Source organism: Canis lupus, chromosome 24, assembly GCF_048164855.1.
Source record: "Canis lupus baileyi chromosome 24, mCanLup2.hap1, whole genome shotgun sequence".
NCBI classification, from domain to species: domain Eukaryota; kingdom Metazoa; phylum Chordata; class Mammalia; order Carnivora; family Canidae; genus Canis; species Canis lupus.
In genome coordinates, this window is record NC_132861.1 from 21,473,854 (window position 1) to 21,719,024 (window position 245,171).

General features: G+C 39.9%; 3 protein-coding genes and 1 pseudogene across 16 annotated transcripts; all 4 read right to left on the minus strand.

The window, feature by feature from the left end:
* Positions 1-3,237: 3,237 nt before the first annotated feature.
* On the minus strand, positions 3,238-26,725 carry LOC140615873 (ankyrin repeat domain-containing protein 26-like). Its single transcript, XM_072795934.1, has 5 exons — positions 26,608-26,725; positions 17,194-17,496; positions 15,844-16,058; positions 4,494-4,536; positions 3,238-3,481 (listed from the first exon to the last, which is right to left on the minus strand). The coding sequence occupies exons 1-4, from the start codon at positions 26,713-26,715 to the stop codon at positions 4,512-4,514; spliced, it is 651 nt and encodes a 216-aa protein (XP_072652035.1). The 5' UTR covers positions 26,716-26,725; the 3' UTR covers positions 3,238-3,481; positions 4,494-4,511.
* A 10,621-nt stretch (positions 26,726-37,346) lies between these two features.
* Positions 37,347-222,763, minus strand: LOC140615870 (ankyrin repeat domain-containing protein 26-like). 10 transcript variants are annotated; one of them, XM_072795926.1, is made up of 40 exons: positions 222,581-222,723; positions 219,587-219,664; positions 215,387-215,505; positions 191,141-191,266; positions 180,547-180,661; positions 180,216-180,389; positions 172,897-173,003; positions 159,116-159,230; positions 158,512-158,685; positions 154,793-154,899; positions 141,015-141,129; positions 140,684-140,857; positions 139,079-139,185; positions 135,187-135,257; positions 132,338-132,371; positions 125,290-125,359; positions 123,536-123,590; positions 123,246-123,424; positions 114,037-114,166; positions 113,684-113,733; positions 109,714-109,807; positions 106,160-106,188; positions 105,996-106,068; positions 101,136-101,224; positions 98,910-100,010; positions 95,451-96,316; positions 90,405-90,575; positions 88,426-88,459; positions 88,028-88,186; positions 87,744-87,885; positions 77,997-78,210; positions 75,947-76,061; positions 66,483-67,436; positions 64,439-64,585; positions 60,443-60,513; positions 59,833-59,926; positions 56,202-56,314; positions 48,274-48,391; positions 38,860-39,162; positions 37,347-37,724 (listed from the first exon to the last, which is right to left on the minus strand). In XM_072795926.1, exons 5-40 carry the CDS (start codon positions 180,550-180,552, stop codon positions 37,506-37,508), a joined length of 6,774 nt encoding a protein of 2,257 aa, XP_072652027.1. In that variant the 5' UTR covers positions 180,553-180,661; positions 191,141-191,266; positions 215,387-215,505; positions 219,587-219,664; positions 222,581-222,723; the 3' UTR covers positions 37,347-37,505. The 10 variants fall into 10 exon arrangements, 9 of the variants coding, with proteins under 9 accessions (XP_072652027.1, XP_072652026.1, XP_072652028.1 ...); XM_072795925.1 differs by lacking the exon at positions 191,141-191,266 and having other exon boundaries at positions 222,581-222,763; XM_072795927.1 differs by lacking the exons at positions 191,141-191,266; positions 219,587-219,664; positions 222,581-222,723 and adding an exon at positions 216,081-216,303.
* On the minus strand, positions 207,747-210,272 carry LOC140615872 (DNA (cytosine-5)-methyltransferase 3A pseudogene; annotated as a pseudogene).
* On the minus strand, positions 222,620-236,977 carry LOC140615874 (uncharacterized). 5 transcript variants are annotated; one of them, XR_012016383.1, is made up of 6 exons: positions 236,850-236,977; positions 235,587-235,805; positions 231,211-231,361; positions 230,800-230,916; positions 222,882-223,052; positions 222,620-222,733 (listed from the first exon to the last, which is right to left on the minus strand). XR_012016383.1 is itself a non-coding variant. In XM_072795936.1 (5 exons), the coding sequence occupies exons 1-5, from the start codon at positions 236,869-236,871 to the stop codon at positions 222,935-222,937; spliced, it is 624 nt and encodes a 207-aa protein (XP_072652037.1). In that variant the 5' UTR covers positions 236,872-236,977; the 3' UTR covers positions 222,793-222,934. The 5 variants fall into 5 exon arrangements, 4 of the variants coding, with proteins under 4 accessions (XP_072652037.1, XP_072652036.1, XP_072652039.1 ...); XM_072795936.1 differs by lacking the exon at positions 222,620-222,733 and having other exon boundaries at positions 222,793-223,049; XM_072795935.1 differs by lacking the exon at positions 222,620-222,733 and having other exon boundaries at positions 222,793-223,052.
* Positions 236,978-245,171: the final 8,194 nt, after the last annotated feature.

The window sequence follows — 245,171 nt, forward strand, 5'->3', positions numbered from 1 at the left end:
AGATGGCTGCTGAAGCTACAATGGCTGTACTTGTGCCAATGTTAAACTTGAATGGCCCGAATTTTCTTGGCCTCCACACTCATGACTTAAGTCTTAGTGTTCAATGTGATACTATTTGGAGGTGGTGGCCTTGGTAAGTGATTAAGTCATGAAGGTGGAGCTCTCATGATTGAGATTAGTGCCCTTATAAAGGAGGCTGGAGGGAGCTCCCTTGGCCCTGTGCCTTATGAAGACACAGGAGGAAGATAGGCACTCATGAACCAGGCCCTAACTGGACACTGAATCTGCCAGTGCCTTGACTTTGGACTTCCCAGACTCCAGAACTATGAGAAACAGTAAGACGGTTTATCAAGATAGCTGATGCTAAGCTCAATATGCAAAATAATTTTATTTCTATAAGCTATAAACAGGAAATGAAATTGATTTTTAAAAATAACATTTAAAATAGATCAAAAGTATCAAATAACTGGAAATCAATCTAATATATATCTTGCAGGACCTTTATAGGAAATTTTTTAAAATACTGAGTTAATCAATTAAAATATCGTTTGGAAAACTCAGTGTTATGTTTCTTCCCTACAAACTATTTATAGATTCAATGCAATTCCAATCCAAATCTTTGTGTTGTAAAGCTTGGTAAGTTGATTATAAAAGACCCATGGAGCCCTTTCCCCTTTATTCTTTCTCTTCCCAAAGATTTCAGTTCAAAAGCATAGAAACAGAAACAGGGAACAGTGGTGTCCCAGAGTGAGGTGTTGGAGCCTGGCATAGAATGGGGAAAGTATAAATGTAGGAGTGTCACCCTGCACAGTGTTAAGAGCTCAAGACACAGCATCCCTGAAAGGTGAGTAACTTCGAATGAAGTATCACAGACTTCACAGGGTCAGGAGGCATCCACACAGGGAAAGAATAGACCAGCATGGGTTTTTCAGAGCCTGTGAGTGTGGCACATCATCTGCAGAAGTGGCCTGGCACAGGGTGTCTCAGAAAGGAGGTATTTAGATGCCTCAAAATACTTCCCCATAAAATGCTAATTAATTGTAAAGTACAAAGTTAACATTCTGGAGGAGAAAACTGAAGATACTACTCCAGCAATCAACACCACCAACAATGGGACAAATGAACATTGTAGGTCACATGATATGATGCAATAGAAGAGGACCAGTTCAGTTGTGCTCTTGCTAAAATATATGATCTGAATTTGATCATAAGGAAATATAAGAAAAACCCACACTGAAAGACATTCTAGGGCAGCCCAGGTGGCTCAGTGGTTTAGCCCTGCCTTTGGCCCAGGGCGTGATCCTGGGGACCAAGAAACGAGTCCCACATCAGGTTCCCAGTATGGAGCCTGCTTCTCCCTCTGTCTCTGCCTCTCTCTCTCTCTCTCTCTCTCTCTCTGCATCTCTAATAAATAAAATCTTCCTTTTATTATAAAGGATACTAGGATATCCTTTTATAGTATACTAGGATACTTCCTTTTATTATAAAGGATACTTCCTTTTAGCTATAAAGGATACTACAGACAACTGTCAAAGCTTTAAAAGAATATGAGGTTTAAATGACAGAGGGTATAGTTGATATAGCAATTGCACAACTGGGTATTTATCCCAAAGATACAAATGTAGTGAAACGAAGGGGCACCTGCACCCCAATGTTTATAGTAGTAATGTCCACAATAGCCATTCTGTAGAAGGAGCCAAGATGTCCTTCAACAGAGGGATGGATAAAGATGTGGTATGGGATGCCTGGGTGGCTCAGCAGTTGAGCATCTGCCTTTGGCTCAGGGCATGATCCTGGGATCCGGGAAGAGTCCCATGTCCAGCTCCCTGCATGGAGTCTGCTTCTCCCCCTGCCTGTGTCTCTGCCTTTCTCTCTCTCTCTGTCTCATGAGTAAATAGATGAAGAATTCTTTTAAGAAAAAGATGTGGTATACTTACAAAATGGAATATTACTCAGACATCAGAAGGGATGAATACCTACCACTTACATCAATGTGGATGGAACTAGAGGGTATCAGGCTGAGTGAAACAAGTCAATTGGAGAAAGACAATGATCATATGCTCTCCCTCATAGGTGGAATATAAGAAATATTGCAAGGAGGGGAAACTGAATGGGGAAAAATCAGAGAGGAAGACAAACCATGAGAGACTCAACTCTGGAAAACATACTAAAGGTTGCTGAAAGGGAAGTGAATGGGGGGATGAGCTAACTCAGTGATGGTCATGAAGGAGGAGGGCATGTGACATGATGAACGCTGGGTGCTATACACAACTGATGAATTATTGAAAACTTTATCTGAAACCGATGACCCTTGTAAATGTTGGCAAATTGAATTTAAATGAAAAAAAAAAAAGAATGTACACTTAACATAGTTTGGGTGTACTTATATGTCGATTTTAAAAAATACAGTACTGTAAATGTATTTTCTCTTCCTTCTGATTTTTCGTAATTTTCTTTTCTCTAGCTTACTTTGTAGGGAGAATATAGTATGGAATACATGTAACACACAAAACATAGGTTAACTGACTGTTTTGGTACAATAAATATTCTGGTCAACATCAGATTATTAGTAGTTAAGTGCCTGGGGGAGTCAAAGGTTCACAGATTTTCACTACAGAGTATCAGTGCCCCTAAGCTCCACAGTATTCAAGGGTCAATTGCATTAGTGTGTTGATTTTCTGACTGGCAGGGTTGTACGGTAGCTATGTGGAATGTACTGACTTGCAGGATAAAAATGCTACAGGAATTGGGCATAATTTAACAATTTACTTCCAAAGTCCTGGGGGGGAAAGTTCTTTTTCTTTATTTTTACTTTTCTCTAATTTTAAGACTGTTCTCAAAAAGTAAATAAAAAAATAAACAGAAAAGGTAAAAAGCCTTAGGCAAATCTTATTTCACCATGAGGAAAGAGCTATGAATAAGTATTTAAAATTAAAATTATACACGGGTTTTATGGCACTATAAAAATTGTATTACATGTACCACTGGTAGATAGCCTTAGCAGCAGTATATCAAAATGATGTCTGTCTAAATCCATAGGTCCAGTAATAGAAACTAAAATACAAAAAAAGCTATCAGTTAACACCACTGAAATATTGACAACTTGGTTGTTTGGATGCTGTTTAAAAGGCTGGTACTTGGGCAGACTGAAGCATGCTAGTTTCCACTGCTTAAAAGTTCATCAGACGCCAAGAAACATAGCTTAAAATAGTATATAAACTTTCATTACACACGATATAGCAAAATTTCCTTTAATAAAGATTTTTTGTGCAACAGACATTTACTGGGAAACAATTAAAATGTTTTATTAAACATCTAGGTGATAAACTTTTACTATGTATCTTTCAGATCATATACTTTTTATTCAAAATCTCTACATATTCTCGTCATGCTTGCAGTACTAGATCTTGATTTACATTTGATTCATCAGTAGGTCCTAAAGGAGAGGATCTACAGAATCCTGATTCTAATTCACGAGCAGCTGAAAAAGAGAAAGAATAACAATAGTCTTTATCTGAAATACTTTATAGTTAACTAGAAGTTAGTAAAAAAAGTTGGAATCTTCTGAGTGTTAAGAATGAAAAATATCTACATATAACTACAATATAAAATACAAGTTTACTATTAAATCAAGTTTGCTCACGATTGCCCATTGAATTAATTACTACTGTGGATAAATACTAGAGCTTCTGGTTTTCTCATTACAAGATGAGATTGCAAGCTGATGGCACAGTCCACCCCTGAACAATCATATGCTATCAACTGAAAAATCAAACAGGCAATTTCTAGAGTCAAATATACCACGACAGATTTAAAACAAGACACTCAAAAAAAAAAAAAATAAATAAATAAATAAAACAAGACACTCTAAGAACACACAGAAGGGACATCCTGGTTTTCTATCAATATTGTCTGCTTTTCGGTGGAGGGAATAGGTAGGCTGATACTTGAAAGATTACTCTCTGCAAAGCAGCAGAGTAGGGTAATAGCGACAGAGAAGTTTACTAACTTGCCACGTCAACAACGTGGCAAGAATCAAATTGATTTGGCTGTTTGTATTCCACGCTAAGGAACCTGGAATTTTACCCAATGGCAAAACCAGTGGCTGGAGGTTGAAATGTCACCTGTCAAGGGACAGCTATATGAACTATATAATTGCTTAATTAAGTATTACTAAGACAAGTCTGGTCTTTTTGGTCTCCTACCACTAGCAGAAACAAGAATTTGAGAACGCCCACATTTTCAGATTGACAGTTGAATAGCGATGGCACTAGTGAAAAGTGGTAACAGGCGCACAAAAAGCAGATTTTTAAAAAAGGTATGAAACACGATGACCAAATGAGGAATAAGTCTGTTATTCATTATGTTTATGTTTTACATTTTTATTAGATATATCTAGACAAAATTTTAACAAGGGGAAGGGATGCCAGTTACTATTTGTGGTTTATTTCGGAAATTAATGACCATCTAAATTCATACATTTGGCAACATACCTTCTTTTAGTTCTCTAGTTATATTTTCTTCCAACTCCTGCATCTGAAATAAATCAAACGTTACTTATAATGTTCAAGTTAAACAAGAGATATTATTGTAGGAATTTTATTTTGCTTATGAAACATGGTCTGAAAATGATACTTTTAGAGAGTAAAAGTTACGGATTGCTTAAATAGAAAGATAATCACATAAATAAATCCCTACTTAGTTAAATCTGGATAACTGAGAAGAAACCTATATTGCTGTTCAGGAGTCTAATAAAAAGTACAATTAATATTGATCGATTGAAGATACAGAATTTCTGGAAGAAGAGGACGATGGTGGAGGAGTAGGAGACCCTAGTTTTGTCTGGTGTCTGGAATTCAGCTACATAGCTATCAACTCATCTGAACACCTGTGAACTCAGAGAGCCAAGAAAAGAATTGTTGCAATTCTACAAACAGAACAGTGACCACTTTCTGCAAGGGAGGAGGTGTGGAGAAATGAATCCCAGGCATATATCAGAAGATAAACCATGGGGGCAGGGAGCCTCTGGAAGCCAGAAGGCAAGTCCTGGAAAGTGATATAGCAGCAGAGTGCACAACCAGAACTTTTAAGAAGTCTGTTTCAGTGAGGACATCCCTGTCTGAAAGGTGCTCAGGTGGCAACGGGGGGAGGGGGTGGGTGGCAGTATCCTAGGTGGGATGGACAGTGTGGTCTCAGGATCCCTGGGGGTCACAGAAAGATTGGGGGCGCCTGAGTATGGCAGTTGCCAAGGCATTTGAGCAGGGAAGCCAGTTGCAATCAGTGAGCCCAGGAGTGGGCATTCAGCTCTGTGTTGCCATAAACCCCAAACCGAGGATCAGTCAGGTGACCACTCTCCAAGCAGGGGTCCAGCAAGTGGCAAAACTGGGCAAGACCTCCTCCTTCCCCCTGGAGGCGCAGCGTGAATGGGGGCTACAGGGGTCTGCAAAGTTTGGAAAACCGAAAGGGGGTCGTGTGGTTGAGATAAAAATGCTTGGTCACAGGCTGGGTGAATACAGAGTAAAGACAGAAACCAGGGAGACACAGTAGGGAGTGAGATCTTTCAATTCCAGGGCTGGAGATTAGGAGGCCATCATTTTCATTCTCATCCTCTAAAGCTGCCCAGAAAGCCGTCAGGGAACAAAAGCCACAGAGAGCGATCTGGAGCTGCTTACCTGGCCTGGCCCCCGGCAAGGGTGGTGCAATCCCACCCTCAGCAAAGACACCTAAGAATCCTCCCAACAGGCCTCTCCCCCAGCTTTACTCATCATAGTGAGCTGCAGAACTCCAGTGCTAGGGGCAAACAGTATATAGAATTCATGGCTATTTCTCATGACTCCTTAGTCTTTCTATTTTAATTTTCTTTTTCCTTTTCAACCAATTTCTTCGTTTATCAACTCTTTTACAATTTACCTTTTTACACTTACATTCAATCCTTTTACTGCATTTAGTAGTATTCTTGTATACACGGAAGTTTTTCTCTCTGTACCATTTCGGGAAGTAGTTCCTTCTAAGAAATAGACTAAAATACAACCAGAATCTACTATACTGCTCTATTCTCTTCATTTGTCTGATTATATTATTTTTAAAATCTATCTTAATTTTCATATTTACAGTTAAATTCTATCCTTTCATTGCATTTAATTTTATTTTTGGATGTAATGAAGCTTTTCATTCTTTACAATTTTGGGATGTAATTTCTTATAACAAAGAGACCAAAATATACATAGGATATGGTATATTGCTCGGTTCTGTTCAACTGCCTGATAGTATCCTTTTTATATTTTGACTTTTAATTTCCATTTTTACACTTATATTCTAGCCTTTCGTTGTATTTAATTTTATTTTTGTGTATATACGAGGTTTCCTCTTAACGATTTGGAGATGCAATTTCCTATCAAACAGACCAAAATACACATAGGATCCAGTGTACTGCTCTGCTCAGCTCTCTAATTCTATTATCACCTTTTTAAACCTTTTTTGGTTTCGGGTCTCTTCTGATTTGTTTAGCATATATTTCTCTGGGGTCATTCTCGATATTTTTCTATTCTGTTCTCTCACTCATCTCTTCTTCTCTGGACAGAATGACAAGATGGAAAAACTCACCGCCACAAAGAGAACGAGAGGTAGTGCTGACTGCCTGGAACCTAATCAGCATGGATATAAGTAAGAGGCTGGAGCGAGAGTTCAGAATAATGACCATCAAGATAACAGCTGGGCTTAAAAAACACACAGAGGACACGAGAGAATGCCTTTCTGGAGAAACAAAACAACTGATATCTAATCAAGTTGAGCTAAAAAAGGCTAATCTTAGTGAGATGCAATAAAAATTGAAGGTTCTAACTGCTAGGATAAATGGGGCATAACAGACAAGTAGTGATATAGAAGACAAAACGATGGAGAATAAAGAAGCTGAGGAAAAGCGAGAAAAACAACCACTGGACTATGACAGGAGGATTTGAGAGATGAGTCGTACCACACAGCAAAACAATGTTAGAATAATGGGGATCCCAGAGGAAGAGGGGAAGGAGGGGGCAGAAGGCATATTTGAGCAAATTATAGCAGAGACCTTCCCTCATCTGGGGAAAGAAACAGGCACTCAAGTGCCAGGAGGCACAGAGAACCTTCCTCAAAATCAATAAGAAACAGGTCAATATCTCAACATAGAATAGCAAAGCTTGCAAATTTCAGACACAAAGAGAAAATCCTGAAAGCAGCTTGGAACAAGAGGCCCTGAACCAAGAAGGAGAGAAATACTCGACTGGCAGCAGATCTATCCAAAGAGACCGAGCAGGCCAGAGAGAGCTGGCATGATATACTCAGGGTGCTCAATGAGAAGAATCTACAGCCAAGAATTTTATCCAGCAAGGCTCTCATTCAAAATAGAAGGGGAGATAAAAAGCTTCCAGGACAAACAGAAACTAAAAGAATTTGTGATCACTAAACCAGCCCTGCAGGAAGTGGTAAAGGGGAACCTTTAAGCAAACAGAGAGCCCAAAAGTAACACAGACCAGAAAGGAACAGACACAGTACACCCAAACACGGACTTTACACGTAATACAATGGCACTACCTTCATATCATTCAATCGTTACTCTGAATGTAAACAAGCCAAATGCCCCAATCAAAACACGCAGGGTATCACAGTGGATTACAAAAAAAAAAAGGAAAAAAAAAAAAAAAAAGCAAGATCCATCGATATGCTACCTGCAAGAGATTGATTTTAGACACAAAGACAACTCCAGATTGAAGGTGAGGGGGTGGAAAACCATTTATCATATTAAAGGACATTAAAAAAAACTGGAGTGGCAATCTTGATATCAGACAAGTTGGATTTTAAACCAAAGACTGCATTAAGAGATGAAGAAACATACTATGCCATAATTAAAGGGTCTATCCAAAGAGAAAATTGAACAATTATAAGCTTTAATGCCTCTAAAGTGGGAGCAGCCAACTACATAAACCAATTTTTTGTTAAGATTTCATTTATTTGGGGATCCCTGGGTGGCGCAGCGGTTTGGCGCCTGCCTTTGGCCCAGGGCGCGATCCTGGAGACCTGGGATTGAGTCCCACGTCGGGCTCCCGGTGCATAAAGCCTGCTTCTCCCTCTGCCTCTCTCATTCTCTCTCTCTCTCTCTCTCTGTGACTATCACAAATAAATTAAAAAAAATTAAAAAAAAAAAGATTTCATTTATTTATTTATTTGACAGAGAGAGAGAACAGAAGCAGGGGAAGCAGGAGAGGGAGCAGCAGATTCCCCACTGAAAAGGGAGCCTGATCAGGGCTTGATCCCAGGACCCTGAGATCATGACCTGACCGAAGGCAAGGGCTTAACCGACTGAGCCACACAGGCCACCTTATAAACCAATTAATAACAAAATTAAAGGAACACATTGATAGTCATACAATAATAGTAGGCACTTTAACACACCAACCATAACTGTAACGGCCAGATCCTCTAAGCAGAAGATCCACGAGGGCACAAGGGCTTTGAATGACACACTGCACAAAATGGACTTCACAGATATCTTCAGAGCATTCCATCCTACGACAACAGAATACACATTCTTCTCGGGTGCACATGGAACATGTTCCACACTAGATCACGTACTGGGTCATAAGTGAGGTCTCAACTGATACCAAAAGATTGGGATCATTCCCTGCATACTTTCAGACCACAATGCTTTGAAACTGGAACTTGATCACAAGAGGAAATTTGGAAAGAATTCAAATACACGGAGGTTAAAGAATCAAACCAGGGAATTAAAGCACAATCTTAAAAACCTCATAGAAACAAACGAAAACGGAAACACAACTGCTCAAAACATCTGGGATGCAGCAAAGGTCATCGAAGTATATATATGGGAAGAGGGAAGTATATAGCAATACAAGCCTTTCTCAAGAAACGAGAAAGGTCCTAAGTACACAACCTAACCCTACACCTAAAGGAGCTGGAAAAGAACAGAAGATTAAAGCCTAAAACCAGCAGGAGAAGAGAATTCCTAAAGATCAGAGCAGAAATCAATGAAATAGAAACCAAAGGAACAGTAGAACAGATCAATGAAATCAGGAGCTGGTTCTCTGACAGAATTAATGAGATCGATAAACCGCTGGCCAGACTTTTCAAGAAGAGAACGGACCCAAAGAAATAAGATCGTGAATGAAAGAAGACAGATCACGACCAGCACCAGAGAAATACAAACAACTATAAGAACACATTCTGAACAACTACATGCCAACAAACTAGGCAATCTGGAAGAAATGGATCCCTTCCTATCAAAACTGAAACGGGAAGACACAGAAAACTTGAACAGACCCATAACCAGCAAGGAAATGGAAGCAGTCATCAAAAATCTGCCAACAAACAAGAGTCCAGGACCGGGTGGCTTCCCAGGAGAACTCCACCACACATTCCAGGAAGAATTCACCTATTCTTCTGAAGCAGTTTATAAGCAATAGAAATGGAAGGGAAACTTTCCAACTTTCTCTGTGAGGCCAGCATTACCCTGATCCCCAAACCAGACCAAGACCCCACCCAAAAGGAGAATTACAGTCCAATATCCCTGATGAACATGGATGCCAAAATTCTCACCAAGACCCTAGCTGGGAGGATTCAACAATACATTAAAGGATTATTCACCATGTCCAAGTGGGATTTATGCCTGGGCTGTGAGGGTCATTCAACATCTGCAGATGAATCAATGTGATACACTACAGTAATCAAAGAAAGGACAAGAACCACAGGATCCTCTTAGCAGATGGCAGAAAAAGCACTTGACAAAGCGCAGCATCCTTTCTTGGTCAATACCCTTCGCAGTGCAGGGAGGAAGGGAACACATCTCAAAATCATAAAAGCCATCTATGATAAGCCCACACCCAGTCTCATTCTTAATGGGGAAAAACTGAGAGCTTTGCCGCTAAGGTCAGGAACACGACAGGGAGGTCCACTCTCACCCGTGTTGTTCGACATAGCCTCAGCAATTAGACAACAAAAAGAAATAAAAAGCCATCTGAATCAAGAAAGAAGCCAAACCCTCACTTTTCGCAGAGGACATGATATCGTATGTGGAAAACCCCAAAGACTCCACCCCAACATTGCTAGGACTCATAGAGGAATTGCGCAAAGCAGCAGGATATGAAATCCATGCACAGTAATCAGTTGCATTTCTATACACTAACAATGAGACGGAAGAAAGAGAAACTGAGGAGTCCATTCCATGTACCGTTGCACCAAACTCCATAAGATACCTCGGAATAAACCTATGCAAAGAGACAAGGGATCTGCAGACGATAGGACATTCTGGAAAGAAATTGAGAAAGACATAAAGAACTGACATCATTCCATGTTTGTGGTTGAAGAACAAATATTGTTAAAATGTCTATGCTAGCTCGAGCAATCTCTACATTCAATGCAATCTCTATCAAAATACTACCAACTTCTTTTCTTCTCTTTTTTTTTTTAAAAAGAGTTTTAATTTATTTATTCATTAGAAACACACACACACACACACACACACACACACACACACACACAGAGGCAGAGACACAGGTAGAGGGAGAAGCAGGCTCCCGGAATCCCAGGATCGAGTCCCACATTGGGCTCTCTGCATTGAGCCTTTCCTCTTCCCTCTTGCCTCTGTCTTTGCGTGTGTGTGTGTCTTGTAAATAAATAAGTAAAATCTTTAAAAAAGAAAAATGAAATCTTGCCATTTGCAATGATGTGATGCAACTAGAGGGGTTGATGGTAAACAGATTGAGTCCATGGGAAAATGACAATTATCATATGATTTCACTCATATGTGGTATTTAAGAAAACAGAGTAGCATAGGGGAAGGAAAGGAAAAATAAAACAGGATGAAATCAGAGAGGGAAAGAAATCATAAGATACTCTTAATCATGGGAAACAAATCGTGGGTTGCTGTAGGTGAAGGGTGGGTGGGGTAAGTGGGTGATGGGCATTAAGGAAGGCACCTGATGGAATGAGCACTGGGTATTATATAAGACTGATGAATCTCTACCTCTGAAACTAAGAATAACATTATAAGCTAATTAACTGAATTTAAATAAAAAATAGTAAAGAAACCAATGGAACTAGGAATGTCAAATAAAAGAATATACAGAACTTCTGAAGGATCCTGTTTGATCTTGTTACAAAAAGTGCAAACAAGAGTCATTTTACACTTCAAGTAATACTTTGTGATTTTCAGAAAAAGTGCCCTTTATGAGAGTTTAATCAGCTCTTTAATTATTCTTCAGAATGAGCTTTCCACTTTTGCACTTTCAGAAAAACAGAATCTTAAGGTATATGCTTTATGCTCTACTTGTCAGCACAGACTCTTAAATACATAAAACATAGAAAGTGGGACTACATAAAGTCATGTGGAAATTCTGCTGGCAATATTGAGTAAAACTATTTTGTTATCTATATGAAGACTGATATACTTCTTTTCATGTGAATACAGAGATTTCAGAAAATCTGTTTGAGGAAAGGAAAAAATAGAAGCTAGCACCGGTTTTCCAACTTAGTTTCTCATTGATAAGTTTCTAGAATTAGAAACAAGAAATTTTAACTGTAACTTTGTTTCCTTTCTATGAATTAGGACTAATTTTTCAAACACCTGACTTACCTAGTTATCTACTTAATTATGAAATATTTGGGAATATTTCAAACTACAGTTGACCTTTGAGCAATACAGTGGTTAGGTGCGCTTACCCCCGTGCAGTCAAAACTCTGTATAATTTCTGATTCTCCCAAAATTTAATTACTAATAGCCTACTGGTGATGGGAAGCCTTACCAATAACACAGTCCATGTACATTACATGTATTATATATTCTTAAAATAAAGTAAGCTAGAGGAAAAAAAGGTTATTGAGAAAAACATAAGAGAAAATACAGTACAACCCAACAGCCAAGAAAGTCCATGTGTAGGCTAGCTAGACCTGCAGCTTCAATTCCATGTTGGTCAAGGATCAAATGTGTATTGCAAATATTCCCATCTAGAATGCTCTTACTTAGACTTTTCTTTTAAAAGGTATCCTCTCATTGAATTCCCAAAATAGGGTCTAAATAAGGTACTAAGTGGTGCCTAGGTGGCTCAGTCACTCAAGTGCCTGCCTTCATTTCCTTAAGGAACGATCAACGTAATGTAATTATCTTTTCCCCAAAAGCTCTTTTCCTAAATACTTGCTTCTGTGACCCTGGTTTATTTCGAGGTGAGAACTGAGTTAGATGGTAGAAATAGCTTGAAATCCATTAATAAAGAGAACATATTTGCAATTTTATTTATACTTTTCCATTTATCAAAAACATAGGAGGGTAAGAAAATTATACACACAAAAACAACGTATCAGCAAATTTTAATTCAAAGGGTTTTCTCATAACAGTTTGTTTCCGAACTACCAATCATAGAAATCTAATCTAATCCATTGGGGATACTGTAGGATTGAGGGACAAAAGTCTACAGCTGTAGTCTCATCTCTCTTTTAGCTACACAGCTCCACTTGTCTCTGTTTTGTATAATACAGTTTAATGCAAACAAAACAAAACAAAAACAAAAACAAAAAACCCAAAACAAAACAAAACAAATAGCAAATTAAGTTCTATTCTTTGAAAAAAATTTTTCCCCAAAGTTATCAAAGTCACTAATTCAGTCAAAGTCCCTAATTTTACATAAGAGACAAGAAGGCCTCAGAAAGATTGCAGTTTGCCTCAGGTCAAAAGACCAAAGAGTTGCAGGCCAGGAATGTGCTTTAGGTCCTCCTGAGCCGAGGGTTTTTATGCCAGTTACTTCATCATCTTCAGGAAAAATACCTACATTTTTAACTATAACCGACTGAAAATGAACACCTAAAAGTTTGTCATGTGGCTCAATAATGTCTAGGCATGAGGCACAAAACAGCTTTCTAATTAAATTATAAGTTTTAAAGTCTAAAGTCTGAAGTCTAATTTAAATTATAAATTTTAAATTATAATTTAAAATGATAAATTTTAAAGTTTTATGAATAAAAACACAGCAATGGAAATGATCTTAACTCCTATTAGGAACAGTTTAAATAGACTGCATTTATAAGCACACATTTTTTAAACCACAAGACACGGAACTTGAAGGAGAAAATCTTTAGTTGAACCAAAGAGGCTGAAATGGAGGAAACTCTTCCTGGAAAGAATTATTCTTTTCCTCCAGATAAAACTTGGTTTACCAAAGTCAATCAACAGATGAGTTATCTATGTTGTGGATTATTAAACACAAAACAGATTTCTCTTTACCACCTAGTATGCTCTGTCCAACCTCTCATCATTATGAGAGTTGGTATGTACAAAAGACATGACTAACTTTAATTTAAATCCAGTCAGAAATTAGAGGTAAACCATCATTACCCACGCGTGGACTTATCTCTACCTTCCTCACAGCAGGAAGGGAGATTTACCTAATGAGCGAATTGGGGAGAAGGCACTAGGCAGTGCTTATGAGATTCCAAATCTCTTTTTTGAAAAGATGTGCTTGCTTATGGTAACATGAATTCAGGTCTGCTCTCATCTTCGCGGGATGGGCATCAAACATTTGTTTCCTCCACTTACTACTGTGTTGGGGAAGTGCCTAAGTGCCTAATTTGGGATAAAGAATTGGGAAGCTCACTGTGGCTACATACCCACCCAAACCACATCCTCCAATCCGTTAGCATGTATTAGTAACAAAGCTACTAAGTTTTTATCTCCATCTGCCTGACTCCTGTGCTCTGAACTCAGAAAAAGAAGAACACTGTCATCTGCCACCTACCCCACCACAGCTCCAATGAGAGAAATGACCAGACAATATTTCAAAAAATGTTTCTTCTTGCTTGACTTTATAACTAACATTCATTGTTCAAAGCAACATATTTTGAAGAGAGAAAAGTTGGAAAGAACAGTTTTAGAAACAAGCAGAGAAAGTCAGACAAAACGAGGACACAGAGGAGTATGTTCCAAATGAAAGAACAAGGCCACGAGACAAAACCTCAGAAAAAGAACGAAATGAAACAGAGATGAGGAGTCTACCTGATACAGAGTTCAAAGTAATGGTCACAGAGATGCTCAGCAAACTTGGAAGAATGGACAGATTCAGTGAGAACTTCAACAAAGAGAAAATATATAAAAGAACCAATTAGGGCTGAAGAATACAATAACTGAAATGACAAATACACCAGACACAATCGACAGCAGATTAAAAGATGTGAAGAACAGATCAGCAATCTGCAAGACAGGGTAGTAAAAATCATCCAATCTGAAAAGCAAAAAGAAGAATTTGAAAAATTAAGATAAAGGGACCTCTGGAACAGCATCAAGTGTAATAAAACTCACATTAGAGAGGTCTCAGAAAAAGAAGAGAGAAAAGGGCGAAGAACTTATTTGAAGAAAGAATACCTAAAAACTTCCCTAACCTGGGGAAGAAAACAGACTTCCAGGCTCAGGAAGCATTGACAGTCCCAAATGAAAAGAACCCAAAGAGTTTCACACCAAGACACATAATAACAAGTCAAAAATTAAAGAGAAAAGGAGAATCTTAAAAGCAGAAAAAAAAAGAAAAGAAAAGCAATTAGTTACATAAAAGCGAACCACTACAGGGATATCAGTGGGTTTTTCAGCAGAAATTGTGGCATGCACTCTGGAAAACTGCGTGGAGGTTCCTCAAAGAGTTAAAAATAGATCTGCCCTACGACCCAGCAATTGCACTACTGGGGATTTACCCCAAAGATACAGATGCAGTGAAACGCCAGGACACCTGCACCTCGAAGTGTATAGCAGCAATGTCCACAGTAGCCAAACTGTGGAAGGAGCCTCGGTGTCCAATGAAAGATGACTGGATAGAGAAGATGTGGTTTATGTATACAATGGAATATTACTCAGCCATTAGAAACGACAAATACCCACCATTTGCTTCAACGTGGATGGAACTGGAGGGTATTATGCTGAGTGAAACGTGTCAATCGGAGAAGGACAAAAACATTATGTGGTCTCATTCATTTGGGGAATATAAAAATTAGTGAAAGGGAATAAAGGGAAAGGAGAGAAAATAAGTGAAAATACCAGTGAGGGTGACAAAACATGAGAGACACCTAACTCTGGGAAACGAACAAGGGGTAGTGGAAGGGGAGGTGGGCGGGGGGTTGGGGTGACTGGGTGATGGGCACTGAGGGGGGCACTTGGCGGGATGAGCACTGGGTGTTATGCTAAATGTTGGCAAATTGAACTCCAATAAAAAAATTAAAAAAAAACAAACGTTTAAGTAGGGTTGGAAACATGCAGGTATGTGAATCTGCTTTTTCCACTATAAATTTTATGAAGTTTAAATATAGATATGTATTCCCAATGAAAATTTAGTGTTCTAATTGAAATACACCATAATTGTAAAATACATGCTGGATTTCTAAGACTTCAAATGAAAAAAAATCTGAAATATCTCAGTAATAATTTTATATTGATCACAAGTTGAAAGGATATTTTTTGATGCGTTGTGTTAAATAAAATATATCATCAACTTTTAAAAAATAATACGCTGTCTAAATTATAAAGTTTTAAACAATTAGTTTGTAAAGACAACAAGATAGAGTAACTGAAAATATTAACGGGAAAAATAAAGTCATATAAAACCAGAAAAAAAAAAGAAAAAAAGAAAAAGGAGGAGAGAGGCAAACTATCCTGGATGAACATAAAATGGTAAGTTTATTTACAAACGTTATTTTCCAAAACTATACTGTCCAGTTGGCTTTCACTTCCTACTCATCTCATGAAACCATCTCCATAAAAATTATGCTTTAGAGGCAAATTGATAAGCTAAATCTATTTTCATTGATTCTGTTTTAACTTACTTGCTTAGTTCTTCTGTCAATGACATTCGCATTTTTGATTCTTGTAAGTAGAGTTTCCTGTACTTTTCCAATTCAGTTTCAAGTTCCTGAGAATTTGTTACTTTGGATCGAAGTTCAGATTCCAGCTCTTCAATTCTGAGTGCCATTTGACTTTTTATTGAAGCATGATGACTTTCTCTAAACTGTTCTAACTTTTCTTGATATGCTGCTTGTGTCTAAAGAAAATTAAAAGCACAGTTTTAAAACAGCTAAAACTTGAGTAATTATAGTATATTTCTTTCCTTTAGTTGGGAGTCAATGATTCAGAGAGCAATTTTAAATGTGAAAAAAAAAGCTGAAGTGTAAAATATTTATCATCAATGTCACCTGAATTAAATCTGAATGATAAAGTTTAATCATTCTTATATTAGTACTCATGCAATCTGATACTTCAAAGAACAAGAGAATCAATTAAAAAATTTAAAAAGTGCATAATACAACTTGAGAATAACCCGTTTCTTGATTTCTGCTCAGAGCATGTTCTCAGTCAGGGGTCCTGAGGCCAAGCCCTGTGTCGCACCCAGTATGGAGTCTACCCCGGATTCTCTGTCTCTCTCTCCCCCCCCCCCCCCCGTGCCGATCCCCCTGCTCATGCTCAATAAATAAATAAGGAAATAAATGAAATCCTCAAAAAGGAAGAATAACCCAGGAATGGAACATGGAGCCCAATGCAGGGCTTGATTTCACAAACCTGAGACCAAGACCTGAGCTGAGATCAAGAGTCTGCTGCTTAACCAACTGAGCCACCCAGACACTCCATGGTAAAAGTTTTATTTATTTATTTATTTATTTATTTGGTAAAAGTTTTAAATCACAATTTTTTTCTTTTCCTCTTAATAGTCTTGTTTCAGGGGATCCCGGGGTGGCTCAGCGGTTTAACACCTGCCTGCGGCCCAGGGTGCCAGCACTGCCATAAGCCCAGGACGTGATCCTGGAGTCCCGGGATCAAGTCCCACATCAGGCTCCCTGCATGGAGCCTGCTTCTCCCTCTGCCTGTGTCTCTGCTTCTCTCTCCCTCTCTCTGTGTATCTCCTGAATACATACATAAAATCTTAAAAAAAAAAAAATAGTCCTGTTTCATACAAACTGGTCATAAAAATAAAATGATTCTCTCCTGAGAATCATTCTGAAAGATCAGTTAAGTGAGAATAATGATGAAAACTGAAATCTTTACAGGGAGGAACGAATGCCTCCAGAAATCTACCAAACAGATTGCTGTAAAGGAAGCAGAGGAAACATACACAACGCATATAACCAAAGTGTAATTTGTAGTGAAATAAATGAAACCATATCACAGATCAGTAAATTTACCTGTAAAAATCGATTGACTTCTTTTAATCTTTTTTCTAAAATTAGTCTTACTCGCTGGTCAACCTCCTGTTTAATCTCCCGTTTATACTTTTCTACTTGACTGCGTTCTACCACATTGACTTCTGCAACACTTCTGAGGTTTATTACTCTTTGTTCCAACTTCTTGTTCATCTGTTCTAGTTTTTCACATTTCTTCTCTGTTGCTTTCACAGATAATAGCTCCTGTTGAAGAACTTGATTTTTTGCATCCAGCTGTAGACATCTTGAAGATTCAGTTTCCAGTCTTGCTCTAAGATCACCAATCTGCATGAATAGAACAATACAGTTTGGAAATGGAGTGAAATTAGTTTAACTCAAAACAATAACCAACATTTTAAAAAACATTTTATTTTTAAATCTCTGCACTGAACCGTAGGCTCGAATTCGTAACGCCAAGATCAAGAGTAATATGCTCTACTGACTGGGTCAGCCAGGTGCTCCCATTTTAAAATGAATTCATTTGCAATAAAATATAATCTATTTTGTAGTAGAGTCTTAGAATGTGGAACCCTGAAGCACTTAGAAAATTAAGAACAAAGTTAAAACCACTAGGAGTTACTTAAAAAGATCTCTGCTATCATTGTCTTTGCCACACAACATTTGTACTTCATTTTATGCTTTTATTTTGCTATGACTGCTTCAGATCTTTCCTCCATAAAATAACTGTAAGTCACCTCTTAGTGTAAAGTCTCTTATATAGGCAAATTGAATTCAAATAAAATATTAAAAAAGAAGTCTCTTGCCCCTTCCCCCATCCTAACACACCATAATTTTTAAAAATTATTTATTCATGAGACACAGAGAGAGAGGCAGAGATATAGGCAGAGGGACAAACTCCACAGGGAGCCCGATGAAGGACTCGATCCCGAGACCCTAGGATCATGCCCCGAACCAAAGACAGATACTCAAACCACTGAGCCACTCGGGTGTCCCAATGAATACTCCCATTAATTTTTAAGAAGTTTTAGTAATGTCATATTGACTTATGTAGGTCTGAACCAATAAATGCTTCCTAAGAGAAGACTTTAAAAATAAGACTCTAATTATTGAATCTATAAATACTGCTTTTAATGCCACAAGCCTTTTTCTGAATTACAAATGATTTACATTAATTTGAATTGCATTCCCAGGAGAAATGATTCTCAGAATTAAGAAACCACACCTCTCAGTATAAAAACTTAGTGAGATGAACCATATACTTTTGGACAAACACCCCCCACCTAATTGAATAGTACTATCTTATAATCCTCTGTTACTTCCCACAAAACAAGGGGACATACTAAGCACCAAAAACCACCACCAAAAAACCTGACAGAGTTTCAGTGATGCTGAGTCGGGAAGAACTTCTTTCTTCTGGATATGATTGATGAGACAGGGTGAGTGGATGTGGTGGTTTTATAAATTCTTTGACACTTCTCCCATGATAATCCCTCCCCTTAAAATGTGCTGACCTTAGTAACTGGTTTCCAGTGAATAGAATTCGGCAGAACTGCTGTGCGATTTTTAAGGCTAGGTTAAAGAATGTGATACAGCTTCCATTGACATTCTTCTAGGGAAACCAACCCTTAGAATCTAGCTGCTGTGGGGAAGCTCAAGCCACCTGGTGTGTCTTCATGTAGACATTTCAGCTGAGACTGACACAGCTAACGTCCTTGCCAAAAGCCAGCCTCAACAGCCAAACATTTGCATGAACATGATTTTAGATGATTCTAGTCCCCGGCCTCCAGTCATCTCAGCTGACACCAAATGAAGAAATGAGTTGGCCTTACTCAGCTTTGCCTAAACTAAACACTTGTGAACCAAATAAATGCTGTTTTGAGCAACTAGGTTTTGAGGTGGTTTATTATGCCGCAATACATAACTGGCACAGATACTGATATTAAACTTGGGGTGCTGCCATTAAGAAATTTAAACCTGCACCTCCTTTGAACCGAGAGGTAGGTAGAAACTGAAAGGATGTAGGGAAGAGTAAGAATGAAAACCAAAAGGGCTTCCAACAGACTGTTAATGGAAACCTGATGGCCCTCGAAGAGGCTGACAGCAAAGGTTCCAGGCAAGTGAAGAAAATGACACTAGAGGAAAAGGAACTCGCGCCACAAACCACTTGAAAGTAAAACGGACACAAAAGATAAACTAAACAAGGTCTATGCAGTATGAAAGACCCAGACCAACTGGGTTCAAATATTTTTTCCACATTTATAGCCTTTCCATACGCTGAATTGTCAAATAATGCTAAAATAAAGAAATGCATTCTGGGTCAAGAGCAAATCCCGGAAAACATGGCCTATGGATGAAGCCAAGATTATAAAACCTTTTAAGACCTCAGAAGGATTTCAGGTATGCCTCAAATTTCTTTAAGGATCTTAAGAGTATGAGCTTCACAGGAGAGCCCAGTTGAAAAGTTTATCTCAAAAAGACCCGGGAGAGTGGCTTTTCTACTGACATAAAATCAATCCATTGATTTTCACAGAAAAACTCAAGAAGTTAAGAAAATTATAGCATCAAAAACACTGTTTGTGAGCTTGGACTAAAAGAGACCTAGATAGCACAGACTGAAAATAGGCCTTTGGGTCTTAGAAGTCCCCACAGGGAAGCAGCAGGCTGAAAACACAGCTGCAAACACAGGTCATTTCTTTAAGTACAGAACCAAGAGCTCTGAGAAGATAGAGAGCAAAGAGCCATGGAGAAAAATTTCCATGGTTCAGACTAAGTCTGACTGAAAAACGGACAGCATGCATCAGGCTGCATTTCAAACCTGCTATGGACTAATTTGATTTCCATCTTCTTTCTGAATGGAAGAGTCTTTAGCAAGTCACCAGAATGTTGTGTTTTAAATAGTAGAGAACTGTTCTCTTTAATTCTCAAGTCTTCATTCCTATTGAGAGAACCTGCACTCAAGGGACTAAAATTTAGACAACATAACCCTGGCACCTTACCCCCCTGCACCTGATTAAGATGGCAAGATCTTGGACTCCCTCCTGAACCCGATGCCATGATAACAGATTTGTGGGAGGTACTAGGAGGAGGTGAGTGTATTTTTCATGTGAAAGGAATACAGAACTCTGTGGCCGGTGGGTAAATTACACTAAAAATTGCGTTCTTCATGTGTTCATAGGTGTTCCAGTATTCCATTAAAACAAAACAAAACAAAAAGACTGTGGGCTAACCTTAGTGACTTGCTACTAACGAACAGAATATGGTGAATGTGATGTTATGTGTATTCCAAGGCTAGGCTACGAAAGGCAACACAGCTTCTGCCCTGTTCTGTATCTCAGCCTGCTTACTTAGAATTTAGCCCCTCCTCTTGTGAGGAGGCTCAGGCCACAAAGAGAGTCCAGGTGTGCCAGTGTAAGCATTTTGGCTGCCTGCCCTAACGATAAGTCTAGGCAACAGCCAGCATCAACACCACCAGACATGAACTTTTTCTCTTGGTTTTTCCCCATTTAGGAGGACATTATCTGTGCATTTTTTCATATATTCCCTTTATTATGTTGAGGTATGTTCCCTCTTAAACCTACTTTGTGGAGGGTTTTTATCATGCATGGATATTGTACTTCATCAAATGCTTTTCCTACATCTATGGAAATGATGATGATTCTTCTCCTTTCTTTTATTAATAGGGTGCATCACACTGATTGATTGGCAGATACTGAATCACCCGTGTAACCCAGGAATAAATCCCATTTGATCATGGCGGTGATTTTCTTAATGTATTGTTAGATGCAGTTTGCTACTATTTTGATAAGGATTTTTGCAGTAGAAAATTGGCCTGTAATTCTCTTTGTGGTGTCTTTATCTGGTCTTGGTATCAGGGTAATGCTGGCCTCATCAAATGAAATTGGAAGTTTTCCTTCCTCTTCTGTTTTTTGGGACAGTTTGAGAAGAATGCATACTAACTCTTTCTTTAAATGCTTGGTAGAATTTGCCTCTGAAACCATCTGGTCCTGGACTTATGTTTGTTCCAAGTTTTTGGATGAGTGATTCAATTTCTTGGCTGGTTAGCGTCCTGTTCTACTTTCTTCCTGCTTCAGTTTTGGTAATTTATATGTTTCTAGGAACTTACCCATTTCTTCTAGGTTGTCCAATTTGTTGACATATATTTTTCATAATATTCTAATTACTTGGATTTCTGCAGTGTTGGTTATTCTCCTCTGTCATTTGTGATTTTATTGGGGTCCTTTCCCTTTTCTTTTTGAGAACTATGGCTAGAGCCTTATCAATTTTTTAAAATTTTTCAAAGAACTAGCTACTGTTGATCTGTTCTATTTTTATTTGTGTTTAGTTTCTGTATCATTTATTTCCACTCTAATATTTTTTAAAGATTTATTTATTGGGGCGGAGGGGGGCAGCGGCAAAGGAAAAGGGAGAGAGAGAATCCTCCAGTAAACTGAGGTTGGAGGCTGAAGCAGGCCTCAATCCCAGGATCCTGAGAACGTGACCTTAGCCAAAATCAAGAGTTGGCCAGTTAACCAACTCAGCCACCCAGGACCCCTATTTTTCCTCTAATTTTTATTATCTTCTTCCTTCTGCTGGCTTTAGGTTCATTTGTTGTTCTTTTTCTAGCTTCTTTAGGTGCAAGGTTAGGTTGTTTTGAGATTTTTTTTTTTTTTTTTTTTTTGCTTCTTGAGGTAGGCCTGTATTGCTATATATACTTCCCTCTTAAAATCACTTTGGCTGCATCTCAAAGGTTTTGGACAATTGTGTTTTCATTTTCATTTGTTTCCATGTATTTTGAAATTTCTTCATTTATTTCCTGGTTGGCCCACACATTGATAGTAGGATGTTATTTCACCTCCATGTATTTGTGGTCTTTTCAGACCTTTTTTTTTTTTTTTTGTAGTCCACTACTAGTTTCATAGTATTGTGGTCAGGAAAGGTGCATGGTAGGACTTCAATCTTTTTGTACTTCCCAAGGCCTGTTTGTGGCCTAATATATGATCTAGTCTAGAGAATATTCCAGATCTGTAATCTAATTTCATTTATTGCACTCTTCATCTCAGATTCTTTTTTAACTCTTTTATCTCTGTTGTAAGGGTCTCACTGATGTCTTCCACCATTCTTTACTCAAGTCCACTGAACATCCTTATGGTCACTGCTTTAAATCCTCCACCAGGCACGTTACTTCTATTTCTCTCACTTAGATCTCTGGCCCTGTGGCATTATCCTGTTCTTTCATTTGAGATAAATTCCTCTGTCTTCTCATTTTGTCTAGGTCTCTGCCAGTTTCTCTGGGTTAGAAAAGCCAGTTATGTCACTTGTTCCTGAAAGTAATGGACCACTGAAAATGGTCCCGTAGTGCCCAGGGCTTGGTGCTTCAGGGGGGTCTCCAGGGTGTGCGGCATGCACTGTGCTACTTGGTTCTGGCTCCTCTATCCCTCAGGCCAGTCATCTGAGAGATAGGCTCTCAGTATCTGCTGCGGGCAGTGTTTGGTACTTGGCCTGAATCTAGCAGGTTTTAACTAGCTTGCGAAATGAGACCTGTCACACTCCACTGGAACTGAGACCCTGCAAAACTGGTCGGGACACATGGTGTCAGGCAGGAGTTTGTACTGGTCTTCTGGGGGAAGGGCTTGCTGTGCTGGAACTGAGGCAAGCATGATCGAAAAGGGCAGTTCCCCTGGAGTACAAACGGGTGGTGGTTGGTGTAAGCAAGTTAGGCAGCTGGTGTCAGGTGGCACTGATTCCCACAGGTGGCTCTGTGTTTGTGCTCAGGGCCAGGGGAGGGAAATGGCATCAGCCAGCTGGTTCCATGCTGTGTGCCTCTCTCCAAGCATAGTGCCCTACAGATTCTACCCCAGCCAAGCTGGGGTAGAATAACCTTTAAAATTCCAGGCTTTAAGCCCCCTGTAGTTGCAAGAACTGAGGAAATTCAGCCACTCTCCTTTTCCAAGCCAGTGGCTATGTGCATTCCCAGGTGTTCTTCTCTCCTGCCCTTCCCTGGGACCACTACTCCCTCCCATCTGCTGCAGATAGGATCTCTTTCTCTTCTAAACTAGGTCTCTGTACCTCCGACTTTCTCCGAAGTGGCCTCTTCTCTCTCTTTAGTTGTGGCCTTTGTTCTGTCAGTATTCAGGTAGATTTCTGGGGTATGTAGGATGAGTTGATAGGTATCTAGTTGTATTAGTGGGACGAGGTGAGTCTAGGCTCCTCCTACCCTGCCACCATCTTCCTTTCTCTAAGACGTTTTTCTAAAGAATCCCTTCAATTACAAATTATTAAAACTAGGCAAGAACTCCTCTTTTAAATTTCCCCTCAAGTTAGGGGAGAAAAAAGACTGGCAAGCAGAGAGACATATGATTTGAAGTATAACAGCTGAACAACTAGTAAAAGTTTAATAAGCAAAACGGAACCTTTTATCTGATTTCAATTAACTGCAATTCTAAAAGAAAGAGGCAGCACTGAGTGCTTTTAAATCAATAATCTTCATTCTCCCTTCATCAGTGATGAAATAAGGAGAACATTATGGAATAATTTCTAATCTTTTCGTTAGCGAAACAAATGTATTGTCCTTTGGCACACTGAAATATAATTTCTCCTTTATCTTACTGCAAGCTTATTTTTCAGGGGAGGTAAGTAAGACTATCTCATCTTTATATATCGTACTAGAATGCTTCTCCATATCATACAGGTTCACTTTGAAAATTTTTTTGTGATTCAAATTGCTCGCCTACTATTGGTCTCTGATAATTTGATTATTTTAAAAAATATTTAATTTATTTATTCATGAGAGACACAGAGAGAGACAGAGGCAGAGACACAGGCAGTGAGAGAAGCAGGCTCCATGAAAGGAGCCTGACGTGGGACTCAATCCTGGGTCTCCAGGATCACGCCCCAGGCTGAAGGCAGCGCTAAACCACTGAGGCACCCGGGCTTCCCTGATAATTCAGTTAAATGCAACAGGATATTTTACAGGTGTATTGACATAATGTAATGAAATGTTTATTCCATTAATTATGTATTGACCTATCAAAGTACAGCTATGCATATCTTTCTATTTCAGTAAAAGAAGATGGATACAGGCAACTGTGTTTTCCAAGAATGTAGGATCTGTGCCAAGAACGGGATCGGCACCAGTGTTGTATGCACAAGAACCAGGTCAAAAGAGTATCTAATTGTGAATTTTAAGATGATGGATTAGCAAGACTTACAAACAGGAAGGCTGATAGCCCAGAGTTATTAATCTTTTATATCCTAGATGGTGAAATCTATGGATGGGTCTATGCATTATAACAAGTTAATAAAACACAATGAAGTAAATAGTAGACAGTGGATCCTACAACCAAGATTTGATGGAAATGGATGCGGGAGGCACTGAGTGAGAAACTACTGGTATTACTGGAGGAGACAAACGGGACTCTATCTTTCTGAGCCTGGCTTCTCATTGTGTCAGGTAGTCAGCAAGGCATAAGCTGGCAAAAGGCTCCTTCAAAAAGTATAAGTCTTTACAGGAGTAAAGTTAGGTACTACTACATGGACTTTTTATTATTACATAAATGAGTGGTAATTTGCAAGAGGACTAGGAAAGCATTCTCATAAAATTTGATTTGGTAGTGACGTAAGGATAGACATATATAGGTCAATGTATTAGAATTGAGAATCTAAAAATAAACTCTCAAATTATGGTGGATTGATTTTCAACAAAGGTGTCAAGACACTTAAGTAGGATAAGAATAGTCTTTTTAACAAATGGTACTGAGACAAATGGATATCCACACACAAAGTGAAAAAATTAGACCTCTACCTCATAACATATGTACAAACTTAACATGAAATATTAAGAACTAAAATTATAAAACTCAGAAAAAACAGGTGTGTATGTTTGTGATTGCTTTTGGCAACAGTTTCTTAAATATGGCATCAAAAGACAGAAACAGATTAAGTATTTCATCAAAATTTAAAAAATAAAAACTTCTTTGCTTCAAATGTAACCATCAAGAAAAAGTGAAATGGCAAGGTGATGAATAAAATATTTGAAAATCATATCCCTGATAAGGGGTCTGTAGTTAGGATATAGATAGAACTCTTAAAATAATAAAAAGACAATCCAATATAAAAATGGATAAAAGAAATGATTAGTTCTTTAAGCAAGATATAGAAATGAATAATGACCACATATAAAGGTGAGATGCTCAACATCACCAGTTCCAAGAAATATGCAAATTAAAACCACAAGACAGATGGAACTCAACAAGTGTATTATGCTAAGTGAAATAAGTCAGAGAAAGACAAATACCATATGATTTCACTCCTATGTGGGATTAAAAAACAAAAACAAAACAACAGATGAACATAGGGGAAGGGGGGAAAAAGGAGAGAAAGAGAAGCAAACTGTAAGAGACTCTCAACCATAGAGAATAAACTAAGTGTTGCTGTCGATGTGGGCGGGGGGGGGGGGTGGGGGGCTAGAAGAGTGATCGGTATTAAGGAAGGCACTTGTACTGATGAGCACTGGGTATTTAAGTGAGGAATCACTAAATTCTACTCCTGACACCAATATTACATGATATGTCAACTAACGAGAATTCAAATAAAAATTTGAAGCAAATGAAAATACCCCTACAACATGTCATTTTACACCCAATAGGATAGCTATAACAAAAACAACAGATAATGACAAACATTGACAAGAATCAGGGAAAATGAGAATCCTCAAACACTGGTGACGTAAATGTAAAATGGTGCAGCCAGTTTGGAAAATAGTCTGGCAGTTCCTCAAAAGGTTTAAACCAAAAATGTTAAAGGTCCTTTAACAATATGAACTAACAATTCCATTTATAAGTATATACCCAAGAGAAACAAAATGTTCACGCAAAAGCTTGTACATGTGTATTCACAACAGCATTATTAACAATAGCCAAAAAGTGTAACAGCCCAAACGTCCACCAAATGATAAATACATAAATAAAATGTGGGCTGTCCGTACGGTGGGACAGTATTGAGAAATAAAAAAATAATAAAGTTCTGACACATGGCACAAAATAAATCTAAAAACATGCTAAACCAAAGAAGGCAGTCACAAAGGATAAAATATTTGGTGATTCCATTGAGATGACATGTCCAAAATCAGCAGCAAATCAATAGAGACAGAGAGTAGAATAGTGACTACCTATGGCTAAGAAGAATAGGGAGGGGGAAACTAGCATGAGGTGACAGTTAAAGGGCATAGGGTTTATTTTTACGGTGACAAAACACTCTAATATCGATTGTGGTAGTCTTTGAATATGCATCTTATGTTCATTATATCTCAATAAAGTTAATACCAAAAATATATATCAAGTATGTAAGATTAATAGAAAAATCTGTATTTTACTGCTCAAAGCACAGAGGAATTTATTTCCCAATGATTTTAGAGTCCCAAAAGTAATTAAAAATTACCTTCTGTTTTAGCATATTAATCTGAGTATCCATGTCCGTTTGACTGGTTTTTATATCTCCACAGAAAGGAGGCTCTCCATTTTCATATTTACTTAACCTCCTCATCATGTTCTTAAGTCTGCAGAAGGTATAGAATGAGTAAGTCAGGACCTTTAGGAAGAAATATTTAATACTTATTTAAATAGATAATATGTTCTATCATATAAACAAATCTATAATTATGATATCTCATTTGTTCCAATCTCACATTGTTTGAGAGAATACCAACTAAATTATATTGCTAAGTAAAAAAATATGAAAAAGATTTTTATGACACATACGGCAGTTAAAGAGTTATCAGGGGAACTATATTAAGAGTTCTTGTAAGTTATTATTAATATCTATTTTCAGTATGTGAATATAAAAATTAATCTATTATTAGGTAGTAGAGACTAGTAATCCACGGTGAGGAAGAAAAGCATCCCCATCTATTAATGTTTTAAAAAGGCGCAAAAATACATTTTGGTACCCACCTACCACAGTTTACAAGAAGAAAAGAAAATACAGACAAAACACATCAAAGGAGACCATTCAAAACAGAAAGAGAAACAGGAAAGAAAAATATTTAAAGTTTGAGTTCAGAGGAAGAAGGAAGAGGCAGAGCTTTAGAAGAAAGGAAACCAGCAGAGAGATAATGTATGGTGATGGCCTATGAGACTGTTTTAAACAAAAATCTAATACCTTGGCTAGCACACTCTTAGGAAAGTGAAGGATGCAAAACAATGGAGAGAAAAAAAGTTAAACGACAGAAAAGTTTTGACGAATCAGAACAAAACTTAAATACTCAGCAAATAAGCAGAAAGGAAGCCAGGTGGGAGCTTCAGAGACATGGGAAAGACTTTTTAAAAAATCTGAGTAGTGAAATTGTTCATTTTATTCTTCATTAAGTCAGACATATATTTTTGTATGAATGATATATTTTATAACTAGAAACTGCAGGAAGAAAGTGAAGCCACTTGAGTCAGAGATGGCAGAGCAAGAGGAGAACATAGTTTTGTCTGATCCCAGAAAGTCAGCCAGAGAGCTTTCAAATCATTCTGAACACCTGTGAAATCAACCAGAGATCTAAGGAAAGAATTGCAGCATTTCTACAAATAGAAAAGTGACCACTTTCTGCAAGTCTTTTTTAACTTTCACCTTCAGAGTTACATTCTATTCTTTCACCATACTTAATTTATTTCTATATACACGTAAGTCCTGCTTGTTTTTCCTTTGGATATATTTCTCTAACAAACCAAAACATACTTAGGATATGGTATATTGCTCGGTTCTGTTCAACTGCCTGATAGTATCCTTCTTATATTTTGACTTTTAATTTCCATTTTTACACTTACATTCTAGCCTTTCGTTGTATTTAATTTTATTTTTGTGTATATACGAGGTTTCCTCTTAACAATTTGGAGATGCAATTTCCTATCAAACAGACCAAAATACACATAGGATCCAGTGTACTGCTCTGCTCAGCTCTCTAATTCTATTATCACCTTTTTAAACCTTTTTTGGTTTCGGGTCTCTTCTGATTTGTTTAGCATATATTTCTCTGGGGTCATTCTCGATATTTTTCTATTCTGTTCTCTCACTCATCTCTTCTTCTCTGGACAGAATGACAAGATGGAAAAACTCACCGCCACAAAGAGAACGAGAGGTAGTGCTGACTGCCTGGAACCTAATCAGCATGGATATAAGTAAGAGGCTGGAGCGAGAGTTCAGAATAATGACCATCAAGATAACAGCTGGGCTTAAAAAACACACAGAGGACACGAGAGAATGCCTTTCTGGAGAAACAAAACAACTGATATCTAATCAAGTTGAGCTAAAAAAGGCTAATCTTAGTGAGATGCAATAAAAATTGAAGGTTCTAACTGCTAGGATAAATGGGGCATAACAGACAAGTAGTGATATAGAAGACAAAACGATGGAGAATAAAGAAGCTGAGGAAAAGCGAGAAAAACAACCACTGGACTATGACAGGAGGATTTGAGAGATGAGTCGTACCACACAGCAAAACAATGTTAGAATAATGGGGATCCCAGAGGAAGAGGGGAAGGAGGGGGCAGAAGGCATATTTGAGCAAATTATAGCAGAGATCTTCCCTCATCTGGGGAAAGAAACAGGCACTCAAGTGCCAGGAGGCACAGAGAACCTTCCTCAAAATCAATAAGAAACAGGTCAATATCTCAACATAGAATAGCAAAGCTTGCAAATTTCAGACACAAAGAGAAAATCCTGAAAGCAGCTTGGAACAAGAGGCCCTGAACCAAGAAGGAGAGAAATACTCGACTGGCAGCAGATCTATCCAAAGAGACCGAGCAGGCCAGAGAGAGCTGGCATGATATACTCAGGGTGCTCAATGAGAAGAATCTACAGCCAAGAATTTTATCCAGCAAGGCTCTCATTCAAAATAGAAGGGGAGATAAAAAGCTTCCAGGACAAACAGAAACTAAAAGAATTTGTGATCACTAAACCAGCCCTGCAGGAAGTGGTAAAGGGGAACCTTTAAGCAAACAGAGAGCCCAAAAGTAACACAGACCGAAAGGAACAGACACAGTACATCCAAACACGGACTTTACACGTAATACAATGGCACTACCTTCATATCATTCAATCGTTACTCTGAATGTAAACAAGCCAAATGCCCCAATCAAAACACGCAGGGTATCACAGTGGATTACAAAAAAAAAGAAAAAAAGAAAAAAAAAAAAAGCAAGATCCATCGATATGCTACCTGCAAGAGACTGATTTTAGACACAAAGACAACTCCAGATTGAAGGTGAGGGGGTGGAAAACCATTTATCATATTAAAGGACATTAAAAAAAACTGGAGTGGCAATCTTGATATCAGACAAGTTGGATTTTAAACCAAAGACTGCATTAAGAGATGAAGAAACACACTATGCCATAATTAAAGGGTCTATCCAAAGAGAAAATTGAACAATTATAAGCTTTAATGCCTCTAAAGTGGGAGCAGCCAACTACATAAACCAATTTTTTGTTAAGATTTCATTTATTTGGGGATCCCTGGGTGGCACAGCGGTTTGGCGCCTGCCTTTGGCTCAGGGCGCGATCCTGGAGACCTGGGATCAAATCCCACATCGGGCTCCCGGTGCATAAAGCCTGCTTCTCCCTCTGCCTCTCTCATTCTCTCTCTCTCTCTCTCTCTGTGACTATCACAAATAAATTTAAAAAATTAAAAAAAAAAAAGATTTCATTTATTTATTTATTTGACAGAGAGAGAGAACAGAAGCAGGGGAAGCAGGAGAGGGAGCAGCAGACTCCCCACTGAAAAGGGAGCCTGATCAGGGCTTGATCCCAGGACCCTGAGATCATAACCTGACCGAAGGCAAGGGCTTAACCGACTGAGCCACACAGGCCACCTTATAAACCAATTAATAACAAAATTAAAGGAACACATTGATAGTCATACAATAATAGTAGGCACTTTAACACACCAACCATAACTGTAACGGCCAGATCCTCTAAGCAGAAGATCCACGAGGGCACAAGGGCTTTGAATGACACACTGCACAAAATGGACTTCACAGATATCTTCAGAGCATTCCATCCTACGACAACAGAATACACATTCTTCTCGGGTGCACATGGAACATGTTCCACACTAGATCACGTACTGGGTCATAAGTGAGGTCTCAACTGATACCAAAAGATTGGGATCATTCCCTGCATACTTTCAGACCACAATGCTTTGAAACTGGAACTTGATCACAAGAGGAAATTTGGAAAGAATTCAAATACACGGAGGTTAAAGAATCAAACCAGGGAATTAAAGCACAATCTTAAAAACCTCATAGAAACAAACGAAAACGGAAACACAACTGCTCAAAACATCTGGGATGCAGCAAAGGTCATCGAAGTATATATATGGGAAGAGGGAAGTATATAGCAATACAAGCCTTTCTCAAGAAACGAGAAAGGTCCTAAGTACACAACCTAACCCTACACCTAAAGGAGCTGGAAAAGAACAGAAGATTAAAGCCTAAAACCAGCAGGAGAAGAGAATTCCTAAAGATCAGAGCAGAAATCAATGAAATAGAAACCAAAGGAACAGTAGAACAGATCAATGAAATCAGGAGCTGGTTCTCTGACAGAATTAATGAGATCGATAAACCGCTGGCCAGACTTTTCAAGAAGAGAACGGACCCAAAGAAATAAGATCGTGAATGAAAGAAGACAGATCACGACCAGCACCAGAGAAATACAAACAACTATAAGAACACATTCTGAACAACTACATGCCAACAAACTAGGCAATCTGGAAGAAATGGATCCCTTCCTATCAAAACTGAAACGGGAAGACACAGAAAACTTGAACAGACCCATAACCAGCAAGGAAATGGAAGCAGTCATCAAAAATCTGCCAACAAACAAGAGTCCAGGACCGGGTGGCTTCCCAGGAGAACTCCACCACACATTCCAGGAAGAATTCACCTATTCTTCTGAAGCAGTTTATAAGCAATAGAAATGGAAGGGAAACTTTCCAACTTTCTCTGTGAGGCCAGCATTACCCTGATCCCCAAACCAGACCAAGACCCCACCCAAAAGGAGAATTACAGTCCAATATCCCTGATGAACATGGATGCCAAAATTCTCACCAAGACCCTAGCTGGGAGGATTCAACAATACATTAAAGGATTATTCACCATGTCCAAGTGGGATTTATGCCTGGGCTGTGAGGGTCATTCAACATCTGCAGATGAATCAATGTGATACACTACAGTAATCAAAGAAAGGACAAGAACCACAGGATCCTCTTAGCAGATGGCAGAAAAAGCACTTGACAAAGCGCAGCATCCTTTCTTGGTCAATACCCTTCGCAGTGCAGGGAGGAAGGGAACACATCTCAAAATCATAAAAGCCATCTATGATAAGCCCACACCCAGTCTCATTCTTAATGGGGAAAAACTGAGAGCTTTGCCGCTAAGGTCAGGAACACGACAGGGAGGTCCACTCTCACCCGTGTTGTTCGACATAGCCTCAGCAATTAGACAACAAAAAGAAATAAAAAGCCATCTGAATCAAGAAAGAAGCCAAACCCTCACTTTTCGCAGAGGACATGATATCGTATGTGGAAAACCCCAAAGACTCCACCCCAACATTGCTAGGACTCATAGAGGAATTGCGCAAAGCAGCAGGATATGAAATCCATGCACAGTAATCAGTTGCATTTCTATACACTAACAATGAGACGGAAGAAAGAGAAACTGAGGAGTCCATTCCATGTACCGTTGCACCAAACTCCATAAGATACCTCGGAATAAACCTATGCAAAGAGACAAGGGATCTGCAGACGATAGGACATTCTGGAAAGAAATTGAGAAAGACATAAAGAACTGACATCATTCCATGTTTGTGGTTGAAGAACAAATATTGTTAAAATGTCTATGCTAGCTCGAGCAATCTCTACATTCAATGCAATCTCTATCAAAATACTACCAACTTCTTTTCTTCTCTTTTTTTTTTTAAAAAGAGTTTTAATTTATTTATTCATTAGAAACACACACACACACACACACACACACACACACACACACAGAGGCAGAGACACAGGTAGAGGGAGAAGCAGGCTCCCGGAATCCCAGGATCGAGTCCCACATTGGGCTCTCTGCATTGAGCCTTTCCTCTTCCCTCTTGCCTCTGTCTTTGCGTGTGTGTGTGTCTTGTAAATAAATAAGTAAAATCTTTAAAAAAGAAAAATGAAATCTTGCCATTTGCAATGATGTGATGCAACTAGAGGGGTTGATGGTAAACAGATTGAGTCCATGGGAAAATGACAATTATCATATGATTTCACTCATATGTGGTATTTAAGAAAACAGAGTAGCATAGGGGAAGGAAAGGAAAAATAAAACAGGATGAAATCAGAGAGGGAAAGAAATCATAAGATACTCTTAATCATGGGAAACAAATCGTGGGTTGCTGTAGGTGAAGGGTGGGTGGGGTAAGTGGGTGATGGGCATTAAGGAAGGCACCTGATGGAATGAGCACTGGGTATTATATAAGACTGATGAATCTCTACCTCTGAAACTAAGAATAACATTATAAGCTAATTAACTGAATTTAAATAAAAAATAGTAAAGAAACCAATGGAACTAGGAATGTCAAATAAAAGAATATACAGAACTTCTGAAGGATCCTGTTTGATCTTGTTACAAAAAGTGCAAACAAGAGTCATTTTACACTTCAAGTAATACTTTGTGATTTTCAGAAAAAGTGCCCTTTATGAGAGTTTAATCAGCTCTTTAATTATTCTTCAGAATGAGCTTTCCACTTTTGCACTTTCAGAAAAACAGAATCTTAAGGTATATGCTTTATGCTCTACTTGTCAGCACAGACTCTTAAATACATAAAACATAGAAAGTGGGACTACATAAAGTCATGTGGAAATTCTGCTGGCAATATTGAGTAAAACTATTTTGTTATCTATATGAAGACTGATATACTTCTTTTCATGTGAATACAGAGATTTCAGAAAATCTGTTTGAGGAAAGGAAAAAATAGAAGCTAGCACCGGTTTTCCAACTTAGTTTCTCATTGATAAGTTTCTAGAATTAGAAACAAGAAATTTTAACTGTAACTTTGTTTCCTTTCTATGAATTAGGACTAATTTTTCAAACACCTGACTTACCTAGTTATCTACTTAATTATGAAATATTTGGGAATATTTCAAACTACAGTTGACCTTTGAGCAATACAGTGGTTAGGTGCGCTTACCCCCGTGCAGTCAAAACTCTGTATAATTTCTGATTCTCCCAAAATTTAATTACTAATAGCCTACTGGTGATGGGAAGCCTTACCAATAACACAGTCCATGTACATTACATGTATTATATATTCTTAAAATAAAGTAAGCTAGAGGAAAAAAAGGTTATTGAGAAAAACATAAGAGAAAATACAGTACAACCCAACAGCCAAGAAAGTCCATGTGTAGGCTAGCTAGACCTGCAGCTTCAATTCCATGTTGGTCAAGGATCAAATGTGTATTGCAAATATTCCCATCTAGAATGCTCTTACTTAGACTTTTCTTTTAAAAGGTATCCTCTCATTGAATTCCCAAAATAGGGTCTAAATAAGGTACTAAGTGGTGCCTAGGTGGCTCAGTCACTCAAGTGCCTGCCTTCATTTCCTTAAGGAACGATCAACGTAATGTAATTATCTTTTCCCCAAAAGCTCTTTTCCTAAATACTTGCTTCTGTGACCCTGGTTTATTTCGAGGTGAGAACTGAGTTAGATGGTAGAAATAGCTTGAAATCCATTAATAAAGAGAACATATTTGCAATTTTATTTATACTTTTCCATTTATCAAAAACATAGGAGGGTAAGAAAATTATACACACAAAAACAACGTATCAGCAAATTTTAATTCAAAGGGTTTTCTCATAACAGTTTGTTTCCGAACTACCAATCATAGAAATCTAATCTAATCCATTGGGGATACTGTAGGATTGAGGGACAAAAGTCTACAGCTGTAGTCTCATCTCTCTTTTAGCTACACAGCTCCACTTGTCTCTGTTTTGTATAATACAGTTTAATGCAAACAAAACAAAACAAAAACAAAAACAAAAAACCCAAAACAAAACAAAACAAATAGCAAATTAAGTTCTATTCTTTGAAAAAAATTTTTCCCCAAAGTTATCAAAGTCACTAATTCAGTCAAAGTCCCTAATTTTACATAAGAGACAAGAAGGCCTCAGAAAGATTGCAGTTTGCCTCAGGTCAAAAGACCAAAGAGTTGCAGGCCAGGAATGTGCTTTAGGTCCTCCTGAGCCGAGGGTTTTTATGCCAGTTACTTCATCATCTTCAGGAAAAATACCTACATTTTTAACTATAACCGACTGAAAATGAACACCTAAAAGTTTGTCATGTGGCTCAATAATGTCTAGGCATGAGGCACAAAACAGCTTTCTAATTAAATTATAAGTTTTAAAGTCTAAAGTCTGAAGTCTAATTTAAATTATAAATTTTAAATTATAATTTAAAATGATAAATTTTAAAGTTTTATGAATAAAAACACAGCAATGGAAATGATCTTAACTCCTATTAGGAACAGTTTAAATAGACTGCATTTATAAGCACACATTTTTTAAACCACAAGACACGGAACTTGAAGGAGAAAATCTTTAGTTGAACCAAAGAGGCTGAAATGGAGGAAACTCTTCCTGGAAAGAATTATTCTTTTCCTCCAGATAAAACTTGGTTTACCAAAGTCAATCAACAGATGAGTTATCTATGTTGTGGATTATTAAACACAAAACAGATTTCTCTTTACCACCTAGTATGCTCTGTCCAACCTCTCATCATTATGAGAGTTGGTATGTACAAAAGACATGACTAACTTTAATTTAAATCCAGTCAGAAATTAGAGGTAAACCATCATTACCCACGCGTGGACTTATCTCTACCTTCCTCACAGCAGGAAGGGAGATTTACCTAATGAGCGAATTGGGGAGAAGGCACTAGGCAGTGCTTATGAGATTCCAAATCTCTTTTTTGAAAAGATGTGCTTGCTTATGGTAACATGAATTCAGGTCTGCTCTCATCTTCGCGGGATGGGCATCAAACATTTGTTTCCTCCACTTACTACTGTGTTGGGGAAGTGCCTAAGTGCCTAATTTGGGATAAAGAATTGGGAAGCTCACTGTGGCTACATACCCACCCAAACCACATCCTCCAATCCGTTAGCATGTATTAGTAACAAAGCTACTAAGTTTTTATCTCCATCTGCCTGACTCCTGTGCTCTGAACTCAGAAAAAGAAGAACACTGTCATCTGCCACCTACCCCACCACAGCTCCAATGAGAGAAATGACCAGACAATATTTCAAAAAATGTTTCTTCTTGCTTGACTTTATAACTAACATTCATTGTTCAAAGCAACATATTTTGAAGAGAGAAAAGTTGGAAAGAACAGTTTTAGAAACAAGCAGAGAAAGTCAGACAAAACGAGGACACAGAGGAGTATGTTCCAAATGAAAGAACAAGGCCACGAGACAAAACCTCAGAAAAAGAACGAAATGAAACAGAGATGAGGAGTCTACCTGATACAGAGTTCAAAGTAATGGTCACAGAGATGCTCAGCAAACTTGGAAGAATGGACAGATTCAGTGAGAACTTCAACAAAGAGAAAATATATAAAAGAACCAATTAGGGCTGAAGAATACAATAACTGAAATGACAAATACACCAGACACAATCGACAGCAGATTAAAAGATGTGAAGAACAGATCAGCAATCTGCAAGACAGGGTAGTAAAAATCATCCAATCTGAAAAGCAAAAAGAAGAATTTGAAAAATTAAGATAAAGGGACCTCTGGAACAGCATCAAGTGTAATAAAACTCACATTAGAGAGGTCTCAGAAAAAGAAGAGAGAAAAGGGCGAAGAACTTATTTGAAGAAAGAATACCTAAAAACTTCCCTAACCTGGGGAAGAAAACAGACTTCCAGGCTCAGGAAGCATTGACAGTCCCAAATGAAAAGAACCCAAAGAGTTTCACACCAAGACACATAATAACAAGTCAAAAATTAAAGAGAAAAGGAGAATCTTAAAAGCAGAAAAAAAAAGAAAAGAAAAGCAATTAGTTACATAAAAGCGAACCACTACAGGGATATCAGTGGGTTTTTCAGCAGAAATTGTGGCATGCACTCTGGAAAACTGCGTGGAGGTTCCTCAAAGAGTTAAAAATAGATCTGCCCTACGACCCAGCAATTGCACTACTGGGGATTTACCCCAAAGATACAGATGCAGTGAAACGCCAGGACACCTGCACCTCGAAGTGTATAGCAGCAATGTCCACAGTAGCCAAACTGTGGAAGGAGCCTCGGTGTCCAATGAAAGATGACTGGATAGAGAAGATGTGGTTTATGTATACAATGGAATATTACTCAGCCATTAGAAACGACAAATACCCACCATTTGCTTCAACGTGGATGGAACTGGAGGGTATTATGCTGAGTGAAACGTGTCAATCGGAGAAGGACAAAAACATTATGTGGTCTCATTCATTTGGGGAATATAAAAATTAGTGAAAGGGAATAAAGGGAAAGGAGAGAAAATAAGTGAAAATACCAGTGAGGGTGACAAAACATGAGAGACACCTAACTCTGGGAAACGAACAAGGGGTAGTGGAAGGGGAGGTGGGCGGGGGGTTGGGGTGACTGGGTGATGGGCACTGAGGGGGGCACTTGGCGGGATGAGCACTGGGTGTTATGCTAAATGTTGGCAAATTGAACTCCAATAAAAAAATTAAAAAAAAACAAACGTTTAAGTAGGGTTGGAAACATGCAGGTATGTGAATCTGCTTTTTCCACTATAAATTTTATGAAGTTTAAATATAGATATGTATTCCCAATGAAAATTTAGTGTTCTAATTGAAATACACCATAATTGTAAAATACATGCTGGATTTCTAAGACTTCAAATGAAAAAAAATCTGAAATATCTCAGTAATAATTTTATATTGATCACAAGTTGAAAGGATATTTTTTGATGCGTTGTGTTAAATAAAATATATCATCAACTTTTAAAAAATAATACGCTGTCTAAATTATAAAGTTTTAAACAATTAGTTTGTAAAGACAACAAGATAGAGTAACTGAAAATATTAACGGGAAAAATAAAGTCATATAAAACCAGAAAAAAAAAAGAAAAAAAGAAAAAGGAGGAGAGAGGCAAACTATCCTGGATGAACATAAAATGGTAAGTTTATTTACAAACGTTATTTTCCAAAACTATACTGTCCAGTTGGCTTTCACTTCCTACTCATCTCATGAAACCATCTCCATAAAAATTATGCTTTAGAGGCAAATTGATAAGCTAAATCTATTTTCATTGATTCTGTTTTAACTTACTTGCTTAGTTCTTCTGTCAATGACATTCGCATTTTTGATTCTTGTAAGTAGAGTTTCCTGTACTTTTCCAATTCAGTTTCAAGTTCCTGAGAATTTGTTACTTTGGATCGAAGTTCAGATTCCAGCTCTTCAATTCTGAGTGCCATTTGACTTTTTATTGAAGCATGATGACTTTCTCTAAACTGTTCTAACTTTTCTTGATATGCTGCTTGTGTCTAAAGAAAATTAAAAGCACAGTTTTAAAACAGCTAAAACTTGAGTAATTATAGTATATTTCTTTCCTTTAGTTGGGAGTCAATGATTCAGAGAGCAATTTTAAATGTGAAAAAAAAAGCTGAAGTGTAAAATATTTATCATCAATGTCACCTGAATTAAATCTGAATGATAAAGTTTAATCATTCTTATATTAGTACTCATGCAATCTGATACTTCAAAGAACAAGAGAATCAATTAAAAAATTTAAAAAGTGCATAATACAACTTGAGAATAACCCGTTTCTTGATTTCTGCTCAGAGCATGTTCTCAGTCAGGGGTCCTGAGGCCAAGCCCTGTGTCGCACCCAGTATGGAGTCTACCCCGGATTCTCTGTCTCTCTCTCCCCCCCCCCCCCCCGTGCCGATCCCCCTGCTCATGCTCAATAAATAAATAAGGAAATAAATGAAATCCTCAAAAAGGAAGAATAACCCAGGAATGGAACATGGAGCCCAATGCAGGGCTTGATTTCACAAACCTGAGACCAAGACCTGAGCTGAGATCAAGAGTCTGCTGCTTAACCAACTGAGCCACCCAGACACTCCATGGTAAAAGTTTTATTTATTTATTTATTTATTTATTTGGTAAAAGTTTTAAATCACAATTTTTTTCTTTTCCTCTTAATAGTCTTGTTTCAGGGGATCCCGGGGTGGCTCAGCGGTTTAACACCTGCCTGCGGCCCAGGGTGCCAGCACTGCCATAAGCCCAGGACGTGATCCTGGAGTCCCGGGATCAAGTCCCACATCAGGCTCCCTGCATGGAGCCTGCTTCTCCCTCTGCCTGTGTCTCTGCTTCTCTCTCCCTCTCTCTGTGTATCTCCTGAATACATACATAAAATCTTAAAAAAAAAAAAATAGTCCTGTTTCATACAAACTGGTCATAAAAATAAAATGATTCTCTCCTGAGAATCATTCTGAAAGATCAGTTAAGTGAGAATAATGATGAAAACTGAAATCTTTACAGGGAGGAACGAATGCCTCCAGAAATCTACCAAACAGATTGCTGTAAAGGAAGCAGAGGAAACATACACAACGCATATAACCAAAGTGTAATTTGTAGTGAAATAAATGAAACCATATCACAGATCAGTAAATTTACCTGTAAAAATCGATTGACTTCTTTTAATCTTTTTTCTAAAATTAGTCTTACTCGCTGGTCAACCTCCTGTTTAATCTCCCGTTTATACTTTTCTACTTGACTGCGTTCTACCACATTGACTTCTGCAACACTTCTGAGGTTTATTACTCTTTGTTCCAACTTCTTGTTCATCTGTTCTAGTTTTTCACATTTCTTCTCTGTTGCTTTCACAGATAATAGCTCCTGTTGAAGAACTTGATTTTTTGCATCCAGCTGTAGACATCTTGAAGATTCAGTTTCCAGTCTTGCTCTAAGATCACCAATCTGCATGAATAGAACAATACAGTTTGGAAATGGAGTGAAATTAGTTTAACTCAAAACAATAACCAACATTTTAAAAAACATTTTATTTTTAAATCTCTGCACTGAACCGTAGGCTCGAATTCGTAACGCCAAGATCAAGAGTAATATGCTCTACTGACTGGGTCAGCCAGGTGCTCCCATTTTAAAATGAATTCATTTGCAATAAAATATAATCTATTTTGTAGTAGAGTCTTAGAATGTGGAACCCTGAAGCACTTAGAAAATTAAGAACAAAGTTAAAACCACTAGGAGTTACTTAAAAAGATCTCTGCTATCATTGTCTTTGCCACACAACATTTGTACTTCATTTTATGCTTTTATTTTGCTATGACTGCTTCAGATCTTTCCTCCATAAAATAACTGTAAGTCACCTCTTAGTGTAAAGTCTCTTATATAGGCAAATTGAATTCAAATAAAATATTAAAAAAGAAGTCTCTTGCCCCTTCCCCCATCCTAACACACCATAATTTTTAAAAATTATTTATTCATGAGACACAGAGAGAGAGGCAGAGATATAGGCAGAGGGACAAACTCCACAGGGAGCCCGATGAAGGACTCGATCCCGAGACCCTAGGATCATGCCCCGAACCAAAGACAGATACTCAAACCACTGAGCCACTCGGGTGTCCCAATGAATACTCCCATTAATTTTTAAGAAGTTTTAGTAATGTCATATTGACTTATGTAGGTCTGAACCAATAAATGCTTCCTAAGAGAAGACTTTAAAAATAAGACTCTAATTATTGAATCTATAAATACTGCTTTTAATGCCACAAGCCTTTTTCTGAATTACAAATGATTTACATTAATTTGAATTGCATTCCCAGGAGAAATGATTCTCAGAATTAAGAAACCACACCTCTCAGTATAAAAACTTAGTGAGATGAACCATATACTTTTGGACAAACACCCCCCACCTAATTGAATAGTACTATCTTATAATCCTCTGTTACTTCCCACAAAACAAGGGGACATACTAAGCACCAAAAACCACCACCAAAAAACCTGACAGAGTTTCAGTGATGCTGAGTCGGGAAGAACTTCTTTCTTCTGGATATGATTGATGAGACAGGGTGAGTGGATGTGGTGGTTTTATAAATTCTTTGACACTTCTCCCATGATAATCCCTCCCCTTAAAATGTGCTGACCTTAGTAACTGGTTTCCAGTGAATAGAATTCGGCAGAACTGCTGTGCGATTTTTAAGGCTAGGTTAAAGAATGTGATACAGCTTCCATTGACATTCTTCTAGGGAAACCAACCCTTAGAATCTAGCTGCTGTGGGGAAGCTCAAGCCACCTGGTGTGTCTTCATGTAGACATTTCAGCTGAGACTGACACAGCTAACGTCCTTGCCAAAAGCCAGCCTCAACAGCCAAACATTTGCATGAACATGATTTTAGATGATTCTAGTCCCCGGCCTCCAGTCATCTCAGCTGACACCAAATGAAGAAATGAGTTGGCCTTACTCAGCTTTGCCTAAACTAAACACTTGTGAACCAAATAAATGCTGTTTTGAGCAACTAGGTTTTGAGGTGGTTTATTATGCCGCAATACATAACTGGCACAGATACTGATATTAAACTTGGGGTGCTGCCATTAAGAAATTTAAACCTGCACCTCCTTTGAACCGAGAGGTAGGTAGAAACTGAAAGGATGTAGGGAAGAGTAAGAATGAAAACCAAAAGGGCTTCCAACAGACTGTTAATGGAAACCTGATGGCCCTCGAAGAGGCTGACAGCAAAGGTTCCAGGCAAGTGAAGAAAATGACACTAGAGGAAAAGGAACTCGCGCCACAAACCACTTGAAAGTAAAACGGACACAAAAGATAAACTAAACAAGGTCTATGCAGTATGAAAGACCCAGACCAACTGGGTTCAAATATTTTTTCCACATTTATAGCCTTTCCATACGCTGAATTGTCAAATAATGCTAAAATAAAGAAATGCATTCTGGGTCAAGAGCAAATCCCGGAAAACATGGCCTATGGATGAAGCCAAGATTATAAAACCTTTTAAGACCTCAGAAGGATTTCAGGTATGCCTCAAATTTCTTTAAGGATCTTAAGAGTATGAGCTTCACAGGAGAGCCCAGTTGAAAAGTTTATCTCAAAAAGACCCGGGAGAGTGGCTTTTCTACTGACATAAAATCAATCCATTGATTTTCACAGAAAAACTCAAGAAGTTAAGAAAATTATAGCATCAAAAACACTGTTTGTGAGCTTGGACTAAAAGAGACCTAGATAGCACAGACTGAAAATAGGCCTTTGGGTCTTAGAAGTCCCCACAGGGAAGCAGCAGGCTGAAAACACAGCTGCAAACACAGGTCATTTCTTTAAGTACAGAACCAAGAGCTCTGAGAAGATAGAGAGCAAAGAGCCATGGAGAAAAATTTCCATGGTTCAGACTAAGTCTGACTGAAAAACGGACAGCATGCATCAGGCTGCATTTCAAACCTGCTATGGACTAATTTGATTTCCATCTTCTTTCTGAATGGAAGAGTCTTTAGCAAGTCACCAGAATGTTGTGTTTTAAATAGTAGAGAACTGTTCTCTTTAATTCTCAAGTCTTCATTCCTATTGAGAGAACCTGCACTCAAGGGACTAAAATTTAGACAACATAACCCTGGCACCTTACCCCCCTGCACCTGATTAAGATGGCAAGATCTTGGACTCCCTCCTGAACCCGATGCCATGATAACAGATTTGTGGGAGGTACTAGGAGGAGGTGAGTGTATTTTTCATGTGAAAGGAATACAGAACTCTGTGGCCGGTGGGTAAATTACACTAAAAATTGCGTTCTTCATGTGTTCATAGGTGTTCCAGTATTCCATTAAAACAAAACAAAACAAAAAGACTGTGGGCTAACCTTAGTGACTTGCTACTAACGAACAGAATATGGTGAATGTGATGTTATGTGTATTCCAAGGCTAGGCTACGAAAGGCAACACAGCTTCTGCCCTGTTCTGTATCTCAGCCTGCTTACTTAGAATTTAGCCCCTCCTCTTGTGAGGAGGCTCAGGCCACAAAGAGAGTCCAGGTGTGCCAGTGTAAGCATTTTGGCTGCCTGCCCTAACGATAAGTCTAGGCAACAGCCAGCATCAACACCACCAGACATGAACTTTTTCTCTTGGTTTTTCCCCATTTAGGAGGACATTATCTGTGCATTTTTTCATATATTCCCTTTATTATGTTGAGGTATGTTCCCTCTTAAACCTACTTTGTGGAGGGTTTTTATCATGCATGGATATTGTACTTCATCAAATGCTTTTCCTACATCTATGGAAATGATGATGATTCTTCTCCTTTCTTTTATTAATAGGGTGCATCACACTGATTGATTGGCAGATACTGAATCACCCGTGTAACCCAGGAATAAATCCCATTTGATCATGGCGGTGATTTTCTTAATGTATTGTTAGATGCAGTTTGCTACTATTTTGATAAGGATTTTTGCAGTAGAAAATTGGCCTGTAATTCTCTTTGTGGTGTCTTTATCTGGTCTTGGTATCAGGGTAATGCTGGCCTCATCAAATGAAATTGGAAGTTTTCCTTCCTCTTCTGTTTTTTGGGACAGTTTGAGAAGAATGCATACTAACTCTTTCTTTAAATGCTTGGTAGAATTTGCCTCTGAAACCATCTGGTCCTGGACTTATGTTTGTTCCAAGTTTTTGGATGAGTGATTCAATTTCTTGGCTGGTTAGCGTCCTGTTCTACTTTCTTCCTGCTTCAGTTTTGGTAATTTATATGTTTCTAGGAACTTACCCATTTCTTCTAGGTTGTCCAATTTGTTGACATATATTTTTCATAATATTCTAATTACTTGGATTTCTGCAGTGTTGGTTATTCTCCTCTGTCATTTGTGATTTTATTGGGGTCCTTTCCCTTTTCTTTTTGAGAACTATGGCTAGAGCCTTATCAATTTTTTAAAATTTTTCAAAGAACTAGCTACTGTTGATCTGTTCTATTTTTATTTGTGTTTAGTTTCTGTATCATTTATTTCCACTCTAATATTTTTTAAAGATTTATTTATTGGGGCGGAGGGGGGCAGCGGCAAAGGAAAAGGGAGAGAGAGAATCCTCCAGTAAACTGAGGTTGGAGGCTGAAGCAGGCCTCAATCCCAGGATCCTGAGAACGTGACCTTAGCCAAAATCAAGAGTTGGCCAGTTAACCAACTCAGCCACCCAGGACCCCTATTTTTCCTCTAATTTTTATTATCTTCTTCCTTCTGCTGGCTTTAGGTTCATTTGTTGTTCTTTTTCTAGCTTCTTTAGGTGCAAGGTTAGGTTGTTTTGAGATTTTTTTTTTTTTTTTTTTTTTGCTTCTTGAGGTAGGCCTGTATTGCTATATATACTTCCCTCTTAAAATCACTTTGGCTGCATCTCAAAGGTTTTGGACAATTGTGTTTTCATTTTCATTTGTTTCCATGTATTTTGAAATTTCTTCATTTATTTCCTGGTTGGCCCACACATTGATAGTAGGATGTTATTTCACCTCCATGTATTTGTGGTCTTTTCAGACCTTTTTTTTTTTTTTTTGTAGTCCACTACTAGTTTCATAGTATTGTGGTCAGGAAAGGTGCATGGTAGGACTTCAATCTTTTTGTACTTCCCAAGGCCTGTTTGTGGCCTAATATATGATCTAGTCTAGAGAATATTCCAGATCTGTAATCTAATTTCATTTATTGCACTCTTCATCTCAGATTCTTTTTTAACTCTTTTATCTCTGTTGTAAGGGTCTCACTGATGTCTTCCACCATTCTTTACTCAAGTCCACTGAACATCCTTATGGTCACTGCTTTAAATCCTCCACCAGGCACGTTACTTCTATTTCTCTCACTTAGATCTCTGGCCCTGTGGCATTATCCTGTTCTTTCATTTGAGATAAATTCCTCTGTCTTCTCATTTTGTCTAGGTCTCTGCCAGTTTCTCTGGGTTAGAAAAGCCAGTTATGTCACTTGTTCCTGAAAGTAATGGACCACTGAAAATGGTCCCGTAGTGCCCAGGGCTTGGTGCTTCAGGGGGGTCTCCAGGGTGTGCGGCATGCACTGTGCTACTTGGTTCTGGCTCCTCTATCCCTCAGGCCAGTCATCTGAGAGATAGGCTCTCAGTATCTGCTGCGGGCAGTGTTTGGTACTTGGCCTGAATCTAGCAGGTTTTAACTAGCTTGCGAAATGAGACCTGTCACACTCCACTGGAACTGAGACCCTGCAAAACTGGTCGGGACACATGGTGTCAGGCAGGAGTTTGTACTGGTCTTCTGGGGGAAGGGCTTGCTGTGCTGGAACTGAGGCAAGCATGATCGAAAAGGGCAGTTCCCCTGGAGTACAAACGGGTGGTGGTTGGTGTAAGCAAGTTAGGCAGCTGGTGTCAGGTGGCACTGATTCCCACAGGTGGCTCTGTGTTTGTGCTCAGGGCCAGGGGAGGGAAATGGCATCAGCCAGCTGGTTCCATGCTGTGTGCCTCTCTCCAAGCATAGTGCCCTACAGATTCTACCCCAGCCAAGCTGGGGTAGAATAACCTTTAAAATTCCAGGCTTTAAGCCCCCTGTAGTTGCAAGAACTGAGGAAATTCAGCCACTCTCCTTTTCCAAGCCAGTGGCTATGTGCATTCCCAGGTGTTCTTCTCTCCTGCCCTTCCCTGGGACCACTACTCCCTCCCATCTGCTGCAGATAGGATCTCTTTCTCTTCTAAACTAGGTCTCTGTACCTCCGACTTTCTCCGAAGTGGCCTCTTCTCTCTCTTTAGTTGTGGCCTTTGTTCTGTCAGTATTCAGGTAGATTTCTGGGGTATGTAGGATGAGTTGATAGGTATCTAGTTGTATTAGTGGGACGAGGTGAGTCTAGGCTCCTCCTACCCTGCCACCATCTTCCTTTCTCTAAGACGTTTTTCTAAAGAATCCCTTCAATTACAAATTATTAAAACTAGGCAAGAACTCCTCTTTTAAATTTCCCCTCAAGTTAGGGGAGAAAAAAGACTGGCAAGCAGAGAGACATATGATTTGAAGTATAACAGCTGAACAACTAGTAAAAGTTTAATAAGCAAAACGGAACCTTTTATCTGATTTCAATTAACTGCAATTCTAAAAGAAAGAGGCAGCACTGAGTGCTTTTAAATCAATAATCTTCATTCTCCCTTCATCAGTGATGAAATAAGGAGAACATTATGGAATAATTTCTAATCTTTTCGTTAGCGAAACAAATGTATTGTCCTTTGGCACACTGAAATATAATTTCTCCTTTATCTTACTGCAAGCTTATTTTTCAGGGGAGGTAAGTAAGACTATCTCATCTTTATATATCGTACTAGAATGCTTCTCCATATCATACAGGTTCACTTTGAAAATTTTTTTGTGATTCAAATTGCTCGCCTACTATTGGTCTCTGATAATTTGATTATTTTAAAAAATATTTAATTTATTTATTCATGAGAGACACAGAGAGAGACAGAGGCAGAGACACAGGCAGTGAGAGAAGCAGGCTCCATGAAAGGAGCCTGACGTGGGACTCAATCCTGGGTCTCCAGGATCACGCCCCAGGCTGAAGGCAGCGCTAAACCACTGAGGCACCCGGGCTTCCCTGATAATTCAGTTAAATGCAACAGGATATTTTACAGGTGTATTGACATAATGTAATGAAATGTTTATTCCATTAATTATGTATTGACCTATCAAAGTACAGCTATGCATATCTTTCTATTTCAGTAAAAGAAGATGGATACAGGCAACTGTGTTTTCCAAGAATGTAGGATCTGTGCCAAGAACGGGATCGGCACCAGTGTTGTATGCACAAGAACCAGGTCAAAAGAGTATCTAATTGTGAATTTTAAGATGATGGATTAGCAAGACTTACAAACAGGAAGGCTGATAGCCCAGAGTTATTAATCTTTTATATCCTAGATGGTGAAATCTATGGATGGGTCTATGCATTATAACAAGTTAATAAAACACAATGAAGTAAATAGTAGACAGTGGATCCTACAACCAAGATTTGATGGAAATGGATGCGGGAGGCACTGAGTGAGAAACTACTGGTATTACTGGAGGAGACAAACGGGACTCTATCTTTCTGAGCCTGGCTTCTCATTGTGTCAGGTAGTCAGCAAGGCATAAGCTGGCAAAAGGCTCCTTCAAAAAGTATAAGTCTTTACAGGAGTAAAGTTAGGTACTACTACATGGACTTTTTATTATTACATAAATGAGTGGTAATTTGCAAGAGGACTAGGAAAGCATTCTCATAAAATTTGATTTGGTAGTGACGTAAGGATAGACATATATAGGTCAATGTATTAGAATTGAGAATCTAAAAATAAACTCTCAAATTATGGTGGATTGATTTTCAACAAAGGTGTCAAGACACTTAAGTAGGATAAGAATAGTCTTTTTAACAAATGGTACTGAGACAAATGGATATCCACACACAAAGTGAAAAAATTAGACCTCTACCTCATAACATATGTACAAACTTAACATGAAATATTAAGAACTAAAATTATAAAACTCAGAAAAAACAGGTGTGTATGTTTGTGATTGCTTTTGGCAACAGTTTCTTAAATATGGCATCAAAAGACAGAAACAGATTAAGTATTTCATCAAAATTTAAAAAATAAAAACTTCTTTGCTTCAAATGTAACCATCAAGAAAAAGTGAAATGGCAAGGTGATGAATAAAATATTTGAAAATCATATCCCTGATAAGGGGTCTGTAGTTAGGATATAGATAGAACTCTTAAAATAATAAAAAGACAATCCAATATAAAAATGGATAAAAGAAATGATTAGTTCTTTAAGCAAGATATAGAAATGAATAATGACCACATATAAAGGTGAGATGCTCAACATCACCAGTTCCAAGAAATATGCAAATTAAAACCACAAGACAGATGGAACTCAACAAGTGTATTATGCTAAGTGAAATAAGTCAGAGAAAGACAAATACCATATGATTTCACTCCTATGTGGGATTAAAAAACAAAAACAAAACAACAGATGAACATAGGGGAAGGGGGGAAAAAGGAGAGAAAGAGAAGCAAACTGTAAGAGACTCTCAACCATAGAGAATAAACTAAGTGTTGCTGTCGATGTGGGCGGGGGGGGGGGGTGGGGGGCTAGAAGAGTGATCGGTATTAAGGAAGGCACTTGTACTGATGAGCACTGGGTATTTAAGTGAGGAATCACTAAATTCTACTCCTGACACCAATATTACATGATATGTCAACTAACGAGAATTCAAATAAAAATTTGAAGCAAATGAAAATACCCCTACAACATGTCATTTTACACCCAATAGGATAGCTATAACAAAAACAACAGATAATGACAAACATTGACAAGAATCAGGGAAAATGAGAATCCTCAAACACTGGTGACGTAAATGTAAAATGGTGCAGCCAGTTTGGAAAATAGTCTGGCAGTTCCTCAAAAGGTTTAAACCAAAAATGTTAAAGGTCCTTTAACAATATGAACTAACAATTCCATTTATAAGTATATACCCAAGAGAAACAAAATGTTCACGCAAAAGCTTGTACATGTGTATTCACAACAGCATTATTAACAATAGCCAAAAAGTGTAACAGCCCAAACGTCCACCAAATGATAAATACATAAATAAAATGTGGGCTGTCCGTACGGTGGGACAGTATTGAGAAATAAAAAAATAATAAAGTTCTGACACATGGCACAAAATAAATCTAAAAACATGCTAAACCAAAGAAGGCAGTCACAAAGGATAAAATATTTGGTGATTCCATTGAGATGACATGTCCAAAATCAGCAGCAAATCAATAGAGACAGAGAGTAGAATAGTGACTACCTATGGCTAAGAAGAATAGGGAGGGGGAAACTAGCATGAGGTGACAGTTAAAGGGCATAGGGTTTATTTTTACGGTGACAAAACACTCTAATATCGATTGTGGTAGTCTTTGAATATGCATCTTATGTTCATTATATCTCAATAAAGTTAATACCAAAAATATATATCAAGTATGTAAGATTAATAGAAAAATCTGTATTTTACTGCTCAAAGCACAGAGGAATTTATTTCCCAATGATTTTAGAGTCCCAAAAGTAATTAAAAATTACCTTCTGTTTTAGCATATTAATCTGAGTATCCATGTCCGTTTGACTGGTTTTTATATCTCCACAGAAAGGAGGCTCTCCATTTTCATATTTACTTAACCTCCTCATCATGTTCTTAAGTCTGCAGAAGGTATAGAATGAGTAAGTCAGGACCTTTAGGAAGAAATATTTAATACTTATTTAAATAGATAATATGTTCTATCATATAAACAAATCTATAATTATGATATCTCATTTGTTCCAATCTCACATTGTTTGAGAGAATACCAACTAAATTATATTGCTAAGTAAAAAAATATGAAAAAGATTTTTATGACACATACGGCAGTTAAAGAGTTATCAGGGGAACTATATTAAGAGTTCTTGTAAGTTATTATTAATATCTATTTTCAGTATGTGAATATAAAAATTAATCTATTATTAGGTAGTAGAGACTAGTAATCCACGGTGAGGAAGAAAAGCATCCCCATCTATTAATGTTTTAAAAAGGCGCAAAAATACATTTTGGTACCCACCTACCACAGTTTACAAGAAGAAAAGAAAATACAGACAAAACACATCAAAGGAGACCATTCAAAACAGAAAGAGAAACAGGAAAGAAAAATATTTAAAGTTTGAGTTCAGAGGAAGAAGGAAGAGGCAGAGCTTTAGAAGAAAGGAAACCAGCAGAGAGATAATGTATGGTGATGGCCTATGAGACTGTTTTAAACAAAAATCTAATACCTTGGCTAGCACACTCTTAGGAAAGTGAAGGATGCAAAACAATGGAGAGAAAAAAAGTTAAACGACAGAAAAGTTTTGACGAATCAGAACAAAACTTAAATACTCAGCAAATAAGCAGAAAGGAAGCCAGGTGGGAGCTTCAGAGACATGGGAAAGACTTTTTAAAAAATCTGAGTAGTGAAATTGTTCATTTTATTCTTCATTAAGTCAGACATATATTTTTGTATGAATGATATATTTTATAACTAGAAACTGCAGGAAGAAAGTGAAGCCACTTGAGTCAGAGATGGCAGAGCAAGAGGAGAACATAGTTTTGTCTGATCCCAGAAAGTCAGCCAGAGAGCTTTCAAATCATTCTGAACACCTGTGAAATCAACCAGAGATCTAAGGAAAGAATTGCAGCATTTCTACAAATAGAAAAGTGACCACTTTCTGCAAGTCTTTTTTAACTTTCACCTTCAGAGTTACATTCTATTCTTTCACCATACTTAATTTATTTCTATATACACGTAAGTCCTGCTTGTTTTTCCTTTGGATATATTTCTCTAACAAACCAAAACATACTTAGGATATGGTATATTGCTCGGTTCTGTTCAACTGCCTGATAGTATCCTTCTTATATTTTGACTTTTAATTTCCATTTTTACACTTACATTCTAGCCTTTCGTTGTATTTAATTTTATTTTTGTGTATATACGAGGTTTCCTCTTAACAATTTGGAGATGCAATTTCCTATCAAACAGACCAAAATACACATAGGATCCAGTGTACTGCTCTGCTCAGCTCTCTAATTCTATTATCACCTTTTTAAACCTTTTTTGGTTTCGGGTCTCTTCTGATTTGTTTAGCATATATTTCTCTGGGGTCATTCTCGATATTTTTCTATTCTGTTCTCTCACTCATCTCTTCTTCTCTGGACAGAATGACAAGATGGAAAAACTCACCGCCACAAAGAGAACGAGAGGTAGTGCTGACTGCCTGGAACCTAATCAGCATGGATATAAGTAAGAGGCTGGAGCGAGAGTTCAGAATAATGACCATCAAGATAACAGCTGGGCTTAAAAAACACACAGAGGACACGAGAGAATGCCTTTCTGGAGAAACAAAACAACTGATATCTAATCAAGTTGAGCTAAAAAAGGCTAATCTTAGTGAGATGCAATAAAAATTGAAGGTTCTAACTGCTAGGATAAATGGGGCATAACAGACAAGTAGTGATATAGAAGACAAAACGATGGAGAATAAAGAAGCTGAGGAAAAGCGAGAAAAACAACCACTGGACTATGACAGGAGGATTTGAGAGATGAGTCGTACCACACAGCAAAACAATGTTAGAATAATGGGGATCCCAGAGGAAGAGGGGAAGGAGGGGGCAGAAGGCATATTTGAGCAAATTATAGCAGAGATCTTCCCTCATCTGGGGAAAGAAACAGGCACTCAAGTGCCAGGAGGCACAGAGAACCTTCCTCAAAATCAATAAGAAACAGGTCAATATCTCAACATAGAATAGCAAAGCTTGCAAATTTCAGACACAAAGAGAAAATCCTGAAAGCAGCTTGGAACAAGAGGCCCTGAACCAAGAAGGAGAGAAATACTCGACTGGCAGCAGATCTATCCAAAGAGACCGAGCAGGCCAGAGAGAGCTGGCATGATATACTCAGGGTGCTCAATGAGAAGAATCTACAGCCAAGAATTTTATCCAGCAAGGCTCTCATTCAAAATAGAAGGGGAGATAAAAAGCTTCCAGGACAAACAGAAACTAAAAGAATTTGTGATCACTAAACCAGCCCTGCAGGAAGTGGTAAAGGGGAACCTTTAAGCAAACAGAGAGCCCAAAAGTAACACAGACCGAAAGGAACAGACACAGTACATCCAAACACGGACTTTACACGTAATACAATGGCACTACCTTCATATCATTCAATCGTTACTCTGAATGTAAACAAGCCAAATGCCCCAATCAAAACACGCAGGGTATCACAGTGGATTACAAAAAAAAAGAAAAAAAGAAAAAAAAAAAAAGCAAGATCCATCGATATGCTACCTGCAAGAGACTGATTTTAGACACAAAGACAACTCCAGATTGAAGGTGAGGGGGTGGAAAACCATTTATCATATTAAAGGACATTAAAAAAAACTGGAGTGGCAATCTTGATATCAGACAAGTTGGATTTTAAACCAAAGACTGCATTAAGAGATGAAGAAACACACTATGCCATAATTAAAGGGTCTATCCAAAGAGAAAATTGAACAATTATAAGCTTTAATGCCTCTAAAGTGGGAGCAGCCAACTACATAAACCAATTTTTTGTTAAGATTTCATTTATTTGGGGATCCCTGGGTGGCACAGCGGTTTGGCGCCTGCCTTTGGCTCAGGGCGCGATCCTGGAGACCTGGGATCAAATCCCACATCGGGCTCCCGGTGCATAAAGCCTGCTTCTCCCTCTGCCTCTCTCATTCTCTCTCTCTCTCTCTCTCTGTGACTATCACAAATAAATTTAAAAAATTAAAAAAAAAAAAGATTTCATTTATTTATTTATTTGACAGAGAGAGAGAACAGAAGCAGGGGAAGCAGGAGAGGGAGCAGCAGACTCCCCACTGAAAAGGGAGCCTGATCAGGGCTTGATCCCAGGACCCTGAGATCATAACCTGACCGAAGGCAAGGGCTTAACCGACTGAGCCACACAGGCCACCTTATAAACCAATTAATAACAAAATTAAAGGAACACATTGATAGTCATACAATAATAGTAGGCACTTTAACACACCACTCACTGTAACGGCCAGATCCTCTAAGCAGAAGATCCACGAGGGCACAAGGGCTTTGAATGACACACTGCACAAAATGGACTTCACAGATATCTTCAGAGCATTCCATCCTACGACAACAGAATACACATTCTTCTCGGGTGCACATGGAACATGTTCCACACTAGATCACGTACTGGGTCATAAGTGAGGTCTCAACTGATACCAAAAGATTGGGATCATTCCCTGCATACTTTCAGACCACAATGCTTTGAAACTGGAACTTGATCACAAGAGGAAATTTGGAAAGAATTCAAATACACGGAGGTTAAAGAATCAAACCAGGGAATTAAAGCACAATCTTAAAAACCTCATAGAAACAAACGAAAACGGAAACACAACTGCTCAAAACATCTGGGATGCAGCAAAGGTCATCGAAGTATATATATGGGAAGAGGGAAGTATATAGCAATACAAGCCTTTCTCAAGAAACGAGAAAGGTCCTAAGTACACAACCTAACCCTACACCTAAAGGAGCTGGAAAAGAACAGAAGATTAAAGCCTAAAACCAGCAGGAGAAGAGAATTCCTAAAGATCAGAGCAGAAATCAATGAAATAGAAACCAAAGGAACAGTAGAACAGATCAATGAAATCAGGAGCTGGTTCTCTGACAGAATTAATGAGATCGATAAACCGCTGGCCAGACTTTTCAAGAAGAGAACGGACCCAAAGAAATAAGATCGTGAATGAAAGAAGACAGATCACGACCAGCACCAGAGAAATACAAACAACTATAAGAACACATTCTGAACAACTACATGCCAACAAACTAGGCAATCTGGAAGAAATGGATCCCTTCCTATCAAAACTGAAACGGGAAGACACAGAAAACTTGAACAGACCCATAACCAGCAAGGAAATGGAAGCAGTCATCAAAAATCTGCCAACAAACAAGAGTCCAGGACCGGGTGGCTTCCCAGGAGAACTCCACCACACATTCCAGGAAGAATTCACCTATTCTTCTGAAGCAGTTTATAAGCAATAGAAATGGAAGGGAAACTTTCCAACTTTCTCTGTGAGGCCAGCATTACCCTGATCCCCAAACCAGACCAAGACCCCACCCAAAAGGAGAATTACAGTCCAATATCCCTGATGAACATGGATGCCAAAATTCTCACCAAGACCCTAGCTGGGAGGATTCAACAATACATTAAAGGATTATTCACCATGTCCAAGTGGGATTTATGCCTGGGCTGTGAGGGTCATTCAACATCTGCAGATGAATCAATGTGATACACTACAGTAATCAAAGAAAGGACAAGAACCACAGGATCCTCTTAGCAGATGGCAGAAAAAGCACTTGACAAAGCGCAGCATCCTTTCTTGGTCAATACCCTTCGCAGTGCAGGGAGGAAGGGAACACATCTCAAAATCATAAAAGCCATCTATGATAAGCCCACACCCAGTCTCATTCTTAATGGGGAAAAACTGAGAGCTTTGCCGCTAAGGTCAGGAACACGACAGGGAGGTCCACTCTCACCCGTGTTGTTCGACATAGCCTCAGCAATTAGACAACAAAAAGAAATAAAAAGCCATCTGAATCAAGAAAGAAGCCAAACCCTCACTTTTCGCAGAGGACATGATATCGTATGTGGAAAACCCCAAAGACTCCACCCCAACATTGCTAGGACTCATAGAGGAATTGCGCAAAGCAGCAGGATATGAAATCCATGCACAGTAATCAGTTGCATTTCTATACACTAACAATGAGACGGAAGAAAGAGAAACTGAGGAGTCCATTCCATGTACCGTTGCACCAAACTCCATAAGATACCTCGGAATAAACCTATGCAAAGAGACAAGGGATCTGCAGACGATAGGACATTCTGGAAAGAAATTGAGAAAGACATAAAGAACTGACATCATTCCATGTTTGTGGTTGAAGAACAAATATTGTTAAAATGTCTATGCTAGCTCGAGCAATCTCTACATTCAATGCAATCTCTATCAAAATACTACCAACTTCTTTTCTTCTCTTTTTTTTTTTAAAAAGAGTTTTAATTTATTTATTCATTAGAAACACACACACACACACACACACACACACACACACAGAGGCAGAGACACAGGTAGAGGGAGAAGCAGGCTCCATGCAGGGAGCCCAACGTGGCACTCGATCCCAGGTCTCCAGGATCACGCCCTGGGCTGAAGGCAGTGCTATACCGCTGAGCCACCTGGGCTGCCCCCAACTTCTTTTCACACAGCTGGAGTAAATAATACTAAAATTTGTTTGGAACCATAGAAGACCCCGAAGAGCCAAAGGTATGTTGAAAAAGGTAGCCAAAGCTGGTGGCATTACAAGCCGGTCTTCAAGCTCTATTGCAAAGCTGTGATCAACAGGACAGTATGGTCCTGGCACAAAAGCAGGCATGTCAATCAATGGACCAGAAGACAAAACCCAGAAGTGGACCTGGACCCTCAACTCTATGGTCCACTCATCTTCAACAATACTCAAAAGAATATCTAATGGAGAGAAAACAGTCTCTTCAACAAATGGCGTGGGAAAATCAGACCACCACATGTAGAAGAATAAAACTGGACCATTTTCTTACACCATATACAAAAATAGACTCACAATGGATGAAACACCCAAAGGTGAGACAGGAATCCATCAAAATCCTAGAGGAGAACACAGCCAGCAACCTCTGTGACCTCGGCTGCCGCAACTTCTTGCTAGACATGTCACCAGATGCCAAAATGACCTACTGGGACTTCATCAAGATAAAATGCTTTTGCACAGCAAGGAAACAGTTGACAAAACCAAAAGACAACTGACAGGATGGGAGAAGGTATTTGCAAATGCCTTATCAGATAAAAGGCTGGTATGCAAAGTCTATAAAGAGCTAATCAAAGTCAACACCCAAAGAAAGATAATCCAATGAAGAAGTGGGCAGAAGAAATGAAAGGACATGTCTCCAAAGAAGACATACAGATGGCCAGCAGACATAGGAAAACATGCTCAACATCAGTTGGCATCAGAGAAACACAAGTCAAAATCACATTGAGTTTTTCCCCCTCACGCCTTTCATGATGGCTAAAATTATCAAGTCTGAAAATGACAGATGTTGGCGGGAATGCAGAGAAAGGGGGATCCTCTTATGATGTTGGTGGGAATGCAACCTGGTGCACCCACTCTGGAAATCAGTACCAGAGTTCCTCAAAGAGTTGAAAAAGGAGCTACCTATGTAAAACCCAGCAATTGCACTAGAAGGTATGAATCCCAAAGATCATTTTGGTCGGCATCCAAAGGGGCACCTGCACCTGTATGTTTATAGCAGTAATATCCTCAATAGCCAAACTAGGAGATACAATGTTCTTTGAAAGAGGTATGTATAAAGAAGACATGATATAGATATAAATAATCATATTTATTTATTAGATAGAGAGCGAGGGAGGGGGAGAGAGAACAGAATATTACTCAGCCAATAAACAGTGAAATCTTGGGACCCCTGGGTGGCTCAGTGGCTGAGAGTTGGCCTTTGGCTCAGGGCATGATCCCGGGATCGAGTTCCACATCGGGCCCTCTGCATTGAGCCTGCTTCTCCTCCCTCTTGCCTAGGTCTCTGCCTCTCTATCTCTCACTGTGTGTGTGTGTGTGTGTGTGTGTGTGTGCGCGCGTGTGCGCACGCGTGCCCCTCATGAATAAATAAATAATATTTATAAAAAAGAAAAATGAAATCTTGCCATTTGCAATGATGTGATGGAACCAGAGGGGATAATGTTAAGCAAAATATGTCAATTGGAGAAAGAAAATTATCATATGATTTCACGCATATGTGGAATTTAAGAAACAAAACAGAGTAGCATAGGGGAAGGGAAGGAAAAGTAAAACAAGACGAAATCAGAAAGGGACACAAACCATAAGTCACTCAATACTAGAAAACAAACTGGGTTGCTGGAGGAGAAGGGATTGTGGGGGATGGGGTAACTGGCTGATGAGGATTAAGGAGGGCACGTGGTGGCATGAGCACTGGGTGTTGCATAAGAGTGATGAATCACTGAACTCGACCTCTGAAACTAATATTACACTATAAGTTAATTTGAATTTCAAGTAAATAATATAAATAAAAAGAAATACATGCGAAACCAAGGTAACTTTTAATGTTATTACATAATGACACAGATACATTTATAGAGATTAGGATATCTGCTCTAAGAAAAGAACACTATTAAAAGGAAAGATTACCTAAGAACAAAGATATCTTGCAGACATAATTCAAGGTGGACAATGAAAAGCGCAGTTGACAACATATGTCAAAGGCATTGTTGTTATTATTTAAGGAATCACTGAAGAGTAAATGTAGTATTTTGGCAAGAATTTCTATTTAGGTTTTTATAAAGTACAATTACAGGTAAATTAGCTAATTAATGGTTAAAGTTATGTGAAATATTAGTCTTACCCAGTATTCTCTTTTTCTAATTCCTCATTTTTCTTCGCTTCTTGATCCAACCTGAACGGCAAAGACTGTTTCAACTCCATACATTTCTTTAGGTTTTCCTTTTCATCACCACACTTTGGAAACAATTTTTTAAGAACATTAGTTTCAAAAATCGAAAGACTCCTTCTTCTTTTATAAAATGCTATTTCTCATGAATCCATGAGTAATATGTGTTTAGACAGGTTTATAAAATACATATAAAATGTAGATTATGAGCCAAATGTCAATGACAAGAAATCTCAAAAATAAGGATGTTTGTTAAAACAGCTTCAACTGAGTATATTTTCATCATTTTTGTTTCTAGAATTTAAATTGCCAAAATTTATGGGAAATACAGAGGGTTTTAATCCACATTAATACAAGCATTAATGAAAAAAATCTTTAAAGTGGCTATACTTACATTTGAGTTTCTAGAGATGTCCTAGAAGCAGTCTCACCAACATCTTAAGATACTCTGGGTTTTGTGAGATCACACCTTATTAAGATAGTCTGAAAAATTCCCATACTGTCCCCATTATAATTTTGATGATCATCTGACTTTAGGATGAGATACTCTCCTTCTCTGCAAGATTTCAATTTCTTCTTTTCTATTAACCACTTTTCTCTCTAAATAAAATTTAAGCCTCCCAATATTATATAAAAACGTTTCCTTACTCTTGCAGCATTTTCGATCATCTTGCTTTTCCCCTTTCACTGGACTCGAACATTCTTTAATGTGTCATCTCAGCCACAGATTCATTGTTTCATCGCTTTTTTTTACACTAAAATCTGACTTTCAATCCTGGAATTCCACTAAAAAATTTTGACGATCACCAAGGATCTTTTTTTTTTTTTTTTTACAAGTCCCGATCCTGCTTTATTTCTCAGCAGCAGCTGAAAACAATGACCACATCTTTCCTCTGCTCTTCTAATCCCATTTCATTTCTAAATGACAGCAAACGCTGACATTCAGTCCTTGGACCCTTGCTATTCCTCTTTTTCACATCCTCTCAGAGTTCTCCAAATCCCAAGGCTTCAAAACCAGATGCTCTACATTTTCAGCCTTGACCCGTTTACTGAGGTCATGTATATGCTTCCATCTTCCTTCTAGTTCCTCACAGACAATATTTTTAACCACACATTCAGTACCTGTTACCTGACGTGCATTACCTTTCTAGTTAGCTAATCTGTTATTTTTATATTTTTTAATTTATGTATTTGAGAGAGAGAGCACGAGTGGGGAGAGGAGCAGAGACAGAGGGAGAAGCAGACTCCCTGCTGCGGAGGGAGCCTGATGCAGGAGTCGATTCTGGGACCCTGAGATGATGACCTGAGGCGAAGGTAGACGTTTAACCCACTAAGCCACACAGGCACCTCACACAGCTAATCTTGTACATTTTATCTTGACTCTTTTTGGTATTACTTTGAGTGTATTATTTTTTAAAGATTTTATTTATTCATTTATTTATTCATGAGAGGTACAGAGGGTGGGGGGGGGGGGAGAGGCAGAGAGAGAGAAAGGCAAAGCGACAGGTAGAGGGAGAAGCAGGCTCCATGCAGGGAGCCTCATGGAGGATTCAATCCCAGGACTCCAGGATCATGCCCTGAGCTGAAGGCAGACGCTTAATGCAAGAGCCACCCGGGCGTCCCAAGTGTATTATTTTTTAATCTCGGGGGGTGGGGGGGCACCCTTACCCTCAGGATGCTGACCACTGTACTTTGTCTTGCTTTTCTTTTATAATGCAAAAGTTCTTCCCAAGGGTTGGATTATGGATGGTTTGCCTTTGTTTCCTTTTGAGTACTTTCCTATTCCATAGAGATGTGAACTTACAGAAGTCTTCTTCTAAGTCCTTTTCAGACACACACTTGACTATTTTGTTCAGAGGCTTAAGTCAGCTAGAGCTAACTCTCCTTCCCAATCCAGATTTCTTCACCTCAAAATGGTGTCCATGAAATATCTTACACAGACGTAGTCTCTGTCCTGGGGATTCATGAGGTGAGAACCTTCTAGAGAAATTAGGGCTATGAACTAAGTTGCTGGAAAGCTATTTAAGTTTTTATTTTATAGGGTAAGCTTAAAGTGGCTAATAATTTTATACCATAACCCTAATTCATCTCTGTAGGAATCTACAGAATATCTATGGATATTCTTACAAACTCTGTAATATGTGATGGCTTCCCTAATAGATTCCTGTGTGATATTGTAGGGGGACAACTCATGGCACTCTCAGTCAGCGATAAGACTCCTTATCAACATGTTGTCAAGTTAACTGCATGAAAAGTACAGTAAAACAACTTGAGCAGTTTTATATGAAGTCAGGAAAAAAAGTTTTTTTCGATGTTTCTTTGGCCACAGAAAGGACCAGTCAACAGAATGTGCTAGTTCCCCAGATAGGTATGATTGTTTAATGAAATTTGCATGTACCTAACTTTTGTCACTGAAAGAAACTAGTTGTAGGTCCATCTACCTCATAGTTCCAACTTAGAAGTCCCAAAGCAATCTTCTCATCTTAAATCATTGGTAGCCACTCCTACAAAGGACGGTATGAATGGCACGATAATCCTGTACTGCTTGTAAATGGTTATATAGTTTTCACTACCCATCAATAAACTGGAGTCCTGGATTGCACATTAATCTTTTCTGAGATTGGACTGTTAAATCTCTGAAAGTATGATTAACTCAAGGTAATAGAAAAACATTCGTTTCTGAACTTGCAATGAATGCTACGAGCACTAGGTTACTCTATAAGGCCCTGACAGAGCAGTCATTTCTACTTTTTCACTGGCATCTCTTTTTCTTTACAAAATCCAACAAGGAGAAAACTACATCCCTTTGAGAAAAATGTTTGCATAATTACCTAGTAGTCATTCTACTTTTTTCTAAGATTGTATTTATTTATTTATGAGACACACACACACACACACACACACACACACACACACACAGGCAGAGACACATGCAGAGGAGGAGCAGGCTCCATGCAGGGAGCCCCATGTGAGACTCAATCAGGGGACTGCAGGATCATGCCCTGGGCCCAAGGCAGGCACCAAACCACTGAGCCACCCAGGGATCCCCCTCGTAGTCATTCTTAACGAAGACAACACATTACCAATTTGTAATTACAAATCACTACAAATTATTAGTAAAGTAATTCATTCTCAAAATCTCAGTGAAGGGTTTAGATTACAAGAGAAAGTCAGCATTCAAGATCAAATTATTACTCAAAGTTTGGGGAATTTTAAACATATTGAAAAATATTAGCAGGGATTCAGACATTAGTATACCAATATTACCAACAACAGCTAAGAGGTAGAAAAACCCAAATGATCATTGACAGATACACAAAATGTGATATATATAAAATAGTGCTTTGCTTAGGCTATCACAATCCTTTTTATTAAAATCTTACTACAAAAATGATTAATTTATGCATTCAGTCAACTTTATCTATAAAGAGGAATTATACCAAGAGTAGTTAAATAGCAACCATATGAATATAATAAATATTTTTATGAGTGAGAATTTTCATATTATCCAAAATGTTCCTATACAGTACTACTAGAGATATAAAAATTCCTTCTTCTTAGGACAGAAATTAAGAGACTGACTTACCGAACTTGAACGTAACGGGTCTTTCTGAAGCTGTTCAATTTGGCCTGCTTGCTCCTTGATTGTAACTTTTAACGTGGCATTTTCAACTTCAATCCTAAAATGCATATTTTAAAATATTTATTCTCAGACACAAATTTTAACCATACCACATAATTTCTAATCAAACATCTAAAGGTCTTGCATAAATTCTTAAAAATTTAAAAAGTAGATTTGGCAACTGTGCCATTTTTCTGGTTGTGTTTTGGGGTTAATGTACAAAATTTAAAGATCGTAAGCAAAAATTATGCATTTCAAAATCCCACAAAGCTGATATTTTTACCCAGCTAAACAATGATGTATTTATCATAATGGATATATTTCTCATACTATACTACTTATCTGCTTTATAAATACTCAAGTTATTTTCTGTGCTGCTTTCAATTGTACTGTTGCAGAACGCCTGGGTGACTCAGTGGTTGAGCGTCTCCCTTTGGATCAAGGCATGATTCTGGAGTCCCAGAATCGAGTTCTGCATCAGGCTTCCTGTAGAGAGGCTGCTTCTCCCTCTGCCTATGTCTCTGCCTCTCTCTGTGTCTCTCACGAATAAATAAAATCTTAAAAAAAATTGTACTTTTTCTGGTGATCTCCCGACTTCTCAGTACATCTTAAAATCTTTGCATGTTGATCCTCTACTTCTTGTACCTAAAATGGAAAAGGAATACTTTTAACTACTGACAATCTAGTACAAAACCACCACCATCTGTTTTTGTAAATACAATGTCACTGGACACAGCCACATTTTCCTCTACATACTGATTTAAGGCTACCCCAGAATTATACTGTTACAATAGTGACCTATGACTTGCAAAGTCCAAAATATTTACAATCCCCTGACAGAAAAGCTTTCTGACCACTGTTCTAGTATTAAAAAAACAACATTCTAACGTTTTTAAATTATATTTTATCAGGTACACATACAAATTTACATATTGTTCAAAGGAGGAAAAACGGGAAATTACCTTATGGTAAACTTTTCTAGTTTTCTATTCCAAGCACCACATCAATTATAATTTTAAATATTCACATTTACAAATCACCATGGGCATTCCAGTGATTATACAAGTCAACATGCTGCTTTCAGGGACAATCAGATATTTCAAGTAACAGCTTCAGAGGCAGGATCTCTGTAGGAACCAGAATGCCTGGATCTGAATTCCCAACTCCCCTGGGCATTAGCTGTTTGACCTTGAAAAATTACTTCAAATTTCTGAGTCTCAGTTTCTTCATGTGTAAAATGAAGTTAATAATAGTATCTACCTCACTGTGATAGCCGGAAGTTTAAATTAGGGAATATACATAAACTACTTAGAAGAGTATGTGGCATATACCAAATTCTAAGTGTCTGCAATTAGAATTATTATTGTTGCTGTGTTTTATGTTCTAATGATATTTGATATTTTAGGCAGACGGCAGGCCAATGGAAGTGATCTCTTATACAAGTTATATTGAAACCATTCTTCATACCACTGAAAGCGGTAGCAAATGGGGAGCATAAGGCCCAGGATATAGCCTCAGGACTTCAAAACACTTTCACTACAGGTGCCTCAGTGTCTCAGTCAGTTAGGCATCTGCTGTGGGCTCAGATCATGATTTTGGGGTCCTGGGATTGAGACCCCCAATATCAGGTTCCCTGCTCAGCAGGGAGCCTGCTTCTCCCTTTCTCTCTGCCCCTCCCCCTGCTTGTGCACTCATGTTCTTTCTCCTCTCCTCTCCTCTCCTCTCCTCTCCTCTCCTCTCCTCTCCTCTCCTCTCCTCTCCTCTCTCGCAAATAAAATATTAAAAGAAGGGATGCCTGGGTGGCTCAGCGGTTGGGCATCTGCCTTTGGCTCAGGGCTTGATCCTAGAGTCCTGGGATCAAGTCCTGCATCAGGCTTCCTGCATGGAGCCTACTTCTCTCTCTGCTCATGTCTCTGCCTCTCTCTCTGTCTCTCATGAGTAAATAAACAAAAGTTAAAAAAATTTTTTTTTAAATCTTAAGAAAAAAGTTTCACAAATTCCACTAGCCAATGGTACTTTCCTCCACTTATGATAATTTTAATTTACCTCCTCTCTATACTACTCAGTGGACAATGCTCATGGACTACAGTGCAAACAGTAACTCCTACACTGAGTGATAACTTACATGACCATCAGAGGCAAGGTAAAGCCACTGACGTGGAAATAATGGACTCTTGCTAAACCAATGTTCCCAAATCATTTCACGTTCATATTGTTCATCTTAGCAACTGTTTTTGTTAGAGGGCTTTAGCAAGCACTCTGATGAGTAGAGATTAAGTAAGGCTCTGTGGTGTGGCATATCAGAAAAGCTGCCCCCAGGGGCACCTGGCTGGCTCAGTTAAAAGAACATCCAGCTGTTAACCTTCAGGTCCTGTTCAAGCCCCACAATAGACGTAATGATTATATAAATAAATAAACTTAAAAAAAAAATTAAAAACCTGTCCTCAGAGCTTTATAATTGGTAAAGAGCTGGAACTCTGTAAATCTCAGTTCTGGTTGCACAATGAAGGCAGGCATATTTAGACTGTTTTGCCATAATCAGAAAAACCAGCATCCGATTGAACACTTTGCCCGATCAGCTTAAATGCTTTCAGTTTTACACTTAACTGCTTAAAATACATTTAGAATACAGCTTTGTTATGTCAATGTGTTTCAATCAGAAATTACTGCTATGGTACAAAGTACTTAATTTTATCCTAAAAACTGTTAAGATATTCTCAAATTTATGCAAGGATAGGTACCATACACATAAAGTATATTCCCTCTTAGATACATTTGTACATAGGAAGACAGAATTATCGCTCATGAAAAAAATAAAAACAATGTAAAATAAAGGACTAAACTGGTCTGCAAAGACCAGAGGATACGGGTGAAGAAAGGAAGTTCAGGGGGACTTAGAATAATCAGAGAAAGCCTCATGGAGAATGAGAGACAATGAGCCAGGTCTCAATAGTGTAGGATTAGGCAAGAGGAAGGGAAACTAAAAAGAAAGGGTAGAATGAGTAAAAAAAAAAAAAAAAAAAAAAAAAAGGCTGAGAGATGGTAAAATCACCCCAATTAACTTAAAGGATAAAATCTGATGGCAGGGAAATACAAACAGATGTCCAGACAACAACTAAATCAATGTACACAGCAGCATTATTATGGGCCACAAAGTGGAAATAACCCGAAGGTGCATTAAATGATGAATGAAAAGGGCTTTAGCCCACAATGGAGGGCTGTCTGACCAGAAAAAGAAATGAAGCACTGACATATGCTAGAACACAGGTGAACCCTGGAAACAGGAAGTGAAAGAAGCGAGTCACAAAGGACCACACACTGTGTGACTCCCTTTATATGAAACATTCACAATAGGCAACTCTATGGAGACTAGAAGTCGATTCCTGGTTGCTGGAGATCAGGGGCAACAGCTAAGGGTTTTTTTTCAGGGTGATAAAAATGTTCTATCTGATGGCAGTGATAGTTGCAAAACCCTATAAATAGATTCAGCGACAACTACACATGTTAAATGGGTCAACTGTACGGTAGGTGTATTTATAGCTCAATAAACCTTTTAAAAAGAGCCAATGGCAGGGCCTAGATTATTTTCTTAATTCTCTCTTTTGGCTGTATATACATCATCTGAATATTTCCATGCATTTTTAATATATAAGAATTAAAAATGGGGCAGCCCCAGTGGCGCAGCGGTTTGGCACCGCCTGCTGTCCGGGGTGTGATCCTGGGGACCCGGGATTGAGTCCCACGTCCGGCTGCCTGCATGGAGCCTGCTTCTCCCTCTGCCTGTGTCTCTGCCTCTCTCTCTCTGAATAAATAAATAAATAAATCTTTAAAAAATATTAAAAATGTAAATATTTTATAATATTTATAAATAAATATATAAAAGGAAAAGAAAATAAAGGAAACGCCTCAGTTCCACTAGTCGTAACCTTTCTTTACAAGTTTTCCTGAAATCAGTACAGAGTCTATATCCATCAATAAAAGTGAGGATGAGAAATAAGACAATTTTCTGAAACATTCTACTAAACCGTATCTTCTGATTTTATCTAACTCACCTCATCATGGTAATAGAGATCTCATTAAAAAACATTGTTTAGAGCATTTGGGTGGCTCAGCTGGTTGAAGCGTCCAACTCATGATTTCAGCTCAGGTCATGATCTCATTGGTGGTGGGATTAAGCTGGCATGGGGCTGGGCTCTGTACTCAGCAGGGAATCTCCTGGAAATTCTCTCTCTCTCCCTGTGCCCCTCCCCCTACTCATGAGTGTGCATGGACATGCATTCTCTCTCTGTCTCTCAAATAAATAAATAAATCTTTAAATAAAATTGTATAGCAGGAAAAAATCCCTCCATTTCTGTGAATGGGTAAATGCTATAAGAAAAAACATGTAACACAGATGGCAGAATGAAAAGTCAGAATTTAATAAATAGGTGCATGATGAAGACACTAAAATTATGATAAATTGAAATGCAAATACAAAAGAAAGTGGTCCATGGAAATCAGCATCCTAAAACACTTTGTATTATTTAACCAGCTACAGATGAACTGTTGACATGTTATATGTAATACATACCTGACTTTTGATTTGATTGCCTGTTTTCTTTAAATCCTGTATCTCATCTTCTAACTTAGTATAATAATGTGGTAACTCCAATGAAGCCTGTGACATTGATTGCTCTTTTAGGGTATTGGAAAGTTCTTGTTGTTCTCTCATAACGACCTAAGAAGACCTTCTGTTACTGATTTTAGAAATCATCCTATTATTATGTTAATAATATAGAATTCTAACGTATGTACTTTACCACCACATACATCAACTCACCTTTTTTTTTAAATTTATTTTTTATTGGTGTTCAATTTACTAACATACAGAATAACCCCCAGTGCCCGTCACCCATTCACTCCCACCCCCCGCCCTCCTCCCCTTCTACCACTCCTAGTTGGTTTCCCAGAGTTAGCAGTCTTTACGTTCTGTCTCCCTTTCTGATATTTCCCACACATTTCTTCTCCCTTCCCTTATATTCCCTTTCACTATTATTTATATTCCCCAAATGAATGAGAACATATAATGTTTGTCCTTCTCCGACTGACTTATTTCACTCAGCATAATACCCTCCAGTTCCACCCACGTTGAAGCAAATGGTGGGTATTTGTCATTTCTAATAGCTCAACTCACCTTCTATTCCTAGAATGTACACACTGCTGTTAACTGAATTCACTTAAAGACACAAAAAGTGTTATCCTCCTGCCTAGTCAGTATTATGTTACTTAGATAATTATTTCAGCCCCACTCTCCATTCCTTGTTGATGAATTTGCAAAGCTTCCCAGCCTGCTGAAGTCTCAAAAAGAAATGGGTATTATACAGGTGAGACTAGCAGTGGTAAATTCTACATTAATGAAACGTTTTCTCTCTTTTTTTTTTATTAGAGGCTAAAATTAACTTCCAAGTTCTTCACATACTCAATCCTCTGCTCAAATCCTTCCAATAGGTTACTATCTCAGAACAAAAGTGAAGTCATACTAATGGCCCTCAAGCCCCCTAGATAACCTGGCTTCTGCCTCCCTCCTGGCCTCAGAGCTCCTAGAGCTCTCTCCCCTGTTCATGCTCACTCCACTCCTGCTATACAAGAATCCTGCAACCCCTCCCTCAGTAGCCTGAAAATGGAGATCCAGTGCCAAATTAATAAATCACAAAGGTACAATTCTATTGGAAAATTTTAATCCCAAATGGTAGTTACTTGAGTTTTGAAATGAGCAAATTATTTGAAAAATGCTTAAATTATAAACTGTAGTGGGAAGATGAAATCAAACACAGTTTTGCTAAGTCACCAGTTATCCCAAATTATGATTTAGTGAAAAGTAGATGCCTTCAAAGAGTTAAAAGGTCACAAGAATAGATGATTTGAGACTAAACATTTAAATTTGCATAAATAAAAATAAAAGTATGCTAACTGAAAATGTTTAAAAAGCGATCAAAAAAAAAAAAAGTACTGAGATACAGCACCTACACTTCAGTTCATGTGACAAATCTGGAGTTAGTTGTCAAGTTAATCCACTTATTTGAACCTCAATGTCAAAACACTCAGGTATGAGCATTTCCACTTATCTGTTCATCATGGTATTAAAATGTCGTGACAAGAATTAAAATTATTTTAGTAGTATTAACAATAAATTATTAATATCAGACTCCTTTAACAATGTATAACTTAATCTCTTGAGGTTTCTCATAGATGACGCAGCATTTTCATTCAAATTAAAGCACCTCTCAGGTCTAATTTTTATTTGCTGGATAAAAGTTATGCTGATAGTGTCTATTTTTTTTTTTATATTCAACTAGATTCAAAATTGACCCATAATCATTCAGGTCGTGATCTCGGGGTCATGAAGTGGAGCTCTGCACTGGGCATAGAGCCCACTTTGGATTCTTTCTCCCTCTCCATCTGCATCTGCCCCACTCCCACTTAGTTGCAGGTGCACTCTTTCTCTTCAAAAAAAAAAAAAAAAAAAAAAAAAAACCAAACCAAAACAAAAAACAGTACTAATAAGCCATAACCAAACATTACTTTGAATTTTCTAGCAGGAAGCTTGAAAAATATTTGTCTTTCTGAATACTTACTTCTCTTCCCTCTTTCTCTTTTTTATACGTATATCTTCTTTCTATTAAATGTTCCCACTCATCGATGAACTCCGTATCTCCTTGCTGGATAAGACCTTGGTTTTCAAGTTCAGCTTGAAGATTTCTTACAGTAACATGAACCTGGTCTTCGAGATCAATTCTAGTCTTTTCTTTACACTCCACTCTGCTGTAGCCATCATCTAGTTGCTCTCGGAGCAACGTATTTTCACTTTGTGGTTGAGATAATCTCTCTTCTAAGGATTCATGCTTTCCCATGTATTTATTCACTTTATCTTGTTCATTTTGAGATTTCTGCTCAATTTCCATCTTCTGGTCCTGTGTTTGTTTTAGGTTTCTTTGTACATGTTCTAAAGCCAAAGTCTTTTCTCTGAGAGCATCTCTTTTATACTGGAGCTCAATTTCTAGGGTATTGAATTTACTTTTGGCTTCAGAAAATTGCTGAGAAAGCACCTCATTGTTATCTTTTAGGTTAGACATCTCAAAGTTCATTTTGCCCTGTAAATGACACCACTCATCTTTTGTTCTCTGGAAAGCAAGTTCTAGGTCTCTTTTTGATGCCTGACTTTGATCATGATCCTGTACAGCTGTAGTGAGTCTAGCTCGGTATGACTGAAGTTTTGCTTCCGGTCTTTCTCTGTTTAGCTTTTCATTCTGCAGTTTAGAGTTCAGCATGGTATTCTCAGTTGTCACAACATTCAGCTGCCCACTAGATTGGAATACTGTATTTGTTAATGTTACCCCATTCAATTTTATGACGATTTGAAGACTGTCATTCTTTTCTTTTTCAATTTCAGTGTCTTCACAATATTTCTTTTCCTTTTCCTGCTTCTGATTCCTTATTGTGTCTATTTCCAGTCTTAGCGTGGCAATTTCATCTTGCAATCTGCGGTTTTCATGTAACAGACCTTTTTCTTTTTCATGAGGAGGAGAAACCTAAGTAAAACAAGAGTCTTTTAGCTGGAACTCAATAAAATGACATTATCATGATTTTCTCTGAAATCAAAGAATATCCTATGTTTATACAAAGAAGAGGTTGCAGTTAAGTGGATATCCAACTGGAAAAACACAAAGTTGGATCCAAGCCCAAATCTTTTATACAAGCATAAATTCCCCAAAGTTCAAAAATTTAATTGAAAACAATGAATGCATGAAAGGAAAAAGAAATCATGACAAAATCCTAAGAATCTCAGAATTGGAAAGGTCTTTCTCTGGTTTACAACAAACGCAGAAGGCCTGAAAGAAAAGACTAATACATCCGACTACACTAAAATGCAGTTTACAGTCTCATATCTAATACAGTCCACAGGAAAACCCTTAGCTCTGCATACATTTGGACAGATTCAATTTCCTAACCTTACTTTGTCCTGAGAATATTCCATACACATTCTACTTTTCTAACATTTCTATACTCAGTTATAAGAATTGTATCTACTGATAACTAATAAATCTAGGCATTGTACTACAAACATGTCTGCATACATTAATTATCTCTTTCAGTTATCACAATTCCAGAATGGAGAGATTAAAAATACTAAGTGAGCTGCAGGACATTCCCCAGGTCTTTGTACCCACTACCACTGTTCTGGCACCAAACTGCAGCTACTTCTCTAGTGTGAATCTTAAATACAAAAGAAGCCTTGTATTTCAGGAGTGGCTGGGGTGGCTCAGTCAGTTAAGCCTCCGCCTTCGGCTAGGGTCATGGTCCCCGGGTCCTGGGAGCAAGTCCCGTGTCGGGCTGCCTGCTCCGCAGAAAGCCTGCTTTTCCCTCTCCCTCTGCCTCCACCCGCCCTGCTTGTGTTCTCTCTGTCAAATGAATCCATAAAGTCTTTTAAAAAGAAAAAATAAAGCCTTCTATTTCAAAATACCAATACTAACTAAGGTAAAATTTATGTAGCTCCTAGAAAAATCATGAGATTATCTGTGGCTGCAACTAATTTTATTTCCTCTTCAGATGATTAAAATGGAAATGCAAAAAAGGGGAAAATACACTGAGCTATTTTATTAAGAACAAAAAGCTTATCAATAAATTATGAGTAAGTATATACTACAGCATATGATTATTTCAAAAGCTCCTTGTAATGAAATCGGATACTACTTGGAGCAAATTGTTACTCTTCTCTAAAGTAGGAGACTAACATCTAAGTAAGGTCTTTGAACAGACTACGCTTTTCCTCCTGTTCATCAGTGGAAGTGTGAAACTAACCTCTCTATGAATATAGAGGTGGTGAAGGAATTGCCAAAAACTAAAACATATGTTGTTAGTATCAAGAGTTTTGTGCTTATGGAAAGCTCAGAAATTCCATACTATTTTCCAAAATAATAAAAACTTCTCCTTCAGATAAGGACATTATGAATGTCACTATTTGACCCCTGCAGACAAATGCATTTAAATTAACGAATAAACTAAAAACGACACTCCCCCCTACACAGACCCATATGTGTATGTATGTATGTATGTGTATATATATACACACTCACACATAGATATGTATTCTTTTAAAATCCTCTGTACTTTCCATAATGTACAGGGCTGGTTTTTTAGAAATATACACATACATGGAGAAAAATAATAATTCCAAAAAATAAAATATACATACGTACAAATACATACACACATGTACTTCAAAATAATTAAAGAAAATACCTCAGAATTCATTTTAGAATGAGACATTTCTATCTCATTTCATTTGCAAAGGTGATTGTTTAGAATTCCATCTTGGGCGGGACGGAGGCAAGGTGAGGGAGGAGTAGGGATCCTCAAACACCTGGAGGAGTAGGGATCCTCAAGCACCTGGCCCCACCAACTTACCTAGATAACTTTCAAATCATCCAGAACACCTATGAATTTGACCTGAGATTGATTGATTGATGATTGATTTTTATTTATTTTTTTACTGGAGTTCGATTTCCCAACATATGGTATAACACCACCCAGTGCTCATCCCGTCAAGTGCCCCCCTCCCCACCAAGTGCCCGACCTGAGATTTAAAGAGAGAACAGTCAGAACGCTACAGAGAGAAGGGTTTTTGCTTCTAACGAGGTAGGAAGGCGGAAAAGAACTAAAAACTAAAAAAGAATCAAGTGGGGAGGGGCACCGGAAGAGCCGGCTAAGGCCTGCGGGGAAAGCCTCCCGGGCGGGAAAGCCCAGCCCTGGAGAAGCAGGAGCTTTAAATGGAAAGGCGCTCAGCAGGGAAGTCAGGCAGGATTGGGGGGTGGGGGGAACCTCCAGGTCCCAGGGTCACTGACAGAGCCAGGATCCTGCGCTCCCCCCCGGGGACAGGCCGAGGCCGGGCAGGACCCAGGACAGCGAGGACGCTCCTGCCCCGGCACCCCGACCTGTGCAGATCGGTGCCCCCCGCCCCGGGAGCATCCAGGCCCCGGCGGATTGGGAGATGGTGGGAGTCACTGCGAGGGGCCGCCCTCCAGGGCCAGGGAGACCTGGCTGCCACCGGTGTTGTTGTCCCTCCTGGTGTCACCCTGTGCCTGGGAGAGCCGGGGTGCCAGGGGACACGGGCCTCACGGGAAGTCGGCTCCCCCTGACCCTGCACCCAGCAGGGGGCGGGGCAGCTCCCCCAGGTGCACACACCTGAGAATCGGCACAGCCCGCCCCTCCCCCAGAAGACCAGCTGGAAGGACAGGGGAAGAGCAAGTTCCTGACCCAGCAGTGCTGGAAAGCTCCAGGGGAAGTCGAGGGATCTACAATATCTAGAACTAGAGGGTACCCCTCTTTTACCCCCCTTTTTTCCAGTACAATTCATTTTTATTTCAGACTGTAAGTTTCCAATTTTCTTTCTCTTTTCCCACCTTAACTACAATATTTTGACACCTCTTCGTTTTTAAGTTTCTTCCTTTTTGACTCTCATATTTTTACAATTACACGTCTTAGATATATTTTCCACTTCTAGATTCCCTTCAACATACTCAACTTAATTTTGGGAGCTAGGCGAGATAGGTTTTTGTGTGTGTGTGTGCTTTTTTGTTTTCTCTACCTCCTTTTGTTCTACAATGGCACAATACCTTCTAAAACAGGACCAGCATGCACCCAGAACCAAGTGGTATACCCTGCTGGTTCATTCTGTGAGACTATATTCTCTCTTCATTCCCATTCTGCCCCCCGTTTTATCTCATTTATGTTTTGGGGAACAATGTTGGGGCTCTCTACAAGTATTTCTGGTTTGTAGAAATTTGGGACTCAGTATCTTCTAACATACAGAACTTAATACACTCAGGAACAAGAGGATCACCCCCCAGGGACCCCTCAGGTAGACTACATTCTCCCTCCACTACAACTTCCTCACCACCATGTCCCAGTCCCCCCGACATTTTATTTTTCTTCTTCTTTTTTTCTTTTTCCCCTCTTTACCTTTCCTTTTTTCCCCCTCTTTTCTTTTTTTTTCTTCCTTGGCATTCTTGGCATTCTATTTTCTACTACTTTGTTTTAAAATTTGTTTTTCACTTTAGTGGTCGTTTTGTGTTATTTTGTTCTTCCCTTCATTTTCAATTTCATGTCATGGACCTCGTCAGAATCATCTAAGGATAAGAAACCTTGGGTGGCTCAGTGGTTTAGTGCCTGCCTGCCTTCAGCTCAGGGCATGATCCTGGAGTCCCAGGATCAAGTCCCACATCAGGCTCCCTGCATGGAGCCTGCTTCTCCCTCTGCCTGTGTCTCTGCCCCTCTCTCTGGGTCTCTCCTGAATAAATAAACGAAATGTTTAAAAAAATAATCACCTAAGGTGAAATTTACTTAGATTGTGGTTGATATTCTAGACTCAGCCCGTTCATACAGCTACTCTGCAGGGAGCAAAATGACTAGAAGGAAGATCTCACCACAAAAGAAAGATCAGAAACAGTACTCTCTTCCACAGAGTTACAGAATTTGAATTACAATTTGATGTCAGAGAGCCAATTCAGAAGCACAATTATAAAGCTAGTGGTGGCTCTGTAAAAAGGCATAGAGTATTAAAGAAACTTCATGACTGCAGAATTTTGATCTAATTTGTCCAAAATTAAAAATTAATTAAATGCGATGCAATTCCAAACTGAAGGTAGGTCCTAACAATGAGGGTTAATGAGTTAGGAGAAAGAGTGAGTGCCACAGAAGACAAGTTGATGGCAAAGAGGAAAGCTGAAGAGAAAACAGAAAAACAATTAAAAGACCATGAGGAAAGGTTAAGGGAAATAACTGAGAGCCTCAGAAGGAAAAAACGCATGATTGCGGTTCCACAGGAGGTCGAGAGGGCCAGAGGGCCAGAAAGGATATTTGAACAAATCATACCTGTGAACTTCCCTAATTTGGGGAGGGAAAAAGGCATTCAGGTCCAGAAGATAGAGAGGTCCCCCACCAAGGGGGGGGGGGGGGGGAAGAAAGTCCTTAAAACAGCGAGAGACAAGAGATTTCTCACTTATATGGGGAGAAATATTAGATTAACAGCAGACCTCTCCACAGATATCTGGCAGGCCAGACACAGCTGGCAGGAAATATTCAGGGTTCTACATGAGAAGAACATGTAGCCAAGAATACTCTATCCAGCGAGCCTTTCATTCAGAATAGGATAAAGAGCTTCTAAGATAGGCAGAAGCTGAAAGAATATGTGACCACCAAACCAGCTCTGCAAGTAATATTAATGAGGACCCTGTAAAAGAAAGAGGAAGCCCAAAGAAATAATCCACAAAAACAGGGACTGAATAGGCATTACAATGATAGTAAATTAATATCTTTCAATAGGTGCTCTGAATGTGAATGGGCTAAATGATCCCATCAAAAGACGCAGGGTTTCAGACTGGATAAAAAAATCAAGACCCATCTATTTGCTGTCTACAAGAGACTCATTTTAGACAGAAGGACACCTACAGCCTGAAAATAAAAGGTTGGAGAACCACTTACCATTCAAATGGTCTTCAAAAGAAAGCAGGGGTAGCCATCCTTATATCAGATAAATTAAAGATTATCCCAAAGACTATAGTAAGAGATGAAGAGGGACACTATATCATACTTGAAGGGTCTATCCAACAAGGAGATCTAACAATCACGAATATTTGTGCTTCTAATGTGGGAGCTGCCAAGTATATCAGTGAATTAATAACCAAAGTAGAGGCATACTTAGATAATAATACACTAGTAGTAGGAGACTTAAACATGGCACGTTCTGCAAATGACAGATCTTCTAAGCACAACACCTCCAAAGAAACAAGAGCTTTAAACGATACACTGCACCACATGGATTTCACAGATATTTACAGAACTTTACATCCAAACGCACCTGAATACACAGTCTTCTCAAGTACACACGGAACTCTCTCAGAATAGACCACCCGATACCAAAACACTGGGATTGTCCCCTGCATATTTTCAGACCACGATGCTTTGAAACTAGAACTCAATCACAAGAAGAAATTTGGAAGAAACTCAGACAGGTGGAGGAGAAAGAGCATCCTGCTGAAAGATGAATGGGTCAACCAGAAAATTAGAGAAGAAATAAAAAGATTCATGGAAACTAATGAAAATGAAGATACAACCATTCAAAATCCTTGGGATACAGCCAAAGCAATCCTAAGCGGGAAATACATCGCAATACAAGCATCCCTCAAAAGATTGGGATAAAACCTCAAAGACACAAGCTAACCTTGCACCTAAAGGAATTGGAGAAAGAACAGTAAATAAAACCTACACCAAGCAGAAGAACAGAGAGAGTGAAGATTTGAGCAGAACTCAATGAAATAAAGACCAGAAGAACTGTGGAACAGATCAACAAAACCAGGAGTGGGTTCTTTGAAAGAAAGAATAAGATACAGAAACCATTAGCCAGCCTTATAAAAAACAAAGGAGAAAAGACTCTAATTAATAAAATCACGAATGAAAAAGGAGAGATCACCACCAATACCAAGGAAAACCTAACCAAAGAAATAAAGGATTTATACCCTAACAACTACAAAACACTTCTGAAAGAAATCCAGGAAGACACAAAGAGATGGAAAAATATTCCATGCTCATGGATTGGAAGAATTAATATTGTCAAAATGTCTATGCTAACCCAGGGCGATTTACACATTCAATGCATTCCTATCCACATACCATGGACTTTCTTCACTTTCTTCAGAGAGCTGGAATAAATAACCTTAAGATTTGTGTGGAATCAGAAAAAAACCCAAAACAGGGGAATATTGAAAAAGAAAACCAGAGCTGGGGGCATCACAATGCTGGATTTCAAGTTGTATTCAAAGCTGTGATCATCAAGACAGTGTGGTACTGGCACAAAAACAGACACACAGATCAATAGAACAGAATAGAGAATCAATAAGTGGGCCCTCAACTCTATAGTCAAGTTATATTCGACAAAGCAGGAAAGACTATCCACTGCAAAAAGGACACTCTCTTCAATAAATGGTGCTGGGAAAATTGGACAGCCACGTGCAGAAGAATGAGACTAGACCATTCTCTTGCACCATACACAAAGATAAACTCAAAATGGATGAAAGATCTAAATGTGAGACAGGAATCCATCAGAATCCTAGAGGAGAACACAGGCAACAGCCTTTGTGAACTCGGCCACTTCAACTCCTTGCAAGATACATCTATGAAGGCAAGGGAAACAATAGCAATAATAAACCACTGGGACCTCATCAAGATAAAAACCTTCTGCACAGCAAAACAAACAGTCAACAAAACTAAAAGATAACCTACAGAATGGGAAAAGTTATTTGCAAATGACATATCAGATAAAGGGCTAGTATCCAAGATCTATAAAGAACTTAGTAAACTCAACAGCAAAGAAACAATCCAATCATGAAACGGGCAAAAGACACGAGCAGACATTTCACCAAAAAAGACATACAAATAGCCAACGAGCACATGAGAAAACGCTCCTCCACATCACTGGCCATCAGGGAAATACAAATCAAAACCACAATGAGATACCAGCTCACACCAGTGAGAATGGGGAAAATTAACAAGACAGGAAACAACAAATGTTGGAGAGGAGGTGGAGAAAGGGGAACACTCTTGCACTATTCGTGGGAATGTGAACTGGTACAGCCACTCTGGAAAACTGTGTGGAGGTTCCTCAGAGAGTTAAAAATAGAACTACCCTACGACCCAGCAATAGCACTACTCAGGATTTACCCCAAAGATAGAGATGCAGTGAAAAACCGAGACACCTGCACCCCAATGTTTACAGCAGCATTTTTCAGAATAGCCAGACTGTGGATGCAGCCTGAGTAGCCATCAAATGATGAATGGATATAGAAGATGTGGTCTATATATATAATGGAATATTACTCAGCCCCTAGAAATGACAAATAACCAGCATTTGCTTCAATGTGCATGGAACTGAGGGTACTATGCTGAGTGAAGTAAGTCAATCATAGATGGACAAACATCATATGGTTTCACTCTATGGGGAATATAAAAATACTGAAAAGGATTATAGAGGAAAGGAAAGAAAATCAGTGGGAAAAATTAGAGAGGGTGACAACACATGACAGACTCCTAACTCTGAGAAACGAACAAGGGATAGTGGAAGGGGAGGTGGGCGGGGAGACTGGGTGACAGGCACTGAGGGGGCATTTGACAGGTGAGCACTGGGTGTTATGCTATATGTTGGCAAATGGAACTCCAATAAAAAATATACGAAAAAAAAAAAGTATTCCATCATGTAATACTCTGGGCATTCTGTTCTCGAGAAAGTTGCCTCTGAACATCATTTTGCTCTTCTATAACCTAGAGACACATTTTCATTAGGATTTTGGATCCTATCGTTAAAAAAAAGTCAAAAGGCTTAAGAGAACTTAAAAAAATGTTCAAAGTAGTCTTTTTTATAACAAGGCTTTTCATCCTCAACGAGTAACTCAAATTTTAAATTAAATGACAGCAAAATGTGCCATAGAGTAAAAATACAAGTAGACATAGTATTGTGAAATAAAATTTCTGTATAAAACATTTAACTAGTTTCATCAGCATCTCAAGGAAATCTAGCTCATATTTCAACATTAAAAAATCCAAAACTGGGACACCTGGGGGCTCAGTGGGTTAAGTGTCTGACTCTTTTTACAGCTCAGGTCATGATCTCATGATCACGAGATTCAGCCCCAGGTGAGGCTCTGTGCTCAGACCAGAGTCTGCTGGAGATTCATTTCCCTCCCTCTCCCTCTACTACTTTCCCCCCAGCCCATGCTCTGTGTAAGAATAAATACAAGTCCATAAATCAATAAATCAATATCACATTTATCTCATTTTACCTTCCATCCCTTCATTCAAAATATATACATAGAGCATATGTGAGAGGCCAAGAATTCCAATAAGGTAGTAATTGTGGCTATAAATATCATGGTTGCTATTAGGTTAAAATGAAATGTTTAATCTATTTGAAGCCTAATAATATGTATTATATCAAAGGGATACTAGAAATAATATTGATGGAAATATACAATTACTGCCAAAAATTTACCTGACTCAAATTACTTTTTACACTCTTCAATTCCAAGTTTCCTCTTCTAAGATTAAGTTGTTGTTTCATTTCAACTTCTTTACTATGTTGCTCTTCTTTACTTCTTAATTGCTCCCTAATAATTATATAGAACATATCAGCACTTTTTTCTTTTGCTTTAAGGTCAATCTGCAAATGCATGTGTTCATTTTAAAATTTGTTTTGTCAGCAATAAAAATTTTATTTTATGATCTGGTTCCACATATGCTGGTACATTACCCAAATGAAATTTTTCTGTTCTCAATTTTTTTCCTTTCTAGGGCTCATGTTTTTAATTTATCACTTCAATCTCTTCAAAAAGAGACATAGTTTAAAAGAAGCAATGAGAAAGCATTTTGCAACTTAGTAAGTTTTACTCAGTAATAACTCTGGTAGATGTTATAAGGAAAGGAATTCTGAAATTATTCAGGAAAGTTAGAGTTGAAAATTATCATTTTTCCCCACAGAGTGATAATTACACTTCAATTAGGACAAATCATTTCATTACTAATTAAAAAGAGAAGTTGCTGTTTATCAACTTTATAAATTCACTAGAAATAAATTTTTATTTCACACAACATCACAGGTACCTCTAAAAATGATCTTCAGTGTAAGACAGCATCAGCAGATGTCGTTTACACAACATACACCTGCAGATGACTGTGATCCAGTACTAGACTAGGGAGTCTAATATCTATTGCCCATGCTTTTTATGTTTCTTATTCTGTATTATTCTCAATCTTGATTATTATGTATTTTATAAATCACTTGAAAACTCCTTTGAAAACACCACAGGCTCCATATTAATTAAGTAAAGAATAAAGAGTAAGATGTGCTTTCAGCATAGACTTTTGAATTAATTTTCTTTACATATGCAAGAAATGTTGAAAAAACTTAACCATGAATCATTTTTCCATTTGACTTTTTAACCCCTGCATATGTTAAGAATAAACAAAAGTGTAAAAATTTTTCTGTCTTGAGAAAAATTGGCCATTTCACACTCTGTTGGTGGGCATATAATATAAAATTTCCTGAGAACAATTTAAAAATATGGATCAGAGACCTCCACTAAATATTTTTATACGTTAACACAATGCTAACATTAAAGAATTTATTCCAATTAACCAAGAATGCAGAAACAGAATTAAATAAAAGACATTCCTTATAGTATTAATTAAAATATAGGAAAATGGAAAACAACCAAAATTCAATTTGTTAAATAATGAGGTTTACATATGATGGACTTCTACATGGTCATTAAAATTATGCTTTAGAATATACATTAAATTATTAGAAGTATTCACTGTTAAAAACTTGCTGTATTATTTCAAAGAATCTCACACTTCACATTTTTTTTTTTTATTATTGGAGTTCAATTTGCCAACATACAGCATATCACCCAGTGCTCACCCCGTCAAGTGCCCCCCTCAGGGCCCATCACCCAGTCACCCCAACCCTCCACTCACCTCCCTTTCCACCACACCTTGTTCGTTTCCCAGAGTTAGGTGTCTCTCATGTTCTGTCACCCTCACTGATATTTCCCTCTCATTTTCTCTCCTTTCCTCTTTATTCCCTTTCATTAATTTTTATATTCCCCAAATGAATGAGACCATATAATGTTTGTCCTTCTCCGATGGACTTATTTCACTCAGCATAATACCCTCCAGTTCCACCCATGTGGAAGCAAACGGTGGATATTTGTCATTTCTAATGGCTGAGCAATATTCCATTGTATACATAGACCACTGCTTCTTTACCCATTCGTCTTTTGATACTTCACATTTCTAAAAGAGTTTTCTTCCCTATAAAATCCCAGAAGGCAAATTAGCAATTACAAAACTTCTCCTACACATCTGTAGTATAAAAGTAAGTATTTCAAGGGGTTCCTGGCCGGCTCAGTTGATAGAGCATGTGACTCTTGATCTCACAGCTGTGAGTTCAAGCCCCATGCTGTGTGTGGAGTCTATTAAAAAAAAAAAAAAAAAAAAAAAGGAAATAGTTGAAATATTTCCTTAAAACCAAGATGTCATACCTTAAACTGTAGAGTTCTCGTTCCAATTCCACTTTTTGACGCTCTACCTGAGATTTCATTTCTTTTGCTTCTGATAGTTCCTCTTGTAGTACATTGACCTTATATTCCATTTTTAAAATTTTTCTTGTAAGTTGTTCACAGTCCTTAGTTTTTAATTCTATTAATCTTTTGTATTTAAAAATTGCATCCTGGGTTGTCAATACACTAACAGAATCTACACCAGAGGAAAAACAAAAACAGAAATAAAATACAGGAGGCATCAGGGTGAGTCATTTGGTAAAGCATCCAACTATTGGTTTTGGCTGAGGTCATGATCTCACAGTTGTGGGATTGAACCTGGCATTGGGTGCTGCACTCAGCAGAGTCTGCTTAAGTTTCTTTACCCCTTTGTTCCCTCCCTCTCTGTTCCTCTCCCCATCTCCTGCTCCTGCTCTCTCACAAATTTGTTCTTTAAAAAGGCAAAATAAAATAACATGAGTACTTTTTGCATATAAAGGACCGAGCATGTTCACATTCACTCATTCATACATTAAATAAATATTGAGTAACTTCAACGTAAAGATATTATACCAGGCGCCTGGGTGGCTCAGTCAGTGGGTGTCTGCCTTTGGCTCAGGTCATGATCTTGGCGTCCTGGGATCAAGCCACATGGTGGGATCCCTGCTTAGTAGGGAGTCTGCTTCTCCCTCTCCCTCTGCCTCTCTCCCTGCTCATGCTCTCTCTCTCAAATAAATGAATAAAATCTTATTATCAATAGAACTTTAAAATCTTTTAAAAAGAAAAGAAAACATGACCAAAACCTTTCTAAACTTAATGAAAACTATAATCCCACAGACCCACAGAGGATCTGGCTAGGAGAGAAGAAATGAAAGTAAACTATTGTAATTAAAAAAAAAGATTTTATTTATTTATTTATTTATTTATTTATTTATTTATTTATTTACTTATTTATTTATTCATTCATTCATTCATTCATTCATTCATTCATGAGACACACGGAGAGAGAGAGGCAGAGGGAGAAGCAGGTTCCCTGAGATACCCTGATGCGGGACTCGATACAGGGACCCTGGGATCACACCCTGAGCCAAAGGTAGACTCTCAACCACTAAGCTACTCACGTGTTCCCTACTGTAATTTTCTTTAACTACATATGATGTGGTATATCACTACAAGAAGGTGGACTGTGATGTTTGAGTCATATGCTTTAAACCCTAAAGCAATCACTAAAATAGCAAAACTTAAGAGTTATAGTAATAAGCAAAGCACATACATACACTATATGTGTATGTTTATATATATATAAATTAAACTAACTTATAAAAATTAGTTGATTAATCTAAAAGAAAGCAGAAAGCAAAGAAAATGGGAACAAAGCAGGTCAAATGGAAAGCAAACAGGATGAGAGATTTATATCAACTATATCAATAATCAGTAAATGAAAATTATCAAAAAATAAAAGAAAGAAAGAAAGAAAATGGTCTAAAAGCCTCAATTAAAAGAAGGCTGAGCTTGAGTAGTAGCAATATTAATACCAGGCAAAATAGATTTCAAAGCAATATATATTCTCAGTAATGTATAAGGTCATTTGTTAATGATGAAAGGGTCGATAAATAAGCATAACAAACCTAAATGCTTATGAATCTATTAATAAGATCAAAATACATAAGGCAAAAAATCAACACAACTGCAAAGAGACAGGCAAATTCACAATTTTAGTCTGAGATTTCAATAGGCAGAAAATCATCAAGGATATAGAAGACTTGACCGCCACCACCTGTCTCAAGTATCCATGGAGCATTTACCAAAAGAGATTATATTCTGGGTCATAAAATAAACCTTAATAAAAGGAGTTAAGTCAAAAGGATTGAAGTCATGAAAGTGTGTTCTGTGACCATAAAGTGATCAAATTAGAAATGAAGAACAAACCTACCTCTGGAAAATACTCAAATACTTGCAAACTAATTAATAATGCACATCTAAAGAACCCCTGGGTCGGGGGACCTAGGTGGCTCAATTGATTAAGTGTCTGCCTTTAGCTCAGGTCATGATCTCAGGGTCCTGGGATTGAGCCCCACGTTGGGCTTCCCACTCAGAGGGAAGGACGCTTACCCCTCTGGACCTCCCCTCGCCTATGCTTTCTCTCTCTCTCAAATACATAAAATCTTTAAACAACCCTTGGAATAAAGAAGTCAAGAAAAAAGAAATTACAAAGTATCACGTACTGAATGAAAATAAAAACATAGTATGTTAAAAATTTCTGGAATCCTCCTAGAGTAGCACTCATCTCACCATTTATAGCACTGAGGTATATATTAAAAAGAGAAGGAGGTGGGGCAAGATGGCAGAAGAGTAGGGTCCCCAAGTCACCAGTCCCCACCAACTTACCTAGATAACTTTCAAATCATCCTGAAAACCTATGAATTCGGCCTGAGATTTAAAGAGAGAACAGCTGGAACGCTACAGTGAGAAGAGTTCATGCTTCTATCAAGGTAGGAAGACGGAAAAACATAAAGAAATAAAAAAGCATCCAAGGGGGAGGAGTCCCCGCGAGGAGCCAGGCAAAGGCCACGCAGCTAGTGCCCCCAGGACAGGAAAGCCCAGTCCTGGAGAAGCAGAAACTTTACCAATCTTCCTGGAAGGAAAGGCGCTCGCTCGCAGGGAGCTCGGGCAGGATCGCAGGAGGGGTACGGATGCCCTCAGGCTCCCAGGGGCACTAAAAGAGCAACTGCACTCTGGGGGAGAGCCCTCCACACACTGCAGGCCGAGCTCCCTAAAGGGCTGGATGCTGCGCCCAGCGGGGCCCCGGGAGCAGCTCAGGTGGCAGCCACTGTGCAGCCCCGGGAGTGTGATTCCAGCGGTGCAGGCCCCAGAGCCCAGGGTGCCAGGGACACAGCCCAGGATCCGGCACTCCCCCCGGGACAGGTGGAGGCTGGGAGGACACAGGGCAGCAAGGACGCTCCTGCTGCCAGGCGGACCTGAGCTGTGCAGATCAACACCCCCTGCCCCCGGACCATTCAGGCCCCTGGGGACTAGGAGCTGCTGTAGTTACTGCGGGAGCAGACTCCAGAGATGGAGAGCTGGCTGCCGCCACTGTTGTTCCTCCTGCTGTCACCTTGTACCTGGGAATGAGCAGGAGCTTCACTGGATAAACAGCTTGCACTGAGCCCTGCACCTGGCAAGGGGCTGGCAGCTCCTCCAGGCGCACATACCTGCGAATCAACACAGCAGGCCCCTCCCCCAGAAGACCAGCTGGAAGGACAGGGGAAAAGCAAGTCACTGACCAAGCAGCACTGGAAAGTTCCAGGGGAAGTCGAGGGATTTACAGTATATAGAATCAGAGGATACCCCCTCTTGTTTCTTGTTTTCTGTTTGTCCCCCCTCCCTTTTTCTCTCTTTTTCTCCTTTTTCCAGTACAACTTGTTTTTGGCCACTCTGCATTGAGCAAAATGACTAGAAGGAAAAACTCACCTCAAAAGAAAGAATCAGAAACAGTCCTCTCTCCACAGAGTTACAGAATTTGGATTACAATTCAATGTCAGAAAGCCAATTCAGAAACACAATTATAAAGCTACTGGTGGCTCTAGAAAAAAAAGCATAAAGGATTCAAGAGACTTCATGACTGCAGAATTTAGATCTCATCAGGCAGAAATTAAAAATCAATTAAATGAGATGCAATGCAAACTGGAGGTCCTAATGATGAGGGTTAACAAGGTAGAAGAGTGACATATAACTAGTGTATGACATACAAGACAAGTTGATGGCAAGGAAGGAAGCTGAGGAAAAAAGAGAAAAACAATTAAAAGATCATGAGGAAAGGTTAAGGGAAACAAATGACAGCCTCAGAAGGAAAAATCTACGTTTAATTGGGGTTCCAGAGGGCGCCGAAAGAGACAGAGGGCCAGAAAGCGTATGTGAACAAATCATAGCTGAGAACTTCTCTAACATGGGAAGGGAAACAGTCATTCAGATCCAGGAGATAGAGAGATCGCCCCCTGAAATCAATAAAAACCACTCAACATCTCGACATTTAATAGTGAAACTTGCAAATTCCAAAGGTAAAGAAAAGATCCTTAAAGCAGCAAGAGACAAGAGATTTCTAACCTTTATGGGGAGAAGTATTAGGATAACAGCAGACCTCTCCACAGAGACCTAGCAGGCTAGAAAGGGCTTGCAGGATATAGTCAGGGTCCTAAATGAGAAGAACCTGCAGCCAAGAATACTTTGTCCAGCAAGGTTCTCATTCACAATAGAAGGAGAGATAAAGAGCTTCCAAGATAGGCAGAAACTGAAAGAACATGTGACCACCAAACCAGCTCTGCAAGAAATATGAAGGGGGACTCTGTAAAACAAAGAGGAAGTCCAAGGCAACAATCCACAAAAACAGGGACTGAATAGGTATCATGATGGCACTAAATTCCTATCTTTCAAGAGTAAATCTGAACGTGAATGGGCTTAATGACCCCATCAAAGGGTGCAGGGTTTCAGATTGGATAAAAAGAGCAAGACCCATCTATTTACTGTCTACAAGAGACTCATTTTAGACATAAGGACACCTACAGCCTGAAAATTAAAGGTTGGAGAACCATGTACCATTCAAATGGTCCTCAAAAGAAAGCAGGGGTAGCCATCCTTATATCAGCTAAATTAAAGTTTATCCCCAAGACTATAGTAAGAGATGAAGAGGGACACTATATCATACTTAAAGGATCTCTCCAACGAGAGGACCTAACAATCATGAATATTTATGCCCCGAATGCGGGAGCTGCAAGGTATAACAATCAATTAATAACCAAAATTAAGACATACTTAGATAATAGTACACTAAAACTGGGAGCTTTTAACACGTCACTTTCTGTAAATGACACATCTTCTAAGCCCAATATCTCCAAAGAAACAAGAGCTTTAAATGATGCACTGCACCAGATGGATTTCACGGATATTTATAGAACTTTACAGCCAAATGCAACTGAATACACATTCTTTTCAAGTGCACAAGGAACTTTCTCCAGAATAGAACACATACTGGGTCACAAATCAGGTCTCAACCGATAACAAAAATTTGAGATTGTCCCCAGCATATTTTCAGACCATAATGCTGTGAAACAGGACTAAATCACAAGAATAATATTGGAAGAAATTGAAACATGTGGAGGTTAAATACCATCCTGGTAAAAGATGAAAGGGTCAACCAGGAAATTAGAGAAGAATTAAACAGAGTCACGGAAACTAATGAGAATGAAGATACGGTTGTTCAAAATCTTGGGATACAGCAATAGGAGTCCTGAGGGGGAAATATATCGCAATATAAGCATCCCTCAAAAAACTGGAAAAAACTCATATGTAAAAGCTAATCTTGCGCCTAAAGTTGCTGGAGAAAGAACAGCAAATAAAATCTACACCCAGCAGAAAAAGACAATTAATAAAGATTCGAGCAGAACTCAATGAAATAGAGAGTAGAAGAACTGTGAAACAGATCAACAAAACCAGGAGTTGGTTCTTTGAAGGAATCAATAAGATAGATGAACCATTAGCCAGCCTTATTAAAAACAAAAAAGACTCAAATTAGTCACAAATGAAAATGGAGAGATCACCACCAATACCAAGGAAATACAAACGATTTTAAAAACTTAGTATGAGCAGCTATACGCCAATAAATTAGGCAATCTAGAAGAAATGGACTCATTTCTGGAAAACGACAAACTAGCAAAACTGGAACAGGAAGAAATAGAAAGTCCAAAAAGGCCAACCACCAGGGAGGAAATTGAAGATATCATCAAAAACCTCCCAAGACACAAAAGTCCAGGGCCAGATGGCTTCCCAGGGGAATTCTATCAAACGTTTGTAGAAGAAACAACACCTACTCTACTAAAGCTGCTCCAAAAGATAGAAAGAGATGGAGTACTGCCAAACTCATTCTATGAGGCCAGCATCCCCTTAATTCCAAAACCCAAGACCCCGCCAAAAACGAGAGGTAGAGAGAATAACCCTGATGAACACAGATGCAAAAATGCTCAACAAGATAGCAGCCAATAGGATCCAACAATACATTAAGAAGATGATTCACCATGCATGACCCAGTGGAATTTATTCCCGGGATGCAAGGCTGGTTTAACACTCGTAAAGCAATCAATGTTATAGATCATATCAAGAAGAGAAAAAACAAGAACCATATGACCCTCTCAATAGAGCCAGAGAAAGCATTTGACAAACTACAGCATCCATTCCTGATCAAACCTCTTCAGGGTGTAGGGATAGAGGGAACATTCCTTAGCATCTTAAAAGCCATCTATGAAAATCCCACAGCAAATATGATTCTCAATGGGGAAACACTGGGAGCCTTTCCCCTAAGATCAGGAACAAGACAGGGATGTCCACTCTCACCACTGCTCTTAACATAGTACTAGAAGTCCTAGCCTCAGCAATCAGACAACAAAAAGAAATAAAAGGCATTCACACTGGCAAAGAAGAAGTCAAACACTCCCTCTTTGCGGTTCACATGACAGTGTACATAGAAAACCCAAAAGACTCCACCCCAAGATTGCTAGAACTCATACAGCAATTCGGCAGTGTGGCAGGATACAAAATCAATGCCCAGAAATCAGGGGCATTTCTATACACTAACAATGAGACTGAAGAAAAAGAAATTAAGGAGTCAATCCAATCGACAATTACACACGAAACCATGAGATACCTAGGAATAAACCTAACCAAAGAGGTAAAGGATCTATACGCTCAAAAGTACAGAACACTTCTGAAAGAAATTGAGGAAGATGCAAAGAGATGGAAAAATATTCCATGCTCATGGATTGGAAGAATGAATTTTGGGAAAATGTCAATGGTACCCAGGGCAATTTATACATTTAATGCAATCCCTATCAAAATACCATGGACTTTCTTCAGAGAGTTGAAACAAATCATCGGAAGAGTTGTGTGGAATCAGAAAAGACGCCAAATAGCCAGGGGAATTTTAAAAAAGAAAACCAGAGCTGGGGGCATCAAAGTGCCAGATTTCAGGTTGTACTACCAAAGCTGTGATCATCAGGACAGTGTGGTACTGGCACAAAAACAGACACATAAGGTCAATGAAAAAGAAGAGAGAATCCAGAAATGGGCCCTCGACTCTATGGTCAAGTTATATTTGACAACTCTATAGTCAAGTAATATTAGACAAAGCAGGAAAGACTATCCACTGGAAGAAAGACAGTCTCTTCAATAAATGGTGCTGGGAAAACTGGACAGTCACGTGCAGAAGAATGAAACTACACCATTCTCTTAAACTATACACAAAGAAAAACTCAAAATGGATGAAAGATCTAAATGTGATACAGGAGTCCATCAGAATCCTAGAGGAGAACACAGGCAACAGCCTTTTTGAACTTGGCCACAGCAACTTCTTGCAAGATACATCCATAAGGCAAGAGAAACCAAAGCAAAAATGAATTATTGGGACTTCATTGAGATAAAAAGCTTCTGCACAGCAAAAGAAACAGTCAACAACACTAAAAGACAGCTTCCAGAATGGAGAAGACATTGGCAAATGACCTATCAGATAAAGGGCTAGTATCCAAGATCTATAAAGAACTCTTTAAAATCAACAGCAAAGAAACAAACAATCCAATCATGAAATGGGCAAAAGACATGAACAGAAATCTCACAGAGGAAGACATAGACATGGCAACAAGCACATGAGAAAATGCTCTGCATCACTGGCCATCAGGGAAATACAAATCAAAACCACAATGAGATACCACCTCCCACCAGTGAGAATGGGGAAAATTAACAAGACAGGAAACAACAAATGTTGGAGTGGATGCAGAGAAAGGGGAACCTTCTTGCACTGTTGGTGGCAATGTGAACTGGCACAGCCACTCTGGAGAACCGTGTGAAGATTCCTCAAAGAGTTAACAATAGAACTGCCCTATGACCCAGCAATTGCACTCCAGGGGATTTAGCCAAAGATACAGATGCAGTGAAACACCGGGCCACCTGCACCCCGATGTTTATAGCAGCAATGTCTACAGTAGCCAAACTGTGGAAGGAGCCTCGGTGTCCTTCAAGAGACGAAAGGATAAAGAAGATGTGGTCTATGTATACAATGGAATATTACTCAGCCATTAGAAACGAGAAATACGGGATCCCTGGGTGGCGCAGCGGTTTGGCGCCTGCCTTTGGCCCAGGGCGCGATCCTGGAGACCCGGGATCGAATCCCACATCGGGCTCCCGGTGCATGGAGCCTGCTTCTCCCTCTGCCTGTGTCTCTGCCTCTCTCTCTCTCTCTCTCTCTCTCTCTCTCTCTGTGTGTGTGACTATCATAAATAATAAATAAAAATTACAAAAAGAAACGAGAAATACCGACCATTTACTTCAACATGGATGGAACTGCGGTGTATTATGCTGAGTGAAGTAAGTCAATCGGAGAAGGACAAACATTATATGGTCTCATTCATTGGGGAATATAAAAAATAGTGAAAGGGAATAAAGTGGAAAGGAGAAAAAATGAATGAAAATATCAGGGAGGGTGACAGAACATGAGAGACTCCTAACTCTGGGAAACGAACAAGGGGTGGTGGAAAGGGAGGTTGGCGAGGGGTTGGGGTGACTGGGTGATGGGCACTGAGGGGGGCACTTGATGGGATGAGCACTGGGTGTTATGCTATCTGTTGGCAAATTGAACTCCAATTTAAAAAATAATAAGAAGATATCAAAAACAAAAACAAAGACTTATCAACACTCGACAAATAATAAACCTAATTTTTTAAATGACAAACATTTTGGCAGCTCAATGAAGATATACAGATGTTAAATAAGCTCAACATTATCAGTTATTAGGGAAATGTGTATTACAACCATAAATGTATATATTTATACACATATATGCGTGTGTGTGTGTGTTTATATTAAATACCCATCAATGGCTACGATTAAAAAACTGATAATACTAAGTACTCACAGATATATATGGAGGAGTTAGAAACCCTCATACACTACTGGTGGGTTTAGAAAATAGTACAATTATTTTAGAAAACAATTTGGCAGTTTCATAATAAGGCAATATGAAGAGACAGGAAACTTAAGAGTGATGGATATGTTAACTGTCTAAATTACAGTTATGGTTTCATATGTGTATATATATGACAAAACTATCAAATTATACACTTCATACATGTGCAGTTTACCTAACTAAAGCTGTTGGAGAAAGAAAGCCTCTATTATATGAAAAAACATCTAAGACAGTGGCTGAGACATGGATGGAAGGATGGATATGAAACCATACAAGATGAGGCCTGTGGACTATGGTCTTTTACCTCATAGCATGAAGAAGTAATAGCTAAGCTTTAAGCAAGGGGGTAATGTGATGAAATGTAAACTTTTAAAAATGTATAGTAATTATGGTTGCAGTGTAGACCAAGATCCCAAGAGGTGGAATGGCAGGGAAAACGGTCCTGAGGTTAGTTCAGTAATCTAGGAGAAAAATAATGGTAACCTGACCTTGGGTGAAAGCACAGAAGAGAAGCAGAGTTCACAAACACATCAAGTGTGCCATTCCCACGTAGACAACCACAATGGAAATTATAGTTCTTTGGCTGAGAGTATTCAATAGTTCTCTATTTTAATATAAAACATATTTCTGAGATGAGTAGCTCTATAACACATCAGTGTTGTGTGGCGCCCCGCTAGACGAGATGTGCACATATTACTACAATCATACATACAGAAAAAGGCTTTATATTTATACAACGGCCCTACCTTTACAATCCATGCCAAGTTGTCCAATGGGCAACAGGGAACTCTTATAATCGGAGTATTGCAACTTGCAATGCTCTGAAGCTGCTTCAGATGACTGAGTTAAGTCATCAAGGTGTTCCACAGAATTCACTTGCTTTTTGACCTACAAATAAATAATACTATTTCAAAATGTCATCCAAATATTTATAAAATATACTAAGTGTAGAGAGATGATAAATATCCATCTTTTTATAAAAGCAAAAACATAGGTACTTTTTAAAAGAACTGATTTTTATCAAAAATACCTTTATCAGGGATCCCTGGGTGGCGCAGTGGTTTGGCACCTGCCTTTGGCCCAGGGCGCGATCCTGGAGACCCGGGATCGAATCCCACGTCGGGCTCCCGGTGCATGGAGCCTGCTTCTCCCTCTGCCTATGTCTCTGCCTCTCTCTCTCTCTGTGTGACTATCATAAATAAATAAAAATTAAAAAAAAAAACCTTTATCAATAATTAGTGTTTCTGAATAATTTTTTCACAGCAGATGTCTACACAACAAAGGAAAATTTTCATTTTTTCACTATGCGTTTCATAAAGTAATTTTTTTCCATGGAATAACATTTCTGATAAATATGAAATATCAAAATAATATAATAAAAATATATCATAAATGAAATAGAATTATATATTTTGTTTGTTTGTCTACCTTGTTCTTTTCCTTAGATGTTTTCTTTGCAGGTCTAAAAAGAGAAAGGATTCTTTTCAGGAAAATATTAAATATAATAAATATAATAAATATAATATGTATTTTAAGAATACAAAGAATATTTAAAGCATATCTAAGCAATATTAATAGTAATATTAACAAAGTATTAAATTTAGATCAAAATTGCAAAAGTAAAGGAAAATCATAATGTTACTCACATTATTTGATAGGGGTAAATATACATTTTTTGTTGTCATTTTCAATAAAAACAAGTTTTCACTAAATCAATTTGGAAAGTGCAAACTAAGTTTTTTTTATGACACAAGCCCTTTTTAAATAATCATGATATTAGTGTTTTGAGGTTTTACTGTGCAACTACTATGCATTAATTGGGACAGTTTACATATCCTTTTTTTTTTTTAATTTTTTTTTTTAATTTTTATTTATTTATGATAGTCACAGAGACAGAGAGAGAAGCAGAGACACAGGCAGAGGGAGAAGCAGGCTCCATGCACCGGGAACCCGATGTGGGACTCGATCCCGGGTCTCCGGGATCGCGCCCTGGGCCAAAGGCAGGCGCCAAACCGCTGCGCCACCCAGGGATCCCAGTTTACATATCCTAAAGGGTTTTTAGGCCTTACACAAACCATATAAAGTAGGCAATTATACTGCGTATCTTGCACAGGAAGCAAATGAGGCACAGAAATTCTAAGGAACTTCCCCAAGCCCATACAGCTGGCAGGAGCAGACCACCCAGAACTCAAGTCCAGGAAATGTCCCTTCCCAACATGTGTTTTACAATATGTGGTAAAAGTAAGTTTTCTAAGTAATGTGATAGCAATTGAATCTATAGTATTATTCCATTTCTAGCTATAATTATTCTAGAAATAATTTCTGAATCTTACATACATTTTTAATTTTTTATTTTTAAAAAAGATTTTATTTATTTATTCACTAGAGAGACACACAGAGAGAGACAGGCAGAGACACATGCAGAGAGAGAAACAGGCTCCCCCACAAGGAGCCTGATGCGGGACCCCAGGATCACACCCTGAGCCCAAGGCAAGACACTCAACTGCTGTGCCACCCTGGCATCCCACACACTTTTTTTTTTTAATTAAAATACTTCATACCTAGGCAGTATTGAAAATCTACTTTCAATAAACTAAAGATTTAATTCTTCTAAAGAAGTTCATTAATGGGCATTCCTTTACTCATTCAAATGTTTATTCATGGATTCAACAATTACTCATTAAGCACACAATATGTGTCAATGACGCTGCTAGTACAGTAACCGTGGCTCTTGTAACTTAGAACTTTATAATCCAAAAGTAATAATCTACGATAGATGAATAGTTTTTCAATTGTAAATAAACATATTGTAAATAAACAAAACCATTCCCCTTTCCCCAGAACTTAAACAAATATTAAGTTAATATAATCAGATACTCCAAAGCCCCTCACAAAATCATAGCTATTCATGATACTGTCAAAGGTACTGAATACCTTAACCTATCAGGGAATGATTGGTTCTAATCACAATCGCCTATGTGTCTGTATATTTACTATTATATATATATATTTTCAATCAATGAAGGATAGTATCTGCATATTCAATTATATGAGAATGAATACTGCATGGTGGAACCAATTCTAAATTAACAACCTCTTACCACGAAACTCATATTCTGATCTGGGGGTCCTGGGATCGAGTTCTGCTTTGGGCTCCCCACAGAGAACCTGCTTCTCCCTCTGCCTATGTCTCTGCCTCTCTCTCTGTGTCTCTCATGAGTAAATAAATGAAATCTTAAAAAAAAGGTCACTCCTCCTCATCCTAACCTTTCAAGTGGTGTTTTTGATATACTTGAGTATTTCTTCCCTCAGCCTGTACGACACTATATTACAGTGTTTTACTTACATAACAATAATCATAGCTAGTAACATTCCCTCAGAGGAAATAAAGAATTTGTAGATTTTACCTTCTTTCATCCTGATCCATTTCACTTAGATTGTTGTCATTACTCACTCGTAGTAGACTACCAGTTAGGAAATCGGCCTTCTCAAAGCCTGGTGTAATCATAGAAGCTTTTGATGTCCACTTTACATTTTTATCTTTCTTTATTTCCATGATAGACAAACCAGGATCATTACTTAAAAAAAAAAAAAATCCAGTTAAAATATGCATTAGAAAGCCAATATTTTCTAATAATTTTACTGGTAAGGAATTAAAAAAATTTTTTTTGTAAACATCTGTTACCCATCTGAATTCATTTATTAATTCACAGAACAGTTATGAAGTACAACCATATGCAAGGAAATACACATATACAATTATGATACAATGTCATTTGTGGGGACAAAACTGCCTATGTAGGACCTGTGGAATCAAGGGGACCATTGGCCATTCACCAAGGGACCGAGGAAAAGTCTCATCTGCCCGTGCATCAGGTAACAGGGATATGCACTACACTCCCAGCTATGGACCCGGCAAAAGCCCATAAATTGGCGCCACCCTCACCCTCACAGCCTCCATCTGGGAGCCCCTGGAAAACACTTAGATAATCACCCATGGGGGTAGAGAGTCTTCGTGGAAAACCAGCTTTCCTGCAGAGAAGTTCTAGCACACCACCAGAGCAAAACAATCAGGTTTGGACACATGGGAGCAGTAGTCATTATAGACTGGAGGAGGTGACTGCTACTTCAAACGCAAAGACAGCAATGCAAAAGGATATGACAAAATCAAGGAAATATGACACCAACAAAGGATTACAATAATCTTCCAGTAATCCATCTCAGACACGTGGAGATCTGTAATTTATCCAAGAAAGATTTCAAAATCTCAGTCTTAAAGAAATTCAAGGAGCTGCCAGGAAACACAAAAAGCCAATTCAGGGGTGCCTGGGTGGGTCAGGCAATTAAGTGTCTGACGCTTGATTTCATCTCAGGCTATGATCTCAGGGTCATGAGATTGAGCCCTGCATCAGGCTTACACTCAGCACAGTGTCGCTCTCCCTCTGCTACTCCCCCCCCAACTCACACACTCTTTCTCTCGCTAAAATAAATGCATAAAAGCTTTAAAAAACAGTTAATTCAATAAAATGAGGAATATACTACATAAACAAAATGAGAAGTTTAATGAACAGCTGGAAGGGCTTAGTCAGTTAAGTGTCTGGCTTGGCTTTGGCTCAGGTCATGATCTCAAGGTTGTGGAATCACCCTCAGGTCTGCTTGAGATCCTCTCTCCATCTCTCTCTCCTTTCTTTCTTTTCTTTTCTTTTCTTTTCTTTCTTTCTTTCTTTCTTTCTTTCTTTCTTTCTTTCTCTTTCTCTTTCTTTCTTTCTCTCTCAAATAAATAAATTTTTAAAAATAATTTTAAAGGGACAAAGAAAAAGAAAATGTTTTGGTAACTTGTGCATACTTTTAGCCTAGTATCTAATTCTAATACAAAAGCTAGATTTACCAACAGAAAATTATATATATATTTTCATGGACTAAATGCATGCAAGAAAATATTATGAGCATACAGCTATGTAAATTTACAAAAAGACTGAATTTTCCCACAGGAGATTAACTGAGTAACTTTAGGGCACTGAAAACAAAAACAAAACCAGCAATTACTGTTTTAAAATTGCCATACAGATAACTCTTCTAGTTAAATTAAACATCCAAAAAAGATGGATCTTCCTGAAAGCAATTATTAAACAATTCTTCTCGACCCAAATTTCAGACGTAAATCTGTAATTATGGATATGAAATAGCTTTCATTTTGAACACAGTTAATAGAAGCAACTTTTAAATAGAAAACAACTGGTTAAAGATACCTCAAAGTGATGCTGGCGGGGGAATGCTAACACGCAGCCATGGTAACGAGAAGCCATTAGAACCAGTTTTAAATGTTTGTAATGATCAATGCCATCTGTCCCCACTCACCAGCCAACCAATGTCAGCTTCTCCCTCCTGAAGTATAGCCAATGTGGGACAAAATCACTCCAATACGCATGCCTCGAGTGCCAACCAATCAACAACAGTCTTACCCAAATTACCATGGTGCTTCAGATGATGACAAACCATTTAATTCTCTGAAAGTCTCCCAAGTCTTAAACTCCACTTTTCCTGAAACTGTATATAGAAAGTGAAGACTACTCTGTCAGAAAAGACTGTAAGTGGCCAGCATAGCTCCCTCTTATTAGTAAGCAGTAAATTCCAACTTCACCTTTGTATTTCAGATATTGAGGGCTCATATCCTTTGGCAAAAATGTTTAAAGTCCTATAATAATTTACCACATTTCATTTTCCTTAATGAAACCTAAATGAAGTTTGCTCTTCCTTTGTTCCATTCTACTATAATTAAAACTAACATAAATACCAGTAAAAGAATAAGTAGCAAGTAACCACAATATTAGGCCCAAATAATCCACAAAATGCAGATAACTGACAGGTTAAATGGTCAGAATGGACCCATGCCAACCTTTCTTTCTGTTTAAGTGAGAATTGGTATTATGTTAAAAACAATACACACGGGTTAAACTCCGTTCACTCAACCAACATTTATTGAATAGCACTATATATGCTAGAATGTTCTCTAAGCACTGAGGACATGGCCATGAACAGAAAAAATCCTACTCACGAGGAAAGTAAACATAGTAACAATAAAGTACCTAGGCAAACTACACAGTATGAGAGGAGAAAAACTAAAGCAGAGAAATCAAATTTCGATGTGTCGTAGTGAAAGGGGTGGTCGAAATACTAGTCAGGATAAACCAAGAAGGGCCTTGCTGAGAAAGTGACCTTGAAGCAAAAACCAGGGAGAAAAAGAGGGAGCAAGGAGTAAGCCACGAGGATACCTGAGAGAAACACTCCACAGAGAGTTTATAGCAAGTACAGAGGTATGCCTGAAATGTTTATAATGAGGGTGGGGGTAAGAATAGTGAGAAATTCAAGTGTGGCTGAACAGAAGGAAAGGGATAGAAAGTAGTTCAAATCAGAGAGACCGAGGGAAGAAAGGATAGGGAGGGACCTGAGATGAACAAGTCACATAAGGCCTTGTAGGTATTAGAAAGAACTTGAGCATGTACTCTGAGTGAATGGGAGGCCATCAGGTTTTGAGCAGAGGAGGACATAATCTGACTTATGTTTTAATAGATCCACTGTGTTTAGAATTAATGGAAAGTGAATTTTCGTAGATTATACAATATGAAGTCACTATTGAAAAATTTGGTGTGGTGCATGTTGAAATATATGGTCTTTAAAAAGGAAGAATAAGGGGCATCTGGTTGGCTCAGTCGGTTAAAGCGTCTGCCTTCGGCTTAGGTCATGATCCTGGAGTCCCGGGATCAAGCCCCGCTTCAGGCTCCCCGCTTCCCCCTCTGCCTCTGCCGCTCCCTGCACTCACACTCTATCTCTCTCAAATAAATAATCTTAAAAACATTTTTAAAGAAAAAATAATAGCATGTATGCAAAGTGCCTGAAAAAGAAGATTCCTTACATTAACAACCTCTTGGTTTATAGCATAGGGATCAAATGTTTATACAGAATATGGGACAAGTTGCCATGTGAAATCTCTTTGTAATAATATTCAGATCAATTTGAGAGTCCAACATTTGAGCACTCGTGCATTGGGAACCAAAACCAAAAACCTAATAATGAGCAGTTTTGTTGGTAATAGAGTGCCAGTGTAGCAGGTAACTTCCTTTTGCAACTCAGCAGATATTAAAAGTATTCTAAAGTTTCTGTAAGACATCAAACCAAACACTTTAAATATACTTTGGGGGATCCCTGGGTGGCTCAGCAGTTTAGTGCCTGCCTCCAGCCCAGGGTGTGATCCTGGAGTCCCAGGATCAAGTCCCACATCAGTGGGACATCAGTCCCCTGCATGGAGCCTGCTTCTCCCTCTGCCTGTGTATCTGCCTCTCTCTCTCTCTCTCTCTCTTTCTGTGTCTCTCATGAATAAATAAAAATAAAATTTAAAAAATATATATATACTTTGTTAAACAATCAAAACCCTGCAGACCTAAATTCATTTTCTCAAATAGTCACACGCTGCATTATTTTATAGGTGTGAAAACTTACTTCCTTATGGATGGTTAGACTCCCTCCAAGTTTTTGATAAGGGAATGCTGTAATAAATAATCTTAACTTACATAGGTAACATGTTTATGTAAGTACTCTTAATATATCTGTCATATTTTATATGTATAATAATACATAATAAATGTTCTTAGAATATGTGTGTCTAAGTGTTGACCCAAGTCATGTTCTCCTATAGGATCTACTCCTGGCAATGAAGCCGTTGGGATATAGGGACAGCATATGTGAAATTTCAAATGCACTACTACATCACCCTTCAGAAATGATTTGTCAATTTTCTTTCTCTCTCTCTCTTTTAATTTTTTAAATTTATTTATGATAGTTACACACAGAGAGAGAGAGAGGCAGAGACATAGGCAGAGGGAGAAGCAGGCTCCATGCACCAGGAGCCGGACGTGGGATTCGATCCCGGGTCTCCAGGATCGCGCCCTGGGCCAAAGGCAGGCACTAAACCGCTGCGCCACCCAGGGATCCCTCTCTCTCTCTTTTAAAGATTTTTATTTATTTATTTATTCATGAGAGACACAGAGTGAGGCAGAGACATGGGCAGATGGAGAAGCAGGCTCCTCATGGGAAGCCTGATGCAGGACTCGATCCCACGACCCCGAGATCACAATCTGAGCCAAAGGCAGACGTTCAACCACTGAGCCACTCAGGTGCAACGGATTTGACAATTTTCACCTAACAACAGTGTGTAAGAATGACTTCTTCCTCACATTTGCTAACCTACATTATTTTTCTTTAATTAAATATTTATCTCTATGCCTGCAAAAAAAATTGATACCATACCGGTCTTTGCCTTTTTCTGTTTAGCACCCTGGGTGGAATACCTCTACTAAAAAAATAAAATGTGTTAATCATGAACATTAGCTCCAAATAGAATTTGTTTTATGGAAAAATAATAATTATCTACTGTTTAAATATTGCTATAGGCTTACCTATCAGAATCTTCATTCTGCATAGTAGGAAACAGGTGGTTATCAGTTTTTCCACTCTTTCTTTGTTGAATTAGTCCAGCTGCAGGAGCAGCAACAGGAGGAGGAGGAGGAGCAGCCGGAGGAGCAGCAGCAGCAGCAGTAGCAAGAGCAGCAGGAGCAGCAGGAGGAGCAGCAGCAGCAGGAGGAGCAACAGCAGCAGGATGAGCAGCAGCAAGAGGAGCAGCAGCAGGAGCAGCACGAGGAGCAGCAGCAGCACAAGGAGCAGCAGGAGCAGCAGCAGGAGGAGCAGCAGCAGCAGGAGCAGCAGGAGGAGCAGCAGCAGCACAAGGAACAGCAGGAGGAGCAGCAGGAGTAGCACGAGGAGCAGCTGGAGCAGCACGAGAAGCAGCAACAGCACGAGGAGCAGCAGGAGGAGCAGCAGCAGCAGCAGGAGCAAGAGCAGCAGCAGGAGGAGCAGCAGCAGCACGAGGTGCAGCAGGAGGACGAGCAGCAGGAGCAGCAGCAGGAGCAGCAGGAGGAGCAGCAGCAGCACGAGGAGCAGCAGGAGGAGGAGCAGCAGCAGGAGCAGGAGCAGCATGAGGAGCAGGAGCAGCACGAGGAGCAGCAGGAGCACGAGGAGCAGCAAGAGCAGCAGGAGGAGCCACAGGAGGAGCAGCAGGAGCAGGAGGAGCAACAGGAGGAGCAGCAGCAGCAGGAGCAGCAGCAGGAGGAGCAGCAGGAGGAGCAGCAGGAGCAACAGGAGGAGAAGCAGCAGCAGCAGGAGCAGCAGCAGGAGCAGCAGCAGGAGCAGGAGCAGCAGCAGCAGCATATATCTTTTCTGCTCCTTCCATTTTACTACTCTTGTGCTTCTTCCTTTCTTTTCCACTCTTGAATGGAAATTTGATACTGAGAAGAACTCTTACAACTTTATTCATTAAAAAGAACTTTTTCATTAATTGTATCATTTGACATACATATGACATCAGTTTGTCATAATTTTAATCAATAAAACTATCTTGCGCTTAACTTTATCATTGCATGTAATTGCAATTTTTGGAAATTCTGCTTCATTTCTGTTTGAATAGAACAACATAATTTTCCAGAATTTCAAAAATGACTTTAATTTTGTGTTCATATCTACACTTTGCCACCTAACATTCCCAACTTCACCCCATCTGACCAGCAGATCCAAAGAAATAAAGAGACACAAAAATCTGTCCTCTTCTGTCTTTACCATCTGGATTTTGCTTACACAGACAGATTTAAAGGATGTGACGTTGTGATGCTCCAGGAACAAATAGGAAGCTTTCCATTTCTGCACTGAGCTATTCTTTCCCCAACTGCCTTTTATAACTCTTTTTTCATTTGGATCCCAGGGCTATCAAAAAAGTCACAGTGTTCATTAAAATATGGGAACCAAAGTTCACCACAACGTAAAAGGAGCAGAGCAAAACTGGCATTAGTGTAGAATTTGGGGAAATGAATAATGCTCCCCAAACTTCACATTCCATAACCATAAAATTTTATAGCTAGAGGGTATAAAAGTAATTATCAACTTTAATCCCATTTTCTATTGATAATGGGAATAAAACCAAAAAAGGTTACATGATTTGTCCAAAGTTCCTAAAGTGGCATTACCTAGCATCAAAAGAGATGATACAATTCCTTAATGCTGAATCAAATAAATGACCCAACAAGTTTATTTATCAGCTATGCTAAAAGTGTGACTTTGGCACAGTAATTTAATACCTTAATTGGGGATGAGGCGCTTAGCTAATTTTTATTTTAAAGGAGGATATCTCTAGATTTTGTTTATTTTTCACCTCAAACATCAGTTTTCTCCCTTAGAGTCAAATACTGAAGGTTTGCTGAAAATCTATGCTACCTACATGATAAAAGTCGTATGTGTCAAAATATATCATACTTTATTAAACATAATGTAAAGGTTTGACTCAACAGAAACACCTGAGAATGGTGATTAAACAAACACATGTGTGTATACACACACACACACACACACACACACACACACACACACGTGGGCACCTGGGTGGCTCAGTAAGCTAAGCATCTGCCTTTGGCTCAGGTCTTGATCCACGGGTTCTGGGATCAAGACCCGTGTATCAGGCTTCCTGCTCCGCCGAAAGCGTGCTTCTCCCTTTCCCTCCGACATCTGCTCCTCGGTTTGTGTTTTCTCTCTCTCTTTCTCTCTCTCTCTGTCAAATAAAATCTTAAATTTTTTTTTTTTTTTTTTTTTTTTTTTTAAATAATGTGGAGGAGATGCCTGAGTGGCACAGTTAGTTGGGCCTCCAGCTCTTGATTGCAGTTCAGGTCATGATCTCAAGGTCATGGGATCGAGCCCCGCCTCAGGCTACATGCTCACTGGGGAGTTTGCTTCTCTCCCTTTCTCTCTCTCCCTCTACCCTTCACCCTGCTCACACCCTCTAAATAAATAAATAAATAAATAAAATAAATAAATCCTAAAAGAAAAAAAGAGTCTGTTTTTAAAAACATGGGACAAAAAAACTGGTGATGATGCAAATATTTGTTATTAAAAATATCTCAAAGTGGTCGTGTTGGAATTTGAAGTTCCAAGAGTTTGAGGAAAGCAGAGAAGACTACACATACTGTAGCAATAAATAGATTGGTTTAGATGAAATATTTGTTTATATCCCTTCTCTTAGTTATTGCTTCTTTTCCATTTTATGTATTTATTTATTTTAAAGATTTTATTTATTTATTCATCAGGGACACACACAGAGAGAAGCAGAGACACAGGCAGAGGGAGAAGCAGGCTCCATGCAGGGAACCTGATGTGGGACTTAATTAATCCCAGATCCCGGGATCATACCCTGAGCCAAAGGCAGACGCTCAACAGGTGAGCCACCCAGGCATCCCAACTTCTTTTCCATTTTATTGTTTGGAAGTGCAACTTATATTTAAGCCAATAGATAAAAACCCTAGATATCATGATATATATTTTAAAGATCTATGTATTTTAGAGAACAAGACTGATAGCATGAGAGAGGCACAGCGGGAGAGAGAAACTCAAGCAGACTCCATGCTGAGCACAGATTCCCGACGTGGGGCTCCTCTTCACAACCCTGACAACACAACCCAAGCCAGAAACAAGACTAGGATTCTCAACTGGCCGTGCCCCCCAGGCACCCCAAGATAATCGCATTTTTAAAGCAATTTTCTCTACAGTTATTCTGCTTCATGAGGTCACAGGGTGCATAGTGAAAAGAGCTTCCCAGTTCACACGCCACTTGGGAAACTGAAAGAAACTTAAGGAACACAAATCATATGTTTTCCTGCATTCCTATCATTTAGATTGCAGAAATAATCTATTTCCGAACACAATTATATATTGAGACAACCCCATTTTATACACGAGCTTTTTTCATAAGTGGAAAATCAAAATGGCTCACATAATTGACAAAGACAAAAAACAAAAGAGCAACAGCAAAGTGAATCTACCTCTTTTTGAAGTTCAACTTTCTCTTTTTCCGAAGCCAGGAGTTCTACTTGTAACATGCCTTTCTCATTCCTAAACCTTTGCAGATCTTGCTTATCTTGCTGTAATTCTTCTTTTTGATGTACTTCTGATGTTCTGAAAGGACGTGGTGAAGAACTCACAACTTCTAATGCAGGTTCCGTACTTTTATAGTTATTAGTACTGTCATTATCTGCATATAATGGCTTCTGGAAAGAGTCTCGTATTGGTTTTGTTTTCTTGTAAGTGTTTGTAATAGCAGAAGTATCATGCCTTTTCTTCTGAATCATTTGTTTCACCACATTGGAGTGGGCAAGCTGCAAATCAAAAAGGCTTTCTGGGTCACTATATGGAGGGATATATCCAGTGTCTAATTTACTATTAGTGGTATTTTGGTTCAAACTTTTGGCCATCTGCAGGTCAAACTCTTGGTCTTCTTTCACTTCAAATGTAACAAGTGGGTTCCTTACTTTTTTATCTTCTGTATCGTTATCAAGACTCTCATTTTTGTTAAAAACATGCTCACCTGGTTGGTTATCATTTTCATGGAAAGAAAGCTTAGAAGATGACTGGCAAGCATAGTCTGGAGACCCAGAGTATGAATGAGAGAGAACAGCATTTTCGAGACTAGGCTCTTTTCGTTCAGGAAAGGCCTGAGGTACTACAGAGACAGACACTCCAAATTCATCTTTTTCCTCATAATCAAGTGTAACTTTTGTCAATTTTGGAGGTATTTCCTTTAAGTCTGCTTCTTTAGAATTACCATGTAGTGGCTCTACCTTAGGATGAGTAATAATTTGGTACTTTTCACAAGTTTTACCAATCTCCTGAGTTAACTCTCTGCTCATGAGCTTTACATTATTTTTCCAATCTAATTTGCCTTGTTTCATCCATATCTCCTCATACTTCTTGTGTGCACGAAGATGTTCTGAATGTACAGATCTACCATCCTGTCTATCACATTCCATATGCATTTCTGGTTCTCGAGCCATATCTTGCAGTTGCACAAGTGGAACGTTAATTTGCTTGGTTTGGCTTTCAGATGTCTTTTCAGCCAGCATACATGTTTGTGAAATAACTTTATCCTTAGGTAATCAAATGCGGACAAAGAAAAATTAGAAAATAATTAAAATTTAGTTATTAGCTGCTCCTAAGACACTGATTATAACTAAGAAGTGAGGACAGAAGAAAAGCATAAATCCATTCACTTATATTTTGTCAGGTTTCTCTTCACTAAACAATTCAATACACTTACATCTACCAAAAAATGAATCAGATGATTTTTAATGTTACAAACTTAAAAACATTTTATCCCCTTGTATCTTAAACAGTGAGCTCCTACAATGCATTTCAGGAGTTTTTACAAGTTTAAAACCTAGATAATAGGCAAACTACATTTTTTGGGGGGCAAATATCAATTAACATCAATCAAAGAAAAACAAATTCCTATATTTTAATTTATATACTATGAAAAAATAATTATATACTATGATAGTGTTAGACACTGCTATAGATTATCTGCTTGTATCCAGCTCTAATATATTGTAATGTCCACTGAGAGTGGATAAGAAAAATATTAATAATATGGATTTCCTGTGCTGAAATAAAATAACTGAAAGAGTTATTGTTTATAATCCAATTACAAAGCTCCCATCCTGGAAGGTGCGATTCTACAACAGGCGATGATCGTACTGATTTCATGACCCCATTCTCTGAAGTCAACTACACAGAGATCACAAAGCAGAATAAATCTTTAATCTTGGCATTTGTAACTGGAAATAGAGAACTAGGCACTTTGAACCACTGAGAATAATCACTCCTTGTACATGAGTCTAAGTCAGTAGTCATCATTGTTATACTGCTCATAATTTCAACTGCTTATACATGACTCAATATTTGATGCTACCTTCTTTATCATGTAAAGAAGTTACAAAAATGGAAGAAGCAAAGAATATTTAGAATTATTTTTGCCTCAAAAGAAATTTTTTTTTGCCTAAATTCCAAGGATGAAGTTTAGCTAAACTTAGTTACTAAAAATTACAACATTTTGAGTTTTGTAACTCGTAAACTTTTATAAAAACTAAATATGAAATTATACTCTATTGACTTCAATATAGCCACTCAAAGATAATTTCACTTGAACCATGTAATATTAGAAAAGCAGGGAAAACAATATAAAATCAGAAATTTAAATTTAAAATTTTACATACCTGGGGGTGGTTATTTTCACTTTCATCAGGCCTTTCTTGCTCTTGCTCTTGCTCTGATGCCACTTCTAAGTCTGGTTCTGATGACAAATCTATATATTTAGTTAAAATGGACTACTTAGAATGGTTAGATAAAAGCTATTACCTCTATAAAAATAGAAAATATCATTTATCACTTAAGAGTTTAAATTCATCTTTAGCTGAATATTTAAGAAATACTTTTAATTATCTAAAATTTGAGAAATACTAAATGTCACCAGGTTAAAGGCACACAAACATCTCCAAGATTCATTCACAAATTCATCGACTTAATATCCATGAACAAAACAATAAGAAACAAAAGTTTAAAATACAGTAGAAACATATAAAATCACGAGATTATTCTCTACTTTGTAACAGTACCTCTTAAACAACACCCTAAGCTTCAACCACAACGTTATTCATCATTTCCAAAATCATTAGTACTTTTCATGTCTTTATCAGTGTATATCCTCCCTATGGGTGTATGTCCCCGATGAGTAAACGTTTCTGAAATTATTTTCCTCTACTACTTGACAAATTTCCTTGCATCCTTTAGGACTCAGACTGCTGTGTAAAGTCATCCTTGATTATAGCTATCCTTTCCCAGATAAAGATGTATCTCTTTCTTTGGGGTTACCTTAATACCTTACAGGTTTTCTAGTGTACCTTCACCACCTGAACTGTAAACTACTTCCTTATATATCTAGTTCTTTTGCTCCTACACTGTAGGGGACAATCTTGACAATCTGGGGGTGGGGGGGAGGAGGGAGGAGCAGAGGGAGAGAGAAAATCTTGAGCGGGCTCCACCCCTAGTGCTGAGCCCCACCTGGGGCTCCATCTCACAAGTCTGAGATATGACCTGAACTGAAATCAAGAGCTGGACACTCAACCGAATGAACCGCCCAGGCATCCCTGTAGGGGACAATCTCTTAAATCATCTTTGTGTAAACAGTCTTTATGTTACTTAGTACTTACTTACTGAGTTCCCACTAAGTGATAGATAGGGGACCGGGTTTAAAGAAGCATGTGGATATAAGGTGTCAGGAATAGCTTTCCTTAGACATAATGCCTAAACTGAGACTGCAACAGTGACGTCAGACAGATTCAAAGGGATCAGAGGGCAGAAAATGGGGAGAGCATGCAAGGCTGTAGTAAGACGGGAGAGAAGCACACAACAGGGTAAATATTTGTCTAAAATAGAGGGATCAAAGAGGAAGACATCACTAGCAGTTCAGGATACCAGAGATAAGGGCAGACGGTATAAAGGGCTAAAGATGGAAGACTTAGGCAGAAGTCAAGAAGTCAAGTCAAGATTATGAAAGCTTTGTATGTAATTTTAAGATGCCTGGACATAAATATGTTTTCAACAGTTGGTCACGATCGTATATGTATTTGAGACAGATCACTCTAAATACTGTGGGGAGGATGAGTGTGAGGGGCACTGTGATCAAAGATAGGAGATGAATTAGAAGGTAGTAATGCAAAACAAAGATGATACACACCTGAACTGACAGAATGGTTCCAGAAATATTCAGAATATAAAATTATCAGGGCTCAGTACAGAATAAATATGTACTAAGTGAATCAACAATAATCCTGGCATCAAGGGAAAAGAGATATAATTTACATCAACTGTTTTATGTTGCTTGCATGTACTTTGTAATTTTTTTGTTTCACATTTTCCTGTGGTACAGGAGCCTACAGGTGTTTTCTTTTTAAAGTCTTGCTTCTTGGCTCTACCAAGCTCATGAAGAAGTAACAGCAAACAAGTCACTTGTATAGATCAATAAATTTGGATTTACAGTCTATACTCACTACTCCTGGAGATAACTGGAAATCTTTAGAAAATGAGTTCATTCTCATTAAAGAAGAAGAAAAGAAAATAACATAAAACTACAGGAGTGAAAAAATATTATACGATATGTTAGTACACACGTGATCATATGACTGATAAAGGACACTGGATTAACTGATACATTAAGTAGAACACACGTTAGATGTGCTTAATCAACTGAAAATCTTAGTAGAAATAGAACTGACTTTCCATATATTATTTTTAAATGATATTCAATACTTAAAACCAATATTCCTTGGGAACTCTTTACTCATTTAAAATAATAAAACAGCACCTGGGTTGTTCAGCCAGTTAAGTATCCAACTCTTGATTTCAGCTCAGGTCATGATCTCAGGGTTGTGAGACTGAGTCCCACATTGGGCTCCATGCTGAGTGTGGAGCCTGCTTGGGATTCTCTTTCTCCTTCTGCCCATCCCTCCCTCCTTACTTTCTGACACTCTCTAAAAAAGTAAAATAAAAATAATCAAACAAGGAGATGGACTATGCCTACATAGCTGAGAAGAGGATACTATGTAGTAAATTCTCAATGATTACCATTACTGCTGGGAAAGTCAACTCCAAAATAAAGTCATAGAGAATATACGAAATATTTTAATATTCTGTTTGGGAAGGTGCTTTTTTTTTGTTACAGTAAATATAGTATGACCAATACTTATGAATTTAGAGCTATAAAAATAAAGCTAAGAAACGATGTTGTGAGTTAACAATCTTTACATCTCTACCTAGTTTTCCCAACTGGTCCCCAAATTCTAAATCTAATCCTGCTACCCACTCTCAAGTGAATGATGAATACGAGCCTAAAAGAAATTATTTTCTCCTAATTCTCTTTATTTATATGTGGCTTTGGTTAGAGGAAGAATGCAAAAATGTCTTGCTAAAAGATGCTCTGTTTGGTGGTAGGTTGTATGAAAGGAGTAACCACAAATTTTACCACAAAATTATTTCTGAAAAATCAGAACTATGGTGAAATCATGAGGATGCAGAACTCTCTCTGATTCTTTTTTTTTTTTTTTTTTTTCTCTCTCTCTCTCTCTGTTTTCTGGTAGCAGTGATTCACACAGGCCATGGAGCGTAGAATTCTCTAACTGAAACACAGCTCCAATATTAATATTTTATCTATTAAGGTTGTCCAAATTCTGTGGATGTTGACTCATTTTTGATCATTGGTTGTGATACAAATGGGCATTTATTATCAACTTTCAAATCCCCAGTTCTTTGACAAGTCTCATTACTGAGGGACACACTAGAATCCCAATCAGAAGAATCTGAAAACAAAGTTTCCTTTATTAGAATGTAAACAATACAAACTTAATGAATTTGTACAAATTCTTTTGTTAGAGAAACAGCCACAAGTCCTGCTCTTCTCCCAGACACACTACTTACTACTCATTCGTAGCTAATTATATTTTACATGTCCTATACTTGGCATTCACACAGATGTATTTAACTCTCTCTCATTTTCTCTTTTTTATTCTCTAGTATTATATAGTTTAATTCACTCACCAAGCTCTATTACATATTCTATACTCCATAAAAGCTCTGTTCATTGATAATTACGAGTCTTCAAGGTCTGAATGTTTTTAGTAACAAAACTGATGTCTAATCATTTATTTTATGTTTAAATATGCATTTTGTGTTCTAAAGACGGGAGGTTTTAAAAACTTGTAATGAATGGTACTACTTTAATAATAATGAGATGGGTCTTTCCTCAATGCACCAACATCCTCAGAATTTAATTTTTAGACAAATATCATATTTATATGAGAAATGAAAGACTTGGGTAATATAATCCTTTCCGTGTAAAAACAAAGTCTCAGTCCACACTGAGATCCAAAAACTACAGCGCCATGAAACAGAAAATGAATATATAACAAAACTATTGTCCCTTTATAAACAAGATAGGTCTGATTTAAACCTCTTAAGTCAAGGGAAAGAAAAAAGCAAGAAATGCAGAAATGGAACTTTAATGCCCATTTCATCACAAGGGCCCCTTTATCATTTTGTATCCATGAACCCTGTACATGGTTTAAATCAGTTCTCCCTTGTCATCTGAGAATCCCCAGAGTCCCAAGATCCATTGATTCACAAAATCCAAGAGGTGAAAACTATCTTCACAATCGTACTAAATGTTATTTGACATTTTCACTCTCATTCTCTTATTAAGTGTACAATAAAGTTTTCTAAAGATAAAATGTGTGATAGCATCACAACTCACATGATTAGTGGATCACAGCTCTAATGGCTAGCAACATGAGATTGTGTATCCTTGTGGGTTTTTTTTAATATCTTTGTGTTTTAAATGTTTGTTTTAATTTCTAAGATTGTAAATATCAACAGATATAACCCACTTAAGCAGACGTCCTTTGGAATTCTCAATAATTTTTAAATAGTAGAAAAGGACCCTAGGCCGAAAAGGTTCAGAATTACTTTTTTAAAAGATTGTGTCTACCACATATTAAGATACAACTAATTCTTTCCCACATTTCTAATCATCAAAGTCACCATACACACACATACAATCAGAACAAGTGTTTGGCTTAAAATGATCAATATAACAATACAAAGATGAAATGAAGTTAAAACACAACTGATATGTTAGCAAGGGAAGCTTTACTCTAGGTAAAAGTCAGAATTCAAATAAGTATGGTGAACACCGGAAAAATCTTAGAGTCTAATAATTAACTTCTGGGAATCCCTTAGAAGTAAAGGAATTCCAAACCGGGAACATTAGGATTTCAAAACTTAAAAGTAGAAACTTGAACTAAAGCTTACATTTTTAAAATCTCTTTTTCTTATGCTTGTAAATATCTTTTGTTCAAACATGGATGTCAGCAATGAAATAAATCTACCTTATTTATGTCAAATCCTTCAATTAAATTTGTCTCACATACACACACACAAAGAAGAATTTGGTAGAAGAAGACGATGGGCATTTCAATATTTTAGTGTACACCTTTCCACAGGTATATTTGTACTGTAAAATTTACCTGATATGGATGTTTGCTTATCACTCGTTGCTACTCCTTCATTAGGAACAGAATCTTTCACTTTAGTGGTCGACTGGATGGGTATTGAAACAATATGATTAAGACCATGTACATTTCATACAATCTGTAGTTAAAAATTCAAAATAAAAATACAAAAGCTTTACCTCCCAGTGAAGATCTTTTCCAGGAGAATCTAAAACACAAAAGGGACATGTAGTTAATCATACATAAATATGAAAGCCAACTATACATTCATGCAGTTAGGATTAAGCTGAATCCTCATGCTTGGCTTTGAAAGTGATTACATTAGGTTTTGGTCTTGATTCTCCAAACAGGAAGGTGGATTAAGACAGCGACAAGGGATCCCTGGGTGGCGCAGCAGTTTAGCGCCTGCCTTTGGCCCAGGGCGTGATCCTGGAGACCTGGGATCGAATCCCACGTCAGGCTCCCGGTGCATGGAGCCTGCTTCTCCCTCTGCCTATGTCTCTGCCTCTCTCTCTCTCTCTCTCTCTCTCTCTCTGTGACTATCATAAAAAAAAAAAAAAGACAGCGACAAGACAGAAATAGGAACCCATTATAAATACTAGAAAAAAATAGAAATATATGTTCAACATTAACATGCAGTTAGGATTCCAAAAGTAAGATGATGTTTCAAATGAAATAACTAAAACAGAAATCATTAAATGTTGCACATATACCAACATGAACATGCTGATTGATGGGGGAGAAAAGCAATCTTTAATCAGAGGAACAAATGATGACTCTGAGAAGATAAATGTGAAAGCTGATGGTAGAATGCAACAGCACATCCTGATTGCAGTACAGCAGAATCATTGATACCATTCTACTACAAGTATTTGCCATGTTCTTCAATTTGTCCCGTAATTTAGGCAGTACGCAGTTATGATGAATGCATAATTTATTGAATGCGTAATTTATTTTTCACCGAAAACAGTGTTATGAATTGATCAGCCTGGATATACTTGTAGGATAATAGTCAATAAAAGTATTCATTTTTGTCTATACCCATGTGGGCCACTGGTATGCCTACATTTCTTGTATCCTCTAGTTTAGCCATGTTAAAGTTTCTTGGCCCACGCATGCAGGAAGGTATATAAAACACATCTAAGAAATAACGTATAATAAGCTTTCAATATGGAACTATGACTACCAAAATGAAAAAAATCAATTTAATTGCCACCGAATTTTTAGATACTAAAAATCTTTTGTATTTCAAAATCAGTGTCATATTTATCGATAGTAACAATTTTAGCATTTAAGGAATGGACCCTATGATTTCTTTTGTTTCCAAAATTAGTTTGATTTGGTAGACTATGTCAGTCTTGAAAAGGTTTGTTTGAAACAGCTATCATCCCTCAAAATGAGCTATCTGAAAAACAGAAACCCCATGCTTCCATATTCAAATTAATCTCATTTGAATAACGAATATCAAAGCAACATATATCTTTGAGGTCCAATAGATTTGACGAAGATGAATGGTGGCTATGTTTTATCCCAAGTCTAGCACTCCATTTGCTCTCAGTATTCTTTGTGGAGCTGCTGTGATCTAATCTGTTCCAGTACAAATAAACTCAAGCTATCTAAAAATCTAAAAAGTGAGCTCTCGGGCAGCCCCGGTGGACAAAGGATTGGTGCCACCATCAGCCCAGGGTGTGATGCTGGAGACCCAGGATCCGGTCCCATGCCAGGATCCCTGCGTGGAGCCTGCTTCTCCCTCTGCCTGTGTCTCTGCCTCTCTCTAGGTCTGTCATAAAAAAAAAAAGTGAATTCTCTAGAGTTTCCTCACCAACTCCAAAATTTCCTAGCTAAGACGTCTTTCATTTTTCCCTCTTTCCCTTCACTATCCCCTGTCTTCAAAAGTAATTTCTGGGGGCACCTGGGTGGTCCAGTCAGTGGGGGGTCTTAGCTCTTGATTTCAGCTCAGGTCATGAAGTCGGGGTCCTGGGATTAAGTCCCATGGTGGGTTCCTCAATCGGCAGGGAGTCTGCTTAAGGACTCTCTCTCTCTTCCTCTCCCTTTGCCCCCCTCCCTGCTCGCTCACTCTCTCTCTAACATAAATAAATAAATCTTTTTAAAAACTAATTTGTGATCTATGGTCTTGATATTTTTTTTTTTTTTTTTTTTTGCTTTTACAACCTTTTTATGTGGTGGATTTTTTCCACCACTTCTTTCCTCTTTGTTTAGCAATAGTATCTTACATCTATACCTTCTATTTCTGTATCTCCTTGCTCCCTTCTGGTTATAAACATGTTCAGAAATAAAAACAAAATAATGCTTTTTCTTGACGCGGTTATGTCTTGAACTATCCAACAGCTCTTCCAGATTTCTCTACAGGGAAGTCTATACCCATGCTATTGAGCACATGACCCAAGGACCACCGCCACTGGCATCACCTGAGAGGTCAAAATGCAGAATTCCAGACCTGCTGTTCACAGTGTGCATTTTAAACAAGGTCTCGGGCGATTGACTATAATTTGAGAAATCCTGGGTCATACTGAACCCTGCCGCCAAATTCCTTTACCTTAACCTTCTATGATCAAGCCTCAAGTTCATCACTATCAATTCTGAATGTGAAGACGTATTAAAAGTCATAAATGTTCTAATGGAATTTTTATCAGGGCTAAAGCTTCCTTGATCTCCCCCTAATTGACCCTGCTCTCTTTTTCCTTCCAATTCTCTTTTTTGCACGAAATGATACTTACAAAGTACCACCATGTTATATGACATTGAGGTATACATATTTATTTATTTAAAAGATGTTTTCATTTATTTGACACAGAGAGAGCATGCACAAGCAGGCAGAGCAGCAGACAAAGGGAGAGGGAAAAGCAGGCTCCCAGCTCAGCACGGCTCCATCCCAGGTCCCGGGGATCATGGCCCAAGCCAAAAGCAGACCTTCAATTGACTGAGCCACCCAGGCACCCCTAACATATATACATTTATAGCTGACTAGGACATAGCTCTGCATAATCAGCTAGGTCAATCCATAATGTCTTCCCAACAGTGAGAAAAACTCTTAAGAGTGGGAAAATTTTGGTATACTACTCCGACAAGTTTTGGTACTGGAAGCTCACCTGATATTATCCCCACATTTCAAGTAATTTGCTCCTCCTTTTATTATTTTTTTTAAAGATTTTATTTATTTATTCATGAGAGACACAGAGAGAGACAGAGAGAAGAGACAGAGAGAGGCAGAGACACAGGCAGAGGGAGAAGCAGGCTCCATGCACGGAACCTGATGTGGGACTTGATCTCGGAACTCCAGGATCATGCCCTGGGCTGAAGGTAGGCACCAAACCACTGAGCTACCCAGGGAGCTACCCTGCTCTTCCTTTTAAAAGAATTCTTTTATTTTACCACCTTCCACTATAAAGCATTGCTTAATTTTCCTCCATTTACTCCCTGTACTCTCAGCCGTTCTCATCATTCCCTCTTTGCTCTTTTCCAACTATTTCCAGGCTTTCCTTAGGCCTTGGAATACCTGGAAATGGAACCAGTAATTTAGCTCCTTTAGTGGTACTCCCAATTTAATCTGCAGCTGATAAAAATAAACCTGATAAAATATAGAACTTACCTCCTTTTCACATCTTTCTTTCTATGCATTTAATAGGTGATTTTCTTTGGAAATTAGGATACGTGAGAATGTGTTTTAAATCAACATTCTGTCAAATGACTTTTTATAAAATACAATTCTTACCTTCTACTTGTTCATTGAATATACTTTGCCCTTGTTGATCTGCAGCTCCAGGTAAACAATCAACAGATTTCTTTGGAAGTCTTACAGAAATACTCTGTTAAAATTAACATCAATAGTGAGTTGCATAAAGATTTCCAAATCCTTTTCTAAGAAAATATTAGAATGTTCTACTTTAATCACAATCAGACATACAAATAAGAAAAGCATGTATTGAAAACCAACACATTTAAAAACCTCATCTATGCTCTCTCAATTAAGTGCACCTTTTTATCTTCATTTGGTCATTAACTCTACACTGAACATGGAAGGCCAGAGTAAATATTTTCACAGACAAGAAGACTGACTTATACGTACATTTCATCAAGGAAATAACAAAACACCTGACTCTACTTTGTATTTTCCACCAGGATAAAAGGACAGTAAAACTATGTATTGAAAAAAATTCTTTAATAAGTATATTTGCTATAAATTTAAACTGTTCCTAATGCCAGAAAGTTTTTTAGTCTTAAAATAAGATACTTGGCATGATAAGAAACCTTGGAGTACATCATGTTGAGTATAAACAGAACACTGTGGTAGCTGCTGCTTCACTTAAACAAAAGCTTGGAATTTTTATTGGTAGGAAAAAATGGTTGAATGAAATGGCAAAGCAGGAAGAAAAACTTTTCCTGAAATTATGTTTAAATAATAGCAAAATATTTTAGATACAGGTATGAAATGCTTCAAAAAGTATAGTAAGCTTTCAGAAGGGAAGAATAAGAACATTTATTGAGGGCAACCCTGTCGGGACCCCTCTCACTTCAAAGAGCTTTCTCTGTATCTTTACTGAATAAACTTCTTTCATTTTACTCACTCATGCAAAAACAGCATGATTATTGATTAATCACCTAAAAGGTACCAGGCATTTGTTTTAGTACGCTCAGCTTCTTTTCTACACACAAAAATAACAATGATTATAACAATGGAGTGGGACTTCCTGCTTCCTGGTCATTCTAAGATATTGGAGTAAAATGAACAGATGTGCTCCATGGTCTCTCTGTCCAGAATGTCCTTCTCCAAGATATTCTTGCGACTGGTCCTTCCCACCCTTCACTTGGCAGCTCTGGCCACACTCAGAGAGATCTTTTCTCACTACCAAAATTCCACTCCCGTTCTCATCTCCACCCTAACTACAAACACCTCCAATATTCCCTAAATTAACGTTTCCATTTTTTCTTTTTACATGGAACACTTACAGTGATTTATAATGGATCAGTTTCCTTATTTTTCTGCTCCTACCACTACAACCTGTACAGCCTGGTCACAGTCAGTATTCAGTAACAGAAATGTATTTAAGGTCGAAACACTGAAAATCATCTCACTGAGGGGGTGCCTGGGTGGCTCAGTCAGTTGAGCATCCAAATCTTGATTTCAACTCAGGTCATGGTCTCAGGGTCGTGAGATCGAACCTCACAATGGGCTCTGTGTTGAGCATGAAGCAAAGTTAGGATTCTCTCTCTCCCTCTGCTCCTCCCCGCCTGCTCACAACGTGTGTGCTCTCTCTCTCTCTAAAACATAATCATCATCCTCATCTCACTGAGAGGGTCTAAGTACCAAATCACTATACTGTCAGCCCCTGAAGAATGCAAGTCAAATATCTACAAATGACTTTTGATGCCCCCAAAACCTAACTACAGTCAAATATCCACAAATGACTTTTGATGCCCCCAAAACTTAACTACTCATCTCTTATTGAATTTCCTACTTTAAGAGCAATTAGACTTAAAAATAGGAAATGTATATGAAAAACCAAAACATTTCAATAAAAGACTCACATATATGCTCTCTAGATCTAAGCTAGATCTTAACCCTCATTTGGCCACTGACTGTAAACTGAGCATGGAAGGTCAAGTAAATTATAACCTGATGTTGACCTTACCAATGACATAAAGGCAATGAAAAAACTTTGTATATTATATGTACTATACACTATATCCTTAAAATATAAAGAAAAGGTTATCAAGAAAATCATAAGGAAGGGAAACTACATTAAGAAAATACTGTATCGAAAAGCATCTGTAAATGGACAGGCAATTCAAGCCCATCTTGCTCAAGGGCCAACTGTACACCTACACAATGTCTCTAATCACAGGCTACTGAAACTTAACATACCTCAAATTAGAAATCCACCTGTCTACTCTAACTTTCCCATTCTTTTCTTAACACTTGCCATTTTACTGTCCTTCAGAAATCTTCACATTTAAAAACCATGCCCTCTATATTTAGTAAATCACTAAAATACTGCTGTGATCATTTTTGTCTATTTCTAAAGCATTCTTTACTCCTTACAAAGTGCTTTCACCTTTGTTACCACATTTGGTCATGACACATACCTAAGAGGTACGTATTAGTATCATTTTTATGAATGAGGTAACTGACATTCAAACAAAAAATGGTTAAGCAAGTTTTTCTGAGATCCCACAGCAAGTAAGTGACAGAATCAGGATGGCAGCACATCTTTTGACTTCAAATACAGTGCTCACAGCATTGTAGAGCAGCTGCCTCTATTAAGACATGGGCCCTTTTTACCTTCTTCCATAGTTGTCACCTTAGAATAAGTCATCATTATTTATACTTATGTTACTATAAGTAGGGCTGCCACAAAGGTACTCAATGCATGCTATTTTAACTATCCAAAATGTTTTTACCTTTTAAAGTACCACTAAATCATGGGGGCCTTGATGGCTGAGTCAGTTCTGAGATCAAGCCCCAAGTCATCAGCCTCCCTGCTCAGTGGGGAGCCTGCTTCTTCCTCTCCCTTTGCCCCTTCCCCCGCTCATGCACACGCTCGCTCTCATAAATAAATAAATAAATTAATTAATTAATTAATTAATCTTTACAAAAATAAATGAATAAAGTACCACTAAACCACATTGTTAATTATACTCCCAATGCTCCTTGTAGATCTACCTGACAATCCAAATATAACACTTTTAGGCAGCCTGGATGTCTCCGTTGGTTGAGCATCCAATACTTGGTATCAGCTCAGGTCATGATCTCGTGGTCATGGAATTAAGCCCTGTGATGGGCTCTGCGCTCAGAATGGAGTCTGCTTCAGATTGTGTCTCCTTCTGTCTCCTTCTCCCTCCCACTCACTCTCTCAATAATACATAAAATCTTTTAATAAATCTTTAAATATATAGTTAATATATAAATTATGATATAATATACATTATGCATAATACACAAACTATATATGCTTTATATATAAAAATAGAATATGGAAATTATATGATACACATGTTAATAAATTTAATATATATAAACATAATGCATATGATTTATACTTCTAAAAAACTATAATCCAAACTCTGTCTAGATCACATTAGAAGTTTTCCACATCCATACACACCACAGAATCATACATTTCACCATAGGTTGACCTAGAGTTATTCTTTAGATTTTTAGATAACTTTAAAATCCAAACTCGGGATATCTCTGCCTCTCTGTGTGTGTGTCTCTCATGAGTAAATGGATGAAATAGAGAAAAAAAAAAGACTCAACACATTTTTTTAAAAGATTTTATTTATTCATGAGAAACACAGAGAGAGAGAGAGAGGCAGAGACACAGGCAGAGGTAGAAGCAGGCTCCCCACAGGGACCCCAATGTGGGACTCAATCCCTGGAGCCTGGGACCGTGCCCGGAGCAGAAAGCAGATGCTCAACCACTGAGCCACCCAGGCGTCCTGATTCCTTAACACTTCTAAGCTCAGTTTTCTGCCATACTACCACACACTTTTCACTAAGTTAAGCTTGCAAATGAGCAGAACTCTATTAACATATTTAGCACATAATTATCAATTACACGTAAAAAGTATAAGGAATTTGTTTTTATGGGCAAATACAGACATAAGAGCATGAAGTCTAAGCATCGCTTTTATGTTACAATATCACTCATTGCTTATATTTTAACATAATAAGAAGACAATACCTCAGAATCCCAAGGTGAACTATCTTCTTCTCCTAAAGCTGACATCCTATCTGTAAAATATAGTCACAAATACATTAATGAGAACATGTATTACTATGAATTCTAAACACATATACAAGCTTATCCACATTCACAAATATTTCAATAAAAGTAATAGGAGATAAGATTTTCAGAGGGATGAAGCATTTTCAGGAAGAAAAAGTTCACAGTAGTAGCGATACATAGAAAGAAAGCAAAAGAAAAATAACTTCGTGAAATGAAATGGATAACAAATTTGGATCTACATACTTTCATATTGTTTTATACTAGCCTGTAAGCATAGAAAAACAACTCATAGAGGTTCACTAACTTACCACTCGTATTATTTTTGTGTGCTCTATCAGCAGAAGTCAAATTGTCATTAACTGCTTGCTCTTGTGAAGCACTTTCAATAATATCAATACCATTGTCCTTTTTTCCAATTGCCGGCTTCATTGCTCCTTCCTATAAGAACACCACCACAAAAAAAAAAAAAAAAAGGCTTCAGAAAACATCACATTAATTCACTTACTCTCACACTCCTCAGAAAGACAAATACATACCATATCTGTCAAGTCATAGGCACTATCCTGGGAGAAGCTGGAAATAGAAATAAAAGAGGGAGTCTGCCCTATATGCTACTAGGGGGACAGATGGACAAAAACAAATAAGAACAGAAGAGGATCATTCTCTAGTTCTACAAGTGAAGTGAATAAAGTTCAGTGAAGGCACAAGGAGAAAAAAGTTGTATATGGGAAGCTCAGGAAATGCTGCAACGGTAAGGCTGTATCTTGAAAGACAAAGTATACAAGGAGTGTGTGAAGGGCATTCTAGCAAAGGTAGAATGATCAAAAGGATGAAGTAGGAAATAGCATAGTAAGTGACAATAGCTCAGAATGTGGCAAAACTAGGACACAATTATTGGGAATGGGAAAAAGAGATATAATTGGAAAATCAGGACTGAACTGAGAAAGGCAGGGGTCATGCTAGGATATGAACTTCCTCCTTCAGGTATTGGGGAATCCACTAAATAAGCATCATCACAAATATATTTTAGAAACGTTACTCTAGGATCAATGTAAAGATGAACATAAAGGAACCAAAATAGAAGAGTATTTCAAAATTATAGATGAGAAAGGTGAATTACAGTAATAAGATGTGAAAAACTGTAAACAGGTAAAGATACTGCATGTGGTGGAGTGACTGGATATGTTTTTTGTTGTTGTTGTTTTGTTTTTTTGGTTTTTTAAAAGATTTATTTATTTACTTTTGGAGAGAATGAGAGAGTGTGTGTCTATGCAGAGGGAGGGACAGAGGAAGAGGAAGAGAATCCTCAAGCAGCCTCTCCACTCTGCACAGAGCCCAACACAGGGCTCAATACTGGGACCATGAGATCATGACCTGAGCCAACATTAAGAGTCAGATGCTTAACCAAGGGAGCCACCCCAATCACCTGGATGTGATGTCACCTAATTTTAGGGAAGTTTAGAGTCCAGGATTTTTTTCTGCTTCAGTGTTCCAATGGTGCTTTATACTAGGGTGGGGAAAACAAATGACAAAGCAGATTACAAAGTCAGGAAGAGCAGAGTCAGAAATAATGTCTTCAGTCTGGGACTTCATCAAATCTGAAGCACCCAGGGGACTTATTAAGAAAGTTTTAGATAAATACATTTGGAGTAGGAAAAAAAATGACAATACTCAGGAAAACCACATGATGTTCAAAAGTCATCCATAAAACATACTAACCTGATATAATTAATGTCAGCCTGCACAAACCTCTGAAATTTTCAAAATAAAAATAAAAGAAGGGGGGAAAAACCATGGGATTCAGTACTTCACTTATATATTTCAACATTACTTTCTAGAACAGAAAATATGCTTTTATTAATATAGGCAAGTAATGAACACCTGGATGGCTCAGTTGGCTAAGCATCCAACTCTTGATTTCGGCTCAGGTCATGATGTCAGGATTGTGACATTGAACTTTACATCAGACTCCATGCTCAGCAGGGATTCTGCTTCTCTCCTTCTCTCTGCCCCTCTCCCCCCACTTCTGAAATAAATAAATCCTTAGAAAAATGCATATATATGTGGGCATGTATTCATTTCTGTAACGAATAGCATTTTTAAGATAAATAGAAAGATTTAATTGCAAAACACCAATTGAAGATTTTGTGAGAATATTCCTTTTTATTTTATCGTTTTTAAAGATTTTGTTTACTTATTCATGAGAGACGCAGAGAGAGAGAGAGAGGCAGAGACACAGGCAGAGGGAGAAGCAAGCTCCTGCAGGGAACCCGACGTGGGAATCGATCCCAGGTCTCCAGGATCAGGTCCTGGGCTGAAGGCGGCGCTAAACCACTGAGCCACCCAGGCTGCCACAATATTCCTTTTTAAAAATGAATCTTAAAGCTAAGATTTAAGTTGTAGAAGAGAAATATTTTAGGGATTACAGAATTTTAAGGCACTTTATGAGAAAAATTTAAAACCCCATTTTAAAATTCACATGGTTTTTTATTCCACTGTGAATAGCATACTAATAGCTTTAATTTCCTATCTACACATATAGGATGGTACTTAAAGGCTGGAGAAACAATCTAGTATTAAAATATTATAATCATGATCATCCAAATTAAAATTTAAAGTCTCCAAAGTCATGTATGATTATCAAGCAGGAAGCAATATTCCATATTCACAAGAGAGAAGAAAAGGCCTAAAACAATCAAATCACCTGTATTTCTGAGTTTCAGATATGAAAGAATTCACAAGTTAAATTTAACAACTTTCGGCGGCACCTGGCTGGCTCACTCACAAGAGTGTGTGATTCGAAATCTCAGCATCTGAGTTTAAGCCCAGCACTGGGTATAGAGATTACTTAAAAGTTTTTAATCTAGAAAACGCAAAACGGCGAGTGAAGCCGAGGGGAGCCGACAGCTCCCGAGAAGGCGAGGGGTGTGCGTGCGCCCGCCTCTCCCCGCCGCCCTCCCTCGCGGCCGGTGACACCTGGGCCCCGTCCGCTGCGCACCTGCCTGGGGGCCTGGCAGGAGCGCGCGCCCTCCCCCTCGTCCCGGCCGGGGCCCACGTGCGGCGGCAGTGGCAGCAGCGGCGGCAGGGATCTCTTGTGACTCCCCTTCCCCGGGTGCCCCTCCTGCCCTGTCTGGGGGCCGGCTGCCACCCCGGCCCCAGGACGCAGAATGTGATGAACACAGTGAAGGGAAAGGCACTGGAAGTGGTTGAGTACCTGACCCAGGTCCTCAAGGAATGAAATTTAAAGAAACCCGTGTTATCACCCCAGAAGAGATAACTTTCAAATCATCCTGAAAACCTACCAAAATTCGGTCTCAGATTTGAAGAGAGAACTGCTGAAGTGACACAGTGAGAAAACTCTGCGCTTCTATCAAGTACAACTTGGTTTTGGCCACTGTGCACTGAACAGAATGACTAGACAAAAAAACGCACCACAAAAGAAAGAATCAGAGACAGTCCTCTCTCCCATAGAGTTACAAAATTTGGATTACAATTCAATGTCAGAAAGCCAATAAAGAAGCACAATTATAAAGCTACTGGTGGCTCTAGAAAAAAAGCATAAAGGATTCAAGAGACTTCATGACTGCAGAATTTCCATCTCATCAGGCCAAAATTAAAAATCAACTAAATGAGATGCAATCCAAACTGGAGGTCCTAATGACAAGGGTTAATGAGGTAGAAGAATGAGTGAGTGACATAGAAGACAAGTTGATGCCAAGGAAGGAAACTAAGGAAAAAAGAAAAACAATTAAAAGATCATGAGCATAGGTTAAGGAAAATAAAGGACAGCCTCAGAAGGAAAAAATCTATGTTTAGTTGGGGTTCCAGACGGTGCCGAAAGGGACAGAGGTCCAGACACTGTATTTGAACAAAACATAGCTGAGAAGTTCCCTAACTTGGGGAGGGAAACAGGCATCCGGATCCAGGAGATAAGAGAGATCCCCACGTAAAATCAATAAAAACCGCTCAACACCTCGACATTTAATAGTGAAACTTGCATTCCAAAGATAAATAGAAGATCCTAAAAGCAGCAAGAGACAAGAGATCCCTAACTTTTATGGGGAGAAGTATTAGGATAACAGCGACCTCTCCACAGAGACCTAGCAGGCTAGAAAGGGCTGGCAGGATAGTCATGGTCCTAAATGAGAAGAACATGCAGCCAAGAATACTCTATCCATCAAGGCTCCCATTCACAATAGAAGGAGAGATAAAGAGCTTCCAAGATAGGCAGAAACTGAAAGAATATGTGACCACGAAAGCAGCTCTGCAAAAAATATGAAGGGGGACTCTGTAAAAGAAAGAGGAAGTCTAAAGAAACAATCCACAAAAGCAGAGACTGAACAGGTGTCATGATGACACTAAACTCCTATCTTTCAATAGTAACTCTGAACGTGAATGGGCTTAATGACCCCATCAAAAGGCGCAGGGTTTCAGACTGGATAAAAGAGCAAGACCCATCTGTTTGCTGTCTACAAGAGACTAATTTTAGACCTAAGGACAGCTACAGACTGAAAATAAAAGGTTGAAGAACCAGTTACCATTCAAATGGTCCTCAAAAGAAAGCAGGGGTAGCTATCCTTATATAAGCTAAATTAAAGTTTATCCCAAAGACTGTAGTAAGAGATGAAGAGGGACACTATATCACACTAAAAGGATCTCTCCAACAAGAGGACCTAACAATCATGAATATTTATGCCCCGAATGCGGGAGCTGCCAAGTATATCACTCAATTAATAACCAAAGTTCAGACATACTTAGATAATAATACACTTATATGTGGAGACTTGACTATAGCGCTTTCTGCAATCGACAGATCTTCTCAGCACAGCATCTCCAAAGAAACAAGCGCTTTAAATGATACACTGGACCAAATGGATTTCACAGATATTTACAGAACTTTACATCCAGACGCAACTGAATACACGTTCTTCTCAAGTGCACATGGAACTTTCTCCAGAATAGGTCACATACTGGGTCACAAATCAGGTCTTAATCGATACCAAAAGATTGGGATCCTCCCCTGCATATTCTCAGATCGTAATGCCTTGAAATTAGAGCTAAATCACAAGAAGAAGTTTGGAAGGATTTCAAATGACCATCCTGCTAAACGATGAAAGGGTCAACCAGGAAATTAGAGAAGAATTAAAAAGATTCAAGGAAACTAATAAGAATGAAGATACAACCGTTCAAAATCTTTGGGATACAGCAAAAGCAGTCCTGAGGGGGAAATACATCGTAATACAAGCATCCGTCCCAAAACTGGAAAGAACTCAAGTACAAAAGCTAACCTTGCACCTAAAGGAGCTGGAGAAGGAACAGCAAACGAAACCTTCGCCCAGCAGAAGAAGACAACTAATAAAGATTCGAGCGGAACTCAATGAGATAGAAACCAAAGAACTGTGGAGCAGATCAACAAAACCAGGAGTTGGTTCTTTGAAAGAATTAATAAGATAGATAAAACCATTAACCAGCCTTATTAAAAGAAGAGAGAAAAGACTCAAATTAATAAAATCATAAACAAGAGAGGAGAGATCACCACCAATACCAAGGAAATACAAACGATTTTAAAAACCTAGTATGAGCAGCTTTACGCCAATAAATTAGGCAATCGAGAAGAAATGGGTGCATGTCTGGAAAACCACAAACTACCAAAACTGGAACTGGAAGAAACAGAAAATCTGGACAGGCCAATAACCAGGGAGGAAATTGAAGCAGTCATCAAAAACCTCTCAAGACACAAAAGTCCAGGGCCAGATAGCTTCCCAGGGGAATTCTATCAAACCTTTAAAGAAATCATACCTATTCTACTAAAGCTGTTCTGAAAGATAGAAAGGGATGGAGTACTTCCAAACTCGTTATATGGGGCCAGCATCACCTTAATTGCAAAACCAGACAAAGACCCCATCAAAAAGGAGAACTATAGACCAATATCCCCGATGAACACGGACGCAAAAATTCTCAACAAGATACTAGCCAATAGGATCCAACAATACATTAAGATGATTGACCATGACCCAGTGGGATTTATCCCCGGAATGCAAGACTGGTTCAACACTCGTAAAGCAATCAATGTGATTGATCATATCAGCAAGAGAAAAAAACAAGAGTCACATGATCCTGTCAATAGATGCAGAGAAAGCATTTGACAAACTACAGCATCCATTCCTGATCAAAACTCTTCAGAGTGTAGGGATAGAGAGAACATGCCTCAGCATTTTAAGAGCCACCTACAAAAGCCCACAGCAAATATGACTCTCAATGGGGAAACACTGGGAGCCTTTCCCCTAAGATCAGGAACAAGACAGGGATGTCCACTCTCACCACCGCTATTCACCACAGTACTAGAAATCCAAGCCTCGGCAATCAGGCAACAAAAAGAAATAAAAGGCATTCAAACAGGCAAAGAAGAAGAGTCAAACTCTCCCTCTTTGCAGCTGACATGATACTGTACCTAGAAAACCCAAAAGACTCCACCCCAAGATTGCTAAAACTCATACAGCAATTCAGCAGTGTGGCAGGATACAAAATCAATGCCCAGAAATCAGTGGCATTTCTATACATTAACAATGAGACTGAAGAAAGAGAAATTAAGGAGTCAATCCCACTGACAATTGCACCCAAAAGCATGAGATACCTGGGAATACACCTAACCTAGGAGGTAAAGGGTTTCTACCCTCAAAACTACAGAACACTTCTGAAGGAAATTGAGGAGGACACAAAGAGATAGAAAAATATTCTATGCTCATGGATTGGAAGAATGAATATTGGGAAAATGTCAATGCTACCCAGGGCAATTTACACATTTAATCCAATCCCTATCAACATACTATGGACTTTCTTCAGAGAGTAGGAACAAATCATCTTAAGACTTGTGTGGATTCAGAAAAGACCCCAAATAGCCAGGGGAATATTAAAAAAGAAAACCAGAGCTGGGGGCATCACAATGCCAGATTTCAGGTTGTACTACAAAGCTGTGGTCATCAGGACAGTGTGGTACTGGCACAAAAACAGACACATAGATCAATGGAACAGAATGGTGAATCAAGAAGTGGACCTTCAACTCTATGGTCAACTAATATTCGACAAAGCAGGAAAGACTATCCACTGGAAGAAAGACAGTCTCTTCAATAAATGGTGCTGGGAAAATTGGACAGCCACATGCAGAGGAATGAAACTGGACCACTTTTTAACACCATACACAAAGAAAAACTCAAAATGGATGAAAGATCTAAATGTGAGACAGGAATCCATGAGCATCCTAGCGGAGAACACAGGCAATACTCTTTTTGAACTTGGCCACAGCAACTTCTTGCAACATACATCCATAAGGCAAGAGAAACCAAAGCAAAAATGAATTATTGGGACTTCATCAAGATAAGAAGCTTCTGCACAGCAAAAGAAACAGTCAACAAAACTAAAAGGCAACCTACACAATGGGAGAAGATATTTGCAAAAGACCTATCAGATTAAGGGCTAGTATCCAAGATCTATAAAGAACTTAGTAAACTCAACAGCAAAGAAACAATCCAATCATGAATTGGGCAAAAGAGAGGAACAGAAATTTCACAGAGGAAGACATAGACATGGCCAACAAGCACATGAGAAAATGCTCCGCATCACTGGCCATCAGGGAAATACAAATCAAAACCACAATGAGATACCACCTCACACCAGTGAGAATGGGGAAAATTAACAAGACAGGAAACAACAAATGTTGGAGAGGATGTGGAGAAAGGGGAACCCTCTTGCACTGTTGCTGGGAATGTGAACTGGTACAGCCGCTCTGGAGAACTGTGTGGAGGTTCCTCAAAGAGTTAACAATAGATCTGCCCTACCACCCAGCAATTGCACTGCTGGGGATTTACCCCAAAGATACAGATCCAGCGAAACGCCGGGACACCTGCCCCCCAATGTTTATTGCAGCAATGTCCACAATAGCCAAACTGGAAGGAGCCTTGGTGTCCATCGATAGATGAATGGATAAAGAAGATGTGGTCCCCGTATACAATGGAATATTACTCAGCCATTAGAAACGACAAGTACCCACCATTTGCTTCGACGTGGAGGGACCTGGAGGGTATTATGCTGAGTGAAACGTGTCTATCGGAGAAGGACAAACATTATATGGTCTCATTCATTTGGGGAATATAAAAATTAGTGAAAGGGAATAAAGGGAAAGGAGAGAAAATGAGTGAAAATATCAGTGAGGGTGACAAAACATGACACTTAACCCTGAGAAATGACCAAGGGGTAGTGGAAGGGGAAGTGGGCAGGGGGTTGGGGTGACTGGATGATGGGCACTGAGGGGGGCACTTGGCGGGATGAGCACTGGGTGTTATGCTAATGTTGGCAAATCGAACTCCAATAAAAAAAATTACAAATAAAATAAAATAAATACGAAATAAAAAAATACAAAATACAAAATATAACAACTATGAACACTAAAGTTTCCTGAGATAACATAAAATGTATCCACTGTTGGAAGTATTTGAAAAAGTAAAGATCATCCTTCTGGAAATAACTTTGTATACTCTACGGGCAACTTTTCCTTCCTTATGATTCTCTAATGACAAATCATCTTACAAAAAAAATGACAAATTATGAGTTTATTCATTTGGCATGTGTCTCTAGTCTATGCTTATACTTTTTTTAAAAAATGCATCAGAATCCAGAAAAAAGTTTTTATATTTTTTAAGAGTCCTGTAGCTTAAAAAAAATTTTTTTTCATTTAATGGATAGAGATTGAGAACCTCACTTACCTAAGAAAAAATTTCAAGTTTAATTAATGAAAAGACTAACTAAAATGTTTATTTATGTCCTCTCTTTATTCTCAAAAGATCTAAAATCAACCAAGATTATACCACACAGTAAGTTTAATTAGAAACCACAAGAAAGACAACGGCCAAAATTCAAAATTCATAATAAATCTGATCACGGCTTAAAACAGACTTTACTTTGTACTATGTATAAACACAATTTTTGCTAAATTCAATATAGGCTATCATACTTTATTAAACTTAAAAGGATAAAATTTCCTTCCAGTTCTTCATAAAAACCAGCTGTTATTCAGAAGAATCTGAGCATTTTTTGTATTGCCAGACTTTATTAATTTGCATTTAAAATAATTTCTACCATATTTTATAATATACAGCATCTGTTTTCCCTTAGCCTCACTACCGCTGTCTTTTTAATAATAATCTCTCTAAACTCTACCTTTACATTCATCTCATCCTTCTTAAATGAATTCTTACCCCACAACCCCTCCCTCATCTTCACATCCATCTAGCTATTCTTTCCAGTTGCTTTCTAATTCTTTCTTTCCATGATGGCATACCTAAGGTTTGTTTATTCCCACCAACAGTTATAAATCTCAACCCAGTACTTCTCTGTTGTTATTACACTGTTTTCTCTTATATTCTTGAGGGCTTCCATTTCTCCCTAAGATTCTTTTCATTATAAGGATATCAAGAGGATGGTAGGTGAAAAAACATGGGGGGAAAAGTTCAAAACAACTTACCTTTGTAACATCACGCATTGCTAAAGATGTTTGAGGAGTTTCAGGTGATACAAAAGCAAGAGGAGAATAGTCAGAGACATTGACTGATGGTTTCAAAAGAGTTTCAGTCTTATCTTCACTTGCAAAATTGTCAGCAAATATAAGTCTACATTCTTTGCTCAAAATGCCATAGTCTGCTCCTATTTAGTGAAAAAGTAAAGAGTACATGAAGATATCTGTAACTTCAAATTACTAAATAACACAAAAATGGACAAAACTCAGTGAATAACACAAATCTTCAAATAGCTTACCCCTGGCTTGCAGAAAAGCAGCCATTAGCTCTCTTAAGTTTAGCTCCGGGACAGTCTAGAAAAAAATTGGTAGTTTTCAGGATTACAAGCATCACATTTCGTAAAAATAATTGTAATATTCACCATTACCAGATGAACACCATTACAAAAAGAACACAGGTTTTGGAGGTCATTCAAATAGAGATTGAAAACTCAGTTCTGCCATTTACTAACCTACATTTTCTCATGGAGTGAAGATTATAAGAGATTTAATAGTCCCAAAATGTTACTTTTCCTACCCCTAACTGATTATTATACAAAGTCTTCCTCAAAAAGTTAAAAATAGAGCTATCCTATCACCCAGCAATTGCAGTACTCAGTATTTATCCAAAGGATACAAACATAGTGATCTGAAAGCCCACCAGCACCCCAATGTTTAAAGCAGCAATGACCACAATAGCCAAACTACGGAAAAAGCCCAGGTGCCCATTGACAGATGAATGGATAAAGAAGATACGGTGTGTATAAATACAATGGAATCAAAAAGAACGAAATCTTGCCATTTGCAACAACATGGATGGGACTAAAGAGTATTATACTAAGTGAAATAAGTTAGTTAGAGAAAGACAAATAGCATATGATTTCAATCCTATGTGGAATTTAAGAAACAAAACAGAGGTGCATAGGGGAGGGAGGGAAAAATACGATAAAAATCAGAGAGAGAGAGACAAACCATAAGCGATTCTTAATCATAGGAAATAAACTGAGGGTTGTTGGAGGGGAGAGGGTTGGGGCAATGGGGTAATTGGGTGATTGGCATTAAGGACGGCCCTTGAAGTAATAAGCACTGGGTATTGTAGGCAACTGATGGATCACTAAATTCTACCTCTGAAACTAATAATACACTATATGTTAATTAATTTGAATTAAAAAAAAATTTAAATACTTTATTTACCAAAATAACTTAAAATAAAAATTTATCCCTAAGTAATTTAAATTCAAAAAACTAACAATAAGAAATATCATTATTGGGATGCCTGTGTGGCTCAGTGGTTGAGCATCTGCCTTCGGCTCAGGGTGTGATCCCGGAGTCCCACATCAGGCTCCCTGCACGGAGCCTGCTTCTCCTCCCTCTGCCTCTGTCTCTGCCTCTCTCATGAATAAATGAATACAATATTTTAAAAAATTAATTATTTTATTAGCTTTAAAAATTTTTAAATGTTTGCATGATTTATAATTGCATGACTATCTAAGAGAAAATATTAAAATTAGTTTATAGTAGTATTTATTTAGGCAAGTTGGCATTACAAACAGTTTTTAAGTTGCTTTTGTTTGTCAAAATGCTAAGGACAAATGATTGTTTAACATCAGCTCCTTCCAGGAAAGTGAGAGAAATAACAAGCCTTGTGGGGTAATGATTCAGGAATGAAAACCACAGACACAGACAACAAAAAGCCATAACCAAAAATATTGACAATGAACATAGAGATGGACTGAAAGAACAGACACTAACACAGAAGCATGAGAGACATCTAACTCTGGGAAACGAACAAGGGGTAGTGGAAAGGGAGGTGGGCGGGGGGTTGAGGTGACTGGGTGATGGGCACTGAGGGGGGCATTTGGGGGAGTGAGCACTGGGTGTTATGCTGAATGTTGGCAAATTGAACTCCAATAAAGAAAATTAAAAAAAAAAACATAAAATGACAAGAAGCAAGCCATAATACGTAACACTAAATTCAGAGCAGGAAAATTAATTTTACAAGAGAGTACTTTACCTTGGTAGGAGGACCTAAGTCTTCAATTGATGAAGGCCATGAATTATCAATATCAGCTTTATCAGAAAGACTTTAGAGCAAAAATATAAAACAAAGACAAGTTCATTTCTTTTAAAAGAAAAATCGAGTAAAAGGTCAGCTGTTTATTAAATGAAGTTTCTTGAAATACGAAAATTTAGCCTCATTCTTGTTAAGCTTTTTTTTTTTTTTTAAATTCCAGTACCCTTAACACACAGTGTTACATTAGTTTCATACATACAATATAATGATTTGGTAATTCCATACATCACCCAGTGCTCATGGTGACAAGTGCATTCCTTAATTCCCATCTCCTATTTCACCCACTCCCCTACCAACCTCCCCCCTGGTAACCATCAGTTTGTTCTCTATAGTAGTCTTCTTCTTGGTTAATCTCTTTTCTGTCTCCTTCACTTATTTTTATTTTGTTTCTTACATTTTACTTAGGCGTGAAATCATATGATATTTGTCTTTCTCTGACTTACATTGCTTAGCATAATATGCTCTAGCTTCACCATGTCATTGCAAATGACAAGATGTCATTCTTTTCGATGGCTGAACAATATTCCATATTCCATGTATATATATACATATATGTATATATATATACACACACACACTTCTTTATTCACTAATCCATCAGCATGCACACTTAGGCTGATGATTGCAAATAATGCTGTAGTAAAAACATGAGGTGCATGTATCCCTTTGAATTGGTGTGTTTGTCGTTTCTGGGTAAATACACAGGAGTGCAATTACTGGATTGTCAGTAGTTCTGTTTTTAACTTTTTGAGGAACCTCCATACGGTTTCCCACAGTGGCTGTCCCAGTTTGCACTTCCACCAAAAGTGCAACAGGGTTCCTTTTTCTCCACATCCTCACCTACACTTGTTTCTTGTGGTTTTGATTTTAGCCATTCTGACAGGCGTGCAGTGCTATCTCATTGTAGCTTTGATTTGCATTTCCCTGATGACGTGTGATGCTGATCATCTTTTTATATGTCTGTTGGCCATCTGGACATCTTCTTTGGGAAAATGTCTGATGTCTTCTGGTCATTCTTGACCGGGGTTGTGTTTCGGGTGTTGAGATGTATCAGTTCTTTATATTCTTATACTAACCCTTTATCAGATATGTCATATGCAAATGTCTTCTCCCATTCCGTAGGTTGCCTTTTAGTTTTGTGGATTGATTCCTTCACTGCAAAAGCTTTTGATTTTGATGTAGCCCCAACAGTTTATTTTGCTTTTATTGCTCTTGCCTCAGGAGACATAACCAAAAAAATGTGGCTACAGCTAATACCAGAGAGATCATTGTCTGTGCTCTCTTCAAGGATAAAATGGTTTCATGTGATATATTTATATCTTTAAACCATTTTGAATTTATTTTTGTAAATGGCGAAAGAAAGTGGTCCTGTTTCAATCTTTTATATACCCATTCAGTTTTCCCAGCATCATTTATTGAAGAGACTGCCTTTTCAAACCACTGGATATTCTTTCTTGCTTTGTCAAAGATTAATTAACCATATCACTATAGGTTTATTTCTGGATTTTCTATACTATTCTACTGATTTTTTGTATCTATTTAATGCCAATACTATGCCGTTTTGATTACTACAGCTTTGTAATATAACTTGAAATCTAGCATAGAGATATCTCCAGTTATGTTTTTCTTTTTCCAATATTGCTTTGGCTATTTGAGGTCTTCAGTGGTTCCATATAAATTTAGGGTTGTTTGCTCTAGTTCTGTGAAACATGTCAATGGATTTTAATAGGCTTTGCACTAAATTTGTAGATTGCTTTGGGTCCTATACACATTTTAACAATAGGTGTTCTTCCAATCTATGCGATGGAATTCTTTCCATGTCTTTGTGTCATCCTCAATTGCTTTCACCAATGTTTTCAGAGTACAGGTCTTTCAAAATTTGGGCTCTGTGTTATTTTTTTAAGATGTTGTTTATTTATTTATTTGAGAGAGAGAGAAAGAGTGCACAAGTAGGCAGAGAGGCAGGCAGAGGGAGGGAAAGAAGCAGGCCCCCCGCTGAGCAGAGAGCCCCATACTTGCCTCTATCCCAGAACCCTGAGATCATGACCCAAGCCAAAGGCAGACGCTTAACCGACTGAGCCAGCCAGGTGCCTCTTGGCCTCTGTTTTTAAAAAGGGTTTAGTTATCTATTTTGCTTTCACCTCTCCTAACCTGTGAAATACCCAGTAAAGCCCCAGTTTTAGTTCCCATAACTAAGTGTGACAGGTAAGGAATTCTCTGAAATGTTTGACAGCTAACTGGACAAAAGTTAACCACAATTATCACCTTCCACCTGTCAGAATGGCTAGAATCAAAACCACACCCAAAAAAATAAATATTGGTGAGGATGCAGAGGAAAAGGAACACCCGTGCGCTAGTGATGGGGACAGAAATTGGTGCAGCCACTGTAAAAAAACAAAATGGAGTTTCCTTGAAGAAGTACAAAGAGAAATACCACATGATCCAGTAATCCACTACTGGGTACTTACTTACCCAAGGAAAAAGAAAACACTAATTTGAAAAGACATATGTACCCCAATGTTTATTGCAGCATTATTTACAACAGCCAAGATACGAAAGCAACCCGTGTCCATCAACAGATGCATAACACACACACACACACACACACACACACACACACACACAGAGCAATATTACTCAGCCACAAAAAAGAATGAAACCTTACCATTTGCAACAATGTGGATTACCTGGAGGGTATTAAGCTAAGTGAAATAAGTCAGAGCTAAATAGACAAATACTGTACGATTTCAATTATATGTAGAATCGAAAAAGCAGAACAGGGATCCCTGGGTGGCGCAGCGGTTAGGCGCCTGCCTATGGCCCAGGGCGCGATCCTGGAGACCCGGGACCGAATCCCACATTGGGCTCCCGGTGCATGGAGCCTGCTTCTCTCCCTCTGCCTGTGTCTCTGCCTCTCTCTCTCTCTCTCTCTCTCTCTGTGTGTGTGACTATCATAAATAAATAAAAATTAAAAAAAAAAAAGAAAGAAAAAGCAGAACAAATGAACAAACAACCAAAAAGCAGAACCAGACTCATAAGTACAGAGAATTCTGTACTGCCAGAAGGGAAGTGGGTGGGGGGCAGACAAAATGGGTGAAGGGAAGTGGGAGGTTCAGCATTCCAGTTATAGTAAGTCACAGGGATAAAAGTACAGTATAGGGAATATAGTCAATAGTATTATAATAGCATTATGCAGTAAAACATGGTAGCTACACTTGTGGTAAGCATGGGGTAACAATATAGACCTGCTGAATCACTATGTTGTACACATGAAACCAACATAACATTGTGTCAACTACACTTAAATTTTTAAAAAGATCTACAAATGTTAAAGAACAAATTTATATGTTATTAGTGGGAATATTATTCCCGAAGAGATTAAAAGATTAAAAATTATAAAATACAAGTTTCACAAGTCCTGCCTTATTTACATCCACATAAACTAGCAAGACCTTAAAAATCATCAAGTGCACTCAGATACCCAAGAAGAGGGACTGCTATAAAAATAGTCCCGATATCTGTACCTCTATTTCCCCACACACTGCCTAATATTTTCTTTTTGTGAGCTCCCACTCCTGGATTACTCCTCTGCAGGGCTCAGTGGCACTCTCCAACGTTTAAGTCTTTAGGCTGCCAAGGCACAGATTCCCAAAACAAGGAAAGGCTCAAATGACCAAGAATAGGAGCCATTTCCTGCTCCTGGAGAACCAGCTAAATGGAGTCTGAGTCATCCACGCAGTCATCTCAATGTAGGCATGTTACCAACTACCCAGATGAAGCTTCGTTATTGATCTGACAGCTAGTCCTACCCCACCAAACCCTACGCATACACGGGAAGGGCATCAGAGAATTACGAAAGGAGGTGGAGAGATCACAAGACCACTACCTTGGGCCATACATCTATATAGTTCAGAATCTCCATTCCCCCCATTATTTGAGAGGATCTAAGCCACCTTCTGTAAGGTGGGGTAGAAGTCGATGATATCCCCATTCCTAATTTGCTGTAAACACTCTTGCCAGTGGCTCAACTGATTTTAGTGTTTCTAAACAGAAACCCTGAAGTAGGGCAGCCGGGTAGCCCGGCGGTTTAGTGCCACCTTCAGCCCAGGGCATGATCCTGGAGACCCAGGTTCGAGTCCCAAGTCAGGCTCCCTGCATGGAGCCTGCTTCTCCCTCTGCCTGTATCTCTGCCTCCCCCACCCCCGTCTCTCATGAATAAATAAATAAAATCTTTAAAAAGGAAAGAAACCCTGAAGTATGCTAGTTCCTTCAATTAAACCAACAAAAAGAAATGCTGCTCCGGACTCTCTTGAATGCTTTATTTTATTATTTTTTTTATTTTTTAAATAAATTTATTTTTTATTGGTGTTCAATTTACCAACATACAGAATAACACCCAGTGCTCATCCTGTCAAGTGCCCTCCCCAAGTGCCCTCCCCATTCACCCCCACCTCCTGCCCTCCTCCCCTTCCACCAACCCTAGTTCGTTTCCCAGAGTTAGGAGTCTTTATGTTCTGTCTCCCTTTCTGATATTTCCCACACATTTCTTCTCCCTTCCCTTATATTCCCTTTCACTATTATTTATATTCCCCAAATGAATGAGAACATATAATGTTTGTCCTTCTCCGATTGACTTACTTCACTCAGCATAATACCCTCCAGTTCCATCCACATTGAAGCAAATGGTGGGTATTTGTCGTTTCTAATGGCTGAGTAATATTCCATTGTATACATAAACCACATCTTCTTTATCCATTCATCTATCGATGGACACGAAGGCTCCTTCCACAGTTTGGCTATTGTGGCCATTGCTGCTATAAACATCGGGGTGCAGGTGTCCCGGCGTTTCAGCGCATCTGTATCTTTGGGGTAAATCCCCGACAGTGCAATTGCTGGGTCGTAGGGCAGGTCTATTTTTAACTCTTTGAGGAACCTCCACACAGTTCTCCAGAGTGGCTGCACCAGTTCACATTCCCACCAACAGTGTAAGAGGGTTCCCTTTTCTCCGCATTCTTTCCAACATTTGTGGTTTCCTGCCTTGTTAATTTTCCCCATTCTCACTGGTGGGAGGTGGTATCTCATTGTGGTTTTGATTTGTATTTTCCTGATGGCAAGTGACGCAGAGCATTTTCTCGTGTTCATGTTGGCCATGTCTATGTCTTCCTCTGTGAGATTTCTCTTCATGTCTTTTGCCCATTTCATGATTGGATTGTTTGTTTCTTTGGTGTTGAGTTTAATAAGTTCTTTATAGATCTTGGAAACTAGCCCTTTATCTGATATGTCATTTGCAAATATCTTCTCCCATTCTGTAGGTTGTCTTTGAGTTTTGTTGACTGTATCCTTTGCTGTGCAAAAGCTTCTTATCTTGATGAAGTCCCAATAGTTCATTTTTGCTTTTGTTTCTTTTGCCTTCGTGGATGTATCTTGCAAGAAGTTACTGTGGCCGAGTTCAAAAAGGGTGTTGCCTGTGTTCTCCGCTAGGATTTTGATGGAATCTTGTCTCACATTTAGATCTTTCATCCATTTTGAGTTTATCTTTGTGTATGGTGAAAGAGAGTGGTCTAGTTTCATTCTTCTGCATGTGGATGTCCAATTTTCCCAGCACCATTTATTGAAGAGACTGTCTTTCTTCCAATGGGTAGTCTTTCCTCCTTTATCGAATATTAGTTGACCATAAAGTTGAGGGTCCACTTCTCGGTTCTCTATTCTGTTCCATTGATCTATGTGTCTGTTTTTGTGCCAGTACCACACTGTCTTGATGACCACAGAACACTCTATTTTAATATGCTTTTCTAAACAACACCCAATATCTTGTGTTCTTTCTTTTTGTAATTGATCTTTGTCTATCTTGTCATAAACCCAAATATTCTGACATCATTTCAAAAACTCTTTCCTATTCAACCCAGTGTGGTTCTTTAAGTCACTTTAATCCCTTTTGAGTTTCAGATTCTCCACTTCAACCACCACTTGGTAAGGATGTTAAACATGGGTTACAGCATCAGAGAGTATTTTGATTAACACATCTCTAAGATTCTTTAAAACCCTGAAATTCTATCTGCTTTTCATTTTGTCTGTAGAAAAATGGAGAATCCTTAGCTGGCAGAAATGATAAAAAAAGTAATGGAATAAAAGAAACAGCAAGAAAAATTGGAGAAGTTAAAAAAAAATCAAGAGAAGAGTATAGAAAGGACATGGAGAAAAGCAAAAAAGTCTACAAAAATAGAAAAAGCTTCACAGAACTTATCAAGGGTGCCAGCCTAAAGGGAAAATTAGACTGAGAAGTCAGTAAATAGACAATTGTTAGAAATATCCTCTAAATAGATGATAAATTTAATTAACGTAACATGGTCTATACCTAGATTACATATCCTTCACTTTCAGAAAAATCATTCATCTCAAGGAGAGCAGATGTCACTATATGTAAGAGCTTGCCAGATTAGGGCTTGCTTATGTAAAAAGCTATGGTACTGTGGCCATAGGTAACTGAGATCCACTTCAAAATCTTTGACAGTAAAAACCAGAAACTAGTTCCCACCGCAATAATTACCTCTAGCTATCACTAGTTGTGTCAAATGTATTAGGAGAATTCTTGGACTTGCCTGGTTCTTAAGAAAACTCTATTTCAGAGTTAACATGAAATTTGACATTCTGGGATGATCTAAGATCTGTATCTTAATTCCAGTGCTGCTGAGGGGCAAAAAATGTATGTGGGAGCCACACAGAGCTACCATTCAAATCATGGGTCTGCTACTCATTAACTATGGAATCCTGGGTCAATTAATCCACCTCCCTGAACTACAGCTGACTAGTTAATAAAAAGTAGGCTATAACAGCACAGCTCCTTGGTGAAACTATTGCAATGACTATGTAAGTAATACGTATTAAGCACATAATATAGTGTCTAGCCCAGAAGACAACACTCAACAAATCCTTTCCTCTTCACTCCCTTAGTTACCACATCGTTTTTAAAAATCCATAAAAGTCCTACCTGCTTATGGAGTCTTCTTCAGACTTCTCAGCCACTAGTAAAGAAAGCAGCAAAATACATTTTAAGTCAACAATAGAAAAATACAGAATATTAAAAGTGTAAGACCGATGATGATTGGTTAAAAAGTATTCCTTTGGGACCACACCTAGAAACCACACTACAGTGGATATTAACTGTACTATTGGTAGGCAGTTAATGCATTAAGAAATCTCATTTTCTCTTTATTTACCAAATGCAAGAAAAGAATTCTAGTTATCAGAATGTGGTACATACAAGTGGATGTTTCTAATGGTTACCATTATTGTAACCAAACCCTATGAGACTGACAGGAAATGGTATCATTAGCAGAATCATTATCATAAAGTGACAATGGCAAACTTAAATAGCATGATTTTCCTGGACTTCCACTAGTAGGAGCAGTTAAAACAGACTACACATATTTGGCTGTAGCACAACGGAACTTCTTCAGCTCCTCAGTAGAGACTGCTAAGTTCAGGATGAAACACCTCATCACAAAGTTTGGCTCGGCTCCGGTCACAATCTCGGGGTCCTGGGTGGAGACCCTCAGGGAGTCTGCTTTTCTCTCTCCCTCTGCCCTTCCACCTCGCTTGTGCTGTCTGTCTCTCAAATAAATAAACTCTTCTTAAAATCTTTTCTAGAGAAAGACATAAGGCCTAGAAAAAAAGAACATTTTAAATGGAATGAATTGAGCCTCCTGACTTGTTCAGTAGAGAGGGCCGAAAATTTCAAAATGGACTGATACTTGGCTAAGGAAATAAAAGCTTCCTTTGTCTTCCAGTATCTTTAACTTGGTATTCTTCAATCTATCCTCCACACGAGACGCCTGCAAACTATGGCCACAGGCCAAATCCAACCTGCCATCTGTTTCTGTAAATAAAGTTTTAATGGAGCACAGTCACATCTATCTCAATACATATTGCTATGGCTACTTTCACACTACAATGGTAGAGTGTGAGACCCCAGGGCCTAAAATATTCACTATCTGGCCCTTTTAAGAAAAGCTTGGTGAGCCCCATTTTATGCCATAGCCAAAGGGCCCTAATTCAAATCTAATCTGATAACTCTTCTGTTTCAAATTCTCCAATCAATCCCTGCTGGCTCCCTCCCCAACAGCCATTCCATATTCTTTATTCTTGCTGGAGAACCACAGCTTTATTTGGATATTTATTGTCCCAATATACAAAGAATGTGGTCTCACCCCACCTGCAAAAGGAGAAATGATTATTCTAAGCTAATCATAGTACATGATTTACCAGTGACTGGTTTAGGAACAAGCAAGTCATGTTACCTAGCCTATAAAATGTTAGGGGAAGTTTACTGCAAGCCTCTGAGTTTTCTTCCTATATAAAAGAAACACAGAGACAAACACAGTTCTTCTGGTCAGTGGATATTGGCATGTGAAAATATGCCTGAAGCTGTTGATAATTAGCCAAGCAGGAAAGGAGACAGGGACCCCTGGGTGACTCAGCGGTTGAGTGTCTGCCTTTGGCTGAGGCCCTCATCCCCGACTTTCTGGATTGAGTCCCATGTCAGGCTCCCTGCATGGAGCCTGCTTCTCCCTCTGCCTGTATCTCTGCCTCTCTCTGTCTCTCATGAATAAATAAATTAAAATCTTAAAAAAAACACAACACAAAGACAGCTCTATTATGAGCACCTTGAAAGACCAAAACTCTATTTCATCTTTGCTTCCTATAACTTGCAAAACCAAAGCCAACCTAAAGATTTCTGTGATAGAGATCCACTAAGTTAAAGGTTTCTTCCTACATTTCAGACCATGCAGTGCACTAGGTGCCACCTCTGGGGAGCAACGGTAACATCTTTGTTACTGCTTTTAATAAAATTTTTAATAAAAAAAATATTTTTGTGCTTTTATTATAATTTGTTGAGCCCAAGTTGCCCTTTTCGAATATTTATTATGATCATCTTTTGACTAATGGTAACAGAGTGTCTTATTTCCAAAAAACTACAGTATTATGCAACGAACAGGAGAGAACATTGTCCTAATGAAGTCAACATATCACATTCTGACTTAAGAGAAGTGAAGTCACAAATAGTGAGACTGCGTTGATGCAACAGCATCTAAAATAACCTGTGCTCCTCAACAGGCTTCTGTAGGATAGGTAATCACCTTAAAAATCAAGCAATCTCATTGGTATTGCTGCACACTAGCTAAGTTTTGCAGTTCTTATTGTTTGCCATTTGTGTAAAGTACCAGCAAGGTATTGCAGAGTTCCAGTTTTAAGGATAATGAGACAAATCACACTATAATAATATTTACTAAATGAAATCCACTTGTAAAAGTTAAAATATCCATTTGTATAACCAGTATAACTTTTATAACATGTTGATAAAGGAAACATAAAACATACCAACTTAAATATTTTTTTTTCTTATTTACACAAAGATATCACATGATATTTTAAGTATCATAACTAATAATGAGGGCACCTGGATGGCTCACTGGTTGAGGTTGTGATCCCAGGGTTCTGGGATTGAGTCCCACATCAGGCTTCCTCATGGAGCCTGCTTCTCCCTCTGCCTCTCCTCTCTGTCTCTCTTAGGAATAAAGAAACAAAATCTAAAAAATACTAAGATAACGAATTTCTTTTCAGACAATACTGCCTCACATTTTAAATTACCAAAAAGAACTTCTCAAATTCTGAATCCTAGACTATTAAGAAAGAAATTAAGAAACAAAACAAATACCCATGCAATTTACACATTGGATTTGTTTTGTTTTTTCATTGCTCTTTCATTATCAAAACTGCCTCACTCTGACTTCATCTATGTTAGGACCACCATAAGTAATTCACTCTAAAAAATCGTACCTAGATCATGATTCTCTGAAGAATTTTCAGGTTTCATTTCTTCTTCATGTTCAGAAATTAGTTGGTCATTGCTACGTGTAAGAAAGAGTGACAATGTGACTTTTTTAATACTGATATGAAAAACATTTACCAGATATATCAAATTCTTAAGATTTTTCAAACAATATCAGGGTTAACATCAAAACTTAAATTACCCCATAGGTACTTCAAATTTGTTAGTTCTAAAAACTTTTTTTATTAAGTATCTAATTATAATTAAAGGAGAAACAAAAGTAAGGTGAACCAGTCATGAATTGAGGGCATTATAGCTCAGTAAACTAAGAGTTAGCCTGCCATAATGGAAAGTGTCTCAAATCCCAAAGTCCTAGCTCTAAAACCAGCAGCTTTTTGTTCTTGGACCAGCCACTTCTCTTCCACTCAAAGTCTTCCTCTATAAAACAGGAATCTTACCATCTTATATTACAAGGCCGTTAGGAGGATTTAATGAGGTATTATACCCAAAACGTGGCCTCTCAGGCAAGGTGATGCCCACAACTCTGGGAAGGGCAATATGAGACCTTCCATGACCTAATAAGAAAAGGTATTCCACAGGATTTAAAGCAGGCTTGGGGGGCAGCCCGGGTTGCTCAGTGGTTTAGCGCTGCCTTCAGCCCAGGATGTGATCCTGGAGACCCAGGATCGAGTCCCACGTCAGGCTCCCTGCATGGAGCCTGCTTCTCTGCCTCTCTCTCTCTCCCTCCTCTCTGTGTATTCCCATGAATAAATAAAAATAAAATCTTTTAAAAAAATTAAAAAAAAAATAAAGCAGGCTTCGAGTACAGATGTAGGAACAAAGGGGAAAGGAAAGTCCAGTCTCTTCCTGTAGTATTTGAACTTCTTTAATAGTTTAGAATGGTCCCAACTAAAATCTGCTAGCAGAAAAGACAAACAAAATCCTTGAAGGTTAATTCATCATGAAGGTCTGGGCTAATATATGGTTTCCACGTAAAGTTTTTGAATGTGAAGGGAAGGGTGTATGGGGCTAAAGCCAGGAGGTCCAGCTGTCGGAACAGCATGCCAGTGGCTTTGGAAGAGCAGCTGAGCATATAAGCATACGTAATAAACAAAAAAAAGTTTACGTTTGAATTCTAAGTGTGGATCACCATGAGGACTGAGGAATGAGGATCAGTAAGGGCATCCTATTAGCAAAAGTCAATCATGACTGGACTGCAGAACCAGTTTCAATAGCAATGCTGCAGGAACAGAATCAAAGGAAACCACAGAATGATGAGCATGTCCCTTTTTCCATCCAAATGGCTTATAAAAGAGGACTGCCTCTCTGGTCTTAGGGAAATCCTTAGGTTCTTGGAAAATTCAAGGGGGAAAGTATAGGTGATAACCCACAAGGAAGAGTATAGAGTTTTCTGTGAAACTGAACATCTTAGGACACAAGTAACTAGTTAGTAAAAACAGACGTTGAGGTGCCTGGGTAGTTCAGTCAGTTAAGCATCTGCCTTTGGCTCAGGTCATGGTCTCAGGATCCAGCCCTGTGTTGGGCTCCCAGCTCAGCAGAGTGTTGGATTCTCCTTCTCCCTCCACCCCTCCTCCTCACTTATGCTCACTCTCTCTCAAAAAATAAATAAATAAATAAATAAATAAATAAATAAATAAATAAATAAATAAATAAATAAATATCTTTAAAGAAGCACCCAGCTATATAACATTATGTGAACCCCATGCAGAAGGGTTATAGTTGGAATGAAACAGATACAGTGAGGATCCCTAAGGATAAAGGTCTCAAGAGAACTGACATAAAGAATCCTGCACCCATTGCTACTTCTAACTAGTCTAGCCTTTTGCTTGATTTCTGGGTGATGATAGGCCCTAACTCACTGCCATCCTAAAGTGCCTGAATCAAATTATACCTTCTCAGCTGTTACATAGGAAGTAACACTATTTTACTACATTTTAAACCTCAGTTGAGAAATAACTAGCATGTTTTATTTTCACTTTTTAAAAAAGATTTTATTTATTTATTCATGAGAGACACACACAGAGAGAGAGAGGAGGCAAAGACATCAGCAGAGGGAGAACCAGACTCCTCACAGGGAGCCAGATGTGGGACTCGATCCCCAGACCCCGGGATCATGCCCTGTGCCCAAGGCAGACGCTCAACCGCTGAGCCACCCAGGTATCCCAGTAATAACTAGCATTTTAATGTAAACACGTACATATTAATACTATTAATAATAGCATATTCTTCTGCAGTCCATCCATATACATCTTAAGAAAACCTCCCTAAAGAGAAGACTGACTATATTTCATGGTTCATCTTTTACAGCATATTTTACAGCAAGCATAAGGGCTATTCTAAAATAACAGAGAGATAACTTCATCCTTAAGAACTCAAGAGTATTTAAGCACCTAATCTGATATACTTCATCAAGGTAATATCTCACATGATGCTACAGAATTGACCACTAACATGTCCAAGTGTTCATCTTTGTAAATTAACCCCACGGCTAAAATGAAGGGACAAAAAAAGAAGCCTCTGGTTCCACTTGGGTATTATAGTAGAAGTTGCTATTGTAAAACCCTTTGATGAGCAAGAAACTATGCTGAGGTCACTGATCTGAATAGGTGAAGGATTTTTTTTAAAAATTCCCCAGTCTGCGACATCTGGGTGGCAGAGTGGTTGAGCGTCTGCCTTTGGCTCTGGGCATGATCCTGGAGCTCCAGATCCTGCTTCTCCCTCTGCCTGTGTCTCTGCCTCTCTCTGTGTGTCTCTCATGAATAAATAAATAAAATCATTTTAAAAATTCCCCATTTTTTCCTTAAACTGGTACACTGTACCTCCAAGCCACCTGGAGGCCAGGTCGGTATAAAAGCTATCTATAGGCTTAAAACAGTAATAATATTCACACTAATGAAAAGAAAACAGTCATAGTTGCAATTAATGATGCTAAGTTAAGCATGTGGTAGGCACTAAATTACATTATATATACACACACACACATTTTATATATATATATATATACACATATATATATACGTATATACACACACATATATATATAAAAATATTATTTACACACAACCACCCTTGAAGGATATATTATTATCCTCCTTTTCATATCAGGAAAGGTATCTGGTGATGGTAAGTAATGTTTCCAAGGTCACATACCCTGCAAGGAGGCAAGCTAAGAATTAAACCTAGTCTTCTGTGAAGCTAAAGTCCATATCTTTTCTCTTTATCACTCACCTATGATTTCTCCTCATTAAAGGAAGAGTCTATTTACCTATGTTTCTCTTTCATCCTTCAATCCATTCCAATTAAAAATGAAAATGATAAAAAAGAATAAAAACTGATGAACCCAGAGTATCTGGTAATGGTAATTAACCACTTCGGGATCATCTAACAACATCAGTATTCTTCAACAAAAAGTAATAAAGCAAAGAGTCATCCAAAAAAAAAAAAAAAAAAACTCCTACTTATGCTTATTATGCATCTTTTAAAGAAAAGTATGAAATAGAATCTTAAAAAATATTAATAAAAGAGTTCAGATATCCAGAATTGTGTCTTAAAGTAAACTACAAGTTAGAAGTCCCCATTATAAAACTAATAATATTAATATGAAACCCTTTTGGCTAATATAAAATCCTATGGCAAAAAAAACTATTGCAAATGACATCAATCAGTATTACAAAGAAATATGAATTCTGCTATACACTGTTCATGTTGGCCTGTCAGAATAATTGCTTTCTACCTAAGAGATGACATCCTGACATTTTTCACTATATGACTATAACTTAATCCTCTTATTAAGATAAAGTTTATGACATGAGAAATTGTTATCACTCGAGACAAAATACTAAGGTTTAAAAAATAAAACAAAACAAAAAAATATTGTACCTTTTAACCTTATACCCTGCAGGTAGACTTGCTCCTTTTCCTACTAAAAAATTCACCATTTGCTCTTTGTTTGCTTTTAGAGCAATTAAAACTGGTGTGAGGCCATCCTGTAAAAGTGCAAAAAAAACTTATAATTTATAAATTTACATATTTGCATGCTAAATTTTAAAATTACTATACATTCCTCAAAACTTAAAACATATACTGTAGAAAGTAAATAAAATTAGCCCCTTCCTTCTCATACCTCTGTGTTTTTACCACCTGCTCCTTCTTTTTAAAAGACTGCTTTCTCAGGGAGTGTGGGTGGCTCAGTTGGTCAAGCATCTGCCTTCAGCTCATGAGCTCAGGTCATGATCCCAGGGTCTCAGGATGGAGCCCTACCTTGAGCTCCCTCTGCAGCAAGAAGTCAGCTTCTCCCTCTCCCTCTGCCCCTCCCCTCCACTGGTGCTCTCTCTCCTGCTTGCTCGCTGCCTCTCTCAAAAACATAAAATCTCTTTAAAAAGTAAAATAAAATTAAAAAATAGACCTCTGCTACCTCTTCAACAGATTACCTGCAGTCATTCTACAAACTCGCTTCAAACATTGTCTGGCACCAAGAATCTTTGCTTCTCTCACAATATATACCATGGTATACACTATTCCACACCATCTAAGACCCATACATCAGGCTACCTGGCTCAGTGGGAAGGCCTGTTCTTCCCATCCCTCTGCCTTTAAGCCCAAATTGCGTTTGCTCTCTCTCATCCTCTCTTTTTCTCAAATAAATGAAATACTCAAAAATACAAAGTATCATTATTTAAAGTGAAAACTTAGACAATTAAATCAAAATATTTTCATTCAGGAAATGCTTGAGCTTCCAAATATGAAAAATCAACCCTAACTATGGCACACAACAGTGTTTCTGCAAGAGCAGCCACTGAAGGTAATGCACATCAAAGAAAGAGCAGGGAGACTCGCAAATGTGGTCATCACCAGCTCCCCATGGACACCCACCACCCCACTGAGGAACTACATAGGCTGAGCAGGAGCTACTCTCTGGAATGGGAGACCTCACCATGGTACATGGCTGGCAGAGTGGCTACCAGCACAAGTAGATGCCCCTGTAGGATGTCATGACCTGATCCCTTGCTTCTGAACCTTAGGGCCTAGAACGCCCATGGCCTATTACAACCTGCTGCTTTCTCCTCCCATTTACACTCACCCAAGCTACTCCTCTGGGTCACAGTCTCCTATTCATTCCCAGAAGCATCCATTTCCTAAGACCCTGCACAGCACTCACCCTCCATCATCACCACACTCCCCTTTAGGCCTTCAATCCTTTGTGGGCTCTGAGCGCATCATCTACTTCCAGGCACTCATACGACAATATTATTACTGGGGAGGAAGGGGGCCTGGGAGATGGATCTTAGATTTTACATACTCCTTATTTTCTCTAGCCCTCCCCCTGCCTTGGTTTTGGAGTTATTTCCATGATGACAGGACCAAAGGTATAAAATTCAGGGTCTCTGTGTGTGTATCTATATATGAAAATACGTAATAAAATCTTTTGCAAATACAGATACATATCTAATGTCAAATACATTGTAAAAAAAAGTTGATCTGTACCTTGTTTTTGACCTCTATGTCTGCTTTGTGTAAAAGCAGCTGCTTGGCTATTGAGATGTTCTCCTCGAACACCGAATAATGGAGAGCGGTGTTGCCCTCGTCGTCCTTAATATTTGGATCAGCACCCTGTCCCAGCACAATAGTTGCACATTCTACATGTTGGAATTGTGCAGCCTGTAAGCATTACACCAAGAAACAGAATGTAATTTCTGGGAATTTGAAGTAAACATGCCACAGGCTTCACCAAAGAGTTATGTTTAAATGCAACAAATGTTCATTCCAAGTACTTCAATCCAATCCATCTCAGGCAGACTTAGCTGTGACCACGCACCTTCATTAGAGCTGTCCTGTTTTCTTCATCACGGAGGTTGAGCTCACATTCCAAATACATCAGGATATGCACAATATATACATGGCCTTTGGCACAGGCCAAGTGGAGAGCAGACCTATGAAAGTGAAAGGAATTGTCAGGAAATTACACTGTACTATTTCAAAACACGAAATTAATTCACATAATTTAAGGAGCCATGTTTTTCTCATGACTCCAAAACAAAGAATTATTATTCGTTTAAAGAAAGTACAGTATTTATTAGTGATTATTCACCACTCTATTAAAAGAGCAGCCTATCTGTTTAGGAAGAGCATGACCTCAGGAGGCAGCTCAAGCTGAGTATGATTCCTATTTGCACTCTGTCACATAATTGTTATCACTTATAATTATCGCAATTTCCTCATCCACAAAATGAGCATAAAAATAGTTATCTCGGGTCACCTGTCTGGCTCACTCTGAAGAGCATGTGACTCGATCCCGGGAGCCAGGGGTTCGAGCCCCCTGTAGGTTATAGAGGTTACCAAACAATAGTAATAATAAATAAAATAAAAGGTAGTTATCTCACAAGACCTCTTGTCGTGATCCTTAAGCGAGGATCCATGCAAAGTGTTTAGAATACTAGTTCCTAGCACAAGTATTATTATAACTATTAATACAACTTACAAAGACCCACTACAATTAGGTAAAATTATCCAATTATGCCTACTTTGCAGCTACGTTTAAGGATGAGCAAGAATACTCTATTTCAATGATTCTAAGATGCTCATTTTTGTCACCTTTTAATATCTCTGACACTGGAATCCAATTTCTAATTCAACATGTCTTAAAACTATAGCTGGCATGATTTTTAAAAATTTCTTCTTGGTACATAACTAGTGGGGCATCATACACTCTACGGTGCCTTAAATGAAATAATGACATATTCAACAGGTCTGTTGCACTTCTAGTCATATACTTGGAATTACACTGTTCAAGAACTAAAATAATTTTCAGTAGTTGAAAGCATTACGGGTAAAAGAGACTAAAATAACAAAGGGATATTTTTAAGTAATTCTTACTTCGGTTTACAAGGAAGTTTAAGCCAAAAGAAACTCAGGATTCAAATAAACGGGGACAGCTCATTTTATTTTTCGGGGGCGGGGGGGGCGGTGGGGAAGCTCATTTTATTAAGCATTTTAATTAATAGAAAATGTTTAGATTCATAGAAATCAAGTATTTCCAATTACCAATATTAGTATTTAATATTATCGAAATGTCAAAAGGGCAGGTAAAGGTAATCTTTTACAATTTCCGATCTTCAGAAATGTTTTCCTTTGACAGGACGTTCCAAGGAAAAGCTTCACGTGAGATTAAGTCCTAATACTTCCATTTAAAATTTCTCACCTTAGGGGCACCCGGGTGGCTCAGTTGATTGAGTGTCCAACTTTTGGTTTTGGCTCAGGATGATCTCAAGGTCGTAAGATGGAGCCCCACATTAGGCTCCATGCTCAGGGTGGAGTTTGCTTGGGTTCCTCTCTCTCCCTCTGTCCCTTCCCTCTCCCATGACCTTCTCTCTCCTTTTAAAATAAATACATCTTTTAACATTTACAAAATAAAATAAAATCTCTCATCTTAAGATTGCCTGGCTGGCTCAGTCAGTAGAGCATGTGTCCTTAAACGTCGAGCCCCACGTTGGTAAAGAGATTACTTAAAAATGAAAGCATTAAAAACTAAATGCATAAGATTTCTCATCTTGCTCATACGGGGCAACATGAAGTCTTTTTAAGAATGAAAAAGATCCTGAGTAGACTATGTCTGCTACATATCCTGTGTTCAGGTTCTGTTTGGGAAATACATGGACTGAAGAATAAATACATTTGGAGAGTTCAATAGTTTTTTTTATCTATTAATATGTATACTATATTTAATATATCTACTTAAAGATATATTAGATTTTTTATCTATTAATATATATACTATATTTAATATATCTATTTAAAGATATATTAGATTTATCTATTTCTTTGAGAAAGAGAGAATGCATGAATGTGGTGAAGGGCAGACGGAGAGGGAGACAATCTCAAGCAGCCTCCCCATTGAACATGGAGCCCGACAGGGGGCTCAACCCCACAATCCTAAGATCATGACCAGAGCCAAAATCAAGAGTCTGATGCTCAACAAACAGCCACCAAGACAACAGGAAAGTTCAGTACTTTTAAAGAAAACTTTTGTAAAGTAAACTAATACTTTTGAAATAGCAATGAAAATTTATATTTGCTACTTTTTTTTCAGAAGAGGGAAACAAAAATTCTATAAGCTATGGCAGTATCATTTGTATTTTTTATTTTCATAAGGATTTAATAACTAAAACAAATTATTAATCATTTACTTATTACACGTTATAAAGCCATACATAACAAAATCGTATGTATATATTTAATTATGCATAATAAAATCTACAATACACATAAAAATATTCCCCTTACTTCTGAAGAGGCTAAATAAAGGTTGTCAGAAAATACCAATCCTGGCCCATCAAATTTTTTTAAATAGAAAGAGGGGCACCTGGGTGACTCAGTTAGGCATCTGCCTTTGGCTCAAGTCATGAACCTCGGGGGTCCTGCGATCAAGTCCTACGTCATCAGGCTCCCTGCTCCACGGGGTTTCTGCTTGTCCCCCTGCCCCTCCCTGCCGCTTGTGTGCCTGATTTCTCCCTCTCAAATAAATCAATGAAGCCTCTTAAAAGTAAATAGAAATTCTTTTTGTCTCTACAACAAGATTCATATTCTTGCTGTTCTCCTGGATTACTTCATTGATAATAAACCTTTGTTGGAATTTTTATATACCTTTTCCTGTAGAAATCAGAGACTTCTTTTTTAAGAAACAAGAAAACTAGTTTTATATTTTGCACATCTTTTTGGCTATAACAAAACCATTGTCTGTCTGCTTATCTGTTTGTATCATCAAAACAATTTTTTCCCCTCATTTAATGATCTACTAAAGTACAGCTTTGCATGTTAATGTGTATCAATTATCTTTGCCACATTCAGCGGTCACATAGTAGTCCAGCCTATGGATACACTGCCTATAATTTATACAGGCCATTAGATGAGTTCTTAATACATTGCTATTGTAAATAGTGCTGAGAAAAGCATATTGCATATTGTTTATCTTTAATTATTTACTAAGCGTACTTTACATCAATAAAATTCATGGGTAAAAGGAATACATATTTTTCAATTGGGACTTAACCAACGAACTATCCGAAAAGTCAAAAACAACTTTAACCAGGAGTATAAGTACCATCATTCTTTACCTTCACAAAGCTTACACATGGAAAATGGGATTTTATTCCTTTTATATTTTAGATTTTTTTTTTAATTTATTTGACAGAGAGAGAGCACCAGCAGAGGGGAGGGGCCGAGGGAAAAGCAGACTCCCCACTGACTAGGGAGCCTCACCAGGGGCTGAATCCCAGGACCCAGAGATCATGACCCTGAGAGGAAGTCGGAAGCAGCCAACTGACTGAGCCACCCAGAGGCCCCCCTATTTCATTCCTTTAATACCTTCCCTGTAAAACAAAGACATTTTTTTTTATCTGATACACATATGTTGTAAATATTTTGCAAGGACATTCTTTTCTTATATTATTTTCTGATATACAGAGAGTTTTAATTTTTTATGTGGCTGAATCAACCTCCAGAACTCTTGCTTTTATTTATTTATTTTTTTAAAGATTTTCTTTATTTGTGAGAGACACAGGGGGAGAGAGGGAGGCAGAGACACAGGCAGAGGGAGAAGCAGGTTCCATGTAGGGAGCCCAACGTGGGACTCAATCCTGGGTTCTCCAGGATCAGGCCCTGGGCTGAAGGCGGCGCTATACCCCTGAGCTACCTGGGCTGCCCGAACTCTTGCTTTTAAAGTCATTCTTAGAATGGTCTTTGTCAACATAAAAAAACGGGCACAGAAGCATTCGTGTTTTCTTCTTTTGTACTGTATTTTGCAGATTTAACATTTTTAATCTGTATTCCATCTGGAACTTATGTTTATGAGATACAATTCTAGCTAGTTTTCTCCAAATAGCAGATATGTCATCAACATTATGAATGATTCACCTTTTCCTACTAATATGAAATGTCACCAGCATCAAGTTATAAAGTCTTAACATACACTTAGGTGTTTGGCATTTTCTTACGTGTTCCATTCATTTATCCGTCTTTTCAGCTGTTAGTCAAGGAATAATTTGCAGAAATTTGAGGTACATTTTAATAACTAGAAGGTATTCTATAAAAAAAATTTTTTTAAGTTTTTATTCTAGTTCCAGTTTGTTAACATACAGCATTGTATTATATTAGGTGCAGGTGTACAATATAGGGAGTGATTGCAAAATTTTTCTTAATTTTATCACAATGAAAAGAACAGAGACCGTACATAAAAGCTCAAAATTTCTAAAACCGCAACGTTTCTATTGCGTTGTGGAATACTGATAAACACGGGAAGAGTACACATTTTCAGAAAAATGAGACTTCCTATTCACAGACAGAACCATCTTCCCAATTCCAAATCTCCTTCCAAGGTCCCTCAGTAAATGACATAGGTACAAACTGTACACAGAAGTCAGATACTGCCCTGTATCCAAAGTAATTCTGGGAATTACTTCTCTCAGCATGCACTCTTTAATAACACTCGTATAAGATGTCCATTAAAAATAAAATACCATATATACTTAATTTCATTTCTGTTTTTCTTTTAAGATTTTATTTATTCATGAGAGACAGACAGAGAGAGAGGCAGAGACATAGGCAGAGGGACATGCAGGCTCCCTGCTAGGAACCCGACTGGGGCTCCCAGGACCCAGGATCACGACCTGAACCAAAGGCAGATGCTCACCCACTCAGCCACCCAGGCGTCCCCTTAATTTCGTTTCTACTACTATTGAAAATCCATTAAATCACGTCAAAACTGTCTGTAAAGTGCTCCCTACGGAGAATTATGAACGGGCCCAAAGGCAGCTGAAGACATTTTGTTGCTCAGTGGGCCGGAGTGGACCCCAGGTAAGCTTCCACCAACTAGTGCTGCGGGGCCACCAGAAGAAAGATGGCCAAGCGCCCTGGTGGTCAGCCAGGGCTCAGCTCTCCAGACTCAGGCCAGCAAGGTGAGCGCCTCTCCCCGTCCACCCTGCCTCCTCCCCGCCGCTGCAAAGTCCCTATCACCTGTTCGTGTGGTCTCTATCATTCAAGTCATTTATCCCCAGCAACAGAATCTGCTGCACTTTCACTGCATTGCCCCCGCTGGCAGCTTTGTGGATCTTTCTGAGACCTCTGTCTGGGATGTGGTACCCAGGGCCCGGCTGGCGAGTTTGGTACCATTCAGACGCCGCCAGAGCCGGCCCTCCGCGGGCTGATCTTGAAGCCCAAGGGCAGCTCGCCCGTTACCCCCGAAGCTAAACACGGTCTTCATCGCAAAGCTTTCAGGCTTCACAGACACAGCTTTTCGCCGCCTCTAGAGCTCAACACTTAGTGCTGGAGATAAGCCAAGCCGGCCTCGCAGCAACGTCCCAGCGACCAAGCGCCGGGGTTCAAAATCTCTCTCTGCAGAACAAATGTAACCCAGCAATGCAGCTAAACACAAATGCGCCTGTGCACCTCAGAAACTGGCGTCCCTCGCCTGCTCACAAGGAGCCCATGGCCAAGGGTGCCCAAAGAGCATGGCCCAGGAGGCCCAAGCCTCTCAAATCTCCGCGATCCCCTTGACCTGGGCTGGCTTCCCCTCAAATGTTGCCGGGACGGCTGAGCATTACGGGACATTTGCAAAAGACTCTGGGGTGAGGAAAAGTAGTCTTCCGGGCCCCTGAGTGGCTCAGTGGTTGAGCATCTGCTTTCATCAAGTCCTGATCCTGGATTTTGGGATCGAGTCCCGCACGAGACTCCCCGCAGGGAGCCTGCTTCTCCCTCTTCCTGAGTTTCTCGTGAATAAATAAATGAAATCTTAAGAAAAAAAAAAGTAGTATTTATATATGACTAGGGCTAGAGTGCATGAAAGCATGTTCCCCCAGAATACTTCCCTAACGAATGCTCTCCCTCAGTTGATTCCTCTTCCACATCCCTAGGGACCCCTGTCAGTCTCCATGGAATGGAGCAGATGCAGCCAACAGAAAACTGTTCTCATGGTCAGACTTGGCAATGTGTATCATCAAGTGCAAGCTCACAAGGGGAGAACAATTCATATTCCCTAGATGAAATGAAAACGCAATTCTGCATGCCTCATAATCCTCCGATTTGGCCCAGCCTTACGTTTACATTTTCTTTATTTTTATTTTTTGCTGTTATTCCCCAATTTAATCTTTAATCAATCCAAGATTTAGTTTGCAGTGTGGTACAACATTAAAGATTTTTTTTTTTCTGAGAGAGAGAGAGAGAGAGAGAGAGAGAGAGAGAGAGAGAGAGAGAGACACGGAGGAATGTGAGCTGAAATCAACAAACACAAAAAATAAAAATAAACAGAGGCTTAACCAACCGAGCCACACACAGGCGCCCCAACACTTAAGAACTGTTTTTAAAAATAGTTATTTGCTTCTTCTAAATAATCCATCTCGGGATCCCTGGGTGGCGCAGCGGTTTGGCGCCTGCCTTTGGCCCAGGGCGCGATGCTGGAGACCCGGGATCGAGTCCCACGTCGGGCTCCCGGTGCATGGAGCCTGCTTCTCCCTCTGCCTGTCTCTCTGTCTCTCTGCCTCTCTCTCTCTCTCTCTCTCTCTCTCTGTCTCTGTGACTATCATAAATAAATAAAAATTTTTAAAAAATGATCCATCTTTTCTCACCTAGCTTAAAATGCCACTTTATCATACATTCTGTTATGTTTTTCTGTTTCTGGGTTTTACACTGGATTCAACTGACCTTGAATCAGTACTCTAGTATTTTAACTTCTTTATACATATGTTTTAGTATCCAATACAGGTCCATAGTTCCCCTTCTTAATCTTCTCTTTTTTAATATTCTCTTGGCAATATTTACCTCTACGTTACTTGAGATGAATTTTTAATCACTATGCCAAATTTAAAGAATTCATGGAGAGAATTTCTAATTAGGTTAAGAGAATTAATGGTAACAGAATCAATCAACTTGAATCAGTGTATTTAGATGCACGTTATGCCTTTGCGCTTAAGTCTAATTTGACATCCCTCCTTAGCTTCCAGGAGGTTTTTTCCCCTTATGTAAATCCTGCATACACCTCGTGATGTGTTTATATCCTGGCTTTTTCTTTTTTCTAATGAAATATTTTCCCATTATAACTTGTAAGTGGTCACTCTTTTGATATCTGTGTATTTATTTGGTAATGAAAGTAAAGCACTTTTTAAACTGCATGTTTGTTAACAAAAGTTGGCAGTTTCTCGTAGGTACTCAGGGAAGGCACGGATTGGATGGGAAAGATTTCACCAGAAAGATCTATATGAAGAATGGTATGATGCGGTTGAAAAAAAAAATCAAGTAAAATACAAACAGGATAGTCTGTTCATATTTATGTGTATGTGATACACACACACACACCCCGAGGCTGTATACGAATGTCTACAGAAACTTCTTTTAATGTGGTGGTAATTGATCCATTAATTAATTACAACTGGACTACACGCGATATTGTGGGTGAGGCAGATAGAAAAAAGCAGGAGCAAACCCATGACAACAGCTAATACAAAACTAGCTACCCCCAAACTCACTCACCAGATTCCTATTACATTTGTTAATGATTTTAAGGATTAAGCAAAGTAGGAGCCCCTGACTGGCTTAGTTGATAGAATATGCAACTCTTGGTCTTGGGGTTGTGAGTTTAAGCCTCATATTGGGACTATAGCCTGCTTAGAAAAGGGGAGGAGTGGGGGCTTAGTCAGGCATCTGCCTTCAGAAGCTCAGATCACGATCTGAGGGTCCTGGGATCAAGCCCCATATCAGGCTACCTGGTCGGTGGGGAACCTGCCTCTCCCTCTCCCTTCGTTGCTCCTTATCCTTGTTTTTTCTCTGTCAAATAGAACAACAAAAAAGAAAGAAAAGAAAAGAAAAGAAAAGAAAAGAAAAAAGAAAAGAAAAGAGAAAGAAAGGAAGGAAGAAAAGGAAGGGAAGGGAAGGGAAAGGGAAAGGGAAAGGGAAAGGGAAAGGGAAAGGGAAAGGGAAAGGGAAAGGGAAAGGGAAGGAAAGGAAAAAGAAAAGAAAAGAGAAAAGAAATTGACCAACAAAACCTAACAGAAACTACTGTTGCACAAGATGCACCAGCAAAATTGGGAAGTTTGTTGTCTATTTTTACAGCAAGACAAATGCATAGATAGAAGTGTAGGCACTTATTTCAGAGGCCATTTAATGCCATTTTGTGTGTGTAGGTTGCATGATTTGACAAGAAGTTGTTTGGAATGAGCAACCTAGAAACTAAGGGGGTCTGCGTCTTCAGAAATTGCTGCTGGAACGACCTACAGAACTCTGGAGACCACTAGGGTCCCTTCTGAGAGAGTGGCTAGTTCCAGGGCAGATATGTTCATTGGTGGAAGAGCAATGAACAAAAACAAAGGGGTAACAACAACAAGAAACCATTTCTTGGCCCTATTCAGCTTAGCTAGACCAAATGGTTTTGGTGCGTGTGAATGATTGCAACTATGAGCATCAAGCATTTGTCTCTTACAGGTGCCAGCTAGAAAATTATCTTTTGTCCCCTTAGAATCCCCCAGGGTGACTTATGAGACCAGTAGAGGCTCTCTGTAGTGACAACTGAAGAGAAGACTGACATTTCCTAATGCAACCTGCGATGAGAGGCAACGGCATTACCAGGCTATAAGGAGATAGGAACTCCACACCAGGACTCCAGGTACGTTAAAGAATTTGGTTGACTGTAGTGTTTTTCTATAGATCAGAGATACTCAAAGAGTATATGGTAGTCCAACTCTGAGCTTCTTTGTTCCTTGGTCAAATGCTATGTGGATCCCCCAAAGACTTTCTCACAATCACCTGAAACCTAAGATTTCCAATTCCCAGACTTCTGTGGAAAACAATTTTGGATCTAGAACAGACATCCTCTAGAAAGTTCCTGATTAGAACTCCCATCCCCATCTGAGTCTCATATATGTCCTGGTTCAACATTGCCGCATACTCATCTGGTAGTTATACTAATGAAAATAACAAAGTGTTAGGGTAATATAGGTTTTATGACGAAAAACAACTGAGATATAAATGCTTTACCAAATCCCTTAGCTCAGGTTTTCCAATTCTACTTCAGGGCTGTCATGAATGTCTTCTCCTTTTAAGAGTTGCCAAGAAATTCACCACACACTTTCCATTGGGGCACCTGGGTGGCTCAGTCCATTAAAAGGCTTCGTTAAGGGAATCCCTCGGTGGCTCAGTGGTTTAGTGCCTGCCTTTGGCACAGGGCGAGATCCTGGAGTCCTGGGATCGAGTTCCACATCAGGCTCCCTGCATGGAGCCTGCTTCTCTCTCTGCCTGTGTCTCTGCCTCTCTCTCTCCTCTGTGTCTTTCATGAATGAATGAATAAAATCTTAAAAAAAATAAGGCTTCTGGGATCCCTGGGTGGCGCAGCGGTTTGGCGTCTGCCTTTGGCCCAGGGCGTGATCCTGGAGACCCGGGATCGAATCCCACATCGGGCTCCTGGTGCATGGAGCCTGCTTCTCCCTCTGCCTATGTCTCTGCCTCCCTCTCTCTCTCTGTGACTATCATAAATAAAATAAAAAATAAAAAAAATAAGGTTTTTTTTTTTTTTTTTTTTTTTTTTTTAAATAAGGCTTCTTTAGCTCAGGTCAGGACTCAGGGGCCTTGGGGTTGCCCTGCCTCGAGTTCTCTGCTCAGCAGGGAGTCTACTTCTCCCCCTTCCTCTGTCTCCACCCCCATTTGTGTCCTCTCACACTCAAAAATATAAAAATCTTTAAAAAACAACCAACGGGGATCCCTGGGTGGCGCAGCGGTTTAGCGCCTGCCTTTGGCCCAGGGTGCAATCCTGGAGACCTGGGATCAAATCCCACGTCGGGCTCCCGGTGCATGGAGCCTGCTTCTTCCTCTGCCTATGTCTCTGCCTCTCTCTCTCTCTCTCTCTCTCTCTCTCTGTGTGTGTGTGTGTGACTATCATAAATAAATAAAAATTTAAAAGAAACAACCAACAGTTTTTCATAACTGGTTATTTATTCTTTTGGACATCTCTCCCCTTGCAGTCCACTCTATCTACTGAGGAAAACTGAAACTATGTCGTAATTAAACCATGATGAGAATTTGAGGGCTCCAGTGTGTTGAGGATGACCTGGGCCATAGTCTACTGGAGATCCCTGACCTGGGAGAACCACCTCAAAGGGACCCAAAGTTAAATCAGAAACGTGTACTGAAAACCTGTATTCTGGCATTGTGGGAGTCAGTGAGGGAACAACAAACATGACATTGCGGTGTTCACGGAGTAGAGGCGAGTTTAATGCCACATCTCAGGTGAGCTCAAAGGGCCTATGGAGTCATGTAAAAATAAGGGTAGTGAGTCAGGGATGGATGCACAGGAAGAAGCAGTATCAAAGCTAAAATTAAAGAATGAAAAGGGGTTAGCCAGTGAGAGGGAGAGAAGCACATTCCAAAAAGAAGGGATAGTGTATCAGTGAGGGTCCAGACAGGAGACAAACCACTTAGTAATTTGAACAGGGAACGTTTAATATAAAAAAATGATGAACTGTAACAGTAGATCAACTATAAAGATGAGAAAAGAAATCCAAATACTAAGGTGCAAGATTACCCAAGAAAGATTACCCGAATGGGTAAATCCCAAGGCTGGGATTCAGATCTCATTGAAGGAGATGTCTGAACTACAGTCAGAGTTGCCTGGCCAAAGCTAGTCCATGCTACTCATCATGCGAACAGGAACTATCCTTCAGGAGTGCAGGGAGTCCTGTCTGATAAATGGATGTATAGAGAGTGTCAGGACACAATGAGCCCACGGACCAGCAGAGCAGTGCAAGGCCTCCAGTGTATCATATGCACATGCAGAAGGATGCAACAAACCCCTTAGGGATACAGCAGAGTTAAGACTAAGGACTGGATGCACAGAGTGAGTAGGGTGTCAAGAGCATTTGCTGGGTGCATGGTATCCATTATAGGCAGGTCACTGGCTGGGGCCAGGACTGCATGCTCTGGAGTGCACAGCTGGAAAGAGTACTTCTGATGCTGGTCAAGGGGGGTTGGGGGGGGGACAAGGGAGAATAAAGTAGGGGATAGGAAGAAGAGAAGAAGAAGGAAAGGAGGAGGAGAAGGAGAACACAAAGAAGACGAAGATGAAGATGAAAGAAGATGAAGAAGAAGAAGGGAAGCAAACCAGAACATGGGCCAGGGCCAGTTGCTCAATCTCCAGGCAAACAGGAACAACCCTCTGGGACACAAATGAGTTGAGGCTGGTAATTGGATGCACAGAGGAAGTCAGACATACAGGACTCAAACTTCTCTGCCATCCATCGTGCTGCAATCACACCTTCTTTAGCAACTTTGGACCCCCCTCCCAAGTTAGCTCTTCTGTGGTACTGTCTTCAGACTTCTCTGTCCCATCTTTTCATTACTATCTCATCATCATTTAGTAATTCTTTATATTTACTTCCACGGTTTAAAATACTATGTCATATCCATCTTCTGATTGGACCCAGACTAATATAGAGGCCAGGGAGTTGCACTCTTCGGATTAGTCTTCTAGAGGATCTACCATAGAGAGCACAGTTGAACTGTAGCTCAAAATGTAGACACAGCTGCTACATTTTCATATCCATCGTAGCACTCACACCAGGGCCTTGGGTCTCTGCTAGGCTGTCCAGCCAATGACTTAGCACAGAAGGAATACTAAAACCAAGTCATTTCTGTCTCCCATAGGACTCCTCTACAGGCAAGCTTCTGATGGGGACTCAAGATCAGAAAACCCCAAGGGCCTGCGCTCTGATTCTCCAACAGGGGCTTGCCCTAAGATCCACGGTACAACTTTTCCCAACCACTGACACCATGAATAGCATAGGGTCTACTGGATCCTGTGACCAAAGCAGTGGGGACTCCTAAGCACAGCCTGCACCTGCTGCACAATTCATCTGCTCTGAGACCACTGAAGTCTTGCATTCTTTAGTTTCACCAAGGTGTATGGATGAAAGGAGTACTCAGTGTAGGACAAGGTTTCCCAACCTTGTACCATGGACATGGTGGGTTGTTGTGGAGGCCTCTCTTGGGTATGTTTACCAGCACTCCTGACATCGACCCACTAGATGCCAGCAACGTCCTCAGTTGTGAGGCTCGAAAATGTCTCCGGACAAATCTATTGTTAGCAGTGTCTATAGCTAATAATACTGCATTGCATACTTAAAATTTGCTAAGAGGGTAGATCTTGTGTCAAGTGTTCTTACCAATTAATTAATTAACTAATTAATAAGAGCAGGAAGAAACTTTGGGAGGTGATGGGTAGGACTATGGCTTTAAGGCAGTGATGATTTCACAGAGGTCTACACTTATGCACAAACTCACCGAATTCGATACATAAGTATGTACAGCTTTTGACATGTCAAAAAACAGGTCTCCAGACACTGCCAAATGCTCCCCGAGGAGAATTATTCTCCCACCACCCCACCCCCAACACATTGAGAATTAGTGGTGTAAAATATGCTACCTCCAGAACCCAAAGAGGTCTCCCAGTTTCTGTCTTTGTGAAAAGGTATTCAAAATGTGGCAGTTTTTATTTCACTCCTGCGAGAATATCCTGGCATGCCCACTAGATGCCTCAAAACTTCACGGATATGTCAATTCATGTGGTCTTACCAAGGGCCCAAAGCGTTATAGCCTCTTACTGCTCCTCATGTCAAATTAGCATGGTGTCAGTATGATAGGCCCAATGAGATATTCTGGGGATGTTCAAATGGCCTAGCTTCATGAGTTAATAAAACACCGAGGCAAATGAAATGAATGGACACTTTGTCTATACTCTATGAATATGAACTATTTCTGATTCACTAGCGGAATAGAAAAGAATGCATTTGCCGTATCAGTGGTGACATACCATGTACCTGACGTCTTATTAATCTGTTCTGGAAGCAATAAGAGGCGCACAATAACTGCGGAACGACTCTTTGTTTAAGGTGACAGTAACTACAGATATTTGCCACAATCTATCCAGTCTCTGAATGGGCCAGACTAGTGAATCAAGCAGAAATGTGATAGAGCTCACCAGCTTTTCATCCTTTAGCACTATCCCACTGCCTAGCTCTCCTAGCACTATCCCTCTGCATCTCTCCTAGGATGCAGGGTTGTTTTTGGTTTACCCTACCAAATGAAGGCTTGGAGACCATTTCAGAGGTTTCTGCTTGGACTCTTTAAATTTTTTTTTTTATCAATTATATTTCCTTATTCAGGAGAGACACAGAAAGAAAGGCAGAGACATAGGCAGAGGGAGAAGCAGGCTCCCTGCTGGGAGCCCGATGTGGGGCTCAATTCCCGGACTCTGGCATCATGCTCTGAGCTAAAAAACTAACAATTTTGACAAGAAACACTTTTAGCTACTGTAAAATCATACAGCAAAAAAACTATTGCAAATGACATCAATCTATATTACAAAGGATCCTGAATTATACTATACAATGTTCTTCACGTTGTCCTGTCAGAATAATTGTCTTCTACCGAATCGATCACATGCTGACATTTTTCACTATACCTGTAAGTTAATACTCTTCTTATTAAGTTAAACTTTCTGCCTTCAGAAATTGTTACCACTCTTGACCAAATACTAAGATTCACACATACAAAAAAAAACTTTACCTTTTAGCGTTGTCAACTGCATTGACATTTGCTCCTTCTTCCATTAAAATTGTCGCCATGTCCTCTTTGTTCTCATTTGCAGCAAGTAAAAGCGGTGTGAAGCCATCCTGTGAAAGTGCAAACAAATTTATAATTTACAAAATTACATATTTGGATAATGAATCGTAAAAATTCTAAACCATCCTGTAACTTAAACATGTAACATAGAAAGTAAATAAAATTAGCCCCATTGTTCTCAACCCTCCATGGTTTCACCAGCTGCTCCTTCTTTTTAAAATACTGCTTTCTCAGGGAGTGTGGGTGGCTCAGTTGGTCAAGCATCTGCCTTCAGCTCATGAGCTCAGGTCATGATCCCACAGTCTCAGGATGGAAGGAAGTAGCCAATATCAAACGTCAGCTCTTGCAGAGATTTAATATTTTTACATCTCTAAATTTGTATATGTAGTTCTTCAGTAGTTCTTAGCCAAGAGTTGTATCAGAATCTCAAAAAACTATTTCCAAATCTCTGTGTACACATGTTATTGGATTTACTCCGTCGAAAGCTTCACGGGACAGTTTTGGCTTGTATATTCTTTTAAAGTTCCCTAGTTGACTGTGATTCACCAGCACAATTCTAGCTGAGAACCAGTGCAGTATACAACCATGTCAGTCTCCTCTTTCACCTATGTGGCCAATTCTCCCTATCACTTGAGGATTCCGCCAAAAACAGAAATGAGTCATTTATCAAACCTGCATTCAATTTCCATGGCTAGAGGTTATAACAAGGAACAGTAAACTCAAAAATGCAACTTGATTCCATTATTTACACACTCCTCACTTCCCATCAAGACATTCTAGATTTGCAAGCAGAGTTTAGAGTTTTGTCTAAGTGGCTATTGCTGCCAAATACGATACTATGTCAGTTGATTATTTGTTCTTTCCTCTTCTTGGCCACTTTTTTAATAAATATTTTTATTTACTCATTCATGAGAGACTGAGAGAGAGAGAGAGAGAGAGAGAGGCAGAGACACAGGCAGAGGGAAAAGCGGGCTCCACTCCAGTAGCCTGATGTGGGACTCGATCCTGGGACCACGGGATCATGCCCTGAGCTGAAGGCATATGCTCAATCGCTGAGCCGCCCAGGTGACCCTCTTCTTGCCCACATAATCAACCATCTGTTCACTGCCAATCTGATTTCCTCAGAGCCCTCCTAGGATTCATCTCTAGATAAGTTTACAACATACTCACTGGTTCCTAAAGTAAAAATTATTATCCCTGCAAATTGAAGACACCTTGCCTAAACATAAAAACTGAAGAAAGACAAACACAATAAAAAAAAAAACCTCTTCTAGTTATTTCCCCTCATTTGCCGATTTTCCAAATTGCTCGGCATATTTCTGACTCCTTTCTCCTTTTCCCCTCTTTTGTCCCTCTTAAGTCAAGGCTGATAAAAGATAACTCCGACCCTGTTAATAAATCGCTTTTTGATCAAAAAGGAACTTCTCAACGGCAGCAAGATTTGATACTGTAAAACACATTTGTTTTGTGTTTTAAGACAAAGCGTGTTTCCAACGCAAATTTTGCTTTCCTCTGTTGACACTAAATAATAAAACAAACTGGGTCAGAAAAAACTTTTGAAAATAAAGCTTCAGAACACATTCTGTGTTCTCATAAATATTTGCCATAAATACATAAAAGAAAGCTGCATTCTCTAATGCTTCTTCAGAGGTACCATTCTTTAGGGGCAACTGAGTGGCTCAGTCCGTTCAGCATCTGACTCTTGGTCTAAACTCAGGTGATGATCAGAGTCATAAGATCCAGCCCTCAGCCAGGCTCAGCGCAAAGTCTACTTCAGATTCTCACCCTCTTTCTTTCCCTCTGCACCCACACCACCCCCTGCTTGCACATGCTTGCTCACTTCCTCTATGATAAATAAAATCTCATGGCTGAATAATATTCCATTGCGTACATATACCATGGATTACTCAGCAATTAGAAACAAAAAATACCCACCATCTGCTTCAACATGGATGGAACTGGAGGGTATTATGCTGAGTGAAGTAAGTCAATCAGAGAAGGACACACATTATATGGTCTCATTCATTTGGGGAATATAAAAAAGTGAAAGGGAAATAAAGGGGAAAGCAGAGAAAACGAGTGGGAAATATCAGTGAGGGCGACAGAACATGAGAGACTCCTAACTCTGGGAACCAAACAAGGGGTGGTGGAAAGGGAGGTGGGTGGGGGGTTGTGGTGAACGGGTGACGGGCACCAAGGGGTGGGGCACTTGACAGGACAAGCACTGAGTGCTGTGCTGTACGTTGGCAAACTGAACTCCAACTAAAAAAAATTTTAAAAAGAAAAAAAGGATAAAATAAATAAATAAACCCTGGAATGTGAGCTGGAAAGAAAAAAAGAAGAAAAGAAAAGAAAAGAAAAGAAAAGAAAAGAAAAGAAAAGAAAAGAAAAGAAAAGAAAAGAAAAGAGAAAAGAAAAGAAAAGAAAAGAAAAGAAAGAAAAGAAAAGAAAGAGAAGAGAAGAGAAGAGAAGAGAAGAGAAGAGAAGAGAAGAGAAGAGAAAAGAAAGGAAAAGAAAGAAATATTTTTAAAAAAAGGAAGGAAGGAAGGAAGGGAGGGAGGGAGGGAGGGAGGGAGGGAGGGAGAATGGATTATTATGGTGAGCCTGGGTGGCTCAGTGGGTCAAGCATCTCCCTCTGGTTATGGTCATGATCCCACTCCTGACATCAAGCCCCATGCATCAGGCTACCTGGCTCAGTGGGAAGGCCTCTTCTTCCCCTACCTCTGCCTTTCCTCCCTACTCATGTGTGCTCTCTCTCATGCTCTCTCTCAAATAAATAAAATCTTCAAAAATAAAAAGTATTGTTATTTAAAGCAGAAGCTTAGACAATTATTTCAAAATATTTTCATTCAGGAAATGCTTGAACTTCCAAATATGAAAAATCGACTCTATCTATGGCACGCAACAGTGTTTCTGCAAGGGCAGCCACTGAAGGTAATGCACGTCAAAGAAAGCACAGGGAGACTGGCGAGTGTGGTCATCACCAGCTCCCCATAGACACCTACCACCCCACTGAGGAACTACACAGGCTGAGCAGGAGCTACTCTCCAGAATGGGAGACCTCACCGTGGCACATGGCTGGCAGAGTGGCTACCAGCACAAGTAGATACCCCCTGTAGGATGTCATGACCTGATCCCCTTGCTCTCATCTTCTGAACCTTAGGGCCTAGAGCGCCCACGGCCTATTACAACTTGCTGCTTTCTCCTCTCATTTACACTCACCCAAGCTACTCTCTGGGTCATGGTCTCCTACTTATCCCCAGAAGCATTCATCTCCTAAGCCCCCGCACAGCATTCGGCCTCCATCATCACCACACTCCCCTCTAGGCCTTCAATCCTTTCTGGGCTCTGAGAGCACCATCTACTCTCAGGCACTAATGGGAAGATTTTCTTTCTGGGGTGGAAGGGTGGCTAGCAGACAGAAAGTTGCCTTTCTATATGCATTACTTTTCTCTTTCCCTCCCCCTGGCTTGGTTTTGGAGTTGTTTCCATGATGACAGGACCTGATGTATAAAATTCCGTGTCCATGTGTTCATATATATGTGCCTATCTACATATATATATACATATACATATATATTAAAAAACTTTTTGAATATATATATATATTTAGAACGTCAAATACTTTGTAAAAAAAAAAAAAAAAAAAAGTTGATGTGTACCTTGTTTTTGGCCTCTATATCTGCTTTGTGTAACAGCAGCTTCTCTGCCATTGGGAGGTTTTCCATTAAGGTCGCATAATGGAGAGCAGTGTTGCCCTCGTTGTCCATAATATTTGGATCAGCACCATGTTCCAGCAAAAATCTTGCACATTCCACTTCATCGTACTCTATAGCCTGTAAGCATTACACCAAGAAACAGAATGTAAATTCTGGGAATTTGAACGAAACATGCCACAAGTTTCACCAATGAGTTATGTTTAAATGCAAAAGTCTTGTCACAAAAGTCAATTTTTAAGATGAGTGTTAAGTATTAACATAGCATTGGAAACATTTGATTGTTATTTAATATGTAGTTACAGCAGATTTCTCCTTCTCTTATAAATGATTCAGGCTTAATACCTAAAATGGAACATTAGGATATCTATTTGTTTTTTTTCCTAGGTAGAAAAACCTCATAGAATGAGCCTGTGTTACACATTTCAGTGATCCTAGTTTCTGAAAAGTAGTGGTTAATCTAGATACTCTAGGTAAAAGAAAAAAAAAATGTTCATTCCAACTACTTCAATCCAATCCATCTCAGGCAGACATAGCTGTGACCACGCACCTTCATTAGAGCTGTCCTGTTTTCTTCATCACAGAGGTTGACCTGGCATTTCTGGTCTACCAGGAGTTTCACCATATTTACATAACCATGGACACAGGCCAAGTGGAGAGCAGACCTATGAAAGTGAAAGGAATTGTCAGGAAATTACACTGTACTATTTCAAAACACGAAATTAATTCATATAATTTAAGGAGCCATGTTTTTCTCATGACTCCAAAACAAAGAATTATTATTCGTTTAAAGAAAGTACAGTATTTATTAGTGATTATTCACCACTCTATTGAAAGAGCAGCCTATCTGTTTAGGAAGAGCATGACCTCAGGAGGCAGCTCAAGCTGAGTATGATTCCTATTTGCACTCTGTCACATAATTGTTATCACTTATAATTATCGCAATTTCCTCATCCACAAAATGAGCATAAAAATAGTTATCTCGGGTCACCTGTCTGGCTCACTCTGAAGAGCATGTGACTCGATCTCGGGAGCCAGGGGTTCGAGCCCCCTGTTGGTTATAGAGGTTACCAAACAATAGTAATAATAAATAAAATAAAAGGTAGTTATCTCACAAGACCTCTTGTCGTGATCCTTAAGCGAGGATCCATGCAAAGTGTTTAGAATACTAGTTCCTAGCACAAGTATTATTATAACTATTAATACAACTTACAAAGACCCACTACAATTAGGTAAAATTATCCAATTATGCCTACTTTGCAGCTACGTTTAAGGATGAGCAAGAATACTCTATTTCAATGATTCTAAGATGCTCATTTTTGTCACCTTTTAATATCTCTGACACTGGAATCCAATTTCTAATTCAACATGTCTTAAAACTATAGCTGGCATGATTTTTAAAAATTTCTTCTTGGTACATAACTAGTGGGGCATCATACACTCTACGGTGCCTTAAATGAAATAATGACATATTCAACAGGTCTGTTGCACTTCTAGTCATATGCTTGGAATTACACTGTTCAAGAACTAAAATAATTTTCAGTAGTTGAAAGCATTACGGGTAAAAGAGACTAAAATAACAAAAGGATATTTTTAAGTAATTCTTACTTCGGTTTACAAGGAAGTTTAAGCCAAAAGAAACTCAGGATTCAAATAAACGGGGACAGCTCATTTTATTTTTCGGGGGCGGGGGGGGGCGGTGGGGAAGCTCATTTTATTAAGCATTTTAATTAATAGAAAATGTTTAGATTCATAGAAATCAAGTATTTCCAATTACCAATATTAGTATTTAATATTATCGAAATGTCAAAAGGGCAGGTAAAGGTAATCTTTTACAATTTCCGATCTTCAGAAATGTTTTCCTTTGACAGGACGTTCCAAGGAAAAGCTTCACGTGAGATTAAGTCCTAATACTTCCATTTAAAATTTCTCACCTTAGGGGCACCCGGGTGGCTCAGTTGATTGAGTGTCCAACTTTTGGTTTTGGCTCAGGATGATCTCAAGGTCGTAAGATGGAGCCCCACATTAGGCTCCATGCTCAGGGTGGAGTTTGCTTGGGTTCCTCTCTCTCCCTCTGTCCCTTCCCTCTCCCATGACCTTCTCTCTCCTTTTAAAATAAATACATCTTTTAACATTTACAAAATAAAATAAAATCTCTCATCTTAAGATTGCCTGGCTGGCTCAGTCAGTAGAGCATGTGTCCTTAAACGTCGAGCCCCACGTTGGTAAAGAGATTACTTAAAAATGAAAGCATTAAAAACTAAATGCATAAGATTTCTCATCTTGCTCATACGGGGCAACATGAAGTCTTTTTAAGAATGAAAAAGATCCTGAGTAGACTATGTCTGCTACATATCCTGTGTTCAGGTTCTGTTTGGGAAATACATGGACTGAAGAATAAATACATTTGGAGAGTTCAATAGTTTTTTTTATCTATTAATATGTATACTATATTTAATATATCTACTTAAAGATATATTAGATTTTTTATCTATTAATATATATACTATATTTAATATATCTATTTAAAGATATATTAGATTTATCTATTTCTTTGAGAAAGAGAGAATGCATGAATGTGGTGAAGGGCAGACGGAGAGGGAGACAATCTCAAGCAGCCTCCCCATTGAACATGGAGCCCGACAGGGGGCTCAACCCCACAATCCTAAGATCATGACCAGAGCCAAAATCAAGAGTCTGATGCTCAACAAACAGCCACCAAGACAACAGGAAAGTTCAGTACTTTTAAAGAAAACTTTTGTAAAGTAAACTAATACTTTTGAAATAGCAATGAAAATTTATATTTGCTACTTTTTTTTCAGAAGAGGGAAACAAAAATTCTATAAGCTATGGCAGTATCATTTGTATTTTTTATTTTCATAAGGATTTAATAACTAAAACAAATTATTAATCATTTACTTATTACACGTTATAAAGCCATACATAACAAAATCGTATGTATATATTTAATTATGCATAATAAAATCTACAATACACATAAAAATATTCCCCTTACTTCTGAAGAGGCTAAATAAAGGTTGTCAGAAAATACCAATCCTGGCCCATCAAATTTTTTTAAATAGAAAGAGGGGCACCTGGGTGACTCAGTTAGGCATCTGCCTTTGGCTCAAGTCATGAACCTCGGGGGTCCTGCGATCAAGTCCTACGTCATCAGGCTCCCTGCTCCACGGGGTTTCTGCTTGTCCCCCTGCCCCTCCCTGCCGCTTGTGTGCCTGATTTCTCCCTCTCAAATAAATCAATGAAGCCTCTTAAAAGTAAATAGAAATTCTTTTTGTCTCTACAACAAGATTCATATTCTTGCTGTTCTCCTGGATTACTTCATTGATAATAAACCTTTGTTGGAATTTTTATATACCTTTTCCTGTAGAAATCAGAGACTTCTTTTTTAAGAAACAAGAAAACTAGTTTTATATTTTGCACATCTTTTTGGCTATAACAAAACCATTGTCTGTCTGCTTATCTGTTTGTATCATCAAAACAATTTTTTCCCCTCATTTAATGATCTACTAAAGTACAGCTTTGCATGTTAATGTGTATCAATTATCTTTGCCACATTCAGCGGTCACATAGTAGTCCAGCCTATGGATACACTGCCTATAATTTATACAGGCCATTAGATGAGTTCTTAATACATTGCTATTGTAAATAGTGCTGAGAAAAGCATATTGCATATTGTTTATCTTTAATTATTTACTAAGCGTACTTTACATCAATAAAATTCATGGGTAAAAGGAATACATATTTTTCAATTGGGACTTAACCAACGAACTATCCGAAAAGTCAAAAACAACTTTAACCAGGAGTATAAGTACCATCATTCTTTACCTTCACAAAGCTTACACATGGAAAATGGGATTTTATTCCTTTTATATTTTAGATTTTTTTTTTAATTTATTTGACAGAGAGAGAGCACCAGCAGAGGGGAGGGGCCGAGGGAAAAGCAGACTCCCCACTGACTAGGGAGCCTCACCAGGGGCTGAATCCCAGGACCCAGAGATCATGACCCTGAGAGGAAGTCGGAAGCAGCCAACTGACTGAGCCACCCAGAGGCCCCCCTATTTCATTCCTTTAATACCTTCCCTGTAAAACAAAGACATTTTTTTTTATCTGATACACATATGTTGTAAATATTTTGCAAGGACATTCTTTTCTTATATTATTTTCTGATATACAGAGAGTTTTAATTTTTTATGTGGCTGAATCAACCTCCAGAACTCTTGCTTTTATTTATTTATTTTTTTAAAGATTTTCTTTATTTGTGAGAGACACAGGGGGAGAGAGGGAGGCAGAGACACAGGCAGAGGGAGAAGCAGGTTCCATGTAGGGAGCCCAACGTGGGACTCAATCCTGGGTTCTCCAGGATCAGGCCCTGGGCTGAAGGCGGCGCTATACCCCTGAGCTACCTGGGCTGCCCGAACTCTTGCTTTTAAAGTCATTCTTAGAATGGTCTTTGTCAACATAAAAAAACGGGCACAGAAGCATTCGTGTTTTCTTCTTTTGTACTGTATTTTGCAGATTTAACATTTTTAATCTGTATTCCATCTGGAACTTATGTTTATGAGATACAATTCTAGCTAGTTTTCTCCAAATAGCAGATATGTCATCAACATTATGAATGATTCACCTTTTCCTACTAATATGAAATGTCACCAGCATCAAGTTATAAAGTCTTAACATACACTTAGGTGTTTGGCATTTTCTTACGTGTTCCATTCATTTATCCGTCTTTTCAGCTGTTAGTCAAGGAATAATTTGCAGAAATTTGAGGTACATTTTAATAACTAGAAGGTATTCTATAAAAAAAATTTTTTTAAGTTTTTATTCTAGTTCCAGTTTGTTAACATACAGCATTGTATTATATTAGGTGCAGGTGTACAATATAGGGAGTGATTGCAAAATTTTTCTTAATTTTATCACAATGAAAAGAACAGAGACCGTACATAAAAGCTCAAAATTTCTAAAACCGCAACGTTTCTATTGCGTTGTGGAATACTGATAAACACGGGAAGAGTACACATTTTCAGAAAAATGAGACTTCCTATTCACAGACAGAACCATCTTCCCAATTCCAAATCTCCTTCCAAGGTCCCTCAGTAAATGACATAGGTACAAACTGTACACAGAAGTCAGATACTGCCCTGTATCCAAAGTAATTCTGGGAATTACTTCTCTCAGCATGCACTCTTTAATAACACTCGTATAAGATGTCCATTAAAAATAAAATACCATATATACTTAATTTCATTTCTGTTTTTCTTTTAAGATTTTATTTATTCATGAGAGACAGACAGAGAGAGAGGCAGAGACATAGGCAGAGGGACATGCAGGCTCCCTGCTAGGAACCCGACTGGGGCTCCCAGGACCCAGGATCACGACCTGAACCAAAGGCAGATGCTCACCCACTCAGCCACCCAGGCGTCCCCTTAATTTCGTTTCTACTACTATTGAAAATCCATTAAATCACGTCAAAACTGTCTGTAAAGTGCTCCCTACGGAGAATTATGAACGGGCCCAAAGGCAGCTGAAGACATTTTGTTGCTCAGTGGGCCGGAGTGGACCCCAGGTAAGCTTCCACCAACTAGTGCTGCGGGGCCACCAGAAGAAAGATGGCCAAGCGCCCTGGTGGTCAGCCAGGGCTCAGCTCTCCAGACTCAGGCCAGCAAGGTGAGCGCCTCTCCCCGTCCACCCTGCCTCCTCCCCGCCGCTGCAAAGTCCCTATCACCTGTTCGTGTGGTCTCTATCATTCAAGTCATTTATCCCCAGCAACAGAATCTGCTGCACTTTCGCTGCATTGCCCCCGCTGGCAGCTTTGTGGATCTTTCTGAGACCTCTGTCTGGGATGTGGTACCCAGGGCCCGGCTGGCGAGTTTGGTACCATTCAGACGCCGCCAGAGCCGGCCCTCCGCGGGCTGATCTTGAAGCCCAAGGGCAGCTCGCCCGTTACCCCCGAAGCTAAACACGGTCTTCATCGCAAAGCTTTCAGGCTTCACAGACACAGCTTTTCGCCGCCTCTAGAGCTCAACACTTAGTGCTGGAGATAAGCCAAGCCGGCCTCGCAGCAACGTCCCAGCGACCAAGCGCCGGGGTTCAAAATCTCTCTCTGCAGAACAAATGTAACCCAGCAATGCAGCTAAACACAAATGCGCCTGTGCACCTCAGAAACTGGCGTCCCTCGCCTGCTCACAAGGAGCCCATGGCCAAGGGTGCCCAAAGAGCATGGCCCAGGAGGCCCAAGCCTCTCAAATCTCCGCGATCCCCTTGACCTGGGCTGGCTTCCCCTCAAATGTTGCCGGGACGGCTGAGCATTACGGGACATTTGCAAAAGACTCTGGGGTGAGGAAAAGTAGTCTTCCGGGCCCCTGAGTGGCTCAGTGGTTGAGCATCTGCTTTCATCAAGTCCTGATCCTGGATTTTGGGATCGAGTCCCGCACGAGACTCCCCGCAGGGAGCCTGCTTCTCCCTCTTCCTGAGTTTCTCGTGAATAAATAAATGAAATCTTAAGAAAAAAAAAAGTAGTATTTATATATGACTAGGGCTAGAGTGCATGAAAGCATGTTCCCCCAGAATACTTCCCTAACGAATGCTCTCCCTCAGTTGATTCCTCTTCCACATCCCTAGGGACCCCTGTCAGTCTCCATGGAATGGAGCAGATGCAGCCAACAGAAAACTGTTCTCATGGTCAGACTTGGCAATGTGTATCATCAAGTGCAAGCTCACAAGGGGAGAACAATTCATATTCCCTAGATGAAATGAAAACGCAATTCTGCATGCCTCATAATCCTCCGATTTGGCCCAGCCTTACGTTTACATTTTCTTTATTTTTATTTTTTGCTGTTATTCCCCAATTTAATCTTTAATCAATCCAAGATTTAGTTTGCAGTGTGGTACAACATTAAAGATTTTTTTTTTCTGAGAGAGAGAGAGAGAGAGAGAGAGAGAGAGAGAGAGAGACACGGAGGAATGTGAGCTGAAATCAACAAACACAAAAAATAAAAATAAACAGAGGCTTAACCAACCGAGCCACACACAGGCGCCCCAACACTTAAGAACTGTTTTTAAAAATAGTTATTTGCTTCTTCTAAATAATCCATCTCGGGATCCCTGGGTGGCGCAGCGGTTTGGCGCCTGCCTTTGGCCCAGGGCGCGATGCTGGAGACCCGGGATCGAGTCCCACGTCGGGCTCCCGGTGCATGGAGCCTGCTTCTCCCTCTGCCTGTCTCTCTGTCTCTCTGCCTCTCTCTCTCTCTCTCTCTCTCTCTCTCTGTCTCTGTGACTATCATAAATAAATAAAAATTTTTAAAAAATGATCCATCTTTTCTCACCTAGCTTAAAATGCCACTTTATCATACATTCTGTTATGTTTTTCTGTTTCTGGGTTTTACACTGGATTCAACTGACCTTGAATCAGTACTCTAGTATTTTAACTTCTTTATACATATGTTTTAGTATCCAATACAGGTCCATAGTTCCCCTTCTTAATCTTCTCTTTTTTAATATTCTCTTGGCAATATTTACCTCTACGTTACTTGAGATGAATTTTTAATCACTATGCCAAATTTAAAGAATTCATGGAGAGAATTTCTAATTAGGTTAAGAGAATTAATGGTAACAGAATCAATCAACTTGAATCAGTGTATTTAGATGCACGTTATGCCTTTGCGCTTAAGTCTAATTTGACATCCCTCCTTAGCTTCCAGGAGGTTTTTTCCCCTTATGTAAATCCTGCATACACCTCGTGATGTGTTTATATCCTGGCTTTTTCTTTTTTCTAATGAAATATTTTCCCATTATAACTTGTAAGTGGTCACTCTTTTGATATCTGTGTATTTATTTGGTAATGAAAGTAAAGCACTTTTTAAACTGCATGTTTGTTAACAAAAGTTGGCAGTTTCTCGTAGGTACTCAGGGAAGGCACGGATTGGATGGGAAAGATTTCACCAGAAAGATCTATATGAAGAATGGTATGATGCGGTTGAAAAAAAAAATCAAGTAAAATACAAACAGGATAGTCTGTTCATATTTATGTGTATGTGATACACACACACACACCCCGAGGCTGTATACGAATGTCTACAGAAACTTCTTTTAATGTGGTGGTAATTGATCCATTAATTAATTACAACTGGACTACACGCGATATTGTGGGTGAGGCAGATAGAAAAAAGCAGGAGCAAACCCATGACAACAGCTAATACAAAACTAGCTACCCCCAAACTCACTCACCAGATTCCTATTACATTTGTTAATGATTTTAAGGATTAAGCAAAGTAGGAGCCCCTGACTGGCTTAGTTGATAGAATATGCAACTCTTGGTCTTGGGGTTGTGAGTTTAAGCCTCATATTGGGACTATAGCCTGCTTAGAAAAGGGGAGGAGTGGGGGCTTAGTCAGGCATCTGCCTTCAGAAGCTCAGATCACGATCTGAGGGTCCTCGGATCAAGCCCCATATCAGGCTACCTGGTCGGTGGGGAACCTGCCTCTCCCTCTCCCTTCGTTGCTCCTTATCCTTGTTTTTTCTCTGTCAAATAGAACAACAAAAAAGAAAGAAAAGAAAAGAAAAGAAAAGAAAAGAAAAGAAAAGAAAAGAAAAGAAAAGAAAAAAGAAAAGAAAAGAGAAAGAAAGGAAGGAAGAAAAGGAAGGGAAGGGAAGGGAAAGGGAAAGGGAAAGGGAAAGGGAAAGGGAAAGGGAAAGGGAAGGAAAGGAAAAAGAAAAGAAAAGAGAAAAGAAATTGACCAACAAAACCTAACAGAAACTACTGTTGCACAAGATGCACCAGCAAAATTGGGAAGTTTGTTGTCTATTTTTACAGCAAGACAAATGCATAGATAGAAGTGTAGGCACTTATTTCAGAGGCCATTTAATGCCATTTTGTGTGTGTAGGTTGCATGATTTGACAAGAAGTTGTTTGGAATGAGCAACCTAGAAACTAAGGGGGTCTGCGTCTTCAGAAATTGCTGCTGGAACGACCTACAGAACTCTGGAGACCACTAGGGTCCCTTCTGAGAGAGTGGCTAGTTCCAGGGCAGATATGTTCATTGGTGGAAGAGCAATGAACAAAAACAAAGGGGTAACAACAACAAGAAACCATTTCTTGGCCCTATTCAGCTTAGCTAGACCAAATGGTTTTGGTGCGTGTGAATGATTGCAACTATGAGCATCAAGCATTTGTCTCTTACAGGTGCCAGCTAGAAAATTATCTTTTGTCCCCTTAGAATCCCCCAGGGTGACTTATGAGACCAGTAGAGGCTCTCTGTAGTGACAACTGAAGAGAAGACTGACATTTCCTAATGCAACCTGCGATGAGAGGCAACGGCATTACCAGGCTATAAGGAGATAGGAACTCCACACCAGGACTCCAGGTACGTTAAAGAATTTGGTTGACTGTAGTGTTTTTCTATAGATCAGAGATACTCAAAGAGTATATGGTAGTCCAACTCTGAGCTTCTTTGTTCCTTGGTCAAATGCTATGTGGATCCCCCAAAGACTTTCTCACAATCACCTGAAACCTAAGATTTCCAATTCCCAGACTTCTGTGGAAAACAATTTTGGATCTAGAACAGACATCCTCTAGAAAGTTCCTGATTAGAACTCCCATCCCCATCTGAGTCTCATATATGTCCTGGTTCAACATTGCCGCATACTCATCTGGTAGTTATACTAATGAAAATAACAAAGTGTTAGGGTAATATAGGTTTTATGACGAAAAACAACTGAGATATAAATGCTTTACCAAATCCCTTAGCTCAGGTTTTCCAATTCTACTTCAGGGCTGTCATGAATGTCTTCTCCTTTTAAGAGTTGCCAAGAAATTCACCACACACTTTCCATTGGGGCACCTGGGTGGCTCAGTCCATTAAAAGGCTTCGTTAAGGGAATCCCTCGGTGGCTCAGTGGTTTAGTGCCTGCCTTTGGCACAGGGCGAGATCCTGGAGTCCTGGGATCGAGTTCCACATCAGGCTCCCTGCATGGAGCCTGCTTCTCTCTCTGCCTGTGTCTCTGCCTCTCTCTCTCCTCTGTGTCTTTCATGAATGAATGAATAAAATCTTAAAAAAAATAAGGCTTCTGGGATCCCTGGGTGGCGCAGCGGTTTGGCGTCTGCCTTTGGCCCAGGGCGTGATCCTGGAGACCCGGGATCGAATCCCACATCGGGCTCCCGGTGCATGGAGCCTGCTTCTCCCTCTGCCTATGTCTCTGCCTCCCTCTCTCTCTCTGTGACTATCATAAATAAAATAAAAAATAAAAAAAATAAGGTTTTTTTTTTTTTTTTTTTTTTTTTTAAATAAGGCTTCTTTAGCTCAGGTCAGGACTCAGGGGCCTTGGGGTTGCCCTGCCTCGAGTTCTCTGCTCAGCAGGGAGTCTACTTCTCCCCCTTCCTCTGTCTCCACCCCCATTTGTGTCCTCTCACACTCAAAAATATAAAAATCTTTAAAAAACAACCAACGGGGATCCCTGGGTGGCGCAGCGGTTTAGCGCCTGCCTTTGGCCCAGGGTGCAATCCTGGAGACCTGGGATCAAATCCCACGTCGGGCTCCCGGTGCATGGAGCCTGCTTCTTCCTCTGCCTATGTCTCTGCCTCTCTCTCTCTCTCTCTCTCTCTCTCTCTCTGTGTGTGTGTGTGTGTGACTATCATAAATAAATAAAAATTTAAAAAAAACAACCAACAGTTTTTCATAACTGGTTATTTATTCTTTTGGACATCTCTCCCCTTGCAGTCCACTCTATCTACTGAGGAAAACTGAAACTATGTCGTAATTAAACCATGATGAGAATTTGAGGGCTCCAGTGTGTTGAGGATGACCTGGGCCATAGTCTACTGGAGATCCCTGACCTGGGAGAACCACCTCAAAGGGACCCAAAGTTAAATCAGAAACGTGTACTGAAAACCTGTATTCTGGCATTGTGGGAGTCAGTGAGGGAACAACAAACATGACATTGCGGTGTTCACGGAGTAGAGGCGAGTTTAATGCCACATCTCAGGTGAGCTCAAAGGGCCTATGGAGTCATGTAAAAATAAGGGTAGTGAGTCAGGGATGGATGCACAGGAAGAAGCAGTATCAAAGCTAAAATTAAAGAATGAAAAGGGGTTAGCCAGTGAGAGGGAGAGAAGCACATTCCAAAAAGAAGGGATAGTGTATCAGTGAGGGTCCAGACAGGAGACAAACCACTTAGTAATTTGAACAGGGAACGTTTAATATAAAAAAATGATGAACTGTAACAGTAGATCAACTATAAAGATGAGAAAAGAAATCCAAATACTAAGGTGCAAGATTACCCAAGAAAGATTACCCGAATGGGTAAATCCCAAGGCTGGGATTCAGATCTCATTGAAGGAGATGTCTGAACTACAGTCAGAGTTGCCTGGCCAAAGCTAGTCCATGCTACTCATCATGCGAACAGGAACTATCCTTCAGGAGTGCAGGGAGTCCTGTCTGATAAATGGATGTATAGAGAGTGTCAGGGCACAATGAGCCCACGGACCAGCAGAGCAGTGCAAGGCCTCCAGTGTATCATATGCACATGCAGAAGGATGCAACAAACCCCTTAGGGATACAGCAGAGTTAAGACTAAGGACTGGATGCACAGAGTGAGTAGGGTGTCAAGAGCATTTGCTGGGTGCATGGTATCCATTATAGGCAGGTCACTGGCTGGGGCCAGGACTGCATGCTCTGGAGTGCACAGCTGGAAAGAGTACTTCTGATGCTGGTCAAGGGGGGTTGGGGGGGGGACAAGGGAGAATAAAGTAGGGGATAGGAAGAAGAGAAGAAGAAGGAAAGGAGGAGGAGAAGGAGAACACAAAGAAGACGAAGATGAAGATGAAAGAAGATGAAGAAGAAGAAGGGAAGCAAACCAGAACATGGGCCAGGGCCAGTTGCTCAATCTCCAGGCAAACAGGAACAACCCTCTGGGACACAAATGAGTTGAGGCTGGTAATTGGATGCACAGAGGAAGTCAGACATACAGGACTCAAACTTCTCTGCCATCCATCGTGCTGCAATCACACCTTCTTTAGCAACTTTGGACCCCCCTCCCAAGTTAGCTCTTCTGTGGTACTGTCTTCAGACTTCTCTGTCCCATCTTTTCATTACTATCTCATCATCATTTAGTAATTCTTTATATTTACTTCCACGGTTTAAAATACTATGTCATATCCATCTTCTGATTGGACCCAGACTAATATAGAGGCCAGGGAGTTGCACTCTTCGGATTAGTCTTCTAGAGGATCTACCATAGAGAGCACAGTTGAACTGTAGCTCAAAATGTAGACACAGCTGCTACATTTTCATATCCATCGTAGCACTCACACCAGGGCCTTGGGTCTCTGCTAGGCTGTCCAGCCAATGACTTAGCACAGAAGGAATACTAAAACCAAGTCATTTCTGTCTCCCATAGGACTCCTCTACAGGCAAGCTTCTGATGGGGACTCAAGATCAGAAAACCCCAAGGGCCTGCGCTCTGATTCTCCAACAGGGGCTTGCCCTAAGATCCACGGTACAACTTTTCCCAACCACTGACACCATGAATAGCATAGGGTCTACTGGATCCTGTGACCAAAGCAGTGGGGACTCCTAAGCACAGCCTGCACCTGCTGCACAATTCATCTGCTCTGAGACCACTGAAGTCTTGCATTCTTTAGTTTCACCAAGGTGTATGGATGAAAGGAGTACTCAGTGTAGGACAAGGTTTCCCAACCTTGTACCATGGACATGGTGGGTTGTTGTGGAGGCCTCTCTTGGGTATGTTTACCAGCACTCCTGACATCGACCCACTAGATGCCAGCAACGTCCTCAGTTGTGAGGCTCGAAAATGTCTCCGGACAAATCTATTGTTAGCAGTGTCTATAGCTAATAATACTGCATTGCATACTTAAAATTTGCTAAGAGGGTAGATCTTGTGTCAAGTGTTCTTACCAATTAATTAATTAACTAATTAATAAGAGCAGGAAGAAACTTTGGGAGGTGATGGGTAGGACTATGGCTTTAAGGCAGTGATGATTTCACAGAGGTCTACACTTATGCACAAACTCACCGAATTCGATACATAAGTATGTACAGCTTTTGACATGTCAAAAAACAGGTCTCCAGACACTGCCAAATGCTCCCCGAGGAGAATTATTCTCCCACCACCCCACCCCCAACACATTGAGAATTAGTGGTGTAAAATATGCTACCTCCAGAACCCAAAGAGGTCTCCCAGTTTCTGTCTTTGTGAAAAGGTATTCAAAATGTGGCAGTTTTTATTTCACTCCTGCGAGAATATCCTGGCATGCCCACTAGATGCCTCAAAACTTCACGGATATGTCAATTCATGTGGTCTTACCAAGGGCCCAAAGCGTTATAGCCTCTTACTGCTCCTCATGTCAAATTAGCATGGTGTCAGTATGATAGGCCCAATGAGATATTCTGGGGATGTTCAAATGGCCTAGCTTCATGAGTTAATAAAACACCGAGGCAAATGAAATGAATGGACACTTTGTCTATACTCTATGAATATGAACTATTTCTGATTCACTAGCGGAATAGAAAAGAATGCATTTGCCGTATCAGTGGTGACATACCATGTACCTGACGTCTTATTAATCTGTTCTGGAAGCAATAAGAGGCGCACAATAACTGCGGAACGACTCTTTGTTTAAGGTGACAGTAACTACAGATATTTGCCACAATCTATCCAGTCTCTGAATGGGCCAGACTAGTGAATCAAGCAGAAATGTGATAGAGCTCACCAGCTTTTCATCCTTTAGCACTATCCCACTGCCTAGCTCTCCTAGCACTATCCCTCTGCATCTCTCCTAGGATGCAGGGTTGTTTTTGGTTTACCCTACCAAATGAAGGCTTGGAGACCATTTCAGAGGTTTCTGCTTGGACTCTTTAAATTTTTTTTTTTATCAATTATATTTCCTTATTCAGGAGAGACACAGAAAGAAAGGCAGAGACATAGGCAGAGGGAGAAGCAGGCTCCCTGCTGGGAGCCCGATGTGGGGCTCAATTCCCGGACTCTGGCATCATGCTCTGAGCTAAAAAACTAACAATTTTGACAAGAAACACTTTTAGCTACTGTAAAATCATACAGCAAAAAAACTATTGCAAATGACATCAATCTATATTACAAAGGATCCTGAATTATACTATACAATGTTCTTCACGTTGTCCTGTCAGAATAATTGTCTTCTACCGAATCGATCACATGCTGACATTTTTCACTATACCTGTAAGTTAATACTCTTCTTATTAAGTTAAACTTTCTGCCTTCAGAAATTGTTACCACTCTTGACCAAATACTAAGATTCACACATACAAAAAAAAACTTTACCTTTTAGCGTTGTCAACTGCATTGACATTTGCTCCTTCTTCCACTAAAAATGCCACCATTTTCCTTTTGTCGTTTTTTACAGCAATTAAAAGCGGTGTGAAGCCATCCTGTAAAAGTGCAAACAAAATTTGTAATTTACAAAATTACATATTTGGATAATGAATCGTAAAAATTCTAAACCATCCTGTAACTTAAACATGTAACAGAGACCTTAAATAAAATTAGCCCCTTCGTTCTCAACCCTCCATGGTTTCACCAGCTGCTCCTTCTTTTTAAAATTCTGCTTTCTCAGGGAGTGTGGGTGGCTCAGTTGCCCAAGCATCTGCCTTCAGCTCATGAGCTCAGGTCATGATCCCAGGGTCTCAGGATGGAGTCCCTCTTTGCTCCCTCTGCAGCAAGGAGTCAGCTTCTCCCTCTTTCTCTGCCCCTCCCCTCCACTCGTGCTCGCTCTCCTGCTCGCTCGCTCGCTGTCTCTCTCAAAAACATAAAATCTTTTTAAAACGTAAAATAAAAATAATAAAATAGACCTCCTCTTCCTCTTCAACAGATTACCTGCAGTCATTCCACAAACTCGCTTTAAACATTGCCTGGCTCCAAGGATCTTTGCTGCTCTCACAATATAGATTATGATATACTCTAGTTATTTTATTCCACACCATCTAAACCAACAGCTTCTAGAGGGGAGGGTTATTTTTTATCTCTGTATCTCCACTCTCTAAACCATAGTAGTAAATATTTAAAGTATTGTTATTGATTTTAATGGATATCTCTGGAGTACTGTTTCTTCTCTTACAGTCCAAAGAACACATAATTTCCAGAGATACTGTGCCCCAAAAGAAAGATTCAATGATCATCTATGTTTGTGAAATATGACAAAACCGCACTATACATCTTGCACAAATGAACTCCATTTACATTTGCTTATCCCCATTTGACAATTCCTTTTTTTGTAGCAAACATTAATACTTGAGAAATAAGAGTTCCCAGGGATATAGTTTTAAGAACTTTCCAATAAAAAGGTAAAGGTTTCCTCCAGGTTGTACAAACTTGCTTGATTCTCTTCTATCAATGGTATGGGGATCCCAGATGTCAACATAAAACACTCCTGCTCCAAATGAGTCACTAAGGAGATGGACTCTGAATGAAAAGAGCTAGGTTTCAGGGCAGCTGGCTGCGTAGACAGTTGAGTGACTCTTGATTTTGTCTCAGGTGTGATCTCAGGGTCGTGGGATCCAGCCCCACGTTGGATTCGGGGCTCCCCTGGCACTCAGCACCAAGTCTGTTTAAGACACTCTCTCTCTCCCTCTCCCTCTCCACCTCCCCTACCCCCACAAGCCTGTGCATATGTGCTGTCTCTCTAAAACACATAAATTCTTTTAAAAATTAAAAAGAAAAATAAAAATAAAAGAAACAAGCTTCAAATGAATTTTGACGGCTTAATACTAATCTTTGGTTAAGGAGGGCACACAATGAGATGAGCACTTGGTGTTATTCTTTATGTGGGCCAATTGAACTCCAATAAAAAAAAAATTTTTTTTAATTAATAAAATAGGGATCCCTGGGTGGCGCAGCGGTTTAGCGCCTGCCTTTGGCCCAGGGCGCGATCCTGGAGACCCAGGATCAAATCCCATGTCGGGCTCCCAGTGCATGGAGCCTGCTTCTCCCTCTGCCTGTGTCTTTGCCTCTCTCTCTCTCTCTCTCTCTCTCTCTCATAAATAAATAAATAAAAATTTTAAAAAAATAAAGCTTTAAAAAATTTTTAAAAATAAAAACAATAAAATATTAAAAATAAGTAACTACATAAATAGTCCTTGGACTTTCCCCTATTATACCATGATAAAGTTTTATCTTAACTGTTAGAAAGCGCAGTATGAGATTTTTTTTTTCATTTTTACCCGTTTATTTAATTCATTACCATATAGTGTATTATTAGTTTCAGAGGTAGAAGTCAGTGATTCCTCAGTCTTATGTAACAGCCAGGACTCATTCCATCATGTGCCCTCCTTAACGTCCACCACCCAGTTATCCCATCCTCCCACTCCACCCCTCCAGTGACCTTCAGTTTGGCTCCTATGATTAAGAGTCTCTTATGCTTTGTCTCCCTCAGTCTCTCCGGTTTAAGTTTTTCTCTTCTTCCCCTATGATCCTCTGTCTTGTTTCTTATATTCCACATATGAATGAGATCATATGAGAATTGTCTTTCTCTGACTGACTTAGGGTATTACGCTAAGTGAATTAAGTCAATATGAGATTTTATTCTCAATTATACTAATTCTGGGAACCTAATGCACATCTACTTCTAAAGAAACCTGTTTGTATTCTAGTTTCTACTATCATTGCTATTTATGATTATTTTATAATTTAGACAAAGTGTAAATCAGAAATAAAAATGTCATGACTTATCAATAAAAATTCTAATACTAGATGAGCACTGGGTGTTTACATGTTGGGAAACTGAGTTTAAGTAAAAAATATTATTCAAAAATTCTAATACTGCTTTATACGGATTATTTTTAGTATAATATAAGCTACTAAATTAATTGCATATTTAGGGAATAATACCAAGGAGAAAGATAATATTGTCTGAAATATGCATAATCTATCCAAGTAGAACCAGGATTAACCTCATATGGCTTGCAGATATTCCAAAAGGAACATGATTACTGTACATATAAAGAAAAAATGTTTGTGAAAAAACCGACTTTCAATTCCTAACTTAGAAAATTCATTCCGAGGCACCTGGGTGACTCAGAGGTTGAACATCATTATCCCAGGGTCCTGGGATCGAGCCCACATCAGGATCCCCATAAGAGTCTGCTTCCCCCTGTGCCTAGCTCTCTGCCTCTCTGTCTCTGGGTCTCCCATGATTACTGAACAAAGAAATGAAAAAAAAATTAGGAGACAAACTGAAAAGTCAATCTGAATCCTAGGAAATTAACATAAAATACAAAAACTATATTATCAATTAACAGGGATTGTCTTGAAAATCTTGAAATCTTTATCAACATACACCATAAAACAGTAATTGTAAAGTCAATGCTTATGGAGGCAAAGCAGGTGACACGAGTCAGTGAAGAACCTAGTCGGGGACACGAGCAAACTAGAGACACATGCCTCATATAAAGGGACAGCCTCTGCACAGCATACCAAACAGCAGCATGGACTCAAGGTACGAGAAGTCATCTGCAAGAAAAGCTCAAAATCCAGAGTTCTACATGTGTGTCATAATTTTAAATCTTAGCTCAACTGACAGTGGAAACTAAATATATCTGGGAGCCACATTTAGTCTATAGCCTACTTGTGTTTTTCTATTCGCTGTGACTGTTTCCAACGGCTGTGCATAAAACAAATACTTGGACATCAATCCTTTCCTAAAGCATCAGGATCACGTTTTACCAACAAATTAGGCCCCACCTTCTAATGAAAATTGCTATGAAGACTCATAACACCTACTGTCAGAATTTTCCAATGCTTGTTTCAACTACAATCTATTTGTATTTACTTCCCTCAGATTGCTAACCGAACAGGCAATGAGTTCAGAGGAATGCTGAAGCAAAGTTATTAAAACAATTACCATCTGTATTGTCACTAACTACATGCTGAATGTTAAACACTACTGCCCTGATTATGCCAGGGCCCTGTGAATTTGAAAGACATCCTAAGATAGTCTTTTGCACAGCTTCAACTAAAAAGGAAGGTTCATGGATTTCTACTGCTGCTATTGGAAAAACCCTGCTTGTACTAATCAGAATGGTAGCAAAACATGTAAAATCTTTAAAGGGTCAGATGCTACTTATTAAAAGACTACTCATAAAGACTTCCCATCTGGGTGCCAGGGAATGATAGTTGGAGAAAAGGTAACTATTTTTCAAGCCAACACAGATGCCCAATAATTTCATCTCTAATTCTCATAGAGATACAGACAGATGAAAGAGTGGAAGGAAGTAGCCAGTATCAAACGTCAGCTCTTGCAAAGATTTAATATTTTTACATCTCTAAATTTGTATATGTATACTTACCCATTCAGTAGTTCTTAGCCGAGTTGTATCAGAATCTCAAAAAACTATTTCCAAATCTCTGTGTACACATGTTATTGGATTACTCCGTCGAAAGCTTCACGGGACAGTTTTGGCTTGTATATTCTTTTAAAGTTCCCTAGTTGACTGTGATTCACCAGCACAATTCTAGCTGAGAACCAGTGCAGTATACAACCATGTCAGTCTCCTCTTTCACCTATGTGGCCAATTCTCCCTATCACTTGAGGATTCCGCCAAAACCAGAAATGAGTCATTTATCAAACCTGCATTCAATTTCCATGGCTAGAGGTTATAACAAGGAACAGTAAACTCAAAAATGCAACTTGATTCCATTATTTACACACTCCTCACTTCCCATCAAGACATTCTAGATTTGCAAGCAGAGTTTAGAGTTTTGTCAAAGTGGCTATTGCTGCCAAATACGATACTATGTCAGTTGATTATTTGTTCTTTCCTCTTCTTGGCCACTTTTTTAATAAATATTTTTATTTACTCCTTCATGAGAGACCGAGAGAGAGAGAGAAAGAGAGAGAGAGAGAGAGAGAGAGGCAGACACACAGGCAGAGGGAAAAGCGGGCTCCACTCCAGTAGCCTGATGTGGGACTCGATCCTGGGACCACGGGATCATGCCCTGAGCTGAAGGCATATGCTCAATCGCTGAACCGCCCAGGTGACCCTCTTCTTGCCCACATAATCAACCATCTGTTCACTGCCAATCTGATTTCCTCAAAGTCCTCCTAGAATCCATCTCTAGACAAGTTTACAACACACTCACTGGTTCCTAAAGTAAAAATTATTATCCCTGCAAATTGAAGAAACCTTACCTAAACATAAAAACTGAAGAAAGACAAACACAATGAAAAAAAAACCTCTTCTAGTGATTTCCCCTCATTTGCCGATTTTCCAAATTGCTCGGCATATTTCTGACTCCTTTCTCCTTTTCCCCTCTTTAGTCCCTCTTAAGTCAAGGCTGATAAAAGATAACTCCGACCCTGTTAATAAATCGCTTTTTGATCAAAAAGGAACTTCTCAACGGCAGCAAGATTTGATACTGTAAAACACATTTGTTTTGTGTTTTAAGACAAAGCGTGTTTCCAACGCAAATTTTGCTTTCCTCTGTTGACACTAAATAATAAAACAAACTGGGTCAGAAAAAATTTTTGAAAATAAAGCTTCAGAACACATTCTGTGTTCTCATAAATATTTGCCATAAATACATAAAAGAAAGCTGCATTCTCTAATGCTTCTTCAGAGGTACCATTCTTTAGGGGCAACTGAGTGGCTCAGTCCGTTCAGCATCTGACTCTTGGTCTAAACTCAGGTGATGATCAGAGTCATAAGATCCAGCCCTCAGCCAGGCTCAGCGCAAAGTCTACTTCAGATTCTCACCCTCTTTCTTTCCCTCTGCACCCATACCACCCCCTGCTTGCACATGTTCGCTCACTTCCTCTAAAATAAATAAAATCTCATGGCTGAATAATATTCCATTGCGTACATATACCATGGATTACTCAGCAATTAGAAACAAAAAATACCCACCATCTGCTTCAACATGGATGGAACTGGAGGGTATTATGCTGAGTGAAGTAAGTCAATCAGAGAAGGACACACATTATATGGTCTCATTCATTTGGGGAATATAAAAAAGTGAAAGGGAAATAAAGGGGAAAGCAGAGAAAACGAGTGGGAAATATCAGTGAGGGCGACAGAACATGAGAGACTCCTAACTCTGGGAACCAAACAAGGGGTGGTGGAAAGGGAGGTGGGTGGGGGGTTGTGGTGAATGGGTGACGGGCACCAAGGGGTGGGGCACTTGATGGGACAAGCACTGAGTGCTGTGCTGTACGTTGGCAAACTGAACTCCAACTAAAAAAAATTTTTAAAAGAAAAAAAAAAATAAATAAATAAATAAACCCTGGAATGTGAGCTGGAAAGAAAAAAAGAAAAGAAAAGAAAAGAAAGAAAAGAAAAGAAAAGAAAAGAAAAGAAAAGAAAAGAAAGAGAAGAGAAGAGAAGAGAAGAGAAGAGAAGAGAAGAGAAGAGAAGAGAAAAGAAAGAAAAGAAAAGAAAAGAAAAGAAAGAAAAGAAAAGAAAAGAAAAGAAAAGAAAAATATTTTTAAAAAAAGGAAGGAAGGAAGGAAGGAAGGAAGGAAGGAAGGAAGGAAGGAAGGAAGGAAGGAAGGAAGGAATATTATGGTGAGCCTGGGTGGCTCAGAGGGTCAAGCATCTCCCTCTGGTTATGGTCATGATCCCACTCCTGACATCAAGCCCCATGCATCAGGCTACCTGGCTCAGTGGGAAGGCCTCTTCTTCCCCTACCTCTGCCTTTCCTCCCTACTCATGTGTGCTCTCTCTCATGCTCTCTTTCTCTCAAATAAATAAAATCTTCAAAAATAAAAAGTATTGTTATTTAAAGCAGAAGCTTAGACAATTATTTCAAAATATTTTCATTCAGGAAATGCTTGAACTTCCAAATATGAAAAATCGACTCTATCTATGGCACGCAACAGTGTTTCTGCAAGGGCAGCCACTGAAGGTAATGCACGTCAAAGAAAGCACAGGGAGACTGGCGAGTGTGGTCATCACCAGCTCCCCATAGACACCTACCACCCCACTGAGGAACTACACAGCCTGAGCAGGAGCTACTCTCCGGAATGGGAGACCTCACCGTGGCACATGGCTGGCAGAGTGGCTACCAGCACAAGTAGATACCCCCTGTAGGATGTCATGACCTGATCCCCTTGCTCTCATCTTCTGAACCTTAGGGCCTAGAGCGCCCACGGCCTATTACAACTTGCTGCTTTCTCCTCTCATTTACACTCACCCAAGCTACTCTCTGGGTCACGGTCTCCTACTTATCCCCAGAAGCATTCATCTCCTAAGCCCCCGCACAGCATTCGGCCTCCATCATCACCACACTCCCCTCTAGGCCTTCAATCCTTTCTGGGCTCTGAGAGCACCATCTACTCTCAGGCACTAATGGGAAGATTTTCTTTCTGGGGTGGAAGGGTGGCTAGCAGACAGAAAGTTGCCTTTCTATATGTATTACTTTTCTCTTTCCCTCCCCCTGGCTTGGTTTTGGAGTTGTTTCCATGATGACAGGACCTGATGTATAAAATTCCGTGTCCATGTGTTCATATATATGTGCCTATCTACATATACATGTACATATACATATATATAAAAAAAACCTTTTGAAGCTATATATATATATATATATATATATATATATATATATATATAAAGTCAAATACATTGTAAAAAAAAAAAGTTGATGTGTACCTTGTTTTTGGCCTCTATATCTGCTTTGTGTAAAACCAGCTTCTTTGCTATGGAGACGTTCTCTTCAGAGACCGCATAATGGAGAGCGGTGTTGCCCTCGTTGTCCGTAATACTTGTATCACTACCGTGTTTGAGCAGAATAGTTGCACATTCCTCTTCTTGGCATTGTACAGCCTGTCAGCATTACACCAAGAAACAGAATGTAAATTCTGGGAATTTAAAGGAAACATGCCACAAGTTTCACCAATGAGTTATGTTTAAATGCAACAAATGTTCATTCCAAGTACTTCAATCCAATCCATCTCAGGCAGATATAGCTGTGACCACGCACCTTCATTAGAGGTGTCCTGTTTTCATCATCACGGAGGTTGAGCTGGCATTTCCGGTCTACCAGGAGAGACACCACACCTACATGGCCACAGGAACAGGCCAAGTGGAGAGCAGTCCTATGATTGTGAAAGGACTTGTCAGGAAATTACAGTGTACCTTCTCAAAACATGCAAATTAATTCATATAATTGTAAATGTTAAATAGTATGTTATTCTCATGACTCCAAAACAAAGATTTAGTTTTCTTTGGAAGAAAGTACAATATTTATTAGTGATTATTCACCACTCTATTAAAAGAACAGCCTATCTGTTTAGGAAGAGCATGATCTCAGGAGGCAGCTCAACCTGGGTTTGATTCCTACTTTTACTCTGTCACTTAACAGTGACCACTTAGCCTTATCGCAATTTCCTCATCCACAAAATGAGCATAAAAATAGTCATCTCGGGTCACCTGTCTGACTCACTCTGAAGAGCATGGGACTCGATCTCAGGAGCCAGGGCTTCGAGGACACTGTTGGTTATAGAGGTTACCAAACAATAGTAATAATAAATAAAATAAAAGGTAGTTATCTCACAAGACCTCTTGTCGTGATCCTTAAGCGAGGATCCATGCAAAGTGTTTAGAATACTAGTTCCTATTGTAACTATTACTACAACTTACAAAGACCCACTACAATTAGGTAAAATGATCCAATTATGCCTACTTTGCAGCTACGTTTAAGGATGAGCAAGAATACTCTATTTCAATGATTCCAAGATGCTCATTTTGTCACCTTTTAATATTCTGACATTGGAATCCAATTTCTAATTCAAAATGTCTTAAAACTATAACTGGAATGATTTTTAAAAATTTCTTCTTGGAGTTAAAAATAGATCTGCCCTATGACCCAGCAATTGCACTGCTGGGGATTTACCTCAAAGATACAGATGCAATGAAATGCAGGGACACTTGCACCCCGATGTTTATAGTTATGTCCACAATAGCCAAACTGAGGAAGGAGCCTCAGTGCCCATCGAAAGATGAATGGATAAAGAAGATGTGGTTTATGTATACAATGGAATATTGCTCAGCCATTAGGCACAAGAAATACCCACCATTTATTTGCGTAGACGTGGATGGAACTGGAGGGTATTATGCTGAGTAAAATAAGTCAATCGGAGAAGGACAAACATTATATGGTCTCATTCATTTGGGGAATATAAAAATAGGGAAAGGGAATAAAAGGAAAAGAGAAAAAATGAGTGGGAAATATCAGAAAGGGAGACAGAACATAAGAGACTCCTAATTCTTGGAAATGAACTACGGGGTGTGGAAGGGGAGGTGGGCGGGGGGGTGTGACTGGGTGACGGGCATGAGGGGGGCACTTGATGTGATGAGCACTGTTATTCTGTATGTTCGCAAATTGAACACCAATAAAAAATAAATTTACATTAAAAAAAACCCACAGGCTTTTCCTAAGGAATTCCCTTCCTCAGAGTCCCTCTTCCCCAAATGAATGTTAACATTTTCTTAAATTTCTTCTGTCAATAAAAGTACCTTTGTATCAAGAAACACACACACACACACACACATTTCTTCTTGGCACATAAATAGTGGGGCATCATACAATCTACGGTGTGCCTTAAATGAAATAATGACAAATACAGCAGGTCTGTTACACTTCTAGTCATATGCTTGGAATTATATTGTTCAAGAACTAAAATAATTTTTAGTTGAAAGCATTACGGGAATAGAGGACTAAAAGAACACAAGAATTTATTTAAAGTAACCCTTACTTTGATTTTCAAGGAATTTTAAGCCAAAGAACTCAGGATTCAAAGAAATGGGAACAGCTCATTACATTTGGGGGGGGTGGGGAAGCTCATTTTAATTAATAGAAAATGTTTAGATTCATAGAAATCAAGTATTTCCAGTTGCCAATATTAGTATTTAATATTACTGAAATGTCAAAAGGGTGGGAAATCTTTTACAATTTCAGAAATGTTTTCCTTTGACAGGAAGTTCCAAGGAAAAGCTTCATGTGAGATTAAGTCCTAATACTTCCATTTAAAATTTCTCACCTTAGGGGCACCCGGGTGGCTCAGTTGATTGAGTGTCCAACTTTTGGTTTTGGCTCAGGATGATCTCAAGGTCGTAAGATGGAGCCCCACATTAGGCTCCATGCTCAGGGTGGAGTTTGCTTGGGTTCCTCTCTCTCCCTCTGTCCCTTCCCTCTCCCATGACCTTCTCTCTCCTTTTAAAATAAACACATCTTTTAATATTTACAAAATAAAATAAAATTTCTCATCTTAAGATTGCCTGGCTGGCTCAGTCAGTAGAGCATATGTCCTTAAATATCGAGCCCATGTTGAGTAGAGGAGGGGCAAGAGGGCGGAAGAGGAGGGTCCCCAAATCACCTGTCTCCACCAAATTACCTAGAAAACCTTCAAATTATCCTGAAAATCTATATATTCAGCCTGAGAATTAAAGAGAGAACACCTGGAATGCTACAGTGAGAAGAGTTTGCGCTTCTATCAAGGTAGGAAGACGGGAAAAAAGAAATAAAGAAACAAAGGCCTCCAAGGGGGAGGGGCCCAGGAGGAGCCGGGCTGAGGCCGGGGCGAGTGTCCCCAGGACAGGAGAGCCCCGTCCCGGAGACGCAGGAGCTGCACCAACCTTCCCGGGCGGAAAGGGGCTCCCAGGGAGTTGGAGCAGGACCCAGGAGGGCGGGGATGCCCTCGGGCTCCCCGGGACAGTAACAGCAACTGCGCGCCCAGGAGAGTGCGCCGAGCTCCCTAAGGGCTGCAGCGCGCACAGCGGGACCCGCGGGACCCGGAGCAGCTCGGAGGGGCTCGGGCAGAGGAAGAGGCTCCGTGCGGAGGGGGCTGCGCGGTTCCAGGAGCAGCTCCGGGGGGCTCGGGCGGCGGCTCCACGGAGGGGGTTGCGCGGCCCGGGAGCGTGAATCCACCAGCGCAGGCCCCGGAGCACAGGGCGCCGGGACACAGCCCAGGATCCCGCCTCCCCCGGGACAGGCAGAGGCCGGGAGGGCCCAGGACAGCGAGGACGCTCCTGCCCGGAGCTAAGCAGATCAGCGGCCCCGCCCCGTGCCTCCAGGCCCTACAGACGGAGAGCTCCGGAGTTCCTGCGGGGGCTGAATCCAGGTTTCCAGAGCTGCCCCGCCACTGGGGCTGTTCCTCCTGCGGCCTCACGGGGTAAACAACCCCCACTGAGCCCTGCACCAGGCAGGGGCACAGCAGCTCCCCCAACTGCTAACACATGAAAATCAGCACAACAGGCCCCTCCCCCAGAAGACCAGCTGGACTGATTGACAACTTCCAGAGGAAGCCAAGGGACTTAAAGTACACAGAATCAGAAGATACTCCCCCGTGGTTCTTTTCTTTTTTTTTTTTTGTTTTTTTTTTGGTTTTTTTTTGTTTTGCTTTTTGATTTGTTTCCTTCCCCCACCCCCTTTTTTTCTCCTTTCTTTTTCTTTCTCTTTTTCTTCTTTTTTTTTCGTTTTTTTTTCTTCCTTTTTTTTCTTTCTCTTTTCTTTCCTTCTTTCTCTCCTCTCTTTTTCTCCTTTTCCCAATACAACTTGCTTTTGGCCACTCTGCACTGAGCAAAATGACTAGAAGGAAAACCTCACCTCAAAAGAAAGAATCAGAAACAGTCCTCTCTCCCACAGAGTTACAAAATCTGGATTACAATTCAATGTCAGAAAGCCAATTCAGAAGCACTATTATACAGCTACTGGTGGCTCTAGAAAAAAGCATAAAGGACTCAAGAGACTTCATGACTGCAGAATTTAGAGCTAATCAGGCAGAAATTAAAAATCAATTTAATGAGATGCAATCCAAACTAGAAGTCCTAACGACGAGGGTTAACGAGGTGGAAGAACGAGTGAATAACATAGAAGACAAGTTGATAGCAAAGAGGGAAACTGAGGAAAAAAGAGACAAACAATTAAAAGACCATGAAGATAGATTAAGGGAAATAAACGACAGCCTGAGGAAGAAAAACCTACGTTTAATTGGTGTTCCCGAGGGTGCCGAAAGGGACAGAGGGCCAGAATATGTATTTGAACAAATTCTACCTGAAAACTTTCCTAATCTGGGAAGGGAAACAGGCATTCAGATCCAGGAAATAGAGAGATCCCCCCCCCAAAAATCAATAAAAACCGTTCAACACCTCGACATTTAATAGTGAAGCTTGCAAATTCCAAAGATAAAGAGAAGATCCTTAAAGCAGCAAGAGACAAGAAATCCCTGACTTTTATGGGGAGGAGTATTAGGGTAACAGCAGACCTCTCTACAGAGACCTGGCAGGCCAGAAAGGGCTGGCAGGATATATTCAGGGTCCTAAATGAGAAGAACATGCAACTAAGAATACTTTATCCAGCAAGGCTCTCATTCAAAATGGAAGGAGAGATAAAGAGCTTCCAAGACAGGCAGCAACTGAAAGAATATGTGACCTCCAAACCAGCTCTGCAAGAAATTTTAAGGGGGACTCTTAAAATTCCCCTTTAAGAAGAAGTTCAGTGGAACATTCCACAAAAACAAGGACTGAATAGTTATCATGATGACAACTCATATCTCTCAATAGTAACTCTGAATGTGAACGGGCTTAATGACCCCATCAAAAGGCGCAGGGTTTCAGACTGGATAAAAAAGCAGGACCCATCTATTTGCTGTCTACAAGAGACTCATTTTAGACAGAAGGACACCTACAGCCTGAAAATAAAAGGTTGGAGAACCATTTACCATTCGAATGGTCCTCAAAAGAAAGCAGGGGTAGCCATCCTTATATCAGATAAACTAAAATTTACCCCAAAGACTGTAGTGAGAGATGAAGAGGGACACTATATCATACTTAAAGGATCTATTCAACAAGAGGACTTAACAATCCTCAATATATATGCCTCGAATGTGGGAGCTGCCAAATATATAAATCAATTATTAACCAAAGTGAAGAAATACTTAGATAATAATACACTTATACTTGGTGACTTCAATCTAGCTCTTTCTATACTCGATAGGTCTTCTAAGCACAACATCTCCAAAGAAACGAGAGCTTTAAATGATACACTGGACCAGATGGATTTCACAGATATCTACAGAACTTTACATCCGAACTCAACTGAAAACACATTCTTCTAAAGTGCACATGGAACTTTCTCCAGAATAGACCACATATTGGGTCACAAATCGGGTCTGAACTGATAGCAAAAGATTGGGATCGTCCCCTGCATATTCTCAGATCATAATGCCTTGAAATTAGAACTAAATCACAACAAGAAGTTTGGAAGGACCTCAAACACGTGGAGGTTAAGGACCATCCTGCTAAAAGATGAAAGGGTAAACCAGGAAATTAAGGAAGAATTAAAAAGATTCATGGAAACTAATGAGAATGAAGATACAACCATCCAAAATCTTTGGGATGCAGCAAAAGCAGTCCTAATGGGGAAATACATCGCAATACAAGCATCCATTCAAAAACTGGAAAGAACTCAAATACAAAAGCTAACCTTACACATAAAGGAGCTAGAGAAAATACAGCAAATAGATCCTACACCCAAGAGAAGAAGGGAGTTAATAAAGATTCGAGCAGAACTCAACGAAATCGAGACCAGAAGAACTGTGGAACAGATCAACAGAACCAGGAGTCGGTTCTTTGAAAGAATTAATAAGATAGATAAACCATTAGCCAGCCTTACTAAAAAGAAGAGACAGAAGACTCAAATTAATAAAATCATGAATGAGAAAGGAGAGATCACTACCAACACCAAGGAAATACAAACGATTTTAAAAACATATTATGAACAGCTATACGCCAATAAATTAGGCAATCTAGGAGAAATGGACGCATTCCTGGAAAGCCACAAACTACCAAAACTGGAACAGGAAGAAATAGAAAACCTTAACAGGCCAATAAGCAGGGAGGAAATTGAAGCAGTCATCAAAAACCTCCCAAGACACAAGAGTCCACGGCCAGATGGCTACCCAGGGGAATTTTATCAAACGTTTAAAGAAGAAACCATACCTATTCTCCTAAAGCTGTTTGGAAAGATAGAAAGAGATGGAGTACTTCCAAATTCGTTCTATGAGGCCAGCATCACCTTAATTCCAAAACCAGACAAAGACCCCACCAAAAAGGAGAATTACAGACCAATATCCCTGATGAACACGGATGCAAAAATTCTCAACAAGATACTGGCCAATAGGATCCAACAGTACATTAAGAAAATTATTCACCATGACCAAAGTAGGATTTATCCCTGGGACACAAGGCTGGTTCAACACCCGTAAAACAATCAATGTGATTCATCATATCAGCAAGAGAAAAAGCAAGAACCATATGATCCTCTCAATACATGCAGAGAAAGCATTTGACAAAATACAGCATCCATTCCTGATCAAAACTCTTCAGAGTGTAGGGATAGAGGGAACATTCCTCGACATCTTAAAAGCCATCTATGAAAAGCCCACAGCAAATATCATTCTCAATGGGAAAGCACTGGGAGGCTTTCCCCTAAGATCAGGAACATGACAGGGATGTCCACTCTCACCACTGCTATTCAACATAGTACTGGAAGTCCTAGCCTCAGCAATCAGACAACAAAAAGACATTTAAGGCATTCAAATCGGCAAAGAAGAAGTCAAACTCTCCCTCTTCGCCGATGACATGATACTCTACATAGAAAACCCAAAAGTCTCCACCCCAAGATTGTTAGAACTCATACAGCAATTCCGTAGCGTGGCAGGATACAAAATCAATGCCCAGAAATCAGTGGCATTTCTCTACACTAACAATGAGACTGAAGAAAGAGAAATTAAGGAGTCAATCCCATTGACAATTGCACCCAAAAGCATAAGATACCTAGGAATAAACCTAACCAAAGATGTAAAGGATCTATACCCTCAAAACTATAGAACACTTCTGAAAGAAATTGAGGAAGACACAAAGAGATGGAAAAATATTCCATGTTCGTGGATTGGCAGAATTAATATTATGAAAATGTCAATGTTACCCAGGGCAATATACACATTTAATGCAATCCCTATCAAAATACCATGGACTTTCTTCAGACAGTTAGAACAAATTATTTTAAGATTTGTGTGGAATCAGAAAAGACCCCGAATAGCCAGGGGAATTTTAAAAAAGAAAACCATATCTGGGGGCATCACAATGCCAGATTTCAGGTTGTACTACAAAGCTGTGGTCATCAAGACAGTGTGGTACTGGCACAAAAACAGACACATAGATCAGTGGAACAGAATAGAGAACCATGAAGTGGACCCTGAACTTTATGGTCAACTAATATTTGATAAAGGAGGAAAGCCTATCCACTGGAAGAAAGACAGTCTCTTCAATAAATGGTGCTGGGAAAATTGGACAGCCACATGCAGAAGAATGAAACTAGACCACTCTCTTGCACCATACACAAAGATAAACTCAAAATGGATGAAAGATCTAAATGTGAGACAAGATTCCATCAAAATCCTAGAGGAGAACACAGGCAACACCCTTTTTGAACTCGGCCACAGTAACTTCTTGCAAGATACATCCACGAAGGCAAAAGAAACAAAAACAAAAATGAACTATTGGGACTTCATCAAGATAAGAAGCTTTTGCACAGCAAAGGATACAGTCAACAAAACTAAAAGACAACCTACAGAATGGGAGAAGATAGTTGCAAATGACATATCAGATAAAGGGCTAGTTTCCAAGATCTATAAAGAACTTATTAAACTCAACAGCAAAGAAACAAACAATCCAATCATGAAATGGGCAAAAGACATGAACAGAAATCTCACAGAGGAAGACATAGACATGGCCAACATGCATATGAGAAAATGCTTTGCGTCACTTGCCATCAGGGAAATACAAATCAAAACCACAATGAGATACCACCTCACACCAGTGAGAATGGGGAAAATTAACAAGGCAGGAAACAACAAATGTTGGAGAGGATGCGGAGAAAAGGGAACCCTCTTATACTGTTGGTGGGAATGTGAACTGGTGCAGCCACTCTGGAAAACTGTGCGGAGGTTCCTCAAAGAGTTAAAAATAGACCTGCCCTACGACCCAGCAATTGCACTGTTGGGGATTTACCCCAAAGATACAAATGCAATGAAACGCCGGGACACCTGCACCCCGATGTTTATAGCAGCAATGGCCACGATAGCCAAACTGTGGAAGGAGCCTCGGTGTCCAACGAAAGATGAATGGATAAAGAAGATGTGGTTTATGTATACAATGGAATATTACTCAGCCATTAGAAATGACAAATACCCACCATTTGCTTCAACGTGGATGGAACTGGAGGGTATTATGCTGAGTGAAGTAAGTCAGTCGGAGAAGGACAAACATTATATGTTCTCATTCATTTGGGGAATATAAATAATAGTGAAAGGGAATATAAGGGAAGGGAGAAGAAATGTGTGGGAAATATCAGAAAGGGAGACAGAACGTAAAGACTGCTAACTCTGGGAACCGAACTAGGGGTGGTAGAAGGGGAGTAGGGCGGGGGGTGGGAGTGAATGGGTGACGGGCACTGGGGGTTATTCTGTATGTTAGTAAATTGAACACCAATAAAAAATAAATTAAAACAAAAAAGAATCAAAGCTTTAAAACCTAAATACATAAAATTTCTCATCTTGCTCATACAGGACAACATGAAGTCTTCTTAAGATTGAAAAGATCCTGAGTAGACTATGTCTGCTACATATCCTGTGTTCAGGTTCTGTTTGAGAAATAAATGGACTGAAAGAATACATAAATACATTTGGAGAGCTCAATAGTTTTTAAAGATTTATCTATTTCTTTGAGAAAGAGAGAATGCATGAGTGTGGTGAAGGGCAGAGGGAGAGGGAGACAATCTCAAGCAGTCTCCCCATTGAACATGGATCCCGACAGGGGGCTCAACCCCACAATCCTAAGATCATGACCAGAGCCAAAATCAAGAGTCTGATGCTCAACAAACAGCCACCAAGGCACCAGGAGAGTTCAGTACTTTTAAAGAAAACTTTTGTAAAGTAAACTAATACTTTTGAAATAACAATAAAAATTTATGTTTGCTATTTTTAAATTTTTTTTCAGAAGAGGGATACAACAAAAATTCTATACGCTTTCACAATATCATTTATATTTTTTATTTTCATAAGGATTTAACTAAAACGAAATTATTGTTAATCATTTACTTATTACATGTTATAAAGCTGCACATAATACCATATGTATATATTTAATGTATGCATAATAAAAGTTAACAATACAGATAAAAATATTCCCCTTACTTCTGAAAAGGCTAAAAGTTGTCAGAAAATACCAATCCTCGGCCATCAAATTTTTTTAAATAGAAAGAGGGGCACCTATGTGATTCAATCAGTTAGGCATATGCCTTCGGCTCAAGTCATGGACCTGGGGTCCTGGGATCGAGCCCTACATCATCAGGCTCCCTGTTCCACGGGGTTTCTGCTTGTTCCCCTGCCCCTCACTGCTGCTTGTGTGCCTGGTCTCTCTCTCAAATGAATCAATAAAATCTCTTAAAAGTAAATAAGTAGAAACTATTTTTTGTCTACACAAGATTCATATTCTTACTGTTCTCCTGGATTACTTCATTGATAATAAATCTTTGTTGGAATTTTTATGTATCTTTCCTATAGAAATCACAGATTTAAGAAAATGAAAAAATTCACTTAGAATCCAAATGTTCGAAGATAACTAATTTCATATTTTGCTCATCTTTTTGGCTAACACAAAACCATTGTCTGCTTTTGTGTTTGCATCATCAAAACAATTTTTCTCTCATTTAATGATCCACTAAAGTACAGCTTTGCATGTTAATGTGTATCAATTATCTTTGCCACATTCAGTGGTCACATAGTAGTCCAGCCTATGGATACACTGCCATTTATTTATGGCCAGTAAGTGGCCATTAAGTGACTTCTTAATACACTGCTATTGTAAATAGTGCTGAGAATAGCATATTGTATATTATTTATTTCTAATTATTTCCTAAAGATATTTTACATCAATAAACTTCATGGCTAAAGCTTATTTTTCAATGTGGTGTGGTGCTTAACCACCAAACTATCCGAAAAGTCCAAAACAACTTAAATTTTAAGCAGTAGTATAGGTAACATCATTCCTTATCTTCACAAAGCTTGAGATGGAAAATGGGATTTTATTCCTTTTTCTTTATATTTTATTTCATTTATTTGAAATTAAGAACACCAGCAGAGGGAGGGGGAAAGAGAAAAAGCAGACTCCCCACTGAGCAGGGAGCCTCACCAGGGGCTAAGTCCCACGACCCAGAGATCATGACCCTGAGAGGAGGTCAGAAGAGGCCAACTGACTCAGCCATCCAGGGGCCCCTATCTCATTCCTTTAATAACTTCCCTGTAAAACGAAGATATATGTTCTTTTTCTGATAAACCTATGTTGTAAATATTTTGCAAGTACATTCTCTTTTACTTTGTTAGTATTACTTTCTGATACAGAGGGGTTTTTTTATGTGGCTGAATCAACCTCCAGAATTTTTGCTTTTAATGTCATGAGCCCCTCTGCCGCCCGCCCCGCCTCCTCCCGCCCGCCTGCCTCAAAAGCCCTGTTACCTGTTCCTCTTGTCCCTTTCATTTGAGCCGTTTAAACCAAAATACAGTACCCGCTCCACTTTTTTTACATTCCCCGTGATCGCAGCTTTGTGGATTTTTCTAAGATCTTGACTCTCGATGTGGTACCTGGGGCCGGAATGAGTCACAGGTGGCAAACTGGCCTTCCGAGGCCTGATGCCGAAGGGCACCGTGCCCCCCCCCAACCACATTGTAAATCTCTTTTGCAGAACGAAGCCAACAGGCTTCAGTGACACAGGTTTCACCGCCTCTAGTGCGATACACTCCCGCGCCAGCAATAAGGCAAGTGGGCCTCGCCTCAACGTCCCAGGGACTAAGCCCAACGACTTAGAATCTTCCTACGCAGAACCACCGTAACCTAGCAACGCTAACCGCCAATGCGCCTGCGCACCTCAGAAGAGGCATTCCTGCGCATGCGCACAGAGGTCACTGGCCAAGGGTGCCCAAAGCATATGCGCGAGGAGGCCCAAGCCTCTCAAATCTCTGCGATCCCCTGTGAGCTGGGCTGGCTTCCCTTCAGACGTTGGTGGGAAGGCTGAGCGTTTGGGGACATTTGCAAAAGCCTCTGGGGTGTGGAAAAGTAGTCTTCCGGGCCCCTGAGTGGCTCAGTGGTTGAGCGTCTGTCTGCCTTTGGCTTCGGTCATGATCCGGGGGGTCCTGGGATCAAGTCTTGCATCGCACACCCCACAGGGAGCCTGCTTCTCCCTCTGTCTATGTCTCTGCCTCTCTCTGTATCTCTCATTTGAAAATAAATATAATCTTGAAAAAAAATGTATCTCAAAGGAACTTCAAAGAATTGAGAAGGAATAATTCTAACTATAAGAAGTGATTAAAAATGAGACTATAAGCAGCTGATGAATTACACTAATCCCACTAAAAAACAGGCTTCAATAGTTTAATGATTAATATCAAATATGAATCTTTTCTCCATCCTAAGATGTATCATGATAACTTCATCAAAAATCATAATTGTGGAAAGAAGACAAGCAGAAAAGTAATTTCTAGAATGAATTTCTAGAAAAAGTTATTAGAAGATGCTGGAAGACTGTGTAGGAAAGTCTCCTGGGTGATTTGGCGGGGAGAACACTGTGATGCTCCGGGCTCAGAGATGCCAGGCAGGAGGATGCCGAACACCTCAACACTGAGAGGGGCTCTTTTCCTTTATCCCCTGGGACAGCAGACCCCAAGGAGCCCCCAGGAAAGAAAGCCACTGTACTCTGTAATCCACAACCTCTGCTCCCATGACCAAGAGTAACTGCTTTTTCAACCCCTTCACTCAAAAGCGGAGTTTTTTCTCAATCTTGGTTGACATTACTGACACTTTAGGCTGGATGATTTGTTATGGGGGGGCCTGTCCTGTCCATTATAGGATGTGTAACAGTGCCCCTGAGGACCCCAAGTGCTGCAAAATCACTTTTCCCCCAACACCCCCTCTTCCACAACATCTGAAAACCATGTTCTATAGAGAAGCTCAGCAGTCACCAAGCCCTGTCCAGACACAAAGAGCTTTCAATCAGCCTTTTAACACCTCACTATCAGATACAGGCAGATAACCAAGAGTTAACAGACCTCGGACAAAATCAACACCAAGCAAACAGAAACAAAGTTCCAGAGTAAATACACATTGTGAATGAAACAAGATTTAAAGTAAGAACAAAACCACTCTACTGAGAAGCCATCAACCAGCAGAAATAGCTTCAGGTTAACAGCACAGAATCCACCAGAGTCAGACCACAGGGGTTCAAGGCAAGCTCCACCACCTAACCAGCTGTGTAACTGGAGTCAAATCCGTGCCTTATTCTTCTAATCTTCATCCCCATTTTGAAGCGATGAAGATTAGTATGTAACTCTTAGGGCTGCTGGAAGAATTAAACAAGGGATTTAGGACTTTGACAAGCACATGGAACCATAGTGAAGAATCAATAAATAAGGGATTTCTTTGGTTTGTTTTAATTATTCTTAAAAACATTTGGTACTGTATCCATGAAGTAACACTGGGATGCTACGGAAAAGGAACAGATACACTCTAGCCCACATACCGCACACACACAAAAAAATAATAATAATTGAATTAAAATTATGGCAGGAAATTCTTTAAAAATTAAATAGAGAAATAAAAATAAAAGTTGAGGATCCATCTCAGAAAGCAAAATCTGAGAAAAGAACAAAAAAATAAGGCCTACTAAACTAGAATGATCAACTTGCACCTAAAAGAACTTCCAGAAAGAGCAGAGGGAATAAAATCACTGAGGAAATAAGAACTGAAGAACACAAGTGTCCAAATGGAAAAGGCCCAGGGCATCTACGCACCGCAATGAACACAACAATAACAGATGTGTATAGACCACCCCCAACACTGACACTTACTGTGCAATTCCTGCCTCAACCCATGTTTGCCTGACTGATTTCCTTAAACAACCTTCATATCTCATTGAACTAGCTGTGTAATCACTTCTTAAATGAGCCATCCCTAGAATGTAAGCAAAGGCTTCCAACCCACACCCCCTATAATACGCTCTAAGAAGCAATAACCTGATTTTTATCTCGGTTGTAATTTAACACTTATTTAAGTATTATCTGAGTATTGATTTCAAGAGTTGCATGGCTGAGGACCACCATGCCTGCTTTTTGCCATCGTTTGCCCTTCACTGAATACATAGTACGATATGCAGTTAAGTACTTTTTATACAAATGGGCTTTATAATAAAATCACTGATTCCTTGGAAATACAGTGCATTTTCACACTTATGGGGTGCCTCTGCCACAAAGTTCTGTGGCTCTTTACATGACATAAGGATATTTCGCAAGTTTTTTATATTGCTCCAACCTGAATTTGTTTCTTTTTTATTTTTAAGCCATCAGTGGAATAACTGACAAGTTCCTTGAAGGAAGTCTCAGATTTCCTAAAGGAATGCGCACCATCTAGTGGAAGAATACAAGATTTAAAAGTCAATTCTCTAAATTCACTAAGCACACAATAGTGTGCTAGTGACTTATCAAATATTTATTCAAATTAGAAACCAAAGATGCATTATCAATTTTGTTAACTAGTGACACTCAAATTGTTGTCTTCTGTATAATTTGGAACATACCAATTTAAATGAAATTTATAACTAAAATTTATTCTTAAGGTTGTCAGTGAAGACCATTTAATTTATTAGCATTTGGCTGAACTAAACACAGAAATGACAAGGAGAAAAAAAGCAATTGTGGCTGCAATACTACAAAAGAAAAGAAATCCTGCAATGTGCAAAAGAAACTGAAGTCACAATTGAAATGCTCATTGCAAAAAAAATGAAATGCTAACTGCATATGGAATACACTGTTTGATACATGACAGGCCACTTCTTTTGGCTAAAAAAAGCTATGAATCAGAAGATATGGCGGGGAGGGGGTGACATACATGTTATACTTTGATACTGAAAGCCCTTGCTTGTTAAGTAAAAATAAGCTCATGAAATTCATTAAGAAAACAAAGGAATCGGAAAGTAACATAGAGATACTGGCCTTCTGTCTTATTAGTGCTGAGAAAGAACACGAAATGGACAAGGTCTGACCCAAGATGGCACACTATCCTGCTATTATATTACTCCAGAAAAATCACATCAAACCGTGAGATCTGGGGATCCCTGGGTGGCTCAGCGATTTGGTGCCTGCCTTTGGCCCAGGGCGTGATCTTGGGAGTCCCGGGATCGAGTCCCCACATCGGGCTCCCTGCGTGGAGCCTGCTTCTCCCTCTGCTTGTGTTTCTGCCTCTATCTATCTATCTCTCTCATAAAGAAATAAGTAAAATAAAAAAATAAAAAATAATAAATAAAAAAAATAAATAAATAAATAAAAAAGAAATAAGTAAAATCTTAAAAAAAAAAAATTAAAAACCAGTGAGATCTTTTAGTTCATGCCAGCCTTTCTCAGGCCTCACCCCAGCAGTTAGGAGAGGAGTACATGTCTATCAGGAAAGACCTAATAAAAGATACATAGTTTTGACAAGAATATAAATATTAACTTTTTACAGTGCAACTCCCAGACCAATAGCAGCCACTTAAAAAGAACTACATGAAAAAAATAAAAAAATAAAAAAAATAAAAAAAAAAAGGAACTACATGGAAAGTTAATTACATCTGCTTTACCCTCTACATCACTAAGCTATACTGTCAGAAAAACAGATTTAAAATATAAGATGGTGAAGGCACTCATCAGAATTAAATAGGGGAACAATGGTCATAAACAACTCGCAAATGTTAGTGGCATGTGACACTGAAGATTGATTACCTCACTCCTACTCTGTGGACACATGTCCTCTGGGAACTCTGCTCCCCATTTCTGCACTCCTGGGCCCCCGTGTGAGAGCTTCTACCATTTGGAACAGCACCTGTGACCAACGGGGAGTGCACAGGTGGATAAATGTAGCAAACAGTGCGCTAGCCCTCAAACACATCTCCCTTGCAGTGACACACTTCACTTCTGTTCACATTTCATTGACTAACAAGTCACATGACCATAAGTAACATAACCATATATGTGCCTGTGAACAGCAAATATCAGACAGTATATGGCAGGACGGATGGATGCTTACAATATACAAAATTCTTTTTTGATTCCAAGTGAATCGTCTGAAAGAAATTTTAGGTTATACACACAAAAGCCTATGATTTCACTTCTAGCATGCAAGGTAGCTACCACTATTATCATCATTCACATATAAGGAACAAGAGGTGCCACTAGGTCAGGCAATGAGGTATTATCATCACACTGTTGGCATGATATTCTTGGCACAGCCAGAATCCAAGTCCAAGCAATGTAGCTCCATAGCCCCAGCCCTGAACTACCACCGCAGATGTGTGTGCACCAGAATGGAGCCCGGGGGTCTGCACACACGCAATACTCCTTACTACACCCAATCGACCATAGCTAAGGCACTCCAAGAGAGGTGACTAGACAAACACAATGACCATGAAATGACCTCAAGAATGAAAGAAAAAGGAACAAAAGGAAAGAGAAAAGAGGTAGCGAAAGGTCCCAACTTGACCTGGATGAATAATGAAAGGTGTCCTGGAGGTTACAGGATCCCTCCCTCTAGAAATTACCTTTAGTGCCTTGAGCCACACACTAGAGTCTCTCCTTGTATTTTTTTTTGTTTTTTTTTTTTGTTTTTTTTTGTTTTTTATTTATTTATGATAGTCACAGAGAGAGAGAGAGAGAGAGAGAGAGGCAGAGACATAGGCAGAGGGAGAAGCAGGCTCCATGCACCGGGAGCCCGACGTGGGATTCAATCCCGGGTCTCCAGGATCGCGCCCCGGGCCAAAGGCAGGCGCTAAACTGCTGCGCCACCCAGGGATCCCTAGAGTCTCTCCTTCTAGAGGTGCCTTCACTCATTCAATGAGTGGTAGCTGAGTGCCTAAGGTACCAAACGAAACTTCAAGGAGTACTAATCAGTCCTTCCTCCACCCAAATCAAATGGAGTTGGTGCCAAAAGTTCACTTGTAATTCTATCCTAGGTTTTGGGACACATATTCCTGAGATACTGTGAATATGGTGGTGATGTCTCCAAGTCAGCCCATAAAAGCAGGTTTCAATCCATCCTATGAGGGGCGTCTGGGGGACTCAGGGAGTTAAGCATCTGCCTTCAGCTCAAGTCATGATCTCAGAGCCCCGGGAAGGACCCCCCCATTAGGTGCTCAGCAGGGAGTCGCCTTCTCTCTCTCCCTCTGCCACTTCTTACCTGCTCATTCTATCTCTTTCTCTCTCTCATAAATAAATAAACTGTTTTAAGAAAAAAATCTACCCTGTGAGATTCTACCCCAACCTTGACTTTTCTTCCAACAGAACTTGTGTTTCTCTAGCCCTTTTCACACAACTCAGAGAAGCGTGGACCTAGCCTCTGCACAACCGCCACATCCCGTTCCATCTCGGCCCTGAGGAATAGGCCATTCCCTTTTCCCATCTGGGTCCACAATGAATTATGGTCAATGTACTCCGAGAACCAATTCAGAATGTCAGGCCCACGCTCATGGCCAAACACCTTCCCGGCAACAGGACATGACCTACCGCCTGCCCTGGCAATAAAGGGTTCCGAAAACCACACAGTCCAGAGACTGAGGTGATAAGGGGAGATGAAGTGGGGTACTGCTAATGCCAACACATGGCTCGGCAAGCCAGTCACTTCCGGTCACGTACAATCACCTGTAGGATGATTTGGCAAAGCCGAATACAGTGGGAGACACACATCTTCGTGCCCCAACAAACCCACTGTTAGGTAGAATAGCTCAGGAGCTGGATATTTCCCTACTAGAATTCCTAGTCTCTGGAGATGGAGAAGAACAGGAATCACCTCCGCAAGGGAAGTGAGAACTGCCTTCCTGCCTCCACTCATTCCAGGCAATCAACTACCTGCTCTTATGTGATGCTCGGGAGGAAACATCCCACGTGCATTTTTGTAGAGCAAATAGACTCCCTGTTATTAAATTAGGAATCAATCCAAATGTAAGGTGACTGTTCTACAACGAAGCATAGTTGAATAACCACTTAAATCTCACACTAACTTTCAGAAGGTAGCTGATGCGTTACGCTGAACACAGACTACCTCGGTAGGAGACAGCCCCATCAAGCAACCATTTCGGGACATCTGTAAGAAGAGAAACTAAGCATTTTCAATGACAACCTGGCTCCTAATCACTCAGCCCCAGTCCCACGCAGATCTTTAAGAAGGGCTACATATGGCCTCTGTCTTGAGAGTGTGAATTACAAAGGCAACTGTTCACTCAGGGTCTCAGGAATTCCTATCTTCGGCAGACTTTACCTGTTTCTGTGCCGGAAAAAAATGTCAACTATAATGTAAGAAATAACGTTGTCTACTTCCTACAACAGAGCTGGCTCAACAATTACCCTGGATTGGCCAAGGAGCATTACCAGCTGCTGATGCCCAGGTCTCCACTCTGTCAGACCAGGTGGCCATGGATCATTCGCAACATCTGGCTATCTTTTCCCTTTCCTCTCACCAAGGCAAACAGGACTGCAGAGGCAAGTAACATAACCACCCGCACGGGGTTACTCTCTGAACCTAACACCACCTCTCTCCTCTCGAACAGTACAATTTGTTCCTAACAAGCCCTGTACCCCCCCAAGAATCATAAAATATTCTTTCAGCTTTGAATCTGACTTACCACTAATGTAAATCTCACCTTCCCTCCACCACTACTTTGCTTCTTGTTGCTTCTAGATTCAAATAAAAGAGGAAACCAAAGGCTTGCGCAGAAAATAAGTTTATAAAACCACTGCTCAAAACATGATCTCTCTTTCTCTCTCCCTCTCTCTCTCTCTCTCTCTCACTCTTTAATAGCTTGACTGTATCAATTATCTTGGAAATAACTCCTTTCCAAGCAAGACTCATGGTGCTAATTACTAAGAAAATTGGAATTACTGAAAGATGAAGATCACACATAAACTTCAAATTGGTCTTTCATTTTCTAATGTTTCCAGCTTGGAAATATAAATATAAATATATTCTTGTTAATAAGTTACCTTCTGAGCATCTGTTCAAGACTTACTTGTAGACTCAGACAAAGAAGACTTCCACTTTTAAAATTCTACCTAAATCACAAGTATTAAAATCTTCACAAATTCACATGAATATCGAGATTTAAAATAAACTAATTATCCATCGTATCTTCCTCCCACTGGTCAACTACCCTGTCCACAGCTTCGTGTGTTTCATTAAAAACAAGATTCCAGGCTATCTTTTCCAAAGGAGAAACTGAGTATTTCCAATTACAAATATAATTTGGCAGGGAGTTGGTATTCAAAATACACAACGAACTCTTTATGAATCAGCAATAAAAATAAGAACCAAATGATAAGGGGATGCCTGGGTGGTTCAGCGGTTCGGTGCCTGCTTTTGGCCCAGGGAGCGATCCGGGAGTCCCAGGATCGAGTCCCACACTGGGCTCCCGCCATGGAGCCTGCTTCTCCCTCCTCCTGTGTCTCTGCCTCTCTCTCTCTCTCTCTCTCACACTCTCTGTGTCTATCATAAATAAATAAATAAATAAATAAATAAATAAATAAATAAATAAATAAATAAATAAATAAATAAATAAATAAATAAATAAATCTTAAAAAAAAAAAAAGAACCAAAAGATAAAACTAGGTAAAGGGAGACTTTTGGTTTCAGCTCAGATCATTAGGGAGAATGAAAGTCACAGAGCAAACTGCCACTTGGAAATCAGAAAAAACAGAGGAATAGAGAGATGCATGGCCAAGATCAGCTTAGGAAAGCAGAAGCTGGTGAAGCCAGAAGCTTGTAGGAAAACAAAAATGGTAACTCTGATGAATTGATGGTGACTGAATGTGGAAGTCTGAGAGTCAAAAACCTCCTGAGCCCCAGTCCTAGAGGAGGCCCCTGCACGTTCCTCGCACCAAATTCTCATAGTGAAGACGGGAGAAAAATCCCCTTGGGTTTGCAATAGGAGAATAGAGAAACAACCATTTTGAAATACATAAGAGCTTTTTCCAAAACCGAGGCCTGCCCTCTGAGAGAAGCAGCTTTAAATAGAGCCCTATTGGACCTGGGGAAAGAGCAGTGAGGTTAACTCCAGCCCCTGCTAGTCTTCCTGACCAACTAAGGAAGGAAGGGGGAAAAAGGAGGCTAAGAAATGCTTATAGGAGTCAGCAGAGCCTAAGACTCAGGCCCACTAAATAACGGACACTTAACCATCAAGATTACAGAACAACTCCCCACCAACGGGGCGGGGCACCAGTGAAACCACAGTGGTCATAGCTGAGAGATGCACATCAAAGACCTCAAGAGAGTTCCTTAAAGAGCCAGAGAAGGAGGCAGGGAACGGGAGAGACGTGAAGATTTCTGAAGCCTCTGACAATTGACAGCTATAGCAAACATTCAACACAACCTAACCTCTAGCTGGCTTAACATAAAAGCTCACACTAAAAGCCAGATTATATCAGTTCCTATTACCCAATAACTATATCCAACTTTCAACAAAAATAATTACAAGACATGATAAGAAAGAAGCACAGTTTGAAGAGATAAAGCAATCATAAGAATCAGACTCAGATATGACACAGATTTATGGAAGCAGGAGAAATACGGAGATTAAAATAAGTATGATGAATACGCTAATGCCTTAGTGGATTAATATGCTAACGAGAGATGGAAACTCAGAGAGAATGAAGGTGAAATGAGAGAAACCAAGAACAGTGTAACAGAAATGAAGGCTGCCTTTGATGTGCTCATCAGTGGATTGGACGTGGCCAAGGGAAAAATCAGTAAGATCAAAAATATGTTCATGGAAATTCCCAAAAGTGACATGCAAAAAGGAACAAAATATCCAATAACTGTGGAACAATACAAAAAGTATTGTTGTAAACACATGATGTTTTAAAACACCAGAAGGAGAACAAAGAGAGGAAGGAGAAGAAATATTCAAAGTAATAATAGCTGAAAATTCTCCAATATTAATGATAAAACACCAGACCACATACCCAGGAAGCTCAGAGAACACCAAACAGAATAAATGCCAAAAAGATCTACATCTTGCACTAATACTCAAACAGCAAAAACCAAGGATGAAGATACTGAAAAGGGCCAGACGGGAGAAAAAAAGCACCTTATCTACAGAGGACAAGGATAAGAAATACATCAGACACCTCATCAGAGATCATGCAAGCAAGAACAGAGAGGGTGCGGGTAAAAAAGGTTAAAAAGAAAAACCCACCACCTAAGAATTCTGTAGCTGGTGAAATTGTACTTCAAAAGTGAAAAGAAATAAAAACAAAACACTAAAAAAAAAAAACCAAGGAATTTACCGCTCAGCAGACTTGTCTGGCCAAAAGTATTAAAAGAAGTGTGCTGAGTTCTCAAGGAATATGAGGAAGTGAAATCAATTAAAGCAATGTTATAAAGGATGGGGAAAAAAGGAATTGAATATATTCTCTTATAAGGCATCTGCATTACCTGCAGGTGCATTGAATTGAATATATTCTCCTATAAAGCACCTGCACTACCTGCATTACAAAGTGTACTGTTATTTCAGAGTGGACCTGGATTAGTTATAAATGAATATAACAAACTGTAGGGCAAGCACAAAAAAAAATTCTTTTAAAGAAGAATATGGACAGGGTTGTCTGGGGCTTTGGTTGGTTCAAGCGTCTACCTTCAGCTCACGTCATGACCCCTACATCCTGCAATAGAGCCCTGCATTGGGCTCAGTGGGAAGTCTGATTCTCCTTCTCTCTCTGCCCCTCCCCCTGCTCCTTCTCTCTCTTTCTCTCTCAAAACTAAAATCTTTAAAAAGAAAAAAGTATACGGATATGCTAAGAAAGAATGGAATCCCATAAAATGTTAAACTAAAAGCAGAGACGGAAGAGAAAGAGGTGATAAAAAAATATAAAAAAGAACAACTGTAATGAGTGGAAATCAGTTGCAAACATGGTGAATATTAACCCAACTACATCAACAATTACCTAAAATGTGGATGGTCTAAATATGCCAATTAAAACTAGAGACTGGAAGTGCCTGGATGTCTCAGTGGTTGAACATCTGCCTTCCACTCAGGTCGTAATCCTGGGGTTTTGGGATCGAATCCCGCATCAGGCCCCCTGCTCAGTGGGAGCTTGGTTCCCCTCTGCCTAGGTCTCTGTCTCTCCTTCTGTGTCTTTCATGACCAAATAAATAAAATCAAGCAAGCAATCAAACCAGAGACTGCGAGAGCAGATAAAAAGAAGATCCAACTATATGCTGTCTACAAGATACCTACTTTAAATATAAGCACACAGGTAGAAGAGAAGTAAAGGAAGGGAGAAAGAAACCAGGCCTACACCACCCCCAAAGAAAGCTGAAGAACCCATTATCAATTTCAGACAAGGCAATGGCAGAATGAGGAAAATACTCAGGGATAAAAGAAAGTATTACATAGTGAAAAAGGGATCAATTCTCTGAGAACACAGAACACTCCTTACTGTGTATGTATGTGCCTAACAGGAGAGGGTCAAAATACGTGAGGCAGAACTGATAACGTCCAAGGAGTCATGGAGAAACACACTAGCACCCTTAGAAACTTCTATAGCCTTCTACGCAATAATTGACAGACCACTAGGCAGAAAATCAGTGCGGATACAGTTGAACACAACAGCACCAACTGTTCTAACACTTCATCTAACATAGCAGTACACACAGTCTTCGCAAACTCACACAGAACCAGACAGACCACATTCTGGGCCATAAAACACACCGTAACTATCTAAAAGAATGGAAATCACACACCATTAGCTTAGACCACATGGAGTTAAGTCAGCAAGAGAAATACAGCAGGAGAATCTCTATACATTTGGAAATTAAATAAATGAGTTCAAGCGGAGGTATTGAGAGAAATTTTTAAATATTCTGAACTAAATGAAAATACAACTTATCCAAATCTGTGGAATGCTGCAAAGGAGTGGTTAGAGGAAAATTTCAGCATTGAAGGCATATGTTAAAAAGAGAGAGAGAGAGAGAACTAAAATCAGTAACTTAAGCTTCTACCTTAGGAAACAAGAGCAAGAAGAGCCAGGAGAAGAAAAGGAAGAATAAAATAGAAATCTGTGGAATTGAAACAGGCAAACATGGCACCTAGGTGGCTCAATCGGATAAGCATCTGACTCTTGGATTTGGCTCAGGTCATAATCTCAGGGTCAAAGATTGAGCCCTGAGTCAGGCTCTACACTCAGCAGGTGAGTCTGCTTGAGATTCTCTCTCTCTCTCTCTCTCTTCCTCTCCTCCTCCTCTGCTCATTCTCTCTCTCTTTCTGAGAGGGAAGGGGGAAGGGAAGGGGGAAGGGGAGGGAAGGGAAGGGGAAAGGGGAGGGAAGGGAAGGGGAGAAAAGAAGAGAAAGAGAGAAAGAGAAAGGAGAGAGAGAGAGAAAGAAAGAGAAAGAGAGAGAGAAAGAAAGAGAAAAAGAGAGAGAGAGAAAGAAAAAGAAAGAAGAAAGAAAGAAAGAAACAAACAAACAAACAAACAAACAAACACACACCAAGACACCCAGATGGCTCAGCAGTTGGGTGCACGATATCTTGGATTCCTGGAATCCAGTCCCACATCCAGCTCCCTGCATGGAGCCTGCTTCTCTCTCTGCCTATGTCTCTGCCTCTCACTCTCTGTGTCTCTCATGAATAAATACATAAAATCAAGAGGGAAGGAAGAAAAGGAAGGAAGAAAAGGAAGAAAAGGAAGAAAAGGAAGAAAAGGAAGGAAGGAAGGAAGGAAGGAAGGAAGGAAGGAAGGAAGGAAGGAAGGAAGGAAGGAAGGAAGGAGAGAGAGAGAGGAAAACAATTGGGAAAAAACAACGAAACCAAAAGCTGGTTCTTTAAAATGATTCATAAAATTGGTAAACCTACAGCCAGGCTAGCCAAGAAAAAATGAGAAAAGAGACAAATTACTAATATCAGAAATGAAAGAAGAGTTGTCGCTATGGATCCCATGGAGATTAAAAATTAAAGGTAACAATAATCCTATGCCCTCAAATTTGAGGACTTAACATGACATGCACCAATTCCATAAAAGACACAAGTAACAAAAACTCCTACACAAAGAGAGACAGGTGATCTAAATAGGCCTATACCTAAAAGAGAAATTAAATCAATAATTAGTAACCTTCCTAAACAGTAAGCACTGAGCCCTGACGGCTTCACTGGCAAAAATAAGAAAAAAAATTATACCAATTCTCAAACTCTTTCAGAGAAAATAAAACAGAGGCTGTACTTCTTAATATGGATGCTATACCAAAACCATTTTTTTTTTCCAGGAATGCACAGCCTGGTATAATATGCAGAAGTATTAGTGTAAACCATCACTCCAACAAGATAAAAAATATCTATTTGATATCAACAGATGCAAAACAATTATTAAGAAAAATCCAACATGTATTCATGATAAAAGTTATCACCAAACTGGGAATAGAGGGGACTTCCTCAACTTGATAAGCAATATGTATAAAATACCTAGAGCAAACCTACTTAATGGTGAAAAACTAGATCCTTTCCAAGATCAGTTAACAAGGCAAGGATGTTCCCCTCTTACCACTAGTAAATATTCAGTATTTAAGAAGAAATCCTAGCTAATCGCCTAAGACGGAAAAAGAAAAGCTTTACATATGGGGAAGGAAGAGGTAAAACTGCCTTTGTTCACAGACAACAAGACTATGTATGTAGAAAATCCTAAAGAAACAACAAAAAAACTCTGGGAACTAGTAAGTGATTATAGCAATGATTCAGGATGCAAACTTCATGTACAAACATCAATTACTTTCCTATATACCTGTGTTCTATGAAAGAGAGGAGAGAAAGGCTGACAAGACCAGCTTGATGAGAAATGGCTCCTTAAGGGGACTTATGGACAGAAGTATGTCTTGGGAGGCTGAAAGATTGGTAGATCTCCACAACCCCACCTCCAGTAAGACCTGTTTTGGGGCCCAAGAAGCTGGCGGGTAACTGCTGGGAGCCCACCCAGGAGGAAATGCTTGAAAATCATAATCCTATCTCTAGAGCAGATGAGGGACATTCATGGGTGTACTTAAGGGTGTGACCAGGCAAAAAGAAAGAATATGAGAGGGACCTGTGCTCCAGAAGGCTTCAGGCCACAGAGAGCTATCAGCATGGTGGGTCTGCCCAAGACAGCATTGTTCACACTGCCATTGAACAATGGGAATTTGAAATCAAAACAAAATACCATTTACATTAGTGCCCAAAACAAAACCCAGGTATAAACCTAACAAAAAGTGTACAGAATCTCAATTCTATAAAACTCAGATGATAAGGAGCCCGGGTGGCTCAGTGGTTTAGCGCTGCCTTCAGCCCAGGGTCTGATACTCGAGACCCGGGATCAAGTCGCACATCAGGCTCCCTGCTTCTCCTTCTGCCTGTGTCTCTGCCTCTCTCTCTCTCTCTCTCTCTCTCTCTGTGCTGTCTCTCTCATGAATAAATATTTTTAAAAACTCAGTTGAAAGAAATCAAAGGTGATCTCTATAAATAAATTCAATGTTTATGGACAAGAATACATAATATGATTAAGATGTCAGTTCTTCCCAACTTGATTTATATATACAACACAACCCCAACCCAAATCCTAGCAAGTTATCACGTACATATGACAAACTCATTCTCAATTTTATATGAGTAGGCAAAAAACCCAGAATAGCTGACACAATATTGAGAAAAACAAAGTCAAAGGACTGACACCAACCAATTTCAAGATTTCCTATAAAGCTTCAGTAATAAAGACACAGCAGTATTGGTCAAAGAACAGAAAAACAGATCTGTAGAACTTAACAGAGCCCAGAATAAAACCCACACAAATACAGTCAACTGGTCTTTGGCAGAGGAGCAAAGACGATTCAGTGAAGAAAGGCCAGTCTTTTCAAATACTGATGCTAGACAACTGGATATTCACATGCAGAAATCTTTGAATCTAGGCATAGAACTTAACCCTTTTCACAAAAATGAACTCAAATTAGATCACAGAACTAAATATAAAGACAAATCTGTACAATTCCTAGAAGACAATGGAGGAGAAAATCTGGGTGACTTTGAGCATGGCAATGAGTTTTTCCATGCAATTCCAAAAGCCCAATGTATGAAAGAGAAATTGTGAGGTTGGACATTATTAAAATTAAAAACTTCTGTTTTGTGAAAGAAACCATTCAGAGAATGAAGAAACAAGCCACAGACTGGAAAAAAAAAACATTTGCAGAACACGTATCTAATAAAAGACGCGTATCCAAAAAAGACAACTGTTAATACTCAGTGATGAGGGAAAAACACAACTCCGTTAAAAATAGGCAAAAAATGGGAAAGACACTTCTGTAAATCTAAGACTGTTCTAAAAAGAAGTCTACTATTTCAAAGGTATCTAATGAGAAAAAAAAAAAACTGTGCAAAGAATCCAAATAGACATTTCTGCAAAGATGATACAAAAATAGCCAATAAACACACAAAAAGATATTGAACTTCATCAGTCATCAGGGAAATGCAAACCACAGCAACAAGGAGGTATCATATCCCACCTTCTAGAAAGGTGAGAATCAACAAGTCAAATAAAAGCAAGTGTTAGCTAAAACAAGTGTTGGTGGGGCACTTCAGTGGCTCAGTTGGTTAAACAGCCGACTCTTGATTTTGACTCAAGTCATGGTATCGTGTAAGACTGAGCCCCAAATCAGGGTCTGTGTTCACAAGGAGTCGGCCTGAGATTTCCTCTCTGCCCCTCTCCCTCACCACTGCCCACCTCCCTGCTTGCTCTCTTGCTCTCTCAAATAAATAAAATCTTTTTTAAAAAAAATAGGGTTGGCAAGCATACAGAAATCAGAAGCCTCACACACTGCTGGTGAGAATACAAAATAGTGGAGCCACCTTGGGAAACTGCTGGTTCTTTTAAATGTTAAACACAGACTTAGCATTTTTTTTTTCAGACTTAGCATTTAACCCAGCAATTCCACTCCTACATACATAGCCCCGAAAAATGAAAATATGCCCACATAAATACCTGTATGTGAAGATTCTTTTTTTTTTTTTTTTTTTTTTTTTGCTCCAGGTTGGGTTTTGTTTTTTTTTTTTTAAATTTTTATTTATTTATGATAGTCACAGAGAGAGAGAGAGAGGCAGAGACATAGGCAGAGGGAGAAGCAGGCTCCATGCCCCGGGAACCCGACGTGGGATTCGATCCCGGGTCTCCAGGATCGCGCCCTGGGCCAAAGGCAGGCGCCAAACTGCTGCGCCACCCAGGGATCCCTCCAGGTTGGGTTTTTAACGGTCACTTTCCCACACTCTGGATAATTTCTGATCCCACCACAAGGAGCCCTTGAATCGGCTAATGTGAGAAATTGGGAATGAAGACCCCTTTATCCTGCCATCTTGCCGAGGGAGTCTCCTTTTATTGGAAAAAAAAAAAAAATCGAAAGGTTATTGCATGAGCCTGGATGAATCTCACTCTCAGCCCTCCACGGTCCGACCCACCCCGTCTCACCTCTCACCCGTTTTTGGCAGGGAGAAGTGGGAGTACGTGGGTCCCAAATTCTCCTCCTTCACCTTGTTAAACACCAGGGGGAAAGCCTGCCATGGCAACGATTCACCTTCAAGCTGCCTCCCTTCCCCATCCAAGTTAAAACCCTTTGCACATAAGGCAACGTGGAAGCTGATGTTTTTACTCATCTCACTGTTTTAAAGCACCATTATGGAGTCAGGTTGTACAGTAGTTAACAGTACTATATATATACATCATATCTGTCATATATATGTAAACTGGTAGAGGTAACAGTGGCTTCTAGAAACTGATCTTCTTCAAGGTTTCCTGTGTGGTAGGCACCTGAAATACTGTATAAAAGGGTCTTGTGTGATCTGTCTCCCTGCTGCTCTTTGGGCTCTGTTCTGCATGACCAGGAATAGTGCTGGCAAGACAGCTCAGCAGCTGGAAGGAAATTCTGCCACTGAGATTCACTATTTTCCGCCCCCTGCTTGTGCTCCTATCTGATCAGGCTAAAGACAACAAAAAAAGATATATAGTTAGAAAAAAAACCTCCAATATATAGATTTCTGTAGAATTTCCTTTTTTTTTTTTCCTCCTGTCCTTCCTCTGCAAAGTATTATTATTTCCTGTTACTGGTTTTTGCTGCAATAAACCCTCTTATTTCAATCACAGTAAGAAACAAAAACCCAAACGAAGAGAAAACCCCTCTGAAAAGGGTAGAAAACAAAAGGTTTGACCAAAAAAAGGGGGGGGGGGATGGGAGGGAGCTTGGATTCGGTTTTAAATAGGACTGAAAATTAACACTGAAAAATCAGGAGATGACGTCCAACCCTTTGTGCAAGGCAAAGCCCTCTGGTACTTCTGCCGCCTCTGGTTTTTATTTTAAATTCCCTTTTTCTCTTCTGGGTGCGGATACTTCTCTCCATCCTTATGTTGTTGTGTTTTGTGGTTTTTTTGTTTGTTTGTTTAACTTTGTGTCACTACCTCAGTCTGCCCTCATGTCCCTTACACACAAGCAAAATATTCCTTCAGCGGAGCGAAGAGGTGGCGGATGACCGGCACGCTCCACGACCAGCCCAGCAGTCTCCGTGTCGCCAAGCGGCTCATTTTGGAGACATCGGTATAGTGGACAGGGAAGCCAAACACCCTTTCCATTTCAGTGCACCATAAGATGTCCTCTTTCTCATTCATGAAGACGGGGAAATGCTGGTCTTTGCCCTGCTTTATGGAGTTCGACCTAGTAGTAATGGTCCTCACTTTGCTGAACTTGGCTATCCTGCCGTGCTCCAGACACTCCTGCAGCTCCAGCTTATCATTCACAGTGGATGCCAATGGCCTCCTGTTCATATCAGGAAGGTTCCTCCAGAAGTAGTGGGCCCTGTGTGCAGCTGACACTTCTTTGGCATTAATCATCACAGGGTTGGACTCGAGAAATCACGAGATGTCCCTCTTGTCACTAATACCCATGGCCACCACATTCTCAAAGAGCCGGAAGAAGGGGCGGTCATCTCCCTCCTTGGGCTGCGCGTCATGCAACAGGACGTAGAACTCAAAGAAGAGCCAGCCAGTGCCCTCGTAGAGTCCTTTACAGGCAGGATTGACAATGGAGAGATCGTTGCAAGGACTGCCCCCAATCACCAGACCGAACGGGCCCCTCTCCTGGATATGCTTCTGCGTGACGCTGCAGACATCCCCGAAATACATGATCTTCCCCTGGTGCCATACCATGCCCACCGTGGTGAAGTCCTCGCACACCTAGGAGGCGATGTAGCAGTCCACCTGAATCCCCAAGTCCTTCAGCACCAGGAGCCCTGTAGCAATTCCATCAAATAGAGACAGCACCCGGATGGGCTTCCTCTTCTCAGCTGGGACAGGTAGGTAAACCTTCGGAGGGTCAAATTCCTGGTCATGGTTATTGGCGAAGAACATCTGGAGCCGTGAGGGGCAGTCGTCCCGCCGCCGCAGTAGCCCGTAGGTGCCCTTGTGCCCACACATGTAGCAGTTCCAGGGGTCCTCTTTGATGGCTGCCTGGGCAGCCCCCGGGGCCCACTAAGAGATCCACACACTCCACACAAAAGCACCTGCAGCAGTTATTGTTCCCACACACGTGAGCACCTCGCACCCGCCTCCCGCCCCCCGCCACAGCAAATGGTGTGGTAGGACTGGTAGCTGTCATCACCGTGCTGGTGTGCACACTCCAGGAAGCAGTTCTTACAGTTTTGGCACATTTCTCCAACAAAGAGAGGGTGTTCCAGGGTAACGTTGAGGCTCCCTCAAGAGATGCAAATGTCCTCGATGTTCCGGCACTTCAGCCGCACTTCGTACACCAGCTGCTCTCTTGTGTGTTCATCAACGATCTCCTTGACCTTAAGCTTCGCAGTTGTGCTCTTTCGGGGCTTTTTGGCTGGTGGGGGTGGTGCATAGGCAGCTGCCTCAGGTTTGACCCACATGTCTGTGTAAACTTCTTTGTAGGGGTCCTTCTCTTCTTCGGGTGGCTCCAGGCCCTTGGGACCAGAAGGCTGGAACCCTCCGAGAGCCCACTAGATCATCTGTTTGTTCTGCACCTGCATGGCCTTGGCAGTGTCACTCTCATCACTGTCGTGGCACACCGGGAACAACTTCCCCGGGCGGCTACTGGCCACCTGCAGGACTTCACAGATGGCTTTGCGGTACATGGGCTGCTTGTTGTAGGTGGCCTGGTGGAAAGCACTGCAGAAGGAGCTCAGCGACATCAACTTCTCAACACACACCACCAAGAACTTGCCATCTCCAAACCACATGACCCAGCGGGTGCCTTCAGCTGCTCGGCTCCGGCCCATCATCCACCAATACACAATGCGGCCTGGCCACCAGGAGAAGCCCTGAAGTTTCCCCCACACCAGACACCAGCTCCCCAATGCCAAAGCCCTGGCCGTCCTCCTACTCCGGCTCATCGTTGGCTGCTTTGGTGGTGCTCTTGTCCCCAGCATCTGACCCCACGGGCTCAGGTGTGGTGGCCACAGTGGGGGATGCAGGTTTGGTGGGCTGCTGCACTGCAGGAGGGCTGGCCTCCTCCACCTTCTGAGACCCCTGGTTTTCTTCCACAGCATTCATTACTGTGATCACCTTGGCTTTTCTTCTCAGCCCATAAGGCCAGGTGCAGCCCCTCTATGTGAAGATTCTTAGCAGCATTATTCATCATAGGCAATAGGTAGAAACGACCCAAATGTCCAAAGCTAGATAAAGAGATTAACAAAGCTGGTATATCCATAAATACTACTGGGCCATAAAAAGGTATGAAGTATTGCTACGTGTTATCGTGTGGGTTAAGCTAAGTGACAGGAGCCGATCGCAAACAAATCTACCCACCATATGATTCCATTTACATGAATTGTCCAGAACAGGTAAATAGAAACAGAAAGTAGATTAGTGGTTGCATAGGGCTGGATGGAGTGAGGAAGGGTCAGAGGATGAAGGGTTAGGGGTAGACAGCTACATGAGACAGGGAGACAGGGGTTTTGGGGGAGGAGATGAAATTATTCTAGAATCGTGGAGGTGGCTGCATCACTTTGTGCATATACTTCACATCCTTGCATATATACTTGAAATGGGTAAACTGTCTGATATATGTCTCAATAAAGTGTTACAAAGAGTCTTACTATCTAAATGTTGATGACACCCCAATCAGAGTTGCAAGACTTCACAAAAGGAAATATAAAAAAAACAGCACAGTTCATACGTCCACTAAAAAATGAATAAATTAGTTTCTCTTAAGTTCAAATTAAACTGGATGCCTTGAAAAAAACAAAAACAAAAACAAAAAAAACTGGATGCCTTGTATTTTATCTGGCAACCTGACTCCCAAGTCTATTACCTCCACCCTACAACTTACTAATTATCCTCAATTCAAGATCCAGGCATCCAACTACACAGTAGCAAGTTCTACTTGGTTAACTGCCAAATAGCAAATGAACATAAAACTAAAATCACCTTTCTTATGAGAAGATATTCAAATATGTAAGAAGTGTTATGTCAGGGCTTGTGCAGGTCTCTGGAGCCCTCTCTCAACCCCGGATGGCCTGGCATCAACAATCTGGTGGTTGGATTAGTGGGTGTGGTTCTAGGAGCTGAGGTTTAACCAACACGGGGGAGGAGTTTCAAGAAGTTGAGAAACATCACCCTGCTGGTGAGGGTAGGCTGAGCATCCAACTCCCTTTCTCAAAACAAAAATCACCTTCCTTCCCTCACCACGGCTTCATTGCCATCGTCTTGACCTGGAAATCTCCAGGCCCATCCCATCTCCGTAGCAACTAAATTTTACTTCTAAAACAACAACAACAAAAAACAGTCTGATGTCGTCATTCTGCTGCTTTAACCCTTTCAATATAGTGGCTCCTACCATGTTCAAATAAAGTCAAAGCCAATCAAGAAGAGGGCTCTGCCTGGGCCCCTGGGTGGCTCAGTTGGTTACGCTCTGACTCCTGGTTTGGGCTCAGGTCCTGATCTCAGAGTCAGTGGGGACTCCCACTCTGTGGGGAGTCTGCTAAAGTTTCTCTCTCCATCTCCCTCTGCCCCTTCTAGCACTTGTGCACATTCTCGCGTATGCTCACGTGTGGCTCTCTTTCTCTCTCTTGTTGACATACTTGAAAATGAACACAATGGGTCCAAAGACACACTTGAGGTTTGCGTGTGATAGAGGCTGGGAGTGGGGGCAGCTAGTAAGAAACAGAGAATGGACTAGAGGGGCACAGTAAACTTTACTTTAAAAGAACATTTTATAGCAATTACAGAAAGATCCTTGTAATAGTACACATGCTACTGTGCCACTTAAATGCTAGCAACATCAATTTGTTTATTCACTGTTTTTCTAAAACCAGGTTATTAGTAACTTTGCTTCATCACCACTTACTAGTCACATTTACTTTGAAAAATCACCAAGCTTAAAACTCATGAGCTAGTGTAACTAAGACTTTAAAAAAAAAAAAAATTGGTGTGTTTTTTTTTTTTTTTTCAGTAGAAATAACAACCACCTGTCACTACTTTTTGGCCTTTCACGTGCTATAATTTAATACTAAATGCCTGCCTGTATTTGCCTAACCTATGTAACTATCAAAGAAAGGAGTTCTTCACTATTGTATTTGAAACTCAAAACCACCTTGTTAACAAACATTATAATTTCCATTTTATAGGAAGGAAACAGACAGTGGCCACATTACAACTAAATAGAGACACACGTGCATGCACTGTTTTGGGCATGTCTGTTTAATGATTAAGGGGGTGCTGATGAACACAACGATACACAAAGATATTGTGGCAATTCCATAAAAACTAAAGCAAGCACTCTACTCTTTACATGTATTGTTAGGAAAATGCCACATCTCAACTTTTTCATTTCTTGAGAGTTGCTACTGCTTGAGGCAGGCAAATTTCAGCAAATTTGACGGGAAAAAAAATGGACTAAGATTTCTTCTATCCTGTGAAGCAAAAGCACATCGGAAGTGGCTGATTTTCAAATACTATATATACATCAGTAACATCCTTCTCTCATGACAAGACAACCATAACCTATTCACCTGAGTTTGGTTTTGGTGCAGATAGGGCTAAGGCACCACAGGTATCAATTTCCTACAGACTCAAGTAAGACTCACAATTTTTTTTTCAGCTTGAGTTAAATGAAAAAAAAATGCAATTCATATTTCCAGAAGCAAAACTAAGCTTCTTGATCTCATTTTACTATTTTAAGAGTTCTGATCACTCCCAGCATTGCTGTGTGGCAAGATCTCATCTCTGGTGGCCGACCATTTACCAAGAACCAGCTCCAGACTCTTTTTCTTCGTTTTGAGCTTGCATGTATTTATACACAAAATATCATTTCAATGGCATTGTGTGCAAAAAAAAAAAAGGGAACTTGTCAAATTTCAGTTGACCTTGTCAACGGTAATTTTGTTTTCTTTTTTTTCTTTATTATTTTTTATTGGAGTTCAATTTGCCACCATATAGCATAACACCCAATGCTCATCCCATCAGGTGCCCCTCTCAGTGCCCATCACCCAGTCACACCCACCCCTTGTTCGTTTCCCAGAGTTAGGAGTCTCTGATGGTCTGTCTCCCTTTCTGATATTTCCCACTCATTTTTTCTCCTTTCCCCTTTATTCCCTTTCACTATTTTTTACATTCCCCAAATGAATGAGACCACATAATGGTTGTCCTTCTCCGACTGACTTATTTCACTCAGCATAATACCCTCCAATTTCATCCACATAGAAGCAAATGGTGGGTACTTGTCATTTCTAATGGCTGAGTAATATTCCATTGTATACATAGACCACATCTTCTTTATCCATTCATCTTTCGATGGACACCGAGGCTCCTTCCACAGTTTGGCTATTGTGGACATTGCTGCTATAAACATCGGGGTGCAGGTGTCCTGCATTTCACTGAATCTGTATCTTCAGAGTAAATCCCCAGCAGTGCAATTGCTGGGTCGTATGTAGGGCAGATCTATTTTTAACTATTTGAGAAACCTCCACACAGTTTTCCAGAGTGGCTGCCCCAATTGACATTCCCACCAATAGTGCAAGAGGGTTCCCCTTTCTCCACATCCTCTTCAGCATTTGTTGTTTCCTGAACAGGCCAATAACCAGGGAGTAAATTGAAGCAGTCATCAAAAACCTCCCAAGACACAAAAGTCCAGGGCCAGATGGCTTCCCAGGGGAATTCTATCAAATGTTTAAAGAAGAAACCACACCTATTCTACTAAAGCTGTTCGGAAAGATAGAAAGAGATGCAGTACTTCCAAACTCGTTCTATGAGGCCTGCATCACCTTAATTCCAAAACCAGACAAAGACCCCACCAAAAAGGAGAATTATAGACCAATATCCCTGATGAACACAGATGCAAAAATTCTCAACAAGATATTAGCCACTAGGATCCAACAATACATTAAGAAGATGATTCACCATGACCAAGTGGGATTCATCCCCTGGATGTAAGGCTGGTTCAACACTCGTAAAGCAATCAATGTGATTGATCATATCAGCAAGGAAAAACCAAGAACCATATGATCCTCTCAATACATGCAGAGAAAGCATTTGACAAAATACAGCATCCATTCCTGATCAAAACTCTTCAGAGTGTAGGGATAGAGAGAACATGCCTCAGCATTTTAAAAGCCACCTACGAAAAGTCCACAGCAAATATCATTCTCAATGGGGAAACACTGGGAGCCTTTCCCCTAAGATCAAGAACAAGACAGGGATGTCCGCTCTCACCACTGCTATTCAACATAGTACTAGAAGTCCCAGCCTCAGCAATCAAGCAACAAAAAGAAATAAAAGGCATTCACATTGGCAAAGAAGAAGTCAAACTCTCCCTCTTCGCAGATGACATGATACTCTACATAGAAAACCCAAAAGACTCCACCCCAAGATTGCTGGAACTCATACAGCAATTCGGCAGTGTGGCAGGATACAAAATCAATGCCCAGAAGTCAGTGGCATTTCTATACACTAACAATGAGACTGAAGAAAGAGAAATTAAGGAGTCAATCCCATTGACAATTGCACCCAAAAGCATAAGATACCTAGGAATAAACCTAACCAAAGAGTTGAAGGATCTATACCCTGAAAACTACAGAACACTTCTGAAAGAAATTGAGGAAGACACAAAGAGATGGAAAAATACTCCATGGTCATGGATTGGAAGAATTAATATAGTGAAAATATCAATGCTACCTAGGGCAATTTACACATTTAATGCAATCCCTATCAAAATACCATGGACTTTCTTCAGAGAGTTGGAGCAAATTATCTTAAGATTTGTGTGGAAAGGCAATTATTTTAAATTAATGTGGCTACGAACTGCTGCCATCCTTAACCTCAGAAAATATATTCTTTCTAATTTTTTTGTGGCCATTCATTTACTCAAGTTAAATTCCAGCTCATGAATGTTGTCCATAAGGAGCCTAAACCTTCCTGCTATTATTTCATATTCTTCTTCTAAACAAGGGCAGGCACACGTTGGCTTCATTAGTGCACACAGCCAGATCACTACCATGAAAGGAAATCATCTAGGTATTTTTGGTAGAATCTTTAACAACTTCCATGCCCGTCAGGGAAGTGGAACAAGGCTGTTTTGTTCTGCCTTGCAGAAGGCAACAATTTGATCTCTGGTTTATGAGACGGCGCTCAAAATATTTTTCTGTATGTTTTCCCACCAAGAGAATCTGACATCAGCATGGTTTTACCTTTACCAGTGAATGCAGGCTTTTCTCACCAAACATATCCCAGAGAAAGGTCAGGTCTTCCTGGCTGTCCACATGTGGCCCCAGCTGGCCTCGCACAACAGCCAACAGCTCATACAGACCTAGAAAGTGAAAATAAAACACAAAGCGTAATTGTAGAGTGATCTCATTAATTTCACTTAAGGTCTGTGTGAAGGATGGCTGGAACATGTCGTTTTTACTGGATCAGAATTCTGGGCCATCAAGCAGAACGCTTCTCCGAGGAAGCCAAGGAACCTTTTTGATTTTTAAAGCCCAAGCAAATATGCATCAACAGGCTAGCCTAACCTTTCATTTGTCAACATTCTCCAGGCATCCAAGTGGACACAACCCGAGGCAGAAAACATGTACAAGTTTTCAGAGGAAGAAGAAAACTAAATTGTCACTACATTTGCCTCAGTGTTAGCCAAAGAGCAAAATGAGTCATGAATAAGAAAAACTTCCTTAGAAGAGCAGAAAATTGATAGAGTGGACCATTAAAAAGGTTTTGCGGTTTCCAAAGAGTTCCTAATGATATACAGCTTCAAAACCATTCACGTTATCTACATCCAAATTCAAGTTCCAAAAAGCTAAGGCCTATTAAGCCATACGTGGTGTTGCTTTCTTGTAGCTGCTCATTTTTCAAAAACAACCACAAGCTACACAGCACTGAGTTTACCTTTAACTCCAATCTGGGTGTATGCCGTACCCTCTGAAAGAGTTAAGGAAAAGGATGCAGGTTCCTCGGGGCCCTCCTCACTAGTCTCCTGGGGCTAGACAGTAGCGCCCTGTTCCACCAGTAGCCTGTTGCAGAAACCCTCCACCTCCTTTGGGGGCCGTCAGACTCCTGTCCAAGAACTGTTACGACAGTGCCTGCCCCGGGGCCTCTTCAGGGAGGTGACCTAGAAGAAGTCAGTATCAACTCTCAGCACACGTTTCACTTTCCAGTGGGATTATACGAGGTAAAAAGGAGAAACTTCCTTTTATTTCTGTCTGCTGTCTACAGGAGCACCGAAACCTCCTGGGATCTACAACACAGGAACGTGTTGTTATTCCTGCTCTGAAGAAGTGCTGCTGTTTATCACAGGGAGAGCTTCACGAGATATGTAACTAGCAAAGAATCATAAATTATGGCCTGCTGATTAGTATATCTATTATCTTCCTAAAGTATTATCATATTTTGATAATCAGTGATCATTCACCAAATGTATTCACTTTCCCTTGGAAAGCTGGATCTGTAACTTGAGACGTTAAACTCAAACATTCCTGGGACTGCATGTGGCCAAAAAGATCTATCCTACTTTAGGGGGAAAAAAATGTCTCCCTATTACACTCTTAAGTATTCTTGATGATTTACACTTATTCCCTTAAAAACCTGGCTTCATGCCTAAGCTAGCTCTTCTTTATGATTTCATGACAATATATGTAAGGTGTCCCAACATAATTCGATGGATAATAATACAGGTCTCACTTTACACATACACAGATATACACACCTTTAAAAACATGACAATTGCCAAGATCAGATCAGGTTAAGGTCAGAGGTTCAAATTGAAAATTATATAAAAAGGAGGTAGAATTTCACTATTTTATTATTGATTTCAGGAGCAGTAAAAGGAATTCCTTGTTCCTTGGAAATATGATTAGTTTAATTAATGATACTAGTTCAATGAGGTATAGTTCTTGGGGGTGGGGGGAGGTTAAATGAGGTAATATATTAGAACAGCCCCGGCACATGCTAAATAGTCTGTTTCATATGTAACTCAGGGAGCTTCAGCTATTGTTATTATTATTACTGTTATTCATGACTATTATTTTTTTTAAGATTAATTTATTTTACAGAGAGGCAGGGGACAGGGGCAGAGGGAGATAGAATCGTAAGCAAACTCCACGTTCAGCATGGATCTTGACACGAAGCTCCAAATCATGACCCTGATCATGGCCGGAGCTGAGACCAAGAGTCAGACACTCAACCCACTGCACCACCCAGGAATGCCCATCACTACTGCTATTGAAAAATCAAAACTCTGAGTCAAACAGACCTAGATTCAAACCAGGTCTATACTTCATTTATCTCCCATAATTTACCTCAGCCTTCTTTCCATCATATGTTCAAAAGAAACAGTAATCTACACATATAATAAACTGGACAGGAAAAAATTCACAAACGTATGCACATACACAAGTGTGTGCATATAATACAGGTAAAATCTGAAAAAGCCTAAGGGACTACATCAGTGATGATGTACCCACTGTGGTCACCATAACTATGCGAGATGTCACCACTGGAGGAAGCAGGGTCAAGGGTACGTGGGATCTGTATTATGTCTTCCAACACATGAATCCACAGTTATCTCAAAGTACAGTTAAAGCAAGAGAAGAAGTGGTGGTAAATATGATTGTTATAAGAATGCAAGGGAACAAGGCACGTAGTCCTGTGGTTGGCACAAAAGAGGCATTTGATGAATTTTTTAAAGATTTTATTTATTCACGAGACAGACAGAGAGAGAGAGAGAGAGGCAGAGACATAGGCAGAAGGAGAAGCAGGCTCCATGCAGGCAGCCCAATGTGGGACTCGATCCCGGGACTCCAGGATCACACCCTGGGCTGAAGGCTGACACTTAAGCACTGAGCCACCCAGGCGTCCCTGATAAAAAGTTTTTAAAAATTGGGCAGCCTGGTGGCTCAGCAGTTTAGCACTGCCTTTGGGCCAGGGCTTGATCCTGGAGACCCAGGATCAAGTCCCACTGTGGGCTCCCTGCATGGAGCCTGCTTCTCCCTCTGCCTGGGTCTCTGACTCTCTCTCTCTCTCTCTCTCTCTGTGTGTGTCTCTTATGAATAAATAAAATCTTTAAAAAAAAAAAAGTTTAAAAAAAAATAAAGTGATTACTTTAGACTTCCTCAAGTGGCAACTGCCCCTTACTAGAATTATGTCTATACCTTTACTCAACTTCACTTCAAAAAGTTTGGTTCTCTAATGAAGAACCAAGAGGAGCAGAGGAATAAGCATCTGCATAAAACACATCAAGTGAAAGATCCCTATAATTTCTAATCTGTGGATAAAACCTGAAAGGAGTCTGGGGGATTAACCAAATAGCAAATCACTTAGACATTGATGACATATGCCTTATTATCTAAATTAAAATAGAAAACACAGGGACACCTGGGTGATTGAGAAGCTGAGCATCTAACTTTGGCTCAGGACGTGATTCCGGCCCAGGATCCAGTACCACGTTGGGCTTCCTATGGGGAGCCTGCTTCTCCCTCTGCCTGTGTCTCTGCCTCTCTCTGTGTCTCTCACAAATCAATAAGTAAAATCTTTTACAAATAAAATAGAAAACACATATAAGAAAATCAACTTCTGAAGATGATCGATTTTTTTTTTAATCATATGGCCCCGATATTTAAACTATGGCTTTTTAAAATCATAAACAAGGAAAAGGTTTAAAAAGCAACAGATAAGCCCTAGGAGATCATGAAAACCAGCCTTCACACGAGACCTATTTCGCGTCTGGCTTAGTGTCCTTTACAGTTTATCCAGGTGTGCTTTCAATTCATCCGAGTTTGAAAGTGAATGACAAGAAACAGCAAGGTAATTCCCTCCCCCAGACGGAAAATAAAATGATAGCTACAGGAAATTACTCCATCAATGCCAACTGCTTCTTAAACTTATTCTTTGGTTATGAAGGTAATCTGGAAAGGTCTAATATCCATAAATCATTACGATGCTTTATACTCCATTTTGAAAACAATCCTGTCTTTTTATGTATTTCATCAGGCCTCGTTCTGACACTAGCGTACCTGTCAATTTTTTAGCACTGTCAGCAACAGACCTAGCTCATTTGTCTTTATTTCTCCAAAGCATTCCTCCTGCCTGTGACTTTCTCAGAACACTAGTAGCTGACAGTTTCTCTCTGCCCAGACAGTTCTAGCCTCAAACTTCTGCTACCGTAGCTACCCAGGTAGAACAGAGGGCATCCCCACACACAATTTTTTGAGGAGAGTGAATGCAAATCAGCACAGTATCCACATAAGGTCCTCGGTGACAGGACTTTTGGAAACATTTGCAGCTTTTTCTGGTTTTCACCCCTAGGATCTCACACTTGTGTCTGTGCCAAGAAGAGCTCTGCTCAGGACCGGGCCCGAGGAAGCTGGGTGGCAGGGAGCTCCGAAAGGCACACTTACATCATCGGCCAAGACTGCTGTGCCATGGAGGATGGGCACGGGGTTCTGCTTCTCATAGTAGTGGAGCTTTTCATGAATCTAGAAGAAAAACAAGAGTATACAACAAGTTCATCTGCTAGTGAATGGTGAGATAGTTGAAGGGTTTTCAGCACTGCAAATAGAAACGGATCCACTAAACCTCAAAAAAAAATTAAACGTTTCTATAAATCTATAGAGAATAAATAAGTGGGCTTATTTCTATGGTTTAGTCTGTCTTTTTTTTTTTTAAGATTCTCATGTGAATGTTTATTTTTTTAATCAAAGTTTTTCTAATTGTGACATCATTGACATGTACCATTGTAATACTTTTATATGTACACCATAATGATTTGCTGTATCTATATATTGCAAAATGATTACCACAGTAAATTTAGTTACTATCACCATACATTGTTACATATGATGTCAAATGGGGGTAAAAATCGTTATCAAATAGAGCCCACATAAAAGCTAAACCTTTTTCCCTTGAATAATTATGATAGTTTTCTAAAATCTGTAACTCCTAAAACATATTGCTTCAGTACTTGAAGTATCAGTTGTAGTTCATATCTCTGCTAAAAATACACATGATGATTAAAGCCAAGTGATAAGGCAGCAGCCACTTGGGTTGGTACACGATAACCACTAGAGGCAAGGGAGCTGGCGTGGTGTGTGCCCTCCTGAGCATGCGGTTCCTTTCACTTAGTCTTTTTTTCCCCCAGATTGTCAACCTTCCTCCCAAATTCAAACTTCTAAGAAACAGAAGGACTGCTCCTAGATGAAGACATTTCTCAGAACCATTGAGCTTAGATAACTTTCTATCCTGTATAACAAGGAAAATTATACTATCAGGGAAAAATTGGGTCCTTTTTTTCCCAACATTACCCAAGAAACAACAAAGGTGAGATTGTATTTTAGTGCACTAGAAGACACATGGAGTTCCTTAAAAAATCTGCTTTAACAAATGCAAAACTGTTGGCTTTTACGTTTTATCTACTTCAGCTCTTACACAGGTGCCTTTAAAATGTTATACTTGAAAACTTACTTGAGCCTCTTCTTATTTACAGTTGAAGAAATTACCCCCCTGCACTATATATATAAAACAGTTGCACCGCAGAATTTCCAGTTTTTAATAGGTATCAAGTAATACACTCGTAGGGATCAGGTCATCTACTCTTTATTTTTTTTAAAGATTTATTTATTTATTTTTATTTATGATAGACACTGAGAGAGAGAGAAAGAGGCAGAGACACAGGAGGAGGGAGAAGCAGGCTCCATGCCGGGAGCCCGACGTGGGACTCGAACCCGGGACTCCAGGATCGCGCCCTGGGCCAAAGGCAGGCGCCAAACCGCTGAGCCACCCAGGGATCCCCTCATCTACTCTTTAAATAATAACTTGCAATGGTCCCACACATAGAAACAAATGAGTTGGGACTTAAAACTCAGGCCACCTGGCTCAGTATCAGAGCTTGTCGTCACTCCACATGCCTGCCTCTCAGACTAACATCTTGTCTGCCTTTTTCACGGAGCTCTATCATGGCTGGATGAACAGATAGAGAGAGGCTCGCGGATATGTGACAACTAATACCGGCTGTTTCCAGGGACTACAGGATTAGGGATGGCTTCTCTTCACCCCTCCCTGTCTTTCTTCTTTCCGACAATTCTTAATTTTTCCAGATTAAATTTGTATTGATACTGTACCATAACTACAACTTAAACATTATATGCCCCAAATAAATACATTCTTTCTCCACTTCATTTCCTTCTTCTGAGGGGCTTTTATAAACAAGGAGCCCCTCTTTCCACATCATCTTTCCCTCTTCACCCAAGTGAGTTGAGTGCGTACCCCTACCCTGTCCACCCTGGGACTTTGTATTGTATCAGGAATTTTTAAATGCTCTCCCAGAATTTCCAAATGCTGGTAACCCTATGATGATATGTGTTTTACTCCAGGACATAATTTTAAATATTAAGTTCATATGAAAGTGAAAATTACTGCAAGTAATTAATGTTCAATCTCACAAAATATTTTCTACCATATATACCAATAGTGTTTTCCTGGTGTGACTAGGTAATATGGGAATTCTAGTCACAGAATTTATTTATAAATTTCCAAATACTACCCATCTCATCGTGGCTTTCCCAAAAGGGGCCTCACTTGGCTAGATATTTTGGTCACTCAATGTGCCGTGGAATCCACTGATGATATCTTACTGAGACTTTCCTCATTAGTTCTCTGAAGTTGTTTTTTTTCTCCTGGTCCTGTCTTTATTGGGTCATAGTATCAGTGTTACACTCCTTCCGCTCTTTTTTACACTGTGGAAAGTTTCAATCTTTTTATATGCTCTCAAATCATCTCAACGCCACTAAAGTAATCTCTTCTTTAAGTGTTTTATGGCGTTCCCATGGGAAACCAGGTGGATCGGATACATTATGGAGGGCAGCTTCATCCCCCAACTTTATTTCTTGTGGGTGGTGTCTGGAAATTTCTCCATTTAGGTTTTCTATCTCTTCCTTTGTCAGTTACAGTAAACACCATGTCCTGCAAAATTATTCATTTTTCTCTGGCCTTAAAAAATTAAATGGGGATCCCTGGGTGGCGCAGCGGTTTGGCGCCTGCCTTTGGCCCAGGGGCGATCCTGGAGACCCGGGATCGAATCCCACGTCGGGCTCCCGGTGCATGGAGCCTGCTTCTCCCTCTGCCTGTGTCTCTGCCTCTCACTCTCTCTCTCTCTGTGTGACTATCATAAATAAATAAAAATTAAAAAAAATAATAAAAGATTAAATGAATCTGACTCAGTTGGGGAATGGGGCAGATGGCAGAGGATTAGGGGTCCTCAAGCACCTGGCCCCACCAACTTACCTAGACCAGAGACCCCTTCTGGATCTCCTCAGAGGTGGCTCGTGACCCCTGCAGCCCCCGGCCATCCCCATGCGTCTCCCCGTGTTCCCACATGCTGCTCTGCCAGCACTCACCGTCCGGGTCCTTCTCACAGTAGCACTGGTACTTGCTCTCCACCTCCATGTTCTCCAGAAAGGCCGTCACCTGCTGCTTGTCCTCGCAGTCTCCCAGGCCTGGCACAGACCCTGCTGGCCTGGCAGAGCTCAGCCAGCCTCTCTGCATGCCTGCTGCGTGGTCACGTGAGCCAGCGGAAGGCCGTGGCCTGGGGCGGAGCCGGGGCGGGGCGGGGCGGGGCGGGGCGTGACACACACACACACCCCCTCCAGGTCTCTGTGCTGGTCTCCCATTCAGGAAGGGGGTGCACAGCCCATCTACCTTTGAAGACCGTTGGCTGTTGCCGCACTTCTTGCTTCTCTAGCTCCTTCCCTCTAACTGGTGACAGCCTCTCTGCAGCACTTCTGTGCCAGCTTTATGCATCCCGAGCATTGCAGGATCCGTGGTCTCTCATGTGGCCCATGGGCAGTTTCCACTGGCAACTTAGCACTACTGAAAGAAAAAAAATCAATTAAGATTTTTATGCGCCTGGATTTGAATCTGCGACAGGATTATTATTTTCGCATAATTGTTTTCATAAGGCTGTGGCCAGGGCTGCAGAGCTTGTCAGAGCTTTGCTATTAACCTTCGCAGCATTTGCTTATCGCCATCATGTTTGGAAAATTTCTACTACACAACTATAATTATCTCAAGTCATATATTCAATTAACTAAGATAGGTAAAAGACTTAAAATTAGTTCATAGAAGCCTAGTCATTGAATATAGTAATACAGAGGTGCCTGGGTGGCTGAGTTGATTAAGCATCCAACTCTTGATCTTGGCTCAGGTCATGGTCTCTGGGTCATGAGATTGAGCCCCATGTTGGGCTCTGGACTCACTGTGGAATCTGCTTGAGATTCTCTCTCCTTCTTCTGCCCCTCTCCTCTCTCTCTCTCTCTCTCTCTCTCTCTCTCTAAAACAAATGTTGGGAAAATAAAGAAAATACTGATACAAACATAGAGGTTCCTATCTTCTGAATATTTAGGATCTAATTCCCAAACAAGGAATTAACGTCTATATTACAGGAATATAGACATTATGATATTCACCAATAAACTGACAATGTTCATACCAGCCCTCATTTAAACACTTCTTCCCACCTAACACATGCCCTCTACACTGTCATTGGTTTTTATCTTGGACACCATAAACATGACTGCAAAAATACAGGACTTCACAGGGCTGACGAAAATGATGATGAAGTGATGCTGGTGGTAAACAAGCCTCTGAAAGAGGTCTGCTAGTCAACAACTGAGAAAAATGTAACATATCTGACAATACTCCCCACTTCGAAAGGGAACAATCTGAACTTCAAAAATGAACAAAAACCAAATACTACTGCAGAAACTAAAGCCTTCAAATATTTTTGTTAAAATGCCCTTTTAACTGGAAAAGTCAAAGTGCTCTTATAAAATGTTGGTAGCAATATTATGCCAACAAAGGAAAATTCAGCAGGATGCATTGCATCCATGCTAAGAATTAGCAGTTACAACTGTAACCTACAATGTTCTTAATTACATTTCAAATGTGGTCACATTTTAGATTTCCTGTTCCTAGATAAAGTTCTGTTCACTTCCCCCACCATTTTCTTGCTCTTTTCATACCCTGTTTAATGTGGATTAATTGCAACTGGCCTTTTCCTACTATGTATTATTACTAGATAAATGGACCACAGACTAATAACATCAACAAAGAAAGTTAACAGGGTTCCAACCTTAACTGATAGTGAATCTAGCTATGCTAGAAGTGGAACTGAAAATGCATTTATTTCACAAAAACAACCAAAAATATAAGCCGCCAAAACAGAGTCAGAATACAAAGCACAATAATAAGAATTAGGTTTTCTTTATCCTGAGAGCTAATTTCCCCCACCGCCAGGGCTTTGTCGTTTAAGAAATTCTGTTATACAATGTCATGAAGCCACCAAATTTTTCCAATAATTTTTAAACTAAGGATATTGACCTTTTGCCAATAAATTGTTTCCAGAGAAAGCACAAATTAATGCTTTCTCAGATAAAAACTGATAGCCACTAAAAATAGAGATGAGGGATCCCTGGGTGGCGCAGCGGTTTGGCGCCTGCCTTTGGCCCAGGGCGCGATCCCGGAGACCCGGGATCGAATCCCACGTCGGGCTCCCGGTGCATGGAGCCTGCTTCTCCCTCTGCCTGTGTCTCTGCCTCTCTCTCTCTCTCTCTCTCTCTCTCTGTGACTATCATAAATAAATAAAAATTTTAAAAAAATAGAGATGAAAACAAAATAGACTATACAGGACAACTGGATTCCTACATGCACAAGAATTAACTTAGATCCCTATCTCACACCATACAGAAAAATTAGCTCAAATTTTAAATCAAGGGGTAAATCCTCATAACCTTGGGTTTGCAAATAGATTCTTAAATATGTTACCAAGAGCATAAGCAGCACAAGATAAAATGGATACTGATCTTTATAGAAATTAGAACTTTTGTACAAAGGATACTATAAGACAAGTGAAATGATAGCCTACACAATGGGAAAAATATTTGCAAGGTGAAAACATGATAAGGGTTTAATATCTAAAATATATAAAAAAATGCCAAACTCAACAACAAAAAGGCAATCAGATCGCCAGACTACCTGAAAACATGCTCAACATCATTAGTCATTAGGGAAATGCAAATCAAAACCACAATGAACTACCACTTCATGCCCACTAGAATGGCTATAATCAAAAATTACAGAGTGTAACAGGTAGTGATGAGGATATGGAGAAATTGGAACCTTCATATAATGCTGGTAGGAATGTAAAATGGTGCAGACTCCACGGAAAACACTTTGATGGTTCCTCCTCACAAACCTAAACAGAATTACTATATAAGCAGGCATTTCAGCCGCTAAGTGTCTACCCAAAAGAACTGCAGCCGGGACTCAAAACAGATAGTTGCACAGCAATGTCCATTGCAGCACCATTCACAATAGCCAAAAGGTGGACACACGCAAGTGTCCATCAACAGATAAATGGACAAACAACATGCAGTGGACACACATAGTGCAATGTTATTCAACCATGAAAGAGAAGGAGATTCTGATACATGCTACAACATGGACGAACCTTGAAAGCATTGCATGAAATGGTATAGTTACAAAAGGGGAAGTACTGTATAGTTCCACTTATGTGAACTATGTAAAACAGTTAAAATCTAGAGACAAAGGGTAGAATGGTGGTTGCCGGGAGCTGGGGGTGGGCAACAAGGGAAGTTAGCGCTTAACAGCCACAGAGTTTCTGTGTAGAGTGATGAGAAGGTTTTGGAAATAGAGAGTGGTGATGTTTGCGCAACATTCTGAATATACCTAATGCCACCACATTGTACATTAACATGGTAAAAATGGCAAATTTTATACATGTATCTTACCTTAAAGAAAAACTGAAAAATAAAAGCCAACTACACGTACATTATGAAACATTGTACTCCTTACAGCTAAAAGGGAAATCACACTACTGCCATTATTATGAGTCTCAAAATGAAAGACAAAAACTACATAATGAAAGAAAATTATTGGCAGAATTCCTGTATGAAATGACTATTGCACAAAGTTCTGTACAATGCCATGAGACACAACATATTCAGCAACTTGTTGACACAGCATTTGTGTAAAGACTAAGATATAATCACAGTAAGATGATATATTAAATCTTTTCAAATGAAGTTTATTTTTATCTATTCTCTTTCCCCTTTTTTTTGGTATTTTTTTTATTGGAGTTCGATTTGTGAACATATACAACACTCAGTGCTCATCCCGTCAAGTGCCCGTCACCCAATCAACATCAACCCCCACCCACCTGCCCTTCCACCACCCCTTGTTCGTTTCCCAGAGTTAGGTGTCTCTTACGTGCTGCCACCCTCACTGATATTTCCCACTCATTTTCTTTCCTTTCCCCTTGAATCCCTTTCACTAGTTTTTATATTCCCCGAATGAATGAGACCATATGATGTTTGTCCCTCTCCGACTGACTTATTTCACTCAGAATAATATATTAAATCTAACAGACCACAGTGTAACAAGTAGAGAATTTGCTTCTGTATCTCCCTCTAGATCTGGTCTAGTCTGATTCACCTGCTTCTTTTGTGTATAAACTTTTAACTGTCGCCAATTAACAGTATTTATTAAAGGTGACTGTACTGCAGGAAAGTCTACTGCTATTACCCACTGTAATAAATAAAGCCATTCATTTGAAAAACTCAACAAAAGGAGAAATGACTGTTGGGCTTTTTGTAATAGCAAGAGCACGCAATGTAGCAGAGTCATTGCTAACATGTAGTATGCTAGCAGATATTTACCTTATAAGAAAACTATTAATAGAACAGAAGTGAAACCCCACCTGTAAGAGCTACTGTGAGAAATGCCACTAAGTGATTTTCCTGTTTAAAAATGAAAAATCCAGGGCAGCCCGGGTGGCTCAGCAGTTTAGCGCCACCTTCGGTCCAGGGCCTGATCCTGGGGACCAGGGATCAAGTCCGACACCTGGCTCCCTGCTTGGAGCCTGCTTCTCCCTCTGCCTGTGTCTCTGCCTCTCTCTGTCCGTGTCTCTCTCATGAATTAATAAATAAAATATTAAAAATTAAACAAAAATTAAAACCCATTATTACATGAAGAAGACTTTTTGCTTCATTCATAAGTACCTGAAGAGCAGTAACAAGGACAAGAACACGTGGCCTGGTTTAATTTAAGGAATGGAAGCTCTATGTACTGATCCCCCCCAACAAAAGTTGTATCCAAATGCCAATTCACACGCTGCTTCCTGTTCACACAGAACAGCTTGCGGTCAGCCACATGCCTAATGAGCTTGATTTGCTATGGAAGAGAACTGTAAAAATAAAAACATGATCCATTCAAAACTCCAGAGTATACCTCATTTTGGAAGCAATTTGAAGAAAAAAGAGCACCAAGTTGAAGACCCTGATTTTCCATGATGAAATATACTCGATAATCAAAAGGGAAAAATAATTCATGTTTTAAATGAAAGATGAGAACAAAACATTTGTAGGACATCGGCAAGGCCAATAAAGTCCATTCTGGTTACTTCAAAGGGCTTCTGCAAGTGGCATATTGCAGTGACACAGTCAAAACCTTTCTTCATTCGAATCTATGGCTTTAAGAATGGAACTTCATGCTTTTGATGTTGGAAATAAAGGTTAACTAGATTCCTTAAAGCCTTTCTTAGAGCCTATGGTATAAACAATGTGAAGGTTGGCCGAACATTTTTTTTTCATTTTTTCAATAAATTTATTTTTTAGTGGTGTTCAGTTTGCCAACATATACAATAACACCCAGTGCTCATCCCATCAAGTGCCCCCCTCAGTGCCCGTCACCCAGTCACCCCCACCCCCCACCCACCTCCCCTTCCACCACCCCTTGTTTGTTTCCCAGAGTTTGGAGTCTCTCATGGTCTGTCTCCCTTTCTGATATCTCCCACTCGTTTTTTCTCCTTTCCCCTTTATTCCCTTTCACTAATTTTTATATTCCGCAAATGACTGAGACCATATAATGTTTGTCCTTCTCCGATTGGCTTATTTCACTCAGCATAATATCCTCCAGTTTCATCCACGTCGAAGCAAATGGTAGGTATTTGTCGTTTCTAAAGGCTGAGTAATATTCCATTGTATACATAGACCACATCTTCTTTATCCATTCATCTTTCGATGGACACCGAGGCTCCTTCCACAGTTTGGCCATTGTGGACATTGCTGCTATAAACATCGGGGTGCAGGGGTCCTGGCATTTCATTGCATCTGTATCTTTGGGGTAAATCCCCAGCAGTGCAATTGCTGGGTCGTATGTAGGGCAGATCTATTTTTAACTCTTTGAGGAACCTCCACAGTTTTCCAGAGTGGCTGCACCAATTCACATTCCCACCAACAGTGCAGGAGGGTTCCCCCTTTCTCCACATCTTCTCCAACATTTGTGGTTTCCTGCCTCGTTAATTTTCCCCATTCTCACTGGTGTGAGGTGGCATCTCATTGTCGTTTTGATTTGTATTTCTCTGATGGCAATGGCATTTCTATACACTAACAATGAGACTGAAGAAAGAGAAATTAAGGCGTCAATCCCATTGACAATTGCACCCAAAAGCATAAGATACCTAGGAATAAACCTCACCAAAGAGGTAAAGGATCTATACCCTAAAAGCTACAGAACACTTCTGAAAGAAATTGAGGAAGACACAAAGAGATGCAAAAATACTCCATGCTCATGGATTGGAAAAATTAATACTGTGAAAATGTCGATGTTACCCAGGGCAATTTACACGTTTAATGCAATCCCTATCAAAATACCATGGACTTTTTTCAGAGAGTTGGAACAAATTATTTTAAGATTTGTGTGGAATCAGAAAAGACCCCGAATAGCCAGGGGAATTTTAAAAAAGAAAACCAGAGCTGGGGGCATTACAATGCCAGATTTCAGGTTGTACTACAAAGCTGTGATCATCAAGACAGTGTGGTACTAGCACAAAAACAGACACATAGATCAATGGAACAGAATAGAGAATCCAGAAGTGGACCCACAACTTTATGGTCAACTAATATTCAACAAAGCAGGAAAGACTATCCACTGGAAGAAAGACAGTCTCTGCAATAAATGGTGCTGGGAAAATTGGACATCCACATGCAGAAGAATGAAACTAGACCACTCTCTTTCACCATACACAAAGATAAACTCAAAATGGATGAAAGATCTAAATGTGGGACAAGATTCCATCAAAATCCTAGAGGAGAACACAGGCAACACCCTTTTTGAACTTGGCCACAGTAACTTCTTGCAAGATGCATCCATGAAGGCAAGAGAAACAAAAGCAAAAATGAACCATTGGGACTTCATCAAGATAAGAAGCTTTTGCACAGCAAAAGATACAGTCAACAAAACTAAAGGACAACCTACAGAATGGGAGAAGATATTTGCAAATGACGTATCAGATAAAGGGCTAGCTAGTATCCAAGATCTATAAAGAACTTATTAAACTCAACAGCAAAGAAACAAACAATCCAATCATGAAATGGGCAAAAGACATGAACAGAAATCACACAGAGGAAGACACAGACATGGCCAACAAGCACATGAGAAAGTTTTTTTTTAAATATTTTATTTCTTTATTTATGAGAGACAGAGTCAGAGGGAGAAGAAGCAGGCTCCCTGCAGGGAGCCCGACGTGGGACTTGATCCCAGGACCCCAGGATCATATCCCCCGGGCCGAAGGCAGGTGCTAAACCACTGAGCCACCTGGGGATCTCGAAAATACATTTGGTTTTGTAAAAAAATAAAATAAAACGCAGCTCGAACCTATATTGTGCAAAGGTAAATATGCAAATTAGATCTTGCCGAACAGGTAAACCCCCCCCCAAAAATACAAAAGTAGAGAAACTGGTGTTTACAACTCATAATAACTGTAGAAATTATCTAATCTGGTTCCATGCCCTTAGAGATGGGGCCCCAGAGCTAAGGGTGAGGTGCACAAAATCACAGCTGTTTGGGGGAAGGGGCAATAGCAAAGGAAACGGCGATCTGCTGCCCAAGTCAGCTCTCAGCCAATGGATGAACCAACGGATGCATTATAGTTAGATAACCTATCAGTGAAAAAGAGCCATGACCATCAGGGACAAACACTGAGTACTCAGGTCTCAGAGGACACCCCCAGGACCCCACTATGACTCAGAGAGACTCTGGGGGAAGAGTGTGGATGCTCTGCGCAATGGACATGGGAGAAAGATGCAGACCTGTGATGAGGTATGGCTGGGGATGCATCTGGAAAAGAAGACCCCATGACAACAGGTCTGCAGAAAGCAGCAGACATGATGGGAGGTTAGTGTGGAAAAGCTAAGCCAGCCCCACTCTGTCCAAGGGCTCCCGGCATGCAGAGGACGAGGTTATACCAGACACACAGCACTGGGGGTGACCAACTTGAGGCCAAGCCATCAAGATCAGAAAGCGGAACAGACCATGGAAGTGCGTACTTTTGAAGAGTTTCCAGAAACACCTGTGTAGTCATACTTCGAATGTGTCCCATGACGAGTTGTTGGGCCACTTCTAATTCCATAAAAATATTCAAAGTTTTAATCAGTGAAAATAAAAGACACAGTCTCTCCTAATGATTGCTGGATTGTAAAAAACAGCTGAGAAGTAATTTAAAAGTGCTTTCCCATAAATATGGGAGATGCAATCTTACCTTCTGAGTATAGTCCTTTCTATGGTCAAAGCACATTCACTACATGTGTGCACACGGAGCTCTCGCCAGGATGCCATCTGCTTAGCGACACAGCAGAGTTCAGGGAAGCGCACGGCCCTAGGAAGGGAACCCAAACATCAGTCCAGGCCTCACCTCTGGCTGGTCCCACGGGCTCCCTACATCTTGGGATCCTCAGTTTCACACAGCCTCCTTGCACGGGTGCAGAGGGGACGGCACCATCACTACCCCCATTCCACGGAGAAGAGGACTGATGCTCACAGACGCTGTCACAGCCAAGTGCACACAGCCTGGAGGTCAGGAGGGGCAGAGCCACCCAGCCCTCACCCACTCGTTCGCTATCGTGCCCCAGGGTCACCCCAAGATCGCGCATCCCGCAGCCGAGGGGCATACATCCGGTATAAACGCTCTGCTGGCTTTTCAATCCACAAGGAGAACAGGCTCAGCCTCTGATTCCACAGCAAATCTGACACCGAGTTTTCTAGGGAAGAGCATTCAGCTTCTACCACTTTCAACAGGATCTGGGTTCTGCTAAAACAGGACTCTAAAATGGGAAAATCAAAGATACACAGTCTCCAAATCGAAGACATATGATCCTAGATTCAGAGTCGGATTCTAACTCCACACCCAGGCCCGGGGAGCACACAGCCCGGCAGCCAGCACCCTCTGCCCCACGGGCAGGCACAGGACACTGAAGAACCTCCTGGGCCCGTGGGAGCCACGGCCTCATTCTGAGAAGCATGCTGTGGCATCCTGTCTGCCAGTCAGGCATGGGGGTCACATCGCTTAAAACCTAGTGTGAAATACGCCAACCTCATGTAACTGCATCACTGTCAACACATATTGGGGAACCTTCTTTTCAAGAAAGCTCAGCGTGGGGTACTTCCAGTATTTATTTGTAAGTCTCTCTGTAGCCACACCAGGATGACTCATTTGCACTTTAAGATCACTTGCATAGGACATCTTCTGAATCATCTACGCTGAACAAACAACTGCTAAAAGGAACCACAGAGTAAAGGAACGGCCAGAGTTGGAGGAAGCATAGACGTTCCAGGATAAAAAGGGCTTCAGAGTTAGATAGGAAAGAGAAATGGACACAGATTGAGGGAGAAATGGAACAAAGAAACAGGTTGATAGAGAATTTCCCAGGTGGGTGATATGGCTTGTGCAAAGGCCCAGTGGCAGGCAACAGGAAACCATGAACAGCAATCCCACAGGAGCAGTGTTTGCTCCACAAAGCTTCATGTGGAGTACCCCAGGAAAGAGGATATTTTGCAGCAAGCTTTGAAAGCCAGAAAGGAGAAATCTGGATTTGACAAAAGGCAACAGAAAACAGCATGCAGAGAAGTGACATGATAAAAATGGCCTTAGAAAGATTATCCCAGCAGCTGTGTGTAGGATGGTTTCAAGCCCAGGGAGACTGGAGGCAGAGACCTGCTAAGAGAATATTCTACTAATTCAAGCACAGCGGGGGGAGGGTGTGGTCGGGGTACACAGCCTGGTGGAGAGAAAGAGCACTCCTATGGGAAGGAGCAGCTGCAAGCCATCCTCAGTTTCCTCATCTGTGAAATGCGAGGCTTGACCAGACACTTCGCCTTGAGGACTTTGGGATCTAACAGATTCTAGATGATCCAAAAGACGATGGATAAGATCTCCAGGTGGGCTGGATACAAATAGAGATTGGAGATCTGGAGAAGGAAAAGCAAATCCCAAACCACACCTAAACAAGGAGACCGGGCTTTGCAAACTATAGTTCCAGCACTTAGTATTCTCCTAAAATCCTCCTAAATATGCAATTGTGTCCATACCACCTAGAAGCAGATTAAAGAATATCCCCAAGTAGTGGGTTAGTGGTTCCAACCTTACCAGACCCTTGACACTGCCCAGGATGGCACCATCCTCCACTGGCCCAGGCAAGAGCCCTGGAGGGTCCCTGAGGCTCCCCTGAACACCCTTTCCTTGGGCCTGAAGACGATTCCCTTCACCACCCCCCACATTGCTCCCGACTCCTGATGGAAGCCTTCAGAACTCACCTGAGATGCCACGCCTGCCCCCACGCTCCAGGCTGCCTCTCATCATACGACTAATGCCCCTCCTTCAGGGTGGCCCCCACAGCAGACTCGTAATTATAATCGTGAAGACACTTCTAGAAATTGTTATGTAGTTACTTAATATTTATCTCCCTCCACAGACTCCAGCAAGGGCCTTCTTGTTTACTAAAAATACATGGAATGCTGAGCACAGAGCTTGGCCCATTGGGAAACATTAAATGAGTGAAAACACGGGAATCTTCTCTCTTGTATCCACCGGACACGCACAGAAAAGTATCTTCTAAAGAATCATATAATCACCACGTATCTAGAAATTCAGCCAAAGTTATCCAGATTATTACAAATGCTAGGAAGGGGGCACCTGGGCGGCTCAGTTGGAAAAGTGTCTGACTCTTGGTTTTGGCCCAAGTCATGATCTCAGGGTCCTGGGATGGAGCCCTGCATTGGCTACACAGTCCACATAGAGTCTGCTTGTCCCTCTCCCTTCACTTCTCCCTCTGTACTCTCTCCATCTCTCATAAATAAAAGTCTTTAAGAACAAATTGCTAGGAAGATTTACCAGATGGATTAAAAATACATATCCTGGTGACAAAGGCATCTACCCCTCTCTGATTTTCCACTCGTGGCCAGACATCCAAGTGTCGAACATGCCTTTCTATGGGAACAGAGGATGCTAATCCTGCAGCCCTTGTTTCTAACCTGCGTTCACTCGGCCTTCCTTGAAAGGCTTCACACACAGAAAAAAAGATGAGACACACAGAAATCCACACTTGAAGTTTTTCTGGTGTGCGAGCACCATCCTACTGAACCTGTGATTTCCTGCTATTTAAGGAGAGATCTGTCCCACTGTTTAAGATACAGTGGAAGTTGTCAAAGTCCAGTGGAGCTACAACTTGGTAAACCCCAGAAGTGTTTGTAGATGGAGCTGGCAACTGGATGTGCCAGACACCCATCGGGGACCCGGCAACCCGGCCGCCTAGGGAAGGTCAGATGTGTCGTGCAGACACAGCTGCAGGGGCCAAGAGCTGGCTCAGGAATTCCTGTGGGAACAGCCCACCTGCTGGACCATTTCCACTCGGCAGGAGAAACTAATGAGCAGCTCATAGGCTCAAGAAGCCCTCCCCTCAGAAAAGGGGCTGGAAGCAATGACGGTGTTACCAAGGCATCGCTTTAGAGGGAACCGAAATCTATACTGCACCGTTTCCACAGCTCTGACTTTCAGGGGCCTTGAAATGCCCATCCTGTTGCAATTACAGAGACAGAGAGGGCCATTATCCCTAAGTTTTGGCAGACTGTAAAACGTAACCGTGCTTTCTCTGTACATTTATTTTTAAATACCTCAAGGAAAATAATTATTATTTATCTCATTTTATTATGTTGGATCATCTTAGAAGACACGCGTTTTGTTTAAAAATTGGTAAATCTCCATCTGGTGCATTGATAAATTCTTTATGCCTATGAGATTTGAAAAGATGAATAAAGAATTCAAAGAAGCTTCAGGGCTTAAATACTGACTTGCACCTCCTGGTTATTTCTTCTGTTCTCTCTCTGTAACTCTCTGCAATCTCGCAGTCACCCACCCCCCCCCAATCCCTCTGGGGTGGCCTCAACTCCTCACGGATCTGCCCATAATTTCTGAAGACTTTCAGTGATGCCTCCTATCTCACAGAGATTCTTTCAGTTCTTTTTCCTAGAAGGAAATGTTTACTGAGTAAACTTATGATTTAAATAAACTTGATTCTTCCTACTGATTTGAGTGCCCCCCATACAAAGCTTCAATATAAATAAATTGTGGTCATACTCACCCAGAAAAAACACTAAAAAACCCTGAGACTCAAATCCAACAATACATTAAAAGGATCATTCACCACAATCAAGTGAGGTTATTCTGGGGCTGCAAGAATGGTTCAATATCCTTGAATCGATCAGTATGATAGAACACATTAATAAAGGATAAAAATCACATGATCACCTCAATAGATGCAGAAAAAAAAATTGTCAAAATTCAACATCTATGATAAAAAAAAAAAAAAAAACCTCTTCCAGTTGGTTTAGAGAAAACATCCAGAACGTAATAAAGGCCATATATGACAAACCCAGAGCCAACAACATCTCAGTGGTGAAACATGAAAGCTTTTCCTCTAAGATCAGGAACAGGAAAAGAATTCCTATTCTCATCACTTTTATTCAACACTGTACTGAAGTTCCAGTCACAGCATTCAGACAAGAAAAAGACATAAAAGGCATCCAAATTGGTAAGGAAAAGTTACTATTTGCAGATGACATGATACTATATTTAGAAAGTCCTAAAGATTACAACTGTTAGAAATAATAAATGATATAATTGGCTGCTCCCAAATTAGGAGTATAAATATTTATAATTGTTAGAACTTCTTAATGGATAGACTCTAAGTGTGATATAGTGTCTCTCTTCATCTCTTACTACATAGTCTTTGGTTTAAAATCTAATTTATCTGAGTGGGAAATATCAGAGAGGGAGACAGAACATGAGAGACTCCTAACTCTGGGAAAGGAACAAGGGGTGGTGGAAGGGGAGGTGGGCGGGGGGTGGGGATGACTGGGTGATGGGCACTGAGAGGGGCACTTGATGGGATGAGCACTGGGTGTCATGCTATATGTTGGCAAATTGAACTCCGATAAAAAAAAACTGGAAAAAATAAAAATAAAATCTAATTTATCTGATATGAGGATTGCTACCTTGCTTTCTTTTGAGGTCCATCTGCATGATAAATGGTTCTTCACCTGCTACATCACTGGCCATCAGAGAAATACAAATCAAAACCACAATGAGATACCACCTCACGCCAGTGAGAATGGGGAAAATGAACAAGACAGGAAACAACAGATGTTGGCAAGGATGTGGAGAAGGGGGAATCTTCTGGCACTGTTGGTGGGAACACGGCAGGTGCAGCCACTCTGGAAAACAGTAAAGAAGTTCTTCAAGAAGTTAAAAATAGAGCTACCTTATGACCCAGCAATTGCATTACTGGTTATTTACCCCAAAGACACAGATGCAGTGAAACGCCAGGACACCTACACCTCAATGTTTATAGCAGCAGTGTCCCCAGTAGCCAAACTGTGGGAGGAGCCACGATGTCCATGGACAGATGAATGAAGAAGATGTGGTCCACATACAATGGAATATTACTCAGCCACCAGAAAGGATGAATACCCACCATTTACATCGACATGGATGGGAGTGCAGGGTATTATGCTGAGTAAAATAACTCAATCAAAGAAAGACAATTAACGTACGGTATCACTCATCAGTGGGGTATAAGAAATAACGCACCAGTGGCCCCGCCGCCCCGCCCCGCCCTCCCTCCCGCCCTGCCCCTCCCGGCCCTCGGCCCGCCTGCGCCCCTGTCCACTCGCGACTGCCCCGCGCCGCAGCCGGACGCCGCGCCCTCCTCCGTCCCCGCAGCTCCCCAAGCCCGCACGCCCGCCCCGGATGCCACCTGCGGCGCGAGCCCGCCGGGCGCCCGAGGCGGCGGGTACCCCGGGGCGCGTGCCGCACGCCGCCCGCGCGGCCGGTGCCAGGGCGCCGCGAAGTTAGCGCGCGGCTCCCCACGTGCCTCAGCGCCCGGGGGCGGCGCCCCGCACCCGGAGGACCGACCCGGCACCAGCTGCGGCGGGCGGCGTGGCCGGAGGCTCCCGAGCCGTCCCGGGACCGTCCGTCCCGCCGCCGGCGCTGCCCTGAACCCGAGCCGCCTCCGCCTGCGCCCCTGTCCCCTCGCGGCCGCCCCGCGGGAGCCGGACCCGCCCCCTCCTCGGTCCCCGCGGCTCCCGCAGCCCGCCCGCGCCGCACCCACGTCCCGGGAGCGCAGGGTCCGGGAGGCCCCGCCCGCGAGGCGCACAGCCCCGGCGAGGGACGAGGCCGCCGCGCGCAGCCCAAGACAGTGCGCCCCGGCGGCTCGGGGTCCCTGCCCGCGCCCCGCCCGCGGCCCCCGCGACGCGCACCTTCCTCAGCCAGCGCAGACATCCTCGGGCGCTCGGAGTTCACAGGCGCAGGGCGGCATGGCGCGCGGCCCGTCGGTCCGCCCGCCCGACCGTCCGTCCGTCCGCGGGGCCGCCGCCGCTCGCTCGGAGCTCCCGGCCGGCGCCTGCGCACTGGGCGACCCGGAGGCCCGGCGCGCGGGGGGCGGCCTGCGCGCCGAGGCACCTGGGGAGGGGCCAGGCCCCCGCCGGCGCGCAGGCCCCGCCCCGGATGCCACCTGCGGCGCGGGCCCGCCGGGCGGCCGAGGCGGCGGGTACCCCTGACAGCAAAGGCTCATGGATCACCTCATCTTTCCTTCTGAATGCAGACTTGCCTCAGAATGCCCAGCAAGGGGGATCCCTGGTGGCGCAGCGGTTTGGCGCCTGCCTTTGGCCCAGGGCGCGATCCTGGAGGCCCGGGATGAGTCCCGTGTCAGGCTCCCAGCATGGAGCCTGCTTCTCCCTCTGCCTGTGTCTCTGCCTCAATCTCTCTCTCTCTCTCTCTCTCTCTCTCTCTGTGACTATCATAAATAAGTAAAAAAAAATTTAAAAAAAAGAATGCCCAGCAAGGCTCTCTTACAGGCCATAACTGCATATACTCCAGACAATGTTTATTTCTCACTGTTGCTTGCATTCATCAGTTGTAGGCAAAATTATCAGAGACTGAGAAAGCACAGATTTTGTTACTTTTGTCTGCTACCTAAAAGAAGGAATAGAGAACTTGGACCTCAATGTAAACAAACCTAAAACCCACATATTAGTATTCATTACTTTATCTATATTAGTGGATAGAGTGACCTTCATTTTGGAAACATGAGATCCAAGTTTTCTGTGGAGGAAACCTGATCTCTCTCAGAAAGATTAAACTTCAGCTCTTGAGTGTATCTCTCGAGATGTTTCACATCCAAGCTTTGAATGTGACCTGTATTCAAGTCCATTCAAATTCATAAATATTTACTGCATCTCTGCTCTCTGGAAAATGTATTCCCTGGTAGGAATTGGTTATTAACAGATGGAAAAAAGCTAATAGATCCTCCATGGCAACTGTATTCAGAGATGACATTTCATAATATCATAAACTCTTAGGATTGCTTACGTGACCAATCCAAAATTCCTAATAACAGGTAAATCTATTCTAAAATTTATTCTTGAAATTTCTTTGAGAAGAAAATATGTTACTCAGCAAATTTGCAATATACGGGCAAATGTAACAGCAGTTTTAATCTAGGTAAGAGAATAATTTCCAGGGACTCCAGCAACATTTGTTAAGTAGCGACAATAAAGGTCAACAACTTGACAACAAGTCTTATCTGTCCATTAAAGCCAGTCTTTTTTTTTTTTTTTTAAGATTTTATTTATTTATTCCTGAGAGACACAGAGGAGAGAGAGAGGCAGAGACACAGGCAGAGGGAGAAGCAGGCACCATGCAGGGAGCCCAATGTGGGGCTCCATCCCAGTTCAAAAGGATCACACCCTGGGCTGAAGGCGCCACCAAACCACTGGGCCACCGTGGCTGCCCCATTAAAGCCAGTCTAGCAGGATCTACATTTTGGCAAAATAATAAGCAATTGACTCAAAATAATTCAGTAGCTTAAGAACATCAAAAATTTTGGATTTTTTTTAATTCATTGTTCAGATTTTCTCCTAATGCACCTTGCTTCTTCTGTCTGTGACTTTGGATTGGTCAAGTGATATCTGTACAAAAGAAATTCTTAGACATATATTGAGTCTTTCGGTTGCAAGATCACTAAGAACTTTCTGCAATAGGAAATCTTCAATTAAATGACCAAAAGGATTCAACAGCGCAAAATGAAATCCTGTTCTGCCATCTAGAGGACACATACTGACTGCCTAGGAAATATCTTAAATCTTAATGGCCCCTGAAGTATAAAATATACAGACACTGTTTAAAAGAAGGGGGGACCGTGAAAGAGATTTTTTTTTTGCTTTATGAAACTATCAGATTTCACCACACAGAAAAAATAATTTATTTTAAAAAACACTCTTTTAAAAACTGTGCATTAGGCATGTATCAAGCTGAGATTTACACCTTGCCAAGTTTGCTGGGCTCAAGCCTACCTTGGATATATCTCCTAAGAACACTGTCCTGGCCAGTTATTGCTGATGCTTCAGCTTAAACTGAAGTTTCTTTTATGATGTTTTCCACTGAATTTTCAGTCCCACATTTTAAGATTTTCTAAACTACCTTTAAATATATATATCCTTAATATATATATCCCGTGCTAAGCAATACTATACATTGCAATGTGGCATTTTACAGGTACAAAGAATTTATCGGAGTATACTACAACCTAATACATACTTCTTGAAAAAATCAGGAAACAGATGGCCATCCATATAATCAAAGAGCTTCATAATTAAAGGAGAAAGTAAAGATAATCTTCAATCTCTTCATCTTCAATGGAAGAAACTGAAGTCAATAAAGATTCTTTACTCTGTTCAATGTCACACATTGGTTATTGGTGCTTTCAATATCACCCACACTGCCCAATGTAAGTCCAGTTTTTTTTTTCCAGATCATTTATCCATTCATTCAACAGGTATTTAATACATGCCTACTATGGACTAAGCATTGTGATGGGCACTGAAGGGGAAATGCCACATGAAAGAGACACAGGCCCTGCTCCCTAAGAGCTCATAGTCTGCTGGGCATGAAGCAGTCATCAGTCACATAGAATTATAAAAATATAAGGGACTAAGAAAGAGTTTAATGGCAGCAGGACTTAGTCTAGTCAAGAGGTCAGGTATGACTTCTCTAAAGAAGTTATTTTTAAACAGAGATCCAAAGGATGAGCAAAGCAGAAAGAAAAAGCATTCCCAGCACTGCCAAAGGCCTTGGATGGGAGAAGGCATGATGCTCTTGTGGAACTAAAAGATTAGTGGGAAACGAGTATGGCTGAGCCTGCAGAGGCTGCCTGGAGTCTAATCATCTGGAGACAGATGACAGACAATAAGCAAGCTATGAAGAGTTTCAAAAGAGAGAATCAATCAGATTTGTGCTTTTGAAAGATTGCTCTGGATCCAGGCAGTGACAGAGAGAAAAGAGCCAAGAATGGGCTGGGCAGAAGACCAATTAAGAGGCCACATGTGATGACAACTTGTTGTACAGTGGTGTCATGGCAAAAGACAAGTCCCCCGAGATTGTGGTCTGTCAGCCATGTCTCCTGGTGCTGGGCGGTACACTGCCAACACTGCCATACTTCAGTCCTGGATGGTGATAGAGACTTTGTGCCCACCCTCCCCAAAATTCATATGCAATGGTATAAGGAGGTGTGGTCCTTGGGAGGTCATGAAGGTGGAGCCCTCAAGAATGGGAACTGTGCCCAGTAGGAACACCAGAGAGTTCCTGCACCCTTTCTACCATGTGAAGACACAGTGAGAATATGCCATCTGTGAACAGGAAGCAGGTCTTCAACAGACACCGAATCTGCTGGGGCTTGGTCTTAGACCTTCCTGCCTCTCGAACTGTGACAAATAAATGTCTGTGGTTCAGGTGACTCAGTCTCTTTTTTTATAGCAGCCTGAATGGACTAAGACACCTAGGGACTTGGTCATCAACCAAGAGGGGGCTCTGTGTTGCTGTCAAAATGACCTTTAGTTGTCTAGTTTGTACAACCAGACAATTGAGCCATTTACTAAGATGAAAAATCTGCAAAAAGATATCCTCTGGGACATCTGTACTATAATGGTGGATACATGACATTATGCATTTGCAAATGCATAATGTCATGTGTGACACAAAGAGTGAGCCCTAATGTAAACTACAGATTTAATTTCATAATAATGTATTGGCATTGGTTACTGAACTGTAACAAATGTACCACACCAGTGCGAAGTATGTAGGGGAAATTGTGGGAAGTGCGGAGAAAGAATATATGAGAATTTTTCTACGTTTGACAGAATTTTTCTATAAATCTGAATCTACTTTCAAAAATCAAGTTGATTAATTTTTTTAAAATGTTCTTGGGAAAAATCAAGGTAGCCCTCTAACTGGTAATAAATAAGAAAGCGAAAGTTATTTTTTGTGGAACAAGGTTGAGAAAAGGACAGGTCTTAAAAAAAAAAAAAACTTTTATTAAAAAATGCATGAGGGACACTTGGGTGGCTCAGTGGTTGAGTGTCTGCCTTTGGCTCAGGTCGTGATCCCAGGGTCTTGGGATAGAGTCCCGCATCGGGCTCCCTGCGGGGAGCTTGCTTTTCCCTCTGCCTATGTCTCTGCCTCTCTCTCTGTCTCTCTCTGTCTCTCATGAATAAATAAATAAAATATTTTTTTAAATGCATGAAAAGACTATGGTACAGATATCACAGAGGGGATTCTTTTTTTAAAAAAAATTTTGTGTAGGTAATTTATCGTTAGTTTGTAGAAAAATATCTTTATTTTTTTTATAAATTTATTTTTTATTGGTGTTCAATTTGCCAACATACAGAATAACACCCAGTGCTCATTCCATCAAGTGCCCCCCTCAGTGCCCATCACCCAGTCACCCCCACCCCCCAGCCCACCTCCCTTTCTACCACCCCTAGTTCGTTTCCCAGAGTTAGGAGTCTCTCATGTTCTGTCTCCCTTTCTGATATTTCCCACTCATTTTTTCTCCTTTCCCCTTTATTCCCTTTCACTATTTTTTATATTCCCCAAATGAATGAGACCATATAATGGTTGTCCTTCTCCAAATGACTTATTTCACTCAGCATAATACCCTCCAGTTCCATCCACGTCCAAGCAAATGGTGGGTATTTGTCGTTTCTGATGGCTGAGGAATATTCCATTGTATACATAGACCACATCTTCTTCATCCATTCATCTTTCAATGGATACCAAGGCTCCTTCCACAGTTTGGCTATTGTGGACATTGCTGCTATAAACATCGGGGTGCAGGTGTCCCGGCATTTCACTGAATCTGTATCTTCAGAGTAAATCCCCAGCAGTGCAATTGCTGGGTCGTAGGGCAGGTCTATTGTTAACTCTTTGAGGAACCTCCACACAATTTTCCAGAGTGGCTGCACCAGTTCACATTCCCACCAACAGGGCAAAAGAGTTCCCCTTTCTCCACATCTTCTCCAGCATTTGTGGTTTCCTGCCTTGTTAATTTTCCCCATTCTCACTGGTGTGAGGTGGTATCTCATTGTGGTTTTGATTTGTATTTCCCTGATGGCCAGTGATGCGGAGCATTTTCTCATGTGCTTGTTGGCCATGTCTGTGTCTTCCTCTGTGAGATTTCTCTTCATGTCTTCTGCCCATTTCATGATTGGATTGTTTGTTTCTTTGCTGTTGAGTTTAATAAGTTCTTTATAGATCTTGGAAACTAGCCCTTTATCTGATATGTCATTTGCAACTATCTTCTCCCATTCTGTAGGTTGTCTTTTAGTTTTGTTGACTGTATCCTTTGCTGTGAAACAGCTTCTTATCTTGATGAAGTCCCAATAGTTCAATTTTGCTTTTGTTTCTCTTGCCTTCGTGGATGTATCTTACAAGAAGTTACTGTGGCTGAGTTAAAAAAGGGTGTTGCCTGTGTTCTCCTCTAGGATTTTGATGGAATCTTGTCTCACATTTAGATCTTTCATCCATTTTGAGTTTATCTTTGTGTATGGTGCAAGAGAGTGGTCTAATTTCATTCTTCTGCATGTGGATGTCCAATTTTCCCAGCACCATTTATTGAAGAGACTGTCTTTCTTCCAATGGGTAGTCTTTCCTCCTTTGTTGAATATTAGTTGACCACAAAGTTGAGGGTCCACTTCTGGATTCTCTGTTCTGTTCCATTGATTTATGTGTCTGTTTTTGTGCCAGTACCACACTGTCTTGATGACCACAGCTTTGTAGTACAACCTGAAATCTGGCATTGTGATGCCCCCAGCTATGGTTTTCTTTTTTAATATTCACAGAGGGGATTCTTCTTGAAGGTTTTTTATTTTAGTAAATGACCCAACTATCTATGGGAGAAGGAAGGATGAATAAATAAAACAGGGAGTGTAACCATCCTGTAGGATACTGCATATGTTCACTGTTCAATACTGACTCTGTTGTCATCAGTGATTAAACAAAGACATTTCTGAAGGAAGAGGTCCCCACGGCCATGTAGCTTTATCTTTTCCCTCCTGAATCAAAGGCAGAAAAGGCAGACCCACAACCAGTTCTGTGTATTTATTATGTTCACTAGTGGTTCCTAAGGTGGTCATAAAGTGAATGACCTGTTACACAGGCAGCCACTGTTGAACCAAGATCTCCCAGGACTTCCATCCTTCCCTGGTAGCAGCCAGGAAACATGGGAACTTTTCCAGGCAGAGCAAAATATACCCCAGTGGGTAACAACGGTGATTCCTTGGCTAAATGCTGCCTTTGGGGCCTCTATGTCCATGCCCTCCACCACCAAACCCCAGCACACTACAGTGGAAGAGTCACTGCCTTCCAGATGGATCGAAACATGCCCTTTGTTCCCAGCTCTGTCACCAAACCCCAAGTTCCACCAGCCATTTGCAGCACTAACACAGCACGGAAGAGAAACAGTGATGGCAAAAGTCGCATCACTTGAATGTCTACAAAGTTAAGGTAGCAAAGGCATGGCTTAAGTCCTTCCTGAAACTCATCACAGGAGGGCTGTCCAGGTCGGGGAGCAGGTGGTTGGACCCTGCTAGGGGACACGGGGTGAGCAAATGCTCAGGAGCCCACAGGACATCCGCCTTCACTCTGAGGGGCCACTTGATGCTTTATTTATCCCCCACCCTCCACCTCTCCTTCAAAATGACATGGTCAGCAAGTCACTGAACTGGGCAGTGTGGTTTCATGGTCTTTTGTACTGGTCTTCTCAGCAAGAATCTGAGTTCTGTCCTTGTCCAGCATTCTCCACCTCATCAGCTATGGCTCTTCTGTGAAACAAATGAAATGGAAGCCTTCAAATCCCTCACCTGCACTGCCTCTCTCCGATGTCCTTGGAGGGACCCCTCACAGTGTGTTTGTCAGCTTTTTAATAAATGTACAGATGTGAAATATCTGAGCCTCAGATGGTTAAGACCATTCGCATTCCACCCTACGCCCCCTTGTTTTAGATGGCACAGAAGTGGGCAGGAGTGTTTGGGAATCCAGCTAAGGAGAAGTTGAGTTAGAGAAATACATTTAGTTGGACAGTCAGTTGGACTTGGTGGGATACATTCATCTGGTTCATAGACGTATCTGTGTATAGTTACAATTATAGTCATCCTGATGTAGGCATGGCTTCCAGGAAAACTGCCACCCATTGTGTCAACTCACCCAGCATCATGACAAGAACATGGGGGGGCCAGAGCTTGCATCACAGTCTAGATGTGTTTTGTGGCTTCTGGCACCCACTAGTCTGTGGATTGTGAACCTAAAACATAGCTTGAAACACATGGAGCCAGAAGCCAGTCTGGGAAAACTCTTCCAGATTTCACAGCCTCTATATAAAGGGAACTTGATAGACGTTATCCCAAATTTAACATAGCCCTAGAAGTTTTAAAAAATATTTTATTTATTTATTCATGAGAGATACAGAAAGGCAGAAACGTAGGCAGAGGGAGAAGCAGGCTTCCAGCGGGGAGCCTGATGTGGGACTCGATCCCAAGACCCCCGATCATGACCTGAGCTGAAGGCAGATGCTCAAATACTGAGCCACCAGGTGCCCCTAACCCTAGACTTTTAAATGACATTACCAATAATCTTTATTTTTAAATTATCAATAAACAAATTTCAATCAACCATGCCAGAGCAAAGATTGAATGATTCTATGCTCTCTAGAGGAAATTAAATTATATAATCGTTTTCTTTAAAAAGGTAACTAAAAAATATAGAGAGGAAAAGTATTATAGAAGTATAGCAGGCAATCAATTAATAAAAATATTGTATTATTTTTCTGGATTTTGTGTTTTGTACTATTTGTTAACTTTTTAAAATATGTAATTTGTTGTGATTTCTTTACTCATTATGTCATAACGAATTTTGTATAGATCATTTTCACATAGCCAGGATTCTTCACAGCATGTAGAAAACTGTTGGGTAAAATGTTGGAAGAAGTATACTCTAAATGTTCACTGTGTTAAATGCTAATGTTAAATCATTTCCTCTGCTTTTTAAGTTCTCCCCCTGCATAGCCAGCAAGCCCAGCCTCAGCTACATCAAGCTCACACATCTCTCTGGGTCCCTGAGAGCTGCCTCTTGACCACTTTCTCCACCTGCCATCAAGATCATCCATCAAAAGCTCAACAACTCTGCTGAGATGCACACCAACACTTACAAGATCCAGGAAACTGCAGATGGACTGGACATAGTGGAGGAGA

What these genes read in the sequence shown, in the direction of transcription:
- LOC140615873 (XM_072795934.1), bottom strand. Translation starts at nt 26,715, where the DNA reads ATGATGAGGAGGTTAAGTAAATATGAAAATGGAGAGCCTCCTTTCTGT. An exon ending in AAGTCAATCGATTTTTACAG is followed by an intron (nt 16,059 to 17,193) that starts GTAAATTTACTG and finishes AATTTTCTTTAG; the next exon opens with ACACAAGCAGCATATCAAGA. An exon ending in TTGACAGAAGAACTAAGCAA is followed by an intron (nt 4,537 to 15,843) that starts GTAAGTTAAAAC and finishes GATTTATTTCAG; the next exon opens with ATGCAGGAGTTGGAAGAAAA.
- LOC140615870 (XM_072795928.1), bottom strand. Translation starts at nt 191,349, where the DNA reads ATGTGGTTGGGGGGGGGCACGGTGCCCTTCGGCATCAGGCCTCGGAAG. An exon ending in TGCTTTTCTGCAAGCCAGGG is followed by an intron (nt 123,425 to 123,535) that starts GTAAGCTATTTG and finishes TTCACTAAATAG; the next exon opens with GAGCAGACTATGGCATTTTG. An exon ending in AAGTTGAACTTCAAAAAGAG is followed by an intron (nt 96,317 to 98,909) that starts GTAGATTCACTT and finishes TTTCCATTCAAG; the next exon opens with AGTGGAAAAGAAAGGAAGAA.
- LOC140615874 (XM_072795935.1), bottom strand. Translation starts at nt 236,871, where the DNA reads ATGTCTGCGCTGGCTGAGGAAG. An exon ending in GGACCTCAAAAGAAAGCAAG is followed by an intron (nt 231,362 to 235,586) that starts GTAGCAATCCTC and finishes TTCCCATTTTAG; the next exon opens with AGTCCTGTTTTAGCAGAACC. An exon ending in GAAAGGACTATACTCAGAAG is followed by an intron (nt 223,053 to 230,799) that starts GTAAGATTGCAT and finishes TTTTTCTTTCAG; the next exon opens with TAGTGCTAAGTTGCCAGTGG.